Source organism: Macaca nemestrina, chromosome 8 (genome assembly GCF_043159975.1).
Source record: "Macaca nemestrina isolate mMacNem1 chromosome 8, mMacNem.hap1, whole genome shotgun sequence".
Taxonomy (NCBI): domain Eukaryota; kingdom Metazoa; phylum Chordata; class Mammalia; order Primates; family Cercopithecidae; genus Macaca; species Macaca nemestrina.
In genome coordinates, this window is record NC_092132.1 from 143,864,383 (window position 1) to 144,108,175 (window position 243,793).

Below are 243,793 nucleotides of genomic sequence, written 5' to 3' on the forward strand. Positions count from 1 at the left end.
GGCAAACATTTTGTTAGTGAATCAATAGGGTTAATAGTGAGTGGTGCCACTCCCACTTCCACTCTTTGATTCCTGAACCTGTGAATCCTGGCTATGGGAGAAACAACACCATATGCTAAATGCTGAATTAGAGCACATACATCCTCTTGGGGAATCTTGCCTCTGCCTTGCAAAGTATTACCACTGACTCAGTTAGAGACTCAGTGATCTGAGTCTCTTCAAAAGGCCATTCCACTGATCTATCAAAACTCCTGTTTCAGGATAATGGAGACATGGTAAGATCAGTGAATTCCATGGCAATTGGCCCATTTCCATACTTAATTTGCTGTGAAATGAGTTACTTAGTCAGAAGCAATGTTTCTTACAATGCTTATACCATGACAGTAGCTAAGGCAGTCTATAAGTCTACAGATGGCAGTTTTGGCAGAAGCACTATTTACAGAAAAGGCAAACACATATCCAGAATAAGTGTCTAGTGCATTAAGAATAAAACACCATTTATTACATGATGGAAATGGTTCAATATAATCAGCCTGCTTCCAGGTAACTGGCTGGTCACCCCAGAAAATGGTGCCATACTGGAGACTTAGTTTTGGTGTCTGATGCTGGCAGATTGGGCACTTAGCAGTGATTATAGCCAGGTCAGTTTGGTGAGGGGAAGTCCATACATAACCTTCATCCTTGCCACTATGGCCATTTTGTTCATGAGTCCATTAGGTAATAATAGGAGTAGCTGGGGGAAAGGCTGGCTGGGATTCACAGAATGGGTCATCCTGTCCACTTGGTTATTAAAATCCTCCTCTGCTGAGCCCATCTTTTGGTGAGCATTCACATGGTGCACAAATGTCTTCAGGTTTTTTCCTATCCAGAGAAGCCTACTGTATTAGTTTGTTTTCATACTGCTGTAAAGAACTGCTGGAGACTGGGTAATTGATATAGGAAAGAGCTTTAATTGACTCACAGTCCAGCATGGCTGGGCGACTTTAGGAAATTTACCATCATGGCGGAAGGTGAAGAGGAAGCAAGGCACCTTCTTCACAAGGTGGCAGGAAGGAGAAGTGCCGAGTGAAGAGCGGAAGAGCTCCTTATAAAAGCAGCAGCTCTCATGAGAACTCACTATAGTGAGAACAGCATGGGGAAACCATCCCCATGATTCAATTACCTCCATTTAGTCTCTCCCTTGACATGAGGGGATTGTGGGGACTGTAATTCAAGATGAGATTTGGGTGGCAACACAAAGCCTTACCATATCACTGTCTATATGCCAGAGTTCTGTCTGGGCATGGTGGCTCCCACCTGTAATCCCAGCAATTTGGGAGGCCAAGACAGGCAGATTGTTTGAGGTCAGGAGTTTGAGACCAGCCTGACCAACATGGTGAAACCACCTCTCTACTAAAAATACAAAATTTAGCCGGGCCTAGTGGTGCATGCCTGTAGTCCCAGCTACTCCATAGGCTGAGGTGGGAGAATCACTTGAACTTGGGAGGTGGAGGTGGCAGTGAGCCAAGATTGTGCAACTGCACTCCAACCTGGGCAACAGAGGGAGACTCCATCTAAAAAAAAAAAAAATATATATATATATATATACACACACATACACACACACACACATATATATATATACATACCAGGTTTCATTGTCATTAATTTTTCAACTGGTTCCTTCTAAGGCTCTAACTATTCAGCCAAACCGTTGGCCACAGTTCATGAATTGGTATGTAACTACACATTTGCCCATTCCTCCTTCCAAGCAAAATGAACAGCCAGGTTTACTGTCTGAAGTTCAGCCCTCTGGGAGGATATCCCTTCACCACTGGCCTTCAGGGATGTCCCAGAGAGGGGCTGCAGTGCTGCAGCTGTCCGTTTTCATATAGTGCCTGCATATCCTGAAGAAACATCTATAAACCAGACTCAAATGTCCTCCTCTTCAGTCAACTGATTTTAGGGAGCACCCCATGATGCCAAAAATTTGGGCTGGGAAAGAGAAAATAACGTAGGAAAAGTGAGAGTTATGGGCACGTGGGCCATTTCCTCATTTAACTTACTTGTGCCCTCAGGGCCTGTTGAGCCTGATCTCATAACTATCACTTCCATTTGATGATGGAGTGTTGCTGTGGATGCACAACTTCATGGCTTGGTGGGTGAGACAATACTCAGCTCATGATGGGCAGTGTAGGTCTGACGGTAACTTGGTGATCATGGGTAGGTGTTCAGTCTCTAGTACTGAAAGCCTAATAGCAAGCAAATTTCTCAAAAGGAGAGTAGTTATCCATAGGGGATGGCAGGGCTTTGCTCCAAAATTCCAAGCAGCTGCACTGTGATTCACCTAGAGGGGCCCGCCAAAGGTGCAGACAGCATCCCGCTCCGCCACTGATACCTCAAGCACCATTAAATCTGCTGAATCACGTAGCTCATGTGGCAGAGCATCTTGCATGACAGCCTGCATCTGTTGCAGAGCCTTCTCTTGCTCTGTACTCAAAACTAGGAGCTTTGGGGGGTTACTCAGTAAATAGGCTGGAGTCACACATTCTAATGAGGACTATGTTGCCTCCAAAATCCTCAGAGTTTCACTAAGAGGGTTCAACTCTTTTTGAGTTGAAGAAAGGGCCCATATGCAACTTTTCCTTCATGCTACAAGAGCTATTTTGACATGCTCCACACCCCTGGAACCCTAGAAACTTCACTGGGGTAGAAGTCTCCACATTTTTGTTGGAATCACTTTCTCACCCTTTATTATTATGTCAATGTTTTACCAATGACTCTAGCATAGTTGCTACTTCTTGCTCACTGGATCTAATCGGCATAATGTCATCATCAATGTAATGGACCAGTGTGATGTCTTGTGGAAGAAAAGGGTGACCAGAGTCCTAGCGGATTAAATTATCCACAAGGATAGTACTGACTCTATTACAGCTCTCTGACTGAATATGGTGCTTTATCATCTGCTTTGTCTTTCCATGCCCCAAATTTGCACCCTAGGACAGGCATCTCTCTCCTCTTCATATAAGGCATGCCATGGCATCTCATTGTAGTAGTCTGAATAGTGGGCCCTTGAATATGTCCATATCCTCACTCCTGGGACCCACAAATGCTACCTTATATGGCAAAAGGGACTTTGTAGGTGTGATTAAGGATTTTGAGATGGGACATGATCCTGGATTATCTGGGTGGGTCCAATGTCACCATCAGTTTTGGAGACAGGGTCTCACCCTGTCGCCCAGGCTGGAGTGCCGTGGTGTGATCTTGGCTCACTGCAGCATCTACCTCTCCAGGCTCAGGTGATCCTTCCACCTCAGCCTTCCAAGTAGCTGGGACTGCAGGGGTGCACCACCATGCCTGGCTAATTTTTGTATTTTTCGTAGACACGGGCTTTTGCCATGTTGCCCAGGCTGGTCTCAAACTCCTGGGCTCAAGTGATGCTCTCACCTTGGCCTCTCACAGTGCTGGGATTACAAGCGTGAGCCACCGGGCCTGACCACAATGGTCCTTTTAAGAGTGCAGTAGGAGTAGTCAGGGTCAAACAGAAGATGATAGGATGGAAGCAGAGTTGAGTGATGTGCTTTTAGGCTGTAGGAAAAGGTCACAAGCCAAAGAATATAGGCAGCCACTAGAAGCTGAAAAAGTCAAGGAAACAGATTCTCCACTCAAAGCTCCCAGAAGAAAATTCTCCTCAAAGTCTCCATAAGATAAGATGCCAACATTGTTGGTGCCTTGACTTTAGCTCAGTGAAACTGACTCCAAACTTCTGCCCCAGAACTGTAGGAGAATACATTTGTATTGTACTGTTTCAAGGCACTGTGGTCATTTGTTATAGCAGCTATAGGGAGCTAGTATACCCAACCTCTCAACTGAGTAAAGCCAGAAAGATGTACATGAACAAAAGGAATGATGCAGAATAATTGCCCTCTGGTAATACCAAGTGTCAGAAACTATGCCACTTTGGTCTATTGTCCTGTATAAAAATAGGCCGATGGCTTCATATCACCTGATTTTCCAAAGAAGCCATGTATTAGTTTTCTTTTGCTGCTGTAATAAATTATACAAACATAGTAGCTTAGCACAAATATATTTTACAGTTCCGCAGTCATAAATCTGCTGTGGGTACCACTGGGCTAAAATCAAGGTGTTAGGATTGAGTTATTTTCTGGAGGCTTTAGGAAAGAATCTGTTTCCTTTTTTTTTTGCAACTTCCAGAGACTGCTCACATTCCTTGGCTTGTGGCTTCTTCTGTCATCTTCAAAGCCAGCACTGGCTGGTTGAATCTTCGCATGGTATTACTAACAACCTCCTTTTCTGTCTCCCTTTTGTACCTATAAGGACGCTGATGATTACTTTAGGCTCACCCACATAATCCAGGAAAGTCTCCCTGTTCTAAAGTCAGTTGATTAACAACCTTAAATTCCATCTTTAATGTTATTTCCACTTTGCCACATAAAGTAACGTATCTGCAGCTTCCAGAGATTAGGACTTGGGTATCTTTGAGGTGCCATTATTCTGCCCACCTTAAATGTGGATATAAAAGTAAATTGTGGATTGCTGTATTATCTGTAGTCTTTGATTTTTTTAGGTTTTCTGTTTTTCTCTCATGTTGTTGGTCCTCTCGCATGTGTGGTGATTCAAGGTTGTAAATTCATCTTCTGTGGGATGTTCCTTCTGCAAACATCCTGGACCATGGGGACTTCAGGAATGATGGCTGTGTTGGTTTCTCTTGAGGTGGTCTTGGCAGCTGTGGTGCTTTCCCACACAACAGAGATGGTTTCTCAGCACTGTGGGGCAGGATTTGTTTGAGAGAAACCTGCCTACCTCAGGCTGAGGTGCCGTCCTTTGTAGAGTTTCTGCCTCTTCTAAATCCTGACCACAGCCAGAAGGGACTATTTGCATTTCCCTTAATATAAGAGGCTCTTTTCATTTCCAAGCTTATTAGACCTTCCTTTAAGACAGTGTAAAGCAAAAGCAGCAGCATGCATGGGAAGCCAAATAACAACAGTATTGAGTAAAAGGAGACGTGCTTGTGGTTAGGCAGACAAGACTAGTGTCTCTTAGGCAACCTTTATACAAAGCATATCCCATCCCTGTTCTTGATAACAATAAAAGCTGCCACTTACATTCCATTTATCACATGCCAGAAACTGTTTAATGCACTTGGCATATATTAACTTATTTATTTCTCAGAACAACTATTAATGTCTCTACTTCGTGTCTCTACTTTGCAGGTGAGTTTACAAAGAGGTTGTATTAGTTTGTTCTCACACTGCTATAAGGACATACCAGAGACTGGGTAATGTATAAAGGAAAGAGTTTAATTGACTCACAGTTCCACAGGGCTGGGGAGGCCTCAGGAAACTTACAATCATGGCAGAAGGGGAAGCAAACATGTCCTTCTTCACGTGGTGGCAGCAAGGAGAAATGCAGAGCAAAATGGGGAAAAGCCCCTTATAAAACCATCGGATCTCATGAGAACACACTCATTATCATGAGAACAGCATGAGGGTTACCCAACCACCCCCATGACTAAATTACCTTCTACCAGGTCCCTCCCATGACATGCGGGGACTAGGGAACTATAATTCAAGATGAGATTTGAGTGTGGACACAGCCAAACCATACCAGAGGTTAAATGACTTATCCTGGATTGTACAATGTTTTATTCTGAGCAACTCAGCATCGAAACACCTAGGTTGAGGATATGGAGGAATAGGTAATACCAAGAGAAATTACACGCATACACCACTTAAACAGCTTTCACTCATTTCCTTCTTTCAACAAGCCAAGTAACAACAGCAAGCAAGTAAAAGGAGATAGTGGGTGGAAGGCACATAACCATGTGTTTGGGGATTGATTAATGCCTCTCACTGCTTGGCTGCCACTCATTCTCAGCTGGTAGTTCTGATAGTCTCTGCTGGCAGAGGTCTTTGCCCCAGTCTTGGCCACCAGTTGGAGTCACCTCACGGTCAGTATGTGGTAGTCACGACCCCTCAAGCAGTGGCAGGAATCCACTTTCATCATGGCTTGGTGGGTGTCCCCCTGTTCTGATTGGGGAGGGTGAACCCTCTGGGTGCCTTGCAGTCTCTTGGTTTGCAGTTGCATCTGCTCTATTCTGATTAGCTATATCCATCTACATAAGCCATTACATCATTATATATGCACTGTTGGCTAGTTATACCCTTCCATATCAATGCATTTCAGGACTTCCTGAGGCTTTTCTAAACATGGTTATGACTTTGGGGGAGGGCAGGTGTTTATCTCTTTTGAGTGATATAGTCATATGCAAATCCATAATGGGGTGTGCATGTATTATTTTAATTACTTTTGGAAAAAAAAGCTTACAAGGAAAGGAATATTATTGATGGGAAAACTTGTTTATCTTCTTTTTTTAAAGCACAGCAAATAGATTTTTATTTATTCCTGTTAAAATGTATGATGTAACATCTTTTAATCATATGAAGCTAGTTAATGGCAAAGCTAGGATTTATATCCAAGCAGTCTGTATGTGGAATCCACACTCTTAACCACTTCTCTGCCCGGAACTAACTCTCTGCCTGGAACTAACATTTCACATTAAACCAACTACTCGTAAGTGTACAGATGTTAGCCAGAGAAAATCCAAGTTATCTCAGTACAGGCTACAGATGTCTTTGGAGCAGCAGCCAGACGACCCTGGTATGTGTGAGCTATCTTATAAAGCTACTAAAACTTCCATGGGGGAGTTGCTAGGAAACTGATATAGAGGATATCTTTAAATTACTGTAATTTTGCTGTCTTGTAATAAGTTGTTTTGCCTTTTTTTGGTAAACCTTTTTCTGATACAAGGTTGTTAGTACGATTGCAGCTGTTGGCATCATTGCCCATCTGTGGTTTTGTAAAAAAATATTCACCTGGGTTTCTGGATGGAACTTCAACACTAAAAGAACGCAATGCTTTTATAGAGAAATCTGGGCCCTTGGCACCATAGGCATTTCTGACATAAAAATAACTAATTATGTTTTGGTAGGACCAAAATGAGGAAATGACACTGCCTTAGCCAAACCACAGCTCTGGCTTGTGCTCATGGATTTGCAGAGGGGATCAAAGAATAACTAGACTTAGTAGAAATACTACCAGAATACCAAATACTGTGGAAGATCAATAGGAAGTATACAGATGGAATGACACACCGGTTCTAGTTGAAATATGGAACTTGTGCAAGTTCCTGATTGTGTGATTTTCAGAGTGTCCATGCGATCCCCATAGGGTAAGAAGGCAAACATCAGAACACAGCCGAAAAGATCGGTGTCCTTTGAGTTGGTGGCTTTTTTGTGTGTGTGTCAATGGTATAGCCTAAGAGAGTGCTATGTGCTCTCATTTTTGTAGTACTTGGGTATACCGTGTGCGTGCGTGTGTGTGTGTGTGTGTGTGTGTGTGTGTGTGTGTAGACAGGGTCTCACTTTGTTGCCCAGGCTCATCTTTGATCTTGATTTTCTGGGATCAAGCAATCTCCTGCCTTAGCTTCCCAAAATGCTGGGATCATAAGTGTGAGCAAGCCACTGTACTCGGCCAGGATACTATTTTTGTGAAAACATTTATGAAAATAAGATAGGACATAACTGTGATCAACAATAGTTTAGAGATAGGGTTTATAAAGAATCCTGAATTATCAGATGAGGAAAGAATTAAACCTAATGTTTCTTTGCTTCAGATTCCTGTTATGTGCAGAATGATGGATATTTATTCCTAGCCCCTATCTTTGTCACAAAGGAAGTTGTGAGGGGAAAGCTATCAATAGTGGCTGTGAGTTCATGTTAACACTTTATGCATGCCACGTAGAAGAACGGATCTAACATTCAAAGAGTGCTTATAAAACATCTAGGCTTTTAATCCTCATGACAGTGCTACACTAAAGTCAAAATTTTAGGCTGGGAAGCATATCTATCAAGATTAGCCAACTAGTAATCAGAGATGTGACTTTCAAGCCCAGGTTTGTTTGACCCCAAGCTTTGCTCTTTCCACTGTGATATAGTGCATTCCTCATGGAATTGTGTTTAGCCACAGAAGATTAGGTAATGGCATGTGGCCTTTCATGTTTGGAGCTCAACATTAGTCGGTATAAATCTACACTTCATAAATACTTAATGTTAAGTACTTTTCCTACTTTCTGCTGGAGGGAAAAAAGCAATTTCCAGTTGATTGACTACATTTCCACACATGGTTTTCCAGTACAGTTTCAGGCAATTTAGTTTTTTTTTTTTTTCGAGACAGAGTGTTGCTCTGTCACCTAGACTGGAGTGTAGTGGCACGATCTCGGCTCACTGCAACCTCTGCCTCCTGGGTTCAAGCCATTCTCCTGCCTCGGCCTCCCCAGTAACTGGGATTGCAGGCACGCACCACCACGCCCAGCTAATTTTTGTATTTTTAGTAGAGATGGGGTTTTATCACGTTGGCCAGGCTGGTCTCGAACTCCTGACCTCGTGGTCCGCCCACCTCGGCCTCCCAAAGTGTTGGGATTACAGGCATGAGCCACTGCACCCGGCTGGCAATTTAGTTTTTAAAAATCCCTATCCAGCAGAGGCTTCCTTATTTTATTGTCATTTTTTTTTGTACTGACACAACAGATGCATTTTGAATAAGTCTGAACATCACTACTTTCTATGAGTAACTGGCCATTGGGAGACCAGATGAGATATTTCTTATGCCTCCCATTCCAGGAGGCCATTATTTAGGGGACACATGGCATGTTATGGACATCTAGCATATCATGTTGGTCCACCTCCACTTCTCAATGGTTCTCTGCTCTACATCAAGAAGTTAAGATTTAAAAACAGAAGCATGAAGAAGAATGTTGTGGACTGATGCACTGATGTGCACTGATGTGAGTTGCACTGATGTGAGTTTTCCTATCCAGCTACACTTTTTGTTAGGTGTCTACCGTGAACAATGGCACAATTTTATCAGACAGCTGGATAAATGTTAAGAATTATAATCTGTAACCCCAGATTACATGAAAATAAATGCCATTCGTAATACTAATTATGTTCCTGACCTTATTGTATTTAGTTAGTAACCCCAAATAAACTCATCTATTTATTTGAATGGGAATATTAACATCACATAAATCATATTTAACAATGAACACATGAAACAATGTATCACCTGGTTTAATATTCTGCTTGACTCATCTAAATCTTGTTTCTCTTAGGTCATAGAATTTCCATCTGTGTTCACTCTATTGGAATAATGCTGTTTGTGTATAATTCTATAATGCCTGCTTTACTATTGAACAGTAGGTATGGAGTCTTCAATGGGATTATCTCATTCACGGATACATCTTTTGATGGCAGAAAAAAAAAGTATACATAGGTAGGGGAAAGACAGAAAAAGCAGTTGCTGAAAAATAGGACCTGATGGTGAGTAATGGACAGCAATCTGTAACCCAGGCTGGAGTGCAGTGGTGTGACCTCAGCTCACTGCAACCTCTGCCTCCCGGGCCCAAGTGACCCTCCCAACACAGACTCCTGAGGAGCTGGGACTACAGGCGTGTGCCACTTTGCCCAGCGAATTTGTGTATTTTTTGTAGAGATAGAGTTTCACCATGATGGCCAGGCTGGTTTCGAACTCCTGGGCTCAAGTGATCCGCGGGTCTCGGCCTCCCAAAGTGTTAGAATTACAGGCATGAGCCACCGTGACCAGCCTAGCAATCAGGTTTTTATCCGTTTGGGATGTGGGAGAGGCTAAGCTAAACTAGAATTCAAAAGAAAGGAATATATTCATAATTAGTTAAACGTAGGGTGAAAAATAAAATTTCAGAGATAAGCAGAATAGGAAAAAAATCATTATTTTAATAATTCACACCTATTGCACCATTATTTCAATTTTACAGAGAAAAACAGGCAGAGTGATGAAATGGCTCATATATACACAACAAATGGCAGAGCTGGAATGCCAATCCTAGCAATCTAAACCAGCATTTAAAAACGAGGAATTAAAGCACATAGGGTGAGAAAAATTATAGGGAAGGGACAAGAGCTCAAGGACACACCTGGAAAAGAAATACTATAATTTTAAAAATTACCAATGGGCTAATTATAGTTGTGTTTTACTGGCAGAGCGCTTTGTCTATGTTAGCTCTTTTAATCCCGCTAATAATTCTGTGAGGTTGGTACTATTAGTTCCATTTTTCAGACGAGGACGCTTAATAGATGATAATCGACACATTCTCTGCTTGCTCTGAGCTGCATCTCAACAGCTGGCTCTGGAGCAAGCAAAGGGAGACTGAGGGAAACAGAGCGGACCAGGGCAAGCCGCCTGAAAGTGAGAAATGCAAGAAATGTTTCTCATCTAGGCAGGAGCTGGTTCCAGCATTCAAATCTCTCCAGCCGGCCCGCCACCACGTCACAAACCCCGCCTCTCAGTGACAAAGCCCCGCCCCGTTCCTTTGGCTGTTCCCTAAGCTCCCAATACTTCCCTCTTTCTCATTGGCCCCTCCTACCCCGCTAGCATCATTTCCTGTGCGCTGGATGTTGATTGGTCCGACGGTCGGAAGTGAGGGCGGGCGGTGGGGGCCGTTGCCGCAGTGACAGTGCTAGGGGAGTCCGAAGATGGCGGCGTCGCGTCGCTCTCAGCATCATCACCACCATCATCAACAACAGCTCCAGCCCGCCCCAGGGGCTTCAGCGCCGCCGCCGCCACCTCCTCCCCCACTCAGCCCTGGCCTGGCCCCGGGGACCACCCCAGCCTCTCCCACGGCCAGCGGCCTGGCCCCCTTCGCCTCCCCGCGGCACGGCCTAGCGCTGCCGGAGGGGGATGGCAGTCGGGATCCGCCCGACAGGCCCCGATCCCCGGACCCGGTTGACGGTACCAGCTGTTGCAATACCACCAGCACAATCTGTACCGTCGCCGCCGCTCCCGTGGTCCCAGCCGTTTCTACTTCATCTTCCGTTGGGGTCGCTCCCAACCCAGCCGGCAGTGGCAGTAACAATTCACCGTCGTCCTCTTCTTCCCCGACTTCTTCCTCATCTTCCTCTCCATCCTCCCCTGGATCGAGCTTGGCGGAGAGCCCCGAGGCGGCCGGAGTTAGCAGCACAGCACCACTGGGGCCTGGGGCAGCAGGACCTGGGACAGGGGTCCCAGCAGTGAGCGGGGCCCTACGGGAACTACTGGAGGCCTGTCGCAATGGGGACGTGTCCCGGGTAAAGAGGCTGGTGGACGCGGCAAACGTAAATGCAAAGGACATGGCCGGCCGGAAGTCTTCTCCCCTGCACTTCGCTGCAGGTCAGAGACTTTTGAATTGTTTATTAAGGGTTTTGGGTTTGGGTGCAGGGTCCAGTTAGGACAAGAAAGCAGGTTATTGTGATGGGACAAAGTGGGGGCGTGGTCATGGTTCTTCAACACCTCACCAGAAGACTAGAGGTGCCTTTCTTTTGATGGTGTCTGGGTGATGGGGGCGTGGTTGGGGTGGGGGGATAAATGAATCCAAGAAATTCTTCAGTGGTTGCACAGTTTAGTTTTCGGTGTGCAGGAATAAAGTTAGATTTGGACAGCTTTAGAGTAGTTTTGTCATTTGTGTGCTATTTTGTTTTTACAAAGGTATGTCCCTTGAGGAGAGTCCAGACCAAAAGAGGTTTAGTACAACCCAGCAAATGTTTGAGCATCTATTGTAGCCTTAGTAACCCAATGAAAGACAGAAATGAAGTTTATGAAAGTTTCCCTTCTTTTAAAGAAGTTTACAGTCTAGATGGGGAGACCAAAATATGCCAGTGTGAAACAACTGGAGAACAATATTTGGATGCATTATATGATGATAGAAGAAATACAGGCTTTGATATTGTGGCCACTATTATTTGTTGTATAGCAGACCGTTTACCTTGTGTCAGTTGCCTCAGTTTTCTCATGGGCAAAAATCATAAAATGATGTTGTGCGAGCATTTGGTGAGACGTATCTGGCACAAAGTTCTCCCTCAGAAAGTGTGAATTTCTTAAGCTCTGGACCTCACACTTGTCTTTTTTTTTTTTTTTGCAAATAGTTGATGATTTTCTCTCAAAGACACCTAATAATATGTTTATAAAATAAAGAAAACTGTAAAAGAAAAACAAAGGACTATAATTTCACTGCCTCGATACTTACTGTTGATATTTTAAACATATAGGTAATAATGTTATATACATTAGAAACATTATATTAGAAATACATGTATTGTCCCAAATAGGACAGAAAAATACAAAATGAAAGGCATCACACGCTCACAAACATCAAAGATAACACACCAAAGATAACTTCTGTTAAGTTTCTCTTATATTTCTAATATATATATGTGTCACTTCTTCAGTTTGTTCTGTTAATAGTAAAACGTGTTGACCCACTGTAGTAGTATTTATTTTTACCACACTTGGGAGATATGATTAACCATTTTACAGATGACAAAAGTGAAGCATATATAGATCGTTTAAGTAAGTCCAGATTCACTCAGGAAATAGTAGAAATTGAGTTTGAATTCAGGTAGTTTGACTTTAGAGCTTGTGAGATCAAACTTAAACTGTCAGAACCCTGGATTAAGGTCACTTCATTTTTGTGAGTAATTGAAGTGTAGAGTTCCCGATTTTTGGGAGAAATAGTAATGGGGAGGGGCTTATATGCAAGACAGTAGCTTTCACATGTTTTTTATTGTAGCCCATACTTAGAAATACATTTTACATGGTCACATATGCAACTGAATCAAAAGCTTCTGGAAACAATACTTTCCCTTAATATATGTGTTGTCCTCTGATAGTTTATATCTTATTCGATTTCATTTTTAGTGAATGCTGCTTGTGATCCATTAATGGGTCATGACCTGTGGTATGAGAAACACTTAAAGGAAATTATTATTAGGTCACTGGATTCATTCTTGATATACAGACACTACCTACTAGGAATGCAGTGGATTGAATCATAAACAGACTTTTGTCTATTTGTTTGCTCAAGGGTCTTGCTTGTTTTAGATGAAATAGCATTTCTTTTTCTTTAGGCTAAATGAAAGGCCCAAGTCTGATTTTATAAATCAACAGAGGTGTCTACTTTTGCATACTTTATTCCAAGTTTGACTATTTTAACAAATTGTTTCACCAATCAGGTTATTTCTCACCACCCCACTTTATGAGTAATCACCAACAAATGATAGTTATACTTATGTGTATTAATGTATTTAGGATAAGTCACACAAAATAGTGCTTGTTTCTCAAATCACATGTCTTCTATTTGCTACAATAGTTACTTGTTATTCTGTTTCGGAGTTTTACATACATCCAGATTAGCTAGAAGATAAACAATAAAACAGGACCGTAATTATGTTGTAGTTATGAGAACCTAACCTTGAATCGGCTTTTTAAGAAAAATTTTAGCTCAGTTGTGGAAAACACAATAATAAAATTCTCAATGATAGGAAAACATAATATCCTGTAGTCAGTTTGCAACACTTCCGTGATTGAATGCATAACATTAAAGTTTTATTAAACTTTAGTCTTCTTTATCATGTATAGGCTGAGAAATGAAAAGAATTATCAGTGACTGGTTATTATGATAGTAATTGAATTGTCATGGAATAGCTGTTTTAAAAATGAGAAATTGGTACAATCCCTTGAATGAAAAAATTTAAAAATTACAGTTTATTTGTTCCAGAAATATTTTAGTGTACTTAGATGATTGGATGTTAAATACTGACACAATTGTGTAATGGCAAACATTCTGTAAGCCTTAAGGAGCTTACAGTCTAGTAGGGAAGCATAAACAACAACAACAAAAACCTGCAAAGTATCTAGTGTCTAATCTGGCGTGACAGGAAACGTACATTATACTGTCTGTCCCAGTATGTAATAGGAGCTCTTATCCTTGCTTTAGAGCAGTTAAGGAAGTCCTTCTAGGTAGATTTTTTTTAAAGCAGGTGTTAAAAGGGTGAGCCCAAGCTAGCCAAGCAAAGGTTGGAAGGGATGATGTTAACTAATACTTTTATTTCTATTTAAAAATGAGTTTACAGTTCTATGGAATGAAATGAAACAATTTTGTTTTCTTTCCAACTTTTAGGCTCAGGGGTTATATGTGCAGGTTTGTTACATGGTTAAATTGCAAGTCTTGGGGGCTTTGGTGTACAGATTATTTCATCACCTAGGCAATGAGCATAGTACCAGATAGGCAGTGTTTTGATTTTCAGCCTCCCCCCACCCTCTACCTTCCACCCTCAAGTAAGCCCCAGTGTGTATTATTCCCTTGTCTGTGTCCATGTGTACTCAAGGTTTAGCTCCCCCTTATTTAAGTGAGAACATGTGGCATTTGGAAATCATTTTTAAAGATCTCAGATGTGGTATGAAACCATGTTTAAATCCTTATCACTTTATCTATATTACGTTAAGAATAACCATATTTTTTCCAGCAGGAAAATTAGGAATCCTTTCTATCTTATCTTGGATTGTGATAATTTGTTTAGAATATGGTTTAGAGACTGTGTTAGTAATGGAATCATCCTATCCGCAATTAAGACAAAATCTTGTTTCCATTGTTGATACAGGTTCTCAAAATACTAGTTTTGTTGTCTTCTTAAGATGGCTTTGTAAAGATGATCCATTCTTTTATTGTTGACTAGAATTTATATGGGACTTTTTCTTCCACAGATATGGTCCTTGACCCTGATTTTCTATTATTTGAAGTATAGTAGTCAAAAGAGTTTTATAAATAGTACCAACTGAGAGTGATACCTCCTTAGTTTGGTATCTAGTAGTGACATTTTTGTTAAAGGACCCATATATTCTGATGAGTTCTCTTTTTATAGAAAAGTTCAAATGAGGTATTTTTTCTTTTTTTTTCTGAAGGCTTTAGTAAAACATTAAACTCTGAGATTTTATAGTATTTACATGAAATCGAAGAAATCTTGAAATGGGCTTCCTGTTAACATATACTACTTGGATTATGATAGGTAATGTGAGGTATTTTAAAATCAAAACCAGTTTTTTTTTTGTTAATGGTATCCACTACCATACATATTTAACAATACAGAGATTTTTCAACTCATTCCTGACTCTTCTTGGATTTTTCAGCATGGGCATGCTTGTCTTTTTTTTTTTTTTTTCCTCGCCTTTGTACAAATGTTGTTCCTGTTAAAAGTCACCATATACTCTAAATTGTTGCCTATCAGTGGGTAATAAAATGAGTTAGAATGCTTCAGTCTTAGAGTGGGAATTATCTTACACTTTTCGTTGCCTGGCAAGATCCTTAATATTACTTGTAAGCAAATGCCCTGTCTCAAGATTTAAGAAGGGTCTAATTTGGTAATAGAAGAAAGGGACCTAGTTTCATAAATATCTTCCCAGACTTAAAATTGTTGATTATAAACTGGATTATATTTTACTTAGTGTTTTCTTAAAACCTTACACTTTTCTTAAGGTACCTCTTTAAAAAAAAAAGTTTAGAGAGAACTTTTAGTTAGAAAGATGTGCAAAGTGTGTCTATCTCTTTCTTTTACCTCAATGTACTACTCTTTGGAAGCAAATGATTTAAAGAACAAATTAGCTATTTGTAAGATGATATGTAAATTTATTGCTAATAGCAAAAAAATTGGTAACAAGCCAACTGTTCAACAATAGAGAAATGCTTACATAAATTATAATACTGTATAATTTCTATTACGTGTGTATTCCTACATATATGTTCTTTTATCCATCAATCATCTTTTTATTAAAGCATATCAGTGTAAATGGTAGGCATCTGTGCAGCTTCTCCAAATATGCTAATATGCATATCATTATCTAAGTTCACTATTTGTGTAAAGATTTATCTTTTAGTGTGAAATCTGCAAATCTTAAGTGTACATTCACTGAGTTTTGACAAATGCAGATACCTGTGTAACTCAAATTATGACTTTCCTTATAGAAACTTCAGAAAGTTCCCTCATACCCCTTATCTCAATCCTGTCACTATCCCTTTTCCCTCAGGCAGCCACCGTTCTGACGTTTTTTCCACTCTAGAATAAGAGTTGCCTGTTTTAGAATTTCATATAAATGCAGTTTGTACGATATTTACTCTTTCTGTAAGACTTACTTTGCTCAGCCTAATGTTTTTGATTTTGTAACATGTATCAGTAGTTCCTTTTTAGTGCTGAGTAGATTTCATTATATGAATATTCTGCAGTTTGTGTATCCCTTCCTCAGTTGATAGACCCTTAAGCTGATTTCAGTTTTGGCTGTTATGAATAAAGCTGCAATGAACATTCTTATGAAATCCTTTTTGTGGACATGGATTTTCTTTCTCTTGGGCAAATGCCTAGTATTAGAATCTCTGGGTCTTAGGGTAGGTAAATGTCCGGTTTTATAAGAAACTGCCAACACCTTTTTTTCCCAAAGTATATGTACCATTTTACATTCCCATCAACAATTTTTGATGGTTGTTGTTTGATTTTGCTCTTGTTGCCCAGGCTGGTGTACAACGGTGTGATCTCGGCTCACTGCAACCTATGCCTCCCGGGTTCAAGCTATTCTCCTGCCTCAGCCTCCCGAGTAGCTTAGATTACAGGCACCCACTGCCACACCCAGCTAATTTTTGTATTTTTATTAGATACGGGGTTTCACCATGTTGACAAGGCTGGTCATGAACTCCTTACCTCAGGTGATCCATCCACCTCAGCCTCCCAAAGTGCTAGGATGACAGGTGTGAGCCACCTCGCCTGTCCTTATATATCTTTTATGAAGTTTTGTCCTTTTTTTTTTTTTTTTTTTTACTGGACACACTTCAGTTTTATTGGGTTATCTTTTATTATTGAGTTTAAGAGTACTTTATATGTTATGCATACTAGGGCTTTGTGGGATAAATATGCTAATATTTCCTCCCAGGCTATGGATTACTGATTATTTTTCTTAATGAGAGTCATTTGAACAGAAGTTTTAAATTAAATTTATTTATTTTATGGTTATTGCTTTCTCTGACTTATCACCTGCATAAGAACTTTTATCTGGCCCCAAGTTATAGAAATTTTCATGTGTATCCTATGAAAATCTTTATGATTGGCCGCGCGGTGGCTCACGCCTGTAATCCCAATACTCTGGGAGGCCGAGAGGGGCGGATTAGGAGGTCAGGAGATGGAGACCATCCTGGCTAACATGGTGAAACCCCGTCTCTGCTAAAAATACAAAAATAATTTAGCTGGGCGTGGTGGCGGGTGCCTGTAGTCCCAGCTGCTCTGGAGGCTGAGGCAGGAGAATGGCATGAACCCGGGAGGTGGAGCTTGCAGTGAGTGGAGATCGCTCCAGTGTACTCCAGCCTGGGCCACAGAGCGAGACTCCGTCTCAAAAAAAAAAAAAAAAAAAAAAAAAGAGAAAATCTTTATGATTTTAGCTACATTGTATCACATGTGACTATATCCACTTCAGTATTCTTATGCTGTGCGTGGTAGTTTTCTGTTCATTTACTTTCAGTCTGTCTTTGTATTTAAAGTGTGTCTATTATAGACAGTATATATCTGAGTGTTGCTTTTTTTTTTTTTTTTTTTTTGAGACGGAGTCTCGCTGTGTCGCCCAGGCTGGAGTGCAGTGGCGCCATCTCGGCTCACTGCAAGCTCCGCCTCCCGGGTTCACGCCATTCTCCCGCCTCAGCCTCCGAGTAGCTGGGACTACAGGCGCCCGCCACCTCGCCCGGCTAGTTTTTTGTATTTTTTTTTAGTAGAGACGGGGTTTCACCATGTTAGCCAGGATGGTCTCGATCTCCTGACCTCGTGATCCACCCGCCTCGGCCTCCCAAAGTGCTGAGATTACAGGCTTGAGCCACCGCGCCCGGCCGAGTGTTGCTTTTTAAGACATTCTGACAATCTGTTTTAATCTACCTCATTAACTAATATTGATACTTCCAATTCAATCTAAGAACTATAGGGTTTTTACTTACCTTTTATATGTTGTATCTGGCCATCATTTCTTCCATACTTGAGAACTTTTGGTTCTCAAGGACCTGCTAAGAGCTGTTAATGTTGAAGGTCTGATGAGAATGGGAGTTTCCCTTAGCCTTTTTTTTTTTCCTAGATAGGCAAAGGATTTTTTTTTTTCTCTTTCATTAAAGACCAGATATTCTACTACGTATGTCTTGGTGTTCGTTTCTCTAGATATATTTTCTCAGGTATGTGGTATGCCTTTTCTTTACATAGTTTCAGATATTTTATTTCAGAAAAGTTCTCAAATTATACTTTTTGTTATTCTTTTCTTTTTATGTATATTGAAACTTTGCCTCTCTTCTAAATTTGTTACTTGCTCCATTTCTTTAATGTGGTAAGATATATGTAAAATTTACCATTTTAACCATTTTAAGTGTACAATTTAGTGGCATTAAGTTCATTCACCATGTTATGCAGCCATCACCATTGTCCATTTCCAGAACATTTTTTGTCATCTTAAATAAGCTCTTGTACCCATTAAACTATAACTGTCTGTCTGTCCCCAACCCCTGATAACTGTCACTTTCTTTTGAATCCTATTAAAAACAAAATCTTTTTTTATTAACTTTTTTTTCTCCTTTCATCTTCTATTTTCCTTAAGGCAGGAGTTGGAAACTTTCTGTAAATGGCCAGATAGTAAATATTTTAGGCTTTGTATCTATATGGTCCTTCTCACAGCTACTCAGTTTTGCTTTTATACTGTGAAAGTATCCAGAGACTATATGTAAATGAATGAGTGTGATTGTGTTCCAGTAAAATTTTACTTATGAGAATAGGTGATGGGCCAGATTTGGTGTATGGCTTATAGTTTGCTGACCTCTGTTATAAGGTATCATCTGTGGCATTTTTTTCCATTTTGTATTCTTTCTTGTTTAGTCTTTTCTTCTTGAAATTATTTTTTCTTTTATTTTGAATTATTTTCTGAACTCTGTCCTTTTATTTCTAACTCAGGCGTATGCTATACTTTCATGTCTTGCGTATCATTCTCATATTCTCTTTTAGCTAGTGTTAAAATAATTGATTATAATTTTGTCTGTTTTGTGGGCATTTTTTTTCTATTAGGTATTAATTGTCTATGGGGAAGTTATTCTCCAAATTCTTCTTGTAAGAATTTTGTATGTATTTGACGTCAGTTTCTTTCATTGCTCATTTTTACAGAAATTAATTACTAAATAATGTCAAGGATAAAAATAAAGGTCTGAGATAGTTAAGGGAATCCCCCTTGTCCCTTTTTCTTGTGTTGGACATGCTGCTCTGGCCTAGAATAGATAAGTCTTTTAGTAAGGTCTGCAGGATCATCTTTTACAGTGGTAGCATTTAAATTATGAAACATCATAAATTTATACCTCCGTTTATATAACCTATGAGACATTTTCTCAGGAACCTTAACTGGAGACATTGTGCTAAGGGCATTTTATAGATAAAGTCTCTTCCTGATAATCTATTTAGTCTTTTTGGTGAGTGTAGTCCGGTCACCTGTAAAGCATTCTCTACCCCACCAATGAATTGAATAGGTTACAGGCCAGGTGTTCTTTCTTGACGTGAAGTGATTCTTTGACAGTTAAGAGGCCAGAGAAATACATCGGGAGGATAGGAGGCATATCATCAAAGGTCGAGTTGTGAGCATAAATATGTTAAAAAAAAAAAAAAAAAACCTCAAGCTTAGCATCCAGAAGAAAAGTAATCAAGGAATGTAAATAATTCTGAGAAAATAAATTTTATTTTAATGTTAGGTTTGGTTTTGGAAAGGAATAAACATGAGCTGTGTGATAACATGAGGGGGAAAGCACTATATAGTAGTTTAGTCTTTAATATATTTAACAGCCTCCTTTTGTGTCATAGACAAAGAATCTTTGGGTAGCTTACTATAAAATATTGCAGTAGATGGCTGGGCGTGGTGGCGCACACCTGTAATCCCAGCACTTTGGGAGGCTGGAGGCTGGTGGATCATGAGGTCAGGAGATCAAGACCATCCTGGCTAACACGGTGAAACCCCGTCTCTTCTAAAAATACAAAAAAAAATTAGCCGGGCGTGGTGGCAGCGCCTGTAGTCCCAGCTACTTGTGGGAGTAGCTGAGGCAGGAGAGTGGCCTGAACCCAGGAGGCGGAGCTTGCAGTGAGCCGAGATCGCGCCACTGCATTCCAGTCTGGGCGACAGAGTGAGACTCCGTCTCAAAAAAAAAAAAAAAAAAAAAAAAAAAAAAAAAATTGCAGTAGATAAAAATTGAAGGGGCAGTGCTTCTTAAATTTTTATTTTTCCCCGTGTCATTGTCCTTGAAGCTACTTTGGCTTATGTTTCTTCTTCTGATAGCTAAGTTTTGGTTTAACCCTGCTCTTAAGGCACCTAATACCATGCATCATTAATAGATATTTATAGTAAGAATTGAGTAGGATTAGTTAAGATAAGATGAGTTGGAGTCTGAGGGTTAGGTGAAACCTCCCTTTACGGGGCTTAGTAAAACAAATGAAACATACACGAGAAAGAAACATTCAGAAATGAACTTTTAGTTTATTGGTGAATAAAAAGCATTATATCTGTAAGAAAAATTGAGTAGGGTGGGTTTCCTAGGGATTTCTACTAAAGTCTGGGAGCTCAGGATAACTCTGAGGCTCATTAAAAAAAAAATCACTTTGATTTCAAGTAATTGAAGAAAGTTTTAGGTGTTTTGTTTTTGTCTGCCCATTGTTTTTCTTTTAAGGCTTCATCAGATGTTTAAGTTTGCTTTCCCCACAGCTAGTTACTGAGTTCTTTTCTCGAAACTTGTTTTGCCAGTTTGTTCAGGTATCTTTATAGAATTAAAGCAGTGTGAGCTTAAACTTTTTTTTTTTAAGCTGTTTTTTGGAGTGTGTCAGGTCCCCATTCAATTTAGACAAGTTATTTATTTATTTATGTATTTTGGTTTTGGAAAAGGGAAAATAACGTGATGTAAAATTTTTTCTCTATCTCTTTTGCGTTTTCAGTATAAACTAAACTGCTGTTAGGTGGCAGATGTTTGGGCTTGTATATTTTTTCTTCTGTGGTAGATTTTCTTTTAAAGTGAAGAAGTGTTTGGTAGTTAGCAGATGATTTCCATGAACTACAAGTCCAAACTGAACAAAATTTGTTTTGAATTTACTGATTGACTCAAGAAACCTTAAAGCTATAGCCTCTGTGTCATTAGTTCAAAAATAAACTAAACCAGCCGGGCACTGTGGCTCACACCTGTAATCCCAGCACATTGGGAGGCCAAGGCGGGCGGCTCACAAGGTTGGGAGATCGAGACCATCCTGGCTAGGACGGTGAAACCCGGCCTCTACCAAAAATACATAAAAAAATCAGCCGGACGTGGTGGTGGGCGCCTGTAGTCCCAGCTGCTGGGGAGGCTGAGGCGGGAGAATGGAGTGAACTCGGGAGGCGGAGCTTACAGTGAGCCGTGATCGTGCCACTGCACTCCAGCCTGGGCGACAGGGAGACTCCGTCTCAAAATAAATAAATAAAATAAAATAAAATAAAGTAAAAATAAACTAAACCTCCTGATGCCTTGTTAAAGTGTGTGTATACACACTTTTTTGTGTCTACATATATATAACATTATATATGTCAAATTATATATAGTTGACATATATATTATATATATAATAAGACATTGAAAAGTTCTCATGCCCTCATTCTGATAATATTTATCAACCATAGAAACCATTTTGACATTCTCATCAGTCCTGTTAATAAGATGTACAGGTCTCCTTTTCCAAATGCTTGGGCTATTCTCATGTTGACTGGAAATTTGGTATTTTTGAAATAAATTACATAGAATTACACTTAATGAATACATCTTAACTATTTTTTTCTAATGTCTTTAGGTGCCAGCTTATGTTTTTCTTCTTTGTTCTTTTTTTTTTTTTTTTTTTTTTTTTGAAACGGAGTCTTGCTCTGTTGCCCAGGCTGGAGTACAGTGGCGTGATCTCGGCTCACTGCAAGCTCCTGCCTCAGCCTCCCAAGTAGCTGGGACTACAGGTGCCCGTCACCACGCCTGGCTAAATTTTTTTGTACTTTTAGTAGACACGGGGTTTCACCATGTTAGCCAGGATGGTCTCCATCTCCTGACCTCATGATCCGCCCGTCTAGGCCTCCCAAAGTGCTGGGATTACAGGCGTGAGCCCCCGCGCCAGGCCAGTAACTATTTTCTTTAAAATACTACCTAGAGTTGTTAGAAAATCTTGTAGATAAATTTTGCTGTGTGTTTTGGACTCATGGAAGAAGTTAAAAATTTTTTGAACAGTAAGTGAAACATATTGGAGTCACAACAGTTTGAAAGTATGTAATGCCACTGAACTCTACTTTTAAAAATGGTTACGGTGGCCGGGCACGGTGGCTCACGCCTGTAATCCCAGCACTTTGGGAGGCTGAGGCAGGTGGATCACGAGGTCAGGAGATCGAGACCATCCCGGCCACCACGGTGAAACCCCATCTCTACTAAAAATACAAAAAATTAGTCAGGTGTGATGACGGGCGCCTGTAGTCCCAGATACTCGGGAGGCTGAGGCAGGAGAATGGCGTGAACCCAGGAGGCGGAGCGTGCAGTGAGCCGAGATCGCGCCACTGCACTCCAGCCTCCACGACAGCAAGACTCTGTCTCAAAAAAAAAAAAAAAAAAAAGGTTATGATGGCAAATTTTATATTATGTATATTTTACCACATTTAAGTGAAAAAAATGGGGGTATCATAGTGGACGTTTTAGTCTTTCTCTTGTCCTGGAGAGTTTCTTAATATTACCAACACGAAATATGGAAAATAGTACATTTAATAGACTGAATCTCAGCAATTATGTTGAGGACACTGTTTTCATCTTAGCTGTTGATTCACATTTTTTGAGAGTGACTGTAGACATTCTCTGGCAGTATGAAACTCAGCATTAATGAAGCGTTTATGGAAATTCAAGCAAGCTGCATGCAACTTGTTTAATTAACAGTCACTGGGGCAATTCCATGGTGTATTTTTCCCCCTTGGTTTGTTTCTCAGGGATCTGGCTTGAGCTCTAAGGTTTTAGAGTAGTTCAGTAACAGCTTGAGAAATACGAGCAAGATTATGAGAATGGAATATTTCCTGCCCTTAAGAAAGCTTATAGTAAAAATGCAGTGTTTCTCAAACTTTTTGGCCTCAGCGCTCTTTTACATTCTTAAAAATGATTGAAGTAACTTTTGTTTATGTGGGATGTGTCTATGGAGACTTACCATATTAAAAATTTAAAACCAATATAATACTAGAAATTTAAAAAATAAAATGGTAAACTCCATTATATGTAAATATATGTGTAAACATCATTCTTAGTGAAAAAAAAAACTATTTTCTAAAGCAAATAATGAGAAGAGGCATTATTTTACACTTTGCAAGTCCCTTTAATGTCTGACTTAATAGGAGATAGCTAATTCTCATCTGCTTCTACCTGCCAATCGTGGTATATTGTTTGGGTTAGAGTATATGAAGAAAATCCTGCTTCAAACAGAAAATGCTGTTGGAAAAGGAAGAAATATTTTAATAACATTGTCAGATAATTTTGCATTTTTTCTTTTTGATTCTACACCCACACTTGATAAGTAGTAGTTTCCTAAGGGGTAGGTGCAATGTAGAATCTGAAGCCAAATCAGTGAATTTTTTTATACTTCTGCTATGTTAGAATTCATTGTTAGAATCCAGAAATAGGTATACCTGTGCTTGATCATTTAGAAAATACTGGTTCTTGAAGCTATGCGGATATTCCAAATGTGGACACATTTTTACTTTGTAATAAAAATAATAAGCATAATTGTTAATATTACCACCAATCTCATCAGAAAAGTATTTTAGAATTGGGAAACTGTTCAGCTTATAGTGACAGTTGCAAGTGTTACAGAATTCTAATATTTCCTTGAAAGCTCAGATTTTATCATTGGGAACAAATACCATTTGGTTTCCTAAAATATTCTAATAATTCCTGTCATCACACCCTGGACAACATCAGCTATTACCATAGTTTCTTAGTGGGGACATAGCTCCATAGCATGTACAAATCTTAAGTGCATAGGGAGTTGAGTTTTTACAAAGTGAATACACCTGGGTAACTAGCGCCCTGCTCAAGAATCAGAACATTATCTGCAATCCATAAGCTCCTGTCGTATGTCTTTTGAGTCATTACCCCTCTACCACTCAGATTTTTGTCTGTTTTGAACTTGTGATAAATGATACTATATAGTCAGTACTATTTTGTGGGAGATTCATCTATCTTATGTAGTTATTGTTTGTTCATTTCCATTGTTTATAGAATTCTATTGTGTGAATATACCACTACTTACCCATTCTACTGTTGAGTGTTTGGGTGGTTTTTATGTGTGTTCTATATGAATAGTGCTTCTATGAATATTTTTGTACATGTCTCTAAACGTCAACATTGAAAACATTTTAGTTGTTTGATAAAACCACTACTTAGTAAATTTGCATTTCTTAGATCACTGTTTTACTTTTAAAAGACAATTGGCATTTACTTTTTGGCATTGTATCTCTTCCTATTCTTTTTTTCTTTTGCCTTTTGGTGTCTTTGTTATCTGTGCTTTGTTAAAGTCATTGCGAATATTTTCCTGGCTTGTTTTAAAATTTTATCTGTAAGCTTTTGAAATCTATTGCCTTAAAAAGCATTTTTTTAATCTATAAACTTTTCAAATCTGTTGCCTTAAATTTTTTTTGTTTGTTTTCTTCTATTGCTTCTTCTATCCTGAAATCATGCAACTGTCCACTTAATTTTGTTATGGTTTCATTTTGACATTTTACACCTTGATCTATTTTAAATTTATTTTGCGATGCATTTAGAGGTACATATTTTAAAAATTGTTCTTTTCTAAGCAGGTGCCAGATTTTTTTTGAACCATTTATTGAATAATAAATACAGGCTGGGTGTGATGGCTCACTTGTAATCCAGCACTTTGGGAGTCCAAGGTGGGAGGTTCACTTGAGCCCAGGAGTTTGAGACCACCCTGGGCAATAAAGCGAGATCCCCATGTCTACAAAAAAAATTAAAAAGCTAGCCGGATGTTGTGCTGTACCCCTACTGACTGTAATGGGGATAGCACCAGGTTCAAGAGGCCAAAAAAGAGACCCTGAGCCAATGAATGAAACATAATGTGTCCTGGGGGCTTAAATACAGGGGAGAGATTCCAGTCGCAGCGGGCTGGGCAGAACCACCAGTCCATTGCTGGTGTGGTAGACAGAATTACCACATGGCCCACTGGCATTAGGATGGGTAGAATAACCAACTGCTTGCAAAAAGCATGCAGTTAATATAGTATTTTCACTTAACAGCCTCCCCCAACAACCTCCACCTGGCAACCTTTAACCCAAAACAAAGGGCCTCAATCCTCGGTATGGCCCATGTTCCATTCCACAGGATGGACTTGGAGCTCAGATGTCCCTTGTAGATACGGAATGGATCTCCAGGTTGACCACTCTCGGATTCCCTAGCTTGGAACTGTGACCACACATTCAGGTGCATCTGCCATACAGTGTCATTCTCAGGGTATGCTCAGGTCAGGTCATTGCTGTCAGATGCATCTACCGTATACCCAGTGTGGTGGCACGCCTGTAGCCCCAGCTACTAGGGAGGCTGAGGTGGGAGGATCACTTGAGCACTGGAAGTCAAGGTTGCAGTGAGCTATGATCATGCCACTGCACTCCAGCCTGGGCAATAGAGCAAGACCCTGTCTCTTAAATAAATAAATACAAATCAACCATTAAAATAGAGGTAGATTTTCTTTTTAAAAAATTATATTCAGGGACATTTTGTTGCATTTGCATTTGATGTCTAGTTACTGTGATTCATTCATTGTCCTATGGTTAACCTTTGCCTCCCTACTGTGGCCTTCAGAGTAATCTCTACAACAAATTCTATGTTGAATTTAAGGAAGCTAGACCAAAAACTATCCGTAGAATTTTGAGAATCCTTGTAGCCTTTTTTTCCTTTTGGCTGCCAAGACTGATGTATATATAGGTATCCATCTATACTTAGCAGTTTTCTTAACCTGTATCTAAGTTCATATAGCAGAAATTTGAATTATGTCACTTTGGTAATGGTCTTAGTCTTCACGCTGACATACGTAAAATAAAGGACTTGTAGTTTGGATATACTGTGTTGGTTTTGAGGGATGATCTGCTTCTCTTCATGATTTCTGTGGCGGAAAGTTAGTTGATTCCAGTTTGGCCTCTTTTTTTTTGCGATGGAGTCTCGCTCTGTCGCCCAGGCTGGAGTGCAGTGGCGCAGTCTTGGCTCACTGTGAGCTCTGCCTCCTGGGTTCACGACATTCTCCTGCCTCAACCTCCCGAGTAGCTGGGACTACAGGCGCCCACCACCACACCCGGCTATTTTTTTATATTTTTAGCAGAGACAGGGTTTCACCGTGTTAGCCAGGATGGTCTCAATCTCCTGACCTTGTGATCCGCCCACCTTGACCTCCCAAAGTGCTGGGATTACAGGCGTGAGCCATTGCGCCCGACGATTCCATGTTGTTGCCATTTTTAGTCTCTTATTTCTTTCTCTCTGTCTGAACCATTCTGAACTTTTTTAGGTATTTGAATATGAAGAGTTTCTCACCTCTTGATTTACTGTGCCTTACTCTCTTTGGAACATTTATCCCTATCCTTTTGTTTGGTAAATTGCTTATTCCTCAGATCTTAGCTCAAAATATCACTTTATTAGGGAAGCTCTCTATTCCAGACTTGGTTTTCTTTGTAACCCTATATTGTAATTATTTGTTAGGGTGATTATTAGTCAGTGTTAAGTCTTGAGAGAGGATAGATTTGTACTGAGTTAATTCATGATATATAGACATATGCTCACACACTTACTACTGAACTCGTTTTTGTCATGAATATTTTTAACCAGGATCTTTCTGTGTTCACTTTAGAGATTTTGCATATCTGAGATTATTTTAATTTCACTTTTATATGGAAATAAAGTTAGCTATATATGAAATTAAGTATCAAAATATCTTTTCTCATAGTTAAGGTTGACTTCAGTCAACTGATTCTTTGTTTTTTGTTTTTAGCTGATTCATTTTCTTTCGGAAAGACTATAGCCTTTGTTGTTGTTAGACTTTGCTACAAACTGTCCATGCTGTTTGGCACTCCATGACTATATTAATCTGAACTTTTACTTCTTCCTGTATGTATGAAGAAACCTTTAGTCCTAACGTAAAATATGTAAGGAGGCAACCTGAGGCCAAATTAAATTTAATTTAGGAAAATAGATATATATGAGAGAATTCCATGAGTTATTTTTCTAGACAACCCCAAAGTTAGTTTACAGTTACTTTATCTTTTGGGTGTAATGGGATATTTTTACACTTAAAAAGCATGGGAGATGTAATATAAATGTTCTCATTTGGTATATAAGTGTAGGTTAAAAGATTAATAGTTCAAGTGATATACAGTGGTTGCAGTTTTGCTGACAGTCCAATTAGGGGGAAAATGACTTTAAGATGTGATTTTGCTGCCATAGATAAAAAACATCAGTTTAAAATACTCCAAACACCTTAGATTTTTCTCTTTTATTCAATTTCAGAAGTCATAGTTGTCAGTTACATGATTTAATATTGGCCATCGTTGTTCCGTGGAAGCTTTAATTTTAGGCAGGTTTAAAATGCTGAACATAAGGGATGAGGAATAGATACCAGTGACCTTAAATTTGATATTGAAATATTTTTGAAAGGCCTTAATCACCTCTTTACTATTAGAATAAGGAAAATTGTTAGGTATATTGGGATTTGGCTGTGTGTTAGGAATTTGTGTTTCCTCACTGCCAGCACACCACATAGTATATTTTTAAATTGCTTTGAATATGTAATATAATGTCATTATTTCTCATGAACTGTTTGGGGGAAAGAATGTGCTGAAATTTACACATTATATTACTTGATATAGTCGTTGGGGAAAAGCAGTTCATCAGGGTACTTCTTGTTGCTACCTGCTTTGCCTGACCCTTCCTCAACTGGCGCCTCTAAAAATAGAGTTGCTTAAGCTAGAAACCTGAGAGCCAGTCATCTTTGCTTTAAAACCTATCTGTTTCTTTCTTCTTTGACCCAGCTATACTTTCACTCTTTTTTTCCAACCCACTATCAATTCTTGCCCAGACTACTGCAGAATTTTTCTTGACTAGTCCCTCTGATTTTGCTCTTCACTTCAGTCTGTATTTCACATAGCTGACAGATGATCCTTTTAAGATTTAAATAGAATCAAGTAATTTCCCTAATAAATGGTTTCCCATGTACTTATAATGAAATCCAATCTTCTTACCCTTGACTTACAAAGCTGTTACAAATACTGTTGGTTATGTACCCCAAATTTGTTTTCTTCTAATTCTTCACTAACAGATCTTAGATTTCGTTCAAGGCAGTAGTGTGTCCGGCTATAAAAGACTTGATTTTTTAGCCTTTTTTGTTTTCTTGGTAGCTGGACAGATGACAGATTTTTGGCCAGTGAACTATATATGAAAGTATCTGGAGATGCGATTTCTTCCTTAATAATAAAAACGTCAAGAGAGAAAGCTCTCGCCCCCACCCCCCGCCCCCGCCCCCAACCCTTTACTTACTCTCCCTTGTCTGAGAACCTAGATATGAGGCTTGGAGATACAGCACTCTTGTGACTGTGAGGTAACAAGCAAGTGGAGATGCTAAGAATGTCAGAGTGGAAAGATTCTAAGGAGCTCCTAATACCATTGATAAGCTGCTATGTGTGCTGGGATTGCCTTTGTCTTGACAAATTGTGTGAGACAAGTGAATCTCTCCTTTTTTGTTTGTTTTTTTGAGACGGAGTCTTACTCTGTCCCCCAGGCTGGAGTGCAGTGGAGTGCTCAGCTCACTGCAAGCTCCGCCTCCCGGGTTCACGCCATTCTCCTGCCTCAGCCTCCCGAGTAGCTGGGACTACAGGGGTCCGCCACCACGCCCGGATAATTTTTTGTATTTTTAGTAGAGACGGGGTTTCAGCGTGTTAGCCAGGATGGTCTTGATCTCCTGACCTCGTGATCCGCCTGCCTCGGCCTCCCAAAGTGCTGGGATTACAGGCGTGAGCCACCGCGCCCAGCCGATAAGTTTTTAAGAGGAACGAGGTGGGTCAACTCTACCCTACTAGATATCTAGACTTATTTTAAAGTTAAACTAACAAATAGACAAACTGACTAACCAAAAAGAAAAGGAAAAATAAAAATTTTAACTCACACCATAGTTAGAAGTTAATTAAATATCTAAATGTGAAAGAATTATAATCTAGATGAAATGTAGGAACAGTATAGGAATCAGAAAGGTTTCCTTAAATTTTATATATAAAGCACAATCCATGTAGGAAAAGATTAATGTTTAGAATATGTAAAGAACGCCTGCAGAATCATAAGAAAGAGACAAATAGCGCAAAGGAAAATGGCCAAGACTATGAACTGACAAGAGGTGAAATGTGAATACTTAGTAAACATAGGAACAGATGCTTATATCAATTCGCATGGGTTTAACACTGAGTATTTTAAAACTTCAGCTGACTTAAAGCCTAAGGACATTTATTTTACTGCTTGATAAGAAGTGTAGAGGTAGGAAATTCAAGAGTTGGTTTCAGTTCTGTGAACATAGTAAGCGTTTTATGCCAGCTTAAAAAAAAAATAATTCTTTTGAATTTTCTAACTGTTGGGAGGAAGGGGGAGAGGAGGAGAAAGGGCACTCTTCCTCCCACACCTTCTGTAGGAGGTGTAGAAGAGGAAAAATATTTCCAGAAGCTTCTAGATTTTCCCATCTGTCCTCATGGCCAGTCACTGGCAGAGCAGAATGAAATTACCTGATTGACTTAATTAGGATTCCTTCCCTGGACTGGGGAAGGGCTGGCTTTCTCTTAGTATATTATTTCCTGCCCAATTCCCAAGCAAAATTGAGTCTGAGAAAAATTGAGTTTTTCTGTTGGCCAGTGTATTAGTTCACTCTCACACTGCTATAAAGAACTACCTGAGACTGGGTAATTTATGATATAAATTTTATGAATAAAAGAGTTTTAATTGACTCATAGTTCTGTAGGCTGTACAGGAAACTTGGGTGGGAGGAGGCCTCAGGATATTTACAATAATGGCAGAAAGCAAAGGGGAAGCAATACCATGGTGGGGCAGGAGAGAGACAGCAGAAAGAGGGAGGTGCCACCCCCCTCCCTTTTTTTTTTTTGATATGGAGTGTCGCTCTCTTGCCTAGGCTGGAGTACAGTGGGGTGATCTCGGCTCACTGCAAGCTCCACCTCCCGGTTGCCACCCACTTTTAAACCTCGGGATGTCATGAGAATTCACTCATGTGACAGCACTAGGGGGATGGTGCTAAACTATTAGAAACCACCCCCATGATCCAATCACCTCCTGCTAGGCCCGTCCTGCAATACATGGGGATTCCAATTCAAAATGAGATTTGGATAGGGACACAGAGCCAAACCATATCAGCCAGAAGGATGGCTTATGGTTATCAACCTTCCACTAATATAGATTGAACCATATGATATTGACAATAATAATGTGAATATATGAAATATATTCTAATCACATAGAATATGAAATAATATATAAATAACATGAAATGTATCAAATATAAATATATAAACAAGTGTTTAAAAACACACATTGAAAAGTATATAATAAGCATGATAAAACAAACATTGAATTTATGTAATAGTATCTCTGGGGAAGCAAAGAAGGGACTAGGATTGAGGGAGAGAGTTCAACTGTATTCATATATTTAATTTTCAACAGTAAAAAAGCAAATATCTGAACTGAAAAAAGTAAATAATGCATTTTTTTTTTTTTTACCTCTTTGTAAAGCTTATAAATGTGCGCAGAATGGCCACAGGATTTTGGTTGAAAATGAAAATTGATAGAGGGCAATTTGGCAACATGGGAAATTTTAAATTTATACCCTTCGATCTAGTACTACTACTTTGAGACATTTATCTTAAATGGATAGGACACATGTACAAGGAAATTTATTTCGAGTTTTTTTTTTTAAGTAATGGCAAAAATGTTTTTAAAATGTTTTTATAATGGCTGTGTTAGTCCGTTCTTGCATTGCTATAAAGAACTGCCTGAGCCTGGGTCATTTATAAAGAAAAGAGGTTTAATTGACTCACAGTTCTGTAGGCTTGTGCAGGAAGCATGGCTGGGGAGGTCCCAGGAAATTTGGTGATAGGTGAAGGGGAAGCAGGCATGTCTTATATAGCCAGGGAAGGAGGAAGAGGAGAGCAGGAGGAGGTGCTCTACACTTTTAAACAACCAGATCTTGTGAGAACTCACTGTTACCAGAACAGCAAGAGGGAAATCTGCCTCCATGATCCAGTCACCTCCCACCAGGCCCCTCTTCTAATACTGGGGATCACAATTTGACATGAGATTTGGGTGGGGCCACAAATCCAAACCATATTTTTCACTCCCTGGCCCCTCTCAAATCTCATGTCCTTCTCACATTTCAAATTACAATATTGCCTTCCTAACAGTCCCCAGTAGCCTTAACTCATTCCAGCATTAACTCAAAAGTCTACAGTTCAAAGCAAAGCAAGTCCCTTCTGCCTGTAAAATCAAAGCCAGTTAGTTTCAGGATACAATGGGTGTACAGGCATTGGCTAAATACTCACATTCCAAAAGGGAGAAATCAACCAAAACAAAGGGCCTGCAGGCTCCGTGACAGTCCGAAACCAAGCAGGGCGGTCATTACATCTTAAAGTTCCAAAATATGTCCCTTGACTCCATGTCTCACATCTAGGCCACACCAATGCAAGGGGTCAGCTCCCAAGGCCTTGGGCGGCTCCAGCCCTGTGGCTCTGCAGGACTCAGCTCCCATGGCTGCTCTCAAGGGCTTGTGCTGATTAGGGAAATGGAAGTTTGCACTTAGGCTTTATTCAGATCCATAGAGAAGGAGAATAATTCAACCTTCCTGGGTCAGGACAGCACTTATGGCCCAGTGGGAGAGTAGCGCTGTGATGGTAGGGGGAAGGAAGTTGAAGTTAGAGAATTAAAACCTAACATCCGTAAAGTTCTGCAGGTATTTAAAAAACAAAACCAAGAACCCTGGTGAGATGCTGACAATTTACTGGAGCATGTACCCTATGCTTTTACTGATCTAATAACTAATACAAAATTGACCTTTTCACCTAAAATTATCAGCTTAATTTGAAGGATATTTTCCATGGAAACCTCATTCTGACTTTATGATACATATCTGTGGAAATGTATGCTTTACTTTGGAGACTTTTTCTCAGAGCCTGCTTTTCTGGAATGAATGAATTTCTATAGATAGCATGGAAGACTTCTCTTGAGATAAATTTCTTTTTTTCCCCTTACTCTTTTCCACGTGGTTTTTATTTGATGTATGCACACAATGGAGGAAGATGTGACTCTTTTACTGGCTTTTATTTTTATTTAAGATGCCATTTTTCTAACAATATTACACAGTCATAGTAGAGGTAGTGATACCTAATACAATTTAAAGTGGGAAAGAATCAGTAATTAAGATTCTAGCTTGTGAAGATAAAAATGCTAATATATTTGCAGTTTCCTTTTATAACCCATTGCAATTTAGTTTGTAATTTTACCACTGTACTAAAACTGTTTAAAATTACCAGTGGCCATTTTTTTCTTCTCCATTGATCTCATTAAATCCTCATGATACTGGACTTTGCGTAATGTTGTTGTTCCTTGACTTCCATGATGTTGTACTTTCTTAATATTTCTTACCTTCCTAAGTGTTTACCTCATCCTTAGACTGCTTGAGACTCTGACTCCCCTAAACCCCATTTTTGTCTGAAAACTGATACTTCTTATAAAATTCTGGTTTTATATTTCCAAGTGCTTGTATTCCCACTCATTTGCCGTATTGTTTCCTCAAACTCAATGAATCCAAGCTTGAATTGTTTCAGTTCACCACCCATTTCATCTTGTTTGACGACTAGCCCCAAGAATAGATATTTTGGCATCATCTTTAGTTCTTTTCAAAATTCCCTTTGACCAAGCATTCACCACGTATTTCTCATACCCATACATTCACCCCCAATTTCCCTAATATAGTGCTGTGTGTTGTGATTTGTCTTAGATTCGGTTATCGGCAGTATTTATTTATTTATTTATTTATATTTTATTTTATGGTATTTTATTTTATTTTATTGAGATGCAGTCTTGTACTATTGCCCTGGCTGGAGTGCAGTGGTGTGATCTCAGCTCACTGCCACCTCTGCCTCCCAGGTTCAAGTGATTCTTGTGCCTCAGCCTCCCAAGTAACTGGGATTACAGGCGCCTGCCACCACATATCGCTAATTTTTGTATTTTTATTAGAGATGGGGTTTCACCATGTTGGCCAGGCTGGTCTTGAACTCCTGACCTTAGGTGATCTGCCCACCCCAGCCTCACATGGTGCTGTGAGGGTGTGAGCCACTGCACCTGGCGTATCAGCAGTATTTAAATAACCTTTGTTTCTATGAATGTAGAGATGAGTTTCTATATACAGTTTTGTCTTGTGAAGCATGAGGGGAAAGTGAGTTCCTGGACAAGTCTTGTCATATTTATTCTGTGTTTCTAGCACTGTTGCACAGCACATATTAAGTGTTTAGAAAACGTGTTTTTGAATGAACAGCCCAAAGACTAAAGGAAGAGCTTCCTTAGTTCTAAATTCTGTGAAATGAGTCAGTTTGAATGAAGCTAATGTTTCTTTTGTTTTACTGCATTTACTATAGAGTGCAATACTTCAGTTGTTCATTCTTGTTGATATTGTTACAGATACTCCAATGGTTCTTTTTACAAAATCAAATCTATATACAAGACATTTTTCCCTTTCTTTTTAGGTTTTGGAAGGAAGGATGTTGTAGAACACTTACTACAGATGGGTGCTAACGTCCATGCTCGTGATGATGGAGGTCTCATCCCGCTTCATAATGCCTGTTCTTTTGGCCATGCTGAGGTTGTGAGTCTGTTATTGTGCCAAGGAGCTGATCCAAATGCCAGGGATAACTGGAACTATACACCTCTGCATGAAGCTGCTATTAAAGGGAAAATCGATGTGTGCATTGGTAAGTATCATTTGATAATATCTAAATTTTAAATAAAGGTTCATTCGTATGTTTTCTTGTAGTATAAATAGTGTTTCCTCAGAATAGGTAAGGAGGGGTTTATTGCTTCTTCTAGAAGCAGTTGTTTTCCATCAAAAGGTAAATAGAGAGATGGTAATCTAAAGTTACTTAGGGGAAGATTCACAACATTAACTTTCCAAATGCAGTCAAATGCCAGCTGAGTGAAACTCAATTTTGATGGATTACTGTTGTCAGATTTAGTTAATTTATAGTCTCTTTTAAAGACTGGACATTTTCTATCTTACCATCAATGACAGCCATTATAAAGTACAAATTCTACTGAGTTGGATGACATTTGAACACTTGAGGTTGATTAAAGGAAAGTCATCTAGTACAGTAGTCCCCCCTTATATGGGGTTTTGAGTGTTTTGAATACAGTAGTTCAGAACTTAATGTTTTCAACATGTGCCACAGTCATGAGAAAAAGCAATTTCAAACAAATTGGACTTTTCAATCATTTTAGGTATCTAGATGAAATGAAGCTGTATTCAATCAGCATTTTGTTCTCTCATATATATATTCCCATTTTACTTTGCTGTACATAATTTTTTATTTTGAAATCTAAAGCTTCTAGAGGGCAAGTATAATTTCTGTTGAGTGTGTCATCTATTTCTTGATACTTGAGATAGTGGATGTTTGTTTAGCTATGGCAGGTTGATTTACATAATTGTCTTCCCAGATGTCATCCACTTTAGCATAATCAGTTCTTTAATGATGCAACTAAAATAGATATGCCATTTTAAAAGATATAGTGGTGGTGCTTAATAATGATTAAGATTATTCCCTCCTCATAGCCATCTATTGCAGCTTCTAATATATTTTTCAATATTCCTCAAATTATTGCAATGCCTGACATAAAACTATTTTTAAAAAAATCACATTCTCTGTCATTATCCTTTGTTACTTCAGCATCACTAGCATGACCTTTGGATATCCTCTCCTTTCCGCTTTTTCACATCTTCCAGTTTCAATTGACTCTCCCATTTCTTCCTAAGTCTCTCACTAACATAGCCACATCCTGGACCAAGTCATTACATAAAACTACCTTGAGAAGCTTCAACTTATAACATCCTCTCCCTGACTACAAAGCCTCTTATGTTACTTGCTTTTGTAAATGATAAGTATTATTGAGCTTGGAATGTATTTCCTACGTAGTCTTCTAGACTTTCAACTTCTCTGCTGTCACTGCTTCTTGCTTCACCTTGTTGTCACAGCCACTGGATTTTTCTCAGTCATTAGTCAGAATTTTATACTGTTCTCACTTTGTTAAAATATTATCCTTTCCAGTCTTCAGTCTTCTGTTTTCCTGCCTCTACCTCCGAAGTTTTCATTTTATCAGTCCTTTGAATGTCTTATTGAAATTAGTATTTCTGTCCTCCTCCTCTTAATCCCCCTTTCAAAAGTCCATAATGCAAATGCTGTTTTTATCTAGGTTCTATTGAAATAAAGGACTAGATATCGGGCTTGAATTTTTAATGAATGGATCCCTGCAGCACTCTACTTCCTCAATTCTCAGTAGGCTTTGGCACATATTGTCTTCCTTCTGTTTAAGTTCTTGTACCTTATAAAAGTTGAGGGAAGGGGAAGGGCACCTTTGAAACTATACTCAAAATATAAATGAGGATATAGTTGCTATTAAAGTATGTATCATAGTTATTATGGGAGTCAAAATTGGTTGTAAACCCTGGTATACTTAATTAGCTTTCAGAAACCTCTTAGGAGGTTTATTCTCAGGTTCACTGAAACCTGTAATAGCTTATATATCTTACTTTCTGGATTTTGAGTATGGTTAAGGAATTCTGAGGTTTTTCTCTGTAAGGTAGAGTTCTACTTTGGGACAGCTGGATTAAAAAAAAATTGGAAGCCTTTTTTTTTTTTTTTTTTCCTTTTGCTGGAGTCTAATAGTTTTTGAGAGATTAGTATACAAAATAGATTTTTAAAAGGTTTTTGCCTAGATGATGAAATACTGACCTGATTTTTATAAAGATTAATCATATCTCTGTATGTGGGGTAGAATAGCAAACACATTTGATATTTTTAAAAAGCTAGAGCCCAGGCAAGCCACATTACCACCAGCTTATGGGAGACATCAGGGCAGATTGCTGTAAAGCACATGCTCTGGGTTTATGCCCTGACCCCACCAGTTTCCAGCTTTGTGAGGCCACGGACCACTTTCTTGACCTCTGTCTTGTATGTAAAATGGGAATACTATTCTTCACAGTGTTCCTGAGAGGATAAGCTAGTACATATAAAGTATTTAGAAGAGTACCAGGTAGAGTGCACATTCAGTGAATGTTAATTGCCATTATTAATTACTGTTCTCATTGTTGGTGCTAAAATCTCAGCCTGAATTATGCTACTGTGTAGTGTAGAATTCCCATTTCCTCTGTTTGTCCTCTATTGACATTTCTTAAAAATGTCCATTTAGGGCCGGGGGTGGTGGCTCATGTCTGTAATCCCAGCACTTTGGGAGGCTGAGATGGGTGGATCATGAGGTCAGGAGCTCAAGACCATCCTGGCTAACACAGTGAAACTCTGTCTCTACTAAAAATGTAAAAAAATTAGCCGGGCGTGGTGGTGGGCGCCTGTAGTTCCAGCTACTTGGGAGGCTGAAGCAGGAGAATGGTGTGAACCCAGGAGGTGGAACTTGCAGTGAGCCGAGATGGTGCCATTGCACTCCAGCCTGCGCTACAGGGCGAGACTCCGTCTCAGAAAAAAAAAAATGTCCATTTAGAAATCTTGAACCCATGTGTTTGTTTCATAGATGCTATTTACCATCAAAAAGAAGAAAATTCAAACTGAGATTATTTTTAAAATCACCTTGAAATGCTTATATAATTAAACTATTTAAGACTGAGGTCTTAGGAATGGTGAAAGTTTTTATACTATAATGTTGAATTGAATTTACCTCAGAAATCAACACATTTTCTGCCTTTAGAACTTACACATTTATCTTTGCTTCTCTCTGCCCTTCGAATACAGTCTCCAAAAACACTAAAATAAACAGCTTTTCTGAATATATGCTATATGAATTTTTTTTTCTTTTTTGAGACGGAGTCTTGCTTGTCACCAGGCTGGAGTGCTGTGCCTTGATCTTGGCACACTGCAACCTCCGCCTTCTGGGTTCAGGTGATTCTCCTGCCTCAGCCTCCCAAGTAGCTGAGCGTGAGCCACTGTGCCCAGCCTGTATGGTTTTTTGAGACTGTTTTGAGACTGTTAGTGCTTGAGAATTTCATTTTAAAAGCAAATTATAAGCATACCTTTCATGGAGTCTGATACAAGATCTGGGAGTCGGCCGGGTGCGGTGGCTCATGCCTGTAATCCCAGCACTTTGGGGAGGCCGAGGTGGGTGGATCACGAGATCAGGAGATCGAGACCATGCTGGCTAACACAGTGAAACCCTGTCTCTACTAAAAATACAAAAAATTATCTGGGCGTGGTGGCGGGCGCCTGTAGTCCCAGCTACTCGGGAGGCTGAGGCGGGAGAATGGCGTGAACCCAGGAGCTGGAGCTTGCAGTGAGCTGAGATCGCGCCACTGCACTCCAGCCTGGGCGACAACAGAGCAAGACTCCATCTCAAAAAAAAAAAAAAAAAAGATGATCTGGGACATTTGTGATTTTTTTTTTTTTTCCATTTTTTGTTTTTGAGTAACTAGTGTCCAATTCTTTTTCTGATTTGGAGATTTTTAAACTGTGGGCACTCCTTACTGAGAGGAATGCAGAAACTGGTAGCGTCACGTCTTCCTTCCTTCTACTTCTCGGCAGTCAGGGGATAGCCTTGGTTTGTCTAATCATGCACTTCATTCTGTAAATGTAGAATTTTGAATACAAAAATCTTAGCTGTAGTAAGGAATCATTTATAGCAGCAGATTGTTGCTTCAGTGTGGGCGGTGGCCTGGTCATAATGTTTCCTACTAAAAGACAATTGTGCTTCCTCCTCCGAGCTCTACAGCTTCTTATGTGTTTCTAAGGTTGGTCCTCTACTCTCCTGTCATTTCAGTCTAAGATAGACAATGGTTTCTGTTACTTGCAGATGACTATAATTGATAACAGAGATCTTGAGAAGGTTGCTAAATTGAAGTTGCAGGATGGGGCTTCTAGATTGATAAATCTCTTGAATCTTTATTTAAGTCTCACTGCCCTCACACAGTTTACATGTATACCACATCCCCATCTCTCCTTATTCCCTACAGTTCTCAAGGGTGAAGGAGACAGAGTATGTTCCCTTTGGAGGCCTCTTCTAGGTGCCTCTCAATGGGGAAGAGACAGCTTACTGGTGTCCACAGCAAATCATTCTAAAGATAAAAGAGATGTGTGGTGTTCTAACACATGTGGGATTCTCACTGTGGAATACCCCAACATCTAGACATGAAGCCCAGCAAACCAAGTGAAAAATGACAGCCCATCTCAGCCAGAAGGGATAATTAAGACAACAATCAGAATACATATTCAGGACTGCTAAAGGAGCCAGATAAATACCTGAATTAAAAAAATAATATCTTCCAGGGAAATTAAAGTATAAAGTGGGGAAGATATTTCCTGGGGCCAAAACTTAAAACCAAAACAACAAAAAAAAATCCACCACCTAATTTTTTTTTCAGAGGAAAGTATTTAGTAGATGAATTAAAGACCATGTTAGTAGCCTGGAAGCTTACGTGTGAGATGTACAGAGAAAAATGTTAAAACATGGAAATCATGAAGAAAAAGGTAAATAAATCTAGGAATGTCAACGTCATTTTAAACCTTACACATGATATGAGTTTCAGAGGCAAAGAAAAAAGAAAAAAAGTCTGATGGAAGAGATCAGTAATAATTAAATGATAAGCAAGAAAAACCTATCTTGAGATTGAAAAGGCTTAAGGAGCTCCACATGAGATTGATGAGAAAGGATAAACTGAGTAAGATATGTATTGCACTTTTCCAGAAAGAAGGAATAAGTTGCCTACAGAGGGAAAAAAATTAGGCAAAGGACTTTTCATTTACAATATTGACAGCTTGAAGACAATGGAATACCTTCTAAAGACTACTGGAAGAAAAGGATTAAGTTGTAATTTCCTTGATAAAGAACAGTTCTGCAGCCTTTTGGAAGTAAGAAAGGCTGAATCGAACAAGTGACATTGTTTTAGAGAAACAAAGCTCCTGCAACTTTCTTTCTCTATACTTTCGAACAATTCTTGGTTTAATGTTTCTTATATGCAGAGACTGAGGGAATCCTCACTGAATATCTTTCTTGGGAGCCCAAAATTCAAACTGCTATTTAAAATCTAACAATTAGGACTTAAAAAAAAATAACTCTGTTTTCTAGCTGAATGGCATTATATAATAGTGTTTGGAGTCAAAGAGACCTGGTACTTGAGTGAGTTACTTACTTCTTTCGGTATTAAAATGGGAATGAGGGTAATAGCTGTATGTCATACAATTGTTAAGAGGATTAAGTGAGATAATATATGTGAAGCACCCTTGTACAATATCTGCATATTATATGTATAATAATTAGAAAGTATATGCTCAGTAGTTGGCAACTGCTTTGATTGTGAAATAACATGATTAGAAATAATTTGCTTCTTGTATTACATTATATTGTTCCACTTACTTTTATATTTACTGAAAGTGCAAGAAAAAATAGAGATCTGATGGTATGTTTCTAAAAAGTAAGCAAATTGGCTTCTTAGGGGAGATTAAGCTGACTTTATAAAGATAGTATCACTTAATACCATAATTAAAGTTGGTTATCTAAATGAACTAATAAAAGCAATTTACTGTAATTCCCATTTTTCCCATCCCAATTCAGAACTTCAGTTAATTATTTAATATGTAATAGGATTTCTGCTAGTTTTTTTCCCCCATTATTTATACTTCAGGGACTGCTTGTTATAAAATTATATTTTATGATTCTGCTCAGAGAGAGAGCAAAAACAAAATTAAGCTTTTTCTCTTCTTCCCCCTCCTTTGCCTTAGAAAAGTAAGGCACATAACTTAGCTTGTGATTATTCAACTAGATAAAACTCAGATTCATTCAATCAAATGTAATATATCAACCCAGATAAGATCCTGGTTCAGAAAAAATGTTAAAGCAGCCAGTATTATAGAATTTATATTTAAATTATAATGTAGTCTATATAATTTATATCTAAAACGTGTGTGTGTGTGAAGTTAGGTGGTAAATAATCCAATTGACATGTTAAGTTATGGGCTGTTAATATATGGAGTTATCAGCAATAGGGACGACTGAAGACTTTGTTCCTCTTGGAGTAATTGAGGGCCACTGTGGTCTGCTGCAAAGAACAATGAAATAGGAGTTGGCGTACCTGGAGAGTACTGTTGGATCTCACATTAGAAAGAACCATATAAATATAATGTTATACTTTAAAAACTTTTTATAAGAAGTAACATGCTCTATGTGGTAAGCAAGTAATGGTTGAAAGATCGTCACATCTTAATTCCTGGAACCTGGGAATGTTACTTTACATTGCAAACAGAAAATAAGGTTACAGATGGAATTATGGTTGCTGATCAGTTAATTTGAGATGGGAAGATTATCATGGATTGTCTTGGTGGACCCAAAGTAATCACCAGATTCCTTAGAAGTAGAAGAGTGAGGCAGAGAGAAAGTCAGATTATATAATTTCAGATGGATTCAAGCCACCATTGCTGGCTTTGAAAAGAGAGAAAGGGTTCTGTGAGCTAAGGAATAGGAGTAGCCCCAGGAAGATGGAAAAGGCAAGGAAGCAGGTTTTCATCAAAGTCACTTGTAAGGAATTCAGCCCTGCTGACACCTTGATTACTTTTTTTATTTTTATTTTTTTTTGAGATGGAAGCTTGCTCTGTCGCCCAGGCTGGAGTGCAGTGGCGCGATCTCGGCTCACTGCAAGCTCCGCCTCCCGGGTTCACACCATTCTCCTGCCTCAGCCTCCCGAGTAGCTGGGACTACAGGCGCCCGCCACCACGCCTGGCTAATTTTGTTTTTGTATTCTTAGTAGAGACGGGGTTTGCCGACACCTTGATTTTAGCCCAATGAGACTTGTGTCAGATTTAGGATCTCCAGAACTGTAGGATAATAAATTTGTTGTTGTCTCTGCTTTAAACCACTGGATTTGTGATAATTTGTTAGAGCAGCAATAGTAAACATATAAAAACATCTCACAACAGTTTTGCAAAATTTATCTAGATTGAGCATCTCCTGAAAAGAGCAGTAGATTGTTTTCAGTACAATTAAAACTGCTTTCTCGGAAATGCTTAAAGATTTGGTCACTTGGGATAAGTAGCAGTTTCTTTATGTTGGCAGATAGACAAGAATAATACTTGTAAGTATTCCTAAAATAATTATAAAAAAGCAGATAAGGTAGTGGACTCATATTTGTGCCTACATGATTGTTTTTGAAGTATTTTGAGATTTGTGGTAAATTATCTTACTAAGAAAATTAAAAAAAATTTGTGTCAAATTAGGTGTGCAGAGTCCTTGTCCTTATACATTTGTTTAAACTGAACATTTCCTTTGTAATCTTTGTCATCAGGTGCCACATAAAAAATGTTTGAAAAACATGTAACTTGACAACCAAATTGTTTCTTTTTCTTTTTTTTTTCCAAGCCAGAGTCTTGCTTTGTTGCCAAGCTGGAGTGCAGTGGCACGATCTTGGCTCACTGCAAGCTCTGCCTCCTGGGTTCACACCATTCTCTTGCCTTAGCCTCCCGAGTAGCTGGGACTACAGGTGCCTGCCACCACACCTGGCTAATTTTTTTGTATTTTTAGTAGAGACGGGGTTTCACAGTGTTAGCTGGGATGGTCTGGATCTCTTGACCTCGTGATCCGCCCGCTTCGGCCTTCCAAAGTGCTGGGATTACAGGCGTGAGCCACCACGCTTGGCCCCAAATTGTTTCTTGTGTCTAAAAATGGGAATTTTATTGTCTGCAGTATGAGGTATGATTAAACATTTTAGTTTGACCTGAAGACTAACTAGGGCCCGAAAATTTCTTTCTTTTCTACCTTTTAATTCCTATGACTTTGGGCAGATTGTAAGATCTATGCTTATGGTGAATCTGTTTCTGAAACAAGTGGCCATTATAAAGGTTTACCGTAAGAAGTGCTTTGAGACTATTCAATCTCTAATAAGCTGTTTGGCCTGTAGTTTTTTAGTGACTAAGAAAACAACGGAAAAGTGATACTGAAACCCCATAGTCTTATTTCAATTTAGACTAGGAAGAAGAAGCTTATCCAACTTGAGAGGGATAGGTTAATCCGAGTGGGGAAAGATGACAACATTTAGCATATCATGGATTTTATTGTCATAGATAATTGAATATATGACAAACTCGATTGGTATGGGAATTTGTCCTATTGGTATTTGTGACTGAAAACAGAATTATTTCCCTGCTCCTACTGAACTTATTGACATGAGAAAAATTCTACAGCTAGAGATTTTGCTCAGTGAGAAGCCTTGAAACCTGTATTAATGAAACAACAATCTACTTTCAGTTGAATAAATTTAATCAGAAAGTAGGATACTGGAAGCAGGACATAAATTCTGGGCCAAGGGTGGCAGCAGGATCAGCTAGACTAGGAGGGTCTAGAACCTAGTAGTGGAGTTAGCTAATGAAAGGTATTGTTTATAAACTAGAGGTCCTTTGTAAAGGATCAGGTAAATATTTGAAGTTATAGTAAATACTGCATGTACAGTTGGAGGCAGAAACGCACCATTCAGGAAAACCAAGAATTTTGAAGTGAAGAACCAAGCCAGCTCCAAGAACTTCAGCTGCAGAGGTATGTCAACCTTCTCATTAGAGTCCTCCCTTAAAGTTGCTCTGTCTTGACTTCAAGTCCACTCTTGTTGCTAACCCTGAGATAGAATCTGATGCCCCACTTTGAGTTAGATGTTGACCCTTAATCAGTCAGCTTTGGTCTCAGAGACGTTTCCTAGTATGGACTTGGCCCCTGGGGCCTCACCACTGTACATAGGTGCCACTCCCAGAGAGGAATCTACAACTGAGAGTAAATGGATATAGTGGGGCTCGGAGGCAGGTGGGTGAGGAAGAGAAGAGTAAAAATGGAGCTTGATTTTGATTTTGGATCCCTTCGAAAATTGATTACTGTTAATATTCTTTGAAACATCTCATTATGCCTTCAACGGAGACCTTAATACTCTTTCTGAAAGAAGTCTTCTGATAATATGTTTCTATAACTGTCCACAGACTCTTCTGAATTAATTCTGTATGCATATACTGCCACCCAACATGTCTCCTCTGTTCATGTGCATGCTCCATTCATTGTCCCATTGAATGTTGTGTACAAAATACAAGTTAAGAGATAAGATTATTGGCCGGGCGCAGTGGCTCAAGCCTGTAATCCCAGCACTTTGGGAGGCTGAGACAGGCGGATCACGAGGTCAGGAGATTGAGACCATCCTGGCTGACACGGTGAAACCCCGTCTCTACTAAAAAAATACAAAAAACTAGCTGGGCGAGGTGGCGGGTGCCTGTAGTCCCAGCTACTCGGGAGGCTGAGGCAGGAGAATGGCGTAAACCCGGGAGGCGGAGCTTGCAGTGACCTGAGATAGTGCCACTGCACTCCAGCCTGGGCGACAGAGCGAGACTCCGTCTCAAAAAAAAAAAAAGGAGGTAAGATTATTAAGAATTTAAGATGGTGACAGCAGAGCATTGGAACCCTGTGCAACTGCCCAACTTGTGTGTTCGCCAAGCTGACCATGATTACATCACACTATGTACCTGTTTAAAAATGCTCCACAGAATTCCAAGTATACTTAAATAACACCCAGACTCATCATCAGGGCCCTTCTTGGTCTGACTCCCGCCTACATCATGGACTTCATCCTCGTGTCCCTGTCATTCTCTCCCTTTCTCTCCACCTTCCAGCTACAATGGCCTTTTTGTCTCTGTGATGTACCGACTTGTTCTGCCTGGGTTACTCTTTCCCCAGATTTTTCACTAATAATGTTAATTCATGTGAGTTGTGCCCTGACAAAGCTGTCATAATTTCTTGCCCTGCCCTGTTTGTTTGATTACTCTTTTATCATGTTCTATTTTACACCATAGCACTTATTACCTGGAACTATATCCTTATTTAATCATACATTTACTTGTTTGCCATCTGTGTACTCTTCCCAACTCTGTGCCTGAATATAAACAAGGAACCTTCTGTGCCTTACTTTGCACCGTATCCCTGGCATAATAAACCTCTGTGCCTCCTCCGAGTAAAATGCCTACTCTGTGCCAGAACCTCAGTGTGGTTTTAATTGCATTTGCCTGATGAGTAATGATGTTGAGCATCTTTTCATGTGCATGTTTGCCATTCGTATGTATTCTTTGGGGAAATGTCTATTCATATCTTTGTCCATTATTAAATTGACTGTCTTTTCATTATTGAGTTACAATAAAGTTTCTTACTAGAAAAGTGATTTGCAAATCTTTTCTCCCATTCTATGTGTTGTCTTTTAATTTTCTTGATATTGTCCTTTGAAGCACAAAAGTTTTACATTTTGGTGATTTGATTAATGGTTAACATTAAAAAGTCTGTTTCTGCTTTCGTTGCCTATGCTTTGGTATCCTATCTGAGAATCCATTGCCAAACCCTAGATCATGATTTAACTCTGTTTTCATCTACGAGTTGTAACTCAAATGCATTTTGGTCTGATGCATTTGGAGTTGATATTTGGATATGGTGTGACATAAAGGGTCCAACTTCTTGCCTTTGCATGTGGCTATCCAGTTTTCTCATTTAGTTGTTCATAATATTCCTTTATAATCTTTTATTTCTGTAAGCTTAGTAGTAATTTACTCCATTTCATGTATGATTCTAGTTAATAGAGTTGTCTTTTTTCCCTCGTAGGTCCGTTTGACTAAACGTTTGTCAGTTTATATTGTGTGTGCATATCGGTAGTTCCTTTTTGTTGTTGTATGGTGTTTCATTGTATGGCTGTAGCACAGTTGGTGGTGGTTTCACTTGTTTGCAGTTTGTAACTGTTATAACGCTGGATGTATGTCTCTGTGTGGACATGTTTTTTCACTTCTCTCGGATGGATCCCTGAGAGTGGAATTGCTGGGTGGAATGCTAAGTGCATATTGGACTGTAAAAGAAGCTGCATTGCCCTGATGGCTGAGCATGTTGAGAATATTTTTATGTACAGTGGTCATTCATGTATATTTTTTGTGAAGTGTCCATATCTTTTGATCATCTTGGTTTCATTTTTATTTTTTGCTAGTACTGATTTGTGAGAATTCTTTTTGTACTGTAACAGCAGATCTTTGTTGGGTGTGTGTATTGTGAATGCTATTTCCCAATCTTTGCTTTGCCTTTCATTTTCGTAATGGCATCTTTATACAAGCGAGGTTTTTCAGTTTGGTGAAGTCTAATTTATCAGTTAAAGTAGCAGAAGTATTTGGTGTTTCACCAGCATTGGAATAATAAGATTTCTGCTTGACAATTATTCTTAGGTTAAAAGCAGTATATAGAGAAATAACATTATCGTTTTAATTACATTGTGGAAATTCAGGAAAGCAGTTTTTGGTCTGAGGGCTGCTGCTTCAAGTGCTTTCTAACAACTAGCTTAGGATACATTTTTAAAGATTAAAATGAATCAGCTATTCCATGTGAAAAATTGAATATATTATATGACTCATTTTAAGATTTAACAGTAAAAGCCAGGTGGACTTTAACAATTAGAAAATAATTATCTAAGATATGCACAGTTATTTCTGAGATGACATTGTTTGCCCCTACTGTTGGCAAGTATAGTTCCAAAATTTAGGGAAATAGGCTATTTTTAATAGCTTGTTGCCTGAAATCTTTCCACAGAGGAAGACTTATTAATTCCCAATACTTAAATTTTTTTTTGGTTTGTGTTTTCCTTTAATGTGTTCTGTTAGCATTGTGAACATTATCTGCCCTTTGAGGATCAAAAGACTCATGCACGTTCTTTTAGTGATTTCTTCATCTTATTAGCTTTAGTAGAATTCTCATAGCTTTTCATATTCCCAGTATTAGGAGACAGGAAATATAGATTAAAGACTCAAAGACTGGTCTTTATAGTTCTTTTTTTTTTTTTTTTTTTTAAATACTTTAAGTTCTAGGGTACATGTGCACAATGTGCAGGTTTGTTACATATGTATACATGTGCCATGTTGGTGTGCTGCACCCATTAACTTGCCATTTACATTAGGTATATCTGCTAATGCTATCCCTCCCCTCCCCGCCTCCCCACAATAAGACCCGGTGTGTGATGTTCCCCTTCCTGTGTCCAAGTGATCTCATGTTCAGTTCCCACCTATGAGTGAGAACATGCAGTATTTGGTTTTCTGTTCTTGCGGTAGTTTGCTGAGAATGATGGTTTCCAGCTGCATCCATGTCCCTACAGGGACACAAACTCATCCTTTTTTATGGCTGCATAGTATTCCATGGTGTATATGTGCCACATTTTCTTAATCCAGTCTGTCATTGATGGACATTTGGGTTGATTCCAAGTCTTTGCTATTGTGAATAGTGCCACAATAAACTTACATGTGCATGTGTCTTTATAGCAACATGACTTATAATCCTTTGGGTATATCCCTGGTAATGGGATGGCTGGGTCAAATGGTATTTCTAGTTCTAGATCCTTGAGGAATTGCCACACTGTTTTCCACAATGGTGGAACTAGTTTACAGTCCCACCAACAGTGTAAAAGTGTTCCTATTTCTCCACATCCTCTCCAGCACCTGTTGTTGCCTGATTTTTTAATGACTGCCATTCTAACTGGTGTGAAATGGTATCTCATTGTGGTTTTGATTTGCATTTCTCTGATGGCAAGTGATGATGAGCATTTTTTCATGTGTCCGTTGGCTGTATGAATGTCTTCTTTTGAGAAGTGTTTGTTCATATCCTTTGCCCACTTTTTGATGGGGTTGTTTGTTTTTTTCTTGTAAATTTGTTTAAGTCTTTATAGGTTCTGGATATTAGCCCTTTGTCAGATGAGTAGATTGCAAAAATTTTCTCCCATTCTGTAGGTTGTCTGTTCACTCTGATGGTAGTTTCTTTTGCTGTGCAGAAGCTCTTTAGTTTAATTAGATCCCATTTGTCAATTTTGGCTTTTGTTGTCATTGCTTTTGGTGTTTTAGACATGAAGTCCTTGCCCATGCCTATGTCCTGAATGGTATTACCTAGGTTTTCTTCTAGGGTTTTTATGGTTTTAGGTCTAACATTTAAGTCTCTAATCCATCTTGAAATAATTTTCATATAAGGAGTAAGGAAAGGATCCAGTTTCAGCTTTCTACTTATGGCTAGCCAGTTTTCCCAGCACCATTTATTAAATAGGGAATCCTTTCCCCATTTCTTGTTTTTGTCAGGTTTGTCAAAGATCTCTGCATTGATTATTCTAGTTATCCATTCATCCATTCTTTTTTCAAGGTTTTTAGTTTCTTTGCGCTGGGTACGTAGTTCCTCCTTTAGCTCTGAGAAGTTTGATCGACTGAAGCCTTCTTCTCTCAATTCGTCAAAGTCATTCTCCATCCAGCTTTGTTCCATTGCTGGTGCTGAGCTGCGTTCCTTTGGAGGGGGGGATGCGCTCTGATTTTTTTTATTTCCAGCTTTTCTGCCCTGCTTTTTCCCCATCTTTGTGGTTTTATCTGCCTTTGGTCTTTGACGATGGTGAAGTACTGATGGGGTTTTGGTGTGGGTGTCCTTTCTGTTTGTTAGTTTTCCTTCTAACAGTCAGGATCCCCAGCTGCAGGTCTGTAGGAGTTTGCTTGAGGTCCACTCCAGACCCTGTTTGCCTGGGTATCAGCAGTGGAGGCTGCAGAAGATAGAATATTGCTGAACAGCGAGTGTTGCTGTCTGATTCTTGCTCTGCAAGCTTCGTCTCAGGGGTGTACCCTGCCGTGTGAGGTGTGAGGTGTCGGTCTGCACCTAGTGGGGGATGTCTCCCAGTTAGGCTACTCAGGGGTCAGGGACCCACTTAAGCAGGCAGTCTGTCCGTTCTCAGATCTCAACCTCTGTGCTGGGAGATCCACTGCTCTCTTCAAAGCTGTCAGACAGGGGCATTTACCTCTGCTGAAGTTTCTGCTGCTTTTTGTTTAGCTATGCCCTGTCCCCAGAGGAGGAGTCTACAGAGGCAGGCCGGCCTCCTTGAGCTGTGGTGGGCTCCACCCAATTCGAGCTTCCTGGCGGCTTTGTTTACCTACTAAAGCCTCAGCAATAGCGGGCGCCTCTCTCCCAGCCTCGCTGCTGCCTTGCAGTTAGATCTCAGACTGCTCTGCTAGCAATGAAGGAGGCTCCGTGGGTGTGTGACCCTCCGGGCCAGGTGTGGGATATAATCTCCTGGTGTGCCGTTTGCTAAGACGCTTGGCAAAGCACACTATTAGTGTGGGAGTTACCCGATTTTCCAGGTGTTGTGTGTTTCAATTTCCCTCGGCTAGGAAAAGGAATTCCCTTCCCCCTTGAGCTTCCCAGGTGAGGGGATGCCTGCCCTGCTTCAGCTCTAGCTGGTTGTGCTGCACCCGCGGACCAGCATCGACTGTCTGATTCGCCCCAGTAAGATGAACCAGGTACCTCAGTTGAAAATGCAGAAATCACCTGTCTTCTGTGTCGCTCACACCTATAGTTCTTATATCGTGTAAGCTTCTAGTTCTCTTGGCGTCTAGAAGTAGAGTAGTTCTGTGTCCACTGAGTATGTTGACTTTCTAATACAATCATAGGATGAGGTGCCAGTTTCTTAAACTGAATCAGGTAAGATGTGAACTTAAGCATGTTCCACATTGGTAGATTGTTAGTTCTCTGTTGTAGGAACTAACAATAATGTTCACTTTCATACGTATTCTTATTGTCTATCACTGATGTCTAATTATATACTCAAGAAACGTGTGTGAAGTGACAAAGCAGTTCATGGGAAAAAGGCTTGATTCTGTCTGACTTTTTTTTTGTATTAGTCTGTGTTAATGGATAAGGAAGCTGAGTAATTTTCTACTTCTTGATTAGGTGATATCTTGGGATTCCTTTATGTTAAAATAATGTGAACTTGCAGTATGTCAGACACTTCAGTATTCATATACAAATATAAAACACATTTTATAGCCATATGCAACTTATGTTTAGATTATCTGCCATTTGTCAAGTAACGCTTATTCTTCATTAGGACAGGCAATTGAATATTGATTCTGATCATGCATTAACTTTTGATTATAATAGGTTTTCTACAAAGGATAGTAAAACATTTTTTCTTGTTAACTTACAGATTAAACCCATGAGTTGCCCCTCTTGGGAGCTGAGGAGTTGAGGTAGGGAGGGAGAAGAAAAAAACAAGGTTATGGTGGTAAATTTATCAAAAATTGCTGTGGATAGTTGATATGTAATATTGTAAAGGGTTTTGCCTGGAGGCCTCTCAAAGGACTTAGCCAAGCAGTGTCACTATTATTTGTGTCCTATGTGTGAGGCAGATGATTCAGATTACCTACCATTTTACCAGTGAAGAAGAAAGTTGTTACTTTACCACAGTCTGTACAGCTGATATAAAGTTGTTTTAATGGAAATGTTTTCTTGATTGAGAAATGAAGGTTCTCTTCACATAGTGGGCTTCATTTAAAAATACATCATACACATAAAAGGTTAATTTCATTCTGTAAGTATGCCAAATTCTTTTTTTTTTTTTTTTTTTTTTTTTTTTTTGAGACTGTTGCCCAGGCTGGAGCACAATAGTGCATCTCAGCTCACTGCAAGCTCTGCCTCCTGGGTTCATGCCATTCTCCCGCCTCAGCCTCCTGAGTAGCTGGGACTACAGGCGCCTGCCACCACGCCCGGCTAATTTTTTATATTTTTAGTAGAGACGGGGTTTCACCGTGTTAGCCAGGATGGTCTCGATCTCCTGACCTCGTGATCCGCCTGCCTCGGCCTCCCAAAGTGTTGGGATTGCAGGCATGAGCCACTGCACCCGGCCAAATTAATTCTTTTAAATTATTTTTAGCTTAGCTTTTAAAACCATATCATATTTAGCAAGCTTAAGGTGGAAAATCTTTAGCAAACCCCCTTTCCCTCAAACCAAAAAACTAACCTGTCTACAAAAATGTAAACCAAGTTTAACTCACTCCTAAAGTAATATCTCTCTGCTAATATCCTTATAACTTCCTTTTGTATGTCTGCTATTTAGAAAGACATGTTTCCTTTCCTTTTACATACTCTGTTTAAAAAATTATCTAACCACTTCCATGGTTACTTGTCCTTTGATGAAGTTGACATCCTGGAACTTGGAATGGCACGGGATTGGGGATGGGGGAAAGAAATGTGGAATGAGTGTTGGATTGCCTTTGGTACATTCTTATCCCCTGATATTTATTTATTTATTTATTTATTTTTTGGAGATGGAGTCTCGCTCTGTCACCCAGGCTGGAGTGCAATGGCGCCATCTCGGCTCACTGGAACCTTTGCCTCCTGGGTTCAAGCGATTCTCCTGCCTCAGCCTCACGAATAGCTGGGACTACAGGTGCCCACCACCACGCCCGACTGTGTTTTGTATTTTTAGTAGAGATGGGGTTTTGCTGTGTTGGCCAGGCTGGTCTCTAACTCCTGACCTCAGGTGATCCACCCACCTCGACCTCCCAAAATGCTGGGATTACAGGCTTGAGCCACCTCGCCCGGCCATCCCCTGTTATTTTAAATTTAGTATTTTGAAAGTTAACAACTTTCTGGGTTTTTTTCTTAACAGTATTATTAGAAGTGATAATTGCCCATTAAAGAAAAATGAGAAAATACACTGATGATAACTGTCACACCTTGTTTTCTGTCTATTTAGACTTACATGGTCCAGTGAGATAATTTAATTTAATTAATTTAATTAAATTAAAATTAATTGCCATTTTCAAAATTAAAAATTTAGTTTCTCAGTTGCACTAGCCATGTTTTAAATGCTTAATGACTCTATCTGGCTATTGGTTATCATACTGGAGAGTGTAGACATAGACATTTTTGTTATCACAGAAAGTTCTGTTAGACAGTGCTGTTAGACCCAGTGAACCTGTGTACACAATCCATTTTACCTAAAATGAGATCATTCCATCATATTTGTTTTTCTACTTTATGTAGTAACATATTTTATTGTCAGTGAATATTATTATATAATCCCATTTTAAAGGCTTCTAAGAATTCTCTATATAGAAATCATCATTTTTTAAAATCAGTCACGTGTTGTAGGTCATTTAGGCTATTTTTGTACCATTTTATAGGCAGTGGTATAAAGAATATCCTTTTCATTACATATATGTTTAAACCTTAATTGCTTTAGGATAAACTCCTGGAAAGCTACAGCTTCTTAATAAGGACCAGAGAAGTTTTAGCTACTGGGGAACTTCATTAGACCTCTTGATTTAGTTTGTCACATTATCTATTTATATATCATCTATAAAGGAGCTAGGTTAAGAAAAGTCATTTCTCACACCTTCCTTTCTGTTTGCAAAAATTAGTTGAAAATTCAGTGAAGCCTTGAAAATCTGATTCACTTGGTTTTGTTTCATTAATGTCTTTTCCTTTTCTTGCCAGAATACTTCCCTTCTGCATTTTTACCAGTAGTTTTCCATATAAAAACTGAACTGGAATTTTTTTTTTTTTTGAGACGGGGTCTTGCTCTGTTGTCCAGGCTGGAGTGCAGTGGTGCGATCTCGGCTGACTGCAACCTCTGCCTCCCGGGTTCAAGCAATTCTCCTGGCTCACTCAGCCTCCTGAGTAGCTAGGATTACAGGGACCCTTGAATTGGGATCTTTTAAACACGTCTCAGTGTAGCATTTTCATAAAAAACGAAATGACAAAATTCCATACTTGTATCCTTAAAACAGAGAAGAGAGGCCAAGAATGAGAGTGATTGTGCCTTTGGAAATAATCTCCGCTGACCCTGAGTACTCTTACATTGATGACTTGCCTGCTTATGTTCAAACTGCCCTCAGGAAGGTTAGAGTATCTGTGCATTTAGCGGTGTAGCATTTATTTGTATACCATTTATACATATACATGTATATATATGTTATGTACTTATTACTTGTGTTTTGTTAGAATTCTGGGAAAAGCACCAGTATGGAAGCTTTCACTCTTCCATGGCCTTAAGAAATACATTGAAGATGTTTAAATTAGGTGGAAAAAGCAAAAAAAACTAGAACAAAAAATTCTCCTATACTTTTTTACAATGATGCAAGGCTTTACTTAATGCCCAAGTCTTCTGTCTACTAAAAAAATTACACATTTGCATTTACTTTTAGACTCACTTCAATTGTTCAAAACAATCTATGGGTTAGGTGCAGTGACTCATACCTCCAATCTTAGCACTTTGGGAGGCCAAAGTGGGAGGATCGCCTGAGTTCAGAGTTTGAGACCAGCCTGGGCAATAAAGTGAGACCCTGTCTCTACAAAAAAGTTAAAAAATTAGCTGGGGGTGGTGGCACACACCTGTGGCTACTTGGAAGGCTGAGGCAGAAGGATCACTTGGGTGGGAAGGTATAGGTTGCAGTGAGCCATAATCGCTTCATGGCACTCCAGTCTAGGTGACAGAGGGGACTCTGTCTCTAAATAAATAAATAAATAAATAAGAAAGTAAGTAAGTAAATACATCCTGTAGTTTTCAGTGAGATACATGGCTTAATTGTGGGGTTATATGAAAATGGTATTTGAGACAAATGGGTTGTGTAACCAGGCAGATTTTGCTTTGTATGTTTATCGTGTTATCTGAAACTCATATATTATTAGAACTATGACTTCCCTCTGTACAGTTTTAATACTGAAATATGGAGGTAGGTCCATATTTGAGATAATGGTTTAGGGAGTCCTTCTTACTCCTCATTCTCAACTGACCAAGCTAGAAAACTGTTAAGTATAATAATTGTATTTATAGGCTTTACATTTGTACTTACTTTTAAAAAATGTACTCTCTTGAATTATTTAAATCTGCTAATTATCTTTTTAAAAATGGCGGTGGGTATTAGATTTTTCATATGTAAACAGAATCCAAGATTGAGAATGTTAACCTTACTGTGAGTTGTTTCGTATTCTACTCCCTGATATGACCATATAAATAAGACTTTTTAGGCAATCCCACTGTATATCCAAAGATACATTTATTTTGGATCAATAAATCTGAAATCTGACGAACTCTTTCAGACTTCTATGTCAAGCCTGAAAATTTCTAAATTTACCGTGGTACACATAATCATGATTAGAGATAGAGGGAACATCTTTTGTTTTGCCTATTTGTGACACAGTTTTGAGTGCTGGTCTTTTGAAAGAGTAACTTGAGCTCTGAGGATTGAGGGAACAAGGCCAGGAAATGTTCCAGTGGGCCCCTAAAATGGAACTCTCACTGTCATAGGTATTTTTCAAGTGTTTCCACAGGGGAATTGTTTGATGGGATTATTAGAAAGAGGACATTGAATATAGGAGTGGTAGACAAGGTATTAAGGACAAATATGTAGATATGCCTTTTAGAATTTACTTCAGGGGAAGAAAGCTTGAGTATCGTTCTGGGGTAATCTTAGCTTGCGTTTATATGGAGTGGTGAGATAGCAAATAAGTGCTTGGCTTTACAATTACTTATGAATTGCAGTTTATCATACAGACTGATTTTACACACTTGCTTTGAGCTTCAGTTTCTTAATTATAAAATGGACATCGGCTCTACTGCATAAAATTTTTATGGGAAGTTAAATGAAAGAATATAGAGAAAGCAAGTTGTTTTCTTTCCACTTGCTTTGTTCTTGTATGGCAACAGTAAGGTTGCCACACAACCACACAAGACCATTTTTGTATTCTGACACAAAGCGGACACTCAGTCAAAGCTAAGTGAAGGGCTGACATTGCCATAAGCTGCTCTTTGTTACCATCAGTGTGAATTTGCGTTACATTCTTTGTTTAGTATCTTTTGCAATTTTGTAAACTTGAATTGTGATTTGATAAGACATGAAGCTCTTTTTTCCTCATTGTAATTTACATTATTTTAACCTAGTCAGTGGAGCTATTGCATATAGGATTATGGAGAATCATTAATGTAACTTAAACATTTTCCCCACAAATATTTCAGTAGCAGGGGTATCATAGTTTGCTGTTACCAAATACGAAGTGTATGAAATGACTGGTTAATATTTTTTCAAGCAGATTACTTATGGGTAAACAGCTCTCTTTCCAGCCAAGGGACATCACAGTTGCTGTTTCTGAAAACTGTAACCCACTAGGAATGAGACAAGGAAAAGGACAGATGAGGAATTATGATAAAAGGAAAGGGTGGTCTTTTCCTCAACGTGGGGGAAAAGTTGAGGTGGGAAGTGAAATACGTGATTCAATACTATCATTCAGAACAATTGAAAATAGGATAATGTGTCAAATCCCATGGAAACACAAAACTCAGTTTTTTAAAAAAATTATTTGCTTTTAACTAAATAACTTTCTTAAGGAATGAAAATTCTTTAAGTTACATTCTTTATGTCCTTTAGATTGAAAGTACAGCAGAATATTGGCGTTTCAGTCTGTTGAATCAGTTGTCAGAGGCATAGGAAAATAATAGTAATGATTTACTTTCTTGGGAGACTAAAGTTCAAAGCAGAATCAGATTATTACTATTATGGTACAGGTTTAATCCTGTTTTCCTTGGGAGGGAGGATGTTTTTGAATATGTAGCTTTAAACCTTGTAACTAGTGATAAAAATATTAATTGCCAGGCTGGGCAACATGGAGAAACTCCATCTTTACTAAAAATAGAAAAATTATCTGGACATGGTGGTGCATGCCTGTAGTCTTAGCTACTCTGGAGGCTGAGGTGGGAGGATCAACTGAGCCAGTGATGCAGAGGTTGCAGTGAGCTGAGATTGCACCATGTCACTGCACTCCAGCCTGGGCCACAGAGCAAGACGTTGTCTAAAATATATGTATGTGTATATATATGTATGAATTGGTCTTAATGTTTTACACACATAAGAAATTTATCTGGAATGCTAGTAAGTCCGTGAGGCCTTGAGAGAGAGGAGGTAGAGTTAGCAATTTAGGGAAGGATTCACAAAGACAGATGAAGTGTTTCTCGTGTTTGCCCCTTCTTCTGTCTCATAAACAGATTGGGAAGCACCTTTTACATTTGGTCATTGTCCCTTAAAGTTGTGCAAGCTTCATCATCCTATTAAAAATTTCCCTGGTCACATTGAAGAGATACTTGCTTTATTCCTTATGGACATTTCATTTAGTTGAATCTAGTCAAGTTTAGAAAAAGTAATCTACCCCTAAATAAAAAGAAGCGTAATATAGCAGTTTGGTGTGGCACAAATGAATGCATTTTCCTAGGGCTATTATCAGTTTATCTTTATTTCAATCCAACAGATCTTTTAGCACTGTGTATCTGTTTTTGAAAGACAGATGAAAAGATTCTGATTGGGATATGAGAGAGTGTTTATTGAGTTCTTGTTACGTGCAAAGAGCCAAGCTGGGTTTGTATATATTGTCACATTTAATTTTAACAGCAATTCACTGTGTTAGGTAGTGTTTTATGAAAGAGGAAATTAAGATTGGCGGTGGTGAAGTAACTTGCCCAAGGTCAGAAGTTACTAAGGATTGGGCAGTATTCTAAAACTGAGGTTTATCTGATTCCTGGGACAGAACTTTTAGTCATTATTCTCTATTGAGTTTCCAGGTAGACAGAGAGATGCTTTGTTAGAGTCAGTCTTATATTTATTCCAGTGTCTGCCTTATCTTGTAATAAATTGTTATGTGAGCAGATATTTCTGATTTTACAAATGTATTGTGTCCTGGATTAACTTTGTTCATTGCAAAAAGGATAAAATTGATCTGGGATATAAAAATCTGCTATGTATACATACAGAATAATCTATACTTAAGTTATTGCAGATGTGATGTGCCTTTTTTTAAAAAAAAAAAGTCTTGATTTTTTGTATTTATAAGAAAACTTGACAATAGGAGCAAAATTGAATTGGAAGATTCTTTTATAAAATTTCATGCCAGAGTTTGTCCATAAAGATTGAAGGAGATGCATTTAACTCATTAAATCACATACGGAAGAACTCTACCATGTAAAACTCAGTAATTTTGTTGACGTGGATGAATTTTTGAGTGGGCAATTAAATATTTCTTAATATCTCTAAAAATTATGTGCAGAGACTTGTTTTGTCCTAACAGTCCTATGAGATAGATACTCTAATACTGTCTCCTGATTTACAGACCAGGAAATGGAAGCTCAGAGAGGTAAAGGAGTTGCTAGGGTCCCAGAAGTCACGGCAGCAGAATGGTATTCTAACCTGTGCAGTTTGGCCCCAGAATCCAGCCTCTGAACTACAGCTGTGTTCTTAACTCTAACTATGGCATATTGCCATGGCAGACCTTGTAGAGAACTTTCTTTTTTTGAACTTTTAAAAATTTTTATTGAAAATTATGGAGTTTTTTGAGATGGGGTCTCACTTTGCCAGTCAGGCTGGAGTCCAGTGGTGTGATCATGGCTCCCTGCAGCCTTGACCTCCTTGACTCAGGTGATCCTCCCACTTCAGCCTCCCGAGTAGCTGGGAGTACAGGTGCACACCACCACGGTCAGCTAATTTTTGTATTTTTTTGTAGAGACAGGTCTCGTCATGTTGCCCAGGCTGGTCTTGAACTCCTGGGCTCAAGCGATCTGCTGGTTTGGCTTTCCAAAGTGATAGGATTTCAGGCATGAGCCACTGCGCCTGGCTGAACTTTTTTTAAAAAAAAGAAATGCAGTTTTTATTTTTTCCCACTGAGGTACGTGGAAAAAAAGTTAACATGTAATGAGGCACATAATTCACTGGGGTGAAATTAAGTCATTTGTTCCGGGTATGCTAGTCCCAGATGTTAACAGAATTCTGAATTTTGGGTCACTTTTATATGAAAGAGAAAGGCTTTCATATATGAAAGTATGACTAGAATCCTGGAATTTTATGAAATAGATAATCACTTCCCTATTTTGCGCAACTTGTTTCTACACTCAGCATTATTACGGAATCTAAATTAATAGATTTATTTCACATTTGTCTTATCCAGTGCTGTTACCATATTTTAATGTTAGTCATTTGATAGGAAGAATGATCCGATTTTTCTTTATTAGTTATGAAGTAATTTCTGTAAGCAAGAGCTTTTAAAAAGCATTGTTTTGCAAACATTTTAAACGGCATGCATAAAGATCATTTTTGTCTGAGGATAAATATCTCATTATAAAAATAATTACACATATGTAATAAATATTAAAACAGTGTAGAAATGTGTAAAATAGAAAGTGGAAGTACCATTTATTTCACTCTCAGATACAACACTAAATTTTCCTGTTGTTAAGGTAGCTGAAGTAGTTTTTTAAATCTCTTTTATGAACCCATTTGTACATATAAATCTATTTACATATTTTTAAAACATGAACTTTAAATTTAACATGTGTTAAAACTTTGAATTTAACATGTGTTATTTCTGTAGCTACTCATTGAGGTATCTGCACAAGTATCTTCGCTCAGAACCAGTGCCTCTTTCCCCATCACCATTGTTGTATTGCCTCTTCTAGTTCCTTGGCCACACTTTTGAAGTCCGGAACCAGATGCTGAGCTAAGCTGGACCAAATTCTCTTTCATGATAATTTGGAGTTAAGATTGAGATAATACAGGCGTATGTGTTTGTATATGAGGGGGATGTCTGGGAGACAGAGACAGACAGCAACACCTAAATTTTGAGACACATTTTTGCCTTTGCATTCAACGGAATACCTCTATTCTTTAATAAATTTTCCTGTTATTAAGGTAGCTGAAGTAGTTTTTTATCCTTTGTAATAAAAAAACTCTATTTGATAAAGTCTGTACTCAAAAAGATATATTTATAGACCATAGCACCTTAAATTTAGAAGGATATTTAGAGATAATTTTTACTATTTACTACTACTATTATCTTTTTGACTTATTTACAGTTTTACTTTACTGCTTTACTTATTTCTTATGTTTAGAAACCACATAAATCTTTCTCCAAATGAAATTTAATGCAGTAACCCAATAATATAAAAGTGTTCAGAGGGCTGGGAGAAGCATGGACCTTCATGTATTCTGCCTTGCATGTGTATGAGGAGGTGGGGATGGGTCCATAGGAACCTAAAGAGTAGATGTTCTCAAGCAGGGACAGTTTTACCCCTTAGAGGGCATGTTTAGCTATATCTGGGGACATGTTTGGTTGTCACAATTAGGGAGTGTTACTGGCATCAAGTGGGTAGAGGTAAGGGGTACTATTAAACGTAACGCACAGGACCGCTCCCCCCCATTAAGTGCATTCAACAGACAAGCCACGGCAAAAGCCCAAGCCTGACTACTTAGGCTGGTAAAGATGCAACAAGCCACTTGTAGGTTTAGCTAGTTGATTACTTATGTAGACAGCAAAAAGAAGGAAAAGCTAAAAGTACCAGCTCCCCATGGTCTTCGTATCTCAGGTGACACTGAAAGGAAAAGGGCCAAATGACTGCATTGAGAGTTGTGGAATACCCTGTTTTGGAAGAGCCAGTAGAAGAGAGAGAGGTAGAAAGCCCCACGCCTCCTCACAAATGGGAAGTGATGAGACACTGCCTCATGACAGCTTCCCATCCTCTCTTGTTCCCAGAGTATCACAAGGCATTGAGCCAACACTCAGATTAACTGAGGTTCATGTCCTTATCATTGTAGCCTGTGAGGATACTTGCAGAGTCTCCAGAGCACTTGGTGGAGCCAGTAGCCTACACCTACACACACAGCAAAGAATTAGCTAGTCAAGAATGTCAGTAGTTAAAATGGAGAGACTATATTCTAGAGTAGCACTGTTCAACAGCAATGTAATGCCATACATATATGTAATTTAACATTTTCTATTAGCCACATTGAAAAGAAACGTGATATCAACTTAATGTTTCATGTAACTCAGTGTATCTCAAGTATTATTTCAACATGTAATATGTCTAAAACATTATTAGTGACAATTTTAACATTATTTTCAACTAAGTCTCTGATATCTGATGTATATTTTATACTTAAAGCATGTCTCAATTCTAACGTTTTCATGATCAATACTTGATCTGCATTTGGGTTTCATAAAATTTGTAGTTGAAAAACTAGATTTACATACCTGAGGTGTCCTAAATATATTAAACATTTACCAATAATTGAATCAACTATCAATTTTTAAATTTAACTATGACTTTTTTTTTTTTTTTTGAGATGGCATCTCAAAGGGCCAAATGACTGCATTGAGAGTTGTTGTTCCTAATTTATATGTGAAAAACGTTTTCTACATGATTAATTAATTTATCCTGTTGGTGCTTCTTGAACGTGTAGATTGGGGTCTTCTATTAGTTCTAGGAAAATCTTTGGCATTAGCTCTGTAAATACATACGTATATATGTGTGTATGTATATATGTATATATATTTTTAGTTTCAGTTTTTTTCTTTTCTTCTAAGACTAATTGCAGCATGTTAGGCCTTTTAGTTTCCATCTTTTATCCATTCTACTCTCTTTTTCCTCTGTATACTTCAATATTTCAGTCTTGGAAATACTGGTTGTCATATTTTCCAGTTCAGTAATTTTCTCTTTAGCTGTTTCTAATTGCAGTCAGACCCTCTATAAAGCTTTTAAAATACTAGTTTTATATAACGTAAAAATCAACTTATTGAGTTCAAAGTAATGAAATAAAGTGAATCAATTTTGAGTATACATTTTAATGAGGTTTGACAAATGTGTATACCCATATAATCACTACTCTATTCAAGATAATAGAACAGTTTTGTTTACTCCAAAAAGTTGTCTGGTGCCCATCTGCAGCCAATTTTTCTTTTTGTCAGCCATCCCCAGTCAACAGTGATCTATTTTCTGACATTATAGATTAATACTCTGTTCTAGAAATATGTTCTTGTGTGCCTGGCTTCTTTTGCTCATCATGTTTTGAAGTTTTGGAGATTTCATCCCTGTTGTATGAAGCAAAAGCTTGTTTCTTTTTATTGCTGAGTAGTATTCTGTTGTATGACTGTGCTACAGTTTGCTTCAGATTTTTTTCAATGTTTGACTATTACAAATAAACATACACTCACTCACATGCAAGTCTTTTGTATGGACACATGGATTTTTGGTTTATTTGTTTCCTTTTGAGTAAATACTTAAGACTAAGTTTGTATGCTAGGACATACAGTAGTGTATATTTAGCTGTAGAAGGAACTGCTAAACCGATTTCCAGAATGGTTAAAACATTCGTTTGTAATGCCCACAAGTAATGTATGAGAGTTCCAGTTTAGAATCTCCTCATTAACACTTGGTATTGCTAGTCTTTTTAGTTTGTATTTTTCTGTTGACTAATAATGTTGAGCATCTTTTCATGGGCTTATTAGATATCTTATTTATCTTATTTATCTTATTTATCTTATTATTTACATATCTTCTTTTGTGAAATGCCCTAGTCTCTTGCTCATTTTTCAAGTTGATTGATTTATAGAAGTTCTTTCTCTAATTTAGAAGAGTTCTTTATCTTACATATGTGTTGCAAATATTTTCTTCTAGATTGTGTTTTGCCTTTTCATGTTCTTAATGGTGACTTTTGAAGAACAGAAGCTCTTAATTTTGATAAAATACAGTTTATTGGTATTTTCTTTTAAGGCTTAAGTTTCTTTTTCTCCTAAGAAATCTTTATATCCCAAGGTCATGGAGATTTTTCTTTCATGTTTTCTTTAACACATTTTATTGTTTTAGCTTTTATGTTAAGTCTGTAGTCCACTTTGAGTTAATGTGTTTGTGCGGTGTGAGGTAAGAGTTATTTTGTGTGTGTGTGTGTGTGTGTGTTTTCTTTTCTATATAGAGAATCTGTTGTTTCAGCATGATTTATTGAATAGGCTATTTTTCCACCATTGAGTTACTGTGCTTCCTTTGTTGAAAAGTCGTTGACTCCCTATATGTTGGTTTATTTATGAACTGTCTTCTGTTCCATTGGTCTACATACCCAAGTCTAAATAACATAGTTTTTCAATTAGAAATTATGCTTCATAACACAAAGCAGCTAGTTTAACTTGCAACTCCAATAATTGCACAAGTCCTATTGTATCTATATCTATTCTTATTCCAGTCCTGCACTGTCTTGATTACTAGAGCTTTATAATAAATCTTGAAATAAGGTAGTGTGAGTCCTTCAACTTTTTAGTTCTACAATTTCCCACTTGATTATATATACCACAGAGTATATCTGTGTTTCACTTCTTAAGACCATACTTTCCTTTAATTCTTTGCATTTATTTTCTTTAAGTCCTTGAACTTTTTTATAATTGGTGCTTTGAGGTCTTTGCTAACTAACCCTAACACATCTGGGCTATCCTGGGTGTGATTTTTAGTGATTTTTTTTTTTTCTTGACCAGATCACATTTTTCTTTATATATAATGTTTAATTTACATTTTTTATTCAATAGTGGACATGGTAATCACTCTGTGATATTTACTAACTTCCCCTGAAGAATTTTATTTATTTGTTTATTTTTTTGAGACGGAGTCTAACTTTCTGCCCAGGCTGGAGTGCAGTGGCACGATCTCAGCTTACTGCAAGCTCTGCCTCCCGGGTTCATGCCATTCTCCTGCCTCAGCCTCCAGAGTAGCTGGGACTACAGGCATCCGCTACGACGCCCGGCTTATTTTTTTGTATTTTTTTTAAGTAGAGACGGGGTTTCACCGTGTTAGCCAGGATGGTCTCAATCTCCTGACTTCGTGATCTGCCCGCCTGAGCCTCCCAAAGTGCTGGGATTACAGGCGTGAGCCACCATGCCCGGCCCCCTCTGAAGAATTTTTATTCTTGTTTTAGCAGATCACTTTATTGCTGGTTTAAAATCAACCTTAACTTATGGAGGTTTGGTTTTAAGCTTTGTTAGTGCGGATCTGTGGAAAGCCCAAGATGTTTCTTTAAGATTGTTTCTTCTGCAGACCTAGTTTTTTCTCAGTTTTGGGCTTTATAAAGTATTATGTATCTAGACTAGGGCTTATTCTAGGGCACGGGTTCTCAAATGTTTATTCTTTTTTTGCATTCTTAAAAATTATTGAGCATTCCACAGAGCTTGTATGTGGGTCATGCATATTGTATTAGATACTAAAACAAAGAAGTTTAAAAAATTATTTCATTTAGCAAATAACAAACTTACTGCGTGTTAGCATGCATAACATTTTTTGAAAAATTGTTTTCCAAAACAAAAAATAGGTCCCAAGAGTGGAATCATTTTACATTTATGCAAGTGTTGTTAATATTTGACTTAATTGAAGATAGCAGGATTCTCCTATCTGCTTGTGTGTGCAGTCTTTTCTGATAGGCTTTTTGGGGTCGAAATATCTGAAGAAGATCTATATTTATAGTTAGAAAAGGGAAGAGTATATCAGTAACCTTTCCAATAATTGTGGATATTCTTCTCTGATTCCACATTCAAAGTGGTAGTTTTGAACTACCATTCAAAATGGTAGTTTCTTAGTGGCTAGCTGCAACGTGGAATCTGAAACCATGTCAGATAACCTTTTGCGCTCTGTAACATCACAATCCATTGGTTGTCTTACACATGGAAAGCATCTTTGCCTCTGTACCTACGTATGATTTTGTAATGATTTCCATTTGTCGTATCAAAAATAGTCGTTTCCTAAGTGAGGCCTAACTTGTTAACGTGCTGTATTATACTATATAAAATAATTACATTTGTTATTTTATATCCATGTCAGCAGAAAAGTCTATGAATTTGTGAGCGCTTTATATGTACTTTCTAATTCTTCACAGAGGATATTAAAAAAAAATCTAATGATCAATATTTAAGAAAATATAGTACTTTTACTGCTTCGTCAGGGGCATTCTAATGTGAAATCCTCCTTTTTTTTTTACTGCGTATATGTTTTATAGTGAAGAATGTAATAATCACTAATAGATGTTAATGGCACTGCCTTGATTTGTGTTATTTTAGTTTTGTAAGACAGGGTTTCACATTGTCATCCAAGTTGGAATGCAGTGGTGTGATCATGGCTCACTGTAGCCTTCACCTCCTGAGGCTCAAACCATCCTCTCACTTCAGCCCCACGAAGAGCTGGAGCCACAGGTGCGTGCCACCATGCCAGGCTCATTTGTTTACTTTTTGAAAAGACCAGGTCTCCCTATGTTGCCCAGGCTGGTCTTAAACTCCTAGCTCAAGCAATTCTTCCACCTCAGCCTCCCAAAGTACTGCAACTATAGGCATGAGCCACCATGCTCAGCTTGTGTTATCAGTAGTTTTATCCTCTGTTGCTTTTGTACCATCAGTGCAAATGTTAATAAAATGAAACAAGGGAATAATATCTTAATGTTATTATAAAAATAGTTTTGACCTCGTAGACCCTCTGCTCTCTGTTCTAGGTCATGGTGCTTATTCATAACTAACACTGGTGCTAAGGTGCGCCAGGTGTGTTAACAAGGTGGTTTTAGGTTCTCTTTACTTTCTCAAGGCCAGACTTCCAATTTCTTTCAGCACTGCTCTTTCTCTAGCACCTTGCGACCTCTGCTCACTCTGTTGTGCTCTCAGTCCTTAGCAGCTATTACCAGATAAGCCTCAGGGGTTTTGTCCTGCACAGGTACAGCCCACCTCAGCCATGTGATCCCTGGAGACTCCTTCACAGACATCTGGGGCCTGCTATCTGCACAGATCCCTCTTCTCTAGTTTCCCGTCCTACAGATTCCAGCCAATTCTTCTGCCCTGAGTTTGGATTTCTGTCTTCTCAGTTCAGTGTAACCACCATGTTCTGCTTTGACTCCTGTTGTGTTTATGTGGTGGGCAAATTGTTTTAGGCAGTGAGTTGGGTGATTATGGTACCCATCTTGCGAGTTTCTCTTCTTTCAGGGATCACAGTTTACAACTGCAGCTGGTTACTGCCTGCAATTAGTTGCTTCATCTATTTTGTCCAGTTTCATAATGTTTATGTCAGAGAGGGAAAGCTAGTCTGATACCAGTTATTCCATTATGGCTGGAAACTAAAGTTTCGTTTAAAATTTTTATTGTTATATTTTTATTTCTAAAAATTCTGTTTAATTCTTTTATAAATTTGCCTTATTATTTTTTATAGTTTCGTCTTTTTTAGATCTTTCAGCTTGTCTTTTAGTAAACGCAATAAGCATGGTTCTTTTTGTAATACATGTCTTGTACCTCTGATACCTGAAGTTTTTATGGGTCTGTTCTTGAGTTGTCTATTTTTGCTAGTTGTAGCTTTTGCATTTTAGGTTATTTATGTGCCTCATTATCTTGGCTATACACTGGACATTTTACCAACTATTTATTTATAGGAGTTACTGCCAATCTGGGACCACCTTAAATCAAGCCTTAATTCAAGGCTTGAGATACCCTAGGCACACAAAGTTTCCAACCAGAGCTATAATTCTGTACTAGGACCAGTTCACATCCACTTTGTCCTCATCCTGAGGTATCACCCTTGTTTCGTGGGGAACAGTCTCATTATAGTCCTTACTTTTGGGGGGGCTCTGGGCTTTTATTGCTCTTCCCCTTATTCCATGAGACATTGAAATGACATATTTTATTTTTCTTGATCAATAATTGCCTTCAGAACAATGACAGCTTCCATACATGTTTACCCTCTGGATGTCCTTTGCTTTTCAGCTTTCAGCTGGTAATTCTTGAACTGTCTTGTTAGCTCATAGATGATTTTAGAAGTTGTGTTTTTGTTTTTGTTTCAAATCTAGTTCTGTTCATTGTTTACAGCCTAAGGGATGATTTAAATAAGCTACTCTGCCATTACTGGAAACAGAAAATTGTGCCATTTAAATTCTAATTTAAATTCAGTGAGCCATTCTATATAGGATAGCACTGGTTACTTAATTTTCTTTTTTTTTTCCTTTTTTTTTTTTTTTTGAGACGGAGTCTCGCTCTGTTGCCCAGGCTGGAGTGCAGTGGCGCAATCTCGGCTCACTACAGGCTCCACCTCCCAGGGTCACACCATTCTCCTGCCTCAGCCTCCCGAGTAGCTGGGACTACAGGCACCCGCCGCCATGCCCGGTTAATTTTTTGTGTTTTTAGTAGAGATGGGGTTTCACCTTGTTAGCCAGGATGGTCTGGATCTCCTGACCTCGTGATCCTCCCACCTCAGCCTCCCAAAGTGCTGGGATTACAGGCGTGAGCCACCATGCCCGGCCTTGAGTTTTCATATTTACCGTTAGTGGTAAATCAATTTCAGATAGTTTGAAAAATAAAATACATTAGCTTGACTACTTTTATGCTATAATAAGTAACGTGTATTTTGGATGAAAAGATAAAAGTTTTCAAAAAATCTATAATGTATAAATATATACTGTATTATTACTGTATAATATATGCTGTAGCATACTATATATGCTATGTATACTGTATAATATAATGGCATATCTTATGTCATTATATAATATTATACCATTTTAATATACATGTTTGTGTAGAAGAAATTGAGTGTGCATAAACACAAGGATCTATCATATATTCCAGTTTATAAAAATAGTTTACCTCTTAAAGCTCATGTGTATTGGTAAAGAATCTTATACATTGAAGGCTATACTATAGTTAAAATTTAGTCCTTTGATATTTTTCTATAAAATTAAAAATTTTCTTTGCTTAAAAAAATTCAAGGAACTTGGTCCTTTATGTAATTCCATTTTTGAAACTCAATTTAATAAATGTGTATCTGTGTACTCTTAAAGAGTTAGATGCTGATAATTTTAGAGTAAAAACTTAGTAAAACATCTTTTGATAATTTACTCTAAAAAGCTTGCTACATTTTTAGCTTGGAAAATTCACATTGTCCCTATGTCTTCTGTCTTTTAAAATCAGTTAATAATGCCTGCAGTTGAACATAATTTATTATAATAGCACTTTATAATTTTCTAGGAATTTAACAGAATGAGTCTTTGTATGAATGTAGAAATATTTTGTTTTTATTTGCAATAATTAAAATTATGCAAATGCTTAACTTTAATAGTTTTAAAGGATGAAATTAAACAACATAGCTAAAATAATACATGCTGAATTTGGCTCCCCGTGGCTAAATGCCTGTACCAGAAATGGGAAAATCGTGTGTCCTCCTTGCCATAGCTCATTTGAAAATGGTGTTTGAATTTTGTGACCCTACCTTAGTTTTAACCGTCTTGCTATGCCAGCTGCTACATTTTCTCCGCCCCTCTTACCTGGAAAGGAGATAAATAGAGTGAGATGCATTTGTAAAGCAATTAGAAACCACCTGCTCTCTGGAATTTGAGGTTTGATAATGTCCCAGTGGTTAAAGATAGTATAGGGGCCTTGTGAATGGCCATAGCGCCCTTGAATTTATGTACTGAATGCTACTCAGATTTTAGTTTCCTTCTTTTTCTTTCAGACCTTACTTTGTACATTGTTGGTGTATTTTGGGAACTTTGCTTCAGGTATTTGTGCTACTTTTTAAAAATAATATGACACTATATCATCAAGTAATGTGCTACTTTTTAAGAAAAATCTGTTTTATATTAGTGTGCTATCAATGCATACTGATTTTACAAGATGAATTTCTAATTTTGTTTTGTGTTAATGGTCACATTTTTTTATTCTCTTTGATGGCTCAGAGTGTTGAAAACAAATTTTGAAGCATCCAGAATTGAGTCTTAGATGCCACCACTTTGAGTACAGTGTGGCATTCTTGAAAGCTGTTGTTACCTTTGCCTCATGTATGTGCCATTCTTCTGGTATTAGGAAATAGTCCCACATAAATCCCCATAGAGAACAGTGTGAAGGATCAGATTTGAAGGCACTTTAGAAAGAAATTCTATTTGAGAAATTGCTTGGGGAATATTATAGTTTGGGACATTTAAGAATGTATCTGACAACTTTCAGTGCTGCTGGTCTCAACTTTTAGTTTTGTTTGTTCTTTTTAAAGAGTTAAGATAAATGAAAACCTTTCTATTATTATTTTTTCCATTTTGATTCAGAGGGTGGGAGAATAAGAGATTCTATTTGAAGCAGCTCTTTTTTTATTTTTACTTTTTGAAGATTTTAGATCTTAATGCTTTAAGTCTTTGGCTATAACTTTAAAAGCATTATCAGAGATTTGACACTGCTCCTAAAATATGTAGAGATCACCTTATCAAGTTTAGCCCCTTTATTTTAAAAGTCGTGAGAACTGAGGCCCACAGAATTTCTTGTGTGCCCTGGCTCAGTGCTTCTCAAATTGTCTGTGGTAGATGGGTTTTCTTTTTTCCCCAATGCATGACAGACCAATAATTTTGTAAAATATAAATAAAAAGAAGTACCGGAGAAGGTAATTTTGAAACAACAGACATACTTCTAAATACCTTCAGTTTCTGTTCTTATCTCATTGTAGATGGATTATAAACAGTTCTGGGAATGGAATTTTGTATAATATGCTTTGTATAGCATAGACCTGGGAATGGAACTTTGTATAATATGCTTTGTATAGCATAGACCACATTTATAGTGCTGCCCAAGGTCAGGGTTCAGCAAATGTGGTCCATAGGCCAAACCCAGCCTATCTCTTGTTTTTGTATGGCTTGCAAGGTAAGAATTGTTTATATGTTTTTTAATTTTTTTAATCAAAAGAAGAATAATATTTTATAAATTATATAAGATTTAAGTTTCAAAGTCCTTAAGTAAGATTTTATTGGAAGGTAGCCATGCTTATTCATTTAAATTTTATTGGAATGCAGCCATGCTTATTGATTTAAATATTAATCTGTGGCTGCTTTCGCACTATAATGGTAAAGTCGAGGGAGGATGAGGACCCTTGAACAATGCAGGGGTTAGGACTATTGAACAACGTGCAGTTTAAAATTCGGATGTAACTTTCTCCCGCAAAACTAATAGCCTACTATTGACCAGAAGCCTTATTGATAACATAAACAGTCAGTTGACACATATTTGCTATGTTATATGTATTATATGTTGTATTCTTACAGTAAAGCAAGCTAGAGAAAAGAAAACATTTTTAAGAAAATCACAAGGAAGAGAAAATGTGTTTGCTATTCATTAAGTGGAAGTGGATCTCCATAAAGATCTTCATCCTCATCATCTTCACACTGAGTAGGCTGAGAAGGAGGATGAGGAGTGGTTGTTCTTGCTATCTCAGGGGTGGCAGAGACAGGTACACTCAGTGTAACTTTTTCAGACTGAAAAAAGTCTGCATATATGTGGACTCATGCAGTTCAAACTTGTATTATTCAAGGGTCAGCTATAGTTGAGACAGAGACCAAATAGTCCATAAAGACTAAAATATTTACTATCAGGCCTACTACAGAAAAAGTTAGCTGACCCCTGCCCTAGAGCAAAGCATGGAATTAGTCGTCACTGGTAGAGTTAAGAGTACACATTTTAAAATGTGCTTTAAATATTATGGTGAGCTGATGGGGATTGTCAAACTCCCTGCCCAGCACCTTTGCATACCACTTTATGTTCTGATTCAGTCCTCTTGGCAATCTTGTAACCTCTTATGAAAGTTGGGTAAGTTTAGACCCCTGCTGATCTAATGAGGGGTTAGATACCTTACTTATCCTAAAAGTCTTAACTTTACTGAGTTTTAAATTTTTAATTCATATGTGATGAATTAAATATGGTTAACTATTTTCTGATGTGAATTTTATCATCAGCATCTAGTTTAGAAAATTCAGCTGCTTCTTTCCTGTTGCTGCATTACTTTGCTATAGATGTGTCTGTGTTCAGGTCTAATTAAAGAGATAGGCATGACTTAAACATTTTTAGAAAACATCTATTTCAAGTAAATGTTTACTTATTTTAATGTCACCTAAAGTACAACAAAACTACAACTAAACTGTAATGACAGATTTCTATTGCAAAATAGGCAAGATATGATAGTTAAAATACTGGTTATAAAAAGAAAGGATTGAGGTTTTAGGAGACTTTGGAGAAACAGTGAGACTTCCACTATTTTACTTCTAGCACTCAATAAAACTGTAAAATGAAAGCTCCCATCATACAATTGTCAAACTCAGATAAAAATATTCCTTTACTTCTTGTTTAAAGCAGGTTCTGAAGTTCCTGAAGTATGCCGTTAAACTCTGCTTTTCATAGTGGCTATTGTTTCTTCTGTTTTCTTCCCTTTTGCGTGTGATCACTCAGCAACTAAATAAAGATATAGTTATCAGCTTGTATTTGATACTTGAGTCTGCTTTATTATAAAGACCCTTTATAAGCCAAATCGTCACATTAGAATTTCTTCCTGGAATTAAAAAAAAAATGTTGTTAAATAGCTATATCCATTGTGATGAAAGAGTACACTTTGATATTGTGGCACTCGCTGTTTTATTCTACTGACTCTTGAATCAGTTTATAAACATCTGAAAACAATTATGTTCATTGTTTGCATTTGCATAGAAAATAATACAGAAAGTCTTTGTAAGATCTCACTGCATCTTCTCAAGCCATAGCCGGTTTTTATTGTCCCCAGTCTGAAACTCCCCAAGATGTAATGTCTGAGATGCACAGGCTCACCTTCCTAGCAGTTGTGTCCTGGTTCTGGATAAGGCTGTTGTTTGTCCATTATAACAAAGCCATTGATTTTATGGCTAATGCCTTCAAGGAAAAGGAAGAGCTTTGTAAACAGAAGGACTTATTGCTTGGTAATGTATGAGTATTACCTTCCAAAGATTGCTAAAGAATGTGTGTGCTTTAGCATGGAACTGTCATGAATGAATGAAAATTTGGGACTCATCAACGGTAGTGGCTCATAACTTACAATTGAATTTTACTTACTGGAACAACTTTTTAATACATTCATTTATTTAATCATTGTTTGGGTAGAATTACAGCAACAGTCTCCTCCTCTCATGCCCTCTCCACCCTCCATACGTATACACACCACATACCAGATGTGGCTGATAAATGTTTTGGATTAATATATCTGGATTTTACTTAAACAGTGATTTTCTCTTTTGTAGGAACCTCCATATTTAACAATTCCCAGTAGCTACTTTTTACCCAATATGGCAGGCATTACATTCATGCCTTAGGATATATTATAGTGATTGAGTTTCTGTTTCTAAACATTTTTGATGGAAAGAATGAGTATAGGAGGCAGTTCCTTTTTGCAGTTCCACTCCAGGGGACCAGGGTTACACGCATTACTATGTCTGTTAAACTTCTGGAAGCAAGCCAGTATGTTACGGTGAGTTTCATGTGCAAGTGGTGAGCCACTAAAAGGCTTGCACAGTATTATAACTATTCTGAGGAGAGGAAGCGTTTGGAAATTCAGCAGTAAGGCAGCGGCAGCAACAAGCAGCCACAGTGGTAGTAAAGAGAGGGCAGGTTCACAGTTAGCATATATCACAGCGTGAGCCAGCGAGCACATAGCTTCCCATACTGCTGCTTGAAGGAGGCAAACCAAAACTCTACATTGCAAGATTTTTCTAGTTTCGTGTTTATGATGTTAAGTCATGTGATAATACTGTGCCATAAGTTGCCAACTTCATTTTACTCTGGAGAGGCTCTTTTGCTGCAGTGCTTTTTTTCTTTTTTTTTTTTTCTTGAAAGAGAAAAAAATTGTGCAATGTATGTTTATGCCTACACCATGCCGAGACGACACTTACCAGTAAATAATCTCTGTATCCCAGAGGTAAGATATTGTTTCTGCTTTCCCTGCACAGTGCTGCTGCAGCACGGAGCTGATCCAAACATTCGGAACACTGATGGGAAATCAGCCCTGGACCTGGCAGATCCTTCAGCCAAAGCTGTCCTTACAGGTAAGAACACAGAGAGCTACCGAATGAGTATATCTGTGTAACTCCTTACTTGATTTTATAAAATCTTGTTATGCTCAATTTTTCTTTTCACTGATGAAACTAAGCAAATATATCTGCCGTTATCTACTACTTTAATATTGATTTGCTATCTGTCTCATTAATTGGTATGCTGTCATAGCATAAGCAGTAAGATTGTTGGTCTACTTAGAATGATAGCATTAAATCATAACATCTTTTACTCATATTTTAGTCCTTTTTATGGTTTATATCGTAATTTTTCTGTACCTCATCCTCTCAGTTGTTTAAGACCTTTACTGTTGAGCAAGCAAGGGCATTTATATGACTATAAAAGGAGTTTTGATTGGAAAGGCAACCTGCTGCCTTATTCCTTGGATCGATAGTTAAAGAAAATATGCGCTGCCCCTCCCTCGCCACCCCGTTTATACTTGAATCATGTGTTTTCACTTTTACCATGATAGCTAAGTTGTTTTTAACTGAGGCATTTATTATCTTTTTGCTTCAGATAATGCAAATTTGTGGCTTAAGTATTAGTTTTATTAAAGCAAAGGCCAAGAACCAGCAAAGAGGAAATGCTAGAATGGAAAAGATCTCTCATAACAATATAGAAAATAGTGCTCTAAGTGTTTTCATTGATCTTCATTCTCAAAATGCTGCATTGGATCTATTTTTGTTTTTATTCTTAGCATCTGAGTCCTGCTGCCTTTGCCCTCTTTTACTTAACTGACCTTTGTAATGAGCCTCTGTCACTGCAGTGCTAACAGTATTGTTTTAGGCTCTGTGAAAGTAAATGACTTTTAACTACCTTTTAAATTTGCCCATGGTTGAAGAAAATACGTTTTTTGTTCTTGTTTAAGTTTAGAGTTCATGGTGTGAAAATTTATTAAAAATACTGAGGTGAAGGGAAAATGTTTATGTACAGAAAGCTTTGAAAATCTATGGAATTTTGCTTAATTGCTCTGCATAGAAAAACAACTTTGCACTGTGCTAAAATTAATATAATTATTGCTCAGAGTAATAGGATTTTTCTCAATTAATCAAAGATTAGTGTATTTAGTTGCTGAATAACAGTAACATACACTACAGTAATAAACCTACTTAAATTAGTGTAGATAAGAAATTTAAGTATAAATATACAATTTTAAGTAATGAAATTAAAATACATAGCCTCGGGCCTGCTCAGATTCTACAGCTTTTCAGTCTCTTAACAAAGCCCTGGGCAACAATAACAGCTTTAGAGTGGTCTGTGACCAAAGGAGAAATACAGTGCATAGAAACAGGGGGAGATTATAAATGCTGAGCAAGACTCTCTCTATATCTAAATGTCCTCCCTCTGACCTTTCCTTCTCTCCAACTCTCAACACCTGCTTTGTCCATTTGTTAGATACATTTAATATGACAATGCTTTTAGATCTACTTTCACTTTTTAAAAAGGCAACATTTAATATAAGTTATTAACAAGAAACTCTCTCCTAATTTGTAATGAATTTCAGGGGAAACTGTATTGCATGTTGTTAGTTTGGGAAAGTGCTTTGGGACAATCACTCATGGAGACACAAGATTCCTGGAGGACAGTATCACATCTACTAAAATTGATTTGAAAGCCATCTAACACTGTACTTTGCTTAGATAGGAAGATATGAAAGTCTTGGTCATAATACTGATTTTGTTAATTATTTGTTTCAAGAATATCTACTTTTTTGGAAATGATGTACAGCTTTTCAGATGTGATTTAAAAGGAAAAGTCTAGTAATATGGTTAATTTTGTTGAAATATAAACCAGTTCTATTTCTACATTCATGTTATGTAATGCAGTGAAATAACAGGTGAAATGTATCCCAAAATGTTTTTCATACCATACAGGTTCTCTAATAAGCAATTCTTTCCAGTGGAATTATGGTGAAAGAATTATTTCCAAAGCTAAATTTAAAAGATTAAACATTAATTTTTTTAAAGGATATCTTTTGAAAGGAATGCCTTAGAGTTATTAGAGATCATTCGGAGTAACATGTCATTCTTTATTTTTATGCCAGATGTAATTGTAGTACCCTTACTTACCTTGAGAGTGAAATTTTCATTCTTAAAAATTTTTTCTTTAGGAATTTACTGCTGAAAATCTCTTTCCAATATCTCATCTTTTTATGTTACTACTTTTGTGCATTAGCCTAAACTGTGTATAAGTATTTATGTGTTTTCCTTAAAGGCAGTTAACAAAGTGACAATCTCTCTCTCTCTCTCTCTTTTTTTTTTTTTTTTTTTTGAGATGGAGTTTTGCTCTGTCGCCCAGGCTGGAATTCAGTGGCACAATCTCATCTCACTGCAACCTCCGCCTCCTGGTTTCAAGCAATTCTTCTGCCTCAGCCTCCCAGGTAGCTGGGATTACAGGCGTGTGCCACCATGCCTCGCTAATTTTTGTATTTTTAGTAGAGATGGGGTTTCACCATGTTGGCCAGGCTGGTCTCGAACTCCTGACCTCAGGTGATCTGTCTGCCTGACAGTCTCTTTTTATAGAACATTTAAAAATATGTGACTAATACCCTCTTATGCATAAGAATGCATTTTTTTTTTTTTTTTAATAAAACTATACAAAGCAACAGTGTACCCTTCATTTTGCAATTAAGGGACCCTAGCATGTAGCCATTGGTTTTGGAGAGTACACTTGGGTATTTAAATGAGAAGACTTACTCAGAGTGTCTCATCATCCTCTTTGCTGAATTATTGAGTAAGGGAATGATAGGCTTAGAAGAAATCTTGAAGGCTTTCTTTTGTTTTTCTGCTAATGACTGAAGTTCTGGTCAATAAACTGAAGGACTTGGAGGTATTTAGGTTTTTTGTTTGTTCATTTTTTTGTTTTAAACAAGGGTATGAAAAGTCAAAAACAACCTATGTAAATGTTATTGGAGAGCAGTTTTTGTGTGTTTTGATTATAAATTTTTTAAAGTAACATACTTTTGGCCCTTTTTTTTTCTGATTGTAAAAGAAATACATTCATTTGGAAATTGAGAGAAGCAGGAAAAGGATGAAAAAGAAAAATCATTTGTAATTTTGCTACTTAGAGATAACATTTTGGTGTACTTTATTTATAAAATCTTCTCTTCTGTGAGTATCCCACACTCTTATTTCTCTTTAATCAAATCAGCCTAATGTGTTATAACTGCTTAATAATATATATTTTTCAAATTTAGTTACATGAATGTTCCCAAAGGCATTAAGTGTTTTTCTACAACCTCAGTTTATAACAACTTCATAGTACCCTTCTATGAGTATATTTTAGTTTTTTGAGTGAATTCCCTAGTGTTTCACATTTAGGTATGTTGTTTTCAGTCTTTATTCTTCCTTGTGAATTTAGAGTCATTTAATCATTCTATTGGAAGTGTGCTTCACCAGATTCAGTCTTAGCATCCATGGACATGGTAGATACCGCTATTCTTGACTTTGAAATAAGGAAGGTTTGGAAAATAAAGAGCTTTCCTTTTTAAAAAGGCTGCACTGCTTGTGGTATTATGGGAGAGCCACATTTAAGTTAAAGGTGGCTGACAAAGGGAATGTCTGTTGAAGAGGACTAGAGAGTAGGGTCTTTGTTAATCATGTAAAGGAGAGTCTGGGCAGAGTGGAAAGGATAGAGGGAGCAGTGGAAAGTTGAATCAAAAAAAGAGGTAAGAACAGATTGAGACCGAGAGTTTGGAAAAGGATAGATGACCAAAGGAATGTTTATCGTTGACAGGACCAAGGATGATGGGGAAGTAAAGTGAGTGAGTTTAGATGGTCACAGGGTTGCTAAGATAATTGATGATCCTAGTATTTTCCTCGTATATTTAGGGTTAAGGGAATGGGAAGGAGGATATATTTGCATTCAGGTGTCTCAAGAATAAATTAGCTTTAACCTGGATTCATTGCACTTCTGAGGAAATCCAAATCTATGATTGATCCGTAGCCTCCAGTTTCTCTAGAAGGAATCAGCTGTGGCTCAGGCCACCAGGCAATATTAAGGTATCTGGTGTGTTCTTGCTGAGACTGGCTTAGTGAGTCAGCAAAATCTGAAATCCTTTGCTTTTTTTTTTTTTTCTACTGAGTGCCTCCTACTGCCCTTCAGATAAGACCAACATCTTTAGCATAACCAGTGAGGACTTAAGTGATCTGTGCCCTGACCACCTAGTTTTGACTACTAGATTTTGCCGAAAATTTGGAACTCCTTCCTTTTTTTTTTGAGACGGGGTCTCGCTTTGTCGCCAGGTTGGAGTGCAGTGGTGCTATCTTGGCTCACTGCAGGCTCTGCCTCCTGGGTTCAAGCGATTCTCCTGCCTCAGCTTCCCAGGTAGCTGGGACTATAGGCAGGCGCCACCATGCCCAGCTAATTTTTGTATTTTTAGTAGAGATGGAGTTTCACCATGTTGGCCAGGATGGTCTCGATCTCCTGACCTTGTGATCCACCCGCCTGGGCCTCCCAAAGTGCTGGGATTACAGGTGTGAGCCACCGTGCCCGGCCGGTACTCCTTTCTTTGCCTCACACTTTGTATCCAACCTATCAGTAATTCAGGTCTACCATACTTTCAAATCCCCAATCTGACCATTTCTCACCATCCTCACAACCCTGGGCCATACCTTCATCCTCTGTTTCATGACAGCGGTAACCTCATAATGGATCTCTCTGCCACTACTTAAACTCCACTCAGTTCTCCTCACTGTAGCTAGAATGGTCTTACTAAAGCATAAATCAGCTCTATTTTCTAATCAGAAAATTCTTTAGTATATTCCCATAGCTGCTGAATAAAATTCAGATTCTTTAACCGTGGCCTGTCGGGATTTGGCTCCTGCCTTGTATTTCTCTGATCTTGTCTTCTACTATATTCTCTCTTGGTCTCTTTGCTTCAGCTACAGCTGGTTGCTTGCTGCCCCTCAAACAGATGACCCCTTATTCTGTGTCTGGACTAACGTAAGCTATTTACTGAAACTGGAACGCTTCCCCAGTTCATCAGTTAAATCTCTAGTTCAAATGTCTACTCCTCGGAGAAGGCTTCTTGTCCCTGGTGCCATTAGCCTACTTGGTTTCCTTCATGGAGTTATTGGTATCTGGCATTGCATTGTGGTGGTGATGTTTGTCCCAGTAGAATGACAGCATCACAAGGGTTCGGACTTTTGTCTCTCTTGATTACTACTTTATGCCCAGGACTTAGAAGAACACATAAAATGATCAATGAAATAAATGTCTAAGGTCCGATTACTGGTAATTGGGGGCAGCATATTTTCCAGGTCATATAAATATTCATTAACCATTACTTATTTGACATTTTATGCCAATAGTTTTAATAAATTTTTAGCTTCCTAAAAGTAGTTTTGAATTGCATATAGTTATATACATTTCTAAAACATAAGTGCATTTTTAAAATGTTTTAATTGGTAAGACGGATGAGGTTTACTGAGTTTTTTTATCAACAGATTTCTCAGATGGCTCTTATGATTGAGAACATTCCAATTCTGGAAAGATGAGGCTGCTTGCAGCTGTCACATCAGACATCCAGATGTCAAACCGAGGCCTTATGTTTGCTTTTTTTTTTTTTTTTTTTTTTTTTTTTGAGATGGAGTTTTGCTTTTGTGGCCCAGGCTGGAGTACAATGGTATAATCTCGGCTCACCGCAACCTCCACCTCCTGGGTTCAAGCGATTCTCCTGCCTCTCAGTCTCCCAAGTAGCTTGGATTACAGGCATGCGCCACCATGCCCAGCTAATTTTGTATTTTTAGTAGAGACGGGGTTTCACCACGTTGGTCAGGCTGGTCTCGAACTCCTGACCTCAGGTGATCCACCCACCTCAGCCTCCCTAAGTGCTGGGATTACAGGCTTATTTTTGTTTTTTTCTTTTGGCCATTGTTGTGTTAGTATGCGGTTTTCCGCATTAGCTATACTATAGCCTGGCATATTGCATACCATATGTAGTACATGTTTTACTGTCAGACTATATGATTACTTTTCTCCTGCTGTTAATCTGAACTTAAAGAATTACTTATCAGGTATTAGAAAGTCTAATTATACAGACTGCATCCTAAAAAATAAACTATAAGCAGAAATAAACCTTACCTTATTGAGAAAAGTTGTATATTTATCTATCTGAATTTTATTGGGGAAATTATTAAGATGAATTTCTGATTTTAAAACATTGCCTTTAGTATTATAGCAAAGGAAGTTAAAAGGTGTTACTGCTGAAACAAAACAATGTGAATACTCATTTTAAATATATGTTAAAATGTTAATTTCTTGACTAAGAAACTTAATAGTTTAATCTTGTATAATTTTGGACATGAGTAGGAAAATTTAAAGTTTGTTATTAAAAGTGGTTGACTTTTTTGAAATTTTTAAAATATGAAGACAGTTTAGGAGAAGAATATAAAACTCATACCTTTTTAAAAAGATTATATCTGACATAAGAGATTAATTTCAATTTTCAAGTGTTGTTTGCACCATGAAGAAACAGCTAAGCCAGTTTCTTTCTTTTTTTTTATTAGCAGCAGGTATTTGTTTCATAGTTCATATTGAATTTTTAGATTCTTGCAGCAAGCCAAACTTTCTTTTAAGAAGTTTGTGTTACATAAAATACAGTGACAATAATAATAGCTGACACCTCCTGAATCCTCCTTTGATCCAGGTGCTGTTTCAAGGGCGTTGAATCCTTACAATGAAGCTATGAGGTAGATATTGTTATTTTTTAATTTTTTTATTTTTTAGCAACTTTTATACATTCACTTTTTTTTTAAAATTTATTTATTGTTATTATACTTTAAGTTGTACGGTACATGTGCATAACGTGCAGGTTTGTTACATATGTATACTTGTGCCATGTTGGTGTGCTGCACCCATCAACTCATCATTTACATCAGGTATAACTCCCAATGCAATCCCTCCCCCCTCCCCCCTCCCCATGATAGGCCCCTGTGTGTGATGTTCCCCTTCCTGAGTCCAAGTGATCTTATTGTTCAGTTCCCACCTATGAGTGAGAACATGCGGTGTTTGGTTTTCTGTTCTTGTGATAGTTTGCTAAGAATGATGGTTTCCAGCTGCATCCATGTCCCTACAAAGGACGCAAACTCATCCTTTTTTATGGCTGCATAGTATTCCATGGTGTATATGTGCCACATTTTCTTAATCCAGTCTGTCACTGATGGACATTTGGGTTGATTCCAAGTCTTTGCTATTGTGAATAGTGCTGCTATAAACATACGTGTGCATGTGTCTTTATAGCAGCATAATTTATAATCCTTTGGGTATATACCCAGTAATGGGATGGCTGGGTCATATGGTACATCTAGTTCTAGATCCTTGAGGAATTGCCATACTGTTTTCCATAATGGTTGAACTAGTTTACAATCCCACCAACAGTGTAAAAGTGTTCCTATTTCTCCACATCCTCTCCAGCACCTGTTGTTTCCTGACTTTTTAATGATCGCCATTCTAACTGGTGTGAGATGGTATCTCATTGTGGTTTTGATTTGCATTTCTCTGATGGCCAGTGATGATGAGCATTTTTTCATGTGTCTGTTGGCTGTATGAATGTCTTCTTTTGAGAAATGTCTGTTGATATCCTTTGCCCACTTTTTGATGGGGTTGTTTGTTTTTTTCTTGTAAATTTGTTTGAGTTCTTTGTAGGTTCTGGATATTAGCCCTTTGTCAGATGAGTAGATTGCAAAAATTTTCTCCCATTCTGTAGGTTGCCTGTTCACTCTGATGGTAGTTTCTTTTGCTGTGCAGAAGCTCTTTAATTTAATGAGATCCCATTTGTCAATTTTGGCTTTTGCTGCCGTTGCTTTTGGTGTTTTAGACATGAAGTCTTTGCCCATGCCTATGTCCTGAATGGTACTACCTAGGTTTTCCTCTAGGATTTTTATGGTATTAGGTCTAACATTTAAGTCTCTAATCCATCTTGAATTAATTTTCGTATAAGGAGTAAGGAAAGGATCCAGTTTCAGCTTTCTACTTATGGCTAGCCAGTTTTCCCAGCACCATTTATTAAATAGGGAATCCTTTCCCCATTTCTTGTTTCTCTCAGGTTTGTCAAAGATCAGATGGCTGTAGATGTGTGGTATTATTTCTGAGGACTCTGTTCTGTTCCATTGGTCTATATCTCTGTTTTGGTACCAGTACCATGCTGTTTTGGTTACTGTAGCCTTGTAGTAGAGTTTGAAGTCAGGTAGCGTGATGCCTCCAGCTTTGTTCTTTTGACTTAGGATTGTCTTGGAGATGCGGGCTCTTTTTTGGTTCCATATGAACTTTAAAGCAGTTTTTTCCAATTCTGTGAAGAAACTCATTGGTAGCTTGATGGGGATGGCATTGAATCTATAAATTACCTTGGGCAGTATCTCATTTTTACAGATGGAGAGGTTAAGTTACTTCTAAGTTCACAGAACCATCAAGGGGAATTAATAGGAATTTGAATTCAAGCAGTTTGGCTCCAGGATCAATGAGTACTCCTATATGTGCAGAATCAGACTTTTTAGCTATTTGTTCATTTGGAAGGACATGGTATGGCCCAAAACAAAAATAAAATTAGAGTGGCCCATAAATATAAACTCCAGGGCTTGAATCTAGTCTGTTAATATAATGTTCCCTTTTTTTAGATTAAAGATTCCTCCTTTTGAAAGACAAAAAGTTACCTAATATTGCCAGTAAGATTTATCATCATATTATTATAACAAAATGGATTAATTTGGTAATAACTTGATCTTTTGAACTTTGCATAGTAACCTTCCCTTATCTGTGGGGATACATTCTAAGACCCCAGTGGATACCTGAAACCACAGATAGTACTGAACCCTATGCAGACTATGGTTTTTCCTATATGTACATACCTCTAATAAAGTTTAATTCCTAAATTAGGCACAGTAAGAGATTAACAACAATACCAATAATAAAACAGTTATAATGATAAACTATAATGAGAGATATGTCAATGTCGTCTCTCTCTCTGTCTCACAATATCTAATTGTACTGTATTCACCTATTTTCATACTGGTTGACTGAGGGTAACCGAAACCACGGAAAGGGAAACTGCAGATAATGGGGAATATCATAAATGATCTTCTTCAGTCTTTGCTCTCTAGTCACTAGGGTTGATGAACATTCATTTGAAACTTAAAACAACTAGACTCTGTAAGGAAAGATGTAGTATTTAAAATGTTTGAGCTATTCATAGGTAAGGGCAGATCAAATAATGTAAATAGACCTTCAGTTAGTTATAGACAGTAACCTGTGTACAGGCATACCTCAGAAATAGTGCAGATTTCGTTTCAGACCACTATAAAGAAGCAAATATTGCCATAAAGTGAAACACACTTTTTTTTTTTTTTTGGTTTCCTAGTGCATTTGAAAGTTGTGTTCATACTGTATAGTGTGCAATAGCATTATGTCTAAAAAAAGTTCTACCTTAATTAAAAATACTTTATTGCGAAAAAATGCTAACGAAGTGAGCACATGCTGTTGGAAAAATGGTGCCAATAGACTTGCTGGATGCAAGGTTGCCACAAACCTTCAATTTGTAAAAAATGTGTATCTGCAAAGTGCAATAAAATGAGGTATGTTGTTTATGGAGTAGGAGGGAATAGAAATTAACTTTCTGGGCTGGGTGCTGTGACTCATGCCTGTAATCCCAGCACTTTGGGAGGCCAAGGCAGGCAGATTACTTGAGGCCAGGAGTTCAAGACCAGCCTGGCCAATATGGTGAAACCCCGTCTCTACTAAAAATACGAAATTTAGCTGGGCGTGGTGGCAGGTGCCTGTAATCCCAGCCACTCAGGAGGTTGAGGCTGGAGAACTGCTTGAACCCGGGAGGCAGAAGTTACAGTGAACCGAGATCGTGCCACTGCACTCCAGTCTGGGCGACAGAGCAAGAGACATTGTCTCAAGAAAAAAGGAAAAACAACAACAACAACAACTAACTTTCTGTTTAGATAATCTCAACACTCTGGTACTTCAAGTCCTTCCAATGAATCTTTTTGTGTAATTAAAGCCATCACGCTTACATCATTAAAACCAGCATGATCTTTTAACTCATCAAAAGTGACATATTTGTGAAGCATGATAACTTGTTAGTGTATATGGAGAGCAGCTGTCATTTTCCTTAGTAAATTATAGCAACTCTGTAGCATTTGTATTGCAATTTGGATTAGAACTTCAACTACAACCAAATTGGTATTTTAAATGGTTCTTTATAATACATTACTGTTAATATTTGCTTTCTTAAAGTAGCACGTGTGACATTAGAATTCATTAATGCTTTGCTATTGTAATGGTTACCAGCTCTATTCTTTAGGAGTTTTATTAAACTTTTATTTTGACATAATTGTAAGTCCCCATGCAATTGTAAGAAATAATTTAAAAAAAAGTCCCTTGTACCCTTTCCCTAGTTTCATCTAGTGGTAACATCTTGTAGAACTGTAATATAACATCACAGCCAGGATATTGACATTGATGCAGTCTATGGGACATTTCTGTCATAGAAATACGTAGATACTGTTCTGTATTTTACTTATAATATCTTTATCTAGTTTTTTTATTAGGGTAAACCTGGCCTTATAGAATGAGTTAGTTTTCCCCTTTTATTTTCTGAAAGAGACTGTAATGTGTTAGTAATACATTCAGCCCTAGGTGTCCTCAGGGGTACTGGTTCCAGGACCCGCTGAAGATGCAGATGTTCAAATCCCTTGTAAAAAGTTATATAGTGGCCGGGCACGGTGGCTCAAGCCTGTAATCCCAGCACTTTGGGAGGCCGAGACGGGCGGATCACGAGGTCAGGAGATCAAGACCATCCTGGCTAACACGGTGAAACCCCGTCTCTACTAAAAAATAAAAACTAGCCGGGCGAGGTGGCGGGCGCCTGTAGTCCCAGCTACTCGGGAGGCTGAGGCAGGAGAATGGCGTAAACCCGGGAGGCGGAGCTTGCAGTGAGTGGAGATCTGGCCACTGTACTCCAGCCTGGGCAACAGAGCGAGACTCCGTCTCAAAAAAAAAAAGTTACATAGTATAACCTATGGAGGCACATCCTCCCATATACTTTAAATCATCTTTAGATTAGTTATAATAATTAATACAAAGTCAGTGCTATATAAGTAGTTTTGTTATACTATATTTTTTATTTGTATTTTTATTATTTTTTAAATCTGTAGTTGGTTGAATCCATAAATGCAGAACCCACAGATACATAGGGCCAACTGTATTTCTCCTTAAATGTTTGATAGAATTCACTAGTGAAACCATTTGGGCCTAATAATTTTATTATTATTATTATTATTTGATTCAATTTTAAATAGGCCTAAAACTAATTAGGTTATTTATTTCTTCTTGTGTGAGTCTTAGTTGTTTATGTCTTTCAAGGAATTGGTCAGTTTCATCTAAGTTGTCAAATTTGTGCATACAGTTGTTTTTAGTTTCTTTTTATCAGATGTTTGGTGCCTGCAGGGTCTGTAGTGAAATCCCCTGTTTCATTCCTGATATTGGTAACTTGTGTTTTCTCCTTTTCTTTGTCAATTTTATTGATCTTTTCAAATAACCAATTCTTTGTTTCATTGTTTTTTAAAAAAATTCTTTCTCTGTTTTCAATATTGTTGATTTTTGTTTTTTATTATTTCCTTTTTTTCTGCTTATTTTGGGCTCATTTTGCTCTTTTTTGGGTTTTTGAGGTAGGAGCTTAGAAAATTGACTTTTTCCCCCCTTTTTCCTAATGTGTGTATTTAATGTTATAAATTTCTTCCAAGTACTGCTTTTGCTGTGATTCACACGTTTTGATTTGTTCTATTTTCATGTTCATTCAGCTAAATTTTTTATGTTTTTAAATTTCTCTTGAGATTTCCTCTTTAACCCACAGGCTATTTATTTAAGAGTATGGTTGTTTAGATTCTGTTTGGAGATTTTTCTGCTACCTTTCTGATGTTACTTTCGAGTTTGATTCCATTGTGATTGCAATTTTTTTGATTTTTAAATCTTTATTTGGACAAAGGTAGGACAAAGTTCATGGCTCAGGACATGGACTATTTTTGTAAATGTTCTATGGGCATGTGAAGAGAATGTATTTTCTGATGTTTTTGGATGTAGTGTTCTATAAATGCCTGTTATTAATAGATTCTGTTGGTTGATGGTATCATTGAGTTCTATATCCTTGCTGATTTTCTGTCTGGTTGTTCTATCAGTTGTTGAGTAGTGAAGTTTCCAACTATAATTGTAGATGTAATTATTTCTCCTTTAATTTCTATCAGTTTTTGTTTCATATATTTTGTAGCATTGTTGTTTGGCACATACACATTTAGGATTGTTATGTGATTGACCGTTTCTTCATTTTATAAAAACTTTCATAATTGTCTTTGCTGTAAATTCCACTTTATATGATATTAACATAGCCATTCCTGCCTTTTTAAAATTGAGATTTGTGTGACACAGATTTTTTGATTCTTTTACTTTCAACCTGCCAATATCATTATGTGTGAACTGAATTCCATTTAGATGGCATATTAGTTGAGTCACGTGTTCTCATCCATGCTGACAATTTGTTTTTGAATTGGTATACTTAGGCCCTGTGAGATTTGTGACAAATTCCTCACCTCTAGAACTGTAAGATAATAAATGTGTGTTGTTTTAAGCTACTAAGTTTATGATAATTTATTGCAGTAGTAATAGGAAACTATTGCAGTATCTATTGGTTGTCTTTTTTATTCAGTTTGAGATCTTCATAGTTCTTTGTATGACAAGTGATTTTCTGTTGAAACCTGAGCATGTTGATTATTATTCTGTAAGACCCTGGATCTTACACAAACTTATTTTAGCTGGCTTAATTTGATGCACTCTGGCAGGAGAATTGTTGGGGTTGGGGAAGGACACTGCTACCTTACAGTCAGTTATGGGTAGAAGTCTAGGTTCCCTGTCTGGTCACTTTGGACACCCATGAGGGAGTTTTTAATTATTGCTGCCTCTCCTGTGAGTGTACTTGCTTGAGAATACTATAGTATTTATTAATCCCAATGGCTGTACTATAAAATGTGTGTTTGGTCTTCAACCAGTTTCCTGGCATACAATTCCTAAAAATATTTAGAATCTTCAGAGCCATGTCTTTTTGTATGCTGATGAGTTTACTGATGCCTGGCAGTCTCTACGTAGCTTCAGGATGGAGGCTGGTCATTGGATAGACCAGAGCGTAATTAGAGGGTTGGACTTTCAGCACAACCGCTGGGGAAGGGAGAGAGGCTGACGGTTAAGTTGATCACCAATGGCCAGTAGTTTAATCAGTTGTGCCTATGTAATGAAGCCTCCATGAAGACTCACAGGGTTTGCAGAGCTTCCAGAGAGCTGCACATGTGGAGGTTCCTGGCAGCCGGCACTCTGGGGGTGGCATGGAAGCTCCTTTCCCCCTTCCCATGCCTTGCCATATGCATCTCTTTATCTGTATTCTTTATAAATGCTTTATAATAAACTAGTAAATGTAAGTAAGTGTTTTTCTGAGTTCTGTGAGCCACTCTAGCAAATAAATTAAACCCAAAGAGGAGGTCATGGGAACCCCAGTTTATAGCTGGTCAGTCAGAAGCACAGGAAAGCAACTTGGGGTGTGTCATTGGCATCAGAAACGGCGGGTAGTCTTTGTGGGACTGAGCCCTCAGCTTGCGGGATCTAGTGCTGTCTCCAGGTAGTGTCAGAACTGATTTGGAGGCCATCCTCCTGGTGCCTGTGGTAATATTGCTTGCTTGCTTGGTGTTTGGGGAAAACTCCCCACACATTCAGTCCCAGAAATCTTGTGTGTTGTTTGTGGTGGTGCCAGAGCAGAGGAAAGACTGTTTGTTTGTGTTTTTCCACTCACTGTTTGGCCTATTTTGTTGCCATAATCAAGAAATGAATGTAGCTGAAAAAAGAAAAATACATGTGTAATTGTCAGATTTCACTTTATAATCATAACCATAAATCTCAAGTGGGTTTTTATCCTTGCCTCAGCCATTTCTTTTTACAAATTTTTAGCACTCCTTCAATTTCTTCCTCTCAGCTTATTACTTTTTTCATATTTCATTGAAAAAATAGATGCCATCAAACAAGAACTTATTGCTATCACCAATTCCACCAACTTAGCTGCAGCTGCAGTCGTGTGCTCTGCTTTCCTTATTTCTTCAATGGAGAAATATCCTGCTTCTTTCTAAGACCACCTCTCGTCTACTTTTTGCTCTGGATTTCATTCCATCTCACCTCAGGAATTTGTTTCCTGCAGCTATGCTCGGCTTATTGATTTATATCCATCTGCTTATATGTATTGAATTCTGGTAGCTCACATCTTTTACAACAGTAAAATCAAAAGCCATTCTTTTGTGTCAATTCTTACACCACTCTTTAGTCACCTGTTTTTCTGCTTCCCTTTAGAGCATAAGGAACTGCCTAGGGCTGCTCACTACTTTCTTACTTTTTAGTCTGAACTAAACTCACCTGGTACTGTTTTCATCCCTAACGACTGTACTGAAATGTCTTTTTGCTGTTGTTACTGTTTTTTCTCCCTGAGTTTTTCGACAGACTCTGTCTTGCATATCCATTGGCCACTTTCTCGTGGACCTTCTCAGCAGCATTCAACAAAATTTATTACAACTTCCTTTTTTAAACGGTCTTCTGATGACTTGCAAGGTACAAATTCCTCCTGCTTTTTTATTTTTTTCTTTCACTTCATCGATAGATCTGTCTCATGATGATTATTTTTCTTCTGCTCCACATTCAGCTAGTAGAAAGGCCCAGGTTAAGTCCTAGAATTTTTACTCCTCCCTTTTTTACTCCTGCCCATCTAACTTTGGTGTAATTTCATCGAGTTCATTTTAAATAGCATCTATGTGCTAAAGACCCCTTTCATTCAAACCTCCTACCTTCCAGTTGATAGCTCTCGTGTTGCTCTGCCCTCTTCAGAAGTACATATCCTACTACCTACTGGACATTTCCAAATGAGTTGTCTGGTTGTCTCAACCTTAACATGGCCAACACAGAATTCTTTATCCCCCTATCCAACCCTATTGTCATGCCCACCAAACTTCAACCCCATTCTTTCCCTCTCGGGAAATATTACCACAAGCTACCCAGTTGCTCCAGCCAAAAACCTACAAGTCGGACTTGATTCTTCTCTTGTTCTCTTACCTTGTATTCAGTTCATCATTCAGTTTTGTTGCTTTTACCTCCAAAATCTATTCCAAATCCATTTTTCTTAGTTGTCGTGACTGCCAGCAAACATTCTGATTTATACTAGGTCTTACCAAAGTGTGGTCTGTAGACTGGTTTCAATGACCTGTTTGTTTCTGGCCTGCAATGAAATAAGGGGCTGGCACCAGAATATAAATCAATGATATCATTAAGCACACCTTTAGTTTACTTGACTTCTTTTTTTAATAGCAAGATTTCCTTGTTGAAAAAGCAGTACATTCTGATGCAGACTCCTAATCTTGCCGAGCAGTGACATTGCAGCCCAGCTACTTTGAATAGTGTTACTGTAGACTCATAGCTGATAGCCCCTGACTGCTGTACACCAGGCTTCCTTAAGTCTGTTCTCTACATAGCAGACAGGAACTTTTAAAAAATGTTAACTGGTTTATTTCATTCATCCCTTAAAAATCTTTTCATTTAGAAAAACATTCGGACTTTGGTTTCCTTTTTTTTTTTTTTTTTTTTTTGAGACGGAGTCTCGCTCTGTCGCCCAGGCTGGAGTGCAGTGGTGCAATCTTGGCTCACTGCAAGCTCCACCTCCTGGGTTTATGCCATTCTCCTGCCTCAGCCTCCCGAGTAGCTGGGACTACAGGCGCCTGCCACCACGCCCAGCTAATTTTTTGTATTTTTTAGTAGAGATGGGGTTTCACTGTATTAGCCAGGATGGTCTCGATCTCCTGACCTCGTGATCCGCCCGCCTGGGCCTCCCAAAGTGCTGGGATTACAGGCGTGAGCCACTGTGCAGGCCAACATTCACATTTTTAATCTGGCCCCTATCTACCTGTCTGACTGCAATGATTAGTACTTTTCCTGTTGCTCCTGTATTCCAGCCATAGTTGCCTCCTTGCTGTTACTCAAGTTGGTTTCTCTCTTGGGTTCTTTTTCTACCTTTCTTCTCTTCCCAGACTGCTAGTTGCTTTGTTTAAAATGTTCTTTTCCTTAAAGTTTTGCTTAACTACTTTGTTTTTTTGTTTTGTTTTGTTTTGTTTTTTGTTTCTTTGTTCGTGTCTGTTTTTTGAGACGGAGTCTCGCTCTGTCGCCCAGGCTGGAGTGCAGTGATGTGATCTTGGCTCACTGCAACCTCCGCCTCCCGGGTTCACGCCATTCTCCTGCCTCAGCCTCCTGAGTAGCTGGGACTACAGGCGCCCGCCACCGCGCCCGGCTAATTTTTTGTGTTTTTAATAGAGACGGGGTTTCACCGTTTTAGCCAGGATGGTCTCAATCTCCTGACCTTGTGATCCGCACGCCTCGGCCTCCCATGCTGGGAGGTCTCAGCCCAAAAATCACCACCGCTAATAAGCTCTTCCTGACCTTTCATATAGGATAGTATCTAGTCCAGCTACCAGTCACCCTTTATATCCCCTGTCTCTCACTGTCTGCAGTGATTTCATTTACTTACTCTTTTGTTTATTCATGGCCTGATTCTCACCCCTGACTTTCAGTACTGGCTTCATAAGAAGTCGATTTTTTTCTCCTTTGTTCATTGTTATGGTTCCAGCACTCAATAAATATTTGTAAATGAATAATCATTCCGCCAGTGGGTGCTTCATAGACTAGCACTGTTTTATTATAGCAACACAACATGGTAAAATCAAAACAGCATACCAGCAGTATAAAAGGTACAAGAAATATTAGGGAGGCAAGCTGGAATCGACAATAAGAAGATTTGAAAAGGGACCTTTGATAAGTTGTCTTATCTGGTGGTTGGTTTGTTAAATCTTTGTTGGTCTGTGGATCTCAGAATCTGCAAGTTCTACTTTCAGCTGCTCTTCAATAAACTAGCAGAGTTACTCTTCAAATAATTAGATACTTAGAGAAAAACGCCAGCAAATCCCCATCACATTAATGGGGGGAAAACACCTCTTATTTATAAATTCATGCTATATAAAAGTTCCTATAATAGAGTATGCAATGTCTGGCCCATACTAGTACTCCAATAATAGCCTTTGTTATTGAAGAAAAATTACAGAGAATCAGTTGTTTGCAGACTGCATTCAGAATTGTCATTAAGTTTCTGTAGTCTAGGCAGAGTCATCCTAAATGAATGAAATATCCTATCAAAAAGAGATTCTAAAACTTTTCTATTCAATTGACATTTATTGATTGCCTAATGCTCTAGAAACATTCTCAGAACCTTAAAAAAATAAATGATTTTATCCAGAAATTCTTTACTGTATCTAATGTAAAGCCTCCTTTTTACTATATTTTCTCCTTGATGAAGCAGTACATACATTATCATGAGCTTTTCTAAAATCTTCATTCATTTATACAAGACCTTTATTAATTTGCTTATTTTTAAACCAAACAAGTGTTAATTCTGTTGACTCTCCCAAGGCTGCTTTTTTAAACTAGATATTCTTGGCTAAGTATTAGAAGCCTCAAATGTACTGATTTCAAATATCTCATTTAACCGTTGACTAGTTCATAAAGTAGTTTTTATAACATTATTATTACAATACCCCAAATCTTTACATAGCTAGAATCCTCCTGTGCTTCTGAAGGAAATCAAAAGTGATGTGATCTTCTCACATCCCTAGCCAGGTCAATCATGAGCCATTTTAGGGTGTTTAGGCTAGACAACAGATTAAGAACTGTCTAAGTCTTAGAACAATCCTGCTCCATTGAGATATGATTTTTGTAAGTATACTTTCACATAATGCTTATAAGTTATGAAATGTACTGATGAAAAAGAAGCCATTGGTAATTACTCTGTAAAATAAGTTATCTAGTGTAGTAGAAGAAAATTTACTAAAAACTAAACTAATTTGACATTCTATCATTTTGATAAACACTCTTGTCTCTATTTGGTAGACTTAGTTATCACAATCAAATTTGTCTTCTGCTTTAGGATATAGGGAGATCATCTCATTCATTCTAGTCTACACAATTTTAAGTTTTATATTTGTGAGCCTATTTGTGTTTAATTTTTCCAACTCTTTTTTTGACTTTCCATCTTAGTTCTTCAGTCATAAGTCTTTTCCAAAATAGCGCTACAACAAAATCTGACATGGTTGGTTGATTTTTTTTTCAAGAAAGTGTCAAGTTTTTAAGAATTTCAACATGAATCCAGCAACAGAATGCAGATATAGCTAAGAAATGGCAGCCGAGATGGCAGTGATACATGCTTCAGTGGTTTACTCATTTGTAAACCATATGAGGAAAAGAGGAGATTAACATTGACTTGTATCTTCAGAAGTAATCATATTCTTCATTAAAATCAAATTCTTCATTAAAACCTTTGACAAAGCTTTCAGCAGAGTATTAATGGCAGTTTTATTTGTTATTGTTGTTTGTATTCCCTGAAAGCCTAATGATATTAAAAGCTGAAACTTATAATTAGACCTTCGATAAGTAGAAAGATGCCAGACTTCATGTATTAAAATACAAAGAAGTTTTTACTTCTGTTTAATTCATATTCAACTGCTGTTTTTGCCTCAAAGTTGCACTTTAAACCACTAAGTCAGTTGAGCTATTTGAATTTTATGAGTCATATGTCATTGCTAATGTCAAGCTTCCCTACGACTGTTTCTCCAAATTTTTATTATTTTTATTTTGAAAAATTTCCAACTTATAGGAAAGTTTTAAAAAATACTAAGATGAATACCTATATACTCTTCGCATAGGTTCACCAATTTTTAACATATTTCAGGGTGTTTCATATTCTTTTCCCTCTCTTTATATATTTTTTCTTCTCAGCAATTAAGCATTAATACAATACTACTATTTATTGGACAATTCATCTTCTTACTGTTTCATGAAAAATTTCTTCGCTTTTGACCTTTCCCTTCAATACCAGGTAACTTTTCTTTCAACTGCTTTTGAGCTGCTTGAACCCTATCAGAGACACTTAGAAATCGGTATAGCATTTAATCTCTACTTAGCTGTCACCTCTTTTCTACAGATGCATTTCAATATCTACTGAAACGTTTGCTTGTTTTCTTTTACTTCTTTTACTTTTGGTTTAATGATGTTACTACTCTCTCTATGTTGTTGTTTTTTTTTTTTTTTTTTTTTTTTTGAGACAGAGTCTCACTCTGTCGCCCAGGCTGGAATGCAGTGGTGTGATCTCAGCTTACTGCAAGCTCCACTTCCCAGGTTCACACCATTCTCCTGCTTCAGCTTCCTGAGTGGTTGGGACTACAGGCACCTGCCACCACGCCTGGCTAATTTTTTGTATTTTTAGTAAAGACGGAGTTTCACCGTGTTAGCCAGGATGGTCTCGATCTCCTGACCTTGTGATCCGCCTGCCTCAGCCTCCCAAAGTGCTGGGATTACAGGCGTGAGCCACCACGCCCAGCCAAATTAAGATTTTGTAACCTTCCTTCCAAAAGTCTACTACTAACCTTCTCAAAGGAGTTTAATTCATAGGTGATCCAGAACTGGATTTTCTAAGTTTATGATCTTCAACAATAAAAATATATAAGCAATAGGTTATTCATTATTTGTAACTGCAAAATATTGGAGCCTGCCTAAGTGCCCAAATATAGGAGACTGGTTGAATAATGTGTACAAATACACAATAGAGTATTTTACATCTGTAAAATAGTGAAGTTCTCTAGAACTACTGATGGATTACTTTCTAAGATACGTTGTTTAGTGAAACAGTACAAAAGAGTGTTTACAATATGCCATCCTTTTTGTCAGAAACAATATGTGATAACCAGTCTTTAAGACGGTTCCCAATCAACCTGTCTCCTAGTAGTCTCATGTTTGTATAGTCCCCTCCCACATTGTAGCAGAGTTTTTCTGTGTGAGCACTAGCATACGGCAGAGCTGATGATAAGCCATATCCAAGATGGTCATAAAAACTATGGCTTTTATGTTGGGCTGTTTTTCTCATTCACTTGGATCACTTGCTCTGGAAGCAGCCAACTGCCATAAGACAAGCCCATTTCGGGAGGTACTGAAGTCTCTGGCCAATAGCCAGTGAGAAACTGAGGCTTGTCAATAACCACATAAAGATTCTTGGAAGCAGATTTTCCACCCACATTGAAGACTTGAGATGAGACATGATAGTCCCCACATATAGCTTGGCCGCAACCTTGTTGGAAATGCTGAGTCAGAATCATCCAGCTAACCATTCCCAGATTCCTGACCCTCAGAAACTACGTGAAATAACATTCATTCTTTTAAGTTGTCAAGCCTAGATGTAATTTGCTAGGCAGAAATAGCCTATTTATACACTATAGGAATTAAGGAAAAAAACCTCATTTAACTGCATATATATATATATATATATATATAATTTTTTTTCTTTTTGCCAAAAATAAGCACAAGAAGGATAAACCAGAAAACACTGAAATTGATTACCTGTAAGAAGGTGAGAATAGAGAGTAGATAAGACATTAACTAGACCATGCCATTTTGGTATAATTTTAATTTCTGGAAGCATGTTAATGTGCTACATATTAAAAAATAAAATTAAATTGAGGATGGGGGAAAAACACTTACAATTTGAATGTAAACAGAAACAAATGAACCACCTCTATGTCAAACAACCACACTGAAGAAAGTGAAGAACTAATCTAAGTAACTTTTGAACGTAATTCTTTGACTTCATATCCTCAGTGTAGGAGGAAAGAAAAGAGAATTTCAAACAAACTTTGACTTCTTATTAAGTTTGTTGTTCTGTGTTTTTTGCAGTGTGTGGTGGAGTAATTCTGCAACTATTTTACGTATGTTGTAGGATTAAGCAAATAAGTAAATGTGTTGGGAGCCAGGGCTCTTACTGTAGAAGAAGAATATACAAATGTGGAAGGGGGAAGACAAAGGAGAAACTTGTGGATTTGGATTGAAGTTGTAGGTATCCGAATCATTGGCGGAAACAAACCTCTACCTAGTTCTGCTGCAGAAAAGACCTGGAAGCAGTGAGACCCCGATAGCAGTGGTGGGGCACACCTGCTTCCAAGAGCTTGGTTTCTACAAGCTGTTTATTAAAAGACACCAGGACTTTGAAAAAAAATGACTGATTTCAAAGCTAGGTCAGGGAAGGTATAAAGTGAGCCTGGAACATCTTGTGTGCTAGAAAGTAATGAACTGCTCAAATAAAGAATGGAGAAACATGCAAAGAACATAGGAACCATCCTGAAGGGGCTCCCAATGATAATATCTGGGATAGTTTGACTATCAAAGTATATCATTATAGTGATGGATTATATAGCCCATTGTATGAAATAGGAATTCGTCAGTGGTAATACATGAATGAATGGGGAGGGACACTTTCTTACTGTAGAATGCCTACTAATCAATGTGGAGGGACTGTTGGAATTGGAAAATCACCATTTGCAACCATGATGGTAAAGACTGGTTAGGACAAGAATCATTAGTGGATGCCAAATCTCAGGGGCAATGTTTGATGAGCAGCTGTATAATTACATGGTTCTCTGCATGATTGCTCATAGATTGATAATTACTTGGGAAAAACTATACATTGGCAAAATTTGACAATACTTTTCCGGCTATCAAAATTAACATCACTAGTGAGAATGAAATAAGCCTGTGTCCTGGCAGATGTAATACCTGAGAAGGTCACAACATTTCTTATGTTGTATTCTGGCTGGGGAGGCATGACTAAATCTCACGAGAAAACATTAAACAAATTCCAATTTAGGTTCATTCTACGAAATAATTAGCCTGTATTTTTAAAAAATGTCAGTGTCTTGAAAGACAAAAGCTGAGGAATTACTCCAAATTAAAGGAAACTAAAGAGACATGACAAGTAAATGCAAAATATATGATCCTGGACTAGAGGAGAAAAATGCTATGAAGGATATAATAGGAAAGACTGACAGAATTGGAGCACATACTGTATAGTAGATGAAAAGTATTGTACCAGTGTTACTTGAATTTAATTACTGTGCTGCGGTCACATAAAAAAAGTATTGTTTTAAAAAAATAGGCACTGAAGTACTACACGCAAGGAGAAATGATGTATGAATGTATTGCAACCTTCTCAAATGGTTAAAAAAATTCATTGTTACATATACCTATGTACATAAACATAGGAGAGAGAAGATATAAAGCACATGGGCAGATGATTAAAAGTAGGTGAGATGGAGGATATGCAGGAGCCCCCGTACTAATTTTGCAATTTTTCTGTTTGAAGTTGTTTCAAGTAAAATGTTATTCAGAGTGATTATGCTGGGCGTAAGAAAGAATAAGGAAAACAGTTTGATTGATATTAGTAAGTTATGTGGTCATGCCATCTATGCTAGCTTTTCTAGTTTTTCACCTTAGCCTCATTTTTGAATTATTAGTGTTTATAAAGAGCTCAAAACTTTTTTTTCTTTTTCTTTACATTTTACTTCTACTGCATTAATTGTCTTTTCTATTGATTGTTGTTTCAAAATTAAATGTCTTTTTTTTTTCCTGTGAATAAAGTTAAAAGTTCCCAGGCCTCATTTTAAATCAGAGCATTTTGTGGGCATTGTCATAATTGTTAACTTTCCTTGCTTTCTATCTTGTTCTGAAGAAAACTCTTGGGCATTACAGGTGTTGAGGCTGTTTTGAAGCAAATGATATCTGTATCATTTTGTCTCACCTTTTCCATAAGATGACAATAGATTCAGTGTTCCTAATTGGTCAAGAGTGCATTTACTTCATTCTTTGAGGATACATTACCTTAGTTGGACACCAGACGAGTACTAACTAGTTCCCAGAAAGCTTATTAGCCAAATTATCCTTCTTAGCTTTGTATATATGACTGCAATATGTAAGTAATTAGTACTTTCTCTTCTTAGGGAAAACGTCAGGCCTACTTAGAACGTCAGTAATTTAGTACCTTAATATTGTTTGTTTGATCATTAGCCTCTTGACAGTTTTAAAATTGCTAGACCTTTATTGATGTGGATGTTGGAAATCATCTGAATTGACAGCTTGAGTGGACATGCAGAAGAATACAGTGAAGAATATACTCAAATCTTTTTGAATGAAAGTGGAAACTGTATAATTATCTGAAATGACTATGAGTTGTTTTAGACATGGGCATTTCTCTTAAAAGAAGTAATATTTGGGAGATTAATTAGACAGGAAACCAGTCCTAGACAAGGAATGCTTTTCAAGTGTAGACTGTCCATTGATTTGTGGATGATCAGAACTTTGGTATTTCCTGTAGTATCATGTTGTTTTTCTTTCTGAAGATACAAACTGGTTCTGTGTACCAGTTTTTATGTTCCTTCCTTCAGGTTTTTTCTTTGTGGGGAAACATTGCTCTTTATAATTCTAGTTATATATATTTGGCTCCAGTATTTGAAAATGGGCCCCAGGTGAATAAAAAATAATCTTTTTTCTCTATTGATGTTCTAATCTTTCCATATGTTTTTTTTTTATTATTCTATTGCCCTTCAATGCACTGAGAGTGAATGATAAATTGCTTATGACGGGACATAAAAATGACTCTTGTTTTGAAGAAGTTATTAGAATGCCAGTGGCAATAACAGACAGACTTGGGACTGTATCATTTTCTCTAGGAGAGCAACAAATTTTGTGAACTTGTTTACAAAATAAGTCTTCTTATTTTAAAAACCTAATAAGGGAAAGTAAAATGCTCATTTGCTTATACTCTTTGTAAAAGAAAACCAAAAACATACGAAGTAGAAATATTAATGATGATTTATAGGAGAGAAGTCTAGCCAGGAATAAAGAAGGGAAAGAAACTCCATTAAGAATGCAAGCAATGTTTAAACCACTTTATACGTACTACCGTCACCAGAAGCTTGTGATTTTTATTCCTTTTTCTTAAGGTTATATTTTAATGTGTGCCCTTCTGAATATTTGAACTCTTTTTATTATTATTATTTACTTATACATTTTTTAGAGATGGGATCTTGCTTTGTTGCCCAGGCTGGAGTGTAATGGTATGATCATAGCTCACTGCAGCCTCAAACTCCTGGGCCCAAGGTATCCTCCCACCTCGGCCTCCCAAGCCCAAGTAGCTAAGACTACAGGCGTGCGTCACTATAACTAGCTAAGTTTTTTATTCTTTGTAGAGCTAGGGTCTTGCTATGTTGCTTAAGCTAGTCTCAAACTCCTGGCTTTAAGAGGTCCTATCACTGCAGCCTCCTAAAGCATTGGGATTACAGATATGAGGCGCTGCCTCCAGTCTGAATTCTTATATTTCCCTGTGTTTGCCTTAATCATGGCTTCCATGTCAATGTTACTTACTTTCTTGTTAGTTAAAGTATACCTTGGGCCAAATGTTATGGTCAGATATTGTGAATGCTACTTTGAATTATGGCCAGTTTTGGAACTAAAAATCTTCTGTTTGCTGGAGAAGAAAATAGCTATGCCCATGCAGCCATCCACGTATGCCTACACGTGTATACATATATTTTACATACTTTTTTTCCTAGATCCAAGGAGATAATGTTGAGTGACAGTTTATATATTTTATTTCTGAAAGAAAAGAGAATAGGAGAAATCGTTCTAAAGTTTTTTTTGCTTTAAATATTTATGTCATACTTTTCAGACAAAAATGATTAGGAAAAAGTTGAGATGATATTTTAAAACATAATTTAACCAAAGAGTGGAAGTAAAGATAGTTTCCCTTAAGAAATTTTTGAAAAATGTGAGGTTGAAAATTATTTTAAATGTGTGAAAAGCCGTAAGATCCAAAAGGAGACTGGTATCTTATTTATAATGGAAAAAATAGGATGTGGATGAATACAAAGCTCTTCAGGAGAACTGAATGTACATCCATTGTTCAAATTGGTGCCCAGATCACAGGGCAAAAGAACACAAAAGAGTGAATGATTCCAAGAACTTTCTATAAACTTAATTAAAAAGAGATGGGAGTGAGGATGGGGATGTCTTGAAAATTGTATTAACAGAGTTTTCCCTCAAAACAAACTTTTGTCTAAGCTACTTGTGTTATTAAATTAACTTTCTTCCTGTGAACCTTGACTTAAAAAGTATTGTTAGACTTGATCATCATGCTCTGCCAATAGGTTTGCTGTTGTCCAGTAGTGTGATATAATTGAATCTGAATATTCTCTATGTTATTCAGAGCAAATAACAGTGCTACCTTATAAATTCTTGAAGCTTAAGAATTAGGGAAAACTAGTTTAGTTTTTAAAGTAGGGCCTATCTTTAATTGGAATGAAAACCAATTAAGCTTTGAAGGAACCCACATTTACAAACTGTCAGTTGCGTAAACATAAGGAGAATAGCTTATGAACAGTTTATTGCCAGATGTAAGAGTAGCTTTCTTTTGATTTTGACCACTCATTTCTCTGTGGGCTGAAAAATGAAACATTTTTTATTGAAATGAAAAAATAAATATGGTCACTTTAAAATGTATTACATAGATAATTTTGTTTTCACTGTATAATCTTGTTTAAGCCTTTAATTTTTTTTTTTTTTTTTTTGGTCTTTCTGGTTTTTCCTGAGTATTTTCCAATCTTGTATCTTTTCTTTTTGTTTTTGTTTTTGTTTTTTTTTGAGACGGAGTCTCACACTGTGCCCAGGCTGGAGTGCAGTGGCACCATCTCGGCTCACTGCAAGCTCCCCCTCCCGGGTTCACGCCATTCTCCCGCCTCAGCCTCCTGAGTAGCTGGGACTACAGGCGCCCGCCACCACACCTGGCTAATTTTTTTGTATTTTCAGTAGAGACGGGGTTTCACCGTGTTAGCCAGCATGGTCTCAATCTCCTGACCTCGTGATCCGCCTACCTTAGCCTCCCAAAGTTCTGGGATTACAGGCGTGAGCCACCACGCCTGGCTGTATCTTTTCATTATGTAAGAGACTATAACACATATTTACCATGTTTTAGGTGTTTATTGTTGTTCAGTAACTTTTGTATTTATCCCTGACTTAATTAAATAAACTTAATTTTAACTACTGAGGCTATTCCTCAGAAACTGTGATGAGTTCTTGTTATCTTAGGGGATTCTGGCTTGTGCTATAAGTGTATTAGGGTGAAGGGGTTAGTTGAAAAGTGTGGGGAAGCAAAAGCCCTTCTTTGAGTATTTGCAGCTCTATTAGACTCTTTCATTCACTTTCCTTTAAAACACATATATTTCTACATATATCTTCCAGTAAATTGTGTAAAGCTTATGTTCCAAAAGACAGTTCAAGAACAGTGGGAATTGTGCTTTTACTTACTCAACAAAGGATGATTGTAGAAAAGCATCGTGGGCTGCTATAAATCTTTTCCACTATGTGTAAACTCTTTAGCTAAAAAGTGCCTATACAGGAAATATATCAAGAGGTCTTTCTGGCAATTTTGATAGTCTCATATCTTGATCATACCAAAGTTAGGGTTTTCTTAAATAAGGTATCTAAATCAATTTTGTGTTGCTGTAACAGTATACCTTAGACTGGGTGATTTATAAAGAAAAAATTTTTATTTCTCACAAATTTGGAGGCTGGGAAGGCCAATATCAAGAAGCCAGCATCTGGCCAGGGCCTTCTTGCTGTGTCATTCCATGGCAGAGAGCAAGATAGAAAAACAGCATTAATCCATCCATGAGAGCAGAGCCCTCATGATCTAATCACCTCTTAAAGGTCCTCCCTCTCAATACTGTTGCATTGGGGATTTTTAACGTATGAACTCTGGGGGATACGTTCAAACCATAGCATAAAGCTATACTATTTGAGTTACTTAATGGGTAATTGTTTACCCAGAGCATTTTTAGTCAGACTATAATGTGTCTACTGAATTCGGAAGTAAATCACTATCTGACTGGATCCATTATATTCAAGAACCTGTCTTAAGTTATATGGATGGTAATGATCATCACTGGCCATCAGAGAAATGCAAATCAAAACCACAATGAGATACCATCTCACACCAGTTAGAATGGCGATCATTAAAAAGTCAGGAAACAACAGGTGTTGGAGAGGATGTGGAGAAATAGGAACACTTTTACACTGTTGGTGGGATTGTAAACTAGTTCAACCATTATGGAAAACAGTATGGCGATTCCTCAAGGGTCTAGAACTAGATGTACCATATGACCCAGCCATCCCATTACTGGGTATATACCCAAAGGATTATAAATTATGCTGCTATAAAGACACATGCACACGTATGTTTATAGCAGCACTATTCACAATAGCAAAGACTTGGAATCAACCCAAATGTCCATCAGTGACAGATTGGATTAAGAAAATGTGGCACATATACACCATGGAATACTATGCAGCCATCAAAAAGGATGAGTTTGCGTCCTTTGTAGGGACATGGATGCAGCTGGAAACCATCATTCTTAGCAAACTATCACAAGAACAGAAAACCAAACACCGCATGTTCTCACTCATAGGTGGGAACTGAACAATGAGATCACTTGGACTCAGGAAGGGGAACATCACACACAGGGGCCTATCATGGGGAGAGGGGAGGGGGGAAGGATTGCATTGGGAGTTATACCTGATGTAAATGACGAATTGATGGGTGCAGCACACCAACATGGCACAAGTATACATATGTAACAAACCTGCACGTTATGCACATGTACCCTACAACTTAAAGTATAATAATAATAAATAAATTAAAAAATTAAAAAAAAAAAAGAATTAAATTTGACATAGCAAGAGTACTCTGAAGACTCATTTATTTTTATCAATTAAATTCCTTTTGAGAAAGAAAATAGCACCTTATATAGGAGCTGGCCTGACATAGCTAGGCCATGTTGTTCTCCTATTGGATCTGAACAATTTCATGGAATATAAATAATCAGATCAGGTTGCCTGAGACCATGATTAAGTGATACGAAACAAGATCACTTCACAATTTTGTCTAAGCACAGACCTAAACAATGTCACTGTGTAACTCACAACATACCCAACATCCTTCTCACCTGGCTAATGTGAATGACAGCTACTTTTTTTACCCAGTCATACAATTGCCCCCCATTTTCTAATAGCATCCAATCCCTAACAAACATCTACCTCCTTAGACTGTCTCCCTAAATCTCCCAACCAATCCCCAAATTCTTTAATAGATTATTTCTAACACCCTCTTAATAAGATGCCCCACTGTTCTGCATGGTGTATGTTCTCCCTCACTGCATTAACTAATGCACCCAATTTGTTCAGTTAGAAGTGTGTTCCTGTTCAGTTACAAGTATGGCCTTTGGCTAGAGAACATTGACAGTTTCCTTAAAGATATTTCTGAAGGTGCAAATTTCATCCCCAACATTTAGAAGTTGAATGTGGTATTAACTTTTTATATATACATATGTTCAATTCAGCATTTTTTTTTTTTTTTTAACCACTTGACTCTCAGGCACTTTGATCGTTGTTCAGTATATAAGGATAAAAAAGGCCCTCTAGGAAATTTCAAACTGGGTAATTGATATATTTCCGTGTGATAATAAAACTGAGTCTGATTTATTTATAAATATCTCTCCTTTATACACTAGACTCATTTTAACGTATTTTAATAAGAGTCATAAGAATACATGAGAATTTCTTAATTTTGTATAGGATATAGAATTCTAGTTACCATTGCCTAATACATTGACAGAACTTGTGTTTTTGGAATTTATTCACAAAAAGTCTAGTGCTATTGAGTATTTCTAACATTATTTTTCAGAAAAACATTTTTCTGAGAGTATATTTTGTTTTATATGTGTGTGTTAGAGGAATAGAGACACACAGAGAGAGACATTTACTTTGCAACTCAATTATAATGATTTACACAGAACCATCCGATGGCCAGTTATGATGATATATTATGTGCCTTTTGTAAAAGAATTTCTGGAATTACTGTTAGTTTCATCATCTGCCCTAGGATATATCTATCTGCACAAGTCGTTTTCTGTAAGATATGAAACTGTAGATCTCACACAAAGCAGAGAATGAATTATTTCTCAGAGAATGAAGTATTTCTTAGTTTTGCTTTTCAGAAAGTAACCTCACAAAGTCTTGTATTCCAAGGCAAATCATTGGACTCCTGGGATTTCAATGTTTTGCACTTCTGAACTACAACAGTTACTTCTTTACAAGCTCGATGTAGAAGTGTTTGGCTTAAATCTTTTAAGTTATCAAGATGAGAAAACATTAGCCTGTAAAGAATCTGAAAATAGCCTGGTGAAATTTTGTACCAACTGCAAACCAATTAGGTAGTATTTGCTACCATTCCTAGGTAATGATTTGCAGAAACCATTATACAAATGGCTGATTCTATCAATTAAACCACATTTACTCAAAATGAATGTGTCATTTCTTTTGCTAGCACAGAATGAGAAATTATGTAAAGAGAGAATAGTTTTTAGTATTTGAACGGTGCTAGTTTTCCTTAATTATGGTATTCTCTCAAATATATGACTGTTTTTACATAGTCACAAATTAGAAATGTCAATTTATTTGAAACAGGTTTCTACTTTTGTCACACTAGGATTTCCACATATTTAAATTTTATTTCTGTCTAAACACTCTGGGCTGAGGGCAAATAATTTGAAATGCTACAGGATAAAGCAGAATGATGTCATCCTTCATAAACATGATCAGTCATGAACCATTTAGTTAAATCGTTTGTTAGACTTTTGTATGTTTTAAAATAAATCTTTCAGTTTTCTTGAAATAAGATTTTAGTTTAATATACTTCAGTTTAGAATACTGAACATCATTTTTTTTAGCCCTAAATTCTCATCAGATCTTTGCTGTAGACATTTTAATTCTCTTAAAATGAGTAATTATATGTTTAGTAAAAACATTACACCTCTTTTAATAAATGTACATACTTTAGAATCTCATAAAAGTTCATGTAAACTCAAAATGTAGAAAATTATTTTACTTCTATTGGAGAACTAACATCATAATAATAGCTTAACTAAAAGTATGTAAGTACTGTATTTCTTTATGTACTATTGTTATAAAGTAACTGATTATACTCTACCCCCATAATAGTAAAGAGAGATTAGTATTTTACCTAATTTTTAAATACTTTTTTAAGTCAGTGAAAGGAAAACCCTAATCTACTTTATTGAATGTAATTTAATATGAGAAATTACTTACATAGGGTTGCCCATGTTTTTCACACATTTATAAAAACTTGAGAAGTCCATTTTTATTAAAAATTTACTCATTAGACATAATCTTGGAAAGAAATACAAAAGAACTTTGGCAGTGCCACCTTGCACCCATTAGGATGGCTATTGCCTTGGTCCATTTTGTGCTGCTATTAATAGGATAACACAGACTGGGTGATTTATAAAGAAAAGAAGTTTATTTTTTTCAGTTCTAGAAGCTGAGAAGTCCAAGGATGAGGAACCCATGTCTGGTTAGGGCCTGTTTGCTGCGTCATCCCATGGTGGAAGGCAGAAGGGCAGGAGAGCAAGAGGGGACTGAATTTGCTTTTTATAAGAAGCTCACTATTGTGATAACTAAATGGCTTCTGCGATAATGCATTAATCCATTCATGAGGGTGGAGCCCTCAGGACCTAATCACCTCTTAGGTCCTGCCTCTCAAAACTATTGCATTGGGGATTAAGTTTCCAGCATACAAACTTCGAGGGACACATTCAGTCCATAGCAGCTATTATTAAAAACAACAACAACAACAACAACCACAACAACAGAAAATAAGTATTGGCAAGGATGAGGTGAAATTGGACCCCTTGAGCACTGTTGGTGGGATTGTAAAATGGTGTAAGCACTATGGAAAACATTATGGAGACTCCTCAAAAAATTAAAAATAGAATTCTCATATGATCCAGCAATTCTGCCTCTGGGTATATGCTCAAAAGAACTGGAAGCAGGGACTTGAAGTGATGTTTGTACACTCATGTTGATAGCAGCATTATTTGCAGTAACCAGAGGGTAAAAGCAACCCAGGTGTCCATCAAGAGATAAACTGATAAATTGTGGTATGGAATACAATGGAGCATTAATCAGCCTGAAACAGAGACATGCTATAGCATGGATGAACTTTGAACATATTATGCTAAATGAAATAAGGCAGTTACAAAAGGACAGATAATGTGGATTCTACTCTCATGAGTTACTTAGAATAGCCTACTCAGAGACAGAAAGTAAAATAGTGGTTGCCAGGGCCAGAAGAGAGGGGAGAATGGGGAATTAGTGTTTAATAGGTACAGTTTCAGCCTTGTAAGTTGAAGAGTGCGTGAATGAATCTTGGTGGTGGTAGCACAACAATGTGAATATGCTTAATGCCATTGTATACTTAAAAGTGGTTAAGATGATAAATTTCATGTTATGCGTACTACAATTAAATATTTTTTAAAAATTTGGGTGAGGCTCTGGTAGTGGCTGAGGTGATGCCATATATAAATGAAATGAACATTTTTTCATCCTTCTGGTTAAATTTTTTATTCTATTGGGTAAAGTGGTAATTGGCTCTTTCCAAGATATCATTTGAAAAGACTCTATTATCAATATAGTTTAGTTATATTAATTTGATATTTGCATGCTACTGCTTGCTTGAACCTATATTTTCAGTACTTGATTAGTCAAATATCTGAAAGAGAAATTTTCAGGTTTTCTACTAGAACTTTTTCTTATCAAGTGCTTCCATTTCTTGGACTTTTTACTGAAGGTTTGTCTCCTACGTTGTTTGGAACCTGTTTTAGTTTCTAATGGCTGGCATAATTTAAACAAATTGGGTGGCATGTCTTTTGGGATACTACCATTCAACCAACAACAGCACCTAAAGGAGCTAATTTGCTTTGTGCATTGTTCCTTTAGCAATTAAATATGAAATTATATACAGACAGTCCTCAACTTGTGTTGGTTTGACCTTGGGTTTTTTTACTTTATAATGGTGCAAAAGTGAGACACATTCAGTAGAAACTATTCTTCAGGTGCCCATACAACCATTCTGTTTTTCATTTTCAGCACAGTATTAAATAAATTACATAAGATAGTCAGCAGTTTATTATAAAATAGGCTTTGTGTGAGATGATTTTGCCCCACTGTAGGCTAATGTAAGCCTTCTGAGCATGTGAAGGTAGACTAGGCTAAGCTATGATGTATCATGGGTTTTGTATGTTTTTTCTTCACCATTTTATTACACAAAGTTAAACCCGATGGGACTGGTTCTGTGGTTACAGAATGTTGGATGTCACAAGACAGGCCTAAGTCACCTGCCCCAACTCAAGGTCAGAAGAAGTGGTGAATGCAAAGGGGAGGACTGGTAAACAGAAGGATCTCGTCTAAGGAGGACAAAGGTGGGGCATGGGTTGGGAGTGGGGTGGGGTCTGCAGAATCCCAAGATCAGGGAGAGGACATGGTCTTTCCAGGATAGAGGCTACCTGCGAAGAGAAGCCCAAGGCTTGAGGGACTGGAATGGTGTGAATTCACAACAGTGGTCAGAGTTTTTAAAGACTTCGCTGGACAGAGATGTTAGTAAACAGTTTTATGCAAGGAAAAGGCAGGAAAGGAGTTGTCTGCATAGTCTGAAGGGATACAGACCCATGGACAGGACCAACCTCAGAACAATTTTAACAGAAAGAGACACAACCCCCATACTCTCACGCTGACATCTAAATTTACCTGGGGTGGGGAGAGTGGGGTGAGGATTTTAAAAGGTTGGCAGGGACCTCAGATTCCAGGTATATTAGCACTGGGGGACTATCAAGCACATACTTAATCTAGGGAGAGGGGAAACTCAGGCATCGTGGTCTAAATATATTTTCGACTTAAATGATTTTCAGTTTACAATGAGATTATTAGGAAATAGCCCCCTCATAAGTGGAGGAGCCTCTGTGTTTGGTCTTACTCCTGTCATCTTATTTTAACTTTTTCTTTAGTATGTTTTGAAACTTACTTTGATGATTTAAACAAGTTTCTTTCTTGTCTTTTCCCTTCCTGAAAGTTCTGTTTTTGAAAATACAGCTTTGACTCAGAGTTATGTTTTCTTTAATAGCCATATTTAAATTCACATTGAAATAACTGTGTTCCCAAGACATTTACTTGCTGTTTCTCCACTGCCCTACCCTCCACCCTTCTCAGTTCTTCAATTTCTCATAGTTTAGGATTTTAGTTCTAGACTAGTAGTATATTATGTCTCTTCATTTTAGAAATTCCTGCTTAACACATAATTTCCTTCTGCATTATCATTATCCATTTAGGCTTATTTGTATATTGCAAAAATATATTGCTTGCTTGCTTACTTACATTGCTTGCATTCTTGGTCTTCTCTTGCTCTTGAGATTTTATTTTTGTATAGTATTTTTTAAAGATTTTCTTGTTTTTTCAGGTAGAATATATGAATGTTATTTTTTTCCCTTAGTTCTTACATGTCTTTCTTTGGCCTCCAAATGAATAATGTCTTACCTGCAGTATATTAAATATAACTTTTTAATTCAACTTTTAAAATTTGACCTTCAGTGATCTGTAGTTACTATTCTTCATTTTCTAGCTTGTATTATTGCAAATAGAAATCTGTTTCATGTCTGATTTCATTCTCATTTTTTTGGTTTCTAAATTTTTGAGATTTTCTCATTTTTATACAGAAGTTTCTAATTTTTGTGAAGTCACATTGTGTGATTGGTGACTTCTCTAACCTCATAACATGTTCCCTTTTAAGTGGAATCAATATTAAATGACATGTATTAGGGCTTATTATCAGAAACTCATGAAATCTCAAGGTTAAATGGGACCTTGAAGGCCATTTAGTCCAAATAATCATCCAGTATGATATTTCCATACCATTATCAGATAATTCTCTCATTCATGCTTACATAAGTTTTTTCTTTTCCAAGTCAGTTTAGTCCAACTTCTGGGTTTTGGTGCTTTGTTAGGTCTCTTTCCCCATTAGTCCTAATTTTATCCTTTGAGGTCTTATGAGTAAACCTAATCCTTCTGTACTCTGGCAGTTCATCAAGTATTTGAAGAGCACTATTATGCAACCTTAAAACTCTTTTATAACTGTCTTTACAAAAGAGAAAAATTTGTGAAATTTTATATCCCTTAGTAGATGATGGCAGAGAGGTAGCAGGGCAAAGATGGCTCAACTAAAACGTGGATCAGATTTGCAAAACTCCATTTTCTAGCCAATATCTTAGGAAAATTAAAGAAAAGAGCACTTGCTATGTATTACTGTGTCCAGAAAAAGACTCCAGCTTTGTTAAAGGTATAACTTTAAAAAGCAACAACCCACAAACACACATGGAAACAGACACACACACACACACACACACACACACATGCAAGCACACTTCTACCCTCAGTCTAGACAGTAATTTACTTTGTTCACTTTTTGCATAATGATTCTGGTCATTCAGTGCCTCTACTTGGTATCTGTTTGGTCAAATGATACTGTCGATGTTGAGTACAAGGGATAGAAGAGTTGGATTTTTCCCCCTTTTTGCTTAGTTTGTTCATTGCATTTATTTTGCACCAAGCTGTTATACGACCCAGCAGTAACTAGAGAGTGAAACTGAATAAGATCATTTGGTTTTAGTCTAGGCCATATGCTTTTGCCACTGTTGAGCAAAAATATGGAAAAGTAAAATACTCTAAATGGAAAAATGCACAAATGTTAGAAAATACCAAGCCTTTTAAGAGGCTAGAGAACAACCCAGAGGCAGTAACTGCTGAGTTCATAGCTTTAGTAATTTCTGCAGAGAACCAATTGCTTTTTCCTGTGTGCTCCATAACACTTCAGACATTATATTAAGAAAATCATTTGTGGGTCTGTCTTCTTGTGTGACTTGTGCCCCTTGAAGTCAGGGGCCTTATCTTATATTCACTATATTTCCAGGAATGCTCTGCATTTTATTGAATAAAGCAGAATATAGTCATGCATCACTTAATGAAGGAGGTAAGTTCTATGAAATGCGTCATTAGGTAATTGTCATTGTGTGAACATCAGAGAATATACTTACACAAACCTAGATGGTATAGCCTACTACACACATAAGCTGTATGGTATGGCCTGTTGCTCCTAGAGTACAAACTTGTACAGCCTGTTACTGTACTGAATACTGTAGGCAGTTATAACACAGTGGTAAGCATTGGTTTATCTAAACATAGAAAAGGTACAGTAAAAATATGGTATAAAATATTAAAAAATGGTATGTGTTCTGTAGGGCACTAACCATAAATGGAGCTTGCAGGACTGGAAGTTGACTCACTGGTGAGTCCGCGAGTGAGTGGTGAGAGAATGCGAAGGCCTAGAGCATTACTGTACACTACTGTAGACTTCATAAACGCTGTATGCTATACTACATTTACTTTTAAAATTTTTCTTTCTTCAACGACGAATTAACCTTAGCTTCCTGTAACTTTTTTCACTTTGTAAATGTTTCATTTTTTAACTTTTTGACTCTTATGATAACACTTAGCATAAAACACATTGTACAACTGTATAAAAATATTCTTTATACATGCTTATTCTATAAACATTTTTTCTGATTTTAAATTTTTTATTTATTTAAACGTTTTTTGTTAAACATTAAGACACAAAAACACATATTAGTCTAGGCCTGTGGAAGGTTAGGATCATCATCATCACTGGCTTTCACCTCCACATGTTGTCCCACTGAAAGGTCTTCATGGACAACAAACCACTAACGTATTTCATTTGTTATCATTTTCAAGTATTATGTATCTCATGTCATTGAATGTGCAATACTTTTATACAACTGGCTGTGCAGGTTTGTTTGCACCAGCATCACTACAAACGTGAGTAACGCTTCCACTGTGACATTACTAGGTGATAACAAATTTTCAGCTTCGTGTTATTAATGTTATGGGACTACTGTTGTATATGTGGTCTGTCGTTGACCAAAACGTCATTATGTGGCACATGACTGTACCAGTTCCCCTCACTTTCCCATTCTTAGAGTCACATACCTTAAAAAGAATGTCTTATCTAGGGGGAAAACGCCATTGCAATGACAGAGGGGTCTGTTGTATCTAGGCTTAGAACTAAGAATGAAAGTTATCACAGGATTGTATAGGAAACTCCTGGGGGAAACAACAACAACAACAACAGTGGGGTAGGTTTAGGATATAGGCTTAGAAAGTAGTGTCATAGATAAACAGGATTAGTAAACACAGTTTTGGGATGGCTATTTGAAATTACTGGATGAAAATGTTATGCTACTAATTCAGTGAAGAAGTTATTATAATCATATACGTATAAATGTACTTTTCATTACAAAGTTTGGTTGCTATAACTTGTTAGATTTTAAAAGCATATTTCTTATCCCTGAAAGTAAGGCAGATAGTTTTGAGCAGAGAGCTAATTGAACTACCTTGGGAAGAAGAAAAAGTTTTAACAGCAGTCAATAAATCAATCAAATATGTAGCTGTTTGTGCTAAGCAAATAACTTATTTTCTTGTTTCTCCAGAGAATACTGGACAAATTATACATGGTGAATAAGATGAGACAAGGAGTTTTCATGTTTTTAAAGAACATATACAGGCTATTTAATACACTTCACTAGTAGAATATAAAATAAGTTATACTGAAGAAGAAATGAATAATAACTAATGGTCTTTAAGTTTTTAATTTTTATTTCAATTGTTTTTGGGGGACAGGTGGTGTTTGGTTACACGAAAAAGTTCTGTAGTGGTAATTTCTGAGATTTTGGTGCACCTGTTATCCAAGCAGTGTACAGTGTACCCAGTGTGTAGTCTTTTATCCTTCATCCCCCTCTCACCCTTCCCCGAAAGTCCTCAAAGGCCATTATGTCATTCTTATGCCTTTGCATCCTTATAGTTTAGCTCCCACTTGTGAGTGAGAATATACGATATTTGGTTTTCCATTCTTAAGTTCACTTATAATAATGGTCTCCAGTTCCATCCAAGTTGCTGCAAATGCCATTATTTCATTCCTTTTTACGGCTGAGTAGTAGTATGTCATGGTACATATATATCATGGTTCTTCTTTCTTTTTTCTTTCTTTCTTTTTGTTTTTGAGATGGAGCCTCACTCTGTTGTCCAGACTGGAGTGCAGTGGCATGATCACGGCTCAATACTGCAGCCTCTGCCTCCTGGGTTCAAGCAGTTCTCCTGCCTCAGCCTCTCAAGTAGCTGGAATTACAGGCATGTGCTACCACGCCTGGCTAATTTTGTATTTTTGGTAGAGACAGGGTTTCACCATGTTGCCCAGGCTAGTCTCAAATTCCTGACCTCAGGTGATCCACCCGCCTCGTCCTCCCAAAGTGCTGGGATTACAGGCGTAAGCCTCTGTACCCAGCCCATACCACAGTTTCTTTACTTGTTGATTGATGGGCATTTGGGCTGGTTCCATATTTTTGCAGTTGCAAATTGTGCTGCTGTAAACATGGGTGCAAGTATCTTTTTCGTATAATGGCTTCTTTTCCTCTGGGTAGATACCCAGTAATGGGATTGCTGGGTCAAATGGTACTTGTATTTTTAGTTCTTTAAGGAATCTCCACACTGTTTTCCGTAGTGGTTTTACTAGTTTGCATTCCCACCAGCAGTATAAAATTGTTCCCTTTTCACCATATCCACACCAACATCTGTTATTTTTTGATTTCTTAATTATGGCCATACTTGTAGGAGTAAGGTGGTATCTCATTGTGGTTCTAATTTGCATTTCCCTGATAGTAATGTTGAGCATTTTTTCATATGTTTGTTGGCCATTTGTATATCTTCTTTTGAGAATTACCTATTCATGTCCTTTGCCCACTTTTTGATGGGGTTGTTTTTCTTTTCTTGCTTTGTTTGAGTTCCTTGTAGCTTCTAGATGTTAGTCATCTTTGTCAGATGCATAGTTTGCAAAGATCTCCTGCTCTGTGGTTTGTCTGTTTACTCTGCTGATTATTTCTTTTGCTGTGTAGAAGCTTTTTAGTTTAATTAGGTCTCATTTATTTATTTTTGTTCTAGTTGCATTTGCTTTTGGGTTGTTGGTTGTTAATTCTTTGCCTAAGCTAATGTCTAGAAGAGTTTTTCTGATGTTATTTTCTAGGATTTCTGTGGTTTCGGGTCTTCGATTGAAGTCTTTGATCCATCTTGAATTGAATTTTGTATAAAGTGAGAGATGAGGATCCAGTTTCATTCTTCTACATGTGGCTTGCCGATTATCCCAACACCATTTGTTAACCAGGGTGTCTTTCTTCACTTTATGTTTCTGTTTGCTTTGTTGAAGATCACTTGACTGTGAGTACTTGGGTTTCTTTCTGGGTCCTCTATTCTGTTCCAACTAATAGTCTTTTATTTGGCGTAGTACAAAATTTCAAATAAAAATAAATGCAGCAGGGCTCGCTTCCATTGGTTTTTTTAAATCTTTAATTGTGTAATATATATAAAAATAGCAGCTAAAGTTTATGTTCATGTATTCAACCAGCATAAGAACTTTTACTTTAATATAAGGATAGAAAATATAGGAAAGTGATATCATATGCATATGTCTTTTGTTGAATGCCATCAGTCAAAGATCACCAGAAACATACCTGTAATTAACAAAGTTAAATTTATTTTGCTTGTTGCCTCAAGGGAGGACACATCCGGAAGAGTTTTGAGAGAATTTAGAGGAGGAGTTAGAAGGGGCTTCTTGTAGGGTCTAGGCTTGTACTAAATATTTCTAAAAGGGACTAGGGAAGCTGGGATCAGTTCTAGATTGGATACTCTCAAGAAACAGTGCAATTCAGTAGTTCAGAAATATCTGTTCAGGACGCAGGAGGAATGAAGCCAGGCTGGTGATGCCATTAGTCAGAAAGCAAGTCACTAGGAGGAAAAAGATCGTTGGCCACTTTTCTAGCTGTGGTATGGGCTTGCATAAGAACATTCTTTTTTTTTTTTTTTTTTTTTTTTTTTTTTGGAGACGGAGTCTCGCTCAGTCGCCCAGGCTGGAGTGCAGTGGCCGGATCTGAGCTCACTGCAAGCTCCGCCTCCCAGGTTCACGCCATTCTCCTGCCTCAGCCTCCTGAGTAGCTGGGACTACAGGCGCCCGCCACCTTGCCCGGCTAGTTTTTTGTATTTTTTTAGTAGAGATGGAGTTTCACCGTGTTAGCCAGGATGGTCTCGATCTCCTGACCTCGTGATCTGCCTGTCTCGGCCTCCCAAAGTGCTGGGATTACGGGCTTGAGCCACCGCGCCCGGCCAAGAACATTCTTTTATGTGGCGTTGTTCCATATCCTGTTGGAAACAGTCATTATCAGCCAGGCAAATTTGTACGTCCTTAATATTTAACATACTGCTGATCCTAGGTTAATTTTTTAATTTATCCCGAACTTCATACTTCAAAATACTAATACACATATTATCCTTCAGTCGAGTTTCATAAGGATTATTACACTGCAGGGTTGGTACACTTTTCTATGGCATAAAAATATGCCAGAATCAATATGCATTTAATGCAGTCATAGTATGCATAATTTAAAGTAAATATGAAGTTTAAAATTAATGAAAAATGAGATGTATGAAATATAGAAACAAATCTGTACTTTAATTATAGCTTTTTATAATTACTGACATATGGATATACTTGCAGCTGTTAGAAATCAATAGGTCACCAGCTAGAATATTAAGAACTATCAGGCCGGGCGCGGTGGCTCAAGCCTGTAATCCCAGCACTTTGGGAGGCCGAGACGGGCGGTTCACGAGGTCAGGAGATCGAGACCATCCTGGCTAACACGGTGAAACCCCGTCTCTGCTAAAAAATACAAAAAACTAACCGGGCGCGGTGGCGGGCGCCTGTAGTCCCAACTACTCGGGAGGCTGAGGCAGGAGAATGGCGTGAACCTGGGAGGCGGAGCTTGCAGTGAGCTGAGATCCGGCCACTGCACTCCAGCCTGGGCGGCAGAGCCAGACTCTGTCTCAAAAAAAAAAAAAAAAAAATTAGCCGGGCGTGGTGGCGGGCGCCTGTAGTCCCAGCTACTTGGGAGGCTGAGTCGGGAGAATGGCGTGAACCCAGGGGGCGGAGCTTGCAGTGAGCCGAGATCGCGCCACTGCACTCCAGCCTGGGAGAGACACAGCGAGACTCCGTCTCAAAAAAAAAAAAAAAAAAAAAAAAAAAGAACTATCAGATATTTGTATAACAGGAACTTATTACTAATATTCTTTGTTTTGGAGTGAGGTTTTTCTCTGTAATGAGGAAATGGATGTTTCTTCCTGGTAAGATTTTATCAATCTCAATAAAGTTCTATCTTTTTTGGTATAGAGGAGAAAGGAAAGTTGATCTGCATGATTTTTCTAATTATCTTGCTGTGAATGTATTTCACTTTTTCTTGGAAATTATTTAAGGCCCTGTCTTTTTTTCCCCACTGTTTTATTAATGTGGTAAATCCGTTTCTATAGCTTCTCACATTGGGATTATAACTTTCTAGGGATGCAGGAAAATATTTAGGATAGTAAGATAAAAACATACCTCGCCTCCTTTTTGTTTAAATAAAATATATTTTCTTATAGAGAAAGTTAGTGGAGTATGGAGAAATCTGTTTTCTCAGCTTATTTAAATATTAGTTCTTTTCATCAAAATTTTTTTCACTGATATGAAAAAGAGGTCCTGTCTTCCTGGCGATTCACAGAGAGAAATAAGAAACAATTGTTAGTAAATCAAATACTTTAAAATTTGAATCACATTATTATCATCATCATCATCACTATCTTGTTAGAGTTTTTCTGTGAGTCAAGCACTGAGTGTTTTATTTCCATTATCCCTGACCTTCAGAGCGACCATAGATGATAAATATTATCTTCTCTTTTTAAAAATGAGAAACATGAAACTTAGAGGAAGGTTACATGGTTAGATAATGGCAGAGCCAGGATTCATTTAAAATATCTAGCCCTAGAGGTTATCCTCCTTGTTAACTCACCAGTGATTCCCTAGCCAGGCACAGGCCACACCTCCAAAGACGTGGGTAGAGGGTTTCATGCAGTTTCCATGGACATTCACCTGCCCAGGTTTAGGATGAAAGTCACAAAGTGAGGGGAAGGGAAAAAAGATTAAAGATTGCTATAATGAAGCAATGAGGGAGAAAGAAATTAAAAGGAAGGACACAAAGCACATTTTAAACATGCATGAATCAAATTACTATTGTTCATGCGGACAGTGTTTGTTGCTTAACGAACTAACCACATCAAGCAAAGATAGGTTTGACTTCAGGGTCTGCTAGATCTGGGTACTCAAATTGTATTGTGCATCTGACTGTCCCTCTTTCTGTAAAACATTGTCTTGTTCTGCCTTCTATTGCTGTAAGTGAATAATCAAGACTGGGTAATTAATAAGGGAGAGAGGTTTTTTTAGCCCACAGTTCTGGAGGCCAGGAGGTCCAAGATTGGGCAGCTGGCCGGGCGCGGTGGCTCACGCCTGTAATCCTAGCACTTTGGGAGGCCGAGGCGGGCGGATCATGAGCTCAGGAGATTGAGAACATCCTGGCTAACATGGTGAAATCCTGTCTCTACTAAAAATACAAAAAAATTAGCTGGGCGTGGTGGCGGGCGCCTGTAGTCCCAGCTACTCGGGAGGCTGAGGCAGGAGAATGGCGTGAACCTGGGAGGCGGAGCTTGCAGTGAGCGGAGATCACGCCACCGCACTCCAGCCTGGGCGACAGTTTTTTTGTCTCAAAAAAAAAAATAAAAGATAGGGCAGCTGCATTTGATCAGGTTCTGGTAAGGGCCTCGTGCTGGGTCTTAACCCAGCAGAGAAGAAGGGGAAGTGGGCACAAGCAAAGATGCCAAGCATGAGAGACAACCACACTCTGTAACAGCTCACTTTTGTGGTAGCAGATCCAGTCCCATGAGGGAGAACTCACTTCTACTCCAACGAGAAAGGCACTAATCACTCTCACAACATCATCACCTCTTAAAGGCCCCACTTCTCAACATCATTATATTGCCAACTAAATTTCAGCATAAATTTTGGTGGAGACAAACCACATCCAACCCATAACAACTACCCACCTTCTTTCTGCTTCACTGTCTGCCCTTTCTTTCTGCTGGCTCCCCTCACTCCTGTTCCTTTCCCTTTCTGCTTTTTCTCTCCTGTTCTTTCTCCTTCCCTTCTGTGCTTCCTCTGTTCCTTTTCCCGCTGCCAGATGACTTCAGCCTCTGTGTCTCCATTTCCTGTCTGCATCTGCATGGTTTTTGTTTCCTTAGGCTCTTCATGGTTTGAGGAATATGGCCATTGGGAGCTCTGGGACCACAGCCCTTTAGCTCCAGAGCTCTTTCCCAGTTGTGCAGTAAAAAATTTAAAGGAAGAACTCTGAGCTGTTTCAGCCAAATATCTATACCTGCATCAGTCACTGTTCTGCAGATAGAGTGTGATGATTAGCCAGAAGTGGAGCAAGGTGCTGTGACTGGGAACTGCACTGGAATCACATGATCTGAATAGAGGAGAGCAATTCCCCAAATCATACTTGAGAGATTACTGGAAGATTATAACAGGCATTTGGCAGATAAAAATAACATGCCTACTGTGCTTTTCTATTTAGATTAATATTTTTCTATAGTTTATTCTTAACCTAGTACTACTAACTAAAAATCGAGTATTTCTTGTGTTTAAAAAACATGCTTTTACAAAAAAATTAAATTTTAATACCTTTGCAACTGAAAGGAGATATGAATGAGGATATTCAAAATTTCAGCATTAATGTTTGTACACAAACATGTTTTTATTGGTTAAAGAATGTTTTCACTTCATTGCAAACTTAACCAAAAAATAGAGTAGCTGTTTTGCTTTAGATGTTCATCATATATTTTTCAAACAGCTTATTTTTCAAAAGAAAGTCTATGTCAGGTAAAATTATTTTTGTTGCTTTGCAGGCTATACTTCTAGATGATAGATTTCATGTATTTTAGAATTAGATTTCTGTGTTCTTAGATTCCTGCGTTCCTAGCAACTTGTAGGGAATACCTTAAAAAGTATCTACTTTTCGTTTAATGAAAGAGCAGTATTTGAGAGGCATCATTCACTGTTGTTAAAAATCCCCAATCTGCCATTTACTAGTTGTGGTAGACACAATACTGGCCCCCATAGATGTAAACATACTAATCCCCAGAACCTGTAAGTATGTTACCTTGTGGGATAAAGAGACTGTGGATGTGATTAAGTTAAAGATCTTGAGATGGAGAGATTATCTTGGGTTATCTGGGTGCCCAATATAATCACAAGGATTCTTACATAAAGGTGGCTCAGAATCAGAGAAGATCTGATGACAGAATCAGAGGTCATAGTGATGCAAGGCCACAAGCCAAGGAATATGAGCAGCCTTTAGAAGTTGAAAAAGACAAGGAAATATGTTTTCCCCTAGAGTCTCCGAAGGAACACAGCCCTGCTTATCCATTTTAGACTTACTACCTCCAGAACTGTGTGGGAATAAATGTGTGTTTTAATTCACTTAGTTTCTGATATTGTGTTACAATAACAATAGGATACTAATACATGAACTGTGTGACCTTTCTGAGCATTATTTGAGGATTAGTGAGTTTATTTAAAGAAAGTGCCTGTCAAATACAAAGACATGTGTGTATATGTATGTGCAAAGGAAGAGAAACTGCTTTTTCCTTTTACTGCTTCACTTCTGGTCACCAAAATTTGCAAGTTTTTCCTACCATGAGCACTCCTCCAACACCAGTTAGGTGTCCTATAATTCAGTTCAGTTCTAACACTGTCTGCTTGGAATTAAAGTCAGATCCAGTGAGTTGAGGGCTCAGTCCCAGAAGACTGCACCCCACTTTAGAGGCTACTCGCTAGTAGTAGATTGTCATCTATACCTCTTACCTGCTGGCTATAAATTGGGGGTGCCCATGACCTCTTCATCAAGTTTAATTATTTGCTAGTGGTGCACCCAAAACTCAGGAAAATATGTTTACCAGTTTATTATAAAGGAATTATAAAGGCTGCAGATGAATGGCCAGATGAAGAGGTACATAGGGCAAGGTCAGCAGGGAGGGGCAAGGAGCTCCCATGCTCTCTCCCAGTGCTCCACCTTCCTGGCACCTTCACACGTTCAATAACGGAGAAACTCTTTAAACCCTGTCCCTTGGGGTTTTTCTAGAGGCTTCATTGTGGCCAATTGATTAAATCATTCCCTCCCTGGAGGTCAGGAATGGGGCTGAAAGTTCCACCCATCCAGTCACATGATTGTTTCCTCTGGTACCAGCCCCTATCTGGAGACTATCCAGGAGCCCCCAACCATCAGTCATCTCATTGTATCTTAGTCCATTTAATGTGTTGCTGTAAGGAATACCTTGAGGCTGGGTAATTTATAAAGAAAAGAAGTTTATTTGGCTCACAGTTTTGCAGGCTGTACAAGAAGCATGGTGCCAGCATCTATGTCTGGTGAAGGCCTCAGATTGCTTCCACTCCTGGCAGAAGGTGAGGGGGAGTCAGCATGTGCAAAGACCGCATGGCAAGGGAGGAAGCAAAGTGATGGAGAGGGAGGTGCCAGGCTCTTTTTCACAACCAACTCTTGAAGGAACTAATAGAGTGAGAACTCACTCACACTTCTCCTCCCCATGCACCTTCCAACCCACATTAAATTATTCATGAGGGATCCACCTCCATGACCCAGACACCTCCTCTGAGGCCCCACCTCCAACATTGGGCATCAAATTTCAACATACATTTGGAGAGCACAAACATTCAAACTGTAGCACATTAACATATACAAATGTACTTATCACTTATCTGAGACACTCATCTGAAATTCCAAGAGATTTAGGGGCTGTGTGCCAGGAAAGGAAGACCAAATACATATTTCTTATTATAAATCACTCATAGTACATATATATGTAATGTACATAAAATTATGAACTGCATTTAGAGAACTGAAGATGGATCTAACGAAGATCAGATAATAAAGAATGCATGCATGTGTAATTTAAGTTCAGTTTTACATAATTAACAAGTATACAACTGTTAATAAAAGTCACACATAAATTCATGACTCTAGAAGAGACCTTAAATTTAGAGGCTAGCTAATCTAACCTTTTACCCCATAAGGATTCCATACTATATTGCTAGATGACATTTCTATGCCATATCCCTGTGTGCTCTCTGCCATTAGTCCATTGTTGGGTAACTTAAATGGTTAGAAATACTTCTATGTATTAAGCCAAATATGGTAACTTCTTTTTGTAACTACACTGTATAAGGCTGTTCTTCCTTTTGAGAGCCCTCTCTGAAATACTGACAATACTAATCAAGACCTTTCCTATAATCACCACCTACTATCACCTCAACCTTTTGTACTCTAGACTAAGTTATCCTCCCTCCTTTTTAAAATTCTGTTGACGTAAGTTTCCATTTGCTGTTTTGAAATTTGTTATATTGGTTCCTTGAGCTTCCTGTCAAACTAGCTTCAAAATATTTTTATTGGGGCTAGTCTGGAGTCATTTTTTAGTCTTCCTTCACTTAACGTATTTGAACAGTTGACTGTTTTTGAGGGGAGAAGGACTCTAATAGTAGGACATTGCCTTTATCCTGATTAAATGTTCTTGTCAATCACGTGGTGCTCTTCAGCAGTTGCTAGGGAGTCATCATTCTCAAAACCGGATTTACTTTTTCTGTTTTTTATTCGTATTTCCATTTCTTTTAAGTTAGCGGGAAGAAATGCTGAATTTACTAATGCCTGTGGTCCCTTGTCTAGGACTTCAGAGTCACTAGAAATGGTCTGTATTTCATATAGTAAAGTTGTGCATCTCTACAAGATTCCATAAAAGTGGTTAATAGTGTATTTGACCTGTTATCTTAAGCATACTCTCATTCATCTCTTGGCATATATATTTGAATGAGGTAGCTTTGTAACAAGCTTGTGCTGCCTTTTCAAGAGTCACCATTAACCACAACTGGTCTCTTTCTCTGGAGACTGGAGCATGGTGCAAGGATTCTTCAACTGTCAATACCTGTGAATTCCCATTATTATTGCATGCACCTTTACAGGCCCTAGAGTTAACTACTAAGAAAGGCCTCACTTTTGCCTTATGAGTCTCTAAACCTCCTCAGAGTCTACCCACCTCAAGAACATTTTTATTGGATCCTTCTCCCCTCCCTCACCTCATTCCTACCTCTCTTTTTACTACTCTTCTCTCTTCTTTCTCTCTTTCTCTTTTTTTCTCCCTGTCCTCCAAATGTGCAAAGTCATGCTCTGAAACTGAAATTCCTTATACCTAGGAGAGCCCTCATCTTAGTGCAGATTTGCTTCTACCGTAGTAACAGTTTTTGCTGCTGACTGATTACAACTATTTTACTGTTGTAAGCTTCCAGCTCATGATGGTTTTAGACGTGCACTGTCCAGCACAAAGCCACTCGTCACAGCTGGCTGCTGAACACATTGCTACACATTGAAATGGTAATATTGTGGATATAGTAGGGTAAATAAAATATACTATTAAAACTCACATCTTTTTTAAATATCGCTACTAGAAGTTTAAAATTACATATGAAGCTTATATTTCTACTGGACAGCACTTTTCAGACATTGTAAACTAAAAGGAAATATATAAAGAGATTAATTTATGCAAAGGAAAAGAAAAAATAAGTTACATATTAAAAAGTAAAATATAGCTGGGTGTGGTGGCTCACACCTGTAATCCCAGCACTTTGGGAGGCCAAGGCTAGCAGATCACTTGAGGTCAGGAGTTTGAGACCAGCCTGGCCAACATGGTGAAACCCCATCTCTACTAAAAATACAAAAATTAGCCAGCCGTGGTGGCTCACGCCTATAGTCCCAGCTACTCAAGAGGGTGAGGCACAAGAATTGCTTGAAACCCAGGAGGTGGAGGTTGCAGTGAGCCAAGATGGTGGCACTGTGCTTCCAGGCTGGGCGACAGAGTGAGATTCTGTCTGAAAAAAAAAAAGTAAAATACATAGCAATCTTGAACCGTTTTGGATAAGTACAAATGTCCCTGCACATCTCAGTAGTCCAGAGAGCATTGCTATATTATTCCAAAGTCTGGTGGAGGTTCGTAATAATTGGCTCTGAATTGTCAAGAAGAGTTAAATTATGTTTGGAATGATCTATTTTTGAGTGTATAGATGTATGTAATACATTTCATAAAGAAATTCTATCAAGAAAAGAGAAATTAAAATGCTAAATTAGCAGTCATGTTGAACACTTGGCTATCTGGAACGATTTAGTTCTTGAGTGTTCCAATTTGTATAGTAGCAGTATTCTAGTAAGGCGAAGTGATAATTTTTATATGAGGGTAGTTGATAAATTTATGGGAGGAACATAAGTCAGTCAACAAATAGAAATGCCAAAATACTCAAAAACACTTTTTCTTCAGAGATTCTTCTTAATGTTTGTATTATTTTTATGTGAAGTATTTACATTGAAATAATTGTTTCAAAAACTCATTTTTGTTGAAACCAGTATGCAAATATGATCTCTTCATTTAAGAAACTGTTGTATATGTAGTAGCTGCAATCTCAGAACTCTTAGGATATATGAACAAAGCATATTGTGATTTATAGGAACCAGGCCATTGTCTGTGAAAAGAAAATTACTTTCCGGCAGCCGTTGCTCTTATCAGGGTGGTTGGCCCCTGAATGCATAAGCCTACTGGGGGCTGAGGTTGTGGGAGACGCCTATTCGGGGATTGCCTGACCTTCTGCATCTTATAACCATATCATCCTGAGGAATTGCAGGCTGACATGGAGGCACATGTGACTACTTTTTGAATGATATCAAAACTGTCTTGTCTTTGTTGTGATTATTGTGTATAATTGCATTTTATTTTTCATAGTCTGTCACTGATTTACAAAACGTCTCAGAAAGATATAGTGAGTGCACTTTTGGTTTCCTCAAGAAGCACCAATTGTGATTTACTTCTTCAGCTGCACACACTTCAGTTATTTTTTTCTTATATTTTCCCAAAAGTATCACTAAATCTCTTATTAGGTTATAGTTAATCGACTTTAGTGAAGTCTGATTAATGGTATTATCCTAGGCATATTCTTTCTCATTTAAGCCCTTCTGGGTTTTTTTTGTTTTTGTTTGTTTGTTTTGTTTTGTTTTTTTTTTTTTTTTTTTTTTTCTGAGACAGAGTATCCCTCTGTCGCCCAGGCTGGAGTCCATTGGTGCCATCTCGGCTCACTGCAAGCTCCGCCTCCAGGTTCATGCCATTCTCCTGCCTCAGCCTTCCCTGGGACTACAGGCTCCCACCACCACGCCCGGCTAATTTTTTGTATTTTTTAGTAGAGACGGTGTTTCGCCGTGTTAGCCAGGATGGTCTCAATCTCCTGACCTCGTGATCCACCCGCCTCGGCCTCCCAAAGTGCTGGGATTTCAGGCGTGAGCCACCGTGCCTGACCCTGGGTTTTTTTTTTTTTAAGTCTCATTCATTTACTAGTTCTCTTTGAATTACATCATTTTTTTAAAATTTAACAAATATACAGGCACTGTTTACAATATACCAAGCACAATACAGCACTGATAAAGATACCATAAGTCTTGAATCGTAGGAGAAAGTGATGGAATTTAGAGCTGACATGCTAGCAGTGGCACCAAACCCACAAGCATCTTGTTCATTTAGTAGACTGCAGTACCCAACTGTTGATGATGAAAGTATATCGCCCATGTGAACATTATCTGTCAGGTGTGTTGAGGAAAAATAGTTTAGAATCATTTTTAAGAAATAACAGCGCTAAGCACTATATTCTTAAAGCTTTAGGAGATTTATCATTGGTATGGAAGGGCTGTTTGTATCAGTTTGTGTCTGTGTAAATAAAAGATTTAGATCAGAGAAATGATGGTTCCTAACCTTTTTTGGGTCATGGACAACTTTAAGGAGTTAATAAGAGCACCTTTAGATCTACTCCTTAGGGAGAAAATACATTGCACATTTGAACGTACACTCAAATTTTGCCTATAGTTATGGAGTATTTACAGAATTATTGAATTCCATGAAATTACCAGAGGTTAAGAACTTCTGACGTACACATAATGGTTATAAATATAATCTTAGAACAGGCTTGACAAGATATACTAGTTTGATATCCTTATAATTAAGACTCAGAAAAAAAAATAACTTGCCTAAAATTTTTAAAACTGTAGTGTCAAAGCTAGGACTGGAATCTGTGCCCTTTGACAGTGTTTTTAATTGAACTGATGTGGAGCGATTTCAAGAAGGAAGTTATATGTAAGTTTGGCCATATGTTTTTGGCAAGATTTTAACAAGTGCAGATGATTGGAGCTTAGATCCTTGGCAACATGAGCAAAGACATTCAGGAAAATGCAACATGTATTCAGGTAAAAGTGAGTGATGTACAGTTGATAGTGTGTGTTGAGAAGGTGAGGTGGAATTGGGAACATTGAATAATAAATTTAAAAAATAAATTTAGTCTATATATTTAAAGGATTTTGAATGTTCAGCTGTAGGGTTGAATACCATTTTGTAAGACAGGTATGGGGAGTCATACATTTATACTATTACTATTATTATTATTATTGAATAGGAGAATACACTAATTAAAGCAGAGATTAATGTAACTGAATTAAGGGCTAGAGACTAGGGATTAAGGACTAATTTAGGGATTGGCTACAGGAGGACTGTTGATAGGAGGTGGTAAAAGAAAAAGTACATACATAAATTGTAGCAAAACGAATAGAAAGAAAAAAGTAGGGACAAGGCATTATATGGATTACAGTGTAGCAGAACCTGTAATGTGTTAGGTTAGTGTGTAACTAGGGATATCATGTTACATATCTGTAATTGAGTGGTAAAATTTAAAATATTTATCTTTAGATTAATACTTTGTCCAATAATCTTTCTGAACATAATTATAGGAGAAGTCACAATTGATTCGGCTTGGACTTAATGGATGTATTACCATGGATTCAGACTTCACATATAGAGAAATGTCCATTAATTTGGAATGACCTAATTAAATAATATAGTTTGTTTAGTAATCTACTAGCTAAAATTTAACAGTCTTTGCTTCTTATATAGCCAGTTTCAAGACAGACCTTGAGGGTGTGCAATTTGGTTAGGAAGAGTTTCAGACATTTTAAAGAAAATATTCTCCAAGAAAAGCAATTTTGCTAAATATTATATCTAAAAGACTATAAAAAGGGCTATTGAGATATAATGTCTAGAAAACCAGTTTGCTTTCTTCCTAAGCATAATATTAGCTTCAAAAAAAGAGATTCAGTGCAGTTGAACGTTCACTTACTAAATATAATTAACCATCTCTTACTATAAAGTTAATACTGTGGGCTATTGTGATACCATGATTGCTTTTGGTTTTAACTTGCTTCATTTTTACCTTGATCTCTTTTCCACATTTTGTTCAGTTGAAAAGGAGATGTATGAAAATGTTTATTATGATTTCAGAAAAATATGGAGGACACTTTATAAGTCGAGGAAATGAAGGCATGTTGGTAGTTTTCTCAAAAGTTAGTTTGTGGTATTTTCCATTAGGAAGTTGTTTCAAGTCTGTCTAAATGTAAGTCAGGAGAATATTTTTATTTGAAGTAGCAGGAGAAATGGAAGGTGGAGATGATCAATTTTAGATCATCTTAAAATTATTGGGAAACATTTGCCTTGTATAGAGGGCATGAAGCCACATATCAACTGTTTATATTAATTTTCTTATCTGAATATGTTTAATCCCATCCCTAATGTCAGCTTTATTGTGTAGTTCCTTCTTATTTTAAATACCTAGTAAAATAGGGTATCAGCATTGCTTGCTAAAACAATGTTATATTAATGAAATTTGAGTCATTCCTCCTCTTTTGGGTGTGCTGGTATAAACGTGTCTGCCTAGTTACCACTTCTTAGAGGGTAGATTTTAGATATATATAATTTTCAGTTGGTGGTGTTAGCTTGCAGTAGGTGAGAACTCAGAACTTTCTTGTTCCTCTTGCTTTTTAGAAAGCTGCTTAGATTAACCTGTGATAAACATCAGACTTCATGGATACATAGCCTTGCTATGATGTAAGACACTGATGGTAATAGTTTTTCCAGGGTTAGGTTTTAGTTTATGTGTTATCCAGAACTTTATTGTAGAATTTGCCCATAAGAAATATTTACCATCATTTCTAAATATATATGAATGCCTATTACCCTGAACCTAAGATAGAAAATACTGTTGTTTTTTTAAATGCAGATAATATAACAAATGAGAAGCAAAGAATTAAAAGATGCGCAAATTAGTTCAGGTCAGATGAATTGCCCCTATATGAGGTAAGGTTGGTATCTGCAGTGGTGAAGTTGTGGCAGTGCCATCGTAGTTCTCAGTAGTTAACTTTTTCTTGTTTTCTTATTCTTTTCTACAGGTGACATGAGAATTTTTCAGATTACAAAAAAGACATGGTTTGGCTATTTCTTAACAAAGTTAAACATATACTTATGATATAACCCAGCAACCCCACTGCTGGATATTTACCCAAGAAAAAAGAAGTTACTTGTCCATACAGAATACTCTCTGTGAATGTTTCCAGTAGCTTTATTCATAATCACCCAAAGTCGTTTGGAAACAACCCAAATGTCTGGCAGCTGGTAATCGGATAGACAAATTGAGATACATCCATATCATGGAATATAACTTAGCAATAACAAGGATCAAAGTACTGACATGTCCAACAACATGGACGAACCTGAAAAGCATTTATACTAAGTAAAAGATGGTAGAATCAAAAGTTTACATATTCTATGATTCCATATACATGACATTCCGTAAAATAAAACTGTACAGACAGAAATCATATCTGTGGTTACCATGGAGGGGGATTGGAGTAGGCGATTGATTTCAGAGGACCGTGACAAAACTTTTTGGTGTGATAGAAATGTTTCCTGTCTTGAAGTGTAGTGGTCACAACAGCTGTATAAGTTTTTCAAAACCCACAGAACCATCTCAAAAGGTGAATTTAACTGTATGTAAATTATACTTCAAAAAATAAATAAGAAAAGACACAATTTAGTAGTGGTCACCCCTTATCTGCAGTTTCACTTTTCAAGGTTTCAGTGACCTGTGGTCAACTGCCTCTCAAAATATTAAGTGGAAAATTCCAGAAATAAACAATTTATAAGTTTTAAATGGCGTGCTGCTCTGAGTATAGTGATGAAATCTCACAGAGACCTGCTCTATTCTCCCCAAGGCATGAACCCTGCCTTTGTCCATGGATCCATGCTGTCTACACTCCCTGCCCGTTAGGCATTTAGTAGCCACTCAGTGATCAGATCAGCATCCTGCTATTGCAGCACTTGTTTGCAAGTAATCCTTATTTTACCTCATAATGACCCAGAAGCACAAGAGTAGTGATATTGGCATATTGTTACGATTGTCCTGTTTTTAATTAGAGATATTCTTAATCTCTTACTATGCCTAGTTTATAAATTAAACTTTATAATGGGTATGTATTATGGGAAAAAACATATAGGTTAGGTACTGTCCTCAGTTTTAGGCATCCACTTACATAACGAGGGACCTTGGAATGTGTCCCCTGTGAATAAGGGGGGGGCTACTGTATATCTTCCATATATTACAAAACATCCCCCGTGGAGACTGGGGCTGTACTCTGTAACAGTAATAGTTTTGCAGTGAAATATATGACAGCTGTGTTGTGTAGCTGTGTACCCTGAATGGGTCAAGTTTTGCTGCCATCTGAGTTTTTAGAGCTTTTTGGGTTTCAGATTTGCAAATAAGGGAGTATGAATTGATGGCTATAGAAAAAGGACCACTGATACTGAACAAAATGTAAAAACTACTGCCAAATTGTTTTGGATCAAATAGGGAATTTACTTTTCCAAATCACTTTTTATGGAGCAGACACTGTGTGATAGGGAAAAAAAAAAAAACAAAACCCACACACAAAAAACAAACTAATATCCTACTTCCCGCAGCCCCTGGCTGCCATTAACACAGACAGTTGATGACTTAAGTAATAGTGGATGTCCTGAGCTCCCAGACCGAATACATAGCGTCATAACCTGCCTTGCTTAGAGAGAGTTCCCTCCCTCCTTCCATCTTCCTTTCCTCCCTTTTTGTCTTCTTTTTAATATATCAAAAACTTCTTTCATGTGTACTGTGGTCACAAAGGTTTTTTTCTTTTAAAGTACCAGCACACTTTGCAGAAAGTCTCACTGGTTAACAGCTTCTAGAGGAACACCTCTTTTGACTTTTAATATTCAATTTAAAGAATGTACCTGATAATACCATCTTTTTGGGGGCCTATATGTATTTATTGACACACATATTGATGGCTACGATTGATACCACATCAGAAACAAGTACAAATGATTGGAAACCCTGCTAAGTATCAGGAAGTGGGATGTGTATCTTAGATGTTACTTGGACTAAGAGAGGTCATATTACTGCCTCCTGCATAAAGCTTTTACAAAACTTTTATTATATGAGTGTTATATTGTGTTTTTGAAATGTTTTAGGACGTTGGTTGAGGTTTTTGTGTTGACATTTAATATGTTACAATTTTTATGACATAAAAATAATATAAATTTTATGACGTAATTTATGACATAGGATAAAGTTGTATTTGCGGACTTTTACCTTTTGGATTTTTTTTTTTTTTTTTTTGAGCAGGAGTCTCGCTCTGTTGCCCACGCTGGAGCGCTGTGGCGCGATCTCAGCTCACTGCAACCTCCGCCTCCCGGGTTTAAGAAATTCTGTGTCTCAGCCTTCCGAATAACTGGGATTACAGGGGCGTGTCACCACGCCCAGCTAATTTTTTTGTATTTTTAGTAGAGATGAGGTTTTACCAACCATCTTGGCCAGGCTGGTCTTGAACTCCTGACCTCGTGATCCACCCTTGGCCTCCAAAGTGCTGGGATTATAGGCGTGAACCACTGTGCCCGGCCTGGAATTTTTTTTCACAGCTGCTATGCAGGGGTTGGGGGGTTCATTTCCATTTTCCTAAAGAATTGGAAGGCTTCTCAATTAATAACTTCTTAGTTTATCTCTAGTTCCATGCCTTGGTGAGCTTTTTTTCTTTTTAAAAATGTTGTAACAAGTCTATAAAGATTAGAATTATTGAAAAAGTAACTTTCTTTTGAAGGAGCTGGTTTTAAATTACCTTCTAGTTAAAGCATTACCAAAAGTTTAGAATTGTTAACCAAGTAGATAGTACAGGTTGGGTAGAATCATTTAACTGCTTGCTCTACAATTTTCAGGTGCTACTTTTTATAACAGTTTAGTAGAGTGTTTTTTCTCAGATAACTTTGTTTTGTTTTAAGTCTGTTTAAAGCAACATTAAAATCATCTTTGAAAAACTTCTTACCAATACTGAGAATCAAATACAGGATGGAAATTGAAGAGTTGAAACTTTAGAAATCATTTAACCTGTTCATTTTCCAGATGACAATAAAATGAAGGCTCCCTGAAGCATGAAGTGATTTACCCAAGGCCACACATATAAACCAGTGGCAGAGCTAGAACTCATTCTAGATCTGTTATTCAGTCCGGCATATTTTTTTTTTTTCACGTTTCGTGGTAATGAAGTAGTTTTTTGGTGTTCAGTAAGAAAAAAAAAAAAAAAAAGCTTATGTTTTGGTAGTGATAATTTTAAGAGTAAAGAATATGGAAAATGGTTATTAGGGTAAAAGATAACTTCTTATAAGCTCATTCAAAACAGTGCAGAGTTTTATGGTCCAGTAAAAGTTTCAGCTCTTCAGGCGAATGGTCTCTCTGCAGTGTTCAGTATGGAGGTACTAGCTGGTTACCTGTGCCTACCGAATACCCGAAATATGGCTAGTGTGACTGATGAACAGAATTTTTATTTTTATATAAGTTTAATGTATTTAAATGTAAGTGACGAGGGGAGTGGCTAAAATATTGGACAATGTAGAGATTATGTTGGTACTAAGCAGAGTTGATGTTAGCTAGTTTAAAAGGTCAAGGTTCTAGGAGACAAGGAAAGGATCTCTGCCAGGAAAATACTCTGTTCAAACTTAGAATTTAAGGACCGCAAACAACTGTGTTTAGAATGGATTTTCAGTGTTTAGATTGGCCATGATTGTAGACTTAATTGGTGGTATGGACTTTGAAGCCCGTATCATAATGAGTAGAAAGATTTGATAGAATTAAAAAGTACGAAGAAGGCATTGAGAGCTGTGATAACTTTGTAATTTACCCCCAGTTGTTCTGAATATATTTTTGAAAGATCCTGGAGTAAAATAATACAGTTGTGTCTGGGGCCCATGTTTATATATAGCAGAATATCAGTCTGTCTGAATATTGCTTTGAGAGGGAGACCTAACTCTAATTCTTGAGATTAGATTACTTCCTGGTGCTTTAGCTCAGTTCCTTCCACAGCCACATAGCTGGTTTTTAATTTTCAAATCTACTAGTGAAAACATGATGGAATATGTCACCTAAATTAATATTTTATTCTTCATATAGGTTGTCAGTTTAGCTACAGGAATCAATTCATCTGTTAATTTGCTGGTACCTTGATGAGAAAACATCTGTATCAGAGTTATCAATTCATGGTACTACTTAGCACTCTGTAACATAGGAGTCCCCACATTAACCTAATAATTGAGATTCTTGACTGAAGTCTTTACATACTGCTTCCCTTGAGATGCCTGATAAGTTCAGGAATTAAGGTATGCTATGGGAAATGCAAAATGGATTGATCGTTGGAATAGACCCCAGTGAATTTTCTTTATTCTTGAAATTCCCTTGGCCCAATAGCCTTTGCTTGCAAGCTCATCTGTAAATTCTTATTTATACAGATGAGCTTGTTATATTGGCTTGTTACATTGATGTGTTTAACCTATTTAAAGCTGATAATTGTCATTGTTTTTTAAGTTGTTTGATTGTTATTACTATTTGTTACTCTCTCCTTTTGCTTACATGGCTTTTTCCAGAGGTCAGATTTGTTAGTTTGTGCTCACATTTGAGCCTAGTGCAGGGCCTGACAGGTAATGGATAATACTTAGTGAAACCTAAGACAATCTGTTTAACTTCCTGGGCACCAGTTTCAGATGATCCCTTAGGAGAGTGGTTCTGAAATTGGGGGTGAGGTGACACGGAGAAAGGGTGACTTTCAAATGATACTCTTCTACTTTTATATAATGCAAAGTGTTACTGATAGATTTGAATACCATGCATAATGATTGAAAGAGAAAAGTCAGAATTTTTTTTTTTTTTTTTTTTTTTTTTTTGGCGACGGAGTTTCGCTCTCGTTGCCCGGGCTGGAGTGCAATGGTGCGATCTCAGCTCACTGCAACCTCTGCATTTCGGGTTCAAGAGATTCTCCTGCCTCAGCCTCCCAAGTAGCTGGATTTACAGGCATCCACCACCATGCCCAGCTAATTTTTTGTAATTTTAGTAGAGATGGGGTTTCACCATGTTGGCCAGGCTGGTCTCGAACTCCTGACCTCAGGTGGTCCACCCACCTTGGCCTCCCAGTGTGTTGGGATTGCCACTGTGCCTGGCCCATAATTCTTTTTTAGCCTCTCGCTGCTTTAAGAATTTGTGGTTCCATGTTCATAATCTTTCCATGCTATTCCATCTCAACAAAACCAAATGACTTATTTTTATATAACTAAGTCTACCTTCATCCTGTCAGTTTCTGACGGGGCAAAAGCAGTTAAAATGTTAAAATTGAGATAAGTCAGTAATCACGACTTCTTCTTATTAAGTTTTCTTCATTTTTACTCAAAAAGTAATTTTGCCTTTACACTAAGTGAAAGAGAAGCTATTGCTAACTACTCCAGAGAAATAAAAAGAGGAGTTTATTTTTCGGCTTCATTTTAATAACATAGCTCTCTTAACACATCAGCCTCATATTTCTGTGTGTGTGTTTCTTTGCTTCTTTCATATCATTACTTATTTTACCAGTAAAAACAATTTAGACTTTGGAAAGTAAACTTTTTGGCTTACTTTTAAAAATTCCATTTACTTTTATTCTAATAAAAAATGTTTTAAACCATCTATTTTCTTCGTTCCTGGCTGCTATTATCTTGACTATAATTGCCTAGTTTCCTTTCTGGCTGATCTATTGCTAGTCTTTATCTGGATGTTATTAAAGAATATAAATGCTCCATAGAGCACCATAGTCTCAGCCAGAATATTTTCAGATTCTCAGCTAAAATGAAACAGAACTGGTGCTTTGGCTGTTAAGTAAGTAGCTCAGATTTGTTATCAGAGAGTGTGAGGGGCTCTAAATTCATTACGTTAGCTGTTCCTGCGAGCGAGCATTTGAAAAATCGCTTCAGCTGTTTATGGATTGTGGTCCTCGGGCACCAGATAGTGGATGCTAGAATGTATTGCAGAAAAGCTGATTAAAGTACTAGGATCTCCAGCAGGAAGAGTAGAAAGTCATTTGTAATACCCGTGTCTGACTCTGTTGCATGCACTTATATATTTCCTTTTGAAAGCTTTGGTTTATTATCAGCTCATCCAGGAAGGAATAACATTTTTGCAAAAATGTGCCTTTTGGTGAAAACATCAATAAACTATGCTTGATGAGAAGTTTATGTAGGGAGACTGATTTGAAATTTGAGGTTCCCAAATACTTTGCAGTTTTATTACCTCACTTATTGGAGTCATGTTTCACTATGACTTAAATTTCAATAGTAGCTACTTTTAAGTTCACAGTTTTAATGTGTTTTTACTGTATATCAGTTTTACTATATATCAGTATATAAAGTATATATACTTTAAAATGTAGACTGTCCAAATTTACTTGTTTTTTTTTTCTTTTCTCTTCTTTTCTTTCTTTTTTTTTTTTTTTCTTTTTTTGCCCACCTTCCTCTCTAACAAAAGTTTAGTGAAGCACATTATGGAAGTATTTTATGTAATCACAAAACTTGCAGAATTTTAAGTATACTTTGCACTCCCCTTGTTAAAATATTGCAGTATTTTCTCATTACTTTCAAAGTAAAGTTCAAACTTCTTAGCTCAGAGAGACATTCATGATGTTTCCATTTCTTCTCTGTCTCGTCCATACCCACTCGCCTGCGAGTGTCCTTTGCTTCAGGTACACAGAGCTGCTTACAACCATTCCCCTTCTCCTTTCTTTCACTGTGGTAGCTTCCTTCTCCCTGACCCTGCTTCACCTGAGGATTGCCTGTCCTTCCTTCAAAACTGCTCAAGTTTCCCCTCTTCCAGGAAGACTTCCTTGACCCCCAACTGCCCTTCCAATCATTAATCCCATTTAGACTGGCTAGTAAGCTCTCTAGCATTTCATCAGATTTCTTTATACTCTACTGTAATCTGTCTGTCTCCTTTGATAGAATAATATTCCCTGAGGTCAGAGACGATAGTGTCTTTCACTTTAAAGCCTGGCATACAGGCCTGCTGAACAAATGCAACTCGACAAAATTAATACGTTTTATAGATACATTGTGTAATTTGATTTACTTTGATCCTGGTTCTGTAGACATTTGGGGGCATGGGTTATGCCATTTTCCTCACAAGGAGTTTTTTAAGTTGACTCTCTGACTTCCATATTGCTACCTAAAATGTTTAACCAAGGTAGGTCTTGGGCTTTGGGAAGGCAGGAACTTAATTGGATGGAGGATATAATGAAATGACCTTTACTTTGTCAGTTGGCCAAAAAATCTGAAATACAATTTATGGGAAATTAGAAAGACCAACTCTATGACCATGAAATCATATATTCTAGCTTATATTCTTAAACTTATAACTTTATTGATATACAAAGTTCCTTTAAGAGAAAATAGGTATTTAACAACTTTTTACTTTGAAAATACCTGGTTATAGTTTACAGATTTTAACCTAGTCTTAATCCAGGAGGCAAGACAAAGTTAAAGCTAAAGAATATTTGCTAATAATGGGTTGTAGCATTTAAGTATATACTTGGTAGCCTTGAGGTGTCTTTGTAATATTTGCATCAATATTCTGCATTCTTAAGCAAAACAAACAAAATGCGAAGTCCGTACTTACACATAAGATTTTTTAAAAGTTACTTAATCTTATTTTGTAATAGAATAACATTTTCATTTAGTCTGACGTTTTATTCTATGTGCACTTAGTATTTGCTTTCATATAATTATTTGCTAAGATACTTTTTATAATTATTTCTTTAGTGATGTAGCAAACTAAGTAAGTGTATTATAGCTGAATCATAGTCCTGGCTGTTCTTTTTATTTATTGAAGGAACAAACGCTGTATTATTAACATTCTTTGTCCTTCAATTGAGCTTGCAAAAAAAATTTGTTAGATCTTGAATACCCTAAGAAATTTATTATGGATGATTTTTAATTATATTTCTATTTTCATCATTTGATATATTTTAAAAATCCATTGTGATAAAACAGAATGGGGAAAAATTACCCATGTCGCAGGAGTTAGATATCTGCTCATTCTGGAAGACCCCAACCTCCTTTTAAAAAATATTTTTAAGATTTATTATGTGTTCAAATTGGTATTGAATTTATATGAAGTGTTAAGATTACAGCATGTTAGGATATTATTGTCGTTTCAAAATGTATTCACTGTTTTGGTTTTTGGAGCGCTGCCTCCAAGAGGTTCATGGCATTTGGTACGTAGTTCACGTATTTCTAGTCTACAGACCTTCCCTATCGAGTCAAAGGCTACATGGTTCTGATATTTGCATTTTCTACTGCTATAAAGCTCAACAATAGTAATTAATGGTTTTTTTTTAACTTTCCGTGTCATTACCAATAAAACTTCAGTTTTGAGAAGACTAGTAATTTGTACCTTTAAAGAGCCACATTCTTTTGCTTTTGTCTCAAAATGTATTATGCTTCACAAGTATACTGTGACAGCCTGAATAGAAAAGGGGGGAGGGGACATTGTCTTCAGCTGGCATGCTGTTATCAGAGGGAATGTGTTTCTGGACACGAAATTTAGCATTCATTGGTTGTCTGAAGAAAGCTATTTCATCTGAGGATTGGACAAGAAGCTGCGTCAATTTGCTGCCCGTCTCCAAGGCACTGGTGATGCTGCCTTCACAAGCTGGCTAACGTCACGGCTCCATCACCCAGCGGGGTGTGGACTCTCTTTTTCTGTTCTTCTCTATTTAATTCTCTATTTGCTGCCTACTGCATTTCTTAATCTGTCTTCTGCCAAATGCTAACAGCATGATATTTTGCAATCATCTAGGTGAATACAAGAAAGACGAACTCCTAGAAGCTGCTAGGTAAGTGATTCCATTCATTTTAAGTGTGTATAATGCATTAAGGAAGAGAAGGAGGAGGGCAGGTGGAGGACTATAAAAAATATAACGTTATTGTCTTGCTTGGATTTTATGCAATTATGCAGATACTAAATCTTTATATACTTTATTTTGCATGATTAGTATATATAATAAAATCTTTTCATATGGTGATGATTATAAGATTAATTTTATTTGGAACATTTCTTAAGGTACCTGCAAACCTTAGTTGCCCAGCTTTTCCAATGATATTCTTGGAGTATTTAAATACCTATATCTTCATTTTCTTCTGAAGATTTTTCTAGTAAAGCTTGAATGAAGAGCAAAAAGTAAATGTTAAAATCCTCATCTATTTTTTTGTTGTTGTTCTTGGTCGTTTATAATTTAATTGATTAGCTCTTTACAGCATTTTGTATGTATTTTTTAACTCCAATGTTTTAGTCCATTTATCAGAATAAAGTTTGTTTGTAATTAAGAAGATGACTTTATGTAGATAAATAAAACAAAAATGTAGAAAACTACATTATTTAAGATATACCACTATAGAGTAATTAACAGATATTAATTAGAAATGTAGTAATTGAACTGAATATTGCAAAAGAGATTTCTTGTGATCCATGTAAAAGAAATCAAAGCAAACCCATATTTTACTCTCATGTGAAAAAATTATGCATAAATATTCATAAGCAGCTTTGTAATTTTATAGGAATTGACTTACTACCTTTTTATAGGAGTGGTAATGAAGAAAAACTAATGGCTTTACTGACTCCTCTAAATGTGAATTGCCATGCAAGTGATGGGCGAAAGGTAAGTTATTTTAAATACAATCCTCTTTAATTGCCTTGCAACAAAATTTTGTGAAAGTGGCATATATATATAAGCATGTATACCTACATGGCTTTATTTTAACTAGCATCTTTTCACTGTAAATGAAATGCTGCTATATCTGTTATTGGCAGTTGTGACACACTCATAGAACTGGTGAAGCATGCATCTTCAGTAAGCCTTTTCTCTTAAATGTCAGACACTGCAAGTTATTTGTTACATGAAACTGCAGCTTTGTCGGTGATTAAAATTACAGCATATGCTCTTTTCTGGGTATGATAATGGAAACTGGAAATATGTGTGTCCTGTTTACCCATCTTTGTTAAGACATTTGTGTTTTTGATTTCTTATTTGGCAGAAGAAGATTTGTTTGCTAGATACCAACACTTTTTCCATTAAAGCTGAGAAATTGCTGTTAATGATTTTTTTACATCTATACAGTTCTGCTCTTTTATTATTATTTGTATTGGCTAAGTTTTAATTGTGGAATATTGAAAGAAAATAGATTAAAACAGAGAGGAATATTCTATATTAATATACAGTTGCCATAAATGCAAGGTAATATATAAAATATACAGCTGGCAGCTTCATTACCTACTTTGTATTCTTGCTGAAGATAGACTGAAATGTAATCCGTTATGGCTTTAGTAATTGTAAAGTTTTGCAGTGATTAGACTTTGAAAACCAATGCACTCTATACCATAAAGTTGGTTTTTTTTAATGAGAGTTAATTTTTTAATGTTAACTAAAAACCTAAAATATTTTTAAAGACGCATTACATATATTGAGGAAAATTATATGTCTGATATTTAAAGAATGAATTCTTTTAAAATTATCTACAGTGAAAATGTTATGGCAAATATCAGGATGGATGGTACGCCTTAGAAATAATGAACTATTTTGCTTTTAAAAAATTACTTTTCTGTGAGTGATAATTTTGCAGATCAAATTTTTGCATGCTTCCCCACTTTTTCTCTATTTTAATAAAATCCAAAAATAGTGGCAAGGAATCGAGTCCCTCAGAATATAATTTATGTTAATTTGTTTTTGTAGATAGCTCATATATTGTTATATGTCCCAGTGAGTATTTTGTTTCTCTGGGTAATTTGGGGAGAGACTTCTACTTTCATAGAAGGTTAAATTACACGTATCAAGCTATAAACTAGCAAAGATTTACTCAGCACTGTTACTTACTCTTGGGAAGTGTTTTAAAATGGTAACTGTTCATTTTTCCTTCAGTTTTGAAGTTGCTTTAGGGAATTTAACACTCTTGTGTGCACTTTAAACTCCAGATTTTATTTGGATTCTCCAGGTAGATAAAGTGATTTCTATCACTGTGTAGAAAAGGGCCTTCTCATCTGTGGTTAAATGCAGCTGTTTTTGAGACAGAGCTTGTTTCGCCCGGCCTACGTCAGTTTTCTATAACCATTTTAATACTACAGAATTTATGTGAGAGTACTACAGCAGAAGCTGATTTCTGTCACGGCTTCGTTCTCCCTTCCTTACCGTTCTACTTTGACAGCCACATTCCTAGTGCAGTAAATCATAATAATTAAGGAACATGATCCCTGATACTTTAACAAATTATCTCTTCTCCCTGCTTTATCTCCTACACGAGTGTATAGAACTCATTTATTTTTCCTTTTCTTTAAAGGAGAATATACTTCCTTTAACTACAACCAATGTATTCCTCATCCAAATTCCTGTGGTTCCTTTTCTATATGATTCTATGGCATTCAGAGTTCCTTAAAGTTCATAAATATCTTTTTCTCTTACTCCTCTATTAGCTCTCCTTGTATTTTCTACCAGGACCAAGGCTGGCACTTTGCGTATAGCAGAAGCTTAGAATACAATTCTGTTGTTCCTTGATAAACATAATTTTATCCTCTGAGTGAGAAAAACATCTCCTTTGCCATTTAGAAAATTAAATCAGAAGTATGTGAATGCGAGATTTTATGTTTTTTGTTATTATTAATATTATTCTATTTCTTTTTGGGTACTGATAACATGAGGGAGAACTGTATATTTTATAATGTGTAGAATATTTTTAAGAACATACCTCAAGCATTATTATTGTACCAAAGGATTCCTAAAATATAAATAATGCAATAATGTTCCAAAATGTACTCTTATACTTTTTTAGATTTTCAGTTTTTTCAAATTAAATTAGATAGAAAAAGAAAATTAAGCATTTATTTTATGGTTTTAGTGCTGTGCGTATAAGAAATAATTAACAATTGCTCATCTGTGTGATTTGAATTGAATAATTCCTGTTTAGATATTATTCTCATTTATGGCACAGAGTAATTCTTATTAAATGTACCAGTTGCAGTAAAGCCACAAGGTATTAAATGTTCTGGGTGCTAGTGGAGATTGGGACAAGATCCCTTAGTTATTCCAATTTGTTTTATTTTCTTCCTGTTGTTATCAAGAAAACAGGTAGTCAAATCTAGCTGCTAAAATTACAAGTATCTGTCTTAGTAGATATGTAATCCTTTTTTAGAACATTTACATGTGTTTATTTAGAATTAGAAAGTCAGATTGTATATTAATGAGAGGCTAAAGGTACCTTTTCACATATAGTAAGTCAGGCATATAAAGTTTATTTCCTGAATTTCATTTTAGAACACAGTGTAGAACCAAATCCTTTTTAGAAGTTTCCTAAATTACTGTATTATTGCTTGACTGAGCCCTTTTCTGTCTTAGTTTTTACTACAGTTCCTGGTTTGTAAATTTAAAAAGCCCATGAAAATGTTAATTTTGAAGTGTTTTTGGAAAAGAAATGTCTCTTATACAGTGGTTAGTAGGTGGGGAATTTGCCTAGAGATATGTGGGGGTTTGAGACTTTAGGTTTTTTTTTTGATGTAATATGTGGGATTATACAATGAGAGTGTAAATTTTAAGTACTCTTAATGCTATGCTGTGACTTGATGATTATCTAATTAGGTAATATGTGAGAAGTTAATATTTTATTTCCCAAAGACAATTGTTTTCCTAACCTTTAGAATTCCGAAAATTATAAAACATCAATAAGGTTTTATACAGTTTATATCGTTACTATGCTTTTATTTTACACATAAATCAAAATTGCTTCTTGGCTACACTAGAAATTTTATTGACTTTTTTTTTTCCCCCTAAAAAAAGGCAGAAATTTTTTTTGTTCTAAAATGCTACCTTTTGTTGTTGCTCTAAAATGATACTTGTATACAATTATATACATGTTATAATGATGGCCACTTTTAGAAACATACGGACATTGATATTATTTAGTCATCTTCTACCTTCCGCCCAGTATGATTAGTCATGACAGTCCACAATTCATTATTGCCATTAGGTGAACCAGAACCTTAAGATAGGTTGTTCCCTTTCTAGAATTCTTTATTCCTATATTTTCAAACTTGGATTTTTTTGACCTTTAATCTCCCTTTACAGTGTTTTATATCAGTATCAGATGTTTTATTAGCTATTATCCCATGTTCTGGCCTTGTTTGCTATCTAAATTTAAGGTGGTAATATTCTCTTATTTTCCAGTGTTAATTTTCATAAATATACCTTTTATAATAAATGAAAATAAATATTTGAATAAAATTAGTCCAACAGTCAACTCTTTTGAGAGTTCTTTGTGGTTCCTTTCTGTGTTCCTTCTGTGTTCCTTTTCTAACTGTCTTTATTCCCTTCCAAAATAAATGTCCTAAATTTATTCATTCCTCATCTTATCAGGCAATAGGCAAGGGTTAGGGACTACTGCACATATTCCCAAATAGAAATAATATATCTTTGAATATATCTACTCTGCCTACCATTGCTATTATTATATGTCACCAAATAATTGAAAGTAACTAATATTTGATAGGTGCTTTTAAAATAACATCTCCAATGTAATTTTGAGTATTTCAGGTTTCCCTCTGTCCACCAGCACTTAATACCTACCATGTGTAGGTGACTGTGCTTAGCGCCATGGGAGATAACCCTATGGTTGATGGTGCTGGTTAACAAGGAGCTTAGACATTGGTAGAATGATTAAGACATTATGGAAGACATTGAAGCTAATGCACTAAAATGATACAATATTCCTTTTGCTGTGATACAGTTATAAAGTGCTGATTTAAGGTGAGAATGTTTTTTCCTGGCCCTTTTATTTTTAAGGCTTTAGTATTTAGTATACCCTTCTGTAAGAAACCACAAATTTAGATGAACGGTAATTGGAGGAACATGATTTTAATTCAGAAAACTTAAGGATTTCTTTAAATGTCAACTTTCTGTAAATATTTGCTTCCAAATAGTTAATAATGAAGAAGACTGGAAACAGAGAAAAGTAAAGTGTTTGAAAACTGCTTCCAAAAGGAAATCAATCAGAAATAAAGTAGAATTTAGTGAATTTAGTGCTGTACCTTGAAGACACCATAGAAAAATTGTGATAGGGCAAATAGACTGTAAGGTCAAAGGGATTGGTTTCTATTCTGCTTTCCAAGTGTGTGTCAATGACTCTATAGTTTTTAATTTACTCACGCACAAATGGAAATAACCATACCCATTCCACGAGGCATTTGAGAGGATTAAGTGAAATAATGTGGTCAGTGTACCTAGTACAGTGCACACAGTACCCTTCAGTAAATTAGATTCCTACTCCTTTGATAATTTTTTTGAAACTTTCAAATATATCTAGAATGGATACTTACATACTTTTAAGTACTCCAGTGTTCCCATTCTCTCCCCTTAAATGTCTTTATTATCTATCCAAGCTCTGTCCTAGCTGGCTTTGGATAAAATAACATATAGGTTGCCTGGTAATCTATAAAGCATATAATTGAATTAATTCAGTTGGAGCTTGGCCTTCCCCTCTCTTCACCCAGTGTCACATTTAATAAATAATTTTGTTTAAATTAGCAGCTTATAAATTCAGAAATACATTATGGAGGTATATGCCCATTTTTAAACATATGTTGATTAAAAATTAATATCTGGCTGAAAATAATGCCATATATGGAATTCCATAAAGCCCATCCAGTGAAGAACTAGAAAGATGGAGGATTAGTGTAATTATTTGTATCTACATTTAAGTTTTAGATTTGTAGAGTTTCTCATTATTCTTGGGCAGTACCCCCATCAGTACTCCCGTCTCCCTTCTCATTATTCTTGGTCAGTACCCCCCAAGTACCCGACGGGGGTACACTTGGTCAGTACCTCCGTCTCATTATTCTTGGTCAGTACCCCCATCTCGGAAAAAAGTGGAAAAACACTTTTTTCCAAATACTGTGTTTGGCCAGGATTTTAACAATCTTTATGTAGTAGGTTGTACTTTGGAGATGCCTCAATAAACCATCCCTTTTATTATTCATGCCCTCATCTAGCCCCCTGCCACATTGACTCTGAGCTTAGCCTGGGAATGCTTTGAATAAAATAAGGCACAAGTGATACTCTGTCCTTTTCAGGACGAGCCCCTGAGTTGGCCTGGCAGCTGCTAGTCTCTTTTTTGGTAATTCTTCTTCTTGGAACCCAGCTGCCATACCATGAGGCAGCCCAAGCAGCCATGTGATGAGGTCCACGTGAAGAACTGAGGCTCCTAGCCAACAGACCCACCTGAGTTCATATGGAAGCTTCTTAATGATTCTAACTATCCACACGTCCCAGACAATTTAACCCCATCTGAGTTCCCGATCCATCCTTAGGGTGACATCAGCCATCCTAGCACCGTAGCTCATACCACATAGAGCGGAAGACCTGCCCAGGTAATTCTTCGCTGTTGGGGTGGTTTGTTATGTAGTGATACATGACTGAAATACCTGACCAAAAGAAAACATAACTCAGTGCTTATTATCTATTGGGCAAGAAAGATTCCATCTTTTTTTCAGCTTGATTACTGAAAATGATTCTTTCATAGTTACTTGGAAGAGTAAGTGAGGATTTTAAAATATCTTCCCAAATATATTTACATCTTCAGATATATTCAGTTCTTTTGAATTTATATCTTACAATTTAAGTATTTTCCCCCTAGGAACGCAAAAACATAATTTTATGTGCATCTTTTGGGGTCATGGTATTGTGGGAAAAAGCAGGAACTTGAAGCTAGAAGACCAGATTTTAAGTTTCAGCTGTTATTAGCCATGTGTTCATGGCAAGTTTTATCATATCTCTGAGTTCTCAATTTCTGTAGCCTAAAAAAATGAAGAATTTGGGCCATTGAGCTCTAAAGTACCTTTTGACTCTGACATTTCAAGATTATTATATATTTTGTTACTTATTTTTCAGCAGAGTTAGTAGCAATTACCCATAATGCAGAATTGAATTTCATAAGAGACTGTATCCTCACACTGGATAGAACACTCATGGTATCTGCAATAAAGTTTATGTCGAGCCCTCTTCCCCTTTAAGAAAGAAAGTGTTAGCATTACCTGAGCATACATATCTGGCTCTCTCTGGCCTATAGTGACCTTTATCATCCTCCATTCTTGCCAAATCTTGGTAGATAAAAGGTCATACCAGTTTTAAATTTCTGACTTTTATGGATCCTAGTTGAGATGCTACTTGGGATTACAAGAAGGTCAAAATGCAGTAAGTCTGCATTGGGGAACTCTTCAAATACTTTAGGTTTAATTATATATCTAATCAAATCACTTCTTCGGAGTACGTCTTGCTGAGCAATGCATATCTTACTGTAGTGCTGAAATCCCTTAGAGCAAGTTTGCTTGCATACTTATGTTGGGATATATTGTATAAAATCTTTAGCTTATGTATATTCATTTTGTACCAATAAGGACTTGAAAATGTCTTTTTTATTTTTCATTCGGGAATTGCTTCTACTAAAACAATCTCTATTTTGTCAAGCATGACATTTCTACTGGTAAGGGTAATTAGTACCAATGCCAACTGCACTGTTTTCTCTGTTGGAGAAATGAATTTTTAGTAGAAGGGGACCAACCACAGTGCTAAAAAGCAGCAAAATGATAAAACTTAGTTGTCTATTTACCTCTATTTAGCCACCGTCCTTGCTTTGAATTGTCCTGCCCTCATATCCCAAAGCACGAGTTTCCTGCTGTTTTCCACTTTAGACTGCTCAAGGGACTGGAGGGAGTTGGTACTAAATCCTTTGGCCATGAGTGTGAGTCATTATTAAAATTTTATTTAGAAGCCAAATTACAAATATGACACTTCAGCATCTGTTTTTAAAATTCTTAGAATCGAAGTTTAAAGTGTTCTTTCTGCCTTTACAAGTAAACCAAACTTCACATTAGTAGAGTGGATTACAACTACAGCAGTAGCTGGAAAAACACCCATGTCACAGAGTGGCAAAGGAAAAAGAGCAGGAAGAAACACACGGGATAGCTTCTGTGGTATTGCCGATGTCCCAGTTCTCCAACTGAATGGGTGCTGGATGGTGTTTTAATATTATGCTTTATAACTTACATGTTTTTATGGATTAAATAGTACATGATAAAGATATTTTAAAATATCTCTGTAATGATTATGATTTTGAGTACCCTTTGGATTGAACAGAGTGTTCAGTTAATATCTGGCAGTAGAGTATTCTACAAAAAGTTATTTAAGTAAAAGACTATATTGTGTAAAAAAAAGCTTGTTTAGGTGCAAACAGAAGTCTGATTTCAGGAAATTCTTCCAGCCTGATGAAAAATGGCTGAAAGAAAGTGATAAGTTAATTATGGATTTAAGAATTCTGAAATTATCTGTAACTTTGAATTGTCATTATTAAAACAGTTGTTTGGCCACAATATAAAACCAATGTAAACTATTTCTTAATTCATTGTAGACCATTTTTAGTGTCTTAGCTAGGATTGCTATACCATTGACATTGACACTGACAAGGTAGCTTAAACAACAGAAATTTATTTCTCACAGTTCTAGAGGCTGGGAAGTCCAAATCATGGTCAGATGGTCAGTTTCTGGTGAGCAGGTTTTTTCTTTTTTTCTTTTGAGACAGAGTCTTGCACTGTCACCCAGGCTGGAGTGCAGTGGTGCGATCTCGGCTCACTGCAACCTCTGCCTCCTGGGTTCTAGCAATTCTCCTGCCTCAACTTCCTGAGTAGCTGAGATTACAGGTGCCTGCCCCCACACCTGGCTAATTTTTTGTATTTTTAGTAGAGACGGGGTTTCACTATGTTGATCAGGCTGGTCTTGAAGTCCTGACCTCGTGATCCACCCGTCTTGGCCTCCCAAAGTACTGGGATTATAGCCGTGAACCACTGTGCCCGGCCCAGCAAGTTTTTTCGTGTCTGTACTTAGAAGGGCACTAATCTCATCATGAGGTTCCCACCCTTATGACCTCATCTAAATCATATTACCTCACAAAGACCCTGTCTCCAAATGCTATCATATTGGGGGTTGGGGCTTCAACATAAATTTTAGGGGAATACTAAGCATTCAGTCAATACCTGGTTGTTTTTTCTTTATCACTGCCTTTTTTTCCTTTTATTAAAGAGATTATCACTCGAGCTTGCTTCTCTGTCTCACACATATGCATATTAATCCATTCACTCATCTCATTCAGTTAAATTAGGATTATATTATGAAAACAAATTTCTAGAAGTATCAAAAATCTTCATATTCTGCCTTTTAGAAGAATGTTTTCAGTGACTAACTTAGTTTTTCTCTATTCTCTACTAAGAATGCCATCAATAGTAAAGCTTTAAAAAAGCACTGTAAATACTAAGCATAATCACTTGAAATGCATATTTGGATAACTAAACTAGTAAATTTGGAAATAGATCAATTCTAAATATAAAATGTTATATATTTTGATTTTATAAATAAAAATGCTTTAATTTGTTAATAGTAACATGATAATACCCTACTCTTGAATATTACAAAAATGCCCCATAAAATTATCTCCTACTTTCAGAGAGTGTTCAATACCCATTACAATTGGGAGAGAAGGCTGTGGGCAGGGAACTGAACTAGAGGTCTCTGCTCCTGGCTGTTTTTGGCTGCCGCATTCATTATACAAATGCAGAAACAACAAGGACTTTATCACTTAAGAAACTTTGAGGTGACGGCATATCTGCAGAATCCTAGAGCTCTTAGCCACATTAAAATCAGCTGAAGGAATTTGTCACTTTCCCAGTTTGCGGTTAAAATGACTAATGATCTAAGGTGGACTGATTCCCTCCTGTGTAATTTATTAGATGCCGATCAGTGCAAGTGGTTTCTTCTTTCAAGAAAAGCTCTATCTGTTGTCCATTACTTAGAATCTTTGATGCTTAGATATGAAAACATAAGACTGCAAATATTAGCTACAAAAAGGAATTTATGTGCAGTTTGGGTAGTGTGAAAACTTTTCTCCTTTCATGAAGTATAAAACAACACGTTACTATCAGACCGAGAAACCTTGGATTTTTTTCTTTTCATAAAATCTACCAGCTATTTCTCATTAGATGATGAAAACCTAATGTTACACTTGGAGAGTACTAAGCGTTTTTGTTCACACAAATCTTGTGAGAGCATGCTAGAAACTCATTTTCACCACACATTTTAATTCTGCTGATTCTGAGGCTGGAAAAGAGAAACACAAATTGCTGGCCGCTGAAAAATCCCCTTGAAGATTCCACAATGATAATGTTATGTTAAAATTGAATAAAGCTAGCATTCAAAGCTTTATTCTCACAAAGATTACCCTATGGATTTCCTGTTCAATCTTATCTGCTCTTCTCCCTTCCCTTCTCTTTCTCTTCCTAATACATTTAAAATAAAGATAGTCCTTTATATTCTCACTTTAAAAATAAATTTTTGGCTAAGCTTGGTGGCTCACGCCTGTAATCCCAGCACTTTGGGAGGCCGAGGTGGGTGGATCATTTGAGTTCACGAGTTCGAGACCAGCCTGGCCAACATGGTGAAACCCCGTCTCTACTAAAAATGTAAAAATTGGGCGTGGTGGCAGGCACCTGTAATCCTAGCTACACAGGAGGCTGAGGCAGGAGAATCATTTGAACCTGGGAATAAATATAAGTAAATAAATAAATAACTAAATAATAAATTTTTACTATTTATGGCAACTTGAATTACAGAAACCTTGTTTTATATTTCATAAATTCTGTAGCTTTTAAAATGCCTTCCTAAACATGAGTACATCTGTTACTTTGGAAGAATATCCTTTCTGAGGCTATGAAATGTCAATTGTTATTTTGTCTCTGCTCATGTAATCTATCTAGGATTCATAGAATCTTATTTGGATGAGGACTTAATGTCAGCTAGTTCAACCTCCCAATGCAGTGTTAGAACCTTCGCTATGATAGCTCTGACAGGTTCTACTTAAGAGAGAGAGAGCTTGCTTGTTTAGATCAGACCATTTTTGGATTTAGTGCTCAATTTAGGGTGTCACATTTTAAGAAGGGATATTGACCAACCAGAGCGTGACCAAGAAGGTAGTCAGAAAATTCTTATCTAATAAGCAGTTGAAGTAACTGGGGCAGGGGAGTTAGTTCAAGAAGAGACCAAGTGACTGTCTGTTAGAGATATCTAGAAAAATCCTGCACTGGGAAGGAGGCAGAATCTATTATTCTCTCCAATTTTAATATTGTTGTTATTCCTTGTCCTGCTGTATTTAACTATTTTTAGGCAGCTTCTGTTATGACGGAGTTCCACATTTCTGGGGCGCTCATCCAATGGAACAGTCACACTGTCATTATTGATAGGGTTTAATGTGCACTGACCTATGGATCAGAATGCTCAAGTTGTCAGAACCAAGGAGATCCGTGTCTGCCAAGAGTAACTCTTGCCCCTCAGCTATGTTAGTCCATTTCTGAACATCCTATCTAGAACTTGAGCCCTCACACAAAGGATAATTAGAAAGGCAGAGTGAGAGTTTCTAAGTCAGACTGCCTGGAATTGACTCCTGACTCTGCTTTTAATTTGCCATGTTAATCCCCCCTGTTCCTTAGTTCCCTCATTTGTTGTATGGAAGTAATAGTAGTTTCTAGCTAAGGTAGTTGCTGTATAAACAAGCTAATACATATAATGCACTTAGAAAACTGCTTAGTATATAGAAAATGCCCAAATTTTACCTGTTATTTTTAATAAAATATTTGTATTTAAAATTTTTTGTATCTTCTATGTCATTTTATTTAGTCATTGCTTATGTTTTCTATTTTCTACATCTTGCACTGGACACTGGCTTAGACTCACTATAGACTGAAGATCTTTTATCAAAGTCAAAATAGTTTAACTATTTGATATAGAGAGAGCCACCCTCCAACTAATGAATTATTGTTGTTCCTTTTACAGCATCTCAAATATAAAAGTTTGGTTGCATCCTACATGTCTTTTTTTTCTATCTTGTTCCTCCTGTCCCTTCCTCCGATTCTTTTTTCCCCCTACTTCTATTTTACATTCAGGAGTGGGTACATTTACAGGTTTGTTACTTGAGTAAACTGTGTGTTGCTGAGGCTTGGTTTACGAATGATCGCATCACCAAGGTAGTGAGCATAATACCCAATGGGTAGCCATCCGGCCAACTCCCCGCTCAAGCAGTCCCCAGTGCCTGTTTTCCCATCTTTGTGTCCATGTGTATTCACTGTTTAGCTCCCTCTTATAAGTGAGAACCTGTGGTGTTTGGTTTGCTTTTCCTGCATTCGTTCACTTGGGATAATGGCCTCCAGCTGCATCCATGTTGCTGTAAAGGTTCTATGTCATTTTAACCGGAAGACAACTTTGTGAGGAAGTCAGCACTGTTGTCACCCATCTCCCCCATTACAAAGACTGTGAATTAAAGACATATTAATATGTTAAACAGCCTTAGGTTTTAGGAGTAGTATCACGCCATGGTCCACTGTGATGACACTATATCTGTGGTTAGATGTGTTTAGCTCTAAGAACCATGCTTGAAAGAACCACTGACCAAGAGGTCCAGGACCGGAGAGAAAGACTCATGATGGGAGAGAAAACATACGACTGTTAGAGAATCTAGTCATGTCATCTGCAGAAGAGGCAAATCAGAGGCATCATACTTTTTGATAAAGAAGTAAATAAAATAGCTTTTTTTCTTTCATCTCACCTTGTTAATCAATATTTATTTTCCACAAGGTTTCTCTTTTAAATTATCATTCTAGTATTCCAAAAGTTAAGTAACCTCAATAAGACTGCCTGATCTTCATTATGGTACTACTTAAAAATCCCTTTAAAAGACAGTCATCAGCAATGAAATAGACTTATTTCCATGGACTCATGCCTATATCGATTCTCTAGCTGTTAATTTGTTTAGGGTTCTCATCTAAATATCACTGTCTCAAAGAGCTACTAAGCTCTTTGCTTCTTAGTTTCTTAGCAGATTAATCATGTCTCTTTTGCCTGATAGAAATTTAATAAAGCTAATTATGTGTTTATTGTGTTTTCCTAAGAATTTCATTTTAATGGCTAACATAATGTTTTATTTTTAGAAGGGAAACTGATTGATCTTAACCAAATGGTGGATTCAAATGAAATATGTTTTGATAAGACAGAGCAAAAGTAGAACATTACTAAATAATTATGGTACAGCCACACAATGGAAATACTGTACAGCTATGGCAAAGAATAAGACAGATATGTACTAATATTAATAGAGAAAGAAGCTAATCATAGAAGAACATAATAACAATCCTATTTGTGTGGGGGAAAAAAACAGCAACAAAAACTCAGAGGAGAAACAAATACATGTTCATATACATGGAAAAAATATCTGAAATGACCATTGTGCCACTGTAAATAGTGATTACATTTGGGAAGGGGGCTTGTTTGGCTGGAGGGAAAAATAGAAACGTTTATATTGTAGTATTTTCTCTACTTCTTGAATTTTTAGAGGGAATGTATTAATTTTATAATTTAAAAAGGAGCTATTGGGGGGAGAATGGTGAATAAATGTGAAGTAACTGATATTGAGACTGGTTAAACTGAGAAAATACATATACAATACTTTATTTTTGAAGCCAGACCTGGACACAGGAAGATGCAGGAAGTTAAAAAAAATTATAAAGATGATATGTGGAACACATGAGTTCAGAGAGGTAGTACTTACAAAACTGCTTACAAAACTGACGGTACATTGAGCAATCTTACTACTAAAAGTAGAGTACAATATGTCACCTGATAGCGTATGCACATGCACACACAATTTTCTCATTCAGGACAGATCCAGAAACGAAGAAACTGATTTACATTGCCTGGCTAAGGTAGGGTGACCAACCGTCTTTGTTTGCTGTGATCAGTGGGTTTCCTAGGATCAGGAATGTACTGGGCAAACCAGGACAAGTTGGTCATGGTAATCTAGAAAGCCCCAAAGGAGTTGGTCTAGGCCAAACTGGATCTTCATCTGAAAGAAAAACAAAATATACTATATGTCGCAGTTTAGAGAGCTCTCTGAGGACTTACAGCTTCACAGTTGTGATTTTATTCTTTCTTAGGAAATGCGTCGAACATCACACATGCTTGTATTGAAGTGTCAGTGTAAATCTGTCACACAAATTTAAATTCACCATGTTGGATTATCCTTGTCCTCTCTTGACCTTTAGCAATATAAATCAAAAGCTGACAATAACTCTCATTCATTATTTTTTTTTAAATACCCTACTATATGTAAGGTACTTTGCTAAGCCTTTAAAATTCTCTTTTCTCAGTGAACTCACAGTGAATTAGGAAACAGATACATAAGTAAATAACTATTGTTTTGGCACATGTGTAAGAGTGAAAGATTGTGGCAAGTGGTTTTCAGGACCAGTCTTTTTTCTTTCAAAAAGTATTGTCAAGGCCCAGCGTGGTGGCTCTTGCCTATAATCCCAGCACTTTGGGAGGCCAAGGCAGGTGGATCACTTGAGGTCAGGTGTTCATGACTAGCCTGACCAACATGGTGAAACTCTGCCTCTACTAAAAATACAAAAATTAGCGGGGTGTGGTGGTGGGTGCCTGTAGTCCCAGCTACTTGGGAGGCTGAGGCAGGAGAATTGCTTGAACCTAGGAGGCGGAGGCTGCAGTGAGCCGAGATCACCCCATTGCCCTCCAGCCTGGGCAACAGAGCGAGACTCCATCTCAAAAACAAAAACAAAAACAAAAACAAAAGTATTGTCCAAAGACAGAACGAGAAGAAAAGAGGTAATTATTTGGAATACTGGTATTTTGGAATCTCGTTTAAAAATCTTGTTTAACAATAATAATAGTCCTAAGAAATTAAAAATTAATATTTCTATTTTATGCTCTTAGATGAAAGGTGAGCTGGATGCTAGGCTATTCTGTCTAGATGGTAGTTATAACTTGAAGAGCTTCCCCAGCATGATCAGAGCAAGGAAACCTTTTCTCCTGTACCCAGCAGCCATTCGTGAGATAACAACATATATTTTATATTAAAATGTAAACGCTAAAATTACATTTGGAGTAAATATGTAATAATACATCTAGACATACTGATAGTTGTCATGATTTTATTGCTCAGTGGGGAAAACAAAAGATGTAGTAATTAAATTTTTGTATTCTCGGCACGTAACAGTATATAGGTCTTCCAAAGCAGATAGCTACATTATGAATCCATAAGAACTTTTAATTCTAATATTAATCCTTAGGAAGATTTTACTTTCCATCACTGTTTGGATTTATTAAGAAGTTATGTGTGAAATTAAATATTCATATTTTGTTACTAACTTAATTTTTCAGAAGTTACTTTAATTCTCAGTGGTTCTAGCTAACTGATAATTGTGGCATTTGAGTTGCATGAAGTGGAGTGGAGTGGAGTGAAGAAAGGGGAGAGGAAAAGGTGAAGTCAGAAAGCTGCGGGGTGGAATGAAGTCAGGGAGATTGTTTACGGCCTTCTGGAACATTATAAAGACTTCAGTTTCTTCTTAGAGTAAGAAGAAGACCCATTGGAAGATATTGAGCACAAGATTTGTATATCTAACTTAGGTTTTAACAGGATTTCTCTGCTGTCATGTTGTGTTAATCTAAGGGGATTATACTGGAAGCAAGGAGACCTAGTAGAAGGCTGTCGCCACCAGCCAGCTGAGAGGGATACTGTCATTAAGTTGGTGACAGCAGATGTAGTGAGAAGTGATTGGATTCTGGATATGTTTTGGAGGCATAGCCAAGAGAAATAGTCTGATGGGGTGAGCATAGTGTGTGGGAAAAGAGGGGAATCAAGAAAGACTCCCAAAGTTTTTGGCCTGAGTAACTAAAAGGATGGAGTTGTCATTAACAGGAGATTCTGCAGCGTACGTTTCAAGGGAAGCACTAGGGGGAGCTCCATTTTAGACACGAGAAAAGCATGAGAAGTCTTACATATATCATGTAGTGATGTCACATAGGCAGCTGGATTATAGCTCATAACTATATGTCATTTACTCCATATAGTAACCAGTAACCTCCAGAGTATGGAAGTTAGCAAAGAGAACTAGGCTGGAGGTATAATTGGGGAATTGTCAGTTCATGGGTGCTATTTAAAGCTACAAGACTGCATGAGCTCACCAAAGGAATGAGTTAGACAATGTAGAAAAGAGGTATAAGGACAGACTCCTGGAGTACTCCAATGTCAAGAGAATGAAAAGCAACCAGCAAGGACTGAGAAGGGGTAACCATCTAGGGAGGAGGAAAACGAGGAGTGTGGTACACTAGATGCCAAGGAGGAAAACATTTTAAGGAGGAAGAAGTGATCAGTGATACCAAATAATGCAGATAAGGTCAGATAAGATATAATGACTGACAAATGACCACTAAGAAATAACACAAGAAAGTTCTAGCCAGAGCAATCAGGCAAGAAAAATAAATAAAAGGCATCTGGATAGGGAAAAAAAAAACAAGTCAAACTACCTCTCTTCACTGACACTATGATTTTATTCTAAGTATAAAAAACCCTAAAGACTCCACCAAAAGGCTGCTAGAACTGATCAACGATTTTAGCAGGGTTTCAGTATACAAAGTCCATGTACAAAAATCAGTAACTTTTCTATACACCAATAGCATCCAGGCTGAGAGTCAAATCAAGAGCTCAATCCCATTTACAGTAGCCACAAATAAAATGAAATAGCTGGGGATATAGCTGTCCCAGAGAGATGAAAGATCTCTACAAGGAAAACTATAAAATACTACAGAAAGAAATCAGAGATGATACAAACAAATGGAAAAATATTCCATGCTCATGGATTAGAAGAATCAATATCATTAAAGTGGCCATACTGCCCAAAGCAGTTTACAGGTTCAATGCTATTCCTATCCAACAAGCAACATCATTCTTCAAAGAATTAGAAAAAACTATTCTAAAAATCATATGGAACCAAAGAAGAACCCGAAGAGTCAAAGCAATCCTAAGCAAAACACATAGCCAGAGGCATCACACTACCCAAGTTCAAACTATACTGTCAGGCTACAATAAAGAAAACAGCATGGCACTGGTATAAAAAACAGACATAGACCAATGGAATCGAACAGAAAGCTCAGAAATAAAGCCACATACCTACAATCATCTGATCTTTGATAAGTCCAACAAAAACAATTAATGGGGAAAAGACTCGCTATGCAATAAATGGTGCTGGGATAGCTGGCTAGCCATATGCAGAAGAATGAAATGGGACCCTTACCTTTCACCGTATACAAAAGTTAACTTTATATGGATTAAGAATTTAATTATAAAACCTAAAACTATAAAAATTCTAGAGAAAAACCTAGGAAATACCATTCTCAGCATCAACCTGAGCAAAGAATTTTTGGCTAAGTCTCCAAAAGTAGTTGTAATAAGAATAAAAATTGACAAGTGGGATCTAATTAGAGAGCTTCTGCACAGCAAAAGAAACTACCAGCAGAGTAAATAGACAATCTACAGAACGGGAGAAAATATTCATAAACTATGCATCTGACAAAGGTCTAATATCCAGAATCTATAAGGAACTTAATTCAAAGCAAAAACCAACCCCATCAAAAAGCAGGCAAAGGACATTAACAGACATTTTTCAAAATAAGACATACAAGCAGCCAACAAACATATGAAAAAATGCTTATCATCACTAATCATCAGAAATGCAAATCAAAACCACAATGAGATACTGTCTCACACCAGTCAGAATGGCTGTTATTAAAAAGTCAGAAAACAGTAGATACTGGCAAAGTTGCAGAGGAAAAGCAATGCTTATACACTGTGGAATACAGTTTGGAAATTTCTCCACTTAAAACAGAGCTACCATTAGGCCCAACTATCCCATTACTAGATATATACACAAAGGAAAATAGATAAAGATACATGCAGTTGTATGTTCATTGCCATGCCATTCACAATAGCAAAGACATGGAATCAACCTAGGTGCCCATCAGTAGTGGTGGACTGGATAAAGAAAATGTGGTATATATACACCATGGAATACCACACAGCCCTAAAAAAGAATGAAATCATGCCCTTTGCAGCAGTATGAATGGAGCCAGAGGCCATTAACCTAAACGAATTAATGTCGGAACAGAAAACTACATAGCACATGTTCTCACTTATAAGTGGGATCTAAACATTGAGCACATGTGGACATAAACATGGGAACAGTAGACATTGTGGACTACTAGAGGGGGGCGACACAGGTTCAAGAGCAAACTACCTATTGGGTACCATGCTCACTACCTGACTGCAGTATACCCATGTAACAAACCTGCACATGGCCCCCTGTATCTGAAAGTTAAATTTTAAAATGAAAAAAAAAAAAAAACCTAAGTATATAAGCTACTTAATAAGATGATGATAAATAATAACATTTGTTTTTTCCAGTGTGATAAATACTGTATTGTGTGCTTTGTACAGTTATCTTTAATCTGTAAAACATTTCTGTGTGATAGGGATTACAATTCACAGATATCGGAAGCCAAGACCCAGAGACATTAATAAATTAAACACAAATACCTAGTAAAATGTCCAAAGCCAGAATGCAAAACCAAGATTTAAAAGCCTTTATTCATTTTCTCATATCATGCTTCCTGGACTTGTGTTGAAGCCACAGCTTTGCAAAAGGCTTATCAGTTGTCACTATTTTAGCTCTGCCTTACATGCATGGTTGTATAGGAAAAGTTAAAACTACCTGAAATGCTTTATACTGTACCACAAATCTATATGATAAAAGGCAAAGATAGACAAATTCAAGTTTGTTTTTTCTTATAGCCTGAATCCAAGAAGAGATCTTTGATTTATGGGACTTCCTTAAATAAGACCTTTTTTTCTGTTAACATTTTGTGATATGAAAATATCAGTGATAACATTTATCTTACTGCAGAATAATATTTAGTTTTTGTATTTGTCTTTTAAAATGTTCCTAACAGGAACATCTGTTTTTAAAATAAATCAGAGGTGTACAAACTGGCAGTGATTGCTATGCTGTGTATGTGTATGTCCTAAATGTTTGATACTTGTGTTTACTAGTTTACAACCATCATCGAATTATCTAGTAACATGTGAGAGTATGTTAGAACTGGGGCTGCCTTATTTATCTAAAACAAATGATACTCTGTTAATTATCCTAGCAATTAGAAAATTACTTTTACCACTGCTTTGCCATTTGGCAGTTGAGATATAAATTTGGCATTGTGGTAACCATTCACTAGGTTTGGTCCTAGGGTATGTGGTTTTTTTGCTTTGGATCAGGAGACAGCATTTGGTAAATAGCAGTTGTAAATTTCTTTTTTCCCAAAGTTTGAAAAACCTTAGGGCTTTTAATGGCATGAGTTTGCGCAAATCATCCTTTTTTTTTCCTCAATTTGTCTGTGCTTTTTCTCTTTGCAGTCTGCCATTTTCTCAAATTTATTGCATGCATTTTATTTATTTTTATGTGCCTTCTAGTGATGCTATATACGTTGCAGGATTAGCATTCACATTGGAATGATGACTTGGAAAGTCTCACCCAGCTTGTTCTGCACTCACTCTTCCTGTGAATTCACCACTCTCGTAGCTCAGCTACTCCTACTTAGATGCTGCTGCCCCTTTGCTGACGGTGTCATTATTTCTCTCTTGGATTAGTCCTGTGCCCTTCTGTTCAGGCCTTCCTGCCATAGAGTTTGCTCCCTCTCTTCAATTTTATTCTTCGTGTAGTAACTAAAGTGATCTTTCCAAGACTCTAATCTTAAGTAATTTTCTGCTTCAAGTCTTTCAGTGATTTCTCATTATTCTTAGGCTCTCCCCAGTCTCATACACTACACTTAGCCACTGAATTTTTCTTGTTTCTCAAATATACCTTGTCCACTGAATATTAACATGGATTCTTCACATAACCTGGAATAAAGTTTCTTATTCTTTTGCCTCAGTGATTTTGTTTATCCAAAGTCTCAGTTGGAAAGCATTTCTTCTGAGAATCTTCCCTGACCCCGTTTCCCTCTGCTTGCCTCTAGCGTGGTTTAGACCAGCATCCTCCAGCCTTCCCGAGTATCCTGAACTCCCCTTCCACAGAATTTGTCCACATCCACAGCATTTATATTGTATTGCCTGCTTTCTCTAGTGACTTGACTCCTCAAAATGTAGACTTCTGTTTCCTCATCCTTTGCCCTTCTGAATAAAGAATTCATTTATATGCATTTCCTTAAGAGAACCACACTTGGTGTGATTTTGAGGAAGAAGAAGATCCATAAGTGCAAAATACTGATTTCGCTTTCCTTGTTTTCAGTGCTATCCCTAGCACTTAACATGGTGTCAGATACGTGATAGAAATTCACATATTTTAGGTGAATGCTAGTGATGACCAGATTTTTGTTTTAGCCTTAACCTCCTCTGAATTCTAGTGCCATATGTGTAAGTCTCTCTCTGACATTACCACTGGGGTATCATCTAGGCACTTTAAATTCAGTAAACCCAGACCTCACATTATTTCCCTCTGGGCTCTCCTCCTTTCCCCTCCACTCCTTTCTTTTTCTTTTGTTCTTCTGTCATTGGCATTTCCAAACTGGAAACTACTCTCTCTCTCACTAGCTAGATCAGTCATTTGTCAGAGGCTATCAATTCTGCTTCCTAATAGTTTTTGAAAACTCACCCTTCATCTCCATTTTTTCACAGCTACTTTATTTCAGACTTCCTGTCACTTTCTACCTTAATTACAGAACCTGCTAATTTATTTGAGTTATACAAATTTCAGTAATTTAAAAACTAAATATATTACTGTTTTCAAAGCATTGTAAATCTTACAATTAAATGATTTTTTAAATCTGAAAACTAGTTAAATTTTTCCTATGTTTTGTCCTTTTAAATAAACTGTAGGTTTTCATATGTATTCATTCATTTGGGAACTTTTGTTCATTTTTAGGAATAAGAAATAAAAGTTATTGAATCAACTTTATACCAAGAAAGTTATGTAAAAGATAATATGAAAATGGAGCATCTTTTTGTTCATAAGCAAGAAAGATGTGACCCTTTTTATGTAATATTAAATATTAGCTATGTGCTATACCAGCTTGCTGACTTACTGACCAGTCCTCCAAAGCAGTCCTTGTCTGTGGAGGAAGTTTTCAAGGTCCAATTCAGTCATGAAAGTGGTCCAAGATAGAGTAAGAGGGACTAGATTTACCTTGCTTCCTGAAACTCTGAGAATAGACAAAATGTATGAAACTGGTTGTCAGACATTGAGCATCAGGCAGTACATGGTACTTATCCCTGAGAGAAGGTAACAACTCCAGCTTACTGCCTCCAAAAAATTTCCAGGCCTTAACACAAGGAAGGGAAAACCAGGAGGAACCTGATGGTCTCCCTGAGTTGAGGAGATGAAATTGGGAGTTCGGGGAGACTAAGGTGGAAGGAGTTAGCAAGTCAGTGGGCCAGGAAAGGGAGATCCACACAGGGTCCCCTTATAGTGTTCAGATAAGTAATGATTAATACATGGGTGAGGAAACTGCTTGAGGCTAGTAAAAGAACCACATAGAAAGATTAGAGGTGACAAGCCTAGGAACACACACAGAGTCTGTAATAGTTTCTGTTGCCACCAGCCAGAGTAAAAAGCCCTCATAATTCACTGGATGTCATCAAAGGACAATGCGTCAGTAGTGGGGGAAAATCTGTCCTACACTAAAGGCTGCTCTGGCCCTGCCTACTAAAGCCTAGAAGCAAGCCTTGAAATTAACCTAATATTTGTGTAATTGAAGTCCCTAGTGGGAATAATTCCCTAGTGAGAGGGAGCAGGAAAATATCTGATGAAATCATAGCTAAAAATTTTCCAAGTTTGGTGAAAACTATATAGGTCTAAGAAGCACAGCAAGCTCTAGTTGTGGGTATGCATGCATGTGCATGCGAGCGCGCGCACACACACACGAAGAAAACTATACCAAGGCACATCATAATCAAATTGCTTAAAGTCAGTGAAATATTAACGTAGAGAAAATATTAGCATATCTGGGGCGGGGGGGAACATGTACAAAGGAGCAAAGATAAGGATAATAGATTTCTAGTCTTGAAACAAAGCAAGACAGAGGACAGTGGTACAACATCCTTAAAATATTAAAGGAAGGAAAAAAGTTACCTTGATTATCCAGCAGAAGTATTTTTCTAAAATGAGGGTGAAATAAGAGTCCTGAAAGTAAGTTGATTCTCCCTGATGGTATCATTTGTAGTAACATTTGACATGGATCTCAAAGCAGAAACTTAACTGGATATGTTTGATGATACAAAAATTTTAATTGCCTATTTTTATATGGCATTTTACATTTTAAAAAAGCACGGTGGCTCACCCCTGTAATCCCAGCACTTTGGGAGGTGGAGGCAGGTGGATCACTTGAGGGTCAGGAGTTCCAGACCAGCCTGGCCAACATGATGAAACCCCATCTCAACTGAAAATACAAAAATAAGCTGGGTATGGTGGTACATGCCTGTAATCCCAAGTACTCTGGAGTCTGAGACAGGAGAATCACTTGAACCTGGGAGGCAGAGGTTGCAGTGAGCTGAGATTGAGCCACTGCACTCCATCCTGGGCAACAGAGTGAGGTTCCATCTAAAACAAGCAAGCAAACAAACAAAAATGTGTTTCTATATGGGAGAAAACTTTACAGTAGTTTTCCCTTATCCTTGGGGGATACGTTTTGAGAGCCCGGTAGATGCCTGAAGCCTTGGATAATACCAAACCCTATATATGGTTTTTTGATCTCATAACTGAGATGGCTACTAAGTGACTAATATGTAGCATCTTCATTGTGGATATGCTGGAGGAAGGGATGATTCCCATCCAAGGTGGGACAAAGTGGGCAGATTTCATCAGGCTACTTAGAATAGTGCTCAGCTTAAAACTTACAAATTGCTTCTGGAATTCCCCACTTAATATTTTCAGGCTAAAATTAACCACAGGTAAGTGAAATTGTACTGTATTTTCACAGGTTTTTCAGGTAGCGAGAATGAGTGATTTTATCTCCATTTTACACATGAAGAAGCTGAGACACACGAGTAGCATGACTTTCACTGGGTTGCATAAGATCCAGGAATGTGATCAGGTTTCCTGACTTCCTGTTCAGGACTGTTCTCATCTGAATGGTATCCTCATTGATAGCTGTGCATCGTTCAAAATATTTTCTAAACTTAGAGACTGACAGAATATGTAAAATGTATGAAATATCTCTAAAGCTATAATAGATAGTACAATATTTAGTAATTCTTTTGTATCTTCACATTTGGAATAGGTGAAGAAAATAAATTAAAAATCTTATTAAATCCCAGGACCCCAAATAGAAGACAGGAAAAATGAAAGAGAATGCATTGAAGTATATTAAAGCCTGTATGAAAAACCCGTTATGGTATTTAAACTTTAAATTAGCAAAGGTGGAAAATTGCTATGGTTGCAGAGAAGTTTTTAATTAAAATGAAGTTATTTCTGATTCTTTAAAAAAAGGTGAGGAGAAGTTTGATTATTTTAATTACCATATTAAATTTTAGCAGAGAACCTTCTAATAACTTGACTCAAAATACAATGTGGCAGAAATTAGCTGGGAAGAAACTGTATTCCTCTCTTGTATTTATACTGTGTATGTGGTACATAAAATAGAAGAATTAAATGCTACCTTGGTATATTTCATTGCACCCAGTATAGCAAATTAGTTTTGGCCATTACTAGCAGCCATACAGAATGAATAAGGCCCATTGTCCTTTTTGTTTCCACTGAAGTTTGTTCAAATTGTTCTTTAGGGATGTTTTTCAGTCTTTCCTATTAAATAAATTTCGAGAGCTTGATCTTTAAAGTTTTATGGTAGAATTGGGATTTAAAAGTTAGAACTTGGAAGGAGGACAGGATTTAAGTAGGATAAGGAATAGTTAATAGGAAGCATGTGTCTTCTCAGAACAGTGAGAATGTTTCATGTTGGAAAGAAACAGGAAATCATGTAGAAGAGGTAGGGTAAGGTTTGATTACTGATGGCCTTAAAAAGCAAGTTAGGGAAATAGGTGGATGTCACTAACGTTACTATTGACTCCTGAGGACAGTGAATTATCTCTCATTAAGTTATGAAATGTGAATTGTTGACATTTCAGCGCAGTATTTTTGTGTCAGCTTTCATTGTGTTTAAATCTGAAATGGCAAAGCAAGGATTTTTTTTTTTTTTTTTTTTTACCTGAAAAGGGGATGTGTTTTTCTTTTCTAGTCAACTCCTTTACATCTAGCAGCGGGCTACAACAGAGTTCGAATAGTTCAGCTTCTTCTTCAGCATGGTGCTGATGTTCATGCAAAAGACAAAGGGTAGGTCTGTCAGTTTACTTCTTTTCAATGCTTTGTTTTTGTCTGATACTCTGAACTTTTAAAACACTAGACAAAGTCATATGTCCCATTTGTTACGGCTTATATAACATTTTAAGAATGTTCACAACTCTGATTTCAGGCTTTATTTTCATGTACCTACTTAATTAAGGATATTTCTCATAATAATTTCCCAAATCAATTTAATTTTATCACAGTTCTGTTACTTGAAGTTGAAATTGTGTCTCAATTGCAGTTACTGTTTTTCAACTCTTTAATTGCATTTTAGAAAAATAAAACAAATTGAAAATTATGAAAATCCGGTAGCATAGCTATCAGATTCAACCGATAGTAAAGGATCATCCTTTATTGATAAACCGAAATCATAAGTATACAATATCAATTTTTTTTTCTGATGAAATCTTGGACATCTAAACTGAGAAAACCTAGAAGGGTGATGTGAGGGGATATAGGTGGTAACCAAGAAAGCAGTTATGTCACTTATTTTACCAATAGGTGAATTTTTGAAAACTGTATCAGTTTCCTGTAAAGTCTCCAGGGATATGTGAACATTGGGTTTGCTATCCTATGTGGTGGGCTAACATTTCTCATTGCCCCACTTTAAGATCTAAAAGATAGTTGCCCCTGCTGGCCAGGCAAGGTAGATTATGCTACAGTCTTGTGATAGCATAAAGAAGAGATGCCCTAGAGGAGCGCTGCTTTCACTTTGCCCCTCCCCAAGTTAAGAAACATAAAAATGAACTCAGTACTTGAGACACTTATCAGAAGAATTCATCCATTTCATATCTGCTTTTTATAGATACCTGGTGCTGCTCTCTTGCCTGCACCAGGTTTTGTGCCATATGTGGATGGTGTCCCAGTAGTATAGGGGCATAAATGCCTGATGCTCTTGTACGTCTCTATTTCCTTGTGCATGTCTGAAAACAGATGGGTGTATGATAGGTGAGTCATCAAGAGACGTACACCACAAAAAAGGGATTTTTTGGCTTACTTAGAATAGTTTGATATGCAAGTTATAATAGTTTGGATATTTGATTATTTTGCTAGAAATTACCATAAAAGTGAATTAAAATGGTGGAATATTTCAGTTCACTACCAATTAACATTTATTTCTTGTAAATACTTAATATATAATGCATGTATTTGTCAATTAGCATATGATCTTCCTTTCGCTAAAATGTTCTTCTATTTGGTATTTTTTTCATTATCTTCAAGGATTACATACAAAAAACAAGATAAATACAAAAGGTGTAAACATAAGCTATGCTTTGAATTACTTTATTTTATTAAATACTTTAAAATATTTTAAAATATAATTGTATTGGGATTTATTGGATTTTATTTATTTCTTAGTACTTCATGGATAAATAAGTTGTTTGAAATTTAAGTATTTTAATTTGCCTTTTTTCATTTAGTGGACTTGTGCCTCTTCATAATGCATGTTCATATGGACATTATGAAGTCACAGAACTGCTATTAAAGGTAAGAGAAATCCAGAACATTGAGCATCATTTGCTTTTTTTTTCTTTAACTTGTCATTACTTTCCATACTTTTGGCCTCATGAAAGTTTTTTTAGTTTTTTGAGGTTTTTTGTTTGTTTGTTTTGAGACAGGGTCTTGCCCTGTCACCCAGGCTGGAGTGCAGTGGCACAGTCACAGCTCACTGCAACCTCAACCTCCCAAGTTCAAGTGATCCTCCCACCTCAACCTCCCCAGTAGCTGGGATTACAGGGGTGTGCCGCCACACACAGCTAATTTTTATGTTTTTTGTAGAGACGAGATTTTGCCATATTGCCCAGTCTTGTTTTTTCAGATTTTAAGAGAATAAAATAAGTTTTTAAAAATACTACCATTGCCTTAAAAATTTTAAAACATTGCATTTAATTTCAGCTGTTTTTGAAAGGTGATATTAAAGAAATTAAAACACTTATTTGAAAAAGTTGTAACTGAAATTTACAGAGAAATAAATGTCTTTTGAGTTTTATTTGATCCAGCAAAATGATTACTGATCTAAAATGTTTTTTTCTCAATTCAGCATGGAGCATGTGTTAATGCCATGGATCTCTGGCAGTTTACTCCACTGCATGAGGCTGCTTCCAAGAATCGTGTAGAAGTCTGCTCTTTGTTACTTAGCCATGGCGCTGATCCTACGTTAGTCAACTGCCATGGCAAAAGTGCTGTGGATATGGCTCCAACTCCGGAGCTCAGGGAGAGATTGACTTGTACGTATTTATATCCCGAAATCATTATTGCATGTTATAAATTAGAATCTTTAATTTCTGTTGAGTTTTATCTAACTTAAGTAATAACCTTCCATTCTTATAAGTGTATTAATTCATAATCCTCATTTCTAATTGTATACTTTTCTTCATTAATTCCATGGGAATATTACATACAAACACTTTTTGTATACATTGTGTTTATTCGAGACTAGTTTTAATTCATATGTTGAGGCTCCTTTTTTGGTTTTTTGAAGGCTACTGAGGATGAGTCAATCAGCATCCATTTCATGGATACTTACAATGTGGCAGGCACTAGAAATATAGCAGTGTACAAAGCATTAAAAAGCTCTGAGCTTCTGGGGCTTACATTCTTGTGCTATTGATAGTGACAGGTATCTAGCATTATTGAACCCTCTATGGGGCTTACATTCTTGTGCCACTGATAGTAATAGGTATCTAGCATTATTGAACCCTCACTATTCCCCGAGCCCTGCAAAGTTGCATAATCATATTTTTATTTACCATGTGTGTTATGACCCAAGTATAATCACTTGCCCATATCTAAGTGAGATCTTTAAAATAATTTGGTTGAGGTCATCTTCTGAATATATTACCAATACATACTTGCAAATGTTTTTTAAATAAACTTTTGTTTTAGCATAGTTTAAGATATACAGAAAGTGTATGAAGATAGTACCCAGTTCTCGTATACTCCATACCCAGTTTCCCCTGTTATTAACATTTTTCTTTAATATAGTACCTTTGTCACAATTAATAAACCAGTATTGATACAGTATTAACTAAAGGCCATACTCTATTCACATTTCCTTAGTTTTTGCCTAAAGTCCTTTTTCTACTCTAGAATCTCATTCAGGATTCTGAATACTTCAGGATACCACATATATATGGTTTCACATCAAATACTGAGACATTTAGTTCTACATGTGGGCATTTCAGGTTTAAATTAAGCTAGGTGTCACCTACCTCATTTTTAAGTTATCCTGTGGTCTATATTCTGTCTTACATCCAGGATTCCAAGATGATTAGACCTGAAAAAAATCTTTGCTAAGTTATCTCTTAAGGAAAAGGCATAGTCAAAATGATGCTAGCATTATTTATGTTTAAACAAGTTTTAAACTAGTTTATATTAAAACAGAAACAGTTCCCCATAATTTTGATCTTGTTTAAGTGGAAATTTGAACTTATTTTGGTATTCAAATAGGTGACGTCTACTAGATTACAGGCCAACACAAGCCAGATTGTAACTGGGCAGATGTCTTTGTAATGAATTCTTTCAGAAGTTCGTTTCCTCGCTCCTACCCAGGTGTCTCTTGCCATATGTTATCTTGCATTACATAGTTTGCTTTTCTGTTTGTATGTTCTATCTTCCTAGTGAAATTTTGACTCTTAGACCTTTGGTTTTATTTTTCTTTCTCTTAGCCCCTGTGCAATTCCTTTTTACCTAGTAAAAATGTGTGATGCTATTTATATTTGGGCCTTTATCTACCTACCTGTAATCTAACACAGTGCATGGCATATAGTATGTGCCCAACAAGCTTATTGACTTTGAATTTGACTCAACTCAAAGTGTATTAATTTATCTTTTTCTGATTTCCTTTCTTAGATTAGACACTGGCTCAGCTTTATTCTTATGTCATCATTTGATTTTTTTCAGCCATTTTGTAAATTATGAGTATTATTAGAAGTTTTTACATTGTATTTTACTGATCTTATTCCAGTGAAGGCATTAAAATTTAACCTAAATTTTTAGTTTAATGAAGGGAGCAGTTACCTGCTTAGAGTTCTTTCCAACTTTCTCAGTATCCCCTTTGTTTTGATAACTAAGATTCTACCAAGGAATTGTCTGAAGAAAAGGATTTGACAAAATCGGACCTTCTCTAACTGCAGTTTTCATTATCATGTCTACTGCTTTATATTAGGCATTCACAATTACATATTTCTTTTAAAGAAGAATATACAAGAAACAAAGAAAAACAGTGTTTTCATTATGCCCATAGTTATAGTTGTAACATTTTATTACACACATTTTTTTCTGTTACTTGTCTTTTTTTTTTTTTTTTCCTTTTTCTTATGAGACAGGGTTTAGCTCTGTTGCCCAGGCTGGAGTGCAGTGGTGCAGTTATAGCTCACTGAGACTCTACCTGCAGGGCTCAGTTGATCCTCCCAGCTCAGCCTCTCTAGTAGCTGGTACTACAGGTGCATGCCACCATGTCCAGCTAATTTTTTTTTTTTTTTTTTTTTGTATGTTTTGTAGAGACGGGGTTTCACCATGTTACCCAGGCTGGCCTCAAACTCCTGGGCCCAAGCCATCAGGCCGCCCTGGCCTCCCAAATCCTTAGGTGGGATTACAGGCGTAAGCCACTGCTCCTGACCTCTTGTCTATTTTTTAATTGGTTGTTTTTACGAAGCCACATGAACCGGGTAGTTTGGGTTTTGTTCTTGTTTCAAAATACATTTAGAGATAAAAGCTTTTATGTATTTTATAAATATTAGTATTCAGGGTAAATTTGAGTAATTTACAGTTTTACCACTTTACTTAACTTTCCTGAAGTTTTCAAAACAGACCTTTATGTAATCTTTTGCATTTAGAAATTTAGAAGGACAACTATATAGCTGATAATTTTTTTTTTATTCTCTAGGGTTTTTTTTAATATTAAGTATTTCTCAATGAAGTATTTTAAATTTGAAAATCAATTTGGACAGAAATCTTTACTTTTTTTCTAAAGAGCAGAGACAAGAAATATTTTACTTATTGTTATTTGAGAAAGTATCATACTGTTTACTTGTATTATTGCATCATCATTTTTAAATTTTCCTAGTACTGCAGTCTATTGTTTATGTTTTTGTAAATTTGCTCATTTTTTTCTGAGCCACCTTTTCGGAGCATAAAGGAGTACATAATTGAAAAGGTAGAAATGCCCTTATCACTTTATATTCATACAATATTTGTTATTAGCAAAAAGGCCAGTATGATTTGCACTAAGTTTACGTTTCTCTAGACTGTTGACTCCAGCAAAACTATACATTTTGCCAGACATCAGTTCTCAGAACACCACCTTCCTCTGTGGTTGTCTGACCCCTGCTTCTTAATATATTTCACAGTGTATAATTCTCTCACTCCATGGGTCCCACATTTTATCATTTCACTGAAAATCTACAGTCTTGTTATTTGAATCTACTGGCTTACTTTCATCTCATTTGACCTTAGTTTTTTGTTTCTGAAGTTTCAGAGTCCTTACTTTCAGCAATCTAGCAGTGATAAAGAACCTCTAAAGAAGAAGTTATATAAAAATGTTATTTTCCTGACCCTGCAATGACTTATTTTATAAATATTCAGCATTCACGCCTTATCACATATTATAAATTGCCTACCATATACCAAGCACTGTGCTAGGTGATGAGATTAGCATAGCTGATATGACAGTGTGATATGTCCTATGATGAGGCTAAATGCAAATGCTGTGGACTGCTTAAGAAGGAATGCTAACCCAATACTGGAAAAGGTCCGGAAAGCTCACCCAGAGTATCTGAACTGAGACCTTGAATGATGAGTAGTAATGAGGCATGTATGTGCACGTGTGTCTGTGTGTGTGTTTTCTCTGTGTCTTTTGAGAGAGGGGGCAAATATGATGGGTCCCTGGGTCCCTCAGAGGAGAGGAGAGTAGAGAAAGGAAAAAAGGAAAAATACAGTACCATGCAGATTCAAAGACCTGGATGTGAGAGGGTCTGAAATTGTTGTGTAATGTATTAGGTCATACGTTATTTGCATCTTTGAACAGTTCCAGCATTTTGTTAATAAGTGGGCATATCAAAATGCAAGTAAAGTTTGTCAAAGATAAAACAAGACATTTTTAATAAGAATATTGGATTCTCATTCATGCAATTAATTTAGATACAGCTTTTCAAAAAAATCTCTCACCTGCTGATGAAAATAATAAACTGTTAATTGTTCTTTGAAAAATGTTCAAGTTCCGCTTTTCTCCCATATTTTAAGTCCTTTCCTTTTCTGTGTCAAGACCTAATCACCATTAATATTTTGGTGAATATTTCTGTAAATGTTTTCTACACCATTACTTATGGTGTACTTATGGTGGCAATAGTAGTAGCAAGAGTAGTGATAATACAAAAAAATGCATCAGCCTGTCCTTTCCTTTTTGAATTTTTGTGTACCACTGTATACTTTCATGTCAGTGTATGTAGACCTATCTCTTGTGTAAGAGCTAGAAAGTGTTACAGCATATGTGCGCACAGATTATTTAACTGGTTTCCTTTTGGTGGACATTTAGGTTTCCTGTTTCAAAATTTTGCTGCAATAAGTATCTTATAGGTGTATTTTTATGACTCTGAGAGTGTGAAACAGTCTTATTTCAGAGCATTAATACTTCACAATTTTTCATTAATCTACATCCTCTTTTGCATTTTTATCATCATATTGTCACATTGCTGCTATTGCTAAAATAGAGAAATTCATAAAATAGTAATATTCCTACTTATTTATAATCATGCTGGATTTTTTACATTTTCAATCTTTTTTTATGTCAACCATTGTTTCATTGACAGATGAATTTAAAGGTCATTCTTTACTACAAGCAGCCAGAGAAGCAGACTTAGCTAAAGTTAAAAAAACACTTGCTCTGGAAATCATTAATTTCAAACAACCACAGTCTCATGAAACTGCACTGGTAAGATTTTATTGTTAATCTGTTCCCTGGGTCTGAAATAATGTAAGCACAAAATATGATTTTCATTTCAGAAACCTTAAAGTAACTTTAGTATCTGAAATGCCATGAATTTGCATTTTAATTTTGGTTGCATTGATTTTTAAACTTAGTTTGGGGGATGATTCTTTTCATGGGTGAGAGAATTGACATTTGCTCAACCTCGATTTGGAAATTGTTTTACCTTTGTCTTCCCAACCTCATTATAATATATCCACTTTTGTGGCCAGTGCTTTCATAAAATACAAGATACAATTTTCCAATAGAATTTTTTTTCCTTGTGTTTGCTAGATAAATACTAGATTTCCTTCTGTAGAAGATTAAAGTATATTTTCAGATACTTGCATTATCTTTTTGAGTAATTGTATTCAAAGTACTGATTATATTCATGGTAGAAAATGGCAAGATCATGCATTTTTTGTTTGATACTATGCAAGTTATTCTTAAAACTATCCATGTTTTCTTCAAATGCACTTTCAGAAAGATTTATTTTCTTTGTCATTGACACATTAAGGCTCAGCTAGAGAGTGGTTAGTGATTGCTCCTAAATTCAGAATTTAAGCATATGTGATGCCTGCATCACACACCTTAAGTACACGTAATTAATATTCTTACATATATTTGACACAAGAGGTCAAACCTTAGTCAGTATCTGCATAAAACAACATTAAAAGATTGACCAAACCAAAATAGGCTAACTATAGATACACTTAAATACATGTCTCTCAAAGTAGGGTTGAGATAGATTCAAGCTACACAGTATTATGCTAGGAGATATTCAGAGCCACGGAATAGACCTGACCCACTTTTTTGGAGTATTCATTTTATTTAGTTGTAAGTAGTTTTTTATTTTTTATTTTTATTTTATTTTATTTTATTTATTTTTTTTTTTTTTGAGACAGAGTCTCGCTCTGTCGCCCGGGCTGGAGTGCAGTGGCCGGATCTCAGCTCACTGCAAGCTCCGCCTCCCGGGTTTACGCCATTCTCCTGCCTCAGCCTCCTGAGTAGCTGGGACTACAGGCGCACGCCACCTCGCCCGGCTAGTTTTTTTTTGTATTTTTTAGTAGAGACGGGGTTTCACCGTGTTTGCCAGGATGGTCTCGATCTCCTGACCTCGTGATCCGCCCGTCTCGGCCTCCCAAAGTGCTGGGATTACAGGCTTGAGCCACCGCGCCCGGCCAGTTTTTTATTTTTAAATTTTAATACAAATATTAAAATGAAGCAGAATAAAAAAGTTGTAAAAATATTATGGTAAAACATAAAATTTCTGAGAATATTTCTTTCTCTAAACCTCTTCAGTTATATCATTTTCTTGCTTATCCTTGGGCATATAAACTTCTCCTGTAGTGGTGGGAGTACCTCTGTAGAAGACCTTGAGAAATACTGACTTGTGTGGCTGATAGCCTAATGAAAGATTGAGTAACTTAGTTATAGATTTCTGCAGCTTTGAAGAGGCATATGTATTATGATGCTTTCCATGGAATATATAGTGAATATTTATTTATTGGCTAAGCCAAAAGAAATAAGATCTCTCTTAATGTTTAACTAAGAGCATAATTTCACCTTGGTTTAAACGCTTATGTTTTGTATTTCCACTATACATAGAAAGAATACAGATCATCTCTGTGATGTAAAACATATACATATGTTCTGATACACTGAGATAACAGTGTTTTAATGGTCAGCAGATGCTGTTCAATTCCAAGAGCTACTGTACATATAGAAGTGTATTTTATTAACTTGGTTTTGTTTACCTTATAGCACTGTGCTGTGGCCTCTTTGCATCCCAAACGAAAACAAGTGACAGAATTGTTACTTAGAAAAGGAGCAAATGTTAATGAAAAAAATAAAGAGTAAGTATAATTGCAGAAAGAGTTGTTCAGTTTCTAAAAAGGAAATGCAATAAAAGAGAGACAATTACCTTTCCTTTTCTCTTTTCTGTAGTTTCATGACTCCCCTGCATGTTGCAGCAGAGAGAGCCCATAATGATGTCATGGAAGTTCTGCATAAGCATGGCGCCAAGGTGAGGCACACACCTGAGTAGAGTGCCAGAGTCTGCACTGAGCAGCCAGCTGCTCTTAACACTGCTTCTCTCTCTCCGATTTTTCTGAAGAAACTAATTTTATAAAGGACTATTAGTTTGTACTTAAATTCATAGATTCTCCTATAAAGCTGATTTAAATCTTGTTTCTAATAAAAAGTTACCTGTTTCTTGATCCTTTAATGTCACCCTTCTATAAAGCAATAAAATGTAGCTACAGTCATTTGAAATAGATTTCAACTTTACACTATTTTCAGTTAATACCATATTGATATATTTTGATAGTCACCATTTGAATAATCGTTTATCAGAAAATAAATTTTGTAAATGATAGCATCAGAATAGCTCTACTTATTCTAACAAACATTTGTGGCCGGGTGTGGTGGCTCGTGCCTGTAATCCCAGCACTTTGGGAGGCCAAGGCAGGTGGGTCACGAGATCAGGAGATAAGACCATCCTGGCTAACATGGTGAAACCCCATCTTTACTAAAAATACAAAAACTTAGCTGGGCGTGGTGGCAGGCACCTGCAGCCCCGGCTGTTTGGGAGGCTGAGGGAGTTGAATGGCATGAACCCGGGAGGCAGAGCTTGCAGTGAGCCGAGATCGGGCCACTGCACTCCAGCCTGGGCAACAGAGCGAGACTCCATCTCAAAAAAAAAAAAAATTGTATGCTTTCAAATTTGTAATGATAATTTTCTCACCCTCTACACTAAAGAAATATGACATATTTAATAATTTTTATTGGCATTTTCTGAATGGTATAATCTGAAACTTTGTCAAGCACTTAAGAGAGGAAAGAAGCAAACTGGTTGTTTTTTAGAGGTGACTTGAAATTGTAGATTTTTTTCATGCTCAAGAATGTATATTTCAGAACTGTAGTCTCCAAAGTAGGGTACAGACTCCCTATGGAGCATACAAGATGCCCTATTGGAAAAATCCTAGCATTTCAATTTATAATATTTTTATTTAAGAATAAGGAAATTAATATTTACCAATATTGAATACAAAGATGATGCCAGCAATCTCACTAGGTCCATGTGTCAGCCAGTCTGACTCATGTCAGATATCAAGGGTTCCTGAAGAAGAGTGGGACTTGTTAGTATCGAGGGACTGACAGTGGCAAACTCACTCATTTGTTCCCTTTCAGCATATTTTGGCATAGTGGACTTTACATGTGTCCAAATGAGTTGAATTTATGGATATTATCCTAAATGGTAGAACTTTTATAAATATCATACTTGATCAGAGAAGTGACCCTGACAAGGGACACAGGGAGTGTGACCCTGACATGCTTTTATAGCATAAAAAGGTGGTCTGGTTATTTTGTGAAGTAGTATTTTAAGGCGTTGTCATAGTTGTGCTCTTTTTAATGAAAATAAGGGGGTTCAAAATTTGCTAATAGTTCTCTGAGGACAAATGACCATGACTTGTATATGGATACCCTTTAAAAATGAAACATAATCAGATCCTTAAAGGTAAAAGTTGCACACTTTAGGTGAATGATAAAGTAACTGCTTTTTTAAAAGAAACTTTAAAAAATGAAGAGAACATTTTGAAAATAGATTTTTAGAAAATGTTCACTGTTCTGTGATTTTGCTGAAATATGATATAAATGAATCACCCAGCTGTCATATCTACGTAATTTAAAAACACAAAAACAGAATTTTCTAACCTGTTCAAAAGTCTTCCTTAATTTGGGTTGAGGGTAGATTTTGAATCTATTCAACACATTGTAAGGCAACACTTCCTAATAACTTTGCAAGAACATCAGTAAAGATGGAATTTTACTATAGAATTTCAATGAAAACCTTAGCATAATTAGTAAACTACATTAAAAATAAGCATTGTGATTGAGTAGGCATAGTTAATAATGCATTTATTTCATTGGCTCCATATATCTGTATGAAATCTTTTCAACTAATACAGCCATTCAAACTAATTATCAAAAATGAACTTAGAGCCATGTGTGGTGGCCTGTAATCACTCCTGTAATCACTCCTGTAATCCCAGAGCTTTAGGAGGCAAAGGCAGGAGGATTGCTTGAGGCCAGGAGTTTGACACCAACTTGGGCAACATAGAAAGACACTATCTCTACAACAAAGTAAAATATTAGCCAGTTGTGGTGGTGTGCACCTATAGTCCTAGCCACTCGGGAGGCTGAGGCAGGAGGATCACTTGATCCCAGGAGTTTGAGGCTGCCGTGAGATATGATCATACCACTGCACTTCAGCCTGGGCAACAGAGCAAGACTCTATCTCTAAAGAAAAGAAAAATAAAATGAACCTAAAATTAAACCCTCAAATTCCTAATATCACAATTTTTATAATATTTTTTTAAATGTTTAAACTATAGTCAGTGGGTATTTTCTAGCATTAGTAATTAAAATATGTTTTGGATGGGCGTCATAGCCTATGCCTTAACCCCAGCACTTTGGGAGGCCGAGGCAGGAGGATCACTTGAGCCCAGGATTTTGAGACTAGCTGGGCAACATAGGCCGACCCTGTCTCTACAAATAATAAAAAAAAAATTAGCCAAATGTGATGGCGCATGCCTGTAGTCTCAGCCACTCAGGAGGCTGAGGTGGGAAAATCACTTGAGCCTGGGAGGTTGAGGCTGCAGTGAGCTGTGATCATGCCACTACACTCTAGCCTGGGTGACAAAGCAGTACTGTATCTCAAAAAATAATAATCATAAAATCTTTTTAAATTTTAATTACTTCATCTCTTTCTCATCCTTCATAAATTCTCTTCGTATAAGTTTTATAATAGTATGGCACTTCTTGGTTATAATTTACAAAGAAATTCATATACATATATTAAGTGTTCTCAAAACTTTTTTACCTGGAGGGTGTGTGATTTAAAAAGTTGGATATCACTGCTTTGTTTTTAATTTATGAAATCAAGACAAAGTGGGATAAAAGGGAACAGAGTTCTACCGTTGTATTACCTATTTTGTAGGTACGACTACTGCATTATTATGTAAGTAACACCTTGTTGCTCTTTCAAGCAGAAAATACTAAGCTAAGTGAACTTTCTGCTGCACTTAATGAGTTTTGTACATTTATCATTGACCTGTTTTTGTAAATATCTAATGACATTTGTAATGCTCCTGAAAAATTAGGAATAATGCCCTTCATTTTGGGAAAATAGTATCTGTTTATTGTCTCCCATCAGGCATTTTATTTTATAAAGGTTCAATGAAAAATAACATTATCTTATGACTTGTTCTAGTCAGCCTTTCTCTAGGTCTGTGGTTCTCACTCTTTCTTTGCCCTTCATGTGCACAATGCATTTTCATCAGTAACATCTTAGTTCATCAGTAGGGCATGAATAATTGTGAACAGCCCTGTCAACGATGTAGAAGAACTTCTAGACTTGTGTGTTCACCCTAGTCTTTCCACTATAGTTCAGCTACATTGATAACATTTACTAGTGGGCACTTTAAAAAGAGGAAAGGTATATTTAATCAGCGTTATGAACCCATAGATATCAATTGCTATCAGTAGATATCAAATGCCACAACAACTCCTATTTACTTTTTCCACCATCCCAAGGCAGGATGTTGTTCCTCATGGTTGGTGTATCTGGTGATTAATGTGTTTGTAAAAAACTACCTGTAAGAAACTCATTTAGCTATTGTTGGGCTCCCATTTTTGCTTGTATAGTATTTCTTTCTGAGGGAAATCATGGTTTCTGTATGATTTTCAGGCAACTCATGGTTTCCATCTGATTCTAGAAGCACCTTCTGGACAAGCAGCACCAGTTTTTAATTAGGATTCAGCCGTCTTCCACTGCTTTTGCCACCCTGCTGCCTTCCTCTACTCCTGATAAGTCAATTTCTCAGGCAAGGCAGAAGAATTTGGGATGAAGACCTAATTAAGTAATTTGTCTTCCTTTGACAGAACTTAGTAATATTTTTATAAATCAAAACATTCTTTTGCCCAAAGCCTGATAATACATACAAACTTCAGGTTTGCTGTTAAACTAAATGTATGCCATACATTACCTAGACAAGCATGCTTTTGAGTTTAGAATCCTCCGCTTTCTAGTTTTATGGCCTTGGACTAAATTTCCCTGAGTCTCAATTGACTAATCAGTGATATGTGAAGCAACCTCCCTACAGGTTTGTTTTTTTTTTTAATCAAATGAGCGTATGTATATAAATATGTAGTATAGTGCTTAACACACAGATAATGTTTTGGTTATTTGTGAATATGAGCATTTTTTTTCCACATTTGTCTTTTCAAACATGTATGTACTGTGTATTTCCCTTTAATTATCTAAATTTTGTAAGACACATATCTAATCCCTTCATAATTGGGTTTGATCCACTAACTCAATAAATACTGGCATGGAAAATAATCAAGACTGTACTAGACACCGTGGGAAAAACCAGTTTGAAAGTTAATGCAGTTACCAAACTTGACTTCAGTCCCGAATCAATTTAGCATCATTAGTAATGAAGAAGGAAGAGAAAGATAAAAGCCACTTATGAAGGAATAATTGTATTACCTGGAAATGAATTGGGTGTTAGAGTGGACTTTGAAAATAGTGGTGCAATTAATGGAAGTAAGAAAGCTACAGAGAAACACTGGTTTCCTATGCCATGATAATGATTTTCTACTTGAAGTTGATATTATAGAAAGACATTTAATAAAACCAGCAGTTGGAAAGACAACATTAGAGTATAAAAGAGTTTAAGATTAGAAAGATCTACTGATAACTGACATAGTGATTCTATATTTTGGGAGTGAGTAGGGTCCCTGGTAGAGAAAGCATGGAAAGAAGAGAGTTAAGGAAAGATCCTTTGAGGATTGCCCATGTTTATGGAGCAGTGGTGGGAAGAGAAAGCTGGAAGTTCTGTCACACTGTCTGTGGAGTACAGGGGGAGTATGAAGAAGGAGCAGGTGACCAGTGCCATAGAGAGAAATCAAGGCAGACTGGGGCATTTACTTAGACAGTTTTTAAATGAGGGCTTTGGTAGCTTTTGAAGGAGACATTCTAGGGAGATAGAAGTAGAGAGGTATATCAGTTAGGGTCTTGGCAATAAACTGCACACTTAAAGTGGGTAATTTGATGAAAGTTTAATAAAGGAATTATATACAAACATGTGGGCAAGGTTCAAGGAAAGCAGCAAGGAATGAGGTTGTACTAGCAGCAAAGGGGGAGGTGTGATCATCTCTGGTCTGAAGGGACAAGGGAAAGGAGGTTCTTGGCACTGGAAGATGGTAGCTATATGGAAAAGGCCACCTGGCAGCACCTGTAGCCTTTGATCATAGGATGTATCTAATCTTACTCTTCATTGTCCTGCTGTCCTCTATCTCCTCCCAGTGCCCCCCATCTCCTCCCAGTGCCCCCCATCTCCTCCCAGTGCCCCCATCTCCTCCCAGTGCCCCCCATCTCCTCCCAGTGCCCCCCATCTCCTCCCAGTGCCCCCCATCTCCTCCCAGTGCCCATGGCCAAATTCATCAAAACAGTGAAGACCAAAAGAGTCTGTTGATGTGGTTCATAGAAGTGATTTTCTCAGGACCCAGAGCAAGGTGGAGGATGGCTGTGGCTCTAGAGGGGGAAGGGGGCAATATTCAGCAAAACATTATAATGAAAACAAATTGCTAGTAAGGAAAGGAGAGTTATAAAAACATTTGAGCATTAACCAATTCATCTGAAAAATCCTCATTTACTAGGAGTAAACTTTTGTACCTTAAAAAAAAATCAGTAATTTATTATCCTCTGCTTTTTGGGAGTACTATAGAGTCTAAATAGGAAAGACATGAAGATTTTATCCTCCATGTAGCAATTTTTCCTTTATTATGGTTAGTCTGCCCTAGCATTCTGCATTCTATCAGTAGTGAATTGTCTGCTCTCATTATTAAGAAAACTTATGCCCCAACTGCATATGGTATTCAAGAAGTTTAATTCATAAATGCATTTTTTCATATATAAAGCAGAGCTATTTTGTCATTATGTGTATCTGTTAAATATGTGAAACATGAAGGAATTTTTTGACAGTTCATGTTCGTGTGTGTTAATTTGACAGATTGTGTTTAAGAAGATATTGTGACATAATAATTGACATTTAATAGGCTTATTTCTCACATTTAGAAGCAATCACGAGGCTTTGCTCACTTGGGGAGATGTGTCAGCCCATTATAAGAGTTTTATTAATGCTTTTCTAGAGGTAGATTGATAAGTAGATTATTAGCCCAAAGATGTTAAAGTACTTTTAAAGATACTATAGATCTTAAGTATCTTTTACAGTGCAAATAATATCTGAGGTTTCATCATACCAAAATAAAGTCCAAAGGGGCAAGTGTCCCAGAGACATTTTAGTTCTCAGTAACAGACCAACTCAATCTAGATTAAACACAAATGGAAATCTATTTTATACTAATATAAATGTATATTAATATAAATGTGTTTATTACTTCTGTGAGAAACCCATATGGTTATCTCCCAGAAATAATATGTAAGAATTGTAGCTGAGATTCACAAAAGACCAGAACAAGGAATTTAGAAACTGTTAGGTACATTGGCTGCAATTCTCTATGCCTCTCTCTCCCTGTTTCTCCCTCTTTCCCCACTTCTGTGTCTCTGTCGCTCCCTGTCTCTGTCTCTCTTTCTCTGAGGTTGCATGGTTTCTTTTCTCTGCCAGTGTTTGTTCATCTGCTTCATTCTTCTTTCTGCAGACTGGATTTTTCTGTATTATTTCTCTGTGGCCTAAATGTGGTCTTTTACAACCCATACTTTATGTGTCCTTGGCTTAGAAGTATACCACCTGCAGCTGATAGGGTCTGTCCCGTCTCGGGGATGAAAAAGGGATAATTATGAATAAGACTCACTGTTGAGTACGGGCATTCATTGGATTGGCACCCTCTAGTCTAATCAGTTTTGCTCAGTTTCTTATTTCTTAAGGCATGTGAGCAAGATTAGTACCCCTTGAAACAAGCAAAGATAATCTATGGTATTATAATATATATATATGTAAATCTTTTCAGGGAATTTGATTGTTTCTTTTAAATTTCCACATGAATGTTTACAAATAGTACACCCAAGTTCAGCTAGCAAATTGAAATCTAGTTCCATACTCTGTAGTGAGTTCACAACACATTAAAGGATTAAAAAGCATTTCAAGTAAAATACTGATTACTATGTCAGTATTCTGTTTAACAATTAAAATTGTGTTCATTTGTCTCTTTCATTCCTCACAGGAAGTGCTTTAACTATGCATACCACCGATGATAATGATGAATACTTGTAAAACACCTGTAGAAACATTAGGATCAATTTAAATTATATTTTGATTACAGATAAAGCAAATTCATTTTCAATATTAAGCAACTCTATAAACACTGGCATTTACCCTTCTTCCTCAATTTCCAGCGAAGGAGGAATGCATTTTGGTTAGATAGAGAACATTTTAGTAGTTCCTAATGTTTGTTCAATATACGGAACAGTATGTCAGAAGTAGTATTTTTTATCACCAGAAGTTATTAATTTGTTGCTCTTGTGAGTCATTCACTTACCAACCATTTTCAAATATCTGTTTATACAAGGCATGGTACTTACTGCTAGGAGGATATATAAAGTTTGAATTTGATCAATATCCTTCTCTTAAGGAACTTAAAATCTAACAATTGTCTAACATAGTCTATTTGACTACTATATGAACTGGAAAGTAGTATATATAGTAAGAGAAGTATAGATCGATTTATATTCAGAGGAATAAACAGTTATTTCTATTGGTGGTGGCAACCTGGGGAAGATTGGAGAAATTTCATGAAGAAAATAGAATTTCAGCTAGGAATGTTCAGGAATTAAATACATAAATATATATAGACAAAATACAAACAATACGTTTTCAGTAAGGACTGAAAATCGGGGAAGTAAAGAGGTTTGTTTATTAAACAGTCAGAAGTCATGATTAGTTAGTCCAAAAGGTACAGAAAATGGAAACAATGAAAAGCAAGATCTTCGTATTCTCAGTTGGAGAGTTTGGACTTGGTTCTCATAATACTTGGAGAACCTGTCATTTGTTCTTCTATCACAGATATATTAATGCCTGTTAATTTTTTTATTTGTTCACTTTTACTTTCAATGTGTCATGGTTTGGGGAAAAAAATGCAATGTCACTCTAGCTAAAGAATACAGACTGTTTTCAACTCTCAGCTTACTTGAAATCGCTTTTAGGTTGAGACAAACACATGTTCACAGTTAAAGGTGTAAGTACAGATGTCACAGAACAGTTTGTGATTAATTACCAAATGAGTGATGTAGACAATGATAGCTTTAAGTTTGGGAGAAGTGACCTCAGGATTAGCTGTTTGAGACTAGGCTGTTGACACTGAGTAGAATATTGAAGGATTCCCCTCAGCCATTTTCTTGTGGTCTGCTTGCTGGTTTCCAGAACTGTTGTGGCATTTTTTGAATCATAATTTCATGTCCTAAACATTTTGGGCCAAATGTCATTGTGATTTTATATAGTTTTACTCAGTTATTCATCTTCTGGGAAGTCATTTTTGCTACTCAGATAGAAATAAAAATACATACACTAAGGTTGCAGTCTCTAGATACAAGAAAAAGTGGGAATATGTTTTGCCTCCAGAACTGCCAGACATCCGTTATTCTGACTCCTGAATGGATAGGTCAAGCCAGTCTTAAGCATTTAATTACCACAGTCGAGGTGTAACATTAAATGTAGCAGTCTCTTTATTTGAGACAGTTTCTGTAACCTGGTGAAAATAATCACTTTAGTGCTGAACGTAAAGTATTTTTGGTGACATCAAATCATGTTCCCATGCTTTAACAGGCTGGATTGGGAGTTCCCATAACTATAATAGAATAAGTTAGTATGTTTCTTACCCAGTTTCCAGAAAAATGTTGATGATTTGAATGTTCACAATTTTAGGTTTTTCTTCTGTGCTGAAGAAGTAACAAAGAAATCAAAACTCCAGTTAGTTTGGCAGCTTGTGTTTTCCACTGATAAATGTTAATGGCTGTGCTTTTTTGTTGCTGTGTATCAGCAGTCATTTTTCTTCTGGCAAATGTGAGAGTTAAATATATTAGTATTTCAGGGGAGTTTTGTGAAAGACCATCAACAATTTATATGAACCCTTTCCTGAGTAAGTACAACAGCCTTACTGGTAGTGATGAAAGATGCGACAGGGGGACCAGTTGTCTAATACCCTTTCTTTTCTTAATCTTGTATTTGATGGGTGTACACAAATGCTTTAAATAATCAATCAGCATATAATTGAGAATTTACTGTGTACCTTTAGCAGGACCTTTCTAGAGGACCCGGAAAGTCTGTCTGTAACATGCACTTATATTCTCAATAATTTTAACTCAAACAAAAACTACCCCAGTATTAAATTTTATAAGACAGTTAAGTGCTAAATTGACATAGATGTTCAGAAAAGGAGTAATCAAAGTCTTCAAGAAATCAAGGAAGACTTCTTGGAGATGAGGAGACTTACACTGGATCTCAGAAGCCAGAAAGGCAGAAAGAAGGGTTTCTCTGAAAAGAGCAGCAAGCACATGAACATGGACTTTGGTCTGACTGGAGTAGAGGGTGCTGATTAGGGTCTGCTGGAAGATAAGATGAGTCAGGTTTGACCAGGTTAAGAACATGATCCCAGTGTTTCACATTGTCTTAAGCAGTCTCACAATTAGCTAAATGATTCTTCTTCCTGTGTGTAACTCTTCAAAGCTTTAAAAAGGAGTGTTTGAATCCTCAAATCATTTTTTTGATTAAATGTGCTTGTAATTCAGTTAAGATAGTATAATTAGCTTTATTATCTAAATTAGAAAAGAAATATAATCAACTACTTTGAGAGTCTTCGCTTACATATTCTGTCGTCTTTATATTCTGGGGAAAAGTTTGGTAAAATCCATTCATTCAGAAGAATTTGGTGAGCGTCTTCATTGTGGCAAGCAGTAAATACCAGACCAGAGTTGCTCCCTCCATAGACCTTACAGTCTAGTAGTTGAAGGGAGTAGCAGGAAATGAGAAATAGTCAGGAAAATGGTCATTCAGGGAAGAGACGGCATGTTGTAATTTTCAGTAAGGTGATCAGGGAAGGGTAACTAAAAAGAAGATAGTTCTTCAGAATCAGTGACCAAAGTTAATAATATCTATGAGACTTTTTAAAAGCTTTGAAAGTTGATTGTTTTCATACGAATGTATTTTCTAAGATGTAAAAGGAAACTAAACTAGATGCTCAATTCCATGTGCCCACCGAATGGTTTTTCAGATGAATGCACTGGACACCCTTGGTCAGACTGCTTTGCATAGAGCCGCCCTAGCAGGCCACCTGCAGACCTGCCGCCTTCTGCTGAGTTACGGCTCTGACCCCTCCATCATCTCCTTACAAGGCTTCACAGCAGCACAGATGGGCAATGAAGCAGTGCAGCAGATTCTGAGTGGTGAGTTAAAATAGACCAACAGGGCTTTTTATGTTTTCTCTTCCATTCCTGCTGAAATACACAGACAAACTTTGCAGTGTTTACTTTGCCTGTAGATTTTCTCATGCCTTTTCTTGCAATTTAGCCTGTGGCCTTCCCCATCTCCCTTTTTAGGTAGGGTAAGTTAGGTGTCATGGGAAGGAAGCAAATACAGCTTTTAATTTTTTTAGGTTTAAATTGAAAACCTGACTCATGAGTGTTCTGATCAAAGATGACTTAAAACTCATATAAACAGTGTGGAATTATGGTAGCTATAAAATCTATCAAATAGAGAAAATTATAAGTGATTCATATGGTAATGACATTTAATTAATTGTTCTTACCTGTGTAATGTTCTGACATACTTTTAAAATTCTTCATGACACTATTATAAAATTATCTTTTCTCTTTCTGGCCTTAATATATTTATAGGCCTGGCGTGGTGGCTCACGCCTGTAATCCCAGCACTTTGAGAGGCCGAGGCGGGCAGATCACGAGGTCAGGAGATCAAGACCGTCCTGGCCAACATGATGAAACCCTGTCTCTACTAAAAATAGAAAAATTAGCTGGGCGTGGTGGCACATGCCTGTAGCCCCAGCTACTTGTGAGGCTGAGGTAGGAGAATCGCTTGAACCCGGGAGACGGAGGTTGCAGTGAGCCGAGATCATGCCACTGCACTCCAACCAGGGTGACAGAGCAAGACTCTGTCTCAAAAAATAAATAAATAAATACAAAAATAATAAAAATACATATATATAAAATCTTGCCAAATGTTTCAGTGTCTGCCTGGTATGGTGTTAGATATTTTAAACATAAACTGGTAAGAAAATAGATATTGGCTTCCTAAGTCCCAAAACTAGAGGAAGTAACACAGTCTACCTACTGACAAAATGATGAACTATAATCAAAAGAAATTTAGTGTAATTAACCTCTTTCCGAACCGTTTAATTTTGTCTGTGAATTATATCTGCTGTGGAATGAAATGACAAACCAGAAGAGTAAAATGTAGAAGGCTGTAGACTAGGAATCAGAAGTTCTGGTTACTTTTTTCTACCTACAGTCTGGTAGTTCTTAACTCTATCAGGTGCAGTGTCCGCTTTTTATAAAGAATGTCTTATGACATCTTCTTTAATATTCACAAGTGAAATTCATAGATAGTATGACCTAACTGTATAGGGACCTTTCCAGAAATCTATATAAATGCCCTAACTAGGCTGGGCGCAGTGGCTCACGTCTGTTATCCCAGCACTTTGGGAGGATGAGGCAGGTGGATCACGAGGTCAGAGTTCGAGACCAGCTTGGCCAACATGGTGAAACCCCCATCTCTACTAAAAGTAAAAAAATTAGCCAGGTGTGGTGGCGCGTGCCTGTAATCCCAGCTACTTGGGAGCTTGAGGCAGGAGAATCGTTGGAACCCGGGAGGCGGAGGTTGCAGTGAGCCAAGATCGCGCCACTGTGCTCCAGCCAGCCTGGGCAACAGAGCGAGACTCCCATCTCAAAAGAAAAAAAAAAAAAAAAAAAAAAAGCCCTAACTATAATATAAAGGGAAAATTACAATAAGTTACAATAAAATAATTTATAATTCTTATGTAAATAGATTGGACATGACTGTATTAGAAGACAAAACATGACCCCACAAATTTCTACAAGGACCCCAAGAAATACAGGCCAGTCAGTTCGCTGGGCGTGCTGGCGGGCTCTTGTAGTCCCATCTACTCGGGAGGCTAAGGCAGGAGAATTACGTGAACCTGGGAGGCGGAACTTGCAGTGAGCTGAGATCGCGCCACTGCACTCCAGCCTGAGCGACAGAGCGAGACTCCGTCTCAAAAAAAAGAAAGAAATACAGCCCAGTCGAGAATCACTGCTATATGATGCAACAGGGACCCTTCCAGAGCTTGTAGAGATCATGATATGTGTTTGTTATTATAGGTAGATCAGAGCTAAATAGCATAATAAAACTAATTGTACAACATTGTGAAAACTATTGATGAGGATTTATTTTCCTCATGCTAGGTCGTTCGTAGATAGGGATCATTCTACTTCAGCTTTAATGGTGATCTTTAGGCGGGAAGATTTAGAAGGAAATCTATCTAGCGTGTCTTCACTATCAAAATAAGATCCAGCTGAACAAATGAAATTTCCTATTATAAATAAGATCCAGCTAAACAAATGAAATTTCCTGTTATAAATTTCAAGTTTGAACTCAAAAAAGAAAAAAAAAAGACTTTGACTTCCTGTTTCTATAGAGTGATAGAACATTTGCTTAAAGAAGATATTACTCCTTGCCTAGGAAATATTTCTTCCCTCTCAGTAAATTCTAATAATTTCTAAAAGTTGTTTATTTTGTTAAAATTTCTAAATTTTCTCATTTTACTGAGAATCACTTAGTACCGAATTTTAGTTTTTGTACGTTTTAACCATAAATCAGGCAGACACATAGCTTTGCATCAAATTATGTGCATAGTTTTTAGAGATAATTAACAAAATGGAGAAGAAAGTATTGAATAAATCAAGCATATTAGATCCATGTAATGCTTTTAAAATGTCTTCTAACTGAATGCAGTTAGAATATATGAGTTCTCGCAAAAGATAAAACTAAATACTGAATACAAATGAAATATTTTTCTTCGATTATTTTGATAAATCTGCTTTAAAATTGATTTTTTAAATAAGACATTATATAAGTAATTAAATGCTTAATTTGGAACATGCAGAACTTTTTAGTTTAATTCTTTATTGAGCTGGAAAGCTAATACAAACAAAAAATACATATAGGAAAATTTTGCCATCCAAAAGGTTATTTATTTTTTTTTTTGTAATGGGAATTGTTTCTTATTTGAAATAGGATATAAGTTTTTAAACTAATATTTTTACCAGGAATTTGTATGTCTCCGTAGACTATGGACCATGCATTAGCTGAACTTTTTAGTTATCATTTAGTAATCCAATATCAGGTTATATCTATAATGACTTCTGAAAGAATGTATTAATATCAGTCAAATAAGATGTATATTCTGGATAATATTTTATGAGATTCACTTAAATACACTTGTTAATACCAGATGTGAGATCTACTTTAGAAACCTGCACTTTCAACTCCCAAGTCTGTAATTGCCAGAGTTTACATTAATAAACTTTTCATTATAAACTGCTGGCAATATTTATGTCAAAACTAACATCAATGTAAAGAAAACAAGCAGCTTTTTATGAATTAGCACTTTAAAACATTATTTCAAAAGATTTGATTTCTTTCTCTAGACTTGCTCTTTCCAATATGGTAGCCACTAGCTACATCTGGCTACATTTAAACTAATTAAAATTAAATAAAATGGAAAATCCTTCCATTAGTTACACTAGCCACATTTCAGGTATTCAGTAGTCACACATGGCTAATGGCTACCATAATAGCACAGATAACACTATTTCTAGCACCACAGACAGTTATTTTGGTCATTTAAGTTCGATCTTGACCTGAATTCTTGTGATTGTATAACCCAGTGTGGGAAAAGCATTACTTTCATCTACACAAGTGAAGATTAGGCTTATGATAGCTAAATTAAACACTGAAACACCATTTACAGTGGCACATTGAAATAAGCCACTAAGACCTGTTGCCAGTCCAATAGTCTAACACTGACCAAACTACCAGTCTATAAAAGATGTTTTTAAAAATAGGCTGCCTTCTAGCGCTTCCAACTTTTTAAAAACTCTAATGAGTCAGAATAAGATTGGAGACAAAATAAGAAGCCCATCTTTAATCTCTGATTCTAGGTGACTATAATTTCATGTTCTACAGGCTGAGCATGGTGGCTCACTCCTATAATCCTTGTACTTTGTGAGGCTAAGGTGGGAGGATTGCTTGAGCTCAGGAGTTCAAGACCAGCTTGGGCAACATGGTGAAACCCTGTCTCTACAAAAAAACTTTTTAAAAATTAGCCGGGTATGGTGGTGCATGCCTGTGGTCCCAACTACTTAGGAGGCTAAGACAAGAGGATCGCTTGAGCCCAGGATTTCAAGACCAGCCAGGGCAATATACTGAGACCCCGTCTCTAAAAAAAGAAAGAACTAAACAAATACATAAATAAATGTCATATAAACAAACCCAGCATACTTATAAAGAATTTTACTAATATAGTACTTTGCATACCAGCTACTCTTTCACTCATGTTCCTTTTTTAATTTCATTTTTTATATCTTTTTAAATTGTGCATCACTTTGTACAAAGTTCCTGGGCTGTATATAAGTCATTTCATCTAATAACATTTTTCACATTAGTTCTAAAAATAAGTCTATCCTAGGCCTATTCAAGGTTTATAATAGGTGCAGGTCTTTAAAGTCTATATAGTAATTAACCAATGTTTTAAACATCTTTACTTTCTCTTCTTTAACCAGGACTAATAATTGTTTTCTCGTAGTTCCAGAAGCATTCTTATATTTGCTTAAGACTTTTTGGTTGATTGGAAAATTATACTCTTTAGTAGACAGTCTGCATCAAGATATGTGTTCCAATTTCAAATAGTTCTTAGATTTCAAAAATTTAGCCGTATTAAATGTATCCTTAAAGTGCTATCATCTAAAAATACTGTCATAACTCTATATACATAAAATAATTGTCTCTTTATTTTGTTGAAATGATAAACTAAAAATATTACCTGTAGATATTGAAAGGACATATCAGTGAATTTTGTCAATTCCAGAATCACTGTCACAGAGACATAATATACACACAGCATCTTACCTATAAATGCAGTAGTGTATGTGCACACTTATAATGGAGACTAATGAGACATGAAAGAACAGAATGAGAGCAGCCAAAAAAAGAGCTGATTTGACAGACACATTGAGCCCAGTACATAGTGGAAATCAGTCCAGCAAATGCTTTCAGAATGTTCTGTGTGAAAAGGAATATAAAGATGAGCGAGATTTGGTTCCTTTCCTCGACAGTTCCGCAAACTAAAATGTAATATCACTCTTTAAAATAATTCAAAGATTTACTTTGTTATGTGAAACACTGTCTTTTTCCCTCCCTTAACCTCAGCATTCTACCTGCTATTATGATCAAATAAGTAGTTTATCTTTTACTGAAGAATCGTCATAACTTATTCTGTGAAAGCCACTCTCTCCTGAAATGTAAAACCTCTTCATAGCATCACTTGATCTTCCCACGTGGACAGTGGGCTCAAAATCGATGTCTCTGACCATAAGGTAATGCGGTCTTCGATCTGAAAGGTTTTCAGCACTCACTTGCTAAGGGCAAAAACGGAGCTGTTACATGATTTGTCCAAAGTTGTAGATTATAGAGCCCAGTCTAAAATGTAGGCCTCCTGGAGTGCCATCCTTTTGTGTTACGTCTGTGTGCTCATTCTAAAAGCCACACTTCATGTACATAAACATACTTTTGGTTGACATAGTATAAATTGTTTTCTTTAAAAACTTACTTTATTTGGGTCAATGTGAAATGAATTTTCAGTTTATTTATATTGGATTAATCAAAATAATAACTCATTTGTTAGCCTCTACACCTAACAGCTCAATTTAATTATATTCTATTTAGCATTGCTATCATACCTCCAATTATACAAACATTGAAAGTTGCATTTTCCTAAAGCCATTCAATAAATGTGAATTAAACAAATGTCTGTATTTAGTAGCCCTTTTCTGCTCACTGATTATACTTGATGATTCTGACTCCAAGATGATTCTGACTTTAAGAGTAGTACATTGAGACTACAAGAAAAATCAAGGCTGGGTGCAGTGACTCACATCTGTAATCCCAGCACTTTGGGAGGCTGAGGCAGGAGGATCACTTGAGCCCAGGAGTTTGTGACCAGCCTGGGCAACACGGTGAAACCTCATCTCTACAAAAAATACAAAAATTAGCTGGGCATGGTGGTGTACACCTGTGGTCTCAGCTATTCGGGGGCTGAGGTGGGGAGGATTGGTTGAGCCTGGAAGGTTGAGGCTACAGTGAACTGTGATTACGCCACTGCACTGCAGCCTTTGTGACAGAGCAACTGTCTCAAAAAATAAATACATACATACATACATACATACATAGAAAAATTAAACATTAAGTACTGAAAGTTGTGTGGCTTCCCTAGGTTTATATAACAAATTTATGGCAAAGGTGTTCTACAACATTTAGTAAAACCAAACTAAATGATTTTCCCTCCTGAACTACTTTGCGATCCCTCAAGAACCATTTTTGTTTCCAAAATGAATGCAGTTGGAATATTTGAGTTTGGAGATATATATATATATATATACACTCATATATATATATATATGAGTTCTTTCCTTCCTTTTATGCAGAGAGTACACCTATACGTACTTCTGATGTTGACTATCGACTCTTAGAGGCATCTAAAGCTGGAGACTTGGAAACTGTGAAGGTAAGTCAGTGCCCTTAATATCTGGGATAGCACTGTTGAACTTTGCTAACCAATTCATTTTTAAGCTTCTAAGTGTATCTACTCAAATACAAACAGTAAAAGGATGAACAGAGTCATGGGCAGGAAAAATCTGTACTACTACTAAGGAATTCCCGGTATGTGCCTTATATTTATAAAACCATTTATATGTATGTGTGTGTGTGTATATATATATAGTTAGATAGATAGATAGATGGATATATACATACACACACATATACATGGTTTTTAGTAATTTTTCTTCAGGTTACATGAAAGCTCTTTTAATTTCACTTACATTAATTAAAGTGTTACTATTTTTGGCCGCATTCACAAAATAAATAAACTAGATCGAGCCCAGACATTAGCAGGATGACATTTGAAACAATATTTCTTGATCTTTTCTCAGAGATTCACACATTTATTCTAGGAAAGCATTCCTGTGATCCCTCAACATTGGAATTATTCATATGCAGAAGATAGATTTTTTTTCCCTGCGTAGCTCTACTTGCTTAGAAAATTTTATCAGTCTGTATTTGTGGTATAGAAACAATGGTTGTGGTTTTATTTTTTTTCAAATATAGTTATATTCTGAGTATGCTTTTTTAAAACACGCGTTTCCCATCTATAATCATTCACTTAGGGATGAAGTTAGCAAAAGTTTTTTTGTTTGGAGGTTGTTCTTTTGGGGTTTGTTTTTTGTTGTTTTTTAAGAGCCAGGGTCTTGCTGTATTGCCCAGGCAGGCCTCAAACTCCTGGTGCTCAAGCAATCCTCTTGCCTTACCCTGCCTGCTATCCACGTAGCTGAGACTACAGGCATGCACCACTGCACCCGACTTTGCCTTTATTTTTATAGAAAAGTTAATAGCGAATTTGCTATTGACAGTCATAGTACTTTTTTACGATGTACTGTCAACTTTGTCACCTCTTCTTAAGCAAACTTCGTTTTTGCGATTTTAGCAAACTAATTTTAGCCTTCTTGATAACATATACTGGTTGAAAGTGATGGTAAACACATTCTGAGCTCTGTTGCCTAGAAATTTTATTTTTGTTTTGATATGTGGGCACTTCCAGGATCACTTCCAACTTAAAATAGTATCTAAGTTATTTAAAGAACAATAGTAAATTTTAGTTGTGATAGCCACTAGGGAGAAATTTTTATATTGTCTTAAATCTAAAACTATATATTTTTTCTTAAAAATACTTCACTTGAAATGTATTCTAATAAAAGAAAATTCTTAAAGATAAAACGATTAGGCTTCCTTTCAGAACATGATCATCTCGGTGCCAGAATTGCTCTATGTGCTTATTATAATTAATACATACTTTATTTTTAAAGTGCACAGTTTTAAATTCCATGTGTTTTGTACATGATAGGCAGATATATACTACAGTGTTTAGGTCTCTTAAACAATCCATTCACAGTGAAGGCCAAATTTATTTTGATTTGTGGAATGGAAGTAGCAAAAGTAAACAAAGCAGCACAAATTGAGAGAGAATTAGGCCTGATAAATTTCTTCTCCAAGAGACTTTAGAAAGTATTAGAATTGAGGTATTAGAAGAACAGGCTGCCTGCTGAATAAAGCATTTGAAATTATGAAAAGTAGGTAGGAAGGATGTAAAATTACGTTGGCATTCGAAAGAAAACTGAAACAGATAAAGAATTTCTAAATCTTAAAAATCAAATATTTAATAAGCAGAATGGGCTTCTATTTCTGTAGCCTCACAAATTGAGTTGTGTTTCATTCCCTACTTATTCCTATTTTGTCAGTATTCTCTGCTAGAAGAATAATAGAGTTAATTTAGAATGTGAGAACCAGTGGGGGAAAGCAGCATTAGGAAGAAGCTTCAATCATGTCAGACTCCATAGAGGGTGTTTACTGTCAATTTTTGCATCTTTTCTTTTTGAGTTATGTATTAATTTATTCGTTTTTATTTAATTTGTCAATTGTGCTATTTATATATTAATATAGCCACAGACTCATTTGTCATGAAAAGATATTTGACCTGGCCAGATGACAATGGCTCTTCAGATTTTAGAGGCTGGTGCATTTCTGTATGGAGTTGATGAGATTGTGAACTTGCCCTTACCACCCAGACTCCTTCCTGTCGTGTGAAAATTACACCACTTTAAAAGAGCTTGTTTTTATCCTACCTGTGTGAAAGCTTCTTGTCTTAGTCTATTTGTGCTGCTATAAAAAAAAATACCATAGACTGGGCGATTTCTAAGCCATAGAAATTTATTTCTCTCAGTTCTGGAGGCTAGGAGCGGGTACTGGTTCCAGATCCAGGTACTGGTAGGCTTAGTGTCTGGTGGGGACCCTGTCTGTCTGCCTTCAAGGTGGTGTCTTGTGGCTGCCTCTTCTGGAGGGGGCACATGCTGTATCCTCACGTGGCAGAAGGCGGAAGAGCAAAACGGCCAAATGCTGTGTGAAGCCTCTTTTAGAGAAAGGCCTTAAGCCCACATTCAGGAGGGAAGAGCCTGCATGACCCAGTCACCTGCTTACCTCTATTGCATTGGAGATTAAGTTTCAACATGAATTCCAGAAGGACACAAACGTTCAACCCGTAGCACTCCTACTTACTCTATCCGTAGAAATCTTTCAGGTTCTTAATTTCTATGTAATAATAGCTTATTACAGTGGCGGAAGTGGTAGCAAAATTAGTGAATGCCTGAAAATCCCCAAAGACCCTGCAATCATCCTTTATACCCTAGAGCATGCATGCTATTGTCTGCTCCTCTTTATTTGCTTTTTCTAATTTTCATTGCCTTTCTTCTGATCATTTCCCTCAAGTTGGATAATTAGGAAAGTAAGCAATGATACATGATGTAGCACAAAGACCAGGAGGTTAAAAATCAGTAAAGCAGGGTTTGAGTCTTTATTCTACCCCTTACCAACTATTTGAAAAGGATGTCACTTAACCTTCATCCCTGATTTATTTATCTGTAAAGTTAATTTATAAATTAACCTCCATCCCTGGTTTGTTATCTATCAACTTCATAGATAATAATTTCCTCACTGAAAGAATATGATACTCTTTTTTTTTTTTTTTTTTTTTTGAGACGGAGTCTTGCTCTGTCACCATGCTGAAGTGTAGTAGCACGATTTCGGCTCACTGCAACCTCTGCCTCCCAGGTTCAAGTGATTCTCCTGCTTTAGCCTCCCGAGTAGCTGGGACTACAGGCGTGCACCACCATGCCCAGCTAATTTTTGTAATTTTAGTACAGACGAGGTTTCACTATGTTGGCCAGGATGGTCTCGATCTCTTGACCTTGTGGTCTGCCCACCTTGGCCTCCCAAAGTGCTAGGATTGCAGGCGTGAGCCACCACGCCCAGCTGATATTCTTTATAAACTGTAAATTATTATTCAGCTATTATCATTACTCACTTACTACCACCGGTGATACAGTCTTTCATTCCTTACGTGGCATCCTGCTGCTTTGTAAACAAATTGGGCTTACAATTTAGATTGTGCTGAAATTGAAGCATTCAGAGAGAGATAAGGAGACACCGAAGAGATTAGGGGGACATCTCTGAAAGAGATGGAAGTAAAGCCCAAAAACTAGGGTATGATTAAAAAACCAGTTTAACTTGTAAAGGTAAGCAAACATTGCCCCAAAAGTCAAGTAAAGACCTGTTGACTACATAGCTTTGCTGTAGTCAATCAAAAGACCGAGGGAGAGGCCCAGGCAGAAAAATAATTTTTCCAGAGCCTTTTTGCTCGCTTGACTCACATTAGAGAAGACAAGAGCTCTCTAGTTACATAGTCAACTGAGGTTGGTGTTAGCACAAGCAGGTGTGCCATGACAAACAGTATAGCGTATCTCGGGGAGGAAAGACAAAGATAAAACAGTAAGGCAGTGTTTGCATTGAAAATGCTTGCTTTATTGTGGGTTTTTCTATTTGATTCTGATTTTGGTCAGGAAATGTTGAAAAACATTGATTTGCTCTGTATATAATAAATATTTGTAGTCACTGTAAAGCGTAGTGCTGATTTCTAGACATTTGTATTGTTTAATCTTTGGAAATAAATATTGATTAGAAAATTATAATTTATTTATCCAAGATGTTGCACTATTTTGGGGCAAAACCTGTGAATAAATAGTAATGTTTGTTTTGTGTTTGTCTCTGTGTGTGCACCATGAAAGCAACTTTGCAGCCCTCAAAATGTGAATTGTAGAGACTTAGAGGGCCGGCATTCCACGCCCTTACACTTCGCGGCAGGCTACAACCGCGTGTCTGTTGTGGAGTACCTGCTACACCACGGTGCCGATGTCCATGCCAAAGACAAGGGGTACGTGTTAGAAGTTAGCTGTTTGGGAGTCATTCTCTTCATGCTTAAAAAAATTTTAAATATTTTTGAAGTCTTAGATTTTTTCTTTATTAAAAAAGGAATCCTCATTTTTTTGTTTAAAACATAAATTAAAACATAGAAATGTCACGCCTCTAATCCCAGCACTTTGGGAGGCCAAGGCGGGAGGATGAACTAAGGTTGGGTGTTCGCAACCAGCCTGACCAACATGGAGAAACCCTGTTTCTATTAAAAATACAAAATTAGCCGGGTGTGGTGGTGCACGCCTGTAATCCCAGCTACTCGGGAGGCTGAGGCAGGAGAATTGCTTGAACCCAGGAGGTAGAGTTTGTGGTGAGCTGAGATTGCTCCGTTGCACACCAGCCTGGGCAACAAGAGTGAAACTCTGTCTCAAAAAAAACAAAAACAAAACAAAACAAAACAAAAAACAGAAATGTGCCAGGCGCAGTGGCTCACGTCTGTAATCCCAGCACTTTGGGAGTCCAAGGCGGGCGGATCACCTGAGGTCAGGAGTTTGAGACCAGCCTGACCAACGTGGTGAAACCCCGTCTCTACTAAAAATACAAAATTAACCAGGCATGGTGGCACGTGCCTGTAATCCCAGCTACTCGGGAGGCTGAGGCAGGAGAATCGTTTGAACCCGGGAGGTGGAGGTTGCAGTGAGCTGAGATCACACCATTGCACTCCAGCCTGGGCAACAAGAATGAAATTCCGTCTCAAAAAAAAAAAAAAACAAACATAGAAATGTACAGTATAGAAAGTGAAAATTTCCTGTCAGCCCACCTCCTGCTCAGAGATACAGCATTAAAATGTTGAATGTATTCCTCCAGGTACTGTAAATGCATAGACTTGTCTGTGTGCTGTGGTGGTGGTAGTGGTTTTTAACACAAATGGTGGTACCATCCTATACGGTCTGCTTTGCAGTTTACTTTTTCCACCCAATAGTGTATCTTGAATAGTGTTCCCATATTAGTACTTAGTAGTCTCATTCTTTTAATGTTTGTATATAGTATTTTATTGCATTATATAAATTTTGGTTTTTGTTTTGTTTTGTTTTTGAGATGGAGTCTCACTTTGTCACCCAGGCTGGAGTGCAGTGGCGCGATCTCAGCTCAATGCAAGCTCCGCCTCCCGGGTTCACACCATTCTCCTGCCTCAGCCTCCCGAGTAGCTGGGACTACAGGCACCCGCCACCATGCCCAGCTAATTTTTTGTATTTTTAGTAGAGATGGGGTTTCACTGGGTTAGCCAGGATGGGCTTGATCTCCTGACCTCGTGATCCATCCACCCAGGCCTCCCAAAGTGCTGGGATTACAGGCGTGAGTCACCACGCCTGGCCTTATATGAATGTTTTTATATAGTCTGTAAGTTATTGTTTATTCTTCTTTTTTGCTATTAAAAATGTATAGTCTCTTCTAAAAAGAAGTCATCCATCCCAAAGTCATCAGTATTCCTAGAAGCATAATTTTATTTTTACTAATTCAGATACTCTATATTTTATGTTAGTTTGTTAAATTATTTTAATTTGTCTAGACAAAGCCTAAGGCAGCTACTTAGAAATGTGAGAAAGATATTTTAACTGATAGGAATTCCCGTGTTGTGAGTTAATTTCACATCATCTCAAAATAAGCCAATAGCTTTCTGTGTAATTACATAGCAGTGCACAGTAGAATTAAACTGCACGATTTAGGCCTCATTGAACTATTATGTATTTATTTATCTTTTAAAAGGGACACATCAGACATGAATATTCACTAACAATATCACTAGTGCTTTCAAAGTGTTACAGTGTATTGGAGAGCAAGCAGCATTTGCTTCTATTGCTCATTTTAACACTTAGCATATTTCATCCCAAAACTAAAAAAAAAAAAAAAAAAAATGCACTCAATACTTTGCTTCTGCCATGTGTTAAGTTCGACATTTTGTTCTTTTGATGCACTCTTTTGTGGGAGCATCTTTTTGTCCTTTTAGAATGTCAACTGCTTACTGATCAGAGCTTAGACTCCTCTCAGAATAGTTTGCCCGTTTCTTATCTGAGTAGCACTTACAGTTGACATCATCATTTTTCTCACTGAATACTTTTCTGAATTACCTGGATTGTGAATTTTCATTGTTTGGTACCTCAGTATTTAAACCTCTGCACGGAAGTCACCACTGAATCACCACTATGATTAAACCACCATGATTCAATCACCACTATGATTTAAACAACTTTGTACCAAGATAGAACTTGCCTAAATAAGTTAATTGCATTATATTTTTTATAAGTAAGCATACAGTTTTCATTAGTAAAACTCATAAAGATAAGGATTGCTGTGAGTATATATCCATCCCCAAGAAACTTAGGAAAAAGTCTTTACATTGAAAGGACATTTTTGAAATTACTACTCCTTATTTACAAATGGATAACTATATCTTAAAGAACAGAGGTGGGTGTATTTCTTTTTGAGCAGTGTTCAGTATAGTCAGTACCGTAGAAGAATGGTAGTATTTTTATTATAAGAATCATTTTAACTCAAAGATTTGTTTTATAACTTTAAAATAATTTTCTTTTGTTTAGTGGCTTGGTGCCCCTTCATAATGCCTGTTCATATGGACACTATGAGGTGGCTGAGCTTTTAGTAAGGCATGGGGCTTCTGTCAATGTGGCGGACTTATGGAAATTTACCCCTCTCCATGAAGCAGCAGCTAAAGGAAAGTATGAAATCTGCAAGCTCCTTTTAAAAGTATGTAGTTTAAAAAGTTATGAAATATAGACTAATTGTATTTATATTTTGGTTGTTACTTGAAAGTAAGTTGGGGTATGTTATTCTATTAAGAACAATACTGCTGTAAAGACTGCTCTCATTTTCTATTTCCCCGAAGACTGTTTATGTGATACGATACATAGCTTAATATCTGAAATGGTTTGATTAAGTCCATGTCATAAAAATTCATCAAAGTAGGTTTTACAAAGAGCTGAAATAGTTTGCATTGCTTATCTAGTACTTATAGTATTAATAACAGAAAAAATTGTACAGGAGAAACAAGCTTTTCAATCTAGTTGGTTTTTTTTTCCTTGTTGGCTATTTTATTATTGTTAACTAACTCATTCTTCATTAGTAAACATTAAACATTGTATCTTTTAAGAACTTATTTTAATAACAGATTTTTATTAAAATATAAGATAATCTCTAGACAAAGTTGTTCATATAGATTTGAGATACATGTAAAAGAGTAAAAACTAGTAGTTATATGAAACTAACTATAATTTATGCTCACTTTAAGTTAAAGTATATTTTTAAAAAAAGACCAGATGTGTATTTATGAGATTTTCTCTTGCTTTTTTTTAACTACAGAAAAAAAAATTGATGTGTTTAAATAAAATTCTTCTCCCTTCACTTTTATGATATCAAATATGTTCTTATGAATCTTGAGAAAAACACAGTATCTGATACTCATTTTTATTATCACTGGTTGGTAAGAAATAACTTCCAAGTCATTGTGAATCCATTGTCCAACTTGACTTACAACTAATTTCCGCAGTGAGCCCACTACAGTTTGTGGCCAACCTATAATAAAAATTACTGACTTCTATTTACTTTATTTAATAGATCTTGGTAATTAAACTTTTAAAATCTCTAATTTTAATACCTTTATATCTAATTTCATGGTAGATGTTAAGACTTAGGACAAAAATATTAAAAATATTACCAAACTTTATTCTTACTAATTCTAAAGATGGCCTTTAGAATTAAGTCCTTTTTTACCAGTGTGTCTTACTCTCTTCTTTTTCATACCTACCGAGTATCTTTATGTAATTGAATCTGGTCAAAATTAACATCCATGCTATTCTTCAAAGTAAAATAGGTTTCCAAAGACAACTTGGAATCAGAGAAAAAGTATATTAAACAAGTTATCTCAAAGATACTTAACAGTCTCCCTACTTTATCATCACCATTGATCCTGAAGCTTTTACTGAGTAGTATTAATAGTTAGAAAGCTGATCCATTATATTGCTAAGTAGGAATTTTGCAAAGTGTTTTTCAAAATGCATATAGCATAGATACCTTCCCCTGGAGGAACAAAGGTAGAGTAAATTAAGTACCTACCTACCTACCTACCTACCTACTTACTACAGAAAGATACTATAGAAAATACAAACCCCATTTGGTTTTTCTTCTTTGTAGCATGGAGCAGATCCAACTAAAAAGAACAGAGATGGAAATACACCTTTGGATTTGGTAAAAGAAGGAGACACAGATATTCAGGACTTACTGAGAGGGGATGCTGCCTTGTTGGATGCTGCCAAGAAGGGCTGCCTGGCAAGAGTGCAGAAGCTCTGTACCCCCGAAAATATCAACTGCAGAGACACCCAGGGCAGAAATTCAACCCCTCTGCACTTGGCAGGTGAGCGCCCCCAGTGCCTCCACGCCTCCTTTTCCTTTCTCGGACACCTGATACAGTGTACTAAAAGATGAAAGCCATGCTGAACATAAATGGGACTACTTAGTAAAATGCTCTTGATTGACATAGTTTTGTATAATTTCTTATTGTGAAGTCCCTCCATTATGAGATAATAGTATTAACTTTTGAAGCAAAAAGTATTAAAACCTTAACATTTTCTGGTCCTTATTTTATATGTATGTATTTTTTTTCTTTTAAGCTGACACGTTTCCTGTATTTTTTTTACTCTAAATAGCAGGCTACAATAACCTGGAAGTAGCTGAATATCTTCTAGAGCATGGAGCTGATGTTAATGCCCAGGACAAGGGTGGTTTAATTCCTCTTCATAATGCGGCATCTTATGGGGTAAGCATACTAACGTTGAAAGCTAGAAAACTGGCCAGGCACGGTGGCTCACGCCTGTAATCCCAGCACTTTGGGAGGCCAAAGCGGGCGGATCATGAGGTCAGGAGATCAAGACCATCCTGGCTAACACGGTGAAACCCCGTCTCTACTAAAAATACAAAAAATTGGCCAGGCATAGTGGCAGGCGCCTGCAGTCCCAGCTACTCGGGAGGCTGTGGCAGGAGAATGGTGTGAACCTGGGAAGCGGAGCTTGCAGTGAGCTGAGATTGTGCCACTGCACTCCAGCCTGAGCCACAGAGCAAGACTCCATCTCAAAAATAAATAAATAAAATAAAATAAAATCTAGAAAACTTCCCTGGCATTTACGACTTTGTTAAATGCATACTATGCGTTAAGTGAGTAGATATCTAACTAATAGCATGATTTAGCACAATTTTAATCTTTTGTTCAGAGTTTTGGCGTTTCTTCCCAGCTAAACTTAACTACCTTTTGGCCAACAATCATGCTTTTTATTGCTTTTTGGTCTCAGCACATTATCAAGCACAATAATAGGCATGTAACGGGTGTTCAGTTTATATTTGTCAATAATATAATATAATATATAAAATAATATAATAAATATCAATTTCTTAACTGTACTCCAAGTAGATTTTAAAAACTATAAAAGCTGTGTGACTGTTATACAGCCATGGAAAGTATGGTGGCTTACATTTATCTTCAGCACCTTAAACATATTCGAGTAGCCAGGCACAGTGGCATGTGCCTGTAATCCCAGCCATTCAGGAGGCTGAGGTGGGAAGATCGCTTGAGCCCAGGAGTTCAAGGCCAGCCTGGTCAACATAGTGAGACCTCATTTAAAAAAAAAAAAAAATTAAATGGTTGAGCAGTTGATATATATGGTTTCATAGAGTAGGAATTACTAGCTAAAACCTCCCAGTGAAAGTCCAGAGTTATCCTTTCAAACACTATCATCAGTTGTAAGAGGAAGAGAAATGGATTGCAGTGCCTTGATGCCATATGTCAGAACTGACTGAAAGTAACTAAGGCTCACTCAAGCCTGATGGCTCACGGCAGAAATAGGAGGAATGCTCATGTGCTTGACAGTTCATCCACTTAATCCCTTCTTGACTATAAAAACCCACAGATGCCAGTTCATACATACCAGGTGTTCTCACAGTTGGAATCACTATTGATAGAAGGTGGTTTCTAGATTTGCAAAAGCCTGACAAACTGTAAGTAAAAACCAAACCAAACCAACCACCTTGATTACCATATTCTTCCTCCTACTGCCTTCTCCCTGGCACTTCGTAATGAGACTGTCATCTCTCAAGCCCATTCTACAAAGATCTGTATGACAAATCGGAGTGGGGATACTTTTAAGGAAAGCAACAATCCAGTTTTCTGAAAGAAAATTATGCCTCTAAGTATGATATAAATTAGTCAAAATTATATTTAATAAGTATTAGTACTGAAATCATCTTGAAACTACAATATTTAAAGTTATCTTTCTAAAGATGAGTAATCTTTTATTAAAATTCATATACATTTTAACCTTCCTTCACATAAGGCTCTCAATTTCTCTGAACAACAAATACTTCTACCAAAGACTTGGCATGCTAAATATTTGCTGCTAACATACTACATATACATTACATGTAATTCTTGACCCTTAAGTTATAACTATACATGTATATCATTTGGATTTTATTATAATTTTCAGCACTTCTTAGCATAATTGTTCTCTTCATATGGTATTCTACTAATCCTTTTGCTTAGCTTCAGTTAAGAATTTATAAAGCCAATGGGATCAGTAGAACTGAAATTAGATCTTTCATCTTCTCTGTAAACCTGCTATGAGTAAGGACAGGTGGTGGCCATAGAATTATAGTAAAGCTTATGTTAACACTGCCAACTGTGTAGACTGCAGTAGATCCCATACATTGTGGATGTAGGGAAGTTCTACTCCATTAGCTTGCACCTTTCACAGTCTTTATAGCAGTCACGACGGATAAGAAAAAGAAAAAATTTATAAAGTATTTTACCTTTTGATCCTCATTCTTCTCATGGGCTAGCGTTAAGATGTGTTCTACTCCATTAGTCTTCACCTTGCACAGTCTCTATAGCTGTCACAGAGGATAAAGAAAAGTTAATTTATAAAGTAAGTATTTTACCTTTTGATCCCCATCAGTTACGATGTTACTTACTCTACATGTGTGTCACTTGATGACCACTGTGAAGAGAGTAAAATGTACAGTGGTTCTCTTGGGGCTCAAGCGTAACGTAGAGTGCTAGTCGACCTTGTTCAACTTCATGTTCCCTTGAGGCTGACTTGCTGTCAGCTGAAGAGAGGTGTAATGCAATCAGTCTCCCGACCAGAAGTCCACTCTTTCATTTTCATAAACTTAATTCACCATCACCCGTAACTCCCCTTCTCCTTTTCTAACTCCAAGTGAAAAAAAATGATGAATACTTTTTTTCACTATCTCTTTTTATGTTTGTTAAATCCCTACTGCTTAGCTGTTTGTAAATGAAGGTAACTTACTGAGGTGAAAGTGAACAAAAAATTCTCCAGGCTATGTAAAGGGCATTTGATAGAGGTTTTGATCAGCCTGGTGCATCTCATCCTTGTACAGAAGAAGGCAAATGGGCTATATAATATGTTTATAGCAGGTATTTTTACCTCATTGTGAGGGTGGATTGAGTCACTCAAAAATTTTTTCATGTATTAAACTTGTAAATTTAAAACTCAGGCATCCGCGAGTTGATGACTATCACTTTTTTGACAAACTTTCACTTTGGTGGTTTCTAGACCTTTTTTTTTTTTTTTTTTTTTTTTTTTTTTGGTCAGATACATGAGTGTGATAATACCTTTTTTTTGTTTGTTTTTTAACATGGGCAACCCACTTCCCTCAGCAATCTCACATGACCCACAGTGACTCTCGGTTGGCATTTTCCCCATTCAGAATCTCTGCTCTGCAAAATAATTTTATTTAATGCCACTTGTAAAACCTATAATATAATCTATTATGAGTAACCAGTCAGTAACCATATTAAGTCAGTATTTCTCTTAATCTCAATTAATAGACTTAAAGTAAGGCTAGGCATGGTGGCTCACATCTGTAATCTCAGCACATTGGGAGGCTGAGACAGCAATATGGTTTAAGACCAGGATTTTGAGACCACCCTGGGCAACATAGTGAGACCGTATCTCTATATAATTATATTTTACATAAATATTTAAAAAATAAATATTTATAAATAAATATTTAAAATATAATGAATTAAGGAGTATTTATTTGTACTCCTTAAATATGTAAGTATACATATTTAAGGATATATATATCCATATATATATTTAAGGAGTACTAATAAATACGTATATTTGTATTTTTAAGGAGTACTAATATTAACACAATATAAAAAGTGTAAAAAGCTACATTGTCTCCCCTCAGCTAAGGAGTAGATATAACTATGTTTCTATTATTTGTAGATTGATAAATCTGTGTATCTTTCAAAAGTTCCTTTTTATTCATTCTATCCTGCCTTGGCTGGACATTTTAATGAAATCATAGGGCCCCAGTCTACATTTCTATTAGGATGGCAAAACACTGATTATTTTATATTCATCCCATGAATTTGATGATGCTTGAACTAGCCTGGCCACATATAATCATTTTGTGGAGTAGATTTTCTGTGGCATATCATCTGGAATAGAGCTTCTATACTGAAAATTAAGCAATATATAGAGCAATTGTAGGTATAGTGTTACCCAGGGATCTCTACTTAAATAATTTCTTCTTTCTAATATTATTCTCTTTCCCATTTTCAGCTTGGAAAGAAAATGGCTCTTGTGTTTTAGTCTAGCACACTCTGCAGGCATCTGTGGTTTAATGGAGAAAGCTGAACTTAGAGTCTGAATATCTGGGATCTCATCTTTCCTCTTCTGTTTTATAACCCAGTAGTCTTCAGCAAGTGCCTAAATTTTTCTCATCTTCGGTTTTCTCAGTAGGAAAAGTTGGATTCCAAGACCTTCTTTCCAGGTTGTTGTAATGATTAAATGAGACCGTGCATGTGGAAATTCCTTTATCTAATGTAAGGGATTATAAAAATACTGTTATTATAAAATAACTTGCTTCATTAATGGGTGCAATGGCTCATGCCTATAATCCCAGCACTTTGGGAGGCTGAGGCGGGAGGATCGTTTGAGCCCAAGAGTTCAAGACCAGCCTAGGCAACATAGTGAGACCCCATTTCTACCAAAAAGTATATATCTATCTCTATATCTATATATATAGAGAGAGGTATCTCTATTTCTACCAAAAAGTATATATATATCTCTATATCTATATATATATAGAGAGAGAGAGAGATAGATATAGAGATAGATATAGAGATACTAAAAATTAGTAAATTCCTCGCTTCCCACAGCCTCTGTACTGAGCCAGTCAGAATAAGGGCTGCATGTCACTCTTAACATCTCACAGCCTTAGGAACAATCTATATATTTGACTGGCTCAGTACTGTATTAAATAAACACAGATTAATTGACTGGCCTGAGGATGAAATAAAATCTGAGGTAGCTGTGAAATTACATAGTTCTTTACTTATACAGTTATTTCTTGTTCATTATTCCTTCATACATGTTTACCTTTTTTCCGCTAGAGAGCCCAGTCTGCTCTGTGTGTCTTTGAGCCTTTTTTGTATAAAAAGAACCTCAGTTTTTCCGAATGGAGAAAAAAATACATATTTATTTAAGAAGCATCAATAAAAATTACAAGTTGCATGAGAGCTGATATTAGTGGTAGTGTGCCTTACTGTGTTGGTGTTCTTTATATAACAATGCCTTGTATTATATTTGAATGCATGTTTACGCAAGACAGTTAACTTTTCTGCTAGTCAGTAAATGGCATTGATACTTATTACCACGAAGCATGTAAATTTATATCTTATAAGAGTAAATCAGTTGGCTGATACATTTTCTCTCAACTGTTTTTATTTTCCAGTGCTTTCTCTAAAATGGATAACATCTGGGGAATTTTCATGACATAATTGTAATAAAGCATCTACACAGTTAAATGGCTTTAACTGAAGCTAAGCACATTTCTCTTTCCCCTACTTCCCACCTTTTTAAAATTAAAGGCTTCCCAGTCTTTTTATGTTGTATTTGTCATTTAAAGCATTTTGTATTGCAGCTGGATTCTGAAACTATGTTAAATTGTCTGTTTCTCCTGGAAACATTCCAACAGAGATCAGTTTCTTTTCTGGACCATCTAGTTCAGTACTTTGCTCTTATATATTGTGTTGAATAGAATTGAACTGCTATTTATTGGATTTGTCAGCCTTAAATTCCAGTTACTATTTTTGCCTCTGTGGTATAGCTATGTAAAAGAATTAAACAGCTTAAGAACTATATTTTTAGTCTATTTGGGTAGTAATATACTCCTTCCTGTTCATTGTTCTTTCAGACATTTGTCAGAAAATTTCACAAGCATGTAATTGGTTTGTCCAAGCATAAACTATAACTTCAATATAAAGAAAGCTTAATAATGCATACTAGATAATACAATTCATTTTATACACATATACACAAACATGTAATTTTCCTTGGACTTTTTGTAATTTTGGAAGCCTGTGTAAATTAGTCTACCAAATGATATTATTCTGCCAGTAAACACGGGAGTTCAATAAAATTAATCATCAGAAACAGTTTAAATAGCTTGTAACCTCACTGGGGAGAAGCTTGAAATTATTCCGTGCTTTTGGGTTAACTTAACAAAAATTACTGTCTTTTTTCAACATATAGCCTTTGAATAAGGGAGATAAATTACTAGGTTTGGTTTTGTTTTAGGTGATTTTGATAATACCACAAGTGGTACCTCTGTTTTCATCTTTTGTGTTAGAAAATTTAAAAATAATTAAGCTATAGAATTAATTTTATAGTGATAGTATAATGCCAGAAGAATCACCAAACATATCCTGTTCTGAGAAGCCTTAGTCTGATTATACTGCTTTTTTATTTTATTTTTTGTTTATGGGGTGTTTTGTTTTGTTTTGTTTTGAGATGGAATCTCACTCTTCACCCAGGCTGGAATGCAGTGGTGCAATCGTAACTCACTGCAACCTCCGTCTCCCGGATTCACGCGATTCTTCTGCCTCCCGAGTAGCTGGGATTACAGGTGTGTGGCGCCACACCCAGCTAATTTTTGTAATTTAGCAGAGATGGGGTTTCACCATGTTGGCCAGGCTGGTCTCAAACTCCTGACCTTGAATGATCTGCTGGCCTCAGCCTCCCACACTGTTGGGATAACAGGAGTGAGCCACTGCACCTGGCCTACTTTTTGTTTTTTTGGCAGCTTTTTACTTTGTATTATTAGAGCAAATGTGGAAACTTTCCTTAGTAGTTGACTGATCTGTACTTTTCTTTTTAGATAAATGTTCTTCACTTTGTTTTCAGAAACTACTATTTCTAAAATTAGGAAATACAGATATTTATATTACATAAAGTTAAATACTACCTCCGAAAAAGTGCCAGTTCTTTTTGAAGTGAGTGTCTTCAAGAGTGCAGGGAAGACAATGATATTTTAAGGAAGATAGAAAGTGACACGCATTTAGTAGCACCTTGGGAACTTTCTTGGCCTTCCCTGTCTTTTTCCATTCTCATACATGTCTTCCTTAAAAACCTCAATGTATGGTAGTTGAGCAGCAGCATGAGTTAGAAATGTATTCTCAACAGATAATGTGCTTTTGAGTTAATTATCCAGACTGACCAAGTTATGCCTGGAAATGTGTCTGTAAGGGACATAAATGTGCCAATTGCACCGAATTATAGTATATTGGAGTTGAAATGGATCTCAGAAATAAGTGGTAACCAGCCTAACATCCTAAATGTATTTATAGAAATATACAAGTTATTTTTAATATTCCTTTTTTTTTTTTTTTTTTTGAGATGGAGTCTCGCTCTGTCACCCAGGCCTGAGTGCAGTGGCCGGATCTCAGCTCACTGCAAGCTCTGCCTCCCGGGTTTACGCCATTCTCCTGCCTCAGCCTCCCGAGTAGCTGGGACTACAGACGCCCGCCACCTCGCCTGGCTAGTTTTTTGTATTTTTTAGTAGAGACGGGGTTTCACTGTGTTAGCCAGGATGGTCTCGATCTCCTGACCTCGTGATCCGCCCGTCTCGGCCTCCCAAAGTGCTGGGATTACAGGCTTGAGCTGCCGCGCCCGGCCTATTTTTAATATTCTTAAAAAGCCTATCTGTTGAATCAGTAGTGCCTATTGTGTAATTGATTGTCTTAGCTTATTTTATAAGGATTTTTGAGAAGAAGCTGAAGCCTTTTGTTATATGGAGCTCTTTCTTGAGTGAACCTGGTCTCCATGGAACTTGCTCCTATATTGGCTTTTATAGTCCTGCTCCTTTATAGTTCTTCTCCAGCTTCCATTTTTCCTTTTGTCTCCTCTGAGGATTTTTTTTCCACTCTCCTTGTCCAAAATACTGTTGTTTTCAAGGTTTTATCCACCTTGTAATTACCTTTCTGTATTCCTTTCCTTAATGAGCTCTTTTGTCAAGTAGCTACAACTATTAATCCACTATTCCATTTCATAATCTCCCTGGAGCCCCCAGCCCCAGTCCTCAGCCCTTGGTAGGTATTGAGCAGATGCTGGTTAGTGGGTGAGTGGCGGGAGAGTGAGTGAGTGAATGAATGAATTGATGCCCCCTTGACTGTGCTCCAGCCTCTTCTGACAAACCATCTACAGAATGTCTTTACTTGGAGGTTTTACCTCAGAAGGTGCCTACTATCTCAATGAGCCTTATCTGAGAGTTTCATACCTACTTCAACTTCCTTTTTTTTTTGAGATGGAGCCTTGCTCTGTTACCCAGGCTGGAGTGCAGTGGTGCTGATCTTAGCTCACTGCAACTTCTGCCTTTTGGGTTCAAGCGATTCTCTTGCCCCAGCCTCCCGAGTAGCAGGGATTACAGGCTTGCACCACCATTCCCAGCTAATTTTTGTATTTTTAGTAGGGACGGGGTTTCACTATGTTGGCCAGGCTGGTCTCGAACTCCTGACCTCAGGTGATCCGCCCACCTCAACCTCCCAAAGTGCCAGGATTACAGGCGTGAGCCACCGCACCCAGCCCCTACTTAAACTTTTACAACTCAATTTCTGTTAATAGTTCTATCTTATTTTCTAATCTTCTAGATTCTCCCCTCCTTCCCCCCTTCCCAGAAAATGTAGTCATCTTTGACTTTTTCTCTTCTGTTGTGAATTTGGCTTTCTAAACCCAATTTTTTTTCTTTCAAAATTTCTCAGATTTAGCCCTTCTTTTCCATTTTTCTGTAACTGTCAACGGTTCAGGGTCTCATCACCTCACACCCAGGTTATTGGCTTGTCTGCTGCTAACATTTCCTCCACCCCTCAATCATTTAGACATAATAGACCAATTTTCATAAAATGTTACGTTGCTTTTTCAAAGGCTGAAGCAAAAACATTGAGAATCTTTGAGATGAGTATTTCAGTAAATCTGATTGCATTAGGTTAGAAAAGAAATGGGAAGATAAGAGAATCAATGTGAATAGAATGCGTGTTTGAAAAGTTTGGCAGATCGATTAGACCATTAACAGAAGACTTGAATTAGGTACTAGTTTCACTTTACAAAACGAAACACCTTACATCATATTTGTTTTTAAAATAAAGCTGAATATATTAGAAGGATGAATTTTTTTGAAAAAAGCCCATGAACAGTTACAGGATAATAGTATAGTTGTGTAATTGAGATTTTAAAGGAGGCAAGAAAAGATGGAGTCCAAAGTGTAGGTAGAAGACTGAAATTCTTTTTTATTTTTTAGAAGAAACTTCTGTTAAGGATGAAAATGGAGACATAGAGGGAGTGAATTATTAAATAAAAACAAGTATACACGATGGTGCTTTACCAGATGATCTCCTTCTTAATCTTTGTATCCTTTTCTTTTTCTTCAGCATGTTGACATAGCGGCATTATTGATAAAATACAACACGTGTGTAAATGCAACAGATAAGTGGGCATTTACTCCTCTCCATGAAGCAGCCCAGAAAGGAAGGACGCAGCTGTGCGCCCTCCTTCTAGCGCATGGTGCAGACCCCACCATGAAGAACCAGGAAGGCCAGACGCCTCTGGATCTGGCAACAGTAAGTCCTCATTTCAGATACTGAGTATTGTTCCTTATACTTTCCGAGATGACATTAAATTCTCAGGCTCACCAGCTTACTTTTAGTCATGTTTATTTCACTTAGAACAGAGATCTCCTTCTGAACATTTTTGAAGTTCACACTTTTTCTATGAAAATATAATTTAAAACTCTAAGGCAAACTAATCAGTAAGTTAGTGTAATTTTTTTTGCCATTCTTAGCCTGCTAGGAAAACATGAATCATAAGAAAACACATTTTTAGAGTGTACCCTCACCTGCCACACGCTTCCTTTATAAACTTATCTCGTACCTTCTATATTTGGCATATTATTGTAGACCAACTAATGTTCATGATGATTTACCTAAGTCCGTGAGATGGTCAAAGAAAAATTAACTCTGGGCAGTATTATTTAACTGCAGAGTCAAAGTTAAGCACCACATCCTCTTCCCTGAACTTTCTGAAAATCAGGGAGTTACTGTATAGTCACAATAATTTCTAATTTTTTAAGCCAGAAATGTTTTTTCAAGTTATATTCTGTTTCATTTATTTATTGCTGAGTAACTGTTTCAAAACACTTAGTGGCTTAAAATAATAATGATTTATTATTTCTTATGATTCTGTATGTTGGCTAGGAGATTCTTCTGGTCTTACCTGGGGTCACTTGTGTAACTGCATATAGCTGGTGGCTGGGGCAGAAACATAAAGACGGCTTCACTCATATGCCTGGGGCCTTGACAAATACAGCTAGAAGGCTGGGGCCTCTCTAGTCCCACGTGGCATCTCATCATTAAGTAGTCTTGTTGGAATTTCTTCACCAAATAATTGCATCTCAAGAGGGAGAAAGCAGAGGCTGCCATTGTTCTTTAAGGCTAAGCCTGGAACTGACATGCTGTCACTTCCGCCACATTCTGTTGTGCAAAGTGAGTCATGAACTCAGCTCAGGTTCAAGGGATAGGAAAATAGATTCCACCTTCTTTGAAAGGAGAAGCAAAGATTTCATGGCCATCTTTAATCAGCCACAGTCTTCCCTGTGAATACAAATTAAATCTATTTTTCCCACATTCAAATTATACTTACCTGCCACACGTTCCCCCAACCAACAAGGGGCACAGATAGTCATCACTGGGTCCTTAGCAGTTCTAAAATTCAGCCAGGCACGTGTTATCAGGGCTGTCTACTCTGGAGTTAGGGAATGGTGCCTGATTAGGGCCCAGTTCTGCTCCCAGGGAGTGGTTCACTGTGGCTGTCTTTTTCTTCCTTTCTTTCTTTTTCTTTCTCTTGAGACACAGTCTGGCTCTGTCACCCGGGCTGGAGTGCAGTGGCATGATCATGGCTCACCGCAACCTTGACCTCCCAGATTTAAGCCATCCCTCCACCTCAGTCTTCTAAGTAGCTGGGACTACAGGCACGTGCCACTATGCCTGGCTTTTTTTTTTTTTTTTTTTTTTTTTTTTTTTTTACTTTTTGTAGAGACAGGGTCTTGCTATGTTGCCCAGGTTAGTCTTGAACTCCTGGGCTCCTCCCTCAGCCTCCTTCCTCAGGCTCCCAAAGTGCTAGGATTACAGGTGTGACCCACTGTACCCAGCCTCTGTAGCTCTTGGCCATGCCCTCTGAATTATCCTTCTCTTTTCATAAGAAATGGATCGTATTTACAGCCAAATGGCTTTCTCAACCTTTTACCTGCTCCTAGAAATTTTGGGGACCCTAAGCCTTTTACTATTTTAATCTACCTGTCCCTTTTAGTCCAAAATAGTACAACTCTTCCTTTATAAACTTTTGGATTTCCCATCAAATTATGCACCCATCAGCCAAAAGCCCCACCCACAAATCTTTTCAAGACAGGTCCCTCTGTAATATGGATTCCAAGTCAAGGTGCAGTGGGGCAATGCCCATAAGACCCTTCGAAGCTCTTTCATCTAGCCAAGGGAATTCACAAGGTACCACCTTAGAGGTTTTTTAAAGATTTTGAGGTAATATATCTATACTTCTGGTGATTTTTATTCTGAGGCCATGTTTTCCTGTCAGCACCCTAGATTTGACCTTTGGCCTGAGGCTATGCCTTACTTGAAGAAACTTTTGCTGATGGAGAGGCTGGGAATGGTGAATAATTTTATTTTCTAACCTAGCAAATCTTGGGTGAATACATTTTCTTAAAGAGAACTAAACAGTTCCTTTCTCTCTGTAAACATACCAGTCCAGCTGGCGAGGCAAAATTTGTTCTGGAAATTTCCTTAGCCAAATTTACAAGTTTATTTAGGTTCACGTTCTGCCTTCTATAAGACCTCATGTGCCAGTGTTGCCAAACTTTCTGCTACACAGCATCAGTCCCCTTTCTCTCGCCTTCAGTTGCACTTGCCTGTCTTCCACTCACAGCCTTCCTCAGCAATAACCAGGCCACCCTTCACACCTCCAACCAAAGCCACATGTCCACCAGCACCCCACTTCCCGGTACTGGTGTGCATTTCATTTCTCTATTGCTGCACACTAAGCCACCCCCAAACCCAGTGAGGGTTTAACATGACGATTTGTTATTTCTCACACTTCTGGGAGTTGACTGGGCTCAGCTGGGCAGTTCTGCTGGTTTTGTAGTTACCTGCACCTGGGAACTCAGCAGAGGCTGGAGCTTCCAAGATAGCCTTTCATCCTGCAGGGCTCTCCCTGCATAGGATCTCAGCCCTCAGTAGTCTAGCCCAAACTTCTGTACAGCATGACAGATGGCTTCTAAGAGAGTAAAAGTAGACACTGCCAATCCACTTAAAGCCTGGCTCAGAAGCCTCAGAACATCACTTCTGCATTCTATTGGGCAAGACAACTCACAGGGCAAAGCACATTCAAGGTGGGTAGAAATTCAAGGGGAGGCATGCATGTCGGGAGGAAGGAATTGATGGCTGGCTGTCTCTGGAGACTATCTCCCGCATACTCGAAAAGCAGTTGCATCTAATACTTAAAAACTGTAAAGTTTATGAATAAATGAGCTAAGAGTGTCATCCCTTTGAAATTTCACCAGATGCTAATTTTACATGACATTATTAAGTGTAAATAACCAGATTATTATAGCTGTTTAAACATAAACAAAATATAGTAAATATGGAAATTTTTCTAAAGAAGGGTGACAGTTAACACTGAAAGTGCTTTTTTTTTAATGAAAGAAGAAATATTTTTAAAAATTACATGGTTTCTCCAATTCTGTCTACTGAAACTACTGAAACTCTTTGGAGCTGTGGATAGGAGAAGGAATGATCAAAAACCAGAAGGGGATAGATAATGAGGCATTCATTAAGGAAAAAATCCACAAAGCATTTGGTTCTTAGTGAAAAACTTACCATTTCAATATATAGTCTTTTCACGTTTTTTTTTTTTAATCATTTTTTTAGGCTGACGATATCAGAGCTTTGCTGATAGATGCCATGCCCCCAGAGGCCTTACCTACCTGTTTTAAACCTCAGGCTACTGTAGTGAGTGCCTCTCTGATCTCACCAGCATCCACCCCCTCCTGCCTCTCTGCTGCCAGCAGCATAGACAACCTCACTGGCCCTTTAGCAGAGTTGGCTGTAGGAGGAGCCTCCAACGCAGGGGATGGCGCCGCGGGAACAGAAAGGAAGGAAGGAGAAGGTGAGTAGACCCCGTGAATGCTTATTTATTTATACCTTTTGTTAGTGGAGCAGAATTACTTTTTTCTATTGATAATTATTGAACGCCTCCATTAGAGACGTCCTGTCTGTAAATTTTCATACACACAACATCTTATAAGAAATATTTCTTCATAGAAGACTGCCACATTTCTTGGCATTGCCATTGTTCTTATTTCTGTATATTCTAGAGCATCTGTTTACAACCAGCATCTTATTGAACCACTTATATTGAAATTATGTCAGAACACAACTGAGAGGTCATTTCAGGAATGAAAACTAAAATGATAGCTGATACATTTAGATTTTTTAATTCATTAAAAGCTTTAGATTTCTCTATATAAGTAGCATTCTATAGTATAAATATTATACTATAATATTTTAAAATTAGTATTCTGTATATTTTTATAAATTACAATAAGTTATAATTCTATATTCTAACCATATTAGAATTGATACAAATACTAATTTGATAAAGATAAAACGCTCTGCTTTTATTTCTCAATCAACTTGAGAAATAAAGTGTCTGAATTAAATCTGTGTATTCTGTATTATTTTATGCCATGTAAAATCATCTGACAGCCAAGGTTGTCAGAGTCATGTCTTTAAATGGATACTGAAATTTTCTTTATATTTAGAGAATTCTTTCTGAGAATCTCGAATATGTTTCTGTTTTAGTTACCGGTCTTGACATGAATATCAGCCAATTTCTAAAAAGCCTTGGCCTTGAACACCTTCGGGATATCTTTGAAACAGAACAGGTAAACACTCTTTTATATATTTGAGTCATTTAAACTAAATACTAAGAATTAGGCTGGATGCAGTGGTTCACACCTTAATCCCAACACTTTGGAATGCTTAGGCAGGATTGCTTGAGCCCAGGAGTTTGAGACCAGCCTGGGCAACAAAGCGAGACCCCCATCTCTGCAAAAAAAAACCGAAAACATGTTTTTAAGTTAGCTGAGCATGGTGACTTACTGGGCTGCTGGGAGGCTGAAGCAGGAAGATCACATGAGCCCAGGAGTTTGAAACTGCAGTGAGCTGTGATTGTGCCACTGCATTTCAGCTTTGATGACAAAGTAAAACCCTATCTCAAAAAAAAAAAAAAAGAATTATTAATTGCCACCCACCTCTTTTCTCTTTTGCTTCTTATGAGCTATTTTTAAACCCACAACACATTTCTATAAGAAGCCAGAGGAGCCCAGTATTTTATACTTCTCCCCAAAATTGTCTAACAATTGAGAGTCTTTATTTTATCTTTATAAGCAGCCTAGCACTTTGCATTTTATTACATGTCAAAGCTTAGACCATGCAACTACCTCAAAAGAATGTTTTCGTAATTGTCCTTGGTTGTTTTGTTTCTGAAAAGTGTCAGTCTTTATTCATCTCATTTCATTATTCACGTGACTAGGCTCCTGAAGCAGTTGCCCATTAATTTGGAAAGCACAGTAGTACTTAGACAAGTGCACCTTTTAAGAATCGCCCCTTTATGAAGTTTCTCTTGTCCACTTGGAATCTTAAATAATCTTGAACCAAAAGTTGGCCATACATTCCAATAGACCCACCCTATTTTGGGATCCATCTTAAATGTCTGTGAGGGTCTAAGGATGGAGTCATCATTAGGGCATTTATGAATTTAGGATTATTCTGTTTGTTTTACTGTTTTCATACAGTATAAGGAGTTGTAATATTGTATGCTTTCATTATTATGGTCAACTTTAAATATTGAATGCTGGTAAGTCCTGAATTTAAATGGACTATTGATATACATGAAATTTTAGAATGGAAAAGGTGTTTAGAGAAAATTTAGTTATTCTCCCAGGTGTAGGGATCGCCCTTGTATAATAACACCCATGTTAGTCCTCTAGCCAGGGAAGATACCTTGTTACAATTTGGGACAGGTGTAATAGAATGCTTGTAACTTAAAGTGTGCCAAAAACTGCTGGTAGGTATAATTCATTTGTTTTGGGCTTATGCTCACCCTGTTTTGCACAGAGATCTAATCTCCAGTCTACATATGTATTCAGTTTTACAGGACTATACTCCCTACAGAGGCTGTAGGGGAGAATCTATTCCATGCCTCTTCTTGCTTCTGATGGTTGGCAGCTTCTTTGGCTTGTGGCCACGCTACTCCAGTCTCTGCTTCCATCTTCACATTGCCTTCCTGTCCTCTGTATCTCTTCTAAGGACATTTGCATTGAATTTGAGGCCACCAGTATAATCTCCTCATGTCTAGACCCTTAACATAATTTTGTCTGCAGATACTCTTCTTCCAAAGAAGGTGACATTCATAGGTTCTGGGGATTAGAACATAGACATATCATTTTGAGGGCCACCATTCAGCCCACTACAACACAATGTGTCCCTTTATATCTTTTTAAGACCTAGTCAACTTATCAGAGGTGTCAACCTTTCAACCACCCACCTCTACACATCTTCCCCTATTTTAGAATACATCTGTTTTTTCAAGTATTCTTTATATGACATAATTTTCCAATATTTCACTCGCACCTTTGGCCCACTATGGTTCCCTTCTAGGCTTATAGTCAATTTGGAGTTAACTTAAAAACCAGGTCTTTTTTCTATTTTATATCAGTTATACTGTTAAGATTTTCTTCTGCTTTTTCTTTTTTTTAGCTACATTTTTTCATTATAGTTCATCTTTAATGCTCTTAATAACAACAGTTGAGTAGGGATAGCATTGGACTAAAAGAAGACCTTAATTCTAATTACTTTTACCCTCTTACTAGCTGTGTAAAATTGGGCTAAAAGACATTTATCCTATCACTTCCTTTACTGGTAAAACCTAATGCCTACAAATGTTCAGAGAGTTAAAATTCTCGGTAATATTGTGCTGCTGTGTCAGCTTTTAATACAGTGATGCATCACATGTGCCTTTGGTCTAATGGTTAGGACTTTATAGACTGCTGTCTATCAAATCGTTTTCTTTCCCAACCATTTATTCATCCCGTGGTTTGGAGCTTTCTTAGGAGAATATCCTAAACAGTAAGAATGCTTTATCCTTATTCCCTAACGGAAGGTGTGCAAGCTGTTTTAAAACCATTATACTCTGCTATTTCCATATTACAGCTATAGCTGTTCTTCCCAAATCATTTCCACAATAATTGTAAAATTTCAAACACATCTTTGCTAAATAAACCAAAGACCTTAACTCAAACAAATAATTCCAATATACTGATGAAAGTTTTCTAAAGAATGTTAATTTTCTTCTTTTAGTCAGTTTGCATTATAATTTTATGTGTTAGTTCTTTTTTACTTTATATTGTATATTCTCATTGTCAGTAACTGACTTCCTGTGGCATATTTATCACATTTTATTGATTTGAATAGTTTAATAGTTTAGTCTCCTAGTCACTCCTTCTGACAGCTTGTTCTGGTTTCATCAGTTTCATTGTTCTTTTTTTACTGCAGTTTCGTTCTGAGTAAATAGTTCCATTGATTTTCTTTTAGCCAGAATAATTTCTATAGCCTTTTCTTGATCAATACATAGATAATTGCATTTAATGTGTATTACCAAGCGCAGTTCTTTTCCTCCAGACAAGTGATACTACCTTTCTTCGTTTCTAACTGTGTCTGGCTCAATCATCAAGCAATCAAATGTATTTTTATTTTAATTGCAAATGTTATTTATCTAGCCTTCCATTATAAATAAATGTGATAACCTTTTCCATAACTTTAACCATTAGCATTTTCTCCCATTAACATTCTATATCAGTAATATGTGATGATGGTGCACATACTTGTATAGTGGGGGAGGAGTGAGGGTGCGTGCATTGTACTCATTTAATTCATATCTGGTTGGCTTAAGCCAGGGGAGCCATTGTTTTCTGACGTGCTTTGACATGCTCATATGTCTCATTGCCTGTGTACCTACTCATGGATGCCAGTGGGGTGTGGAATGTAGGTATTTTATTTCTGGTCCCAGAAAAAAACCTTCTGCACATCATAGCCTCACCTCCTATCTTCACAGTTACTCTCTCGGAAGTCTCTAAACTAAATTGTCTTGTTTCCCATAGATACTTTGCCAAGTTCTATGTTAAATAATATATACCTGTATCCTTTCTAGTTAATTATAGTACCCATGTGACCTTGGCCCTTCCTTTATAACATAGCTTTCTACCTAGGAACATAGGTAGAACACTTTTTCTATGGGAAAGACAGATTTTATTTACACTGCAATTCCTGGAACATAAATGCTATCACTTGGAAGACTGCTTGTGGACATCTTTATGGTTAACCTGTGTGTTTTCATGGAAAATGACCAGATAAATTTTGATTTCAAATTCTTGAAGATAAAAGCATGGCCTCCAGTAATTCATTGTGAACTTGATTATAAAGTTAGTACTTATTACTACTACTGTACCATACAACCTTTTAAGCCCAAGCAAGAGAAAGGTCTTTTTCATTAAAACTAATTTTCTCTCCCCACCCAAAGTAAAATGACTCTTAGAAGCTAGAGGTAGCTCTTTTTGCAGTGACCTTTGCTTTATGTGCAAGATGACTTTAACTGACACGTGGATAGTCTTTATTCTTAATATTATAATTTTATTTTAATGTATACTAGATAGAAATAACTAGCCCAACAAGCTTGTGATTTCCTCGGTATAATAACCAAGTCAAGGTTTTAAAAAAGGAGCAAGTTAATTTAAATATGATTTTCAGAAAAAAATGTCTAACAGCTGATAGGAGTATATATAAAATCCCTGAATCTTGAAGCAACATGTCTAAAATCCAGCTAACCTGCTTTCCATCTAGATATTTCTATTTCTTTTTTTGATACAATAGTCTCATAGTTCTCCATCTGCAGAATTTTGGAATAATCTTTAATTATTCATTCTTTTATTTTAACCATTTCTATTTACCAGGCCCTGTAAATAGAGTTCTCCAGTTGCTTTCAGATTCATCCCTTCCATGCCATTTTATCTTCATCTTGTTCCCAGTTGCTTTCCCTTCCAAATCTGCCCTTCATAATGCCAACAGTCTCATCCTCCTAAAATACAACATTGATCGTATTACTCTGCTGAAAAGACTTCCCAGGGCCTTTGGTATACTTTTTTTTTTTTTTTTTTTTTTTTGAGACAGAGTCTTGCTCTGTCTCCCAGGCTGGAATGCAGTGGCCCGATCTCAGCTCACTGCAACCCCTGCCTCCCAGGTTCACGCGATTCTCCTGCCTCAGCCTCCTGAGTAGCTGGGACTACAGGTGCGCACCACCATGCCCGGCTAATTTTTGTATTTTTGGTAGAGATGGGGTTTCACCATGTTGGTCAGGCTGGTCTCGAACTCCTGACCTCATAATCTGCCCACCTCGGCCTCCCAAAGTGCTGGGATTACAGGCATGAGCCACTACACCTGGCCAGCCTTTGGTATACTTCTAAACCCCTTAATTTGATAGATAAGGCCCTTTAAGATCCTCTCTGTGCCTGCTGCTCTGCCGTTCCCTCCTTTTAATCCTTGATACATATTCTCCTGTCACCATTTTGAACTACAGTACTTAAGTTCCCTCAAATACTCTGTATTCTTTTAACTGATTTTCCCTTTGCACATGCTATTCCCTCTGTCTTAAGCACACTTTCTTCCTTCCCCTGCCTGATGAACTCCTGCTGCTTAGCTGAATTATGACCTTCTTCTGAGAACCTTTCCTCATCTCCTTCCTGCTCCTTCCTTCTCAGCCCTCCTTGCAGCCCTGACCAAACAGGCCACCTTCACGAGAGTTCTCTTAGGGATTCTCTAAGACATTGACCCATTTTATGTGTGTTTATTATCTCGAGTAAATAACATGAACTCTGGTTGGCACTCTATTTCATGGCCCCACTCTTTTACTATCAGTTATTTGGACCAACAATGTAACTTTCCAACTATAATTGGTCGTTTTAGAATTAAATGAAATGTTTACTTTTTAAAGAAATATATAGCATAAAGAAGGTACTCATTAAACATTTTTTGTGTGAATGAGCTGACATAGATCTAAATTCCTTAGCTTTTCATTTAAGGTTTTTCAGTGGCCACTGCCTGATAAATATGCAGACAAATTGGACACCATGTAACTCAGTACAACTAAATTTAATGTTTAATCATTTTCGCCTTCTAGTCATCCTTTTAAAGAATAGAAACAGGGAAAAGACAGATACAGCTATACATCTCAGCTCTTCTGTATACTGTTTTCATGACTTCTCTCAGTACCAGTGACCTCATAATACATTAATAGTACTTCATTATCCATCATCGTAAGGATTAAATGAGGTAATGTAAATAAAGTGCTTTGAGCTGTGAGTGGATGGTGGTTGGATGATGAATGGTTGGATGGAATTGCAGGAATAATGTATATTTATATTCAGTTGCAAGTATAGAAAGTTGTCCCATTCCCTTTTTGTTTTTCAGATTCCACAGGTTAATAGCTTTTCATCTCTTCTATCCTTCAGGATAGCCTAATAAACATTGCCTTTTTTTTTCTTTAGTTACGTATTTTCATATTCATTCCTTTTGTGTGACTGTATCTAATTGGATAAATGCCAAGATAGCATGGGTAGATCACCTATCTACTGCTGTGTAACAAATTACCCAAAACTTAATGGCTTAAAATAAGAAACATGTATTATCCCACAGTTTCTGTAGGTCAAGAATCTAAGCATGGCTTAGTTGGGTGCCTCTGGCTCAAAGTCTTTCCCGAAGCTGCAGTAAACTGTCCGACAGGTCTGCAGTCTCACCTGGGGACTCACCTGGCAAGGGCGGGGACCCGCTTTCAAGCTCGCTCACAGTGTTGGTTGACTGGCCTCGATTCCTCACCTGTCGGCCTCTCCACAGAGTGACCTTATGGAGTATTACTTACCTGTTGCTGCTTGATAATACCGCAAACTCAGCAGCTCGAAACAGCACACATTTTGTGAGTCAGGACTCTATGCACAGCTTAGTTGTGTCCTTGGCTTCATGATCTCTCACAAGGCTACAGAGCATTAGCCAGGGCCAGTGTCTCATCTAAAGACTCCACTGGAGAAGGATCCCCTTCCACATTCTCACATGATTACTGGCAGGATTCAGTCCCTTGCAGTCTGTTGGACTGAAGCCCTCAGTTCCTGCCATGTGGGCCTCTATAACATGGTTTCTTGCACTATCAAAGCCAGCAAGAGAAAAAGGATCTGCTAGTCACCTCTCATCACCATTGCTGTATTTGCTTGGTTAGAAGCAAGTCACTAGGCAAGCCTGCACTCCAGGGGAGGGGAGCACACAGGATGTGGTGTAAGAAGGTGGGAATCATTGAGTGTCTGCCATAGCATGGCGGCCAGGTCTTCTAGGGTGAGCAGTCCAAAGAGTGAGCGCCCAAGATGGAAGCCACAATCTATCACCTAATGTAGAAAGTAATTTCCCATCACTTCTGCTGTATCATATGTGTTAGAAGTGAGTTGGTAAGTCTGTCTCACACAGGGAAGGGATTACAGGGAAGACACAAATGCCAGGAGGTAGGAGACCACTTGCCACATTCGGTGTGAGAGCTCCTCTCAGCCTTGCCTTCTAAACTAAGTGACTTGCTGTCAGTCTCTTCAGGTTGTTTTGTTGGTTCGATTTGGGTTTTTTGTATTCATTTTATGATTGGAGCTATAAAATGAATAAATATATTAAATAGTCTCCATTATTCCTCTAGAACATTGTAGAGAATATTGTGTTCTGCTGGCCTGGTGTCTGCGTCCTCCAGATACGCACTATATGTATCAATTCAGAAAAGTCTGAGGATTCTCTGAATTGAAGTTACCACATAGATATGAGACCCTTGGTTTTAAACTGAAGTTAGTTTGGAATATTTAGAAGAAAAAAATGGGACATCAATAACATAGTTTCCAAATTCTATTAAAATCATGTCTAGCTAAGAATGTAAAGGCTCCTATTATTCTGTAAACTATTCCATCTCAAAGATGTGTATTTCAAAACTGGGTTTTTTGGTTTTGTTTTGTTTTGTTTTAAAGCTCTGCTGAAACCTTTCTTTTGGGTGATTGGAAGTAAATTGCCTGCTTTGTGCAATGCAGCAATTATTGCTTAAATGGCCACTTAGAAGCAATATAGAAAATTATTTCCAAAGAATGAGTGATGTATGCTCATTTCACTGGAAAGATCAAACTCATATTTTATTCTGACAAAAAAATCAGCAGAGGTCCAGGCCTAATTTGTCAGTTTTTTAAATGTTACTTGAAAGTTAAAAGTGGAAAAAAGCGATCTTGTTTGAGTTGGAAAAGGAGTGTCTGTAAAAGAATTTCTTGGTTCTCCAAGGAAGGGGAAAATCAAAGACTAATCTTGTAGACTGGTATTTGGATTGTCATAAGGCCAGCTTCGTCAAGGCTGGAAAGTTGCATGTTCAGACTTCAAGAAATGTGGCTACCCAAGTTCATCCTGTGTGTTCAGAACATAGCCACTGGGTGGTAGTAGAGTCCCAGCTACTTTAGTCCATAAGGGAATTAGGTGATTTTGAGCCAACTAATCGTCTCCATTTTACAGGGATAAATAACCAAAAGTTAAAAACTAACCAAAAATTAAAAACCACTATGTTGTATAAAAACAGAATGTATTTTAAGCAGAAGGGATTAAGTCTGAGAATTTATGAGAGAGCTTAAAAACCATCTACTCTTTCCTTATCCAAATTGGAATTTTAAAATGTAGCCTCTCTTTAAAACAGTTTGTAATCTAACTAAATACTTGAGATGTCAATCTCACTGCTTTTTAAGGCAGTCTGTCCCAGGCTTGAGTATTTCTTAGCACTGAGAAGTTCTTCCTTATCTATCGTCTGAAAACTGCTCTCTCCTTTTCCTGAGCTCTGTTTACTTGCACTGAATGCCTCTCCCTTTCCCCCACCGTTCATTTCTACTCCCTGCTGGATATTGGGATCTGGTGTTTCCCATTTTCAAGCTATTGATTCCTCCTCTATCTGGAGGCAAGCAGTAGATGATAGAACAAAATCATCTAAAGGAAATATAGCGATGATCTTCTTGAATTTCTATAGTATTATTTCTCCCTTTTTAATTCTCATGGACAAAAAGCAAATCAAGGAGTACTTCAAGTAAGCAAAAAAGCTGTTGAGACTATCAAGACAACTTTAAAAAGATTGTAAGCTCATGTTTGTAAAGGAAACAAAATAATTTTATTAATTTGCATAGTACTCATAGCATTGTAGACAATTGGAAAAGCTTTTGTCCTCTGAAGAACTGTTAAAGATTTCACAAGTAATTTTGTTTCATTTTTCAGATTACACTAGATGTGTTGGCTGATATGGGTCATGAAGAGTTGAAAGAAATAGGCATCAATGCATATGGGCACCGCCACAAATTAATCAAAGGAGTAGAAAGACTTTTAGGTGGACAACAAGGTAAGCTATTCAGAAAGAAAACAAATTTCAGAAATCAGTGGTACAAGGTAAGTGTTGGGGCTGACAGTTGAACTCAGCCTGTCTGACCCCAGAACCATACACTGAACTATTGTACCTCCTGTCCCTTCCCCATCTCAGTTATTGGCCTCGTGCTCCCTGTAGCTGGAAAAATCTGAGTCAGTCTTCCCTCTCTCCCAGCACTTTGTATCCTCAGTTTCTCTGGCATCTCTGTACTTCTGTCCTTTCCCATGACTGTCACTTGATCCAAGCCACCATTCTGTCTCCTGGACTATCCCAACCACTTGGTTTATCTCCAGCCTTTACATTTGCTTCCTTCCAGTACCTTCTCTACAATGTGAACACAGTCTTTTCAAAATGATTATATGATCATATCACTCCCTTGCTTAAATCCCTTTAATAGAATCCTGTTGCCTTTAGGATAGAATTGAACATTCCTAACATGGCTTTTCACAATCTAACCTTTCTTAACTTGAACCATCCTCCCCCCACATGACTGTCATCTTTGTCTTTTTCCATTCTACTTTGCTGTTACAAGCCTTTTTACCTTCTGTTTTTATTCATTTCTCTATTTGTTAGAAGCACTTTCACTATAGGAAAGCAAGGAAAGAGAATCTATAGACCTAATCAGATTACAAGAGTGATGTGAAATTCACACTGGAAGATTTTGTGCTTGAGTCTTGCTTATTTATCTGTATTTTAGTTCATCCATGAAACTAACAAAGATAATGTATTTTAAAGCAATTGTAAGTGGCTATTTCAAGCCATCTTAGAAGAGTTTTTAGAGGATAATTTTATATTTTAGGTCTGACTATATTGTGATGTCAGTGCATGTTTTTCTTTTGTGTCAGATATAGCTTCATGTATGTTCATGATAGAGTTTAATTCAACAAATATTTGTTGAACTCTGCAGTGTGTACAAGAAGCTCTATAACAATACATAAAATTGGGCCAGGCACGGTGGCTCACGCTTGTAATCCCAGCAGTTTGGGAGACCGAGGCGGGCAGATCATGAGGTCAGGAGATTGAGACCATCCTGGCTAACATGGTGAAACCCCGTCTCTACTAAACAAAATACAAAAAATTAGCCAGGTGTGGTGGTGGGTTCCTGTAGTCCCAGCTATTAGGGAGGCTAAGGCAGGAGAATGGCGTGAACCTGGGAGGCGGAGCTTGCAGTGAGCAGAGATCGGGCCACTGCACTCCAGCCTGGGCGACAGAGCGAGACTCCATCTCAAAGAAAAAAAAAAAAGAACAGATAAAATTGATCCTCAAACATTTTATTGTTTTTTCTCCTGTCCTTGAGTTTATTTGTTTAAAGTAACCAAATTTATCAGGTTCAAATTGCAAATAGTTTAGGTTTGTTCCAAAATGTCAATTATTTATTATGAATCCTTTTTTCTAAAATAGAGCCTAAGTAGTGCAGACTTTTGTTTTATATGTTAATTTTTCTCTCCTACAGGCACCAATCCTTATTTGACTTTTCACTGTGTTAATCAGGGGACGATTTTGCTGGATCTTGCTCCAGAAGATAAAGAATATCAGTCAGTGGAAGAAGAGGTAATATACATCAGAAATCTTTCATTTGCTTTTCTTGAAATCTGTGGATAAACCTGTTTTTCTGGAAGAAACCTCGTCTTACATTGCCTTGTGGTCACGTGCCTATTAATCGGTCTCTCTCAGCCACTGTGGTAGAATATTGCCAAAATTAAAATATGACAGCACCACATGGTTTTCACATCAAAGCCTGGGTTTTCTAATGCACGGGGCCCATCTGTCTTTTTATTCTGGAGATTTTCTTGAAATTCATGCAAAATAAGGAGCCTATTAGAACTGTTTTCTTATATTGTTATAGTGCCACCTAAGAATGACATAGAATGAAAAACTCTTGCTTCATAGAGAGCAAATATGTTCTCATCCTTGTTTTTATGCAGTTATAAATGTGACGGTAAAATAATATGCCTAATCGTCACGTGTGCTTCTGGGTCTGCCTCATTATTCTGCATAACATTTCATTTCTCCAGTCACAGTTTTTCTGAGCCCCTATGAAGGCTGTTTGTGTGACCCTCTTGGTGGTCAGATGCCAGTGAGACTCCCACTCCACTGACGGTTTATGCATAAACAAACAGCCTAATACCATTGTTATAAGTAAAATTCGTGTTTGTTTTTTTTAATTAGTACTCATTTTATTTTCACTCCCAGGCTAGGAACTTGCATTAGGTAACTCAGGACCATGGCCCCAGGGCTGTATTTCAGCTCATACTTAGTGCATCAGGAAGGCACCACGGGGTCCAGTGTCTTACTACCTAATTCCTCTCTTAGCAGTTAGTACATTTTGATGATAATGTCAAAAATGTAGTGACTCTTCACAAGTGGAGCAGTAAGGAAGAGAATTCATTCTATTGAGTTAATTCTCTGAGAAATTTAGATCTTTAAAATATTTTTCTTTTCCACAATTATTTTTAATTTAGAGAGTAGTCAGAAGAAAGTTACTCCCTTTAGTAGTACCTTATAGTCAAATTCCCCTGGTCTGTGTAAATATACTTAGAGATCGATCCCAAGCTGAAGACTGTTGAGATAATATGGAATATTTCACCTACAGAACAAATATTTATTTTTAAAAAATTGTTTATTTTTAGCATTTGTTAATTGAACGTAAGGAGTTTTTGTTTGACTTAATCAGAGTGTTAGTTCTTCTTCTCAATAAGATAGTAATTGTAGATGACTTAATGTGATTTTTTTATGTTTCCCCATTGTGTTTACAGAAAACTTTCAGAACTTTTATTTAAAAGTAAACAGAAAGTGCATAAATTTAATATTTATGTTTGAAATTATTTTCTCACCAGAAATACTTATCCACTAAACTTATTCATTAATTTGTAGTGAACTCCTTTTATTAATACCGAATTTTAGACTCATCAATGAAACAATAAAATTGGAAGAAATGTCTAGAATTACACACTGGGATGTTTTTATAAAATTAGTTATTTTGTTCTATAGATGCAAAGTACAATTCGAGAACACAGAGATGGTGGTAATGCTGGCGGCATCTTCAACAGATACAATGTCATTCGAGTAAGTTTTTGAAGTTTCATGGTGAAAACTGGATTGCAAGGCTTGCTGAAAAATCAAATCTAGACAATGAAAAAAGTTCATTAAGTCATACTTTCAAATTGTGAAAGATAATTCATCACCTATTGCCCTGAAGTCAGATACCACTCTTCTCACTACGATATCTCTAACTCCCCAAGACAATACGTCACTAAAAATAGAGACAGTCTGAAAACACCAAAGCTACAAACAGGAGGCTAAATCAGCTTGTACTAGTGATACGTACATGGATATTTGTCTCCCTGCTTATCCACAAATACAGGCCATAGCTAACAATAATGTTTTTTATCATTTGAAAGTTGCATCGAAGTCCTGGATCTTCAGTCTTACTGAACCAGTAATTACCCCAGAATACATATATCTCTTAATCTCAGTATCTTAATTTTTAATATGGAACAGATGACTCAAGCTTTTTACAAAGTGGTATCATGAAGATGAATAAAATCTGTAGATAACGGGTTTAACCCTTTGAGTTAACAGACCTGTGAAAGTTATACTGGTATACATCAGAATAACCCAGGGAACTTTTTAAAAAAAAATACAGATTTATACGTCCCCATCTCCTAAACTTTATTAAGTCTGGGGAGGAGCCTAAATATAACCTTTTTACCTTTTTTTTTTTTTTTTTTTTAAATCCTGATTTAGAGGTAACAGCCAGGTCTGGTATAAAATAACAAAAACTGTAACTGAAAATTATGTCAGTAACAGCTAGAGTATTTTCTGAATTACAATGACACGGTAGCTTTATCACTTTTACATTTAAGCAAAATAAAAAAGGACCTTCCTAAAAGTGAAACATACTTTTCATTTTAAATCATAAATGCACATTTCACTGATAATATTTCTTTCTTCTTCATCCTTAAAGATTCAAAAAGTTGTCAACAAGAAGTTGAGGGAGCGGTTCTGCCACCGACAGAAGGAAGTGTCTGAGGAGAATCACAACCATCACAATGAGCGCATGTTGTTTCATGGTGAGCAGCATGGCCGTGATGGTGGACGTCTCCCTGGGCCCTTGCAGGAGTCAGTAAAATGAAAAACCTATGTTAAATTGACTATAATAGGGTTGTATTAAAAATGGCTTGTTTTGATTATTTTGTTCAAATAATTACTTCTTGGTACCAGCTTTCTAACGTATCACACATTAGTACAGACTTTTCAGTGCATTTACAATGAAAATAATTGAGCTAAAATTATTTTAGAACTTAAATTGCAAATTGAGCCACCTAGTGAACTATTTTTGTTGTAATTTAGTACTAGTACATTATTATGTATAATAGGGCTCCTTAGGAACTACTTTTCATTTATACACTATTCATTTCTTAATATTAACCTGCCCAATGCAAACAGTTTGCAGGTAATTGAGCTTCTAGAAAAGTGTTCAAAAATGAGTCTTTCTATCTTCGTATTTCTAGGTTCTCCTTTCATTAATGCCATTATTCATAAAGGGTTTGATGAGCGACATGCATACATAGGAGGAATGTTTGGAGCTGGGATTTATTTTGCTGAAAACTCCTCCAAAAGCAACCAATATGTTTATGGAATTGGAGGAGGAACAGGCTGCCCTACACACAAAGACAGGTCGTGCTATATATGTCACAGGTAAGCATCTTGCTATTAGTGTAACGTTTGCCACCCCCAGGTCATGAACCAAATTGGGTTTTTTGTTTGTTATGGGATGGAGTCTTGCTCTTGTGGCCCAGGCTAGAGTGCGATGGCACAATCTCAGCTCACTGCAACTTCCGCCTCTCGGGTTCAAGCGATTCTCCGGCCTCAGCCTCCCCAGAGCTGGGATTACAGGCGCCTGCCACCACGCCTGGCTAATTTTTGTAATTTTAGTAGAGATGGGGTTTTGCCATGTTGGCCAGACTGGTCTCAAACTCCTGACCTTGTGATCTGCCTGCCTCGACCTCCCAAAGTGCTGGGATTACAGGCATGAGGCACCATGCCCAGCCCCAGATTGTTTTATCAGGCTCTGCAGAAGTCACAGGTTATCCTCAGTCTTGCATCCCAGGAAATCCCGTTGGTTCTGGGAATGGGTGGGAACAGCTGATCAGCCTCTTCCCTAACAGCAGTAACAACAGAGCAGATAAGCCGGGGTAAAAACCAGGTATATGTCCTCCAGTCATGGGTTATAATAAAACACCCTGCGTCTTGGCTTTCTCCCTAGGGTTCACTTTTCTTGCTTTGTAATCATAGTAGGTTAAGGCTAAGGATGAGTTCTGTAGAACAAAGAACCACTAGCTCTAGTCACATTTGAACAAAGACGTGCTTCTATGAAAAGGTAGATTCTTTAATTTACTTCTGATGTCGCTGATGATGATGTTGTTTTAAGGCAGGATACATAATTAGTGTTGGCAACTTAAAATATCAACTTTGGAATCAATAGCAAACAAATGAACATTGGCCATGTTAACAGGCTTTTAAAACTCAAAAATTGGAGAGAATAATGGTATGCCCTCTCTGTCAGTGGTGAAAAAAATACTGTCCCTTTCCTTGGCAATGAAAAAACACAAAATAATTATACTGTGCAAAGATTGGGATTTATTACATTTCTCTGTAAACTTACCAAATGCATTATTTTTATCAAGCCAGGTTAATATTTTGTAATTTGGTTAAGACCTTAAAAAGACCCAAATAATTTTAGAACAAGGATCTCTGAGGGAAAAAAAAGAGCCCCAATAACTTTGAAATTGTGATTATTGACCTTAAAACTTATCTCTCAGTTGTGTTTTGAAAAAATTATTGCCATCAGCCATTCTGAGTTGGATGTCATATGTCTAGAAGGAAACTTCCTCCCATTAAGACCTCTGTGATTAAGAATACAGAGAAATTTTCAGCTGGGTATGGTGGCTCATGCCTGTAATCCCAGCACTTTGGGAGGCCGAGGCAGGTGAATCACAAGGTCAGGAGATCAAGACCACCCTGGCTAACACGGTGAAACCCCAGCTCTACTAAAAATACAAAAAAAAAAATTAGCCGAGCGTGGTGGCAGGTGCCTGTAATCCCAGCCACTGGGGAGGCTGAGGCAGGAGAACGGCGTGAACCCAGGAGGCAGAGGTTGCCGTGAGCTGAGATTGCGCCACTGCACTCCAGCCTGGGGGACAGAGTGAGACTCCGTCTCAAAAGAAAAAGGAATACAGAGAAATTTTCAAGTATATATATAGCATGTAAAATTTTTTTTTTTTTATGTTTCAAACTTAATTCCTCTGGAGACAAAAATGAACCTAAATAAGCAATAAAAGTGAACCTCAGTGAAGATTTAACAATCACTTATTAAAATTAGACACACAGGTTTAAGTCTTAGCCAGGATTTCTAGAAAACAGACCCTAAAGCAAAAGCATGTGACTAGTATTTGATTGGCCAGCGCAGCCCCAGGGAAGCAGGAATGAGGGCCCTAAAAGAATTGAAGTGGAGAAGACAGCAGAGCAACCACAGTGAGGTGCCTTAATGAGTTGGCCACAGTCTCATAGTGAGGGCAGTCAATTGCTCAGTCCATGAAGCATCTCCAGAGAGACTGTATGAACTACGGCATCTCACAACAGTAGTATATCAGTGAGAGAAAGAGATGAATTTGTCTGCTGGCTCCTGTCTTGCGTTTGCCAAAATTTGCCCCCAGGGCTAATTGGCACCCCTACCATTTAGGCTGCTGCATCTGCAGAATGCACCACAATGCACCAGGCAAGCCAGTGAGCAGACTTGAGCCAGCTCTCTACTTGCCCATCTGCAGCTCACGGCTGGCTGAGCAGGTCTCACATCACCTCCTGCCTCAGCAGCAACAGGGGATCCCTGGGGCAGAAGCAGAAGCCTGTCAGGTTCAGCTTTGTGTGACATAATAGACTAGGAGCACACAGAATCTAATGACAACATACCACTGCCACAAATGTAGAGATGGAGCACAAAAAAGCCGCCTTCTGATAGAGAGCAAAGCCCTTTCCTCTGGGACCTGCAGGAGAATATAGTAGACCAGGCCGGCATCCCAGAGGATCATTACTAGCATCCAACTCAAAAAGCCAGTCCGGGTAAGACCCAGTTATCCTGGATCCAGCACAAATTTTAGTTGACTCAAAATAAAATCTCTGGTTATAACACAAAGATTATATTCCATTACTAAAAACAATTTGATTGCATTATAACTGTTTACATTTAACGGTGTTATCAATTGTACTAATTTGTAAAAATATTTATTGCTTATATTAGAGATTAGCAGACATTTTCTTTAAGGGATATATAATAATCATTTTAGATTTTGCAGGTCATACAATCCCTGTCACAGTAACTCAATTCTACCCTTGTAGTGCAAAAGCAGCCATGGGCTATATGTAAATGCATGTATGGCTGTGTTCCAGTAACACGGTATTTACAGAAACAGGTGGCAGGCTGGCTTGACCCATGGGCTATAGTTTGCTAACCCCTAGTATATATAATAGACTTTCTTCCCAGTCAGCCTTTCTTTCCCTGTAATACTTAATATCTGCTCTAATTCATGTTCCGCCCAGACTAATGTGATTTTCAGCCGTACATTTAAGCTAAGTACTTTTGTTCATGATCCACTTTTTTTATTACTATTTATCTCATCCCAGTTTCTACTTTTTTCCACGTAATGAATAAACCCAATCTTAATTTCAGGTGTTGTTTCCATCAGCTTATTTTCTTCACTGTCCACCTCCCTATCCATGCAAGAGCTCAGGTTTTCTCTGTTTTTCTTCCCTTTTTCCACCAGGCCAAACTTACTGGCAGGCATTTTCTAAGGCCGATTCCTAAGCCATAGCAAAACTACCTTAAACTTTTCAGTGTAACTGTTGAGTCTGGTACCTGTTTATAAGTAAATCATTATATCAAATTCCATTCCTACTCATACATCTGAAAATGACATTTAAATTAGCTTGCCTTATGTTAAATTTTTAAAAAATTAATAGACCTAGCAGTTCTGTTATTGTAAGATTTAAAGCTTCCTTCAAAGCATTGTTTTTTTTCTTCTTCCTTAGACAAATGCTCTTCTGTAGAGTGACCCTTGGGAAATCCTTTCTGCAGTTTAGCACCATGAAAATGGCCCACGCGCCTCCAGGGCACCACTCAGTCATTGGTCGACCGAGCGTCAATGGGCTGGCATATGCTGAGTACGTCATCTACAGAGGAGAACAGGTATGTTACTCATCAAGCAAGCATAACCACGTTCACAAACATGTCAACAGAGCACAGAGACCGTGTAAGACTTGAGAAAATCTTTCCATGAAATATCCACCACACAGTGTGCTAGTATTAATTACTTCAGATACAAAATAAAGGGATCAAAATAATTCTTTGACATCAACTTTTTACATAAAAGCCATTAGTAGCTGTCCGCCACACAACACAGGCTTGTTCACACATGTGAGCGAGAGGGCAGCGGAGAAACAGAGGCTTGGGCCCTCGTGCTGTTGGGAGGCCTGCGGCAGGGAGCGGATGTCTTGTGCCGCTTGCTGCACAGCATGCCGGGGCGGCTGCTATCAGTGGGTCTGCATGAGTGTACACGCCACAGGATTGGTCCAAAACCAAAACCAATTTGTCTGAATGTAACTGAACTTCAAATGAATACTGTAACTACGCTAAAAGAAAAAATAAAGAAGGAAATAACTAAATATATATAACCTATGAAAACAGTATTTTACACTATGCCTTCAGTCATGGGCAGGGTAGGGAATGCTGTTGGGGGAAGACTGACAAAGGAATCCTGAACTCCTTTTAGTAAATCTGTTGATGGTGATACTGTGGGCAAAACAGTGAAACTCTTAGGTATATTATAGGATTGAGCACATGGATGGATGTGTTGATGTATTGATTTGAGGAGCCAAAGTTCTCACAGTAGAAGAAGGGACATACAAATATGGAATGGAGAAGGTAAGAAAGACTCAAAGGATGAACTGAAATTAGAAATATTACTATGATCTCATGATTTCTAACGTGTATGTATGTGTGTGTGTATACACCCATGTAAATTTATGGGTATCAATATAAACATTAAACATGTGTATGTATATGAGAGAGACAGAGAAACCAAGGAAGGGAGGGAAGGAGAGAGAGAGAGACAGACAGGAAGGAAGGAAGGAAAGAAGGAAGGGAGGGAGAGAAGAGAGGAAGGAAGGAAGTGAGGGAGGGGGAGAGAGAGAAAGGAAGGAAGGAAGGAAGAGAGAGGAAGGGAGGGAGGGAGAGAGCAAGGAAGAAAAAGTAGAAGGAAAGTAGGGAGGGAGAAGAAGGAAGGGAGGGAGGGAGGGAGAGAGGAAGGAGGGAGAGAAAAAAAGAAATGAGAGAGAGGGAGGGAGGGAGAGGGAGGGAAAGGGAGAGAGAGAGAGAGACTAAGGAAGGGAGGGAGAGAGATGAAGGGAGGGAGCGAGAAGAAGGAAGGGAGGGAGAGGAAGGAAGGGAGGAAAAAGTGAGAGGAAGGAAGGGAGAAAGGGAAAGAAGAAGGAAAGAGGGGAGGGAAAGAGAGGGATGAAGGGATGGAGAGAGGAAGGAAGGGAGAAACAGTGAGAAAGAGGAAGGAAGGGAGAAAGCGAGAGAGGAAGGAACGGAAGGAGCAAGAGAGAGGAAAGGAGGGAGGAAGGAAAGAAGGGAGAGAGGAAGGAAAGTAGAGGGGGAAGGAAGGAAGGGAGAAGGAGAAGGGGGAATGAAGAGGGGAGAGAGGAAGGGAGGGAGAGAGAACTAGAGAACGGAAGGGGAAGGAGAAGGGGGAATGAAGAGGGGAGAGAGGAAGGGAGGGAGAGAGAACTAGAGAACGGAAGGGAAGGAGGGAGGAAGGGAGAGAGAAAAAGGGAGAGAGAGAGCAAGGGAGAGCAGAAGGAAGGGAGGAAGAGAGAAAAGGGAGGGAAGAAGGGACAGAGAAAGGGAGGAATGGAGGAAGGAAGGGGAAAGGAGGCAGGGAGATAGGGGAAAGGAGGCAGGGAGATAGAGGTAGAAAGGGAAGGAGAGAGCAAGGGAGAGCAGAAGGAATGGAGAGAGGAAGTGAGGGAGAATGGAAGGCGGGGAGAGAGAAAGGGAGGAAGAGAGGGAGGGTGACAGAGAGAGGAAGGTAGAGAGAGATAGGAAGGGAGGCAGAGAGAAGGAAGGGAAGGAGGGAGAGGTAGAAGGAAGAGGGAGGGAGGGTGGGATAGAAAGAGGGATAGAGGGAGGGAAGGAATGAGAGGGAGAGGGAAGAGAAGGAGAGAGAGTAAGAAGTGAGAAAGGGAGGGAGGGAGAGAGGAAGGAAAGGAGGGAGAGGAGGGAGAGAAAGGGTGGGGAGGAAGGAGATAGAAAGGGAGGGAGAGAGGCAGGAAGGGAAAGAGAAAGGAAGGAAGGGAGGGGGAGAGCAAAAGACATGAAAGGCAGAGAGGGAGAGACAAAGAAGAAGGGAGGGAGGGAATGAGAAAGAAAGGGAGGTAGAGAGAGGAAGGGAGAAAGAGGAAGGAAGGGATGGAGCGAGCGAGAGACAGAAAGGAAGGGAGGGAGAGGGAGAGTGTGAGGAAGGGAGGGAGGGAGCAAGAATAAGGAAGGGAGGGAGAGAGATGAATAAAGGGAGGGAAAGGAAGGAAGGGAGGGAAAGAGAGACGAATAAAGGGAGGGAGAGGAAGGGAGGCAGGGAGAGAGACAAGAAAGGAGGGAGGGAGAGGGAGAGGAAGACAGGGAGAGAGGGAAGGAGGGAGGAAGGGAGGGAGAAAGGAGGAAGGGAGGGAGAAAGAGGGAGGAAGGGATTGAGGGAGGAAGGGAGGGAGAAAGAGGGAGGAAGGGATTGAGGGAGGAAGGGAGGGAGAAAGAGGGAGGAAGGGATTGAGAGAGGAAGGAAGAGAGAGAAGAAGGTAGGGAGGGAGAGAGCAGAAGGAAGAGGGAGAGAGAGGAAGATGGAGGGAAAGAGAAGGGGAGGGAGGGACAGAGAAAGGGAGGAATGGAGGGAGAAAGAAGGAATGGAGGAAGGAGAGAGAAGAAGGTAGGGAGGAAGAGAGAGAAGGGAGGGAACAGGGAAGGGATGAAGGGAGACAGAGGGAAGGAGAGATGGGGAAAGAGAGATGAGGGAGGGAGGGAGAGAGCAAGTGTGAGCAGAAGGAAGGGAGGGAGAGAGAGAGGAAGGAAGAGAGAGAGAGAGGAAGGGAGAGAGAGAGAGAGGAGGGGGAAGGAATTGAGAGAGGGAGGGAGGGAAAGGGAGAGAGAGACTAAGGAAGGGAAGGAGGGAGAAAGGAAGGGAGGGAGAGATGAAGGAAGGGAGGGAAAGAGAGACATAAAGGGAGGGAAAGAAGGGGAGAGTGGAAGGAAGGGAGAAAGGGAGAGAGGAAAGAAGGAAGGGAGGGACAGTGAGGGGGAGAGAGCAGAAGGAAGGGAGAAAGCGAGAGAGGAAAGAAGGAAGGGAGAAAGAGAGGAAGGAAGGGAGAAACAGTGAGAAAGAGGAAGCAAGGGAGAAAGTGAGAGGAAGCAACGGAGGGAGCAAGAGAGGAAAGGAGGGAGAGAAGAAGAGAGAGAGGAAAGAAAGGAGGGAGGGGGAGAGGAAGGAAGGGAGGGCTAGAGTGCGAGACACGAAGGATTGGAGGAAGGAGAGAGAAAAAGGAAGGTAGGAAGAGAGGAGAAGGGAGGGGGAATGAAGGGGGGAGAAAGAGGGAGGGAGGGAGAGCTAGAGAGCGGAAGGGAAGGAGGGAGGAAGAGAGAGGGAGGAAGGGAGAGAGAAAAAGGGAGAGAGCGAGGGAGAGAGCGAGGGAGAGAGCGAGGGAGAGAGCGAGGGAGAGCGGAAGGGAGGGAGGGAAGAAAGGGAGAGAAGGAAGGGAAGGAGGGACAAAGAAAGAGGGAGGAATGGAGGAATGAAGGGGAGAGGAAGGGAGGGAGATAGAGGTAGAAAGGGAGGGAGAGCAGAAGGAATGGAGAGAGGAAGGAAAGGAGGGAGAAAGGAGGGAGGGACTGAGGGGAGCAGAAGGAAGGGAGGGAGAGGAAGTGAGGGAGAATGGAAGGCAGGGAGAGAGAAAGAGGGAGGAAAAGAGGAAGGAAGGGGAGAGGAAGAGAGGGAGGGTGACAGAGGAAGGTAGTGAGAAAGATGGGGAGGGAGGCAGAGAGGGAGAGAGGAAGGAATGGAGGGAGGAAGGGAGGGACAGGTAGAAGGGAAGGAGAGAGGGGGAAGGAGTGAGAGAGAGAGGAAGGAAAGGGAAGGAGAGAGGGGGAAGGAGTGAGGGAGGGAGGAAGGGAAGGAAGAGAGGGAGGGAGTGAATGAGGAAGGAAGAGGGAGAGAGAGGAAGGAAGAGGGAGAGAGAGGAAGGATGGGAGAGAGGAAGGATGGGAGGGAGGAAATGATGAAGAGAGAGGGAGGGGGAAGAGAAGGAGAGAGTAAGGAAGTGAGAAACAAAGGGAGGGAGAGAGGAAGGAAAGGAGGGAGAGAAAAGGTGGGGAGGGAGAGAGGCAGGAAGGGAGGGAGAGAGCAAAAGACATGGGAGAGAGAGGAAGGAAGAGGGAGAAGAAGGTAGGGAGGGAGGGAATGAGAAAGAAAGGGAGGTAGAAGAAGGAAGGGATGGAGTGAGAGAGGGAGAGAGGAACGAAGACAGGGAGATAGACGAATAAAGGGAGGGAAAGGAAGGGAGGGAGAGAGAGATGAATAAAAGGAGGGAGAGGGGAAGGAAGGATGGGAGAGAAAGGAAGACAGGGAGAGAGGGAAGGAGGGAGGAACAGATAAAGAGGAAGGAATGGAGGGAGAAAGGGAGGAAGGCGTTGAGAGAGAGAAGGAAGGCGTTGAGAGAGAGAAGGAAGGGAGGGAGAGAGAGGAAGATGGAAAGAGAAGGGGAGGGAGGGACAGAGAAAGGGAGGAATGGAGGGAGAAGAAGGAATGGAGGAAGGAGAGAGAAAAAGGAAGGTGGGGAGGAAGGGAAGGAGAGAGGAAAGTAGGGAGGAAGAGAGAGAAGGGAGGGAATGGGGAGGGACAGAGAAAAATGGAGGGAGAGAGAAAAGGGAGAGAGGGAAGGAGGGACAGAGAGGGAGGAATGGAGGGAGAAAGAGGAGGAGGAAGGAATTGAGAGAGGGAGGAAGGGAGAGAGATGGGGAAGGGAGGGAGGGCTAGAGAAAGAGAGGAAGGAAGAGAAAGAAGGAAGGAAAGGAGGGAGAGAGAGGAAGGAAGGGAGGGACAGACAGGGAGAGAGGGATGAAGGGAGAAAGAGAGGAAGGAAGGGAGAGGGGAAGGAAGAGGGGGAGAGAGAGCGGAAGGAAGGGAGGGAGAAAGAGAGGAAGGGTGGGAGTGAGGGAGGAATGTAGGGAGAGATGGAAGGAAGGGAGACGGAGGGAAAGAGGGAGGGAGAACAGAGAGGGTGGGAGAGAGGGACGAGGGAATGAGTGAGGAGCATGCAGTGAGGGAAAGAAAGGTGGAGGGAGGGAGAGCGAGGGAGAGCAAGAGAGAGGGGAGAAAGAGGTACAGGGAGGCAGAGGGAAAGAAGGGTAGAAAGGGAGGGAAAGGGAGTGAGAGAGGGATGGAGGGAGAAAGAGGGGGGAGGAAAGAGGGGGGAGGGAAGAAGGGATAGGCAGAGGGATAGGGGAGGGATGGGGGAGGGAGAAAGAGGGATGGAAGGGGAGGGGGGAAGGAGGGAGAAACAGGGAAGGAGAGAGGGAGGGATGACATGGGACTCATCATGTACCCATTATTAGACCAGGCAGGAATTATTAATGGATGCTAAATATAGGGATTATTCCACTAAGTAGAAGAATATTTGCATGATATTCTTACTACAAACTTACTTTCAAAGGGGGCTGGGGGGAGTAGTCATTATATATTGGAGAAAGGGGACAATGCCTTGACCAGATAATCAAAGTCAACATCACCAGTGAGGGACAGATAGGCTTATATTGTCTCTCTAGGTGGATGCACTAAAGGCACGACATCTCTGCAGCATTCCAGCCAAAAATACATGATGTAAGTCTAATCAAAATGAGGAATGTTTTACCTTCTTTAATGTGGAAAGATTGTATTCTTCCAAAGTGTTAAAAGACAGAGAAAGGCAGTGCTAACTCCCCAGATGACATGAGGCCCAAGAGACATGAAAACGATCTTTCCGCCCCCAGACTGCAGCCAATATTGGAAGAGAAAGTACATTATTAGATCAACTGACAGAATTGGAATATGGATATTAAATGAAAGGATTATATCAATGTAAAATTATAAGGTTGATTCTGTACTTACGTAAGGCAATATCTCTATGCTTAGAAAATATATACTAGCATATTTAGGGATAAAGGACCGTGATGATGTATGTAACTTGTAAAAGTTTCAGGGAAAATGCATGTGTGTTTGTGTATGTGTGCAGGAGTGTGTGTGGGTGTGGATGTATCTAGTCTACAGAGATAGGGAAGGTGCAAATGATAAATGAGATAAATAAAACCTTCCCAAAGGTAGATCTGGGTAAGGTTATGTAGCTGCTATTTTTGGTACCATTTTAATTTTTGCAACTTACTTGTAAGTTGGCAGCTGTTTCCAAATAAAAAGTTTTTAAAAAGGAAGGAATAAGTTTGTCATGTTTTTCTGTTTAAATCATAAACCTTAAACTTCTAGAGAAGATGCTTTTTTTTACTTTTATTCAGTAATTATACTTCTAGAAATTTGTATTGGAATAATTAGTGACAGTCACACACACACTATATACATGAATATATGGATAGTCGTCACTGTCTTGATTATAATAAAAAATTTAAACAACCTAAATATTCAGCAAAAGTAGAATTGTGAAATAAATTTTAATATATTCATATGTCTGGTATTTTTTAACATTTATATAATACATACCAAAGATAGATTCACCCACAACATAAGAATATGGTCATCACCAGGTATTAATGAGTGATTTATTCACCCACAACATAAGAATATGATTATCACTGGGTGATAATGAGTAGTTTCAGTTCTCTTTACCATATATTTTAAGTATACTATAAGTTATCTCTGATTCACCCACAACATAAGATGGTTATCACTGGGCATTAATGAGTGGTTTCAGTTCTCTTTATGATGTATTTTAAATATAAGTTATCTGTAGTAGTAAATATTTCTTTCATAGTTGGGTACAAAGAAATAATAAGGAACACTTAGAAGATAAGTATAAGTTTACTTTTCTGAAATTTACTGATTAACCATCTCCCAGGTAAAATTTGACTTGATAATTTAGTCAGAGTCTCATGAAATAATTTTAGAGAGTGATTAGTACAAAACTTATTTGAAAGAAAAAAAGCTTGAATAATGAAATGCACTCAGCCTTTATTTTATTTCAGGAGAGGATAATTGCGCTTCCGTATTCAGGTATACTTGTACACATGGATCATGTTAACTGTAGTGTCTACTAATTACTTTCTCATGAGCAGTTTTTGCTGATTTTATAGGGAAGTTTTCCTTTGCTAACTTTTATTTCATTCTCCTTAGTCATACTGTAAATCATCTTTCACTCTTAACGTTTAACACTTTCAAAAACACACAAATGTTTGATGTGTTTTTGATTGAGGATTGATTTGAGTAGTAGTATTTGTTATTGGTGAGATTGTTTCTTTCTTAAGATTGAAAAGATACACTGAAGGTTAACTGAACTGTACTTGGAAAGAAAAAAGGCTCTGATTATAACATATGATTGGACTTAAGCTGTCAGTGGTATTTGTATATGTTGTACTTTAAACGTCACATTAGACATGAAGGCGAGGTGTTCTCTGCTCCAGAGATTTCACCTACTTTACTGAACTGATGTGAACAAGGCAGAATTACTTAACCAGAGAAGAAAAGACTATAGAAGAGAATGATTTCTAAAATGGTTTCCAAACATACAGAATCATTCAAGAGAGCATGACAGTCCCTTCCTCACCTCTATGAGACATAAACTGAGAGTATTTGAATTTAAATTTTAGTGTTAGGGATTTGGATTAAGAAGAAATTTCAGAAAATGAGTTAGCAAAAGTAGTTTTGTGTTAAACACATACACACACACACACACACACACACACACACAATGCTTGTATAACCAGTGTGGATTTAAAGTGACTTGACAGAAAATGATGGTTTTTGGTTCATCTTAGGCCATTCTAGTTGTGCAGTTTAGTAATTCCCTTGCCTTTAATCCTCTGGACTGTGATGTGATTAATTAGTATCTTAAAGGGCACACAGAAACAATTCGGTAGCCTAATCATTAGGAACCGGGAGCACTTCGATAAGGACCTCTAAGTAATTCATGCCATTAGAATCTTAGAATCTGCCTGACTAAAATGGATGTGTGTCAGGGATCACTGTAAATCATGAGCTACCTAAATGCAGACATTGGCACTGACTCCTTTGCTTCAACAACTTTTCCGCAAGTAAAATAATGTGTCATAGAAAGTATTATAGATATTAAACTTCACTGGGACAAAAGGAAGTAGGAGTGGGCGTCCACTCATTTTTGACACTCAGCATTTGCCAGCCTGTGTTCTTTTTACCTTTCTCCTGTTTCTGTCTGTCTGCATGGTAAGTTCCTTCACAGCAGGGTCCACGTCTCACACCATGTGTTCTATCCTGGCTAACACGATGAAACCCCGTCTCTACTAAAAAAAACTACAAATAGTTTCTTTTGTGAGAAACTATAATATTCTCACAGAAATAAAAGTACAAACTGGTTACTGAGACTTCAGACTGGAAAGTCAGGAGAGATTCTCAATCTTGGTTTCTTCCCACCAAATGTACTAAAATAGAAACTGTTGCTATTTTTAACTAAAATCAGAGCAGACTGGAATTATGGAAAATAATATTATGAATGATTCCTTACATATATATATAGACAGAACTTAACATATTAATATTTTTTGTTCTTTTTAAAGTCCTTGCTGAGACCTTTTAGGAGGGAGTACTCTCTAATGAATAATACTAATAAAAAGAATAACAATAATAGATCCTTACTATGTCAAACCTCTTCTAAGACTTTTGCATTTAGTTCTCACAAAAATCCTAATATTACTAAATGTTAACACTAATATTAAATTTATCTCACAAACATCCTATTAAAATATTAACATTAATATTAAATATTTCACAAAAATTCTAATATTAACATTAATTTTTTTTGTTTGTTTTGAGACAGAGTCTCACTCGCTCTGTCACCCAGGCTGGAGTGCAGTGGCGCAATCTCGGCTCACTGCAAGCTCCGCCTTCCGGGTTCACACCATTCTCCTGCCTCAGCCTCCCGAATAGCTGGGACTACAGGCGCCCGCCACCGCGCCCGGCTAATTTTTTATATTTTTAGTAGAGACAGGATTTCACCATGTTAGCCAGGATGGTCTCAATCTCCTGACCTCGTGATCCGCCCACCTCAGCCTCCCAAAGTGCTGAGATTACAGGCGTGAGCCACCGCACCCGGCCTAACATTAATATTAAATATTATCTCACAAAAATCCTAATATTATTAAATATAAAATAATTTTAAATGTTAGGATATAATCCTAATATTATATCTTAATAGTTACAGATGAGGAGAGCTGAGGCACAGCTGTATGTGTCTGCTGTATGTTTCTGTCTCCCAAGTCAAGGGGTATAGCTATAAATTATTCAGTAAATCTATCACATGTTTATTTCTACATTTTAAAGTTCAGTTTTTACTTGTCCTTCATTCTTTTTATTATCTTATCCTGTATCTATATGCAAGCAATTTGTTGGTCAGCATTGAACAAACTATTTTTGGTCCCCAAAACACTTTGCTCACCCAAGAATTTTTTTTTTAGTCACAGACCACTCTGAACTACTGAGTCTAGCTTCATCATCATGTGATAGTTAGGGCTGAAGAATTCCTGTGTAGTCTGCTCACTAAGGGGTGTCCTACCTTTCCTTCCAAATTGCTGCCTTCATGGCGATTTCTGGTTGCGGCTTTCAGCAGCTTCCTCTGATCAGCCTTTTTCCTGCTCCCACCAAGAAGTGCTCTTCCCATTCCAGACACAGCCTCGTGTTTTACTGATTGCAAGAAAAAAGAGAAAGAGAATATGAAGGAGGCCAGTCTAAATTGGAGCCCCTATCTTTCCTGTAAATGATGCCTTTGAGTAGTCAGTTTTAAAAAATTGTTCCCAAACTGTTGTTTCTAGGTTATTGGTGACTCAGTACATCTCACCTGTATTCCTTCTAGCTCAGTGGGTTACATCATCTTCTATGATTAATTTGGATTTGATTTGGCAAAATTTTTCTTTCATTTAGCAAGCTTTTATTGAACACACACTGTGTGACAACACTAATGCTCTGTGAGGTGAAAAAGAAAGATATTAGTGCTGCCTTGGGCCTCAGTTTCCCTACTTATGCCACATGGCTCTCTAATAAGGGATGAATGGAGTTTAATTTACAGTATTCAAAGTAGAAATAACATTCAGTTTTCTAGATTGTAGGGTTTATACACATTTATCTACAGTTAAGTAGGTGAACCTCCAAATTGTTCAGGCGCCTATTAAGAGACTGAGTCTATATAGAATATTGGTCACGATTAACAGCCTTTGAGGCTTCCACATTCAGTAAGGCTTTAATATTGTGCCTACTAGAAGCGTGATCTGTTTTTCTTCTTGTCCTTCCTAGGCATACCCAGAGTATCTCATCACTTACCAGATCATGAAGCCAGAGGCCCCTTCCCAGACCGCAACAGCCGCAGAGCAGAAGACCTAGTGAATGCCTGCTGGTGAAGCCGGGTCAGATTCAGCCTGGGACTGGATTACAGAGGATTGTTTCTCACAACAACATCAATATTCGAGAAGTCCCTGACAGCCTAGAAATAAGCTGTTTGTCTTTTATAAAGCATTGCTATAGTGATGAATAGTATGAGTAACTGATACATACTCAACTGCTACTGTTCCCTTTGAGGAAATGTTTACAGGGGCGGCCTTTTCACATATCTCAGGCTCATTTTCATTGCAATTATCCATTTCTAAAACAAGATCACTTTGATCTAGACTTGGAAATGGGAAATAAGAAAACATAACCAATGCTTTTTCAGATGTTCACGATTCACACACTACATTTGTTTTGTTATGCATGACACGTGTATATAACAAATATACACATATGACAGGCGACAGGCTTGTTTTTGATTTGCCAGACATGCATCATTGGCTATTGTTTGTTTGTTTTTTGGTTTTTGTGGTTTTTTTTAGTTACTTTGAAAATGAGCCAGAGCCTTCTTGAGGATATTTTGCACAAAGTCACGCTGACAAAAACATTAGCAATGCAACCCAAGCTTCTGGCTGAGCAAGATTCAGTTTCCACTTTAAAAAAATTTTTTTATTGTTCTCTGTAGCTGCACATCTCATTAACATAAATTGAGATGAAAAGGAAAAAACATCAAGTTTTAGTATCCCTTTATGAATCGGCCTATCTTACAAGGGAAGGGTACAAACACCAACCTGACTTAGGAACTCCTAAATTCAGAGAAGTCAAAGCCGGTGAAGGCCACTTGCTCTGTCCAATACAAGCCTGCCACAGAGGTCTTCGGGACAGTACTGGAGATGCAGGCTGACACAGGCTTGAGTTCCAAGGTGAAAAAACTGGGGAGACTGTGAAGGAGGAGCTGCATTAAGGAGGATGAAGAGCGTGTGGTTCTGTATCATTGCAGCCCCAGTGGACCCAGGGGATGCCTCCAAAAAGTAAATGCTTCCCTTCCCTTAATCTGTACTGTTGGGATTGTTACCCCCTCCAAATTAGCTGCCTTATTTCAAAAGTCAGTGAAATTACTGTACTTCATTAGAGTCACAAAAATACCACTTTATTGTTTCTTTAGTTGAGAAAGCTGGGATTCAGACCCGAATAGTGGATAGATAACACACAAATGCAAGGACTTTTTTGTTTACTCCAGATTTGGGGTTTATTTTGAGTGGCATGCTTCAAATAGTTCATAAAGATCCTTGCATTAAATTTTTGAACCATTTCTTCAAACTACTTAGTGTATTTAGACAAGGAGAACAAAAATGGAAACCAAAGCCCTTTCCGTTATTTTTTTAAGTGAAGGTGAGAAAGAAATACCATACAATTTTCTTTGTGAAATTGCTGTTTATTTTCATCAACATTTACCAAGTGCCATTGACATTTATAAAAAAAAAAAAAGTATCCCTTAAATAGTTCTTACACTTGCCCTTTTCAGCTTAACTGAATATGAATTGAGTGCACTAACTTATTTACTTGATATACTGTGCAACTACTCTGCTTTGAAGCAAAAGAAATACAAACACGAGGAGGAACAGGAAAGACAGTGTGACACAAACTTGCCGTTGCAATTTAAAGCCCTGAAAACGATGGGTTTAATGCAAGGTGATTAAGCTGTGACCTCCTTTAATCTCCTGAAGCAAAGTAAAATGGTTACATGCAAAACTTCTAGACATAGACTCTTAAAATACACACATTTTGCTTTCATTTTGGCTTCAACCCAGTGCTGGAACTGGGCATCCAGACTAGTTTGAATTTTTGTAGCTGAATCTTGCATGGGTGCTCAAAATTAAATCAAGAATTCGCCTCAGTTTTTGCTTCTTTTGAAGTTTCAGTGACCCAAGCTGGGTGTGTGTGTCTTGGCTACTTGTTTAATAGCACTGGAATTCCATATGAAGCTTTGAGAGTTGATATTCATTAAGAGGGATTTTTTCCCCCTCTTTACTTCTCTTTTGCTGTAACAAAGGGTTGAAGAAATTGCCATCTGTATAGTTTTCAGTAGCTGTCAAGTGTGTATTACTTACCTTCCCCAGACGTAGTTTAAAATGATAAATACAGCTGTGATTTTTAGTTAAGTAAAAGAGTTAATATGATATAGATATGGAAAGCTTTATAGCTTCATTAAAAAGATAAACCACTACCTAACTGTGGTTGTATGTTGTTTCCATCATACTAACTAGATTAATGGATGCGCCAGTTTTCATCTTGGTCCTTACACTTGAGAAGTTAAACTGTGGTTCAATATTTAAACTGCCAGTGTTCTGTGTCTCATGTTCTGTGTGCCAAGTGAAGGTACTGTGTAAGGAAGACATTTGCGGTGCTTCTTGTCTTATAATGATTCAAGTATATAGTAGTTCTTGAAAGAGTGTGCATATATTACTCATCTGCTTAAGAGAGTGGGTTAATGGATATATCACAGGAGCCAAATACATTTTTTTCAGAACTTGAAAACCAAAGGTCATCATGAGTGCACTCAAAAGTTAGCAAAAGTTGATTACATTTGGGATTTTCATCTCTAGCTGTATGAAGAACCCTTTCCAATATAAAAGCATGGCATTAAATTAGGCCGAAGTCTTTTATTTTTTGTATATGTACCATATAGAAATACTAGCAAGTTAGGATCATCCAATTAGGCCTACCCCAAAATGGCCCCTCTGTTTCCCTAACCACATGGAAGAAAGAATCTGAACGTCTCCACCAGCTTTACCCAAGTTCCAAAACTAAAGGGCTTCTGCAGACCTGATGGTGCCAGTTTACCTGTTGTTGGCCAACTGGATACTTGACTCAGGCATAAATTAAGTGCCCTGGTCCTGAAATTTTCTCCTTGTATTTGACCTCCTTCCCTGTATTTGACCTCCTTCCCTGTTCCCTAAATTACTAGTCTGGAATTAAAATGAGCTCCAGCAATGACCTTTGACTCCATTCATTTTCTCCTCCCTCATCTTGGGTCTTAAAAAAAGGAGACCAGATACCTCTTAGTTTTTGTATCGCAACCAGGAATGGGTATTAGGCCTCATGCGCTTTGCTCAGAACACTCTGCCGCTTTGTTAACAAATGACAGCATGGAACCCAGAGTTTTGATTCTATGCAAAATAACAGCAGTGCGACCAGGATTCTTGCTTTCCTTTTCCTTCGTGGAGTTTGGAGTTTCTAGCTTTTCAAGCAGCATAAGTAGAATCAACATTAGGATGTTTTCACGAAATAGCATCCTTATACTCCTTTGAGCTTGATTTAGTGGCTAGACTGATTTCCCTTTGCTCTCAAAATAGCAAAGTGCATTGAAATATACAGAGAAATGCCTGAATATGGCAAGCAAATAAAGTAATGTAGGTTAACGTTCTATTATTGTATCCGTTTTACAAAAAATAAAATAAAAATTTGATTTATGCTGGAGAACGGCATTAGAATGCAATACGTTGTCTAGGTTTTCTCTGTTTCAGTGTCTCTCCCAATCGCACGAAGGGTTATTGGGCATTGTCCCCACCCCTGCCTTTTTAAACGTGCACTATCTGGATTCCTGTAAATGGCCTTGCAAACAGAAGTGGTGTGTATTTTCAAGCACCTTTCCCCTATTGTGTCCGAATCCCATTTGTGTGGTATCTGTGACAAATAGCCTTCTTACTGTGTTTTCTGTTGGACTAATTATCTCACAGAAGGCTATAGACCTTACTAATTTGGCAGGTATTCACAACTGACATTAGGATTTCATGTCAGAAATGTATTTAAAGAGTAAAGTTAAATTTGTTTAGTGTCAGATCAGTGACAGAGAAGTGAAAAGAAAGGAATTGTGAAAGTGATGTTTGAGCTATTGTACACATCTAGCATATGAAAAGGAAATGCATTAAAAAAATACTACTCTAAAACATGAGGCTTCTTCAGCAACGTGTGCATTCTGCTATTAAGAGACAATTAAATTTTTCTCCTCTAGAAAGCCTTAACTATGGCAGAAACTTTTTAACCTTTTATATTTTAATAAATAAAACATTGTAGTCCCATTTCTTAGTGTTTGAAAGGTGTGTCAGTGAGTCGGCCATGTCTCCATGTGTTTCATACCTGTTCATCTTGTTTTATGATGGTATATTTCATAAGTAATATTCCCTTACATGCAATGGAGCTGATTAAAATTAATCCATTTCAATTTCTCCATATCGGAAATTCCTCAGCTACCAGATTTCTGGTTTGGAGAAATGCTGGAAAGATTTCAAAGCCTATTCAATTGTGTATGTGGGGATACAACAACCGCTGTGATACATTGTAGAATATGAGTGATATGCAAGCTGTGTTTTTTAATTGTTTTAAAATGTAAACTATGGTTATACTTAAGTGAAAACCTAGAGGAAGCTAAAGATTTTATATACTTTGTACGGCCAAATACGGTCGTAGTATGACCAGTTGTATACATTGCCAGAGTTCTGCCTCCTCTGAAATAACATTCACACCGTAGATTGCATTTCTGCTTTTCCTTCTTTCACATTCTTTTTTGCTTTACTCGTCACATCTTCGCACCTGCCCTACCACCCATCCTTTCAAAGAGGTTTCTCTCACGTTCCAGAATTCAGATTGTTCTGTGATTTCTTTTTTATCAGTCTACCCATTTCTGCAGGCAGCCCTGAAAGCCCTTGTGTGGATTCAGAGTGTTTGCAGAGAAATGCAGTTGAACCCTGGTAGTGGGGTGTCCCTCACACACCCGTGCACCCCTCCCAAAGTTCAGGATGAAAGGCTAGAAAGCGCAGTCAAAGTTAGGAAAGAACACAGATCTTTGAGGCCAATAGCCTAGACCTAGAAGATGACCTTGACTGTGTAAACATCGTCTCCATGACACCAAACATTTAAACTCTTCATGTGCATATAACACCTGCTTCTGCTCCCATGGTTTCAAGCTCATCTTATCTTTGTAGTAGTCATATTTGTCTTTGATACCTACAAACTAAAAAGGTACTTTTATCAAGGTTTCTCAAAACATTTACAAAACCAGCTTTGAGGAAATGTGGAGTGTTGCCCGGCAACAGCACTCAGAGTAGTAATTGTATTTTCTCATTGTGATGTTAGTCTGTGTAAGTAACCAGCGTAGTGACTCTTTGGTTCATTATTGGCATTGTTTTTATTCTTAGTCTCTGTGTGACCCACCAGTGGCAGGGGTTCCAACCCCCTCTCCTCTCTTTTTTGCATTTATCTATTTGTAGGATTGTCAGATAAAGTACAAGATGCCCAGTTAAGTTTGAATTTCAGAGAAACAATTTCGCTTAAGAATGTTTCATGCAATATTTGGCGTATATTTACGATAAAAGCATTCGTTATTTGAAACTCAAATGTAACTGAGCATGCTGGTTTTTTTCATTGTTTGGTTTTCTAAGTCTGGCATTCCAACAGATTTGGTCATGGAAAATCACCTACCGCATGTTAAACTCCTCTGGTCATCATCATCTTGTCACCTGAAATAGAAGTCCTTTTTCCCTCCCCCTCCACTTCTTTCCAAAGGAAGGCATCAAGGAACGTAACCTGCCTGCCTGGCGGGTTTCTATTTAAGACATCTTTGTGATTATATTTAACCTGCAATTGTGCTTTGGCTTAATGTCTAGCTCACTGTACTTGTAATTGATTAATATTCAATAAAACCATTTTTAAAATACACTTGTGTGGATAGCAGTTAACTCTTAAGTATTTTCATTTTGCCCTGCTTGTTCATTTCTGCCTGACCAACCTTAACACAACTGACCTGAAAAAACTGTCAGAATACAAATACCAACCCTCCCTCTCCATCTTCCCGTGAGACCTGGGTTTTAAGTGACTTATCCTCACCTCTCAGCCCACATGGGAGTTAATGAATAACTTCTGCGATAGCAGGAGCAACACGGGTTCCTTTCAGAAATATCTCTTAAACAGGCTGACACCTTAGAGTCAGACCTCATGCCGGGTCCAAAGGCAGCCCAGAGGCCTTGCACAACATGATTGCTCAGAGACTCACCCTGTCCACCTCTTGGGGGAGAGGGAGGGGAAGAACACCCACTTCATGTAACAGTATTAACTACCTAGCACAGTGCCTGGAGCAGAGGTCTAAGAAGGTCCTTCCATTCTTCCCCTCTTCTTTCTCCATGCCTAGGGATCCATTACATAGCAAATTTGAAACTAGAATTTTATCTGAACATTAACTTCTTTTGCCAGAGGCATTGTCAGAGCGACAAAGAGACATAAATAAATGGAAGTGCTCTAGTAACCCTGCAAATAACAATAACCATCACTGAGGCCCTACATGAACCAAGTACTTTGTATACATACATTTTCATTAACCCCAAAAACTTTGCAAAACTGGCCTTTTAATTCTGTTTTGCAGGTGAGGAAGTGAAACTAGAAGTGGTTAAATTAGTTATGTTATATCTCAGAATGCCTTCCACTATAAGACAATACCAGATGGCTGGGGACAGTGGGTCATGCCTGTAATTCCAGCACTTTGGGAGGCTGAGGCAGGCAGATCACGAGGTCAGGAGATCGAGACCATCCTGGCTAACACGGTGAAACCCCATCTCTACTAAAAAAAAAATACAAAAAAATTAACCGGGCATGGTGGCGGGCGCCTGTAGTCCCAGCTACTTGGGAGGCTGAGGCAGGAGAATGGCGTGAACCCAGGAGGTGGAGCTTGCAGTGAGCCGAGATCACGCCACTGCACTCCAGCCTGGGGGACAGAGCGAGACTCCATCTCAAAAAAAAAAAAAAAAAAAAAAGATTAATTACCAGTTGCTATGTACCAATCACCAATCACAGATGGAGTTTCAGTGTTTAAGCAAGAATGAAAACACAGACTTGACTCTACCACATGATTTTATGTCAGTGTCTCACACGACAATCAGATTCTGAATGCCATTAGAATCAGGTGTTGCCTTTTGGTTGTAGAAAGGGAAATTATAGAGGGGACAGTTTTGGGAATAAGGCGTTATAGAAAGGGTTATAGAAATAGAAATTATCTGAATTGTGCACAAAAAGCAAGTGGAATATAAAACAGCGACTTAGAATTTCAACAGCCTGGGTTGGTTTATGACACAGACCTATTCCAAGGGCCTGCTTTTATAGCATCAACCACTGTGGGTAGGGGATTGGGGGAAGTGGGGAGGGGCAGCTGTAAATCACTTGCTGGATTGGGTTTATTTTCTGAAGGAAATTACTTGCTAGAAAACTAGATCCTATTAAAGGGATGAGTGCTTCTTGGGTAGCCAGTTTTGAAGAACTGTTTTTGGATTATGTTGTCTACGTTGAGTGTTTGGATGCTGTGACCTAGTTTCTCTCATTAGAGGCAACGTGTCCTATTTATAGCACCTGTCAACCTTTATCATTTGGCTAGGTCCACTTTTCATCTTTATCTTATAAGACTGTACAATAGGCCTCCAAGCTGAAAGAGCACCTGACAGTATATTGGAAATAATGAAAGTTGGGTCATCTATTTCCATTAAGTTGGAACCTAACTGTCAGGTTTTCTGGTTGGCATCAGCTCTGACTGAACACTTGGATATGTAAAAAAAACCGGGGAAAAGGGGGTGGTGTGTACGTCTTCATTTCTACCAACTACCATCTACCATACAGTGCTAATAAAACAACTTTGCATTAGACAATATGAAAGATGTTAATTTTGTTAATATGATTCTTGGCATACTATTCCTGCCCAAGGACCCATTTGTAAAATAAGTCTATTCACCTGTACTTTCATAATTTTGCCTACAAATCAGTGGTATGTAACACAAAGTATAAAGTATAAGGTAACCGTGCTTATGAGTCATTGGGAGTATGTAGAGGCTGAAGGCAGGAAACCAGTGCTTGCCCTACAGTACAGAATTGCTTCATAACTCCAAGGCATTTCTATGAAGGCCATGTCTCTACCTTTCATCTGTCAAGTAGGAATACTGGCTGCCATATGGTTATTTAATTTAGGACTACTTAAAAGATGTATAAGGTGATACAAATTGAATGCTTTTGGGGTCTGAGGAGAAGATGGAAGTAGAACAATGAGCATTTTAGGTGTCTAGTCTGTTAGTGTGACTGTTACCAAAACACCTGGGGTTTGATCTAGGCCCTGCTGCTTGCCGCACAGAAAGCCAATGACCGAGATGATGAGTATTGCCAAGGAAGAAGGCTTTAATCGGGTGCTGCAGCCAAGGAGATGGGAGTTCAGTCTCAAATTCATCTCCCTAACTAAAACTAGGGGTTTATATAGCAGGGAAGAAATGTGTAAGAAAACAGGAACTAGAGAGAGGCAAGGAAGCAATCATGATGATTGAGGGGTTGGGCATATCACTGTCTGGATGTGTTGATCTGGTGAGTTTCAGTTCTTTGATACTTTTTGAGAGGCCTGAGGGATCCTGTCCTGAGGAAGGAACTAAGATAAAACAAATATGTTTTGAGCTTTAAGAGCAGAATGTCCATTTCTATGCTTATCCAAAAACAATTGTGTATGCGAATGTTGGGTCAATTTCATAACTAGTTAGCTGAAAGACTGTAGGATTAAAACTCCCAGCCCTGCCATTGGAAGGCCTAAGTTCATAGCGTGGTTTCACCACTTACTAGCCATGTGACCTCGAGAATTTCCTTATGCTTCTTGGGTCTCAGTTTCCTCATCATTAAAAATTAGTATACAACTACTACTACTATTTCATAGAGTTGCCGTGAGAATTAAATGAGTTAACTTGCATAGTATGTTCTTTTATTTTTAATCTGAAAACTGGCTTTCCATTCTGCCCCCTAAGAAAAAGTACTTGATTGGCTAGAATGGGAGATTAGAAGAAAGCATATCTATGACTGGCTCAGACCCCTTAAAGAATTTTCTGCTGGCTGGGCATGGTGGCGCATGCCTGTAATCCCAGCACTTTGGGAGGCTGAGGCAGGCGGATCACGAGATCAGGAGATTGAGACCATCCTGGCTAACACAGTGAAACCCCATCTCTACTAAAAAAAATACAAAGCATTAGCCAGGTGTGGCGGCATGCACCTGTAGTCCCAGCTACTTGGGAGGCTGAGGCAGGAGAATGGTGTGAACCCGGGAGGCGGAGCTTGCAGTGAGCTGAGATCACACCACCACACTCCAGCCTGGGCAACAGAGCAAGACTCCATCTCAAAAAAAAAAAAAAAAAGAATTTTCTGCCTAATTGAAGCCCAGAGTGCTGCAGAGTGGAACCAGATGTCCATTATCAGCCCTAACATTTTTGTCACCAAACTACTGTACTGGCTCAGAGCTCTTGCCAGATCTTCTGGGGTTGCTCCTTACTGAAGCAGTAATGAGAACACACTATTTCATAGCAAGGTATATACAACTACATCTTCATCAGTGTTGATGTTGATGAGCATAGTATAGCAAAGTACCCCAGAAGTCATCCAAATCCCCAGAAAGAAAAGCCTAAAACTATTACTGTATTAGCATTCAACTCTAGAAGGCTGCCATAGATCCAAGGCAAATGTTGGTGGGGGGTTGGGGAGGAGTTCAGGGGAGGGCCTCCCATTCAGTAAGTGTATCTAGGAGTTCAGTAAGGAAACTATCCAAACTGTGATCAAAATAACCACATCTTTGATAATAGAAAGACTTGGCCAGTTGGACATTTTCTAAAATTTGAGCAGGAGGCTTAGAGGAAAAGAAGGAACAAAGAAAGGTCTGAGGTTTTCTCATAGCAGGAGAGCAAAAATCTTGGTTGCCACTCAAGTTGACTTAAGCCTGATTTCATCATCACCATCTAGTAGCATTTCTCATGGTCACAGCCATGAGTAAGAGAAAGGCAAAGGTTTATCCAATACTTTTTATTCATTTAAATCTGTTTCAAATCCATTACTCTGAGGAATTGCACTTTTATTGTCCCTGATTATAGTTGCTTGACTATCTAAATGCTTTGGACTTGTCTCTGATTAGATGGCTCATTTTTTTTTCATGGCAGGAACCATGGGCTCCCCAATACCACCTGCCACAGTACCCTGAACATAGAACACTGATTCTATTTCCAAGCAGCATTTGAACAGGCTGTCTTTTAATAAACTGGCAGCCTGTCCTTTAATAAATGGAGTGTAGCTAGATCTTGTTAAAACGCCTTCAAATACCCTAAGCTGACCACATGCTGAAGGATGAGGATAGGAGAGTGCAAAATAGCTTTTCGTAGACTCTGAGAACCAGAAAGGGTCTTTAGAGATCACCTGGTTCAGCTGCATTATTTTTTTACTGAAGAATTTATAGAAGGCCACATAGCTACAGTGAGGCAGGACAGACACCAGAATCCAAACTTCTGGCTTCCATTTGGACTTATAAATAGCATTCCCACCCAATGACACTAATTCTTAAAATGACCATCTTTAATTCTTCACACTCTTTCCTCTTTCTTCTAACCTTCTACAAACAGCTACTAAGTCCTATAGAAATATTTCAGCCATCGAATCTCTCATTCATACCTTGAGATCATGCCTGGACTAGCAGCTGCTCACCCCCACTACCAAAACCTTCTGAAAGCGCAATTCTGATTAGAGAACTACGTCATGTGGGAAGTTACCTTGATTCAATGGTAGCCTCCACAGATACTACCAGGCAGACTATCCCTGAGTTCCTAGAGCAGAAAAGTCCAAACCAAATGAAAAAGCTCAAATACTTTTTATCACTTATTTTAATAAATCATTTAGTTTCTTGAATTAAACCACATACACAGAAGAAAAGAGTTAGCATACTTAGAATAAAGTACAAGAGACTACACTACCTGAATCTTGAGTTGTACAATGCTCATGTTTCCTCCCCTTCAATCACTCCTCTTCCTCCTCTGTCACATCAGTCCTCTTGCAGATAGTACAGTTTCAAGGACCAGAGTGTGTGACTTCATGGTACTCAGAGCACCTCCCAAGTAATGGGGAAGGAGGCAATGGATGCAAAGTTAACGCAAAATAATTTGAGATAAGTCTTCTCACTCAGAGAATCCTTCAAGTCCCAGCTCAAATATCTTCCAAGAAAAGCCATTCCTTGCCTACCTGGTGCCATGTGACCACTCAGCCCTTTGAGTCAAACCTGTGCCCAATAGGTACTCCATTAAATTACATCACCATCCAGGTATTTGTATGTTTCCTCTACCACCACAGTGAGCCACTTGGACCTCAGCCATGTGTCATTGTCATGGTCTTCCTAGTGCCCAGTTAAGCACTCATCTTTAAATCAAACAGAACTATGAAAGAAATATGAAATATGCATCTCGTACTTTAGATTACGGAGGCATCTGATCTTGGTTGGTAGAAGAATGGAATCAAGAAAATTTTCTCAAAGGAAGGGGTGAATTGGATTGAGGCTTTGGGAATAAAAAGAAGTTAGCCAGACAAAGAGAGTGTCTTCCAGGCGAAGGAAAGGCATATACAAAGGAATGGCAGTAAGAGAGAACAAATCACATTCAAGAAGCTGGAAGCAGTTGGCCATGGCTGAGCATTGGCTGAGGTGACAGTGGAGAGGTGAAGAGGCTGACAGAGGGGGTCAGAGCCATAAGGATAGAGGGTTCCATATGTTCTTCTCAGAGCTTTTAACTCTACCATGTAGGCCAGGCATGGTGTCTCACACCTATCGGGGGAACCAGCCTGCAATATTTCAACATAGGTTCTTTTCTATTTTCCCTATGTGTCAGCCGGTCTGAGAAATAAAGAGAAAGAGTACAAAAGAAAGAAATTTTACAGCTGGGTCTCCGGGGGTGACATCACATGTCAGCAGATTCCGTGATACCCCTTGAGCTGCCAAACCAGCAAGTTTTTATTATGGGTTTCAAAAGGGGAGGGGTGTATGAATAAGGAGTGGGTCACAGGGATCACATGCTTCAAAGGCAATAAAATATCACAAGGGCAGAGAGATGGAGTGAGATCACAAGGATGGAGCAAAACTAGAATTTCTGATGAAGGTCCATGTCCCGCTGGGCACACATTGTCATTGATAAACATCTTAACAGGAAACAGGGTTCGAGAGCAGATAACTGGTCTGACTAGAATTCACCAGGCTGGAATTTCCTAATCCTAGCAAGCCTGGGGGCGCTGCAGGAGGCCAGGGCGTATCTCATCCCTTATCTACCACTGCATAAGACAGACACTCCCAGAGCAGCCATTTTAGAGACCTCCCCCTGGGAATGCATTCTTTTCCCAGGGCTGTTCCTTGCTGAGAAAAAGAATTCAGCGATATTTCTCCTATTTGCTTTTACAAGAAGAGAAATATGACTCTGTTCTGCCCGGTCTCACAGGCAATCAGGCCTTATGGTTATCTCCCTTGTTCCCTGAAAATCACTGTTATCCTGTTCTTTTCAAGGTGCCCAGATTTCATATTGTTCAAACACACATGCTTTACAAACAATTTGTGCAGGTAACGCTATCATCACAGGGTCCTGAGGCAACATACATCCTCAGCTTACAAAGATGACTAGATTAAGAGATTAAAGTAAAGACAGGCATAGGAAATTATAAGAGTTGATTGGGGAAGTGATAAAAGTCCATGAAATCTTCACAATTTATGTTCAGAGATGCAGTAAAGACAGGCATAAGAAATTATAAAAGTTATTAATTTGGGGAACTAACAAATGTCCATGAAATCTTCACAATTTATGTTCAGAGATGC

At 37.6% G+C, this 243,793-nt stretch overlaps 1 protein-coding gene and 1 long non-coding RNA gene across 2 annotated transcripts; one reads left to right on the top strand and one right to left on the bottom strand.

Annotated features, from left to right (window-relative positions):
- Positions 1-10,530: 10,530 nt before the first annotated feature.
- On the top strand, positions 10,531-236,841 carry LOC105491154 (tankyrase). Its single transcript, XM_011757309.3, has 27 exons — positions 10,531-11,244; positions 33,751-33,975; positions 70,639-70,734; positions 130,818-130,854; positions 131,601-131,676; positions 155,218-155,312; positions 156,746-156,812; positions 157,366-157,552; positions 162,134-162,255; positions 164,053-164,144; positions 164,236-164,314; positions 174,583-174,754; positions 181,085-181,164; positions 185,333-185,478; positions 188,057-188,222; positions 189,666-189,885; positions 190,178-190,287; positions 199,261-199,449; positions 202,825-203,062; positions 203,758-203,840; positions 212,326-212,446; positions 213,924-214,021; positions 215,462-215,536; positions 216,438-216,543; positions 216,985-217,171; positions 220,559-220,715; positions 231,094-236,841. Exons 1-27 carry the CDS (start codon positions 10,572-10,574, stop codon positions 231,178-231,180), a joined length of 3,984 nt encoding a protein of 1,327 aa, XP_011755611.1. The 5' UTR covers positions 10,531-10,571; the 3' UTR covers positions 231,181-236,841.
- Positions 157,788-173,246, bottom strand: LOC139355933 (uncharacterized). The gene is made up of 5 exons (XR_011607256.1): positions 173,192-173,246; positions 165,326-165,409; positions 164,213-164,407; positions 158,537-158,601; positions 157,788-157,864 (listed from the first exon to the last, which is right to left on the bottom strand). It is a non-coding gene; the product is annotated as an uncharacterized lncRNA (long non-coding RNA).
- Positions 236,842-243,793: the final 6,952 nt, after the last annotated feature.

Excerpts from the sequence above, each read along its gene's own strand:
- LOC105491154 (XM_011757309.3), top strand. The coding sequence starts at position 10,572 with ATGGCGGCGTCGCGTCGCTCTCAGCATCATCACCACCATCATCAACAA. Across the intron at positions 155,313-156,745 it reads GTTCATGCAAAAGACAAAGG|TGGACTTGTGCCTCTTCATA; the intron begins GTAGGTCTGTCA and ends TTTTTCATTTAG. Across the intron at positions 214,022-215,461 it reads ATCAGTCAGTGGAAGAAGAG|ATGCAAAGTACAATTCGAGA; the intron begins GTAATATACATC and ends TTTGTTCTATAG.